General features: G+C 46.2%; 1 long non-coding RNA gene across 1 annotated transcript; it reads left to right on the top strand.

Annotated features, from left to right (window-relative positions):
• Window positions 1-48,230: 48,230 nt before the first annotated feature.
• On the top strand, window positions 48,231-270,238 carry LOC138265078 (uncharacterized). Its single transcript, XR_011199305.1, has 3 exons — window positions 48,231-48,469; window positions 181,744-181,796; window positions 269,692-270,238. It is a non-coding gene; the product is annotated as an uncharacterized lncRNA (long non-coding RNA).
• The last annotated feature ends 18,120 nt before the right edge of the window (window positions 270,239-288,358 follow it).

Genomic DNA, 288,358 nt, shown 5'->3' with positions numbered 1-288,358 from the left:
AAGTTCATTCACTCAGCAACCTCCATCAGGCAAGATGTTAAGAGAACCACTGTGTTGGCATCATCCTGGGAGAGGGTGATAATCAGCTGCATATCATCACTGTACCACACAATGTTGAAGCCGTAATGCTGGATGATATCAGCTGGGGGCATTTATAAAGACTCTAAAGAGTAAAGCTCAAAGAGGCTCCCTTAGGCACCCCCCGCTGCAGTGTAAAAACCTTGGAGAAGAAAGGTCCTTGAGCCATCTGAAAGGTGCAGCTTGGAAGAAAAGAGGCAAGCTTCAGCAGAGTTTTGTCACCAGCTCCACAGTTCCACAGCCATTTGAGCAGAAGGTTGTGGGACAACGTGTCAAAGGCTGCACTGAGCTCCTGAAACAGCAGTGCTGTAATGTCTCCTCTATCCATGGCCTGCCGAATGGACTCAGAGGTGAGCATTAGTGCCAAAAGAGTACTGCACTGGGAGAATAGCCTGATTTTGAATTGGGGATGAGGTCTCTTGCCTCATTGAATCCTGAGAATTGTTGGTTTCCATTGTTTTGGCCACTTTGGAAATAAAGGGAAGTAACAAGATGGATCTGAAATGTTCTACTTTTGTGGGGTCAAGTAGCGGCTTCTCTAGAAGCAGAACTATGGGAGCATGTTTCCAATACTGAAGAATCTGGCCAGACTTTAAGGCATTGTTAAGAAGATTTCATAGCCTGGGTGCTAACACATTCATCCCCCACTCAAGAATGGCTGGAGTTGCAGGGTTTATAGGGACACCTGATTTAACAGTTGCTAGCAATGGGGTTGGTTCCTCTATGGTGATAGATTCAAAACCAGAAGGTCCAGCACTGTCTTCTGGATGCTGAAACAGACCTTGAGACAGGGAGCATTTCTGACACCATCGGGGAAGGTAGAGTAGATGGATATAGCCTTGCCAGAGAAATACTGATCCATGACATTGCAGCTATTCTCTGACTGAGGAGTCGATGCTGACATATTGTCAAAAGAGGAAAGTGATTTTGCCATTGAAAAACGTTCACAGGAGAAGTTCTGAGCCATCTTGATTTTGCCAACATAGTAGTCATAGCACGTGGTCCTAATATGCCTGTGGTGATCCTTAGGGGCCTCACAGTAATTAGCCATGTCGGGAGATCAAATTTTTTATGCCAGATCTGTTTGAGATATTTACACAAAAAAAAAAAAAAGATAACTCCTCACTGAATCAAGCCCCCAAAGGCCTCATTCTTCTAAGGGTGTGCTCGACATGTGGTGCAATTTGGTCCAAGGCACCCTTTATCCAATCTACCAGTTGAGAACTAGCTGTGTCTACACAAGCATTAAAAAAAGGATGTCTCACTTCCAGAGCTTGGGTGAACGTGATAGAGGTCACCTTGGCCCATTTCTGAGTTTTGATTGGTTGACTTGAAATGGACGAAGGTAGTGGGGTGCTATGGGAACATGAAAAGGAAGCACAAAGTGATCTGACCATGGAAAAGGAAGAGAAGGGTCCACCACTAGTTTAGCTAAGTTGAAGAAAAATCGAATCTAAAGTATTTCCCAACTTAGGAGTAGAGGCATGAACCAAATGTGTTATCTGCAGAGCTTCTAAGTCAGCCACCAAAACAGCCACCGCTCAGCACTCAGTATCCTCAAAATGGAAAGTGAGGTCTCCAATGACTGTGAAGTTTGAGTACCTCAAGGCACAGGCTGGTAGGGCATCTGCTAGAGAGACTACAAAATCTGATGCTAATCATGTTGGGTTATATATTAAAAACTCTGCTAGAGTGAAGTCACAAGATAAAGCAAGAGACAAAAACACAGCCTCACTATCTGAGATAGCTACCTCCGAAAAGGTGCAGAGAATTGCTTTTACAAAGATGACTACGATTCCAACCCCCCTCTGCAATGGCCTGTCTAGCCTAACAACTGTGTATCCCTGGGGGATGGCAGCAAGCATGTCAGGTGATGAGGTTTCCACTAGCCATGTCTTAGTTAAGAAATTGGCATCAGGTGAGTGGTCAATCAAAAAATCATGCAACTCTAGTTTATGCTCAACAAAGGAACGGCAGTTAATGGAATAAAAGTGCACCATATGAAGAGAGCGTAGAGTATTAATCTCCACGGTAAAGGATGTCATTAAAGTCTGAAAGGAGAACACACACTTACCGCAACTTGGCTTCCATTGGGCCCAGAATCTGACATGAATCATTAGGGGTGGATGGAGTCAATTCCCTTAGCTCAGCAGAGGCTGACACAGGATAACCAGGGGATCTGGCTCTTGGCACCATCCAGGCATGGACTAGCGCAGATGAGCTTGCCTTCAGCACACAAATAGGGTGCCAGCTGCACGCAGAGTAGTCCATCTAAGATGGCTCCAAGGTGAAGGAGACGGGCAACATCGAGTGCACTGAAGTGCTCTACAAGCAAATGAAATAAGTGTCACTACTGCAGCACTGTAGCTCAAGTCTGCTGTTCCAATGCTCTTTACGGGACCTGAAATCCTAGCAGCCACGCAGCTGACATAGCCAAATAGCCTGCCTCTAGAATGGAGCGTGGCAATGCCAAGTGAGCACCGAAACAGGTTGTGGGGGTCACATTAAAACAAACTGGAGCCCAGCAGCTCCACTCTCTCCTGGAAGGCTTCCCTACCAGGTGGAATATGCTGGCAAGCACAACATAAACAAAATAAAAGGTTCAAAAATTGAAATTATTAAAATAGCAGGGTAGATAATTTATGATAGCTCCCTTGAAGCACTAGACACAGAGCTAAAAGAAGTGCCACCACGATAACACTGTAGCCCAAGTCGGCTGTTCAAATGCTACTCATGGGACCCCAAACCAAAGTTGCCACGCAGCTGACATAGCTAAATAGCCCAGCTTTAGAAGGCGAGGCACTATCCCAAGTCAGCGCCGAAACACGAGGGGGTAAAATGAAAACAAACTTGAGACCAGCAGCTCCGATCCCTTCTGGAAGGCTTCCCTACTAGGTGGAAGAAACTGGTGAAACCAACAAAAACAAAATAAAAGATGCAAATTATAGCATTCATGTGGGAGGAAGACCTATCTATTGGGACCTCTGGAAAAGGGTGGGCATCCTTATTCTAGATGACTTACTGGCTGACAAGCAGCTTAAATCCTTTGCAGACGAACACAAGAAAACCGATCTACCCAGATCTCAGATATGAAAATATTTGCACTTGAAACAGTTCCTCTCTAGCTGCTTTGGTCCCTTTGCATGGGAGATAGAGGACTCCCCTATACTGCAATATAGGAAACACTAGGGAATTTGCAAGAGGGCAGTCTCAGGATTCTATAACCACATAGTACACCATCTACACTCACTTCATTTGTGTACCATCTGACAATGACTGCTCTACACCAACGGCTCTGCTGACACCTGGACTGACATAGTTGAGTGCTTAGACAGTGGTGTTAGGGATTTTAGGATCAAATGGACCTTCCTCAAGATGCTCTAGACCTGGTATTGGTCCCCCAGAAGCTAAAAACTGCTGAGCTATTGCCTCATATGAATATGTACCCATAAGTGAAAATACCCCATATACTCTTTAATTACTCTGAGCTGACTGAATTCTGGTCCTCCAAACAGACTTCTCTTTGGGAGGCCCTACAAACACCTATTCCGCAGACAGGTAAGTTTATTCTACTACATCACACAGCCAACCCTCTGTCCTTAATGAACCATATGAGATGCCTGCTGTCCACAGGCCTCACAATGGAAAAAAATGTTATTTGTGCACTGGAGGGCACAGCACAGACCAACCCATGATGAACGGTAACCCAGTATGTACAAAACAGCCATGTATGAACAACATATTTACAGGGTACAAGACAATTTGGAAACCTTTACATGCACATGGAAACCTTTTCTTGCTGATTCTGCTCCCCGCCTGTAGAAGCATGGGAGGTCCCTCTCCCTTCTTCATCCTCCACTTTCAATTGTCACTTATGAAAGTGACAATGATAGCCTGCCCCAACACCACTGCCATGTAGGGTCATCACATCGGTTTTCAGGCAGGAGACAGCACAATGTTTCCTCCCTCTGGCTTGCCCCACCTGTTTCCCCACCTCCTGAATCCACTATTTGTCATCCTCCTTTGTGAATTTCCACTCTATGTTTTTCTCGGATGTCCCTTCCCTAAGCAGCACAACTCGGTGCTGCACAACATATAAGGGGCCGTCATCACCTTGGTTTAGTCTAGCCCCAACATATAAGATTGCATGGAGGGAGTCAGGATAGACAAGAGTTAGAGGTATCTAAATTAACTGAGAATGAAGACATTTACTGTTGATGCATTGAATCAGAATACCCCCCCCGTTCTTCCCCAGGCCACCCCACATCCTGTACACAATGGTTCGAAACAAGGGGCAGTGGCCACGAGCTTCATTGCGGCTTACCTGTTGTTGTTTTTGTTACAGTGATGATTATGACCATACTGGACTATGGTTCAAATCAGGTACTGCTGTTGCTTGTTTGGCCTTCAGCAGATCCTTTTTCTTTCCTTTGTGCGCTTATAACGTGAATAGAAAAACACACCTCTATTCCCCAGTATGGAATTAATTCTGCCTGTATCTCATGAACGTCAATTCATCAAAATGCTAGGGGTAGCAGAAGTTACATTACATGCCCTTTGACCTTCAATTTCCCACACACTGGCATTCTTACACATTCAGACATTTACACTTACACATATACTTTCTCTCACATAAACACACACTCACCCGCAAGCACACACACAACTTATGCTTAAAAACACTTTTTTAAATCACATCAGTTGCCAGGGATGGCTGTATTTCAGCTAATTGTACCATTTGTTTATTGAAACATTATTCACTGTTGGTGCAAGAAGAACATTAATAGTAAACAGAGTGGAGCCCCAACTGATGTTCATAAGGATGAGCTGCCAAGGTGTTCCTGGCACTGATTTTGCCACCTCTGAGGCCAGGGGTAACAAAGACAGTGCCAGGGGACACAAAGGTCGCAAAGGTCAAGACAGGGGTCTCAGCTGCAACCCCTGGCAACCCCTAAATTACGTTCATGCTGTACCCTGTTCTTCAATAACGTCCTTCTGATTACACTGAAAGTTCAATCTTTGGCAGGATTCAAATTGTTTTTCAAGGCTTGTAACTCCTCCTTTGATGCTGCTACCATTGGGCTTCTAACTGCAGTAAATAAATTCAATGGTCCATGCTAGTAGATTTCAGACAGCTGAAACTTCCGCCTACAGTGATAGATAGCAGCAGCTCATGATATTTTGAATCATAGCCTGGGAAATTACAATGTGTCATGTAAAAATAGGTTTGCACATTTTTGTTTGCCCAGGTGTTGTGCCATTTCCCTGATTTGTGCAATTAACTAGCAGTCGAGCAAATGGCCCTGTTAGCATTAACATGGGAGTTCATATCACATATTTCATTGGTTATTTCTCATTTTATGAAGTATAAAAAATTGTAATAAAAATATACCTTAGTTAGGAACAGCTTCATTAAAGTTAATAGCTTCATAAATTGTGCAGGAAACATAACATGTAATCTTTAATCTTTGTTAATTACAATGGGAGGGATGGGATTGTGTGCATAAATCACAGAAAAAGACCTATATAAACACATGCGCATTAGGGGTGAAACAAATGTGTGAGAATGGTGGCAATAGTGAGCACTAGAAGAAGAGGTGTTGCTCTGCAGCAGAAATCCAGACACAGATTTACTAAAGTTTTTCACCAGCTTTGTGTTACTTGTGTAACTCAAACCTGACACAAGGTGTTATGATGAGATGTGTTATGATGAGATTTATTATCCATCATGATTTTTCAAAGTTTCTAAAGTAGCACTAAATTGTGATATGCTCTGCTTAACAATACTTTGAATCTAGGGGAAGTTCCATTGATGGGTCATGGCCTTTCCCATACAACTACACATGGGTTTTCATTCAAATCCATATCTAAAAACATTCACAGACAAGTATTTGTGCCACATCTTATTCTTTTTCGAGGCACATGTAACAAGGAGAAACATTCAATTTCTCCTAGTTTTTCCTATTGTCAATGCTTACTGCATTTTATAGTTTCTGTAGCAAAATGTAGCCTTTTATTCACTTATGCATCATGTTTACAGATTATGTGGGTCATTACGACCGCAGTGGTCGGCATTAATATGGCAGTAAGCACTGCCAACAGGCTGGCGGTACTTACCGTCATATTATGACATTAGCTGACGCCAACCTGCCAATGTACCACTCCAACCACCACGGCGGTAACAGCCGCCGGGCTGGAGATATCCACCTCCAGCCCAGCGGCCGTCATTGTTCCACCTGCGGGATAATGACCCCACCTACCGCCATGGTTTTTGTGGCTTTCTTAATGTCATGAAAACCATGGCAGTAGGCACTATCAGTGACAGGGAATTCCTTCCCTGTCACTGATAGGGGTCTCCCCCTCTCTAATTAGCACCCCCACCTCTGTGTACCATGTCCCCTAAAACTTTGTATGTAATATTCATAAGTCAGCCCTACAGCAGCCCCTACCACCCTAAGGTAGGGTGCATTATATTACATGTGTGGGCATGTCTACAAAAGTATATGTGCCCTTGCTATGTCTTTGTTGATTCGTAGACCCAGTAAGTGTGCAGGGAAGCCATTTTAAATGCATGTCCTGGACAATGGTCAATATGAGTTCCCCAGCTACATGATGGCTTCACTGATACTAGGGATGTTTGGTATTAAACATCTGGTAATAATAAACCCTCACTGATTTCAGTGATGTATTTATTGATACATTCACCCAGAGGGCACCTTATAGGTGTCCCTGAAATCTTACCAAGTGCTAGAGGGCTCACTGACTGCTTATGGCCAGTCTGACAACAACAGAGGAGATTCTGACCCTCACGTGTGAGAGTCTTTGTTCCCTGAAAGTCAGAAACAAAGCCTGCTCTGGTGGGGGTATTACACACCCCTCCCAACAGGATGGCCTGCAAATCTGCATTCCAAGACAGGCGACTTCAAAGAAGCCCACTGCCCTTGGTATGCAAATCTGACTTTCTTCAAAGGAAGATGCTGACTCCCCACACCCTAGGGTCCATCTGACACCTGGGCAGGTGAGAAAATGAGGTATGCAGGACATGTGTTCCATTTCCATGCTGGACACACCACTAGGGTGACCAGCCCGAAACGGACACAGCCTTAGGAATTTCACCATATTGTGAGTGATGGAATTAAGAATTCTGTGACAGGGTAATGTCCACTCCCCAAAGGAAGTGGTCATCTAAGGCATGTAGTGACCCTAAGGGTAAGTAGCCTATTGACTACTGCCCTTTACACCCCTTAATGCCAACTACATTGAGTATGTGAGGAACCCCCTGATACCAGGACATTATATATTTGCTGGACACAAAGGAAGTAGTGGACAAAGAAGCTTGCAGACCTTAGAACTGTGGTGCACTTCTGATTTGGTGCCAAACCTGCCAGACTGCCTGCTGCACCTAACCCTTGAGGAGCAACTGATCTGTCCTGCTGCTGCAGCATACACAAAACAGGGAGAGCTGCCAGTGCTTCACAAATCATCTAGAAGAACTTCCTTGGAACAGAGAAGCTGCATCCCTGTATCTCCAGGCAACCCAAGAAAGAACTGTGAGGGCTGGGACCACCAAAAACCTGAGTCCGGACATCACCAATGCACCCGGGCCACCTAGCCCAAGTTGAAGTGGGCCAATGGTGCCAATGTGGTTCCCAGGCCCTCCAGAGTAAGCCTACCTTGTGCTCACCCAATGTGGACTTCTGACGCCGAGTGCAGCCTCTTCCTGCAGGTGCCCTCCAACCCAGAGTATCCTCTGCTCCAGAATTTATGCCAAAAGACACCACTGCACCCAAGCCCCACACCCTGATGAAAGTGGGCCAACTGTGCCCCTACATGCCCAAGGATCTGAAAGATCAAGCCCCCCTGTGGTTTCCCCTCGACTGTCCCCAGCCCCTGCCTGCAGCCTCTTTCTGACCAGACTGATCTTCGTTGAAGTGAATGAAACACCTGATGCCATCACACACCTCTGCATCTGGACACCCCAGGGCCCCCCGAGGTGAACTGTAGGTGTGGCCTTGTACCATGCCCGTACTCACCTCAAGTCCAGATGAACAGTCCTCTAAGACGTTGCTAAGTACTCGTATGCAAAGTCTGTTCCTTTCCATAGGATTACATTAGGGCATCCAAGGCTGAAAACCACCATCTGCATCTGGACGCTTAAGTGCCTCCTGAAGTGACCTGTCAGTGCTGCTTTGGAGGACCTTGCCCCATACTTACCTTACCTTGAGAAGATGGGTCCTGTAAGTTGCTTCTAAGTACTCATATGCAATATATGTTTTTTCACCCATGGTATAATATTACCGCTCCAAAAATTGCAGTGTCAACTTTTGAAAACTGTAACAATTCATAATTCAAAAAGTACTCACCCGATGCTGATGATCTTGATATCAAAATGTATATGAAAGTATGTTTTATATTTAAAAAAATAATTTGGATTTCTTTATTGAGTGTGTGTCTGGCTTACTGCCTTTTTGTGTGCAATACATGCTTAGCACAATCCTCTGGTATGCCTAACTGCTCACCCACACCACCACAAAAGAGAGCATTTGGGTGACATTTATGCTGCTGTAATTCCTCTGTGGTTTCCTTTGACTCATTACCCAGTGTACCTCTTTTTGATCCACTCTATAAAGAGCCAGCTTCCTACATAAACACATTGCAAGTTTTTTGTTTTTCATTCCTTTGCAGGTGCATTATTGAACTGTGGTCATTAGTTAGAATAAGGTCTTTGTTTATTTTAGAAAACTCTTGGATTAAGCTTGCTTAACTGAAATTGTCCCATGGACATGTAGGCCCTGATTTACAAACATTTTGTGCTGTGTTTGTATCACAAAAGTAATACAAACTAGCGCAGGGTGTTATTTTGTTAATTACTTTCCAGTGCAAAACTTTTTCTATGCTGAAAAGTTACCTAAAAGTAAAGTGAAGCACTGCTTTGCATTATTTAGCATCAAGAGTGAATTGCATGTGTGGTGCATGGGTATTCCTATGCTAAAACCCATGGTTTCTGATGGAAAACCCTATCCACTTACAATAGTAGCCAGCGTTTTGTATAAATATGTATTGCAACTTGAAAGCAGACATTAAAAGGAGAAAATATTTCATGTTTCCTTTATTTTCCCACTTTTTATGTGTGCTGAACTGTACAGCACACATGCAAATTAGGAAGCGTTTTCAAAGTTGTCCAGGCATGGTATTTTGGACTAAAACAGATCTCTTCCAGTATATAAGCTATGCTAGACTTATGTGCACACCCTTGCCATATGACACATTGGTGTGTGGGTGTTGCTTGGAAGAAAATTCTGCACTGCCACTAGAGGGAAGGAAGGGGAGTGACATATATCTGTAGATATGGTGCTTCCTGCTCCCTCCATGTCACATAATGCAGTGCATACTTTTTGGTGGCTGGACTGTATTGGGTCACACTTTCGGATATCTGGCCAACAGTGTGTAGGGATGGGAAAGAGCCTCCTGTACCAGGTAGATAGAACTGTTGCTATCTTCAAGGCAGCATAGCTGTCCATTCCTTGTTCGATGCTGGGGACCTCGGTAGTCTACCTGCTCCCAGAGAACCTCACCTTCTGAACGGATCATCAGAGGGAGTTGATGGCATGGAGCTTTCAGATCTTTCTACTGTGTATTAATTGGGTGTTTGCTTAAACTAGTTAGGAGATCCTTTCATGAGTTTGCTGAGAGAAGACCTTTCTCAAATCTGCTGATTTTCCCTCTGCAGTGTATTGGGAGTTGTACTTGAATGCCCCTTTATTTCAACAGAACCTTGATTTATTTCTTCTTATGCTCACAGTGTGTTCTTTTTTTTAAACTGTATTTAGATTAGGGAAAATTCAGACTGCACAATTATATTGTTGTGTATTGCTTTTGGATACATTGATTTTAATGAATGATGGTTCTTGTAACCTTCATGATTTGGACACCATATTCTTTGATGTTTTTGTGGAGCAAAATTGGTTTCTCTGCTATTGAAGTGTATTGCCGATTTTAATTCCTTTCCTACTCCTCATTTGGCAATCAAAGATCCATAGAACCAGTGGCAGATACTGTACGATGGCCACTTTAAAATATTTAGGGCCTTATTACGACCCTGGCGGCCTGGCAGTAAGCTGATGGTAACACCGCCAGCCCCTCCACTATACCGCCAGGCTTTCGCATGGCGGTCATAATCCCCAGGGCAGTGGTGCAAGCATTGCTGCCCTGGGTATTGTGAGTCCCCGACCGCCAGCCTGGCCACGGCAGTAAACACCGCCATGGAAAGTCTGGTGTGATGGGGACTTAGAGTGCCCCTGGGGGCACTGCCCATGAACTTAGCATGGGCAGTGCAGGTCCCCCCAGGCATAGCCCCGTCGTCCATTTCACTGCCCGAATTTTGAGCAGTGAAATGCGCGATGGGTGCAACTGCACATCAGCATTGCCGCCGGCCCTATTACGAGCTGGTACCAATGTTGATTTGACTTTTCTGCTGGGCCAGCGGACGGTAACACTGGCTCAGCGTAAAAGTTAGAATAGGGAGCCAGAAATACCGCTGGGACTGGCAGTATTCTGTCTCCCGCAGCCTCTGCGGTCTTTTTAAAAGACCGCCGAGGTTGTAATGCAGGGCCTTAGTTACCAGTATATCCGCCCCATCAGCAGCATACACTCAAAGCCAGAAAAGTGTGAAAGTATAATTTTTGTACTGAAAGTATCAACTTCTAGTACAAAACCTATGGACATAGCCTTGCAGTTTGCGGCAAGAGTGCGTGCATGGCCGCCTAACGTTCTACAGCACAGCATGAGAGGAAAACAGACCTATATCGTAGTAAACATGTTGCTATTATGTTCTTTCCCTTTTAGGTAAAGCAGCACAGCAACTTTAGTTGGTGCGCCTCATTGCATGAATTTTCGTAAAGTTAGGTCTCGATTTTGACATCTGAGGCTGTATAATGAGGAGCGCTGCTGTCTTAGTGCAGAGCCAAACACCTGTTTTCATGTGCTTGCATTGCATAAATAAATATTTTGTCCAATATTTCTACAAATGAGTGCTTCATTTTTAGACACTGCAGCTCCTAATCAGAGGGAAATGTTTTATTTTTAGTGTTTGAGCTGTGCTGACTGACATAAATCACTAAGAGAAATATCGGGTTCATTGAACTGACATAACGCACTGCAAGCTCTTGAATATAGGTGCTGGGCTTGCACTGTGGTAACAGAGCCCGTCATAACATGGCCGGTATTTTGAAATGTAAGTTTTACGACCAACCCCTTCAGGTGATGTCTTCTAGAATAATTCTAATTGTGGATTCTGTGGTGTATATAATTTCAGCATTATTCATGAGAACAGTAGAGAGTGAAATATATGTACATGTGCAATAAATGTCACTGAGAAATAGATGTCCTAGAGATCAAACGAAATTGCAACTATGCATTGAATATTCTTAGCCAGCAATTATTTGTCTACACTTTTTAAGCAACTCGTCATTAGTTCTAAGGTTTATCAGCTGCACATGCTATTGCACACCAACAGCACTCAGACGGCCTTCACTGCTGCCACGGACTATATCTGACTGATTATTGACAGTGGAGACCTCATCCTACTCAAGTTATCCGCCCTCTTCAATAAAATCTCTCAATCCTTCCTCCTTCAATCTCTCTACAAAGCCAGTATTCAAGGACTTGCCTCCAGTGGATCTGATCCTTTCTCACTGTGCACACCCATTCAGTCAGCCTGGCGGCCTATACCTTGACTTGCACCAATCTCATCTGAGGAGTACCCCAAGGATCTTCCCTCAGCATCACACTGTTCAGCGCCTTCATGGCACCTCTCATTAACATTATCTGGACCCACGGACACCTAGCTCATCCATTCTCTATCTGACCAAGCATTCATCACCTGGACCAACTTCACTGCCTCCATTTCTGTAACTCAACACAGACAAAATGGATGGGGAACACTTCTGCATGGCACCTCACTATAGCCCTCCACCTGCTCGCCAGCAGAACCCAGGCCCAGACATGGGACAACCTATGATATGCCTATGATTGAAAAAAAGCATTTAAACCTCATGCTCAGTAAAGTGTAAGTACAGAGTCCGTGGTGGCCTGACCGTAATTGCTAGCTTATATCCCTCTCATCACTAGCTAATGCACAGTCATTAATCTAGTGCTGAAGGTGTGGGTCCTGATTATTGAGTAGGAAATGTCACTATACCTGAATATCATTGCCAAAACATTGATGACAAGATCTCAACAGATAGGCATGTATAGATTTCTATAGTTAATCTCACATAAATATACTTTACCAAACTTATCTTGTAAATTATGAATAGTAAATCTATACTCCCATATGCACCTACCTTTCAATATTTTGGTCCTTGATATTTTAGCTGTTTTATTGAGGTATCACCATATTCCTATATTTCTTATTCCAGACTACAACTAGGCTGAAGAGTGGACAATTTGAGCTAGCTGTCGCCAAATGGGCACCAGGGAGGCTTCTTTCTCCCCACCTGTACTTTTTGTTCTCCTGAGAGAAGCAGTCCCAAAACATCAAATGCAAAAACATCCTGTATACTGCCCTGTACTGTCAGCTCTTCAGAGGGCCACACACTGAAGATAATTTGACTGCGTCATTGGTCATCAGTGTCACTGAGTGACAGTGATGGCTCGTCCTTCTCATCAGTCCATAACTGGTTAAAGTTTCGACCATGACACTGTGGGAAAATAGAGCAAATTGCAGAGGCTCCCTAAATGCTTTCCCCCATTTTTCACTTTTTGCTGGTCCTTTATCAACTCTGATGGTGCCCTGGGTACTGCCTGCTAACCAGTCCCACAGCCTGTGCTCTGTATAAAACGAGTATGCAAATTAGGCTAATTATAATTGGCTATGTCAACCTACCTATAAATCCCTAGTACATGGTAGGGCATATAGGTTTAGGGACCCCAGCATAGGTAGTGCCCCCATAGGTGTACTGCTGAGGAGCCCAGTGTGATTTCAAAGGCAGGCCTGCCTTGCTTGCTGCTTTTAAACTAAAGTTATATGCAAATTTGACTTTGGAATTAAAAGAACTTCTAAAGTCTTAAACTACCTTATTTTTACACATGTCACACCTAAGGGTTGGGTGCCCTTTAACTATAAGCACAGACCTTATAAAACATGTTTTATAAGCCCTGGTGAGATAAAATAGCCAAATTGTTTTTCCCTCACTGTAGTGAATAGCCTCCATAGGCTAAAATGAGGAGAATGTATTTTAATTAACAAAGCTCCCATAAGTGACAGATACATTGAGTTTGGTATCAAATTAATTGTTTTAATAAATCCCACAACTTGCCATTTTTGGATTTAATATAACTAGTTCAGGTAAAGAGTTTCAAAACTCTACCTGAAAGTTGCCAACTTCAGCTCTGTAGTGCCCTTCACTGATTGGCCAGGCTGCCTTTATGAGCTGTGAAGTGTCCTGGGCTGAACACAAAGGATGTGCCTGGGGGAGGAGATCTGCCTCAGCTGACGGTGAAACAGGAGCGGGAGAGCTTCCAAACTGGTCTTCAAAGGCAGGGAAGTACATTTGGAGCAGCTCAGGACCTCCCCCATTTCCTGCAACCCCAGGCAATTAGAAGCCCTCTTGATTAGATTAGGAGAGTGCAGTAGACACATGTGTTTAGGATTTTTAACCACACCAGTGGGTGGGCTCAGGCAGATCTAACCCCCAAAAATCAATTTCAGCCATGTTGGATTTTTAAAGAATGTTGCTCCCTGGGATTGATTTTTGGCAGACTTCCCAGGAAGTGGTCATCAATTGGTAAGGAGCCTGCCAGTGATTGGAAAACCAGGACCACCCTTCTTTCCACTCAGGTGCAAGGATAGATATGGCAGAGCTGCACCCACACCTCAGATCCCTTTGAAGGAACTAGACAAAGAAGAAGAAGGACTGCCCTGCTGGACCCCTGACCTGCACCTGGACACTGCACTTTGAAGTACTGCGCCAGTTACACACTTGGGCTTCACCACTAAAAGGTCTTTGACTGTCTTCTACTGCTTCAAGAAGGGACTCCATGTTTGCTACAGGTACAAAGGAGCTGCCCAGAGTCCCCTACATCAAGCCATACAAGCAGAGCCCAGCTGACCAGCGTCCAGTGGCCATTTGAGTATTATGACCAGGTGTATTCTGGTAAATGTAGTCCCAACACCCAAGGAGCAACTCAGAGCTTCTGGAAACTTGGATCAAGTAGTGGACCCTTCAAGGACCCAAAAAGGACCTCTGGAAGAAGATCCAGAAGTATGGAGACATTTGGAGCAATTCCATAAATTGAAGAGGTGCATTGCGGGAGTTGTAGTCCCCAACCCCAAGAGGCAAACCAGAGCCTCTGAACCCTTGGCTGGTGTTGTGGACCACTTTTATGAATCAAGAAACACTTCTGAAAGTAAGTGTAACAGTGTTACTGCTTGGGTGGCATGATCTGAGTCATGTTGATGCTAGTGCAGCAAAGCACAGGTAGGCCCATTGAGTATACTGTGTGCATCGTTTTAACACCTGCTCTGAGCAGGCTTTAAAAATTATGAAAAAAAAAAACTGTGAAATCTTTAACATTTCACTGCATCATTTTTTCGGGCCTCACAGCTCCGGAACGCCCCCCCCTTGTATACATTATGTCTGGTGCAGGGAGAATGTGGCACAAAGGGTTACAAAGTGGTGCAGTGCTAGCATTGCACCACTTTCTAAATATGACGTGTTGGAGATGCCTACCTAACGCTACATTAGCACCACAAAAAATTACGCTAATTTTGCACAAGGAGGTGTAAGGGACTTATGGATATGCCCCTAAATGTCTAGGACATCGTTATCAGGTCTGTCAACTATGGATCTGATAATTTTGGGCCCGGAGACAACCAGCGTGCCACAGTTCCTTCGGCAGAAAATGTTCCCCTCCAGCGTATAAGCACAAATGTGCCCTGCACCCCAGCTCCACCACCACAATCCTTCAATCAGCCCTTCTGTTGACACTTTGTCAGCATCTTTTTTAGCTGAATAAAGGAATAACAGTGGGTTGAAGGATGCAGTAACTCCAGGCACACACAGTTATTCCCCTTTCAGGTGAAAAAAAAAATAATTGGTGCGAATATAACAGCCAATAAGCTAGATTTTGGACCCACGGTATCACCAAAGCAATCAATCAATCAATCAATCATTTATAAAGTGCACTACGTACCCGTTAGGGTTTCAAGGCGCTAAGGGGGGGGGGGGTGAGCTGCTACTGGTCGAAGAGCCATGTCTTGAGGAGTCTTCTGAAGGTGAGTAGGTCCTGGGTTAGTTGCAGGTTGGTAGGGAGAGTGTTCCACGTTTTGGCGGCGAGGTAGGAGAAGGATCTGCCTCCGGATGTCTTTCTGTGGATGCAGGGGACGGTGGTGAGTGCGAGGTGGGGGTGTAGAAGTTGAGTCTGTTATTTAGGTACGCCGGTCCGGTGTTGTGGAGTGCTTTGTGTGCGTGGGTGAGGAGCTTGAAAGTAATCCTCTTGTCAACGGGGAGCCACTGGAGTTTTCTCAGGTGGGGAGTGATGTGGTTGCGGCGAGGCACGTTGAGGATCAGTCGGGCGGATGCGTTTTGGATGCGTTGGATGCATCGTAGGTGTTTTGTCGGGATGACTGTGTATAGTGCGTTGCTGTAGTCTAGCCTGCTGCTGACGAGGGCCTGTGTTACTGTTTTTCTTGTGTCTGTTGGGATCCACTTGTAGATCCTGCGGAGCATGCAGAGAGTGTTGTAGCAGGAGGAGGAGAGTGCGCTGATCTGTTTTGACATGGAGAGGGAGGAGTCGAGGATGAAGCCCAGGTTGCGTGCGTGGTCGGTCGGTGTTGGTGGGGTTCCTAGAGATGTTGGCCACTAGGAGTCGTCCCAGGCGGAGGGGTTGGGTCCGAGGATGAGGACCTCCGTCTTGTCCGAGTTCAGTTTCAGGCGGCTGTTTCTCATCCATTCGGCAATGCCCTGCATTCCCTCATGGAGGTTGGACTTAGCGTTGTGTGGGTCCTTGGTGAGGGAGAGGATGAGCTGGGTGTCATCGGCGTAGCAGATGATGTTGAGGATGTATCGGCGGGCTACTTGGGCGAGGGGTGCCATGTAGATGTTGAATAATGTTGGGCTGAGGGATGAGCCCTGGGGTACGCTGCAGATGATTTTGGTGGCTCTGGAGCGGAAGGGGGGGAGGCGGACTCTCTGGGTTCTGTTGGAGAGGAAGGATGTAGTCCACTTGAGGGCTTTCTCTTGTATTCCGGCTTCGAGGAGGCGGGTTCTTAAAGTGTGATGGCATACTGTGTCGAAGGCGGCTGATAGGTGCAAAAGGATGAGGGCTGATGTTTCGCCGTTGTCCATTTGGCATCTGATGTCGTCTGTGGCGGTGAGGAGCGCGGTCTCGGTGCTGTGATTTTGTCAGAAGCCAGATTGGGAGGGGTACAGGATGTCGTTGTTTTCGAGATGGCGGGTCAGTTGTGCATTGACGATTTTCTCGATGACCTTCGCAGGGAGATGGGTCGGAAGTTCTTCAGGTCCTGGGGGTCTGCTTTGGGTTTCTTAAGGAGGGGGTTGATTTTGGCGTGTTTCCTGCTTTCAGGGAATGTTGCTGTTTTGAAGGAGATGTTGATGACCTTCCGTAGTTGGGGAGCGATGGCTGCGTCTGCTTTGCTGTACATGTGGTGCGGGCATGGGTCTGATGGTGATCCGGAGTGTATGGAGTTCATGATTTTGCGTGTCTCGGTGTCGCTGACGTTGGTCCAGGCGGTTAGGCGATTGGCGCGGGTGGTGTTAGCGGGGATGGTGTCTGGCGTGGTGGGGGCAGCTGTGGTGTTGAAGCTGTCGTGGATGTCGGTAATCTTTTGGTGGAAGAAGGTGGCAAGAGAGTCGCAAGCAAATTCTGACAAACTCATAATGAAGGCCTAAATATTGTGGTATTTATCAGTTCCCAATATAATGTCACTCTACTTATAAATGTTTAACTCATGTAAAGCGGAGTCAAGCAGATCTGGTTTCTAATCTGTGGCCTGAAGGCAGCACACAAAACTGTGTAACAGGAACATCAACTCTGTGATCCAGCTCTCTGGTTGACCTAAGGAGTCCATGTAATCAAAACTAGCATACACATAAGAAAATAAGGGAACTTCCTTTGGTAATGACTCACTTTTTCCAAAAGATGCTAACTACGGTGCTTAACCCCTCCGATGCCCAGGATGTAATGGTTACGTCCTTGTTAGCACCGCTCGGTTGCAGAGGACGTAACCGTTACTTCCTGCTATGGGCCCTAGCGCTCCCACCCGAATGGCCAAGTACCCCCCTTCTCTTGGCAAGGATGGAAGGGGAATCACTTCCCTTTCTACTCTTTCTACCCCCACCCCCCCCCAGAATCCCCCTTGGCATCTGATGACGTCAGTGAGCAATCACATGCTGACCTCAAATGAGGCTGCCCCCACCATGCTGGAGGCTGATCGGAGGAGAAATGCTTTAGCATCACGCGGAGGGGCAAAAGAGGCCTTTCTTTTCCTTTGATGTCCCTCTCAGCATTTCTGCTGCCCGATCGATCTAATTAGGCCAATCTACCCCCAAGGAGGTAGAAACCACTAGACACCAGGGATTATTTTTGTTTGTTAGTTTTATGTTTTTTGTTTTATGTTTTTTAGATGTGGGGAGAAAGGATCACTCCCCTGGGGGCAAAATTAACTTTAGGTCATTTCTGCCCCCCTTGGAGGAAGATCGACCTATTTTTATTAGGCCAATATGCCCACAAGGGGGGCAGAAACCACTAGACACCAGGGATTTTTTTTGTCTGTCAATTTGACGCAAGGGGAGAGACCCCTTAGGCAAGGGTCGCTCCCTTGGTGGGGGAACATTTTTTTAGGCATTTCTGCCCCCTTGGGGACAGATTGCCTTTTTTCTATTAGGCCAACCTGTCCCTAAGGGAGGCAGAAGCCACTAGAAACCAGGGATTTTTATTTTTTTGTGTTAATTTCACACAAGGGGAGCAATCCCTTAGGCAAGGGTCGTTCCCCTGGGGGAAATTTTATGTTAGGCATTTCTGTCCCTCTTGGGGGCAGATCAGACTATTTTTATTAGGCTGATCACCCCTCAAAGGGGGCAGAAACCACTAGGCACCAGGGATTTTTTTTCTGCACCAATTGCGTGCAAGTGGAGCGACCGGTTAGGCAAGGGTCGCTCCCCTGGGGAGGCAAATATATTTTAGCCCCTTTCTGCTTATTTCTATTAGGCCGGCAGACACCACTTAGGCACCAGGGATTGGTATGTGTGTGTATGCGTGTGTGTTTTGTTGGGGGGGCAGCCCTAAAGCCTAAAAATACCGTTACCTACCTGCACTGTCAAGTAGCTTAACTCTCGATATTGCTATTTTTGTGTTGGCTTATTGCAGAAAATTACTTAACCGCTTGGGTGCCCCGGACAAGCTGGTCTCGCCCTCGGCACCGGTTGCCTGGTGCCGAGGACGAGACCAGTTCATTCTGCTATGAGCCCCCGGGGGGAAGGCTAGCGTTCCCCCTGATGGCCGAGCTCCCCCCTCCCCCTGGCCCCTCCCTTGGCATCTGATGACGTCAGTGTGCTTTTGCACGCTGACCTCATCAGGGGCCTTCCCCCGGCCCTGGAAGCTCAGCTTCCAGCGCCCGATCGAAGGATAAATGCAAAAGCATTTCTCCTCGGATCACGTGGAGGGGACAGAGGGGAATGAAAGGAGAGCAAAGGCTTTTCCTCTCCTTTCATGTCTCTCTGAGAATTTCTGCTGCCTGATGTGATTTTTTTTGGCTAGCCCTTAAAACAGATGAGAACATTGGTAAATTATTGGATGAGTTTCCGGCTTTCACTTTTAGGAGGGGCCGGTCCCTGAAAGACATGTTGAATTGCAGTTTATTATCCAGTACTGAAAATGTGAAAGCTTTTCAAGGTTCCTTTATTTGTGGAAAGTGTAAAGCCTTCAGATATAGTTCCAATTGTAAAGAGATACATTTTCCAGGGACTAACAAACCTTTTATAATAGGGAAACATGTATCTTGCTCCTCAGATTATAGTATTTACGCTTTAAAATGTCCATGCAATAAATTCTATATTGGTAGTACAATACATATAGCAAAAAACACATTTTGGTACATATGAGAGCAATCAAGAATGAAGATAAATCATACCCAGTTGCAATTATTAAAGTAAAAATACCATGATAAAAATGTTAATAAATTACAATTTATGGTCCTGGATAGGGTCAAATTGAATGAGAGAGGAGGCAACAGGACGTTGGACTTAAGAAAACTTGAGTCACAGTTGATTATAAGATGTAACTCAATGGAGCCAGGAGGAATTAATAAGGATGAAGAATTATCCGTTCATTTATATTGATAATAACAACTTTTTCTAATAATAGGAGTCGTGAAATATGAATTTAAAATATACTAAAACTTTTATGGAAATTGTTGAAGTTTTTGTCTGTTTTTCGTTAAAATGTCCTTTTTTCATTTCTATTGTTGATAGGAGGCATGACTGCCAAAATAAATAAAAAGCAAAGGAGCTATTATATCATGAGAACTTCAGGACTACTTAAAGAAATAATTGTAAGGAGAAGAGCTGCAGATTTTACGTGTGAGTATATTGGATAAAACATATAGGCCCTCATTCCGACCCCCCAAACCGCCAGGGTGGAGGGCAGAGGAAGCACCGCCAACAGGCTGGCGGTGCTTCCCGGGCCATTCTGACCGCGGCGGTAAAGCCGCGGTCAGAAAAGGGGAACCGGCGGTTTCCCGCCGGTTCACCCCTGGCCCAGGGAATCCTCCATGGCGGCGCTGCTTGCAGCGCCGCCATGGGGATTCCGACCCCCTTCCCGCCAGCTTGTTTCTGGCGGTTTACACCGCCAGAACCAGGCTGGCGGGAACGGGTGTCGTGGGGCCCCTGGGGGCCCCTGGGGGCCCCTACACTGTCCATGCCACTGCCCATGCCCCTAACAGGGCCCCACAAAGATTTTCAGTGTCTGCTTTGCAGACACTGAAAATCGCAACGGGTGCCACTGCACCCGTCGCACCCCTGCAAATCCGCCGGCTCCATTTGGAGCCGGCTTCCTCTTTGCAGGGGCTTTCCCGCTGGGCCGGTGGCCGATCTCTTGGAGATCGCCCGCCGGCCCAGCGGGAAAGTTAGAATGACCACCGCGGTGCGGTCTTTTGGCGGTTTCCGCCCGGCGGGCGGCGCCCTCCGCCTGCCGGGGTCGGAATGATCCCCATAATATAGTAATAAGAAATAAAAAATTAAAAATATAACAATATATTGTATAACAAATAAGTTTGTACAGATTGATTTAGGAAAATATATACTTTTTTCTGTGTTATATGAAGTTAAGTAATTTGTAGTTGTAGGAACACATTTTAAGATGGCCGCCATAATTTTGAAAGGGATGTAGTCCATTCTCTATGTTTATGTTTGTGGTTTAAGTTATAACAGGAAATGGAAGAAGGGCTCTGAATATCTCCGTGAACAAGGGAGCAGAGTCTCCTGAAACTTGTTGGAGTGAATTACTACCAATTTTGTTTATCTGCCTGATTGAATAAACCACCATTTGAAGCAAGTAAGTGACTGCAACGTCTTCTGTGTCAAGAAGCAATTTTGGGAATATATATATATATATATATATATGTATATATATATATATATATATATATATATATGTACATGTTGACACCCACAAACGCTACCCATCCTAAACCCTAAAATTACTGTACCACCCTTAATTCCATATCAAACTTAAACCTAAAAAATGCCCTTACCCCCAAAACCCATATCCAACCTAAACCGTAAAAATACCCTTACCACCCTAGATCCTATACCCACCCTAAAAATCCTAAAAATAAAAAATGTCCTCACCACCCCAACCCCCACCCAACTTAAAACCTAAAAATGCCCTTTCCTCCCCTAAAACCATACCCACCCTGAAGCCTAAAAATGCCTTTACCTACCCAAAACCCATAACCAACCTAAGACCCAAAAACCCATACCCGCCGTAAAAAAAAAAAAAATTCCATTATCAACCCACAACCCATACCGAACCAAAAACCTAAAAAATGCTCTTGTCCTTGTACGGGAATTATTAGGGTTTATGGAGGGTAGATTGTGTTGTCACCTCAAAACCAATACTCATCCTAAAACCTAAAAATGCCCTTACCACCCCAAAACCATACCCCCCCTAAAACCTAAAAATGCCCTTAGCACCCCCAAAACCCATACCCAACCTAAACCCTAAAAATATCCTTATCACCGTAAAGCCCATACCCACCCTCATATCTAAAAATACCTTACCACCCCAAAACCCATACCCACCTAAAAACCTAAATACCTTATATATACACACACACTAAAACCACTTAATACTTATGTGTACTTACCTGCAAAACCGTTACCACTCATACACCTTTACCATGCATGCCTTTTTAGAAAATAAACAAATAATACCTCTAAAACCTTTACTATGCATATAACTGTTCCATTCATGACCTTAGAAGGAAATTCGTTGTGAAGGCATGTGGGGTAAAGGTATATTCGTAGTAAAGGCTTGCGTGGTAAAGGCATATATGTGGTATTGGCATCGTTGTAAATGCATTTTGTAACAAATGCATCATTGTAAACAATGTTTTTCCCAGATACCTTCTCCGCAAGGTCCTGCTGAATCAAATTTGTTGCTGCAAAAAAGATCCAAGCAGGAGAATTTTCTAGCCCAGATGCAACTCAACCCCAGTTGGATTGGCTTTGCAGATCTGTGCTAGTTGTCTGGAGGTCTTTAGAGTCAAAACTTTCCTAACGTCCCATGTTACTCGTAATGTTACAAAGAGTACACTTTGATAGATCCCTGGGTTCCAGTACCTGAGGAGTAGCACTTGAGGATCAAGACTCTTTCCTCCAGAGGTCAACAGCAGTGTCCAGGGTAGGGCTCGTTGGAACTGTTCAACAGGGCAGTTGCAGGAAAGGCCTCTTGTAGCTTTTTGTGTCTCTTTAACTTGAACCAGAGGTCAGCATTATGTCCCTTGGAGTCCACGTGTTTATCCTGCGTAGAAGGAATGCAGATCTCATCCCCTCAGATCTCACACAGCAGATTAAGTTATCTTCCAGTCTTCCACATGTCCAGTAGTGTTCTGAGGTGGGTCCTGGCGATGCCGCATTTATGCCTCACATTAGCATGGCGATGGGATGTCTCCTGGCCCCTACCTAACTATTGCAGTAAAAGTTTCCAGGAGTAACCGTACTCACTTTTACAGCACAAAATCCCAATTAATCCTTCTCTGACTGAATTCAAGATGATCCCTTCCTAGCCTGTGTGTCTTGCCCACAGGTGTAATCAGGAAAATGAGCAACCAACCCTCTGTAGTTACTCTAAACCACTTATGGGAACATCTCCACCTCACTGTGATTTGATCCTGGCTGGCTCTGTAAAGAAAAATGTGTTTTTTTCAGATGTCATCGGCCATCTGCTTGTGACATGGAAGACCCTTTGAAGTTAATTAATTTTCTGAGCACCATCCACATGGTTATCCTGTCAGAGTAACAGAAACTGCTTGCCACACCAAAGCATTTATCTCCTGTTCTGGGAGCAGTTTTCACACTTTATTCAGGGTTGAGTATTCAGACGGCTGAAGCTGGATGCTATTGCAAATTGTCTGCCAGAGACGTTTGGCAGAGAACAAGTAACTTTCTAATGGTAATGTTTACCTAATATTTACTAGAAATTTTAAATCACCAGTTAACTGGGACTTTAGTAAATATTACAACGTGTCCAAGAATGACATGTCTAGGCACTTCGTAGCCAGAGATAGCATTATTAAGTTTAATAGTAAATATTTTATCCCAGTATTTTCCTTTAGAACAGTCAGTCTTGCTGAAAGTGAAAATGGCTTTTGGGGCTTTTCACTGTAAGTACATGCTTAACATTTAATTTGTACAAGTCTGTCTTTTAAATACTGTTCACCCTACCTGATGGCCAATACTTATTACTTAGGGATAAATCATTAATATTTGAGAGGAAGGTTTAAATCGATCTAAACCAGGTGTCTCCAACTTGACACTTGTGAGTTACTAGAAACTATTGACCTACCCATAAGTAGCTCTCCTGTGTGCAGTCAAGCCTACAAAACTGAAAAGTGTATATTTAAAACAAACATGTAAGCTCATCTGATGTGATCGGTATTAAAATTCTAATAGTATTCATAGCTCTGAATGATTTTACTACAGAAAAGGTAGGAGATCTATCATCTAAAGGGTTGATTTTGACTGGTCAAATTGCAGAAGGTTTGCCTGAAGCTATGTTTTGCACTGTCACTGAGGTGGATGGCACAGAAGGTGCTGCAGTCCACTAGGGACAATTAACCTGCAGGACCTGGGATTTTTTTTTAGCATATGTAAAAAACAGATAAATAAGTTAGCTGTACCCAATAGGAATATACCAGTTCCATAATGTTGAATGGAGACGCAAGTGCAAAGAGTTCTACAGACAGCAAAATGGGTTAAAGCAAAAATCCAGGGGAATACCCTTTGAAAGATGGTAATTTTCTACAAGGACTGACCTAGGTGCCTGTGATATTGTTCATGTTAAGTAGGTGTAGGCATTGTTTCAAGATAAACACTAGGGGCCATATCACAAAAAGTGTGCATTGGTGGCAACCACAGTTTAGCCCGACTGGTATCTTAAGTGGTTGAAGAGCTGGAGCAGTATATTTCACTAGATCAAAAAGTGGCAATTGATTGGGTGTCACAGGAAAGCTTAAGACGTGCTGCTATTGAATGCAAATAGTGAAGTGTTGACAAATCTAAAATAAACAACTAAACATAACACAATAGCACACAAAAAGCAACATACCAACATAATTAAAACATAGCATGGCATATTACAACAGAACAGAAAGCAACACAAAAATTGTAATACAACAAAATAAAATCCTATTGAAAATAGTGCAGCACTAGCAGCCAAAAAATTAACAGAACACTTCATCAACACAATAAAATACCAAAGGTCATAATATAGTGGGCACCATAATATCAAAGTTTTAAATGTCAAGGATAAATGTGTTGCTTTTCAATTTTAAAATATAGGGGGTCATTACGACCTCGGCGGTCTTTTGAAAAGACCGCCGAGGCCGCGGGAGACAGAATACCGCCATTGCCGGTGGTATTCCTGTCTCCCTATTATGACATTTCCGCTGGGCCAGCGGACGGTAACAGCGTTACCGTCCGCTGGCCCAGAGGAAATGTCACATCAACATTGCAGCCGACTCGTAATAGAGCCGGCGGCAATGCTGATGTGCAGCGGGTGCAGTAGCACCCGTCGCGCATTTCACTGCCCGAAATTCGGGCAGTGAAATGCGCGACGGGGCTATGCCTGGGGGCCCCTGCACTGCCCATGCCAAGTGCATGGGCAGTGCAGGGGCCCCCAGGGGCACCCCAAGTCTCCTTACCGCCGGCCTTTCAATGGCGGTGTGTACCGCCATGTACAGGCCGGCGGTCGGGGACTCATAATCCCCAGGGCAGCGGTGCTTGCACCGCTGCCCTGGGGATTATGACCGCCAGGCAGAATCCTAGCGGGAAAATGGAGGTGCCGGCGGTATGGCCGTGGCAATTCCGCCAAGGTCATAATTGCTGGCGGAATACCGCCAGCCTGTTGGTGGTGTTACCGCCAACATACCGCCGGCCGCCAGGGTCGTAATGACCCCCATAGTGTGGCAGTATTAAATATATATATTTCATATACATATACAATGTTTTGAGGCTTTCAGGAGCAGAAAAATATAACTTCAATGTCCAATTGACTGCTGGTGAACCAGGCTGGCCAGGTACTACACACCCCAGACTCTTTCAGGCTTGTCCACCCAGCCAGCGCCATTAAAGTGCCTTTGTCACCCGTGGTGTGGGTGCACCGTTGACTACTGGTGAGCCAAGCTTGATAGGGGCACGGCAATGACTACATGTCCCAGACTCTTTCAGACTCCTCCATCCAGCCCACTGCTCAGTGCCATTTAAGACACCTTCGTCACCTGCAGTACAGGATGTGCAATTGACTGCTGCTGAGCCAGGCTTCATTGGGGTATGCCCCATACACCATAAGACTCCTCCTCCTGGCCCACCCCTCAGTACCATTTAAGGTGCCTTTGCCACCTCTTGCCATGCAGCTCGCCATGAGTGTGCCCAGGCAAAGACCGACCCAAGAGCAAGACCATTTACGCCCATCTGAGAGAATGGGCGGGGCCATCTTTCTTGGTCTCAATGTCTTTGAAGTCTTTTGGACCTTTTGAGAAGTACTCAACATGGAAAAGAGAAAATCTTCCACATTGATTATGCCCTGCTTAAACTGCTACCATAACAAGTTTTCTGACTAACGCTACGGGTTCTCTAAACTGAGAAATATAATGTGTGGAAGAAAGACTTGGTGTAACCAATAAAGCATTATTAATGGCCCGGACAATAATGCAGTATCATATTCTACTCCACGTCACCCAGTTAACACATCCATATACACGTGTTGTGTAGCCATTTTAGCCTTAGCTCCATGCACGTTATTTTAACACACTAGGCGAAGCGGCCGTGCACCTTAACTTAGATATATTTTATTTGGCTTCATTTTATTATTGTTACAATAGCCACTTATACGGTCTTGTTTTATTGTCTGTTTATCTAACTGAATTTCCCTAGGCCAGCACTCTGTTCTCAAACAAGACATTCTTGATCACTCTGTGCTTCTTCCAAGGCTACAGCATGGTACATTGCTGGTGAACGTGGTAGAAGTTTAGTCTCCAACATTCGTAGACAACACACATCCTTACATAGAGACATTTTCCCAGAACATCAGCTGTATTGTCATGAAAACACTTCCTTGTCCCTTACATGTTAGAGGGAGATTCCAGCCAGAGAACCACGACTGTATGCTGATTGCTGAATGCTTTACTACAGATGCTAACGCAGACTGCAGGCCTATGCTCAGGAATGGGGGATGATGTCTTCCCACGGGAACCTGAAGGGCAGAATTAGAGCTTAACATGCTGTGCTCTATCATAGCTTAGGTAGGAGTTAGTCTATTGGCAATAGTGACAATATGATAGCGTTATTTTTATATTTCACTCTTCTCGTCACATTTTTAATACTGCCATGTTGTGTTGTCCTGGTTATTGCAGATCACGCTTTGCTATCTAAGGTGCAGTCCTTTTATTCAATTCATTATTAAAACATATACTGCCTCTGTTTGTCATTTATATATGAGACTAAATGTAACTGAGAGAAATGGATGAGACCTGAGTGACCACTGTTTACCTGAGAAACCAATTATGTCATGTGCTCAGCTGCCCAATCATCCCTATCCTTGGGTAGAGATGAGGCACTGCTAGTTAGCCGGAGCAAAACCCGGATTGGAGCAAAAGGCTTCACTTGCAGTGGATTAGACTTAGGCCCTTATTACAACATTGGCAGTAAATCCCGCTTTCCGCCGTGCAGATCCGTTGGAGAAACTGGTGAATGGGGTCCTCCCCCAGTACACACAACTGTACTGTCCTTCAGACAAACTGTGAGCATGCTGCGTGGGCAATGCCTGTGTAGAGTGGTGTGGATGGGAGATACATGGGGGGTGAGGCCTTCATGTACGGATGGTGAGTGTATGTGCATCAGAGCATGGGGGAGAACTGGTGGGCAACTGGTATGACGGTCCGGACGGGTGAGTAATATCCTTTCCTCTTGTACCTTTCCTCTAGGTCAGCGCCCACCAGAAGAAGGGTATTTGGCGTGCCATCGCCAAGGACGTCCGGACCCTGGGGGTCTACCACAGACGGAGCACCCACTGCCATAAAAGATGGGAGACCTGTGCCGCTAGGCAAGAAGGACGGCGAAGGCCCAGCTGGGGCTGGCCTCCCAACGTGGAAGGAGTGCCCGTTGTACCCTGACCCCCCTGATGTTCTGCATCCTGGCGATGGCCTATCCGGAGTTGGATGGGCGCTTGAGGGCATCACAGCAGCCCCAAGGGGTTCAGATTCATTACTTAGAGCGCGTTTAGGTTTTACCTGAGTGGGGATGTGGACTATGGGTGCCCCTAGGCCAGGGCGAACATGGCAGGGTAGGTCCCTTGTTGGGCAGGCTCTGAAGCACTCCAACCCCAATTGTGTTAGTGGGCATCTACTACTGGTCAGGGCCCTGTTTGTTTCAGGTGTGCAGCTGTTGGCGTTAGGCATTGTACCCCCGGGCTGGTGACTGGCATTGTAACTGGTAGTGCATGTTATAGTTCATAGGGCTGTTCCCTGTGAGTTGTGTACATCAACGGTAGTGTTGTTGATGGCATTGGCCAAGTGTATCCTCTGTCTCTCCCCCCTTTTGTTTTGTCACCCTCTGTTTGTGTGCATTAGAATCATTTGGCAGAGGAGCAGAGGCACTGGCGACGGAAGGGAGCTGCATCCCACATGGGCCTGGAGGCCGAATCCACAGTTGTGAGAGCACCAGTGGGATGGAGGGTGGGGGAGCACCATGACGGGAACAGGAGGGGAGACCACAGACAGCGACTCCTCCTCCGATGGAAACTCCCTGGCAGTGGCGGACACCTCTGTGTCCATCCCAACAACAGGTACAGCCGCCACCCTCCTACCAGCACCACCCTCCCAGCAGCCTCTCAGCGTGTTTCCTGTGCCCGCTCACCCGGAGGGTGGGCACCTCCTTTGCCCCAGGCACCTCAGGCCCTGCCGCAGTCAACACTGCTGCCCTCAGTGAGTAGGCTATTGACCACCTGAGATCCCTCCCTGTTGGGCAATCTACCATTTTGAATGCCACCAAAGGTGTTGAGAGGCATTTGCAACAAACAAATGCATACCTGGAGGGCATTCATTCTGGGCAGGCGGCCCAACAGAGAGCATTTCAGTCTCTGGCATCAGCACTGATGGCAGACATTGTCCCTGTGTCCAGCCTCCCCCCTGCAACATCCTCCACCCTGATCCAATCCCCTGTACCTCAGCCTATCCCAAGCACACCATCAGACCAGCATGCACACTCATCAACACACAAGAGTGGACATGGCAAACATAAGCACCACATATCCCACAAGCACTTACACAAGCACCATCTCCATGCAGACACAGCAACATCCACTTCCTCCACTGTGTCCTCCTCCTCCACGTCCACCTCCCTCCCAGTAGCATTTCACCTCACACCTGCATTCACTACATCCTCAGCCACTACCTCCATCACCAGCACGTCCATCACTACACACCCCTCACTGGCACTCACCACCCCCACATCCATGCACACGTCCCCTGTGTCCTCTCCCACTGTGTCTGTGACCCCTCCTCCCAAAGTACACAAATGCAAGGACCCACCCACCCAACAGCCATCCACCTCACAACAGCATCCAGCCCATGCACCTGCACCCAAACTCAGCAGACAGACACCTCCTACAACCGCTCCCTCTTCCTCCACTCCCAGACCTTCTCCCTCTTCCTGCCCCAGTGTCCGTAAGAAGCTTTTCCTGGCAAACATTGACCTGTTCCCTACCCCCCATCCTTCCCCTCGGGCCAGGGTGGCCAAAACCCAGCCCAGCACCACAGCCACCAAGTCCACATCCACTGTATTTCCAGCAGCTGTCAGAGGCTCAAAGGGGGCACCCGTTAGCCCAGCCAGTGTGCCACCAACCCCTGCCAAGTCAAAAACCATTCTGCCACCTGGCAAGGTGAAGAAGGGGACAGTATCCAGCAAGGGGAAGGAGCCACAACCACCCAGCAAGGCCTCCTCAAAGACTCCAGCTGCCTGACCCAAGGTGATACCACCATCTGCCAAGGTGAGGAAGGGGCACAAAACACCAGGCAAGGCACTTCAGTCATCCGAGGCTGCAGGTGAAGGCCTGATGGCTACCAACACAACAACCAGCACCTCCACCTGCAGCGTGGCGAGCACCACCAGCAGCCCCTCCGCTAGCACTGCCGCAAGTACTGTCACATGCACCGCCACCTGCACTGGCGCAAGCACCACTACTGTCAGAAGCAGCAGCCCCATTGGGCAGCCGTCGGAGGCTGCAGGAGAAGGGCTGGAGTCTTCCTCCCCCCCATGGGACCCCTTCCCCTTTGTGAGTGCCGAAAAAAATATTTTTTCAGAGCAGGAAACCGAAACCAAATGGTTTCGGTTTAGTTTTCATTTTGCAGCTCATTTTCCTTTAAGGAAAACGGGCTGCAAAATGAAAAAAAAAACTGCTTTATTGACAAAGCAGTCACAGACATGGAGGTCTGCTGACTACAGCAGGCCACCATCCCTGTGAGTACAGGGACTCGCTATGGGGTCGCAAACTGCGACCCACCTCATGAATATTGATGAGGTGGGTCTTTGCGACCCCATAGTAAGTCGCAGAAGGTGTCTGAGACACCTTTCTGTATCCAATTTTGCGAGTTGCAAATTGCGAGTCGGTCAGACTCGCAATTTGCAAGTCGCAAAATTGGAGTTTACTACATCTGGCCCTAAGTTATTCATGAGTGCTGTGCTATGTGTTAGTTTAGTATAGCTAATGTGCGTGTATGACTGGTTAATTGTCTGTAGTCTAAGACTATTCTGTATGAATGGTCCAGTTTAGCTACTGGGGATTATTCATTGGTGAGACAGAGGGTTCAATTATGCCCTGGTACTCTAATTGAGTGAGGATTTCTCTCACAGGTGCTTTTACTCCGTGTTTTATTGGGTACTGGGGTTGTGGTAGGTTTTTAATAGGGATTTCATGATAGGAGGAATCTTTATCCCATCCTACGTGGTTGTGATATAACGCGGGTGCCTGCGCCAATGTCCAATCAATGGCGTAGGATTCTGCAAGCTTATTGGGAAGAAGGGACGAGAAAGAAGTTTTGATAACATTTTCCCCATATGGGCAAGTATGGACAAATTCAGGTGGCCAATCCCTTTCGGACAGTAGAATATCATATATGTTTACGAGGCGGTCCCAAAAGATTGCGTCAATTGTGCACTCAATGTCTCCTTCTAACTGTAACATTACTTTGTACACCCTATCAGGTGTGGAGACACGCATGTCCACAGTTTCAACTTGTAAGAAGTCATCAGTTGCTTTCACCTCCGGATGCTCTAGAAGATTCCGGCAATCTATTGTGACCTCTTTCGCATTGTCTAATAGCACTAATGCCCACTTCTTGCCCTTCAATAGAGCTCTCTTCTTGAGTGGCATGTCAGACTGCTACTCCTGTCACTTTTTTCTTTTTAAATCGGGGTTTTTGTTGGGGAAGTTTCTCTTCTTTTTTAACAGAAACTTCTGTAGAGCATTGTGATTCCTGACTCGGTTTCACGTACTCAGTTCTTCGCTCTGACCACCCACCTCTCTCACTGTGTTTTTCCGGTGAGTCCTGAAAGGAACGAGATTGGCGTGTATCAGTCAGGCGTTTTTATATTTTCTCTGTTTCTGAGATTATATCTATTCTGTGGGGTCTCTGTATGTGAAGATTCTCCCCTTTCTTTTTTAGGTGTTGCTTGTTTTTTATTTCATCGTTTCTCTGTACCCTCAGGAGCTCGCTTGGTAGAATTTTTATTTGATTTGCCCTGAAATTGTGGTTTTGTAGGTCTGACCCAAGACTATCTCGACCAATGCTAGAGTAGGTCTCTGTGATAATCTTTGGCAGCTCACGTTCTTGATCCTGTAGAGGAACTTCCTGGAGCCGCATGCAAGTGCAACTGCTTTCCATCTAAGGTTACTTAATATAATTGAGGATACCGTGGCAAAATTGTCCATTAGTTGCATCCCCAAGTCCAGGGACAGGGCAGCTCCATATTCATCTTGAATTTGTTTCAACACTTCTGGTAAATTGGCAAGTGTCAGTGTACCAAGTGCGGCAGGTTAGAGTGTGGCAAATATCATGCTCCAAGTATTGCAGTTATCTACTGTGGGAACCATCCTAATTTGCAAGCACATAGTTAATATTCCATGCCTATCCTGAGGGCCCGTATGGGGAAATGCTGCTTCCAGTGTGTTTATTTTTTGAGCTAACCAAAACTCAATTTCTTCCCATTTGGCGGGTACCTTACCCATGAATGAATGTACAGTTGCAGGATTAATGCCTGGCATTACTGCATGTGGTTGCATCGGAGCAGCATGTGCTGGGTTTGTATTTAATGTTTGCATTACAAACTGTACTATTCGTCCATATATTTCTGTCAACTCAGCGCATAAGCGGCGGACTTCAGCTACCGTCAATTTTGCTGCATCAGGGTGAGGTGTATAAGTGCCCAATAAAGGCCAGGTTGGACCATCATTACTTAGAGGACCTAATCTAACGTGTAGAATTGTATGGGGTAGGGTGCATCAAGCCAATTATTATGTTCTTGATAAGATAGAGGTATTTCTAGATATGCATATGCTCTGTATTGTGCAGGTATATTTGCAGGTGTCTGGTGATGAAATGTATTCGTGTTCCCATCAGCTGCTGGAAATGTGACCCAAGAATAAAAGAAATTCTCTTCTACAGGCTGGATGAGCCTCAACAACAAATGTAACTGGACCCCCTGGGCCGTCAAGACATGTGCCAGTAAATGTGCAGAGAGAGGTGGTCGCATATTAACTGCAATTGCTGCCCATTGTGGGCTTACCATAATGAATGGTAAATTTGTTCAGAGATAAGCACACCAAATGGGGATTATCCTTTTAATTGTTCAAGCTTGAACAATCTACAGGGTTAGTTAGGTACTCCCTACTTAGCTGAGGAGGAAAATCCTCAATACCACGGACATCTCCACATATAGTACTGTGGTGTCTTTGTATGTTGTGAAACAGAGATACTCGGAAGGACCCGAAAATCAGAGCCTGATCAAACGTTGGCGGTGCCATGTCGCCTAGGCTCTCATTATTCTAATGAGACTACTGGATTTGAGTGGCAGAATCACCTGCACTGTGGGGGACTGAGTCTAACCCACTACAGGTGACACCTGGCGGCCGAATCCCGGTTTTGCTCTGGCTAACTAGCTGTGCCTCATCTCCACCCAAGAGCAGCCATTGACACAATTGACTCCTTAGGGAAATCATGGTCACTAAGATCGCATCCTTTTCTCTCAGTTACATTAGTCTCACATATACAAGGACAATCAGAGGCAGTATGGGGGTCATTCTGACCCTGGCGGTAAAATCCGCCAGGGCCAACGATCGCGGGAGCACCGCCAACAGGCTGGCGGTGCTCCCTTGGGCATTCTGACCGCGGTGGTACAGCCGCGGTCAGAAACGGGAAACCTGCGGTGTACCGCTGGTTTCCCGCTGCCCTGGGGAATCCTCCACGGCGGCGCAGCGTGCTGCGCCGCCATGGGGATTCCGACCCCCTTACCGCCATCCTGTTCCTGGCGGTTTTGGCTGCCAGGAACAGGATGGCGGTAAGGGGTTTCGTGGGGCCCCCGTAACAGGGCCCCACCAAGATTTTCAGTGTCTGCCATGCAGACACTGAAAATCGCGACGGGTGCAACTGCACCCGTCGCACCCTTTCCACTCCGCCGGCTCCATTCGGAGCCGGCATCCTCGTGGAAGGGAGTTTCCCGCTGGGCGGGCGGGCGGCCTTCTAGCGGTCGCCCACCCGCCCAGCGGGAAACTCAGAATAACCGCAGCGGTCTTCTGACCGCGCAGCGGTATTCTGGCGGCTCCCGCCGGCCCTGCGGTTACCGCGGCCGGCGGGAGTCAGAATGACCCCCTATATGTTTCAATAAGGTTTTAATGAAGCAACTGCATCTTAGATAATAAAGCATGTACTGCAATAACCAGGATGATAAAGCATGACAGGATTAAAATTGCGACAAGGAGAGTGAAGCATAAAAATAATGCTACCATATTGTCACTAAAATCGTTAAAATAATTCCTACCTAGGCTACATTAGAGCGCAGCATGTTCAATTCTAGTTCTGCCCTTCAGGTTCCCCTGGGAAGACATCATCCCTCATACCTGAGCAAGAGGCCTGTAATCTACAGAAGCAGCTGAAGCGAAGCGTTCAGCAATCAGCATACAGTTGTGGTAATCTGGCTGGAATCTTCCTCTAACGTGTATGGGACAGAGAAGTGTTTTTATAATAAAACAGCTGATGTTCAGAGAAAATGTCCCTACATAAGGTTGTGTATGTTTCTATGAACATTAGAGACAAAGCGATACCACATTTACCGGCAACCTATCTTACTGCATCCTTGAGAAAGCACAGAGTGAAAGAAATGTCTCGTTTAAGAACGCAGTGCTGACCGACGCAAAGTACAACTAGACAGAGAAAAATAAAACGGGACCGCAAATGCGGCTATCGTTAAAATAATAAACTGAGCTGAATAAAATATATCTAGGTTAACGTGCACAGCAGCAGGCTAAAATAATATATATATGGAGCTCTAACTAAAATGGCTACACAACGAGCCCAAGTGTCAAACTGACCCAGACAGGGAATTCACAAACAGGCAGAGTCCCAGAATGGTTTAAGCAAGAAAATGCCTACTTCCTAAAAATGGCATTTTCAAACACACAATCTAAAAACCAACTTCACTAAAAGATGTATTTTTAAATTGTGAGGCCAGAGACCTCAAACTTCACATGTCTATCTGCTCCCAAAGGGAATCTGTGCTTTAATAATATTTAAAGGCAGCCCCCAGGTTAATCTATGAGAACGATAGGCCTTGCAACAGTAATTAAAAGGAATTTGGCAGTATTTCACCGTTAGGACATGTAAAACACATAATTACATGTTCCATCTTTAACATACACTGCACCCTGCCCATGGGGCTACCTAGGGCCTACTTTAGGGGTGCCGTACATGTATAAAAAGGGAAGGTTTAGGCCTGGCAGGTGGGTGTACTTGCCAAGTCAAATTGGCAGTTTAAAACTGCACACACAGACACTGCAGTGGCACGTCTAAGCCATGTTTACAGGGCTACTTATGTGGGTGGCACAACCAGTGCTGCCGGCCCACTATTAGCATTTGATTTACAGGCCCTGGGCACCTCTAGTGCACTTTACTAGGGACTTACTAGTAAATCAAATATTCCAATTATGGATAAGTAAACTAACAATACAACTTACACAGAAAGCATACACACTTTTTTAGCAGTGGTAAATTGCCCAGAGTCCTAAAGCCAACAAAAACAGGTCAGAAAAAAACAGGAGGAAGAAGCAAAGATTGGAGATGACCCTGCAAAAGGAAAAAGTCCAACAAAGGTGATTGAGGAAGCCCTAGTTAAAATATTTGATCCTGTTCTTGCTGCACTCAGGAGTAGAGATGCCACACTCGAGTTCTTGGGACTTGTAAAGGGAACACAATCCCTTTATATAGTGCTAATGACACTAAAACTGTGGATGGTGGATAGTCTCTCAGAAAATATCAGAACCATAGTGAATTAATCTTTACAGTTAGATGGCACAGCAGAGCCCACTTGTGCTAACACAGCATGGAGTAACCCATGTCTTTTGCCTAGTAACATCCCCCAACCGGGATTCTTGGGGATCACCTCTCTTTCTTCAGAATTAGCCACAAGGAAGACACAATGGATGATCACATTTACATGGGTCCTGACACCGGGCAACAGCCCAGAAATATATTAATTTCTCAGAGAAGGGCTCCGGAAGCATCATCGATTTTATCGCTATTTCAGTCACATGGAGCAACAAGGTTGCACGCTTTGCCATCCTCCAGAAAGGCATGAGTGACCACAATCCTTTTACAGTATGTATGATAATGGGTCATAAACAGTCAGAGCATACTCAATCTATTTTACCATCAAAAGCTACCAATTCCAATGGCATTCTGCCAAACTGGGACACTGTTGTTCCTAGATATTAGCAAACTGGGCTAGGAATAGGGAGCATCTGATGACATGTCTATAGCATGGGATAGATCCCTCCATTATTCTAATGGCATTTAAGGAAATTATTAAAACTGTGATTGATCTTCTAACTATAACAGTGTCCCACGAGGAGGCTACAAGTTAGTAATGGTTTGATGGGGCTTGCTCATTTGCCTATAGATGTCTACCACATCCTCTTAAGAGGTCACCAAGGGATGTGGAGGAAGAGAGGATATGTTGGGTGAAACATAGGCAAGCAATCAAGAAGAGGAAGACAGCTAAAAGGCAGGAAACCTGGGAGCAATTATGTGAGGCTAGTAGTAGCAACAGTAGTTTCCTTTTTTCCAGAAAATAGTAAATATCCCTTTCTTTGAAAACAGTCACAATTTGATAATGGACATGATCATTCACACACATATGTGGGTTGAGCACTTTTTATGATGTATGATGGTAGTATGGAATCAGAAAATGTAATGTAGCGCAGTACTGGGTAACTGTATCTTGGGTAGCAGAGATGTTTCACCTATTACTTTGAAGGAGTTAATATTAGCGATTGAACATATTGATAGGAATAAGGATCCAGGTCTAGATGGTCTGTCCTATTTAAAGAAAATAAAGAACTATAGGCACCCTTAATAGGTAAGGTACTGAGGACTGCAGTCATTGCAGGCCCTCCTAAGACTTGATCAAATTATGCTATTGTTCCAATTTACAAGAAGGATAGCAGGGCTGATCTCTTCTGCCACTGATCAATTTCTTTAATTCAGTCAACAGTAAAGGTACTGGGCAACATTTTACTAGAACAACTAGTGGCCTGGGTCACAGAAATGGGTATATTTTCCATCATTCACTTGTTCATTATGGTTTTAGAAAGGTTCTAGGGACCATAGATAAATGCTTAAACCTTCATGTAGTAATTAGTGAGTATACTAAGGCAAAGAGGGGCTACTTACACTTAGGGCCTTCTTACAAGTCTGACGGTCAACAGACCACCAGAATTACGGTGGAAGTCAGACCACCACAGTTGTGGTAGTCTGACCACCACATTTCATGGTTGGCAGGCAGACCGGCCACCTACCGCCATCCTTTCCAGGGTCTCCGATCGCAACTCCAGACAGTGTGCATTATGAGGGTCCTGGTACCCCCTGCGTGGGTCAGCATTGCCGCTCTATTATGAGATGGGAACAATGCTGTTGCACCTTTCCCACTGGGCTGACAGGTGGGAACCTTGGTTAGCCTAGTGGGAAAGTTGTAATAGGGCCGGTGGGGAGACTTCCCCCTGATCTGCTATCTCCTCACCACAAGTCTGGTGGTCGGCAAATCGAACCTCCAAATTCATATTCAGGCCCTTAGCTTTTATGGATCTCTGCTCCATGTTCGATCCTATTAACCGAGGGAAGCAGTATGGAAGAATATTAGAAATAGGAGTAGGTTCTCCAATTGTGCATCTTTTATGGCAACCTCTTTCGGATGTTGTGAGAAAGGGCCTTTTTTGACATGGTAGCCCTCAACTTTTTGCCTGGTATGTGATGTGATTTCAAACTGCAAATGCCCCGGACCCTGCTAAACAGGTTCCAGGGCCAGATCTCTTTCCCCCCAAAAACGTACTTATGATTGGCACTTCAGCCACTTTGTGAAGCCCCACACTAGCCTTATTCAGATTGTATTGCAAATGCATGACAAGGTGTCCCTAAAAATACAAACTCAACATGGCACTCACCCAGGGTGTCATGGCCACTAACAATGCAGGCAGTATAGGTAAGTGACCCCTCTGGCTGGTCCTCCAGCCCTAAAGCAGGGTGCATTATAATGCATGTGAGAGCAAGAGCAGAAAACCCCCTGCAGAGGCTTTATAAATTGTTAGACATAGTAAAAGTACAGGGAGGCCATAGCAAATGCATGTGCTGGACACAGGTCATTACGAGTTTCTCAGGTACATGATTACTTCACTGAACCTCGAGTTATTTGGTATCAAACAACTCAGAATAATAAATCCACTCTGATGCCAATGTAGCCCCTGAGCGGTAGTCCCTGCAACCATGGCATGCTTGCTGACTGGTCCTAACCACCAGCAGACATGATTCTGGACTCCTGGGATGAGAGCCTTTTACTCTCAGGAACCAGAACACAAAGCCTTTCATGGGGGGAGGTACTACACTTCCTCCCCCAGGGAGGCACCTAGCACCAGCAGTCAGCATCAGATGATTACCTTTGAAATCTGACCTCTGGTGCTTGTAGAAGATGGCAGCCCAATGGTTTTGAATGGAAAAACTAGTTGGAATCTTAGGAAGAGTAGCGCAAGCGCCCCCCCCCCCTTTAGCCTGTACCACCCTTAGGTTTGGCAGGTGAGGTGACCACTCCATTTAATTTTCCTCCATCTTGGAGGGTAGGAAATTAGCCAAGCAGGATTAGAGATGTGACCCCTTCCCACAAGAAGTGGCCACATATTGGGAGTTTTCACCCTAAGGTAGGTGGCCCATTGGCCACTACCAGGGTCTCCCCTTAATGTCCAGTAATTATAGTATTTAGAGGGCATCCCCTGATCAGGATCTCAGATTTGATGGACACAAGAAGACCAGGACAAAGAAGACCCAAGGCATGAGAACAGAAGCCCTGCTGCAGAAAGGAAAACGTGCCAAACCTTGCCTGCTGCTCCAAGGACTCGCCAATTGCCACTGAGGTGTCTCCTGAAAACCGGAAGGAGTCTACTAAACCTCACAGTACCTCAAGCCTTCTAAAAATTGCCAAGAACCCCCCTTTGAGTAAAGGCATCACTCTCTGCACCAGCAGGAAATGAACCTGCAAAGTCTGGTAAATCGACCATCTGCTGACCAATGATCCGGTCCCAGCAGCCCAGCCAATTTCCATACAACAGACTTTAAGGGCAAGACCAGCCACTGTGCAACGCTTGGTGGCAATGCAACTCTCCAGGGCTATGGCATACCACTACCCAGGGACCAGACCCCCAATATGGGACATCCAGAAGCAAAGTCCATTACGGACTCCCAAAAGTCTAGAAACAAGCACCAGACTTCAGGACACCCAAACACCACCCCCCAGAGTGGCCCTACTGACCTGCAATTCACACTCACATTTGACTGCTCCTGACTCACAACAAGCAACTCCTGGCTGACCTATCTGCACTGCACTCAACCTCCCTGGCCCTTTCATTGACCAACCAGCTGTCCTCTAGGGGTCCCTAGCCCCTTGCAACCTCCACCCTACAAGGGGACCTACCAGACTTACCTTTAAGTCTACCTTTGCAATATGTTTCCAAGTGGTCCCTTTCTCCTTTGGGCACCAGCTCCAAGACCTTCAGCCGCTGCTCCCGCTGGAACCGGGAACCACCCAACTTTCTCTGGCTGGCCCATTGGACACTTTGATTACCTCAAACTAAAAATAGAAGGTGACATTTGTAAGAACATTGCATGATTTTATATGCATTGTTTATGTGTTCCCACTGATTCCTATGGTGCGTAAATATGCACAGAAAAGCATACATTTTCTGAACTTTAAAATATGATAACTAAAAAAGTACTTACAGTATATTGATAATCTTGGCCTTAAACATTTTAGAAAAATCTATATTATTTTGTTCATTGGTCTTGAGTTATTCTTACGAGTATGTGTCTTCTCTTATTTATACTGTGAACAAATGTTTAGCACATCTCCTGGATTAGCCTAACTGCTTTTCCACACTACCACAAAAACAAAACATTAGGTGGTCTACTTTTTACCTTTGGATACCAAGATGGGTTGCTTGGACTCTCTTCACAGTGCACATAATTTTCGTACCCTATATATAGAGACAGATGTAACTCATTGTTTAGTTACAGACCTAATGGTGAATGTACAACCTCGATCATAAACAAGTGTGGCTTTATACAAGGGTGTGTTCTGGTGCCCTTTCCTTTTTGTTTATATATCAATGAAATTGATTTATTTTTCTCATAAGTAGTTGCAAGGTACACAAAGCTAAATTGACACAAGCACACGCAAATATAAACAAAGGTAGCACAATTGAACACACTCCATGTATGCACAAACAAAACTCAAGCTGACACACATCAGATAAATACGTAATCCATATCAGGGGTACACGTCTAACACCATACATGCTCACAATGGACATCACAAGATGAAATACTTACAATGACAAACAGTATGCAATGCCAAGACACCACCAATACATTTACATCCACATTTCCATACAGTCAACATATACCCATGTCTTAGGGGACAACAGCACTGCCCACAAAGTAACATACTGCAAACAACAACAAATGGGTCATCAAGCAGGGTGAAACACATAAAATTGTAGGCAGACAACACAAGTTACTCAGGAACAACATAAATGTAGAATAGCAATTTCAGGACAAATGTGTACCCACCAAAAAACTGTTTGGGTTTATTAAATTAAAAAATAAAAATGTCCAAGACCATTAGCCAGTCTATAATTAATGGGCAATGCATATCACTGTGCCCAAACTTGACTTCTAACTGCCAGGGAACCTCTATAAGAAAGGGCATCAAATGGGCAGGCAGGTATGCACCTCAGGGATCATCATTGTGGGGGTCAGATTTGGGTGGGTGGGTTTGGTCTTGGGTTTCGTGAGGTGGTCTGCTTTTAGGGATGGGTGGGTTTCTTTTTGTGGGAGAGGTATGGGTGATTGCAGGGGGGTAGGGTAGGTCTTGGAGGTGGAACGGAGAGGCTGAGAGGTGGGTGGGTGTCTCTTGGGTTTGAAACAAGGTAGCGGGAACAGGGGAAAGGTTAAGGTCAAACAAAAACACTTTCTTAGGGACACTGGGACAGACAGCTGAAGGGGTGGGGATTTGGAGGTCGAGGGAGTGGTTGTCTGCTGTGTTAGTCTGGATGTCATGGGTGCATGCTTCTGGGAGGTATCTGTTGGGTGCCTGAGTGAGTGTGTTTGTGTGTCTTGGGGGTCTGAGAGTTGGAGGTGCTGGGGATGGAGTGGTGGGTGTGTATGTTTGTTGGGTGGTGACTGCGAGTATGCTGGATGTGGTAGATGTCTGCGTGTCTATCTGGGTTGTGTCTGTAGGTATGGTGCTTGTGGTATATGCCTGGGTGTCTGTTGGTGTGGTACCTGTGGTTATGCTGGGTATGGTGGGTGTGTCACTGACTGTTGTGATGGTGCCTGTGGTATGCTAGATGTTGTGCGTGTTATGCAGGGGGTGGTGGAGGTGTCTGGGGAAGTAGTGACTGTTGTGTCAGTGGGTGTCTATTGTTCACTTGCATGATGGCGTGTTTTGTGGTGTTTGTGTCTGTGTGTGCTGCTCTTGTGTGTTGAGGTGGATGTGTGCTGATTGGTCTGTGTGTTTGGGCAGGTAGGGGAAGGGCGATTTGGATTGGGAAGTGGAGGTGGAGGCAGGGTGGAAGGTAGAGGAGTGACTGGCTGCCATTAGTGAAGAAGCCGTAGCCTAAAAGATCTCTGTAGGGCAGCCATTGCACCATGAATGCCTTTCAGGAATGCATTTGATTATTGGAGTTGAGTTTCCAATCTCTGGATGGCACTCACAATGGCTGACTGACTACAGAGATACTTCTCAGGAAGTCAATAGCCCGCTCACTGAGGACAGCAGGGATAACAGTGACGGAGGTTCCTGCGGCAAAGGAGATGCCACCCTCTGGGTGAGCAGGCACAGCCAACTGGGTGGGGAGCAAACAGGGAGGGCGATGTACAACCGGGGTGGTGGAAAAAGATGGTACAGAGGGATTCCCGAATGGGTCCATCACCACTAGGGAGTGTCCACTGGAGGAAAAATCTGATGATGAAGAGGATGTTCTGGTCTCCCCCGTGGCACTCCCCTTGCCCTCCAGAGCACTTGGTCCCTTTGTGTCTGTGGTGTCTTGACCCGAGGTCCTTTGGCCAATGCTTCCCCATTCAGCTGTGCCCTGTCTCCTTTCACTTGCTGGTGCTGCAAATACAAAGAGGAATAGGGTCATCACTTACATGTCCATGATCACAATTGAACAACAGCTCAGATTAGCAAACATTACCATGATATTCAATAGCCCCAGCAACAAACTGCACCTAAGTGGTCCATACATGTGCCATACCATAGGCAAACATTCCACGTGAACTGTCTTCAATTGCCCACAGGAGAATCAGGATTTCACAAAACTACACTAGCATGGCTGAAGCTGTACAATCACAACAACCATTCAACAAGTAGGAGACCCCGTCACCCTCAAAGCTTTGCCCTGTGGAGCAGAATTAATTTACCTGTTATCATAGTAGGCCAATGCCAAATGCATTCCCAGAGATAACACGCAAGGTCATGCACACATTTATTTGTCACATACATAATGAACCAACAATGATGCTGCAAAATTCTGCCATGTTGATGACATCAGTACAATAGCCTGGAGAAGGTGACATGGAAATACTCATGTCACACTGGAAGCAATTCCACTATGCACACTTCAACAAGTTATATTTGCCTCAATCGAGTCCTGGAGGTAGTATTTATGTTGCTCAGATAGGTCACACATGTTGCATGGAAATGGATACTGTAGACATCATGTGCAATATTTCAGTGAGAGATGGCCCCAAAATAAAAAAAACACAATGAATCAGCAATCACCACTTATGTCTGTACCCCTACATTGACATACTCTGAGTAAATCAGTAGACGCCATTAGTCCCTTGCATCTTGGAGAGGCCCTGAGATGTGCAAGGAATTGTAAAAAGCCCTGAACATGTTGCCCATTTGGAAGCTACATCATTATCTTCATTATGGTCATGAAAACCCAGATGTCTGTCTGCGGATGAATGCTTGTACCCAAACACATGTGATTCCAACATAAATGCAAGTCACTCCATGATGCTGGCCAACAGTTATACATGTCAAATGGCATTCTGTGACACATGAGCGAATGTGTCAGCCAATAAACAATGGTGACACACTCCTGTATGTGGCACAACATGAAATGTACCCCTATTGTCAATATCTCATTCCACATACAGTTTGCTATGACATATATGTGAGGGAATATAGACATCATCTGATCAACATAGGTAGACTCTGCATGAAACAGCAGCTTGGAAATGATTCTCAAAAGAAAAAGGGACACATGCTGACATGTAGACGCAAGGAATGTTGGAATCAGTGATGGCACATAAATCATGTCAATGGACATTCTCCACTTACCAAGGGGAAGTATTGATGTATAGCTGACCCAAAATACAAAGTAAGCTCTGTCACATATATGTTGGCCATCTTCACATTACAGACTGCAGTGAGGCATCAGCACCCATCATCAACTGAAGACAACTAGCTTCTGAGTGGCAGATGCCTATATACTCATTTCCTAGACACATGGCTGAGAGCAGTGATGCATCACTTCCTTACCTTGGGCTGTAACATTGGGGAGTAGTGGTGTGTTGTATAGAAATTATACACACTACAACAACAAAAAGTAGCTGATTGATCAATGTAACCAGTCATATGTTGTCTCTGGAGAGCAAGTGGATTGTGGAGTCTACCCAGTTGTGTCAAAGGTCCCTGGGCCAATAGGCAAGACACATCAGTATGCACCACATGACATGTCTGCACAAACTACTAGTCATCTACTGTGTGAAACATGGCTCAATCCTAATTGTCAGAGGGAGCTGTCAGAACCTAACATTCACTTGGCAATATTACAGGTAGGAAAATGCCCTGTACTCACCCCCTCGTGGCTGCTGTGCTGCTCTCAAATGCCCATGAAGCTCTGGGTAGGCCACCACCAGAATACGGGTCAATAGGGGGATCATTGTCCAATGAGCACCCCACCCACGTTGAGAGGACATCCCCAACTGAACTTCAGCAATCTTTATGGCCGAGCATCTTAGGTCCTCCCACCTTTTCCTGCAGTGGGCGGTCTGCCAACTGTGGGTCACCAGGGTCCGCACCTTGCGGGAAATGGCTCCCCATAATCACTTTTTTTGATGGGCGTTGACCTGCATGGATGAAAAAGAAATTTCAAGCGATCATAATCACAGGTTGCTTCACAAATGGTTGAGTCACATACATGTCAGTAACATCAAGCTAGGACTTTTTTATTTGTCACTACTCCCCAAGTGTGACACACAAGCAAATAAGTACAGTACCATGAATACAGACATATATTTTTCCATCTGCAGACTAACCCACTACCCCTCTCAGGGCCTACAATGACTAACAAGCTTACTGACATCAGGTAGCCCATGCTCTAGCAAACTGTACTGTGATGTGAGCTACTATGAAACCCATCATACATATGTACTGAAAAGACAGGATGCTGCAGGCCCAAAGAAAACGCATCAATCACTATGGCCCATATTTATACTTTTTGACGCTAAACTGCGCTAACGCTAAAAAAACCACGTAGACCAGGCAGCGCCGGCGTTGGGCAAAAATGACGTTAGGGCGTCTTAAAATGGGGCAAGTCAGGTTGAGGCAAAAAAATCGTCTTAACCCGACTTGCGCCATTTTTTAACGACGCCCATCCCCCATCAACATGACTCCTATCATTGTAAAGATAGGAGTCATGCCCCCTTGCCCAATGGCCATGGGCATGGTCATTGGGCATAGTGGCATGTAGGGGGGCACAAATCAGGCCCCCCTATGCCAAAATAAATTATTAAAAAAAAAAAAAAAATACTTACCTGAACTTACCTGAATGTCCCTGGGGTGGGTCCCTCCAGCCTTGGGTGTCCTCCTGGGGTGGGCAAGGGTGGCAGGGGGGGTCCCTGGGGGCAGGGGAGGGCACTCTGGGCTCATTTTGAGCCCACTTGTCCCTTAACGCCATGCCTGACCCAGGCGTTAAAAAGCGGCGCAAATGCGCCGTTTTTAGCCACGCCCACTCCCGGGCGTCTCTTTTGCCCGGGAGTATAAATACCACGTAAAGGCCTGGGAGTCATTTTTTAGACGGGAACGCCTCCCTTGCATATCATTAACGCAAGGAAGGGGTTCACGCTAAAAAATGACGCACATTCCGGGAACTTTGGCGCTATACGCCTCTAACGCCATAGTATAAATATGGCGTTAGTTGGCGTTAGTTTAGCGTCGAATTTGCGTCGAAAAAAACGACGCAAATTCGGCGCAAACGGAGTATAAATACGGCCCTATGAGTGCCCAGTAAATCACAATATATAAGGTAGTAAGGCCCATATTTATACTTTTTGACGCTAAACTGCGCTAACGCAGTTTAGCGTCAAAAAAATTTGCGCCGTCTAACGCCATTCTGAAGAGCCATGCGGGCGCCGTATTTATGGAATGGCGTTAGCTGGCGCAAGCAGACCGGCGCTGCCTGGTGTGCGTGGAAAAAAACCACGTAGACCAGGCAGCGCCGGCGTTGGGCAAAAATGACGTTAGGGCGTCTTAAAATGGGGCAAGTCAGGTTGAGGCAAAAAAATCGTCTTAACCCGACTTGCGCCATTTTTTAACGACGCCCATCCCCCATCAACATGACTCCTATCATTGTAAAGATAGGAGTCATGCCCCCTTGCCCAATGGCCATGCCCAGGGGACTTCTGTCCCCTGGGCATGGTCATTGGGCATAGTGGCATGTAGGGGGGCACAAATCAGGCCCCCCTATGCCAAAAAAAATTATTAAAAAAAAAAAAAAAATACTTACCTGAACTTACCTGAATGTCCCTGGGGTGGGTCCCTCCAGCCTTGGGTGTCCTCCTGGGGTGGGCAAGGGTGGCAGGGGTGGTCCCTGGGGGCAGGGGAGGGCACTCTGGGCTCATTTTGAGCCCACTTGTCCCTTAACGCCATGCCTGACCCAGGCGTTAAAAAGCGGCGCAAATGCGCCGTTTTTAGCCACGCCCACTCCCGGGCGTCTCTTTTGCCCGGGAGTATAAATACCACGTAAAGGCCTGGGAGTCATTTTTTAGACGGGAACGCCTCCCTTGCATATCATTAACGCAAGGAAGGGGTTCACGCTAAAAAATGACGCACATTCCGGGAACTTTGGCGCTATACGCCTCTAACGCCATAGTATAAATATGGCGTTAGTTGGCGTTAGTTTAGCGTCGAATTTGCGTCGAAAAAAACGACGCAAATTCGGCGCAAACAGAGTATAAATACGGCCCTAACTGTTTAGAATTTGTGGTGTGCAACTCCACCAAGGCCCCTGCTACAAAAAAAGAGCCTAAGGGGCAAATGAGACCCCACCAATACAGAGCATTGTCCCACACAGACTAATGATCAGGTTCAAACTTTTGTAGATTTATTTACATTTACTTGTCAACTTAAATTGAAGAACTATTTCTCTTCCCACCATGGGGGGCTTCCAAGTAGTGAAATCCCCACACCTCAGTCTGTGGATCATATATGTGAAGACACCCATATAGCAACTGAATTAATATTGGACTTGTATGGCATACAACTCCTGATGTCTTTACAAGATGGTGGTGAAATTGGCATTGAGGACATCAGAACAGATTTATGAATTAAGAAGGATCTCAATATCACTAGTGGCCTCAAATTACGGTCCAAGTTTATACCTACCAACGCACATAGTAATATTGATTTATTTACGAATAAGGTCTCATCGGACTTATTCAAATATCTAAGCACGCTTAAAATCAACTGGCGGTAAAAAGACAATCTGTCAACATTAGAGCGTAAGGCCCTCACTAGCCTTAAAAATGATCAATCAATTGTAATTCGCCAGGCAGACAAAGGCGGAAACGTAGTCATAATGAACAAGTGTGATTATATGCAAGAAATAGATAGACAATTGGCTGACACTGCTTGTTAGAAATGCCTCACCAGTAATCCGATCCGTGACCTGACAGAATATATTAATAATAAATTGTGGGGGTGGTATGAACTGGGTTTACTCTCTGACCATGAATACAAATACCTACTTGTAAAATAGCCAAGATATCCTTCAATATACATCCTCCCGAAAATACACAAAGAAGGTAACTTCCCCCCAGGGAGACCTATCATATCAGGGATTGACTCTCCTACTGAGAGGTTATCGGAATTTGTGGATTTCTTTTTACAAAGGTTTGTCTGCAATTTACCTTCATTCATAAAGGACAGTAAAGACATCCTCAATAAGTTTGAGGACTTTCCGTGGTCAGATGATCTCTTATTCGTCACGATGGATGTGAACAGTCTTTACAACTGTATCCAAAAATCTTTTTGCATGTTGGCAGTCACTTCTTATCTAAACACCCGCACTGCTGACCATTACGCCCATAATCAGATGCTTCTAGAAATGATTGATATTATTTTGTCCAGGAATTATTTTCTGCACAACACCAAGTGGTTTCAGCAAATACAAGGGACGGCAATGGGTTCAGAATTCGCCCCGTCCTATGCCTGTCTCTTTATGGGCTGGTTTGAGAAAATACATGCTTGGGGAAAGCACGCCTCCCCCTGGACTGAATTTATTGTATTCTGGAGGAGGTATAGTGATGATATTATTTTGATTTGGAATGGGTCCATTGAATAACTTATCCTGTATCATGCCTTCCTCAATGATAATCCCTACAACAAAAAACTCAGTCTTCATTACAGTAAGGATAATATTGACTTTTTGGACATAAGTTTTTTCTTACAACATAAATCTATACAAAGTGTTCTGTACAGGAAATCCACATCTTGTAACAGCCTTCTCCATGCGACTAGTGCACATCCATCTTCTGTAATTAACAATATTCCCTTTGGTGAGATGACACGCGTGCGACGCATTGCAGTACTGATGACAAATTTTGAGAACAAATTGGACTTGTCAAACAGAGATTCACCAAAAGAGGTAATAATCACAAGACCCTTTCTAAAGCAGAACACCACATTATGAGTACACCAAGAAATGATACTTTGATTTTAAAACCTCGTAGAAGCACAAAACGTACTGAACATTTGTCTTTTGTGACTAGAGTCCACAGTCAGGGTATTTATAAAATACTCAAACGCCATTAGCACTTGCTAATTGACTTGGCTGGACTTAAAGGTTTTCTCGACAAAACTCCTAAGATTACCTATCGGAGAGAAAGGACACTTAGGGACCATCTTTGCCCCAGTTATGTTCCTGCACTTAACGCAACTACATGGCTCTCCACAAAACCTTCAGGTTTCTATACATGTCATGAATGTAACGTTTGGGCTTTTGGTCTGGACAAATCCAGTACTTTTAGCTACAACAATACTGGGACTCACACTATCCAGAGTTTCATTAACTGTAACACCAAATTTATGATTTATATTTTAGGGTGCGCATGCAATAAAATATATGTGGGTAGCACTATAAGACCTCTCAAACACAGAATACAGGAGCATGTACGTGCCATTAAGAATAATGATAGCAGGTACCCACTGACATTACACATGGCATTGGTTCACCCTCATGACGATTCGACTTGGTTCCAAGGGATTGACCATATCCCACAAAATCCCAGAGGAGGAAATAGGGAACTGCAATTACGCAAAAGGGAGGCAGCTTGGATATGCCGCTTTCAAGCAGTTAAGCTGGGACACAAGACAGACCACGAATTTCATTATTAATTATAACACTGCCTGTCCACAGCATTTGGGGTCTTTTTGCACTTGGTAGTTATTTAAAAACTGTCTCATGAATTTGTCCATGTTAGAATCTTTTTATGACATGTTTTTTGAGATCTTTGTATAGGTTTTTATTGAAAATTGCCCTTTCACATCAACCATTTCATAATTATTGTATTTGACTATTGAATGACATGTTTGTTGAGATCTTTGTACAGGTTTTTCATCCAAAATTGCCTCTTCATAGTGATTTTTCTCATAGTTTTTTTTTCTCATAGTAATTCTATTTGATTATTGAATGTTGGAGCCATTTCCAATTGATTCACTTGATTCATGACATGCATAATGAGACCTTAATTTATGTATTTTTCTATGGTTATAACTTAAAATGCAAAATGTATCCTTTCTGTTTGCTTGGGTTGGAGCTATCCACAATTACCTTATTTAATTTTCTCATTCTTTATTAACATGTAAATAGGTTTTCTCATTGAATATTAAGAATTTTGTACTGTCTCTTATTTTTATTGCCTTGTATGATATCCTCTAACAGTATTTCTGCTCTATTTGGGCTAATACTCGCCTATTCATATACCACTTTTTATCATCATGCACTTTCTTCTACCTGGGTTTCCACTGTTTCCCCTTCTTTTCTCCCTTTTCTTTATTTCCACCACCCCCTTTTCTCCTTTCACTTAATTCCTTTTCTTTTTCTCTCGTATTTTAATTGTTGATCTTTGATCATATTCCCTGTGGATACCAGGTTTATACTTTCTTCAACATTTTTCTACCTCTAAGATGGCCGCCGCACATAGTCCTTTGTTTATTTCTTGTCGATGTTGTTTTTGACAACAAGGAAACTGACTCGAACACGACGACTGCTAAATACAGTCCGTCGTTCATGTTTATAATAGCTTCCCGGCCAGGGCGGGATTTTCGGGACTCGGCGTCCCCTTTTCAAACTCTCCAACTCAAACGAGGAGTATACATACAATTAGCGGGATGGGTGGCATACGGCCCGGCCCGTTTCTACTTGTGGTTACTGGCCTTTGACACCATTTGGATCGCCACGCAGCAACTTATTGACACACATTTTTTAGGTAAGGTTGATATATCTCCTTTCACGAGCGCGGCAAGACCTAGCACTTTGAATCTATCCTCGAGGGTGCTGCTTGTTTTCTATTCAATGTATTTTGATCGGGCAGCACTGGGGGACACATACTTCATGTTAGTCCCTTAATTAATCACTGGCACACACAAATTTAATACTTGTTTTTTTAACTCCTTTTCCGTTTCTTCTTAACTTAATTTGCTACATGGGAGGATAATGTAATATTCCCAGTACATTTGTCTCGTTGAAATGCGATTAGTGGCTGCTGTTTTTGACCATATATATCGACATTTGCTTCTTCTTTTTTCTTATTAGGCTTACCATATGCCCTTGTGCACTTGCACATCGTAAATAACTTTAGTTTCAATTGGAACACTACTTTGGTATTTTTTTTTACCTAATTTTTTTTTTCTCTAGTCTATATTACTTTGTGATCACTTATGGGAGTTCTGACTTTTGGCAGAGGGATTCTCTTTTTGAACGTTTAATACTTCATGTGCACTTGTTTTCTATGAAGAATTTGCTCCATCACGTTCTTTGCACGCTTTTTCATGCTGTACTTCTTGGACTTTATCTTTGATTCTTCGTATTTATCTTTTCTCCTTGCCGGTTCTTTTGATCATGTATGACTTTATATTGATCTAGATTATTACATTATTTATATACTTTCTTATTGTATTATTGATGTATCTTTACAAAGCAATTCTGTTCTGTCACAAGTATGCAAAGTAGCATTTTGTATGTTAATATGTTGTGTTTTTGGTACCTTACTTGTGTTGCTATATTATCCCCCTTTTTATGGTTATATGTTACTTTGCAGCCCTGAAGAAGCCCATTTGTATAGGGCGAAACACGTTGGCTGCTTCTTTTTCATGATCTTTATGTCGTAACAAGTTCTTTACGCCAATAAAAGTCTTCGGAAAGAAACTGACAGAAGTCTTGCACCATTATTAACTTAACAGTATTGGACTCTTTCTGCTTACTGTGTTTTATTGGATGTTTTGGAGTGGTGTACCCCATCATACATATGTGGCTTCTGAGTGGTAACCTCCTTAGACATGAATGAACGACCACATTCACACTCTGTAAGAAAAACTCTCTGTATACAGGCCCTGCAGGCAACTGCAGCAATACAAACCCAAACTTTACACATTAATAACAATGAAGGGATAGGTAAGGTGGGTCCAAAAAGTGTCTTCCCTGTCCATGTGTGAACATGTGTGACAACAAATGCAGAATCATGCCACTTCAGGGTATGGGATTCTGTGCTATGTACCTGTACCACTGAACACTCATTTGGTCATATGTGTCCTTCCTACAGAGATGGCATCCAACAAACAATGGCATGTGTTGTATGGTTTCTAGTATGTGACCAAGCTACTGAGTCACATATCATGGCCTGCAGGAATCAACAAACTGTCTGCACTGTGGGACTGTCATTTGGGCAATAAGCCTCTACAGGACAAATATGACCCATGGGAAGGTCACAACAGAGCTGTGGGATTAAGGGACCTGTCAAGAGTCTAACACACACATTGACAATGATGCTAAGTGCACACATGGATTAGATTAATGACTTACCTCTGTACCAATTCCTAATATACTCAAAGGAAAGAATCATTCTGGGCAGGATTTGCCACCAGAGCCTCATATTTGACACATGACAGGATCTGCTCGGGTACAAGGAGTGGGCACGGTACCAGAGTTGCATAGCCACAGTGACTCTACCCCAGCATGGACTAGGTCCCATACTGGCAGGGAGGTACATGTGACAGGACCTGGTCTCTGCAGGCTGAGACGACAGAATTTACATGACCCTTCATTTACATCACTTCCATGCATGACAGTACATCAGGCAGACAATAGCAATTTGGCATATTGAGTGTGTGGCAGCCTGAAGGGCAGAGTGACTCATGATATGCCTTCCACACAATAGTTTAGCGAGGGCAGATGTGTTCAGAAATCTGTGGCACCATACACATTGCTCACATTATTCTCAACTGACTCATTTCACATGCATATTCATCTCATGCTGTCATACACAGAGATGTTTTCTGACGTTTGCAACAATCAGAAGGAAAGAGATGTCAGTGGATTGCAGTAATGTCTCCTCACCTAGTTATGTGCATCCAATACAAGATGGATTTAGGAGCCCAACAACCTCATACAACACAATGTGACTGAACTTAACATATGGTACTGGCTACCAATACCTGTACATTGTCACTCTCATTTATGCCACACAGACTGCAACAACAGGCACATTAGTAGGTGAACTGGCACACAGGTTCACATTCTAGCCTGTGAGGAGTGAAAGGATGGTTAAGTACAGAGAAAATTGTGCACATGAGGTACTTACCTGCTCCTCTGGTGAACCATAGAACTGTTCATTCAGGGGTAGGACCTCTGTAACTAGCCTCTCCAGCTCCTCTGAAGAGAAGGCAGGGGCCCTATCACCTGTTGGGTGTGGCATGATAGCTCCCAGAGGTCGTACAAAGTAGCTCAGGTTGTGGAGGTCTTGCTGGCAGCAGTGTCAGGTATGAAGTGAATGAATTTGTACAACATTGTGGTCACCTCTGCCACATACGCAATCATAACCATTGGCAGACACAGCCATTGACCCTCGACTGCCACTGGCAACAACGTTAGCCTATGACTGTGTCTGCCGCAGTTGCAACCACCTACCACCATGACGACGTCCGCCAGTGGTCACAGGCTGTTCCTAATATCCAATGGAGTAGGTCAGGCAGCTGCCATTTTGGCAGCCTGAAATGCCGTATTGGGCTTTATGAACTGCGTCACACATGCAAAAATGTATATTTAATCACACAGACATGCTTATCCTGTCTTGTCATGTAGATCCTACTACTCAAACACCATTGAAGTATTTTGCAGGGTACAGATGGCATTTAGCAGTGGGGCACAGTCCATCCCACCAATGTTTTTTTTTGGTGGTAGGGATATCGAGTCACATTTCAAGTAGCAATTGTTTTGAAAATCTTTGAGTTTGGTCCATGTACATGTTGGGGACACATGTGTGGAAAACTATGGGTGCCACATGTGACAGCTGTGTTATTTGCAGCTGTTATGCCTACTGGTTGCCATGTCCATCCATTCAGAAATGCCTTGTCACATGATATTATTGACATTCATAATGTATGTTGCTGTGAACACACTGCCTAATGTTAGAAATCAAGTTTTGTCATACATAGCAAAAGTTGAAACTCCTGGACAGCTACATCCAGTTTCCCCGACTTGAGGATTTAGCCCATGTGCAGACTGACTTTTATAGTTTTGCATGTAACCCACATGTGGTGGGGGCCATTGTTGGCACACATGTTGGATTGGTCCCACCGCAGGCCAATTAACAAGTCTTCCATTACAGAAAGAATATCATTCCACCAATGTGCAATCTGTATGTTTGGCGGATCTGTACATTTCACAGGCATGTGCCTGTTATCCAGGTTCAGCACATTATTCCTTCATAATGAAGAATAGCACCATACCTCAGCTGATGTCACAACTGTACCCAGAGAGGGCCAGGCAGGTTGGTAAGTCACATCTGTTCTGAGTGTTTGTTTAATGTATGGTGAACAATAATGAAGTGATTGGCTCATTCCACATATGTCCTATGAGGAGCTCTCTGTTTTCTGAGTTGAGCTTGAGGCAGCTGTCTGTCATCCAGTTGGCGAGTACCTTCATTCGGCTGTGAAAGTTGCTTTTGGATGTTGATGATTTGTTGGTCAGAGAAATAATTATCTGTGTATCGCGAGCATATGAGATGATGTTTAGCCTGTGCTGTCTGACGATCTCAGTGAGCAGGGTCATGTAAACATTGAAAAGGGTGCGGCTCAGAGATGAGCCCTGGGGGACTCTCCAGCTGGTTACCATCGGGTTTGAGGAAAACTGTGGGAGCCTGACTCTCTGGGATCGGCTGGTGAGGTAGGAGCCGACCCACTCCAGGGCCTTGTGCAGATGCTGGCTTCATATAGTCTGGTGCATAAGGTGGTGGGGGAAACAGTGTCAAACGCAGCAGAGAGGTCGAGGAGGCTAAGGGCAGCTGTTTTGCCATGGTCCAATAGGCTGTGAATGTCATCTGTGGCTGCTAGGAATGCAGTTTCAGTGCTGTGGTTGCTCCTGAATCCGGATTAAGAGGGATCTAGGATGTGGTCTGTTTCTATTAGCTCAGTGAGCTCTGGGTTGATCGCTTTTTTGATTACCTTGGCTGAGAAAGGGAGCAGTGAGATTGGTCTGTAGTTTTTCAGCACTGTCGGGTCTGTGAAGGGTTTCTTTAGTAGCTGGTTTGTCTCCACGTGTTTCCTGTCATCCGGGAAGGTGAAAGTCTCTTGGTGCCTGCTGAGTTGAAAATGTGGTGTGGGCATGGGTCCGACGGTGCCCTGGAGTGGATAGAACTCATGAGCTTCTGGGTGTCTTCTGGGGTGTCCAGTGGATCAGGGTCAGGCGACGGGTTAGAGTCCATGGTGGAGCTGGAGGGCGGAGAGGTGTTTCTTGACTGGTGCATCTTTCATAGATGCCCTGGATTTGTCAGTGAAAGAAGGTGGCAAAGGTGTTGCAGAGAATTTGGTAGGGAGGGATGTCTGAGGTATCCGTGCCAAGTTTTGAAAAATTCTTTGACTATGGTGAAGAGTTCCTTGCTGTTGTGTGCTTTGTCATTGATGCGCTCCTGAATGATTGATTTTCTAGTTGATCTGATGAGCTGGTGGTGCAATGTGATGGTGTCTTTGAAGGCTTTGTGGTCTGTTATGCTGTTGCTGCTTCTCCACTTCCTCTCAAGTCATCTGCAGGTGTGCTTTGATTTTTGGAGGTCGGAGAAGAACCAGCTGGGTTTCCTTGGTGTTCATTGCCGGCAGGTTTCCTTAGGGGGGCTAGAGTGTTGGCGCAGTCGGTGACCCATTGGTGGAGGTTGTGGGCTGAGGCGTTGGTGTCTGTGGTGTCTGGTGGTGGGGAGTTGCGAAATGCGGAAGTGAGCTGGGCTTTGGTGACCTTGCTCCAGTTCCTGCAGGGGGAGGAGTGGGTGTGATGACGTTCGGTGTTAATGGTGAAGGAAAAATGGACTCAAGGGTGGTCAGTTCAGTGGAGTTCAGAGTGTGTCCTGCTGAGGGTGTGCTGAGGTGGACCAGTTGTTTAAGCCTGAGGGTGGCAAGGTTCTCCGTGAGGGATAAGGTGTTCGGGTCACTGCGGTTGAGAAGATGAAAGTTGAGGATGATGTAGTCCGTTGAGGTGAGGGCCTGGGGAGTGATGAGATTGGGCAGGGCTTTGCTGAAAGAGGGGCAGGGTCCAAGGGGTCTGTGGATGAGGGTACTGCTGGGGGTAGTGATTGGATTGGTCTGAAGCTGAAAGTGTAGGTGTTCAGTGACAGGGTTTGGACACCGATGCTGGCTGTGAGGCGAAGTGTGTTTTTGAGGATGATGGAGATGCCTGCTCCTGGTCGGTTGATGTCTTTATGGATAATCTTGTAGTCATCGGGAATGGCAGTGGTGATGTCTGGGGCTGAGGTGGCGGTTACCAGGTCTCCTTGAAGAAGAAAAGGCCGGGGCGATAAGGTCAAGTAGATCTCATACTTCTATCACATGTTTGAAGAGGTTCATGAGTGCAAGTATGTCAGGTGATGCCATGACTGTACAGAGTACTGTAGATCTGATGATGTGTGGAATTGAGTGTTTTGGCAACAACTAGGAGTTGATACCCTGCAATGTTCAGTAAAAAGGGTGCTTGATGAGTTAGCCTTTGAAATATGCCCACCTCAATGATGCTGCTTTGTTTGCGACAGTCTCATTGCAATGTTATTCCATTTCCAGATGCTTGCAATATGATTTAATGTAATAGGTAAGTTTTCAGGTCCATACTCCTTGTTTTGCCTTTGTACAGGTACCTTCACCATGACATCCTCATGTGTGCATTTCAGAGATGCGACATTGGCAGCTATCTAAAGCCGTTCTGACAAATGAAAAAGACATGGATTGCCCCAGGTAATGTAGGTCACAGATTTGGGGTGTGTAAGACCAAGGCAGCTTGAACAGTGTTTGGGTGGAAGGTCCAACATGCACATTGTACTTGTTTACTTTACTGTGTTGGGCCAATTGCATCATGTGTCATCATATGGGCATGCAATATGTAGTCGTGAATTGTGAGCAAGGCAATCACCCTTCTCATTGGCTAAACCCTCTTCTTGTATAATCTGTATGTAGCTGTAGATGTGTTTCATCATTGCAGACCATAGTGCCTCTGCCACAACACTGACATGTTTGTGTCATACCACCAGAAGCATGGCCACTGGATAATGTTGTACTGCCCCGTGTCTGTACTTTGGTTTATATGATGTTGGATTACTCTGGTGTGGTATGTAATAAGGCTCAAGCTGGTGACCCCATCCACTTTTATGTTTGCCTATTCTGCAGGACAATGTCTGACAAGGCCCATGCTGTTGTGGTCTAGGGGGTAGTACCTTGGTATGTGCACCTTGACTCAATATGAGTCAGACATTCTTGGCTATGACAGGCCAGGCATTTCACAGCCTATGTGCTGTACAGTGGAATAACATGTTTGACATGACCAGACACTCGTTGCAGTGTGTTTGTGTGTGTTGGTAGTAATCCTTAACAGTACACTGTACCTGTAACATATCCCGCCTTGCCTCATTTGCTTCACATGGTCTTACATTTATACATATCAAAATGTGAAACAGAAGCAAGCAGACAATTACTTTGTGATAGTTGAATTTATTTTAAATTTGTGCAGAATATACATTGGGGCATAAGAGTGAAGGGGACAGTCATGGTGGCTGAAATCATTGGTGTAGATGCCACACAAATGGAAGTCCAAAGCTCAGTGTATTTTTCCATTGGAAATGGAAGGTAGTTTAAGAACAGTCAACAGAGTCAAAATGTGGCACAAAACGAAGATCATTTTGGAAGACATCACTTGCTGGCAGTTTTGGGTCTCTTTCTATCTGCATCTCCTGGGTTCTTAGCTAGACGTCCCCGCTTGTGATGGGGGGGTTGCTGCCATAAAGACAGGGGTATCTGGGGTGGGTTCTTTTCCTGACAGGGCCTCCCTTCCAGTGGTTGGCACTGATGAAGGGACAGGTGTAGGTGTGCCAAGGAAAGGGGTAGAGGGTTGTTGTTGATCCCTGATCAGGGTGGTTATAATGTCCCTCATAACCCCTGCTAGGGAGGCCATATTGGTAATGTCAGCCTCCCACTGTTCACGCATTTCCTGATGGAAGTCCCTCTGCAGCTGTTTCATTTTCCTACTTCTAATAGACCCCCAAGACATGGCTGATGGTGTTCTGGCCAAAGTTGGCCCCATTGGCCTCACCCCATTGGCCCACAGCATCGCTCCCACACCCCTACCCCCACGGTCATGTCCCCTTGCCACAGCGTGCCCTCTCTCACTGGTCCCTGACCCATCATTGTCAGAAGTGTTGTGTTGCTCCTCAGGATCCTGAACTGGGGGGCACAAGATGGTTGAGACTGTGCTAGGGACACAGGTTAGGGGGCGCATAGTTTCCCGTGATGTAGAGGCAACCAGGCTGAGAGGTGTTGATGTGGCCACAATGAGGCTCAATGATGGTGTCTGGCCAGGTTGCCCAGATGGGCCAGAACCGTCCTCCATGTTCAGATCCAGGGGGTAGTGGCAGTCTCTTCAGTGGCCTCTATGTGGTTAGTGGCAGCTCAACCTGTTGCTGTAAAAGATACAATGTTATTGGTTGTATTGTGACATCTACCTCTAACACTTTACAATGACATTTCACAAAGACCTTGTAAATCTTTGATTTGGGGGTAATCATATTATGACAGGTATACATGGTAGTGGTTGTATTCACATGACATTTATGGAGCATTGTCAGATTTCCTTGCCTGAAACAGCAGCTGAGATGTGCAAAAGATTGTCCCTTGGGGGATGTACTGAGAATGTCAACTTGCCAACAGTGCAGGATAAACAAGGGCCAAGCAAGATAGGTTTTTGGCCCATTTTGAGGCCTAGTCTAATGTGATGCAGGCAGACCCAGGAGTTTGTTGTATAGGTGGCAGAACTCATCATGTGGTTACCTCATTGCTAATGTGGCTGCTGCCAATACCATTCTGGTGATGCATCTTGAGGCTTAGGGATCATTGTTTTGCACGCTGAGTAAGGTGTCCCTCTTGTCCTTGATAGTTACATTTTGGGTTAGCAGGTCAAGAGGGAGATAGGTAACCAGAGACATCTCAGAGATGGGCATGATCTGTATCCTGGTCTCTCCTGGATGAGTACACCTCAACTGTGACGTAGCAGGCAAGGGTATTTGATCAAATAACAACTGGTGTGGTGTTTTGAGTTGGGGAAACAGTGATTCCTGGGCATTACAGTCATACCACAGTATCTACTGCACACACTTGACAATTTTCATCCTCCCAGGTGTGTGGAATTCATTTGGGAGTTAGCTACTAGATGTATTTTGGCATGTGAAACAGGTTTTGTTGTTGGATTTAGGTAAACAGGGCCAATTGGGATTTGCATTCTGGTCGCTCACTCTACTTCCCACCATTTTCCATATGGTATCCTCCCACGGGAGAGAACTTCAATTGGGATTTCATAGACATGGCTGTTTGGGCATATGGACCCTGAGCTTGTGTCAGGAGTGAGGGATACAGAGCCTCCTGCCCATAACAGTCAGGTTACTCCCTCTACTACACACACTTTACAAATGGTATCCTCTCAACTGATTAAATGTACGTTGTGATTTGCCAATCTGGGCTCTTTGACTGAATGTACACTGTAGCTGTTGTATGAAGTCCGGGAATCAGTGCCTCCTGTGAGTTGAGGTCAGGCCATTCTATATACTTCACACACTTGACCAATGTCCTCTTCCCAGGTGAGTAAACCTCATTAGGTAGTTGAGAAACTGGGGTATTTGAACAAAAGAACACTATTCTGGTATTTGGGGTTATGGAAACAGTGTCTCCTGGGATCTACAGTCATGCCATTCCCTCCACTGGACACACTATACATATGCCATCCCCCAGGTGAGTAAACTTCATTTGGGAGTTGAGAAACAGGGGTATTTGGACAAGGGGAATACTATGCTGGAGTTTGGGGTTATGGAAATAGTGCCTCCTGTGATTTGCAGTCATCTCACTCGCTCCACTACACGCACTATACATATGTCATCCTCCCAGGTGGGTAAACTTCATTTGGGAGTTACCAAACACAGGTATTGTGAGAGGAGGAAACTGCTGGGGGTTGGGGCAACAGTATCAGAGCCTCCTGGGATTTGCTTTCATATCAATCCCTTTGCTATGTACACCATCCATATGTTGTCCCTCCAGGAGAGTACACTTCATTTGTGAGTTGACAAACCAAAGGTATATGGGCAAGTGAACACTGTGCTGGTGTTTGGAGTGACTGAAACAGTGCCTTTTGGGCTTTGCAGTCATGTCACACTCTCTACTACACACACGTGACAAATGGTAGTCTCACAGATGTGTAAACTTAATTTGAGAGTTCACTGACAGGTGTATTTGGACAAGCGAGCACTGGACTGGTGTTTGGTTTTTGAGAAACAGGGCCTATTGGGATTTACAGTCATGTCACTCCCTCTACTTCCCAACAGTTGGCCCATGGTATCCTCCCATGTGAGTAAACTTCTATTGTGTGTTCACAAACAAGAGTATTTGGAGAAGCGGACACTGTGCTGGTGGTTGGAGTCATTACAACAGTACCTCCTGGGAGTTGTAGTCATGTCAGTGCTTTTACAACACACATTTGACAAATCTTATCCTCCCAGGTGAGTACATGTCAGTTGGGAATTAACAAACAAGGGCATTTGGTGAAGGAAACTCTGGGCTGACTGTTTGGGTAACAGTAACAGTGCCTCCTGGGGGTTGCAGTCATGTAACTCCCTGTACTACACACACTATAACATTTTTATCCCCTCTCAGATGAGTACACTTCATGTGTGAGTTGCCAAACCGGGGTCTTTGGACAGTTGACCACTGGGCTGGTGAGTGGAGTGACAGTAAAAGTGGCAAAAGGTAAGCAATGGGTATGCATGACATAGCATTTTGGTGACATTTTTTGTGTTGTGACTTACCAGACTCCACTCCCCCACATATTCCTGTCACACCCTCAGGATGCAGGATAAGCAAGACATTCTCCTCCCAGGGAAAGAGATGTAATGGGGCACTGTGAGGGACACCACCAGTCTTCTTAGCCTGTATCTTGTGCCTGGAGACCAGGGAACAGGCCTTGCACCTTAGGTCTTTCCACCTCTTCCTAAAGTCCTCTTTTGTGTGCGGAGTGGTGCCTACAGTATTCACTCTGTCCGATATCCTGTCCCATATTTCCATTTTCCTACTGAGAGGAGTGTGCTGGACTCCTCCAATCAATTGTGGCTCTACTTTTATGATTTCACCCACCATGACTCTCAACACATCCTGAGAAAAACTTGGATTTTTAGAATGTCACATGGTGGTTAAAAAAAAAAATTGTGACAGTGACTTACTAAAGAGGGGAGCACATAAGGGTGTGACTGGAGAAAAGTGTATGCTGGGTGTGAAAAGAGATGGTGAGAAAAAAGTGTGCCTACTATCTGTGCTGCGTGGTAAATAATTTTCTCTGGCTTCAGTGTTTTTCAGTGTAAATGCAAAGGATTGTGGTATGTGAAGGGGTGCGTTTTATAATGTCATTTGCAGGTGTGTCCGGTGTGGCAATGAGTGTCAGTTGTGTTATTTTCAAATCCATTCAATGTGCCACTGTGTATTACTTTGGTGGTGTGAATTACTATGTTTCAGAATGCCATTGGCTGACTGACACAGGTGTCAGTCATTGCGACTTTGGACTTGTAATACGGTCAGTGGTTGGTCATGGTGCTGTCAGAGCTGGAGGTCAGACCGCCTATTTCTGGGACTCTGTGCCGCTGCCGATCTGGCTTTTTTATTTGGCGGTCCTGCCTGCTTCAATCATCATAGGGCACTCTGGAAGACTGCCAGCATGGCAGTGTTTTTAGGACAACCACTATGGCGGTCTGGTGGTCCAATCGCCAAACTCGTAATGAGGCCCTTAGTGCTCGTCATAAAGCCATGTGCCAAATTTAACAATTCTGCTCAGACTCCTGCTTCCTCTATGTGTGGCCTCTATACCTAGAAACTATGGTGATAAAAGAATGCAGAGAAAATCAACATTTATAACAAGAGCATCAGGTTGTTTTCTGTGCTAGGGATGAATATCTTTCCTACTCAATTGAACATTGTTATAAAACTCCATCAGTTTCATGGCAAGATGTGGTTCCATGAAAATTCCGAAAATAGGGCCTTTTGAATGACTCAGGGAGCTTTTTCTCTCTTCAGCCATTTTGGTACTGCAGGAATAATCTAGTTAAAAAAAATGTTAGTTAAAAATCTAGAAAGCAGGCCATCTAAACTTGAATTAAAAAAATAAAAATAAAAACATGTTTTTTGCAGTTTGCTTTGTGAGCAGGTTCAATTAGCCTCAAACTGTTGTTCTCTGTTCCCCAAAAGAGATTCTTTTAGCACATTAAGGGACAGATTTATACTCTGCGCCGAATGTGTTAAAAAATGTTGACGCACATTTGGCGCAAACCTTGCCTCATATTTATGCTTTGACGCCCGACCCCGCAGATGTAAAAAAATCCTCTGTGTGCATCCTTTTTTGGATGCAGGAAACCACCTTGCATTAATGACATGCAAGGTAGGCGTTCCCGACCAAAAAATGACTTTAATGCCTGTGCACCTTATTTTTACTCTCACATCATTTGGACGCACAGGAAGGGGCGGGTCTTAAAAAACACCTGGGTGAGGGCAGGTGTTAAAGGCCCTGTGGGCTCACTTCCATGGTCTCTGACCATGGAAGCAGTCCACAGGTGCCCTCCCCTGCACCCAGGGACACCCTCTGCCACCCTCTCCCACCCCTGGAGGAAACCCATGGATGGGGGAACCATCCCAGGTAAGTACAGGTAAGTTTAGATAAGTATTTAAAAAAAAATTCTAAGTGGCGTAGGGGGGGCCTAATTTGGGCCCCACTACATGCCACTGTGCCCAATGACCACGCCCAGGGGACAGAAGTCCCCTGGGCATGGCCACTGGGCAAGGGGGCATGACTCCTGTCTTTGCTGAGAGAGGAGTCATTTCAATGGGGGTTGTGCTTCAAAAAATGGTGCAGGTCCGGTTTGAGCCATGATTTTTGCCTCAAACCTGACCACTTTTTGACGCACAACCCCCATTTTCCCCTACGCCGGCGCTGCCTGGTTAGAGTCTTTTTTTTTTAACCTTGACCAGCCCGCAGTGCCGGCTAACGTCAATCCTTAAATAAGGTGCCCGCATGGCCCGCAGGAATGGCATTAGCCAGCGGCACTGGTTTGCATCAAAAAGTATAACTATGGCCCTTAGTGCAATACAAAGCTATATCCAGATATAACAGATTGGTGTCTTGGGGGAGAGTGTGGTGAATAACTTCCACTAAAAGTTTATTGACTGGAGAGTCTTGAGTGGAGTTGGTGAGGTTGACACTTCCTCATCTTTGTTACACCTTCTCTTGGCAGTATTGTATTGAATGGTAGGACAATCATTTCATTGTTTTCTTGTGGAATGTGAATTATTTGTTGAGGTGTACAGGAGCCCTCTCAAGTCAATGAAATCAATCAAGTAAGCTTTATTCAACAAATGTAGTCATAAAAGCATAAATAGGCAAAGCAAAACAGATACATAAACCACAAGTAAAACATACAAATAAATAATTATCACATGGGGCGATAGTAAGACTACCAATTACATTTTATAAAAACTAAAATAAGATATTTAAACAAAATTCACAACAGACAAAAAATAAAAAGAACCTATAAAGAAGACGAAACCACGTATGAGAATAAGGGCCAGATGTAGCAAAGGTTTTTCCCCATTCTGTGTCTATGGGAAAAAGTGTTTTTACATATGGCCCTAAGTTATTTAAAATGGAATAGCTAAAAAGTAAAACCAATTACCACTCAATTTAATACAATGTCAATTTCAGACGATAGTATAAATTACAAACTTAAGACAAATCTCCTTTCAGACAGCTTTTCCTAATCATCCACACCCACGCCAAATTTTGAAAAGGTATAGACATATGTTAAATTTGAGTCTGATCTTAAAATCCCCAGGGCAGTAGAACTATGAGTTCCTAAAAGCTTGCAGAGAGGTTTAATCCACCTTTTAGAAGGAGTATTGACATATAGGACAAAAATGGTCAGATGTCAGTGACCATTTGCTGGTGAAAGCCTTTAGGGGAACAGTACCAACCCTGAATTATAAGTAAAGCCTCCTATCCAGTTGGACTGTAATGGCATCCCAATACAGCTCCAAAAGCCAGTTTGCTTTGAAATCCAAAAAATTTGCAGTAAGAGAAGAGTTAGTAGCAGAGGCGATGTCTAGTTGTCTAACCTAGAGCCAATAGTGTCTCCTGAGGGCCAATCACTGTGACAGATTTGGCAGAAGAAGGATTATCCTATATACTATAAAGACCAATAGAAGGGTCTTTATTATAAGTGTCTGCCTCTAAGATATCCTTTAGCACCAGCCTATATGGGCCCAGTTCTGGTTGGGACCAAAGCCTTCTCCAAAACAAAAGCTGCCTAAGTCTGGACTTCTCTACAACTGAATACTTGCCCATGTCAAGCATCAATGGAAGTTGAGGGGTGCTAACTGGAAGATGAGTCAAACTTCTTAGAAATTTGTTCTCTGAACTTGCCAGGGATGTTAGATCCAAAAAGCCCCAGAGTTCTGCCCCATAAAGGGCCAAACCTAATTCTTTAGCATCATTAATTGTTAGGGCCGGGGCAATAGGTTTGGGGTTAGAGAAGCTATGCTCTTCTAATATGGCACCTGCTATTTGTTTTAATTTAAGTGAGGAGAGTGCCATTTGGGGTTTCCATACAAGATTTGAAGATAGGGTAACCCCAGGTATGTGAGAATATCCACCCTCTCTAACTGGGTGCCCCCCAACTCTAATCTACACTTGAATGTTTTACGGTTCTGTAGTGTCATAAATTTTGTTTTGGCCATGTTAATCTCAAGTCCCTGGGATTTACTTGCTGCAGGCCAAGGGGTCTTTTCAAAATCAAAAGAGTGTTGTCAGCAAACAATAGAATTGGAATGTTAGTGCTGGCTAACAAAGATGCATCAGTTGGAAAGCTAGCAAAATGTTGCACAATATCATTTAGAAATAGCAAGAATAATGTGGGGGCCATCCCACAACCTTGACAAATACCTTTTGGGTGGGAAATCGCACAGTTAATTGCCCTTGGTGCCTCCAAGGAAACTGCATAATTGTCCTCTTGCATGTGGATAAAAATGGTCAAGAGGGTCATTGGCATGTCCATACAAGACCGATTTAAAAACAAAGAAGGCAACTTACAAGCTACCTTAGTTGATCACGACCATCTTCCAGTATGATAATAGGAAGTGAAAGATGAGGTCCATAGTGCTTATTCACTTGCGGAATCCAGCCTGGAAGGGAGTCAAGATATCATTCTCGTCTATCCACTCCTGAATTCTATCCAATTAACAGTGAACACAGATTTTCTGAGCACAATCTATTAAACTGAGTGGCCTGTAGTTGCTTTATCACCTTTCTTGTGGATAGGAATAAGTTTGGCTCCTTTCCAGGATTCTGGAATATGGGCCCCCCCTAAAAAGGCATCGATCAGGGTTATAAAACACCTGGACCAATTTTCCCTATCCCGTATAAGTAAATCAGCAGGAATGCTACGAGGGCCCGAGGCCCTACCTCTAGTTGCCACATGCAAAGGAAGGCTGACTTCTTCCAATTCAAAAATATGTTCCTGTGGTGCAAGAGGGCTATCTAAGAGCAGGTCAGTCACGTGGTCATTTACTGGTGGTTTGGGCTCGGGTGATGAATATAAGGTTGAAAATGATTCACCCATGTATAAGGAGCTACAAAGTTGGAGCCAGAAGATGGATGGCCCTCTCTGTCCCATTTGACTAGGGCTCAAAATTTGGTTGAATCCTTAATGTGGCAAGCCTCTTTCAGGTCTTGCCATCTTGCATTATCCCACTCCCCACAAACCTGTGCTAACTTGTAGGCTTTTCTGGCATGATGTATATGAATGATGTCCTTGGATTTAAGTGCCTCGCCTAGCTGCACTTCTCATTATACCAGGTTTTGGTTTTGATTTAACATTTCTCGAGCTTTTAACTGGTATAATAAAATACAATAACATTTTATTGAAAAATTGCAGGTGGATATCAGAAAAGATAAATGGTCCTCGGCTACTTTAAGTACAATCATTCATCTCAGTTAGTTCAAACTATAGATCAGTGGTAAACAATCAGTGACCATTGAAGATGATGGGAGTAATTTGTAGGGTAGATCTCCCTAGTACTAGCTGTGAGTAGGTGTTGACTCACTATACTTGGGAAGAAAAGAGTTCATTGTGAAGCACAAAGGATTGTGATCACTTTCTGCCTTCTGTTTTACAATCATGTCACTAAGAAGTGGCCAGAGATATAAATCAATTAGAATATAATCAGTGCAATTTGAGTGGGGTGGATTATAAAAAGTACTAGCCCCCATCCAATCAAAATCTGGTCTCCCATTTGCAGCTCTTAGCTCATACACTAATGTGAGTGCCTTTAACTAAAGGGCTACCTGCGTCCCTTTACACATCGGGGAAAGTCAAGCTGCAGTAATCTCCAAATAATATCTTCATCTATCCCCAATAAAGTGTCATCCACATCAAGGGGTTCAAAGGTAGAGCTGAAATCACCAGCTACAATTAGGTATGCTTCTCCTCGATGTTACTCCAAGAGTTCTGCTAAAGTAGAAATGGTTTCTGACCTCAATTACCCCCCAACCTCCAACCACTCTGGCATACACAATATATGTATAGCTACAGTGTCCACCATGGTCCACCACAAGTATTAATGTCACTATTCTTTATAGGTCCAGTGAAAGTTTCAGTCATTAAAACGTAAGCTCAAAAGCTGGAAGCTATGGAACAGAGCGGACAGACTTAATTTAAAAGAATGTGTAAAGCATTTAGAGATACCAAAACAGTTAAAAGATTAAAAACACAATGCAATAAGAACACTTTACAACATACATAAATAGAGAACATGTTAATGAACAAAGTGGCACCAAAACAACAAAAATCCAGAGATCTACATTTTTAAAGTTTTAATTAAATTTTTGTGTTTACACCTCTCATTCCAAATGTCCTGAATAAGCATTGTTTTTTTGGAACCCATTGAAGATTTTCATTGGCAGAGGTTGCATGTTATCGCCTTTGCTGATACTTTCTTCTCTCCTGGAGGAATTGAAAACAAACTCCCTAATAATGGGCTGGGAATAACTCTATATTTATCCTAATCATCCTGGTGCTCTTCATCTCCTCTGTGCTCTTCTCTAGGCACCATTTTATTACTTCAATGCCCACAATAGTTCACACCTAAAGAAAAAACTAAACTGAGCAGAGAATGCCTGAATACAATTACATCAACAAATTTGTTGTATTTTTGCTATGAGTTACTGGTACCTCACTATCAAGAGACTGTGCTACCATTACACCAACAAACTGCAAACACTTCACTAAAAACTAGATACCTAACTTATTTGTGTCTGTGAGGGCAAAGGTTAACAACTGATCCCTGAATAGTTATCAGCATAATTTGTTTTAACTGCTGGTTCTTGTGGTACTATATCAGGACCAAAAAAAGAAAAAAGAAAGTGAAAGCCACACAGATGTGATTCAGCACTGTGTCACTAGCTGTATCAATTCCGAGGTAGCACCGCAGAACCTTTCGGGACACCAGCAAACAAAAACAAATAAAAACAGGCATTTGATTGTTAAGCAAGTAAATAGTAGTTAAAACAAGCCCACATGATAGAGAAGAAACAGAAAGAAACTTCCTGAATAACATTCGTCACTTGGAAAAATTTAGAATCCAGTCCATCATTACTTGTAGATCAAGTGGGGAGAACCAGCAATCAGCCAGTGGAAGTTCTGCTTAAGAAAACCATTGCTGAATAAGAATGTCATGGTGGTGCCTAGAACATTCTCAGCACCACCAACTAGGCCCAGGTAAGAATCAGTCATGTGAAAGTTTTTGCCCTGCCACCTTAGCAAAAAAAATAATGGGGGTCATTACGACCCCGGCGGTAGGTGATAATGTGGCGGTAATTCCGGCAACAGACTGGTGGTACATACCGTCACATTATAACATTGGTGGGTTGGCCGCAGCCAACCTGCCACTTTACCATTCCTGCCACCATGTCGGTAGCAGCCGTCAGGATGGAAATAACAATCACCAGCCCAGCGGCCGCTATTGTACCGCCGGCGGCATTATGAGCCTGCGTATCGCCATGTTTTTCTTGGCATTCGCAACACCACGAAAACATTGGCAGTAGGCCTTACCAGTAACAGGGAACAAATTCCCTGTCACTGGTAGGAGGCTCACCCACCCCCCAAACACTCCCCACACTCCACCCCGCCCCCCTCCATCCACACTCCCCCTTCCGATCCTCCACCCCCATACACGCACAGACTCGCAGACATGCACGACGCATACACACACTCACTCACACTGACATACATGCATTCATTCATGCATGCATCCATTCATTCTCGCACACATCCATACACACATTCACACTGACATGCAGACACGCATTCACATTTCCATTTGTACACGCATTCTCACACATACCTACACCCATGCAAACAACACTACACAACCAGTCGCATACATGCACACACTCACACATTCATGCACACAACCCCACACACACACACAACAACCCTCACCCCTTGGCCCTGTCAGAAGCCAGCATCCAGGGGGTCTTCCGACAGGGAACGGGACAGGGTGCTGCTACTGCCAGCAGGGCCCACCAGCAGAACACCGCCTGGCCGTGTCATGTGTCATGATACGGCTGGCGGCGGTCTACTGGCGTGTGAGGGCTGGTGGTAGCAGCGCCACCTTACTACCGCCAGTATGGCCATAGCCAAATTTCTGCCCTTCTTGTGGCGGAAGTCCGGCAGTGGTCATAATTTGGCGGACGGAGGGTAGCCGCGACAACGGAATTTTGACAGCCATCACTGCAGTGGTAGGCAGTGGTAGGCAGCTTATACTGTTGCTTGTTTCCGGTCCAGTGAGGATCTGGCTTGGCAGTTCGGTCTGGACTGTTCCCATGAGGAACAGGGTCAAGACTGATTTGCATATGCGTGGGTCCAAACTGGGGTGGCATGGTGAGCAAAAGAACGATGGATTAAACCCAGATCTATGACTGGGGGTGAGTGTTTGACAATGTTCAGCATTCCGTCCATCACTTGTTGTTTTTGCTTTGTCACTCTAAGTGGGAAGGGTATGCCCAGACGTGGGTCCCGTGCTTCCCATGCCACTGGATTCAAGCTAACCTGGCTGATGAGGGGTGAAACCCCGAAACCGGTCCCAGGATGCTTGTTTCCGGTCCAGTGAGGACCTGGCTTGGCAGTTCAGTCTGGACTGTTCCCATGAGGAACAGGGTCAAGACTGATTTGCATATGGCTGGGTCCAAACTGGGGTGGCATGGTGAGCAAAAGAACGATGGATTAAACCCAGATCTATGACTGGGGGTGAGTGTTTGACAATGTTCAGCATTCTGTCCATCACTTGTTGTTTTTTCTTTGTCGCCCTAAGTGGGAAGGGTATGCCCAGACGTGGGTCCCGTGCTTCCCATGCCACTGGATTCAAGCGAGCCTGGCTGATGAGAGGTGAAACCCCGAAACCGGTCCCAGGATGCTTGTTTCCGGTCCGTGAGGACCTGGCTTGGCAGTTCGGTCTGGACTGTTCCCATGAGGAACAGGGTCAAGACTGATTTGCATATGGCTGGGTCCAAACTGGGGTGGCATGGTGAGCAAAAGAACGATGGATTAAACCCAGATCTATGACTGGGGGTGAGTGTTTGACAATGTTCAGCATTCCGTCCATCACTTGTTGTTTTTTCTTTGTCGCCCTAAGTGGGAAGGGTATGCCCAGACGTGGGTCCCGTGCTTCCCATGCCACTGGATTCAAGCTAGCCTGGCTGATGAGGGGTGAAACCCCGAAACCGGTCCCAGGATGCTTGTTTCCGGTCCAGTGAGGACCTGGCTTGGCAGTTCGGTCTGGACTGTTCCCATGAGGGACAGGGTCAAGACTGATTTGCATATGGCTGGGTCCAAACTGGGGAGGCATGGTGAGCAAAAGAACAATGGATTAAACCCAGATCTATGACTGGGGGTGAGTGTTTGACAATGTTCAGCATTCCGTCCATCACTTGTTGTTTTTGCTTTGTCGCCCTAAGTGGGAAGGGTATGCCCAAACGTGGGTCCTGTGCTTCCCATGCCACTGGATTCAAGCTAGCCTGGCTGATGAGGGGTGAAACCCCGAAACCGGTCCCAGGATGCTTGTTTCCGGTCCAGTGAGGACCTGGCTTGGCAGTTCGGTCTAGACTGTTCCCATGAGGAACAGGGTCAAGACTGATTTGCATATGGCTGGGTCCAAACTGGGGTGGCATGGTGAGCAAAAGAACAATGGATTAAACCCAGATCTATGACTGGGGGTGAGTGTTTGACAATTTTCAGCATTCCGTCCATCACTTGTTGTTTTTGCTTTGTCGCCCTAAGTGGGAAGGGTATGCCCAGACGTGGGTCCCGTGCTTCCCATGCCACTGGATTCAAGCTAGCCTGGCTGATGAGGGGTGAAACCCCGAAACCGGTCCCAGGATGCTTGTTTCCGGTCCAGTGAGGACCTGGCTTGGCAGTTCGGTCTGGACTGTTCCCATGAGGAACAGGGTCAAGACTGATTTGCATATGGCTGGGTCCAAACTGGGGTGGCATGGTGAGCAAAAGAATGATGGATTAAACCCAGATCTATGACTGGGGGTGAGTGTTTGACAATGTTCAGCATTCCGTCCATCACTTGTTGTTTTTGCTTTGTCGCCCTAAGTGGGAAGGGTATGCCCAGACATGGGTCCCGTGCTTCCCATGCCACTGGATTCAAGCTAGCCTGGCTGATGAGGGGTGAAACCCCGAAACCGGTCCCAGGATGCTTGTTTCCGGTCCAGTGAGGACCTGGCTTGGCAGTTCGGTCTGGACTGTTCCCATGAGGAACAGGGTCAAGACTGATTTGCATATGGCTGGGTCCAAACTGGGGTGGCATTGTGAGCAAAACAACGATGGATTAAACCCAGATCTATGACTGGGGGTGAGTGTTTGACAATGTTCAGCATTCCGTCCATCACTTGTAGTTTTTGCTTTGTCGCCCTAAGTGGGAAGGGTATGCCCAGACGTGGGTCCCGTGCTTCCCATGCCACTGGATTCAAGCTAGCCTGGCTGATGAGGGGTGAAACCCCGAAACCGGTCCCAGGATGCTTGTTTCCGGTCCAGTGAGGACCTGGCTTGGCAGTTCGGTCTGGACTGTTCCCATGAGGAACAGGGTCAAGACTGATTTGCATATGGCTGGGTCCAAACTGGGGTGGCATGGTGAGCAAAAGAACGATGGATTAAACCCAGATCTATGACTGGGGGTGAGTGTTTGACAATGTTCAGCATTCCGTCCATCACTTGTTGTTTTTGCTTTGTCACCCTAAGTGGGAAGGGTATGCCCAGACGTGGGTCCCGTGCTTCCCATGCCACTGGATTCAAGCTAGCCTGGCTGATGAGGGGTGAAACCCCGAAACCGGTCCCAGGATGCTTGTTTCCGGTCCAGTGAGGACCTGGCTTGGCAGTTCGGTCTGGACTGTTCCCATGAGGAACAGGGTCAAGACTGATTTGCATATGGCTGGGTCCAAACTGGGGTGGCATGGTGAGCAAAAGAACGATGGATTAAACCGAGATCTATGACTGGGGGTGAGTGTTTGACAATGTTCAGCATTCCGTCCGTCACTTGTTGTTTTTGCTTTGTCACCCTAAGTGGGAAGGGTATGCCCAGACGTGGGTCCCGTGCTTCCCATGCCACTGGATTCAAGCTAGCCTGACTGATGAGGGGTGAAACCCCGAAACCGCTCCCAGGATGCTTGTTTCCGGTCCAGTGAGGACCTGGCTTGGCAGTTCGGTCTGGACTGTTCCCATGAGGAACAGGGTCAAGACTGATTTGCATATGGCTGGGTCCAAACTGGGGTGGCATGGTGAGCAAAAGAACAATGGATTAAACCCAGATCTATGACTGGGGGTGAGTGTTTGACAATGTTCAGCATTCCGTCCATCACTTGTTGTTTTTGCTTTGTCACCCTAAGTGGGAAGGGTATGCCCAGACGTGGGTCCCGTGCTTCCCATGCCACTGGATTCAAGCTAGCCTGGCTGATGAGGGGTGAAACCCCGAAACCGGTCCCAGGATGCTTGTTTCCAGTCCAGTGAGGACCTGGCTTGGCAGTTCGGTCTGGACTGTTCCCATAAGGAACAGGGTCAAGACTGATTTGCATATGGCTGGGTCCAAACTGGGGTGGCATGGTGAGCAAAAGAACGATGGATTAAACCCAGATCTATGACTGGGGGTGAGTGTTTGACAATGTTCAGCATTCCGTCCATCACTTGTTGTTTTTGCTTTGTCGCCCTAAGTGGGAAGGGTATGCCCAGACGTGGGTCCCGTGCTTCCCATGCCACTGGATTCAAGCTAGCCTGGCTGATGAGGGGTGAAACCCCGAAACCGGTCCCAGGATGCTTGTTTCCGGTCCAGTGATGACCTGGCTTGGCAGTTCGGTCTGGACTGTTCCCATGAGGAACAGGGTCAAGACTGATTTGCATATGGCTGGGTCCAAACTGGGGTGGCATGGTGAGCAAAAGAACAATGGATTAAACCCAGATCTATGACTGGGGGTGAGTGTTTGACAATGTTCAGCATTCCGTCCATCACTTGTTGTTTTTGCTTTGTTACCCTAAGTGGGAAGGGTATGCCCAGACGTGGGTCCCGTGCTTCCCATGCCACTGGATTCAAGCTAGCCTGGCTGATGAGGAGTGAAACCCCGAAACCGCTCCCAGGATGCTTGTTTCCGGTCCAGTGAGGACCTGGCTTGGCAGTTCGGTCTGGACTGTTCCCATGAGGAACAGGGTCAAGACTGATTTGCATATGGCTGGGTCCAAACTGGGGTGGCATGGTGAGCAAAAGAACGATGGATTAAACCCAGATCTATGACTGGGGGTGAGTGTTTGACAATGTTCAGCATTCCGTCCATCACTTGTTGTTTTTGCTTTGTCGCCCAAAGTGGGAAGGGTATGCCCAGACGTGGGTCCCGTGCTTCCCATGCCACTGGATTCAAGCTAGCCTGACTGATGAGGGGTGAAACTCTGAAACCGCTCCCAGGATGCTTGTTTCCGGTCCAGTGAGGACCTGGCTTGGCAGTTCGGTCTGGACTGTTCCCATGAGGAACAGGGTCAAGACTGATTTGCATATGGCTGGGTCCAAACTGGGGTGGCATGGTGAGCAAAAGAACGATGGATTAAAACCAGATCTATGACTGGGGGTGAGTGTTTGACAATGTTCAGCATTCCGTCCATCACTTGTTGTTTTTTGGCAGCTTATACTGCCATTGTCATAATGAGGGCCAGTGTCTGTTCTCCTACTTGGTCCTTGTGAAGTCATGTGCTACTTCAAAGAAAATCAGGGCATAATTCTGTGGCAGCATGTGAAATGTGGAAGCAGCCGGCTGAAATAGAGAGGCAAAATGGAGAAGAACATGAAGAAGAGGTCAGAAAACCACACAATGTTCTACGTTAGACAGAGACAGAGGAAGAAGATGACACTTTTATGCGCTAATATGTGACATACAGCACAATGTGCAAAAAAGTTATTTCTTCACGGAGAAAAAAACAAAATAGCATTCTTTGAAGGTCTACAACATCATATGAAACAGCAACACAAGGAATTTGAAATGTTATAAATTAAACAATTAAATAGACAAGTCAAATTTTGAAATACGTTAAAAAATAGATTCATGGTTCAAAAAGTGAAACATTACAGGAATAATAGAAAAAAGACATAAAAAACGTTCATTAAGATTACAAAGTAGGTTGGCTGTAGAATGTACGTACTAGCAAATTCCCCATTAAAAAAAATACAAAAAGGTTAGAAAAAAAAGAATGACAACTGGCAAAAACCTGACCAAAACTATGGCCCATATTTATACTTTTTGACGCTAAACTGCGCTAACGCAGTTTAGCGTCAAAAAGTTTTGCGCCGTCTAACGCCATTCTGAAGCGCCATGCGGGCGCCGTATTTATGGAATGGCGTTAGACGGCGCAATCAGACCGGCGCTGCCTGGTTTGCGTGGGAAAAAACCACGTAGACCAGACAGCGCCGGCGTAGGGGGAAAATGGCGCATGGGCGTCTTAAAATGGGGCAAGTCAGGTTACGTCGAAAAAATCGTCTTAACCCGACTTGCGCCATTTTTTAACGACGCCCATCCCCCATCAACATGACTCCTATCATTGTAAAGATAGGAGTCATGCCCCCTTGCCCAATGGCCATGCCCAGGGGACTTCTGTCCCCTGGGCATGGTCATTGGGCATAGTGGCATGTAGGGGGGCACAAATAAGGCCCCCCTATGCCACCAAAACAAAATATTAAAAAAAAAAAATTATACTTACCTGAACTTACCTGAATGTCCCTGGGGTGGGTCCCTCCATCCTTGGGGGTCCTCCTGGGGTGGGCAAGGGTGGCAGGGGGGGTCCCTGGGGGCATGGGAGGGCACCTGTGGGCTCATTTTGAGCCCACAGGCCCCTTAACGCCTGCCCTGAGCAGGCGTTAAAAAGTGGCGCAAATGCGCCGTTTTTAGCCACGCCAACTCCCGGGCGTCTCTTTTGCCCGGGAGTATAAATACCACGTAAAGGCCTGGGAGTCATTTTTTAGACGGGAACGCCTCCCTTGCATATCATTAACGCAAGGAAGGGGTTCACGCTAAAAAATGACGCACATTCCGGGAACTTTGGCGCTATTCGCCTCTAACGCCATAGTATAAATATGGCGTTAGTTGGCGTTAGTTTTGCGTCGAAATTGCGTCAAAAAAAACGACGCAATTTCGGCGCAAACGGAGTATAAATATGGCCCTATATCTTCACACATCTAGTGGCACTGTGCAGATGGGATAGCATAGATTTTCTGTAAAGGATTAGACCCAGGTAGAGAGTAAAGGTTTGGCCCTGTTCACCAAGCTAATTGCATACAGACTTTGCTTGTGCAACATAGTGGTACCTCACCCTGTTATGCCTATGTGCTTTTAACAATAAAATAGAATCAATAGACCCTGAAAACACACTTAAAGAACAATGTTTAAAATGATGTTAAAAGGATGTGGAAAGAAGACCTTAAGATTTAGACCTTAACATATGCAAAAGAAAATCCAACGTGCAATGAAAACACCAAATTGATGTTATGTCAGTGTTGTGTTCTCCCCGTCAATGACTACGCCACACATAGAGCTATGTATTACATTTGTTTATTCTTAGCGTGTGACCGTAAACTCAACATTCTAAACTTTCATTAACTTGACCACGTTCTAAAACTTACCTCATCATTCTATTGAGTCTTTCAGAATCTAAAAAGGTTTCATCCTACATCCTCGCAAGACATGATAGTCAGGTATGGAAACAAAAACTTTACTTACAACTTGGTTATAAACGTCCCCAATAGTTTCTATGACTACAACAAAATGCTCCTAGAAATAATTACATTCTGTCAACAGGAAAATATATTCTTATTTGACTGGGTTAATTAGAGACAACTCACTGGGGCTGCGATGACCACCTGCTGCACCTTCAGCTGTGCAAATTGCCATGTGGGCTGGTGGGCTGAGCAGGTGGAAAGGTCTAAGATGATGATGACCCAATGAGACACATAAACTGTTGAATAAGGCACATTGATTGTATTTTTTTCTAATTTGGGATGGACCGAAGGATAAAGCTGAGGAATTCACAACCTTAACAACGAGTACAATCTCTGATTTTTATATACTAAAATTGAGCATTTGTAAATACATCGGGCGTTGAGGTAGATAGGATCACAATTAGCCTGTTTAGAAAAGAGACAGCAGATAATAGTGGACTACACTTTAAAAGCCAACACTGTAGAAATTTGATAAATAACATTCTCTAAAGGGAAATTCTCAAAGTGGAGCATATGTGTAACAATGACTCATAATTGCATTAAGAACAAATACAATATTTTGTATAGATTCCAAAACAGAGAATACACTAGCCCAACAGGAAGAACATCAAGTCTCAAAGCAGATAGAATTTAAATGAATTGTTTAATGTTTCCAACAATAAAGTACAAAAATATTTTTCAATGACACCAATATAAGATTAATTACCACACATAATTTAATATCTGACAGAATCAGAGGGATAATAAGCAAACATTGGTACGTTCTGCATTGGGTATACGACTTTACATTTGAATAAGACAATCCATAGCATATTAATTAAGTATGCCTACTACCCATCCTAGGATATAGGCTATCTACCAGGACTCTCCAGCCATATATTTCCTGGACTTTCTTTCAATCTGAATCCTGGTGTAACCCATCACCTTGCAGTCAGCCTCAAGGACTCAGCGCCAAGTGTTTCCTGGCCTTCCTTTTTTCCTTTTCCCTTGTGGGTTCCAAGTCAGGGCTTGCTTGATGGTAGTTGATAGAGGCTTGCAGTGGATGTGACCTATACAGTTCCAGCGTCTTTTCATGATGTCTTCATTTGTGGGTAGTTGGGAAGTTGTTGCTGATGGAGTTTGGCCAGCAGATTTGGAGGATATTTTTCAGACAGTAGGTGATGAACATCTGGACATCTCTCAGGAAGGTGGTGGTATATCGCTGCAGTTGGTTTGTCTGTTCCATCCATGCTTTTGTTATCTTTAGCCTGGCCACAACATTGTTATGGTCCGGCTCCATGTGCTCCTCTCTCATCACTCTCACATCCTGCAGAGACCTCTGAAACGTTTTGGCATTGCAGACATGGCCAATCTAATTCTCTGTTGAATAGTCTGGTGACACCTAAATTGCCTTGTGAATACACAAACTCCTATCAACAGACTGCTTAGGCCACAGAGATCTGCAAGCCTTTCACCATTCTCATTCATGTCACCAAGGTCTTGGTTGCCCATAACTCTTTCTTACCCAGTGTTGTTGCTTCCAATCTTGGCATTGAGGTCCCCCATCAGTATGGTGGAGTCCCTCTTCAGGCATCTCTCCAGAATAGTGAACAACAGTTTTCCCCTTATTTTCTGTCATTTGTAGGTGCAAATCACTGGATAATGTCTATGTTGATCTTATTTTTCTTTGTGCGGAATGTCGCTTGTATGATTCTGGGTCCATGGACTTCCCATCCAATCAGATCTCTGCTGGCTGCTGGCGCTAGTATCGATGCAAATCCCTGAGTATGTGGGGTATTCTCTTCCTCATGTCCAGCATACAGCAGCATTCCAACTGGAGCTAGTCTTTTCTGTCCAGACTGTGTCCATCTGGTCTCACTGATTCCAAGCAGGGTAAGTTTGCATTTTTTTCATCTCTGCTGCCACTTGGGCTGGCTTACCTGGCTTGTACATAATCCTCACATTGAGTGTCCTAATGGTAATAGTCTTGGTTGAAAGCAGGTGGATCAGCTTTGTGGATTCCAGGATCTCTGGCTTTCATCTGCAAGGCATCATAGCTTTATATAAAGGAGATTCCTCTCTCCCCAAGGCCAAGATGTCTTCTAGTTATTTGGTTGACATTTCTGTAGCTAGAATTTTTTACATGGTTGGGTAACTACCTCCACGCGTAAACCTCCTCCTTTTACAGCTCGGCTTAGGACCGGCTATGACGGAGTTACCATAACATATAGAAAGGCTATTTCACTGGACACACATGTTTCTCCTGGCATTGGATGATTAGAGTTGGCCTATGAGTAACAGTTACTGGAGCGTATGTGCAGATACAATTTTATCCATCACAAGGTCACTTTCTCTGGTACAAGGTTCTCTTATATAGATTAGCCACTGAAGAATTTATGTCATGGCATTCAAGTATGATGAGAGGTGCAAATAATTTGTCTATGTTCCTGAGAAATTATTATTGTTCAAACTAATCATATAGCATAACATCTCAATGTGTACTTTATTTCATTGTGTATTGTTAGAATGCACCATTTTCTATTTGTAATCCATTTTATGAAAATGTTGGTGGAATTGAATCAATGAATTACTTACTGCCATAACATTACATTTACTCTACTCGGGATGAACTCTTCTATGTCCATGTTACATGAGGTTTTATCGGATTGAGCACATTCACCTTGACAAAGGCTTGTGTTAGGTACATATACATACACACACACAAACACACACACACACGTATTGTAAGAAAATGGGTCATTAGTGTGGCCTGCACAAGTAATGGGCCCATCTTTGTCCCCCATTGGGAACCAAACACCCCATTTGAGTGCTTGACTATCTCAGGGTAGTGAAGCAGAGCAGTCCAAGCCCCACTCAAGGGAGGTTGTGTGGGCTAGTAATCACCATTCACAGATACACAAAAATAACACTCAATAAAAGATTGTACAGTTTGTGTTTTTTCTTTTGAAGTAAGGAAAACACACACACTACACAATACTATGCAGCAATTTAAAAATATACATAAGCAGATGGAAATACTTCTTGATAGCTTTGCATAATCATTCTTACCCCTCCCAAAAGTGAGATCTAGATCAACACATCAAATGTCAAAACCATTCCCTTGTATTCAGATGCAATAAGTGAATATAGCTTTGAATGAATGCAGTTAATATGGTCAATAAAGCCTGTATAGTTTTAAACACAAGAGGTTGGCAGGGTCTTTAATTCATTAAAGTATTCATAAGAGGAACTGTCTATGTATATCTGGGGGATTTGTGTACTCAGCATAGCTTTTAGTATGAAGAATGCAAATTAAACATATCCCCTAAAGAGGATCACATGTGTAATTAGGAGTGGAAGGAACTCGCAGAGTTTATCTCCATCGATTACCTCTGATTTACATGAAAACTCCACGAGATTCTGCAGAGTTCTGCCCTACCCTAGACGAGCTCTGGGACACTCATTCTGCAAGACTTCTCGCCTTTTTACAAGGATGTGCTCACCCACCAAAGAGGTCTGTCATCCTCTAGAAACAACATCACTGCACTAGTATAAAAAGTGAAATACCTCCAACCTCTTATCAGTTTGGAGAACAAGGTGACCAAGGGGCTTTCATAAGTTGAACATCCAATGCAATGTTGAAAGGTGGAGTTTCCCCTTTTATCTGCCTTACCCACTGCAGCGACATAGACTCTGGTTTAGCCTTTCCTGCATCCGAATGGGACAACAAGAGAGGGTGCTGTGGCCGCGAGCTACACCTGTACATGAGTGAGATAGGAGATGTCAAAATTCACTCTGCGCGCACACCCACTGCCTCCCTGGTAATGAGCGACCACTCACATAGGATCAGCCCACCATGCAGTCCACAGGGGCTAGCTTCCCCAGCAAGTTTCCTGGGTACCCTCATCCTTCCCATTTGCATATCAGACAGTTTCCCATTGTTGATTAAGATGTGTGTGCCTGGCACATACAAGGGAAGAGTGTAAATATGTCAGAAAGTAAACAACTAAGCATGATTTGGGTTATTTGTGATACAACATTGGAGTATACGAAGCATGAGTGTGGGAGATGGAGCGTCACAAACAGCCAAAGGAGTTTTTGGGGTAAGTTTTTGCAGAAGGGAGTGGAGGTCGAGTGCAAAACAGTGATTATCAAAGCCCTCTATTTTATACACTACAGGTGGGCGATAATTGCCCCAAAATATGAGGCAGAAAGGGGCACAAGGGTGAATTCATTGGGAGACCAGTTGAAAGTATTGGCCACCATTGGGGACTGCTGGAGCGCAATCCATAATCCAGACATGAGAGAATTTACATCACTGTTTTCTTTTTACATAAGTTGTGTTGTCTGAGATCCAGCTGATGTTCATAGCGAACATTTCTGAAAATGAACAACGTCCCAATGGGCATTCTCAGTTTCTAATTCAAATTCCATTTAACTCACTTAAGATGCAGTTGTTCTCTGTCACAGAACTCATGACAAACCAAGTGAGCATAAGTCTCGTTGATGCGTAGTTAAAAGTTTAAACCAAAGTGATTTAAATTTGCCTCTTAAAGCGCTAGAAAGGTTCCGTTATTTGACATAATTATTTTCAGTGACTTGTACCCGTTTTCTGTTACATTACAGAAGTCAGTAAAAACAAACACACATTACCCCCTCCTCATCCTTCTTCGTTCCCTTCCGAATTTATGGAGTGAAGTGCCCTCTTCACTTCTCACGTCACTTTTTAGAAAAATGAAAGGGAAGAAGGACATGTGCATACAGCCCCTCCTTTCCCCCCCGGAACTTCCTATATATCACCACGCACCATCATAACAGCAGATGAAAGCACAGGGAGGAAGGAAGGGACGTACGGAAGGGGACGAGGAAGGAAGAATCAGAGTAATGAAGATTGCTGGTAAGTAATCTGAGATTACCTCCCCATCCTCCTTCCTCGTCCCCTTCCAAATTTATGGCGGAATGCCCAAGCAAGACCACTTTCAGCAGTCACATGAAAGAAACAAAAGAAACACAATCAGTGCAGCGCAAAATGTAATGAGGCATACAAAAAACATTGGAGTAATGAAGATTATCGGTAAGTAATCCGAGCACTACTTTACTATTTAATCAGAAACTCTGGCATTCAGGAGCAAAGCCACACTGAACTATTTTGTGTCTTCCACAAGTTGTCGATTGTTCTTTCATGAATACAGCACAATATTTGTTTCATGAGTCTTACTTCGTTTTTGCTCTGCTACACAAAACAGTATACCTCTAAGCCTTAGGACATTTTAGAGGGGACCATTGTGTGTGGGCAACACGCTCCTCCACAGTCCAGTTGCAGAGAAAGAATGAAACAGAATATAAAAGCATTAATGTCAAGCCTGAACATCTGACGTTCTATAGCATAGAGTATGGAGGTGCTTGGGTAAGCTGCAAATTATAGAAGGTACAACCTGCCATAAAGTAAGTGAGAACATTATCCAAGGGGATTGCTCCCTCAAGATGCGGTTGGATGAGCCCTGAGAGACAGCCAGCTCTCCTCCCCTGTCATTTTGCATGGTAATTATTTCCAACATGTTACCTGCCCATTTGCCGGAGATCTGCAGTGAGGCCTTAACACACCCATGGTGCTAACAGTAGTGGTAGTGGCATGGGTATTATGTTAAAAGTGCAAAAGTCACCAAAGAAAAAGGGCACGGCAGCAACCTGACAACCTTAGCCCCCGCACAATCAACATCAGAGTTGCAGTATGTGCTGTGCAGCTCTCATCTCTTCCTGTCCTGCAGTGATCACCTGAAACGGACCCTGATGCGCATAATCCCAAATGTTGGCTTGGCTTGGTTAGTCTGTTTTTAAACAGATGCTGCAGAACCATATCTAATCCATAGAAACCACAATTCAGAGTTGTTCCCAAATGAACAGCTGGCACACATGGAGAAGGAAGTTGTCACACAGCTACTGTACCAACCAGAAGGCAGGGAGGGTAAGTATTAATAACTTGTCCGCACCAATCAAAGGATGTTGCAATTTACCATGAGCAAGTGTAGTGTGGAGTAGAGCAGCAGACGTTATTAGTAATTCTCTATTACAAGAGACAAACAGAATTAATACCTTAATCTGATTCTGCCGACAGAGTTCAAAATTCTGCCCACTTCAGTTTATAATTACAAAACTGTGTAATTATATCTCTTCATCCCTAGAGGGTGTCTGCAGCATACATTTTTAATAAGATGCTGCTATTTGAACATAGCCACTAAGAGCATGAGATTTTATAATCACAACTCATGTGTAATTGCAACCTTTCACTCCTGGGTGTGTTTACGCAAATAAAACCTTGGCCCATATTTATACTTTTTGACGCTAAACTGCGCTAACGCAGTTTAGCGTCAAAAAATTTAGCGCCGTCTAACGCCATTCTGAAGCGCCATGCGGGCGCCGTATTTATGGAATGGCGTTAGCCGGCGCTAGCAGACTGGCGCTGCCTGGTGTGCGTGGAAAAAAAACACGTAGACCAGGCAGCGCCGGCGTAGGGGGAAAATGGCGTTAGGGCGTCTTAAAATGGGGCAAGTCAGGTTGAGGCAAAAAAATCGCCTCAACCCGATTTGCGCCATTTTTTTCGACGCCCAGACGCCATTTAAATGACTCCTGTCTTAGTAAAGACAGGAGTCATGCCCCCTTGCCCAATGGCCATGCCCAGGGGACTTATGTCCCCTGGGCATGGTCATTGGGCATAGTGGCATGTAGGGGGGCACAAATAAGGCCCCCCTATGCCACCAAAAAATATTAAAAATATAAAAAATTATACTTACCTGAACTTACCTGAATGTCCCTGGGGTGGGTCCCTTAATCCTTGGGTGTCCTCCTGGGGTGGGCAGGGGTGGCAGGGGGGGTCCCTGGGGGCAGGGGAGGGCACCTGTGGGCTCATTTTGAGCCCACAGGCCCCTTAACGCCTACCCTGACCCAGGCGTTAAATAGTGGCGCAAATGCGGGGTTTTTTGACCCGCCAACTCCCGGGCGTGATTTTTGCCCGGGAGTATAAATACGACGCATTTGCGTCGCCGTCATTTTTTTAGACGGGAACGCCTTCCTTGCATCTCATTAACGCAAGGAAGGCGTTCACGCAAAAAAATGACGCTATTTGCCCATACTTTGGCGCTAGACGCGTCTAACGCCAAAGTATAAATATGGCGTTCGTTTTGCGCCGAATTTGCGTCGAAAAAAACGACGCTAATTCGGCGCAAACGGAGTATAAATACGGGCCCTTATGTTTTGCCACCTTCAGACCAAAGATACTGGAGCCACAAACGTTGCACATAGGGCACGACATGCTTCAGCTTGGGGAGTGCTTAATAAAATGCCTGAAACCCTTTAGGGGATATCCTTTTAGAGTCCCAATCAAATGAGGATGGTGACCCTGACAACCTTTTTGGAAGAGGCTGCATTGCACCTGCTGCTCCTCCCACACTTTTGCAATCCTTTGGTAGGTACCACATTCTCCTGGGGCCACCACAGGCCAAAAAAGAGTGGTTTTAAGTTGAAACATGCTACGCTCTGCAGGTCATTCTTGGGTGTTCCTAGGCATACCATGTATATTTAATGAGCGCCCCAGCCATGCCCTTTTTCTAATCAATAAGTTTATCACAAATGTTCAGTGGTAATATCAATGATGCCATAGAAGATGTCATGATGGATGTCATATGTGAGGTAATTATTTGTGCATGGTGAGGGCTTGTTATAGTTATATGAAATAACAGACACATTTCTTTGATTTTGTGTGTATAAGTTTAGAACCTAACTATAACACCACTGTAATCTTTGTTTTCTCCAGTGAATTTTTAAGGTTTTTTAAATGCTAATTCCTAACTGTAATGTTGCCGTAACTTTTGTTTTTTTCAGTAAATTTCTCTGTTTGTTTTAATGCAGTGAGGGTTGGCTGCAGGGCCTGGTTGCTGGCTAGGTCAGTGGCCAACCGCCTTGCATGCATCTACCTCCACACCATTCTAAGCCTTCGGCGTGCACGGTTGGCGGGGGTTGTCTTCAGGGCCTGGCCACCCCTATCGGCATCCAAGCCTGTGCCTTTGGCTTTGTGAGGCAGGGGTTGGTCACATGCCCAGGCTGGCAGCTAGGCCCTGCAGCCATCAACCTTTAGGCATCCAATTTGTGCCAGAATACATCCTGACCTGATTATTTATCCTAGAAGAGGCCACAGTTTTGCACAAAATATTTACCCAACTGGAGTATTTCTACTGGGTAATTAGTAAGTGCTACCTTGTTGGGTAAATGTATAGTGCTTATTACATAATACAGCTGTGTAAATGACCCAGAGGAAATGTCTCCAGTGATGTTATGTGTCTGTAATTTTCCAATGTGATTGTTCCTCGAGCATCTTCATACAGAAACCTGCAGTAACATGGTTCCTCATGTAGAGAAGAAGACAACACTAAAAAAGGGTTGAATCTCCACCAAACAAGGGTACTTCCTTATAATTATAAGTGGCAAGTGCTGTTTAGTGGAGATGTGCTCATATTCCTCTACTTTAGGTACACATCTCCAAAAATGGTGGGAAAGCGCTGTGGAGGTCTTTTGGTAAGCTGTCCATCATCCTCAAAAAAGTGGAAAGAATTTGCATACCATTAACGTATCTGTGGCAGGACCAAATGGACAGGTCTTCTAGGTGATTTTACATACTTGTAGTGGTTAAAAGGGAAAGCAGCGAGTTCTGTTCTCAAGAGGATATGACAGGATGGAGGGCGTGGGGGGAGCCTCAAGGAGACCATGGGGGGAGCTTTAAGGCCCCCACGGTCCCTGCCGTCTGCCCCCTCCAGTGATGTTATGTGTCTGTAATTTTGCAATGTGATTGATCCTCGAGCATCTTCATACAAAAAACTGCAGTAACATGGTTCCTCATGTAGAGAAGAATACAACACTAAAAAAGGGTTGAATCTCCACCAAACAAGGGTACTTCCTTATAATTATAAGTGGCAAGTGCTGTTTAGTGGAGATGTGCTCATATTTCTCTACGTTAGGTACACATCTCCAAAAATGGTGGGAAAGCACTGTGGAGGTCTTTTGGTAAGCTGTCCATCATCCTGAAAAAAGTGGAAAGAATTTGCATACCATTAATGTATCTGTGGCAGGACCAAATGGACAGGTCTTCTAGGTGATTTTACATATTTGTAGAGCTTAAAAGGGAAAGCAGCGAGTTCTGTTCTCAAGAGGATATGACAGGATGGAGGCCGTGGGGGGAGCCTCAGTGGGACCATGGGGGAGCTTTAAGGCCCCCACGGTCCCTGCCGGCTGCCCCCTCCAGTGGGAGCCAGCATTTCTCTTACACACAGGAGAAGCTAAAAATGTTGCACCCTGCATGCAGGAGAAATCCTCTCATCTGTTTTTCAGACTGCTTGAGAGTAGGCAGGAAAACAGATGAAAAGAGATTATGGGCCTGATTACATCTTTGGAGGACGGTGTTAATCCGTCCCAAACGTGACGGATATACCTCCAGCCGTATTACGAGTCCATTATATCCTATGGGATTTGTAATACGTCTGGTGGTATATCCGTCACATTTGGGACGGATTAACACCTCCTCCAAAGTTGTAATCAGGCCCTAAGGCCCGTATTTATACTCCGTTTGCGCCGAATTAGCATCGTTTTTTTCGACGCAAATTCGGCGCAAAACTAACGCCATATTTATACTTTGGCGTTAGACGCGTCTAGCGCCAAAGTATGGGCAAATAGCGTCATTTTTTTGCGTGAACGCCTTCCTTGCGTTAATGAGATGCAAGGAAGGCGTTCCCGTCTAAAAAAATGACGGCGACGCAAATGCGTCGTATTTATACTCCCGGGCAAGTCACGCCCGGGAGGTGGCGGGTCAAAAAAACCCGCATTTGCGCCACTATTTAACGCCTGGGTCAGGGTAGGCGTTAAGGGGCCTGTGGGCTCAAAATGAGCCCACAGGTGCCCTCCCCTGCCCCCAGGGACCCCCCCTGCCACCTCTGCCCACCCCAGGAGGACACCCAAGGATGGAGGGACCCACCCCAGGGACATTCAGGTAAGTTCAGGTAAGTATAATTTTTTATATTTTTTAATTTTTTTTGGGTGGCATAGGGGGGCCTTATTTGTGCCCCCCTACATGCCACTATGCCCAATGACCATGCCCAGGGGACATAAGTCCCCTGGGCATGGCCATTGGGCAAGGGGGCATGACTCCTGTCTTTACTAAGACAGGAGTCATTTAAATGGCGTCTGGGCGGCGAAAATAATGGCGCAAATCGGGTTGAGGCGATTTTTTTGCCTCAACCTGACTTGCCCCATTTTAAGACGCCCTAACGCCATTTTCCCCCTACGCCGGCGCTGCCTGGTCTACGTGGTTTTTTTCCACGCACACCAGGCAGCGCCGGTCTGCTAGCGCCGGCTAACGCCATTCCATAAATACGGCGCCCGCATGGCGCTTCAGAATGGCGTTAGACGGCGCTAAATTTTTTGACGCTAAACTGCGTTAGCGCAGTTTAGCGTCAAAAAGTATAAATATGGGCCTAAATGTCTTCTCCCAGAAAGTGGGAACAGCGTTCCTACTCCTGCCCGCTGGGAGCTGACTTACAGTTTGCTCTTGTCATGCACAGTTTTCTCATCAATAATGTTACTGCAAATGTTACAGTGATTCTATCAATGATGTTATAAAAGATGTCATGAGTGCTGTGATATCTGTGGTATTTATCGCGAGGGCATGAGCTATAGTTGACTTACGGCATAAATTATAGTTACTTTAACAACTCTAACTCTAACAGCTCAATTTCTATATTTTTGTACGTTTAAAATGTGAGCCTAACTATTACATCCCTGCAACGTTTGCTTTTTAAGTGAATTTCTATGGTTCTTTTTAATGCTATTTCCTACTATAATGTCCCTGTAACCTTTGGTTATTTCAGTCAATATCAATTTTTTTTAACATATTGTAATATTAATTATTTTACATTAATCCAGCCACCACCACTCATGACCTATAATAACCTAAATCCAGGCAGTGCACCCTATTACACGCCATTCATGAAGTGCTTTTTTGTTTGGTGGAGTTGCGATGATATTCCTGTACATCAAGAGTGTGTCTCCAAAATCTTCCTTGGAAAATGGGAGGAAGACAGTGAATATCACTGATGTATATGAAGCAGGGCTAAAAGGGTGGTGCTTCTAGGCCATTTTACATACTTGTAGTTTTAAAAAGGGATAATATGATATCTGGTCTCAGCAGCAGATGACAAAAAAGAACCCACTTGTCAGAGTCCCTACATGAGATATTACGCTAAATAAAAGCATGCAAGCCCCTCCTTCAAGGTTAACTTGACACAGTAGATATGTATGGAAAACACATTTGTGTGAGGGTCTGAGTGGGTTTGTGAGTGGGAGAAAGAGACTGAAAGAGAGAGCAAGATAGAGAGAAAGAGAGTGTGAGAGAGAGAGACTTTTTTAATGTTATACTTAGAAGGAGATGTTTCTGAACTAATTTAAAAGACAAATATATTTGTCAATTAAAAAAGAGTGAGATCACCTTTCGGTATGAATCTTAAGTATTTGAATTTGAAAAGAAAAGAAATCAGAGAAAAAAACCTCTAACACATCTAGGTTGTAACCCGCAACCTTTGAGGTAGAGGCCTGAGACCTTAATCACTAAGCCACAAATTACTCTTTACTACGTGGTATCCACATATAGCTATGACATTCAAACTGAAAGGTGCAATGAGAAAAACACTTAAATGTTGCACCAACAGGCATCCTCATTATTTAAAAAACTAGTAACTAAACAGGCATGCTACTGGGATTCAAACGTTCAACTTACATGGAAACAGGTCACGTGCTTTACTAGCAAGCAACCAGTGAATATCTAGTGCTGAGTATGCAAAACATGTCTATAACATTTGAAACGTAACAGATGCCCAGTGTGACATTTTCAAGTGATTGCATGGAGAGACCATTGCAATGACTATCTTTCTCACTCTTATCCTATTATGGGATGAAAGAGACATGTAGCTCCCCACATACTCGCATATGTGCCTGCAGGGAAACAGATGAAATCTCTGCTTTCTGCCAAAGGGAGCTGTTTGACAGCTCCCGCTGTCAGAAAGCGGACTTTGTGTTTCCTTTTGCTTGGTGGGACCTGTCAGTTTCCACCAAGCAAAAGCAAACAGCTATGTCCCGGAGGTGGGCACCCCAGGACATAGCAGGAGATGACCATTATTGGTTTCTCGAGGAGGGCCCAACATCCAGTGAGCATTGCCCAGAGGAGGTGGTGGTCCCCAAGGCTCAGGGTTACGAAATGGATCCCCTTCAAGTTTTTTATTGTAGCCATGGGGAGGTGGTGTGCCCTGGGTGTGCAGGAGGCCCGTGGCCCCCTGTACTGTATTTATGAAAAGCCCTGGGGAGGTGGTTGCCCCTGGGGCTGCAGGGTGCTTGCGCACCCCCTGCATTGTTTGGATTAAGTGCCCTGGGAAGGTGGCAGTCTGCAGAGCTGCAGGGGAGTGGAGTGTGGAAAATTAAAATATATATTTTTTTTTTGCTCTGGAGGGATCCCTCTGGGACCTCACACCAGAGCTAAGGGGTAAGGGTGACTCTACCCTGGCCCCTTGTCTTTAAAAAAAAAAACTTTTTGTGGGACTCGGCTAAAGAAGGCTGATTGAAGTGTTGGCACCCAATCAGAGCTCTGCATTTCACTGCACAAGCTTGTTATGATTCTCAAAGTCTTCGCGACCTCTGAGATACAAATTTGGATTTTCTTTAATTTCTCCTAAACTACTGGATGGATTTGCACCATACAACCAAAAGCACTATTTACACACCGATGGAGTCATGTTCAAAGTTTCAATGGGAATTAACACAGCAAACACAACTTTTTTTATACCCCGTTTTCTAAGCCCCCACTTGACTGATGACCCTGAAATTTGTGGTGCGCCTCAACACCCACCGGCACAAATATTTAAAAAAAATGTCATGAAGATTAGTCAAAAGGTGTCAAAGACATAGACAAGTAACTATAACTACCTACTGGTGACCCCCAGTACACACATATATATACATATATATATATATATATATATATATATACATATATATATATATATATATATATGTGTGTGTATATATATATATATATATATATATATATATATATATATATATATATATATATATATATATATATATATATACATATACATATGTTAGTTACACTTGGCATCCTTGGCGTGGTCTCCCCTAACTTTTTGCCATTGCTTCTCAGGTTGTTGATGTGTGCTGGATTCTGTTTTTGCTGTTTTTGATACTCTGGGCACTTTACCACTGCTAACCAGTGCTACAATGCAAGTGCTCCTATGTAAAATGTATGTGTAAATTAGATTATCCATGATTGCCATATTTGATTTACTAGTAAGTCGCTAGTAAAGTGCACTGGAGGTGACCAGGGCCTGTAAATCAAATACTGCTAGTGGGCCTGCAGCACCGATTGTGCCACCCACATAAGTAGCCCTGTAATCATGGCTCAGACTTGCCACTGCAGTGTCTGTGGGTGCAGTTTAAACTGCCAACTCAACTTGGAAAGTGTACCTACTTGCCAGGCCTAAACCTTCCCCTTTTATACATATACGGCATCCCTAAGGTATGCCCTAGGTATCCCCAATGGCAAGGTGCAGTATATGCTAAAGGTAGAATATGTACTGTTGTTTGTTACATGTCCTAACAGTGAAATACTGCTAAATTCAGTCTTCACTGTTGCATGGCCTATCTCTCTCAAAGGTTAACATTGGGGCTTTAAAGTGCAGATTCCATTTGAGAGCAGATATGGAGTTTAGGGTCTCTGAACTCACAATTTTAAAATAAATATTTTAGTGAAATTGTTTTTTAGATTTCTAGTTTAAAAATACATTTTTTAGAAAGTAGGCATTTTCTTGCTTAAACCATTCTGTGGGTCTGCCTGTTTGTGAATTCCCTGTCTTGGTCAGTTTGACAGTTGGGCTGTTTGCACCTCTTCTCTAGACAGTGACACAAAAGGAGCTTAGTGTAGCTTGCATATTCTGATGAGCCATCTGTGTTAGGAAGGAAGGGAGGAGTGGTCACTTACACCTGAAAGGGCTGTGCCTGCACTCACGCATTGCAGTCTCCAACCCCCTGGTGTGTGTCTGGGGCCTGGGCAAGTCAGGATTTTGTAAACAACAGAGACTTTCCTTTGAAGTAGGCCTACTTCAAAGTGAGCAAGGGGTGTAAGTATTGGACCTAAAACCTCTGAAAATTAGATCACTTCTAGATTCAAGAGAAACCAAGGAGGAGAGCTAAAGAGCAGAGGAGAGGAGCTGCCCCTACCTTTGACTCTGCTTTGTTGGGCTATCTTGCAGTTGCTACTTCTGCCTGTGAAAGGGGACAAAGACTGGAATTCCTACTTGTGAAGAATCTCCAAGGGCTTGAGTTGAGCTTGCTTCCTGTTTTGAAGTCTCAGGGCCATCAAAGACTTCCTTTGCTAACATCTGGCCTCTCTGCTGAGACTCCTGCCGTGCCAAGTGGTGTCCTATCCAGTCCCTGGGCCCTTGAAAGGTGAAGTTGGCAACAAGAGCTGAAAATCCATGCACGACACACGATCTGCAACGCGGCTGATAGATGACGCGCCGCCGGCCTCGCAGCTAACATGTTCCAACTGCTTCACAGCTGGGAGATCGGTGCATTGCAGCTGGAGAAATGACATGCAACACCAGCTTGTGGGGCCTGATAACAACGTAAACTCTATGCAGCGTGGTTTTATAACACCGTGCAACATGATTTTCCACGCATCGACCCTGGGCTTCAAAGTCAACCCGACTCTGCACGGATCTGAGGTGCCAATCTGGAAATTGACACATTACTCTCTTGCAAGAGAGAAGAAACAACGCATCGCCGGCCTGACCGGAGAAGAAAATTACACATTGCCATTCTGACTGGAGAAGAAAATTATGCACGGCCTCCCTTGTGAGAAAGGAATCGACACATCGGTGCCTTTTCCGACACACGCTCAGCCGTGCGGCTTTATTTTTTACGCTAACCAGGTACTTTTTGTAACCACAGCATTTTCACTGTTTTCTAAGGATTAAGGGCCTAATTTATACTTTTTTAGCACCGCATTTGCGGCATTTTGTGACGCATAAGCAGCGCAAGCTTACTAAATTTAATTGCATTTTGTAAGTTTGCGCCGCTTTTACGTCAAAATATGATGCAAATGCGGCGCAAAAAAAGTATAAATCAGGCCTTATTCTTTTGAAAATTCATATTTTGTGTATGTTGGATTTTTGTTGTTTTGGTCTTGTTTGATTCAGATAAATATTACCTATTTTTGTAAACTGGTGTGGTGTCCATTTTGTAGTCTTTTCACTTTATTACTGTGTGTTGTTGGTACAGATTCTTTAAACATTGCTTCTGAAGTTAAGCCTGCCTGATTGTGCCAAGCTACAAAGGGGGTGAGCGGGGGTCAACTGACTGTTATTCTTCTTTACCCTGACTAGAGTGAGGGTCCTTGTTTGGACAGGGGGTAGCATGACTGCCAACCAAAGACCCCATGAAAAATCCAAAGTTCACAGGGTTGTCATAGTTAAGCTCAGATTTCGCCTGTACAAAACCATTGAAATTCAGCAGTTATAGTTTCTCATCAAACTATAACTTACGCCCTGTGATACACTGCTGATGACTTTACGTATTACATCACTCATGACATGGTCAGGGACATCACTCATGACATCATTAATGACATCCCAAATGGCATCACTGATGACATACCCGATGACATCATCCACAGAAACACTCGCACACCCACTCATACCCTTATACAACCTCTCATGCACCTACCCACACAACCACTTACATACCCATTCACAGACCCATAGAACTATTAACACACAGTCACTCACTCATACAGCCACTCTCACAACCCCTCACGTACCCATATAGCCACTCACAGACCCATACAGTTACTCACACACCCACAAACCACTCACACACCCACTCACTGACCCATACAACCACTCACACACTCACTCACACACCAATACAACCAGTCACACACCTATTCACATACTCACAAAGCCACTCATACAACCAATCACTCACCCAAACTGCCACTCAGACAGACACTCACTCACCCATATAGTTACAAACAGAGCTACTCACTCACACATGTAGCCACTCACATATCCAGTCATTCATCCACAAAACCACTTACATACCCATTCACATATCAATACAATCACTCATGCTCCTGTCACGTAGGCTCTCATCATCCTAATGAGACTACTAGATTTTGAGCTGCAAAATCGTTCACAGTGTGGGGGACTAAGTCTGACCCACGGTGAAGGACCCTTGTCACACTAAATCTGGGTTTTGCTCCAGCTAACTAGCAGTGCCTCATCTCTCCCAAAGGGAAGAGCCAATTGGGCTGCTGAGCGCATACCATCTTTAGTACTTCCCAGAGAAGTCGTGGTCATTCAGGTCACAACCGGTTCTCTTATACACAGTATGGTCTCATATAGAAATGACAAAGGCAGCTTACGTTTTAAAGATTGGTTTAATAAAACAACTGCATTTTAGATAACAAAGCGTGAGCTGCAATAACCAGAACTACACAACACAGTAGGATTGAAATAGTAATGATGAGAGTGAAGCACAAGAATAAGGCTATCATAGTGCAACTAGATTATGTTCTCTCTAAGTTATATTCTGAGCACAGCATGTGAAGCTCTAAACCTGCCTTTCAGGTTCCCCCGGGAGGACATCAACCCCCATACCTGAGCAAAGGCCTGTAATCTGCATCAGCATCTGCGACGGGGCAGTCAGCATCTAGTTGTAGGTTCCTGGTCGGAATCTCCCTCTGACCTGTACTAGGAGTAAGAAGTGTTTTTATAACTAACACGCAGATGTTGTAAGAAAACGTCCCTACGTAAGAATGTGTATCTTCTACGAATACTGGAGACTAAACTTCTACCACGTTTACCGGCAATGTACCAGACTGTAGCCTTGACTGAAGCGCAGGGCGATCAAGAATGCATTATTTGAGAACACAGTGCTGAACTAAGCTAAACAGTGAGATATAAGGGAATTAAAACAAGACTGTAAAACTGGTTATTGTAAAATAACAGTGCGAAGTTGAATAAAATGTATCTAGGGCAAAGTGCACAGCGGCCTAGTATGTTAAATTAACATGCATGAAGCTATATTAAAAATGGCTACACTACACTCCCACTCACTCATCTATACAGCCACTCACACAAATACTTACTGTACAAAACAGCCACTCACACACCCACTCACTTACCAATACACCCAGTCAAACAGCCACTCAAAGCTACTCACATGCCCAGTCACTCACCCATATAACCATTCACACAGCCACTCAATCACCCATACAGCTACTCACACAAATACTCATCCACCAATAGAGCCATTCATGCAGTCACCACAGGCACTGAAACAGCCACTCTCACCTACAATAACCCATCCATACAGCCACCCACAGTCACTCACTCACCTATTCAGCTACTCACACACCTGCTTATGCACCCATTCAGCCACTCACACACCCACTCACATGCAAATATAGCCACTCAGAAACCCACTCCCATACTGATACAGTCACACTGCCACTCCGATGACATATATTAGAAAGAGTTTCAATCATTGGTAGTACAAAAAGAATAGTAATTTAACTTATGTAGTAGCTTAGTATATATCCTTAACTCTTAGAATCTTTTACGAAACTTTTATACTCACTAGATGATGTAATCAGTGATGTCATTTGAGATGTCATCAGTGATGTCACTGACCATGTCATGAGTGATATACTATGTGAGGTCATAAGCAGTGCATTGCAGGGCATAAATTATAATTAGCTCAGGTAACCATAACTGCTGAAAATCAATGGTTTTGTACGAGTAAAATTCGAGTGTCCCTGTAACCTCTGTTCTTTCTGTGAATTTCTAAGGTTTTTTTAAATTCTATTTCCTATCTATAATGTCCCTGTAACCTTTGTTTTTTTTCAGTGAATTTCTAAGGATTTTTAAATTCTATTTCCTAACTATAGCTTCCTTGTAACCTTTGTTTTTTTCAATGAATTTCTAAGCTTTTTTAATGTGTCGTAATTTTCATTACTATACGTTATTCCAACCACCGCCGCTCGCCATAAGCCAGGCCCTGCAGCTAACACCTGGCATGCATGACCAAAGGTCCTGCATGACGCAGGTTTGGATGATTATAGGGGGTTGGCCCGAGGGCCTGGCCACAGGCAAGCCCATGTGACCAACCCCTACAGTTCACTGTTGAAGGCTGTGTGCAGCGCATGGTTGGGTGGTTATAAGTGTTCAGCAAGGCCCAGTGGTCACCTGCCACTGTACCCAGTGGTTGGAGAACATATGGGTGATCATTACAACCCTGGCGGATGGTGTTAAAGGTGCGGTAATACCGCAAACAGGCCGGCGGACAAAAAAAGGGAATTTTGACCGTGGCGGAAACCGCCAACAAAGACAGCCACTTTAACACTCTGCCCGCCACGGCGGTACAGACAAGCAGCGCGACGGTCACCGCCAACAGACAGGCAGAAGACAATGTACCGCCCACAGTATCACAACCCGCCAATCCGCCACCTTTGCCGGGGCGGAGTCACCGTGGATAAAAACACGGCGAAACAGCTTTTGCAATGGGAAAACGCTCACCTTAACACATCCCACGAGGAAGTAGGCCACCATGGAGTCGGAATTACAAATCCTCCCTGCCCTTGTCTTCCTACTCATCTACGAACACCAGCGCCGGCGGCGGTGAAGACAACGGTGAGTACTGCACCTACGACATAGGGGATGGGGGAGGCAAAAGTCAGGGGTACACACACGCAACACCCCCACCCTCGCACATTACAACACACACACCAATGCATTTCCAAACATCACAGTAACAACCCACAACCCCCCGGAAGAATGCAAAGAAAAAGGAAATCAGTTCAAACATTGTAATGTATCAAAATACAGTTACCAAATATATACAGATATATATATACACATTCAAAAGTATATACATCACGAGAAGTAGTGCAGATATGCACATATCAATGTCCGTGCACCACTGGGCCAAAAATGCATGGGCGAGGCCCACACTAGAAACCTGTCCACAAACGGAGAGAACACTGCAGGGGCATCAGATAGAATTACAACAGGCACCTCAGGCGGAAGGGAAGAGGGGGCACCTCAGCCGGATTACAGCACCACGCCAGATCCACGACGGGGCTCCATGCCCATTGATGTATCCTGGGGAGTGCAAAGCCACAGTCTCTCAAGTCTCACAAGTGGGTGGGTTGCCCACTGCATTATCCTGGGGAGTGCAAAGCCACAGTCTCTCAAGTCTCACAAGTTGTTGGTTTGTCCACTGTACCATCCTGGGGAGTGCAAAGCCACAGTCTCTCAAGTGGATAACAGTCTCCACTGGTTCTAGAGGGGGACTGGTGCCCAGAGTGCTGCATCCTGTTAAGGACAGACGGAGTGGATGCATGTCTCCACTGGTTCTGGAGGGGGAATGGTGCCTAGACTGGATTAGGCTCCCCGTGACAGTTCCTGTCCCGTCACTGTCCCAGCTGTACATGGGATAACGATGCTTGATGTGGCGGTGTTTTCCTTCTTCAGCGGTGCTCTGCCCTGTTCAGCGGTGCTTTGCCATGGTGGTCTCTGGCCTGTTCAGCGGTGCTTGCCCTGTTCAGCGGTCCTTTGCCATTGCGGGCTCTGGCCTGTTCAGCGTTGCTTGCCCTGTTCAGCGGTGCTTTGCCATGGCAGTCTCTGGCCTGTTCAGCGGTGCTTGCCCTGTTCAGCGGAGCTTTGCCATGGCGGTCTCTGGCCTGTTCAGCGTTGCTTGCCCTGTTCAGCGGTGCTTTGCCATGATGGTCTCTGGCCTGTTCAGCGGTGCTTGCCCTGTTCAGCGGTCCTTTGCCATTGCGGGCTCTGGCCTGTTCAGCGTTGCTTGCCCTGTTCAGCGGTGCTTTGCCATGGCAGTCTCTGGCCTGTTCAGCGGTGCTTGCCCTGTTCAGCGGTGCTTTGCCATGGCGGTCTCTGGCCTGTTCAGCGTTGCTTGCCCTGTTCAGCGGTGCTTTGCCATGGCGGTCTCTGGCCTGTTCAGCGTTGCTTGCCCTGTTCAGCGGTGCTTTGCCATGGCGGTCTCTGGCCTGTTCAGCGTTGCTTGCCCTGTTCAGCGGTGCTTGCCATGGCGGTCTCTGGCCTGTGCATTGGTGTGTGGCATGACGGTCCCTCATTGCCCAGTGGGGCTGTGGCAGCCGGGGCCCTCCGGGGCACTGACTCCGGCGGTGGTCCGTGACCAGTGACGATACTGCTGCCCTCCTGGGCACTGACTCCGGCGGTGGTCTCCTGACCAGTGACGATACTGCTGCCCTCCTGGGCACTGACTCTGGTGGCAGTCCCCTGACCAGTGACGATACTGCTGCCCTCCTGGCCACTGACTCCGGCGGCGGTCCACTGACCAGTGACGATACTGCTGCCCTCCTGGGCACTGACTCCGGCGGCGGTCTCCTGACCAGTGACGATAGTGCTGCCCTCCTGGGCACTGACTCCGGCAGTGGTCTCCTGACCAGTGACGACGGTGCTGGCGGTGGCGTCCCGGTCGCCGGGGAGGATGCCTCCCTTCTCCGCCGTGCTGCTCTTACTAGGCTGTGCAGACTTCTTCTGGCACTTCACCACCTTTGGAGGAGTCACAGCTGACTCTGCAATCCCCCTGGGACCCTTGTGAGTAGTTTTGCCTCCAGGAGCCTTCACCCGGTCCCGTCGGCCACTTTCCAACTTGAGATGCTTTACAGGGGGTGGACTGGCAGTGCCTTGGCTCCGTGTCACACTGCCTGCCTTGGTGGCCGGTGCACTCCACACACCTGTAACACGCACCACTGGCACTGGAGTCTTTTTGGCTGAGGTGCTACTACGGGACTGATGAATTGGAGGGGTGGTGGTGGGGGCAAAGAGGTCAACATTGCAGAGGGACAGTTTCTGACGAACACTGGGATGGGTAGCTGGAGGGGGTCTTGGAGTGGAGGAAGAGGAGGTGGTTGTAGGAGGTGTCACTTTAGGTGTTTTTGGTGCAGGTGCAAGTACTGGAGGCTGTCGTGAGGTGGATGGATGTTGGGTGTGTGGGTGCCCGCGTTTGTGTACTTTGGGAGGGGGCGTCACAGACACACTGGGAGAGGACACAGGGGACGTGTAAATGGGAGTGGGGGTGGTGAGTGCAAGTGAGCGGGGTGTGGTGCTGGGTGTTCTAGTGCGAGTCCTAGTGCCTGTAGATGTAGTGCATGCAGGTGAGAGTGTAGACGACACTGGGAGGGAGGAGGGAGATAACGAGGAGGGGGACACAGTGGAGGCAGTGGATGTTGCTGTGTCTGCATGTGTGTGATGCTTGTGTTAGTGCCTGTGGGTTGTGTGGTGCCTATGTTTGCCTGAGCTACTTTTGTGTGTTGAGGTGTATGCATGCTTGTCTGATGGTGTGCTTGGGATAGGCTGGGGTACAGGGGATTGGGTCTGGGTGGAGGAAGTTGGAAGGGGGAGGCTAGACACAGGGACAATGGCTGCCATCAGTGCTGAGGCCAGAGATTGCAGGGTTCGATGATGGGCAGCCTGACCAGAATGAATGCCCTCCAGGAATACATTAGTGTGTTGCAACTCCCTTTCTACACCCTTGATGGCATTCACAATGGTAGACTGCCCAACAGTGAGTGACCTGAGGAGATCAATGGCCTCCTCACTGAGGGCAGCAGGAGTGACTGGGGCAGGGGCTGAGGTGCCTGGGGCGAATGCTGAGGGGCTGCTGGGAGGGCGGTGATGGTAGGGGAGATGGCGGCTGTACCTGTAGAAGTGGGGGGCACAGATGGTGCCGCCACCACAAGGGAGCTCCCATCGGCGGACGAGTCTGTGTCGCTGGTTGGTGATCCGGTGACCGACGTGTAGCTCCCCTCGCCCTCCGTCCCACTGGTGCATTCTGAGTCCGTGGTGTGGCCCTCCATGGCCATGTGGGATGCAGCTCCCTTGTGCTCTGGTGCCACTGTACCTCCGCCTGATGATGCTGATGCACAAAAGAACAGGGAGAGCAGAAAAAGGGGGAGGGGACTACAGAAGAAAGACAGGTTGAGTGTATGCCTTACCGCTACCGTTGGCCGACAATACAGACACAGCAGCTCCCTGCACTATGCCGTGCTCTTGGCCTCTACAGATGCAAGTCCTGGGATCTGGGCTACATGGCTATGGTGGACATCTGCACACATTGATGCCACAGGGGCATCTATACCTGTACTTGGCCCACTACTGAGGTGGGGTGGAGTGGCACATGGCCTGCATTATGGAGGGGCCTGGCCTATGTAAATCTGCCTGGCCTAGGGACACCCACTGCCCTCCTCCCACACCCAGACCCCTCAACTGCACGCGAAGTCCCCAGAATGAGAGTGTACTCACCCCCTTGTGTCTGCTGTGATGCCCTCAAGCGCCCATCCAACTCCGGGTAGGCCATCGCCAGGATCCGGATCATCAAGGGGGTCATGGTGCGACGGGCACCCCTCCCACGTTGGGAGGCCATCCCCAGCTGAGCCTCCGCTGTCTTTTTGCTCCGGCGGTGAATGTCCTCCCATCTTTTCCGGTAGTGGGTGCCCCGTCTCTGGTGGACCCCCAGGGTCCGGACTTCCTTTGCGATGGCACGCCAAATGTCCTTCTTCTGGTGGGTGCTGACCTACATGACATGCACAGGGGAAGAAGAGAAGTAATTACCAACTGCACTGTCGATGTGAGTGGCCCCCATCCCTACCCTTGCCATGTAACACATGCATTCACAGTCCTTCAAGTTTCATGCACTCTGCCCCCTTCCCTCTTACAACCAGCCCTCTCCACCCAGGCATAGCCCATACAACGTGCTCCCTGTGTACTTACCTGTTGGTCTGGAGGACCGTAGAGTAGCGTGTACTGGGGGAGGACCCCGTCTACTAGCTTCTCCAACTCCTGAGCAGTGAAGGCAGGGGCCCTTTCCCCAGACGCAGCAGCCATTGTCCCTTCCAGACCGAGGTCACAGCAGCACTTGCAGTGTAGGTCCTCTCCTGTCGAAGATCAGGTATCGAGTGATTGAACAGATAGAAAATGGCGGTCACGTCCGCGGCGGTGACGTCCGCTGCGGTGCGTATCATCACCGCCGGCGCACTTCGTCATTGGCTCCTGGGACCCATAGGGTCCAATGTTAACCAATGCAGCATTGCGCCGCGGTCTACGACCGCCTACTGCGACGGTGTACAACGCCAGTGCAGATACCTCACATTCCCATTGTCCCAGTTTAGAGGTCAGGCAGCCGCCATTTCAGGGGCCCACATGGCTTCATTTACTACTGCGTCACACATAGCTAGGCCTACACTCAACACACATACATGAACAGTTTTGTGTTTGGTGTTGTGTTCTGTGTATCTGTGAGTACATACCTGGGATTTTGTTGACCCTGTGGTCGCTGTTGTCCTTCCTAGGCACCGTCAGCTGGGACATTTGAGAAGATGGCGGAATCCTCCGGTGTACCGACCGCTGGTGGACCTGTTGACAATGGAGGAGCGACATTTAATCATCACCTACAGGTTTGACCGTGCCACTATCCAGGAACTATGTACCCAGTTGGAGCCAGACCTGATGTCACCAATCCGTCATCCCACTGGAATCCCCCCTGACGTGCAGGTGCTGTCAGTGCTCCATTTCCTTGCTAGTGGGTCTTTTCAGACAACAGTGGCCATGGCATCAGGGATGTCCCAGCCTATGTTTTCCAACGTGTTGTCCAGAGTGTTGGCTGCCCTGCTGAAACACGTAAGGAGCTACATCGTTTTCCCTGAGGTGGAGGATTTGCCGACAGTGAAATGTGACTTCTATGCCCTTGGACATATCCCCAACATCATAGGTGCTATTGATGGGACCCATGTAGCTCTGGTCCCCCCCCACAGGAGTGAACAGGTGTACAGGAACCGGAAAAGTTATCATTCGATGAATGTACAGATGGTATGTTTGGCAGACCAGTACATCTCCCAGGTAAATGCTATGTTCCCTGGCTCAGTGCATGACACCTACATCCTGCGGAATAGCAGCATCCCTTATATGATGGGTCAACTCCAGAGGCACCGTGTGTGGCTATTAGGGGACTCTGGTTACCCCAACCTGTCCTGGCTATTGACCCCAGTGAGGAATCCCAGGACCAGGGCAGAGGAACGCTACAATGAGGCCCATGGGCGGACTAGGAGGGTGATAGAACGCACCTTTGGGCTCCTGAAGGCCAGGTTCAGGTGCCTCCATATGACAGGTGGTTCCCTATTCTACTCACCGAAGAAGGTGTGCCACATCATCATCGCCTGCTCGATGCTTCACAATCTTGCTTTGCGACTCCAGGTGCCTTTTCTGCAGGAGGATGGTCCAGATGACGGTGTTGTGGCAGCTGTGGAGCCTGTGGACAGTGATGAGGAGGAAGCTGAGGAAGAAGACATCGACAACAGGGAGTCAGTCATACAGCAATATTTCCAGTGACACACAGGTGAGAACATTTTCTTTTTTACCATTACATTAACTTTAACACGTCTACCTCTATCCTGTCTGTCATTTCATATCAGTACTTGGTCACTGAGTTGTCCCTTTCTATTACGGTTTCACAGGTGTGGTTACCAACGTGTGTAGTAATCTTGTATCCTTCAAGGACTTGTGATGTGTGACAAAGGTATGTTGGCTTTACAATTGGAAACGCATTATGACACTGTCATTGATAATACATATTTACAAAATAACAGACTGACTCCAGATTGTTTTGTGGTTCAAGGGTGTTTATTGAAGTGCTCAAAAATGGAGGGCGGTTGTAATATGGTGATGGGGGACGGCGGAGGAATGTCCATGGTAGACTCCAGTCCATTGGTCACACAGGTGCACTGCCCATATGGGCATAGGAAGTGGAGCTGGGGCAGTTTAAGTATGGACAGGGTAACAAAGTGGGACAGTGGGAGGACAATCAGGGTGGTCTCATTTCCTGGTTGGGGTCTTGCCATCTTGCTCTGTCCTGTTCCTGGATCTCAGGGACCGCTTGCGTAGTGGTTGTCCGTCTGCAGGGGGTGGGGTGCTGGTGTGGTGGTCCTGTGGCGGGGCGTCCTGTCCACTAGCGCTGGCGGAGGTGGTGGGCAGTTCATCGTCCAGGCTAGTGTCAGGGGCCCCTTGGAGTGCCACGGTGTCCCTCATGGTCTGCTGTATGTCCTTCAGCACACCTACGATGGTGCCCAGGGCGGAGCTGATGGTCCTGAGCTCCTCCCTGAACCCCAAATACTGCTCCTCCTGCAGGCGCTGGGTCTCCTGGAACTTGACCAGGACCGTCGCCATCATCTCCTGGGAGTGGTGGTATGCTCCCATGATGGAGGAGACGGCCTCGTGGAGAGTGGGTTCCCTTGGCCTGTCGGCCCTCTGTCGCACAGCAGCCCTCCCAGTTCCCCTGTGTTCCTGGGCCTCCGTCCCCTGGACCATGTGCCCACTACCACTGCCCCCAGGTCCCTGATTTTCTTGGGGTGGTGGGTTATCCTGTGTTCCCTGTAGTGGTACACACACCGCTGATTGACGTGTCCTGGGTATGGAGGTACGGGCCCGCTGGGTGGGTGCTGTGCTGGTGTTACCAGAGGGTGGAAGGTCAGTGTTGGGCTGTGCCTGTGCAAGGGGAACTGACTGTCCCGAGGCCCACGATGGTCCGGGCTGGTCATCAGGATCCAGTAGGGCAGAGCTGCTGTCGTCACTGTGGGGCTCTTCTGTGGGTGGAGTGGAGTTGTCTGGACCCTCCGGTGTGGTGACGTTCCTTCGTGGTCCTGCAGGGACATAAGAGCATGATAATTGCATCTGTGTGTGTCATGGTGGGCAATGGGTGGGTGTGCGTGTACCCCAGTGCAAGCATTCCTGTGTGTGGGTTGGTTTGATGATGGTTAGGGAGTTGTTATGGGTATGTGCAGTGAGCATGCTTTAGTGAGGGGTGACCATGCTTAGTTGTGTCATGCAGGGCTTGGTGTTGGGATGGGTGGTTTGTGTTATTAGTACATTAGTGAGGAGTTTGAGTGATAGGGGAGGGGGTGAGGGTGGGGGTGTGTGATAGCATGCAGGTAGGGTGGGGGATATGATAGTGAAGATTTGACTTACCAGTGTCCATTCCTCCACCGACTCCTCCGAGGCCCTCAGGATGCATGATGGTCAAGACTTGCTCCTCCCATGTTGTTAGTTGTGGGGGAGGAGGTGGGGGTCTGCCGCCAGTCGGCTGAACCGCAATGTTGTGCCTGGAGACCACTGAACGCACTTTCCCCCGTAGGTCGTCCACCTCTTCCTGATGTCCTCCCAATTTCTTGGATGCTGTCCCACAGCGTTGACCCTGTCCACTATTCTGCGCCATAGCTCCATCTTCCTGGCTATGGATGTGTGCTGCACCTGTGAGCCAAATAGCTGTGGCTCTACCCGTAGGATTTCCTCCACCATGACCCGGAGCTCCTCCTTGGAAAACCGGGGGTGTCTTTGGCGTGACATGGGGTGGTGTGGGTGATGTGTGGGGTGGTGTCAGTGTTGATGTGTGTGGTGATGTGTAGTGGTGTGTGGTGTATTGTGTGTGTAATGTTGTATGGGTGATGGTGTGCCTCTGTGTGGTGGGGTTCTCAGGTGCTGTGCTCTCTGTCTCTCTGGCCTTCGGTCATGACTTGTGGTCGTAGAGGTTTGTGGGTGGTGTGGGTGTGTGTTTTATATTGTGTTGGGTGTGTGGGAGTGGTGTGTGTATGTGTATCAGGTGTGTGTATTTTGCATTGTCCAATGTGGCGGTGTTTTGGAGATGTGTGAGTATTTTGAGCGCAGCGGTGTATACCGCCAATGGTATAACGCGTTTGAAAGACCTCCGCGTGGATTCGTGGGTCGTGATAGCATGGGCGTGTTTCTGTTGGCGTGACGGTGGAGGATTTTTTTTCGCCAGTTTTACACTGACCTTTGGTGTGTCGGAGTTCTGTGGGTGTCTGAGTTTCAGCGGTTTCCGAGATGTGGGTCATAATAGCTGTGGCGGGATTCCACGGCCGCAGCGGTGTGTTGGCAGTCTTCCGCACGGCGGTAAGCGGCTTTTACCGCCAATGTTGTAATGACCCCCATAGTAATTAAAATCAATTTACGTGAAAAAATACCATAGAAATTCACTGAAAAAAAAGGTTACAGGGAGGTTATAGTTAGGAAATATAATTTTTTTTAAACTGAGAAATTTACTTAAAAAAAACAAAGAATTTAGGGATGCTATCGTTGGGGTCACATTTTAAATGTACAAAACCATAGAAATTCAGCTGTTATACGTAACTATAACTCGTGCCCTACGGTAACTTTAACTCACAACCTTGCCATGCATTGCTAATTACCCTAGATATTAAGGCCCATATTTATACTTTTTGACGCTAAACTGCGCTAACGCAGTTTAGCGTCAAAAAGTTTTGCGCCGGCTAACGCCATTCTGAAGCGCCATGCGGGCGCCGTATTTATTGAATGGCGTTAGCCGGCGCAAGCAGACCGGCGCTGCCTGGTGTGCGCGAGAAAAACCACGTACACCAGGCAGCGCCGGCGTAGGGGGAAAATGGCGCATGGGCGTCTTAAAATGGGGCAAGTCAGGTTACGTCGAAAAAATCGTCGTAACCCGACTTGCGCCATTTTTTTTCGACGCCCATCCCCCATCAACATGACTCCTATCATTGTAAAGATAGGAGTCATGCCCCCTTGCCCAATGGCCATGCCCAGGGGACTTCTGTCCCCTGGGCATGGTCATTGGGCATAGTGGCATGTAGGGGGGCACAAATCAGGCTCCCCTATGCCAAAAAAAATTATTAAAAAAAAATAAAAAAATACTTACCTGAACTTACCTGAATGTCCCTGGGGTGGGTCCCTCCAGCCTTGGGTGTCCTCCTGGGGTGGGCAAGGGTGGCAGGGGGGGTCCCTGGGGGCAGGGGAGGGCACTCTGGGCTCATTTTGAGCCCACTTGTCCCTTAACGCCATGCCTGACCCAGGCGTTAAAAAGCGGCGCAAATGCGCCGTTTTTAGCCACGCCCACTCCCGGGCGTCTCTTTTGCCCGGGAGTATAAATACCACGTAAAGGCCTGGGAGTCATTTTTTAGACGGGAACGCCTCCCTTGCATATCATTAACGCAAGGAAGGGGTTCACGCTAAAAAATGACGCACATTCCGGGAACTTTGGCGCTATACGCCTCTAACGCCATAGTATAAATATGGCGTTAGTTGGCGTTAGTTTAGCGTCGAATTTGCGTCGAAAAAAACGACGCAAATTCGGCGCAAACGGAGTATAAATACGGCCCTAAAGCACTCATGACATCTTTTATAACATCATTGATAATATCAATGTAATATTTTCAGTAAAGTTATTGAGGAGAAAACTGCATGTTGGGGCACGAGATATACTTACGTTAGGGAATGGGTTATAGTTCCTTGAAATAACACAAACAGCTGAGTTTGTATGGTTTTGTACCACAGCAGACAGCACAGCAGTGCACCCTTAAGTGCTTTAAGTCCACTGGGGTGTCTATACCTACGTGCCCAACCACATACTGAGGACTAAAAGATAGTTTGACAGAGAAACCTTTAATTAGACATCATTTCCATACACCTTTTAACTATGGGTGGGTGGAGCTCACAGAGTTCTACTGCATGTAATTACGTGGAGTTAGGTAAAAACTCTGTGAAATTCTTCGGAGTTCCACATGTGGCAGAATGCTGCCTGCCCTACCACCATGGCTAAAATCCATCCAATCTTGGAAGTGCTAAGCAGGGTCGGGCATGGTTAGTAGTACTAACCAGGCCTGAACCTGCTTAGTGCTTCCTAGATTGGGTGAATTCAGGCTAGGGTAGCTCTTGTAACAGGGTTGGGCCTGGTTAGGAGTACCAACAGAGCTCAATTCTGCTTAGCGCTTTTGAGATCAGGTGCATTGAGGCCGGGGTATGCAGTTTCAGGTCTCCTCTGCTGTCACAGCCCACCGGCCTGGAGCCTGCTGCTCTTAACCCCACCTGTACACTTCCCTTCACCAACTGCACTCCTTCACAAACTTTCTACGGTGGGCCAAGCAAACTCCCTGTCTTGCACCAGACTTGTTTGACACGAGGCTCTAAGGCACTCTCTCAGGCCACACACATATCTATCTAGTGGGGGCTGCTGGACTATCACTCAACAGCTGATGCTCCCCTGGTTTCCAGTTCTCCTTGATGGCCCCAGCACCGTACCCCATAACACCACTTCCTTTCCTAGGGACCCTGGGGAGACAGGTTCTTTTCAAGTGGAGCTCTGACTGCAAGATTCCTTTTTTCCAAGTACAGACCCTTCTCATATGCAAATACTTTCCAAGCCCAGTACCGGACACCATGTGCACATAGAAGAGAAAGCAAAACAAGGGTCTTACTTGCTGGATCCATGGTCCCTGTTGCCATTGGCATGGCTCTCTGCCCCCTGCTGAGGACATTGAAAGGAAGGAGGCCTGGATCCAGAGTTGGCAAGAGTGCAGCCCTTCAGCAGCAGCTCCACGCTGCCTACCGTCAGAAAGCAAAGCCCTAGCTAGGGGTCCCCTTGCCTATCATAAGGCAAATGTCTTCATTTTGGGCAAGGGTAAAGTGCAGCCCAGTTGTGGGCAGATTGCGCTTGCACCGTTTGGCCCATTACTGGGCTACATTGTGCAGACACGCCAGTAAGCTCCACTCTTCTGGCAGGGCTAGTGGAGGTTTTGGCCGAACTCCATGCTCCAAGCAGAGCGTGGAGTTCCAAAAACTCAGTTAACTCTACTGCCATACAAGAAAGGTAAACCATGGGTCCTCCTGGTGAGATGGGGCACCCACAATTAAAACAAAAAAAATAGGTGAAGAACTGTGGTAGTGGGCTCACCACACTGCCAAAAAAAAAGAAAATACATAAATCTTGGCTGTTGGTGGCCCTGGTATGACTGCTGGGCACCCACAATAAAAAAGAGAAATATAGCATTAGTTGAGGTCTTGCCACTTAAGTAGTGAAGGGAGAAGGCCACTTAATAATTATTCACTGTGCCCTTCTGTGAGCACACTATAATATCCTGCATGAGCTTTGTTTTTAAACATATTCTAGTTGAAGTGGTGCCTCAAAAAGTGGCAGGGGCACCACCAACTATACATGAAAATGTTGTGGGGGCTGCAGGGAGCCTATTAGCAGGTGAATCTCAGTAGATAGAGTACAGCAACTGCTTGAGGTTTGTTTCATGGCTGCATTCTGTGGCCTGAAATGTGTTAAATACAGACTCAAATATATGTTTATGGTTATTTTGAATACATCTTCTTCATTTCAAATATGTATGTGGCAATTATTAATATGTATTACCATGTGTGCGTTTATAAAGAATACAATATATTATGGCTATGGATAAGCTATAGAGGTGCCTTTTTGACAATGGCAATAGATCTGCTTTTTCTATGGTGATATGCTGACTGATCCCCTGATAAAGCCAATGTGCCTCTCTTTTATATGTTGGTATACAGACCCTTTGACAAAGCCAGTAGGTCTGCCTAATTGAAATGATACCACTTTACATTGTTACTCTATGCAAGAAAATCTCAGACGTTCACTGAAAAAGGGTAAAGTGACTTTATAGTTAGGTCTGTCAATACCTTACTTTACATTAAAATAAGCTTAAGAAATTCACTGAAGAAGGTTTAAAGTGAAGTTATGGTTAGGTAAAAATGTTAGTTAAAAATTTAAAATACCATATTACATTTTTTTAATTAAAAACACCCTTTAATTCACTAGCTATAGGTAACGTATGTAACTATAAGTTGAGCACTCACCTTGCACTACTTATGACCACATACATTACATCATTCATGACATATTCTATAAAATCATTGATATCTTCACTGATAATACCTGAAATACAGCACTGATAACAACACTGTGCATGGTGAGGGCATTGAAAAGTGAGTTTTGAATTTAGTTAAAATGTTTGTGCCTAAGTATGGATCTGGACCTAGTGTGACAGGCCCTGTTAAAAGGTTTGTGCGTAAGGATGGATCCGGACCCAATGTGACAGACTCTTAACTTTGCTGCTGAGAAACTTCATGCCAATTTTAGTGCAGTTTTGTCCAGGGAAAAAAAGTTAAGAAGGCGTCAGTAAAGAAGTGCTTTCCCATTGTATCTCCTTTACTAATTTTGGGCCCTGGTTTGCAAACTTAATGGAGCACCCTGTCTGTCAAAGACTTGGACCTGATTAAGATCTTGGAGGAGGGGAATACTTTGTCATAAATATGATGGATATCCCGGCCGCTGTATTACGATCATATGTCATATGGTGATCATAATAAGTAGGCAGGATATCCTCTGTGTTTGTGACAGACATATAAATCAGGCCCTCAATTTATCAATTAAGTAGGAACTGCTGGATGAAGGAGAATATTTACACTGCTCCCCTTCTCCATTTAAAGGTGGATGGTGTAATGTATTTTTTTCCTGTCCTCACTGACAGGTAAAGCCTGGTGGTGACAGACAGATAAAGTACAAAAAAGATCTGCACACCTTGTAAGAAGATTTTCAGGGTCTGTTGGTCATAAGTTTTCTGTCTTTCAGAAATAAACTCCAGTTTTGGAGTTTCTTAAAACCAAAAGCTTTGTAAAAGATGGTGGATGGCTGTCAGAATCAATAGCGGCAGTCCAACAAACATGTTGTACATTGAAAGTAACGGATACGATTGTGGTTCCTTTCAATATACAGAGATGACCACTGGGTCAACAGTCATCTCTAAATTTTCCAGACAGAGGGTCTGATTTATAGTTTGGAGAAGGGGAATACTTCGTCACAAATGTGAAGGATATCCCGGCTGTTGTATTATGATACTATTATGTCGTAGGAGATCGTAATACCGCAAACAGGATATCCATCACATTTGTGATGGAGTATTACCTCAGCCGAGATCTAAATCAGGCCCTGAGTTCCATTGGGACAGCTGAGGTAATATCCTGCACCATCCTGATGTACATGCTCCATCTATCAGAAGTTAAAGTTAATGAAAGTTAATGTAAAAACTGATGAAGAGAACTACACCAAACACAGCAAGATTCTCTAAGAGTCTCATGTTATCAGGTTTGCTTCTGTCATGTGTGCTAGCTCTAGTCATGAAAGATTTAATTGGTTTACTGGTTTGATCTGCTCCTGTTCGATTCCCTGTCCATGTACCTTGTGTGCTTTCTCCTCCGTCCCAAAGAACAGAATTGTGATGAACCCACAGAAAGTCTATTGGGCCCATTCTAGAATTTTGAGTCTGGGTGGGTTTTATCTACCCCTTTTTTCTTTTCTTGTTGACCATTTTTACTCTTTTAGCTAGGGGTGTTCTACCCTCCTGGTGGGTAGAGTTGGGTAGTCATCACAAATCTGCTGCTGGGGCAGAAAGACTACTGGGCATCTTCTAGGATGGGGCCATTGCCTGCAGTCTGATGGACCACACGACCTAGGGGTGTGGCCTCTCTGCTCCTTAGGGCTGAGGAGGAGGCAAGCCTAAATGCCTGCATGCATCCCCACACCTACTTTTTTCACTGACATTTATTGGGCTTTCTGTATTTTTTCCTTATGTCTAGTGGGCTTTCTGTTCCCAGGGCTAAAGCAAGATAAACACCCCCTGTTTATCCTCTAGTGATGCAGAAAGACAGCTGGGTGTCTAGGAGCTTAGGTAGTCTGGTGGTCTAACAGACTTTCTGCCTCTGGGCATTAGTCTTGATGTGTGAGAGAAAGAGTGTTGTGTGTGCACTTATAGGGGAGCATAGTCTGATGTCAGGAGGGTTGCTCCCAACCAATAGTAAACAAAGTTATTCCCTGTTTGTCTAGTGGGCTTTCTGTCCCCAGGGCAAGATTGGGGGCAAACACCCCTGATTTCCTTTGCAGGGACTGTTGAACCTAGGAGTGTAGGGAAAGGGGAGCAAAGGCCCATGAAAAGAGGTCCAGCTCCCCCAAACAACAAATATAAACATTCCCTAGTGGTTTGCAGAGCTTTCTACCTGCCCAAAGTGGGGTAAATACTGGCTATCTACTTCCCGGGTGGCACAAAGACTGTTGTACCTGGGGTCAGGGCAGCACAATCCCAAGCCCAGGATAGCTGCGGTACCCAAAAAAGTTAATAAAATATTCTCTGGTGTTCTAGTGGATTTCTGTCCGGGGTGGAGTGCAGATAGACAGATATAGTGCTGAAGATGTCAACGGTCATCCTCAGCATTAGAGATGTTCAAAAATAAGAGGTTAGCATGTAACTGCAATATGGAAAATGGTGGCCTATGAATGAAACAAGTAGAAAGGGGGTGAGAGAGGAAAACAAAAGGAAAAAGTATACAAGTAAAAAAAGTGAAGCCTATGCTTAAACATGAAATAAAAGGAAATCTAGTGGGAAAAAAAGGGAAGTATGTAGAAACAGGATCAGAAGAACAAGAGTTAAAATACACTTCTGTGACAAGTTTGTGAATGGTGGAAACATTTAAAATAATTAGAAAAGGCCGAGGAGCTGAAGTCTTAGACATGTACCATATGAAATAAATAAAACAAATCTGTTGTGACTGATGTCAGCACCATATGTTTGGAATTCCTAGTCCACTTTCAAATAAAACAAAGAGCATAGGGCCTCATTACAACCGTGGCGGTCAAAGACCGCCAGGGCTTTTTCGGCGCTTGTACCGCCAACAGACAATTTTGCCGATTACGACTGCGGCGGAAGCGCCACGGTCGCACCGCCAGGACCAGCAGTTTTCCACCATGGTCGTCCTGGCAGTTTTAAACTGCCAGGGCAGCGCTGCTTGCAGCGCTGCCCATTGGATTACGAATCCCCTTCCAGCCAGCCTGCGCATGGCGGTAGGAATTGCCATGGAAAGGCTGGCGGGAAGGGGAGTCGCAGGGCCCCTGGGGGCCCCTGCACTGCCCATGCACTTGGCATGATCAGTGCAGGGGCCCCCAAGCACAGCCCCACACTGCTTTTCACTGCACAGCAGACAGTGAAAAGCGCGACGGGTGCAACTGCACCCATCGCACGGCCGCAACACCGCCGGCTCCATTAGGAGCCAGCTCCCATGTTGCGGCCGACATCCCCGCTGGGCCGGCGGGGAAGTCAAAATGGGCACAGCAGGAGTGCGCCCACATTGGCAGCCACACAGCGGTTACACCAAGGTTGTAATGAGGCCCATAATCTTTTCCCTAAGATAGTCTAGAGAACAATGATTTATCATGGGAAAGAACACGAAAGTTATATGAGGAAGGTGATAATGGAACATAATTTAAGCCAATAAAAATGAAAGGAACTTGGGTTAGGTAGGTCAATGTCAGAGAGGATGGTAAAAAATGGTGAAACAGGGATTAAAAACATGTACATCAACATAAACTTTTAGGATATACTACGAAAACACATAACATGTTTTGTCTGAAAGTTGTGATTAGAAGCCACAGTTCTTTTTTTATTAAATGTTAAAAAGTGTGGACTATATAGTATTTAATGACTAACTTGTGTAAAAATATTTTGTTTAAATAAACACTATACAATATTATTCTATATGATACTTACAAAGCGCGTGGCTACCCATAGGCCCCCCAGCACTAAAGTGTAACCCACGGACTAGAATCCAGGGGGAATTTCATGCACCCTTCTTCGAATAGCCAGGTTCTCAAGGCTTTCCAAAGGTTGAGTTGAGTTGCAATTGATCTTAGTGCAAGGGGGAGGCTATTTCACAGTTTGGCCCCATTGTAAGTAAAGAAACGCCCTCCACATTTCATCCTTTTGATCTGTGGAGTCTTGGCCAATCGCACATTTGAGGAGTGCAGCAGTCTACTTGGAAAGTATGGAGATACCAGAGGACAAAGGATAGAGGCACCCTTGGCTCGAAGGGCTCTCTAGGCAATGCAGGATGATTTAAATTTAATTCTCTTGTGCACTGGGAGACAATGAAGAGAGTATAATTCCAGTCCTGTCTGTGGATATTGTACAGTAGTTGAGCCGCAGAATTATGTACAATCTGAAGTTTTCTTATTGTGACCTTATGAGCTCTCAGATACAATGAGTATCCATAATCCAGGTAGGATAGAATGGGTATCTGCACAACCAGTATTCTTGACATGGAGGGGAGCAGTGGAGTATTTTATGGAGGAGTTGTAGCATGCCATAACAGGTGGTGCAAGCCTGGGAGTCAAATGTAGACGTTTTAACCAACTCGATTCCCAGGCTCTTTACCACATTATTTGGGATGGGAGGATTCCTGAAACCACTTGGCCAGCCCAGATCTAGATCAGGATTGAGGTAATCCCCAAAAATCATCAGTTCAGTGCTTGTCTCCATTTAATTTGAGACAAGAGCTCTTTATCCATTCTGCCACCTTTACTAAACAAGGACCCAAATGAGGGGGTGAGGAGTCTTGACTGGGTTTGAGTGAGACACCAGTTGCAGTCATTGGCAAAAAACACTAGAGAGAAATATATGATTATTAAATCTAGTGACAGGAGATAAATCTTAGCAAATGGTCCGACACCTGATTGACGATGGCCACAAATGTTTGCTAGTGTTGCCCACATAAACTGTGAAGGATTTGCACATGCAAGAACATTGCAATCTTTGGCATGATGGAAAACAATTGATAAAACGTATACGTACAAGAACATAGGAATGGTAAGCAAAGACAGAAAGATGGCTGGAGTATTGATGTTAAGAAACAAAATTTAGAATCAACAAAGCAAATGTGAGGTTGGAAAGATTACAAATCAAAACAGGATTGTGAATTGCGCCTCAGTGCAAGGGAAGAAAAGAAAGAAAATGAGGTTAATAAATATCGCAACCATGAACAAACTCACTTTCCTGAAAAAGAAATGAAAAAAAATTAAAATCGAGCATGTATATATATAAACAAAAAGTTTGAATGGGAAGCAGCTCTAAGAGCAGCCTTTGGGTAAAGACGGTATTTACTGCCTTAACAATGCAATATAATGAGGAGATATTTTTAATATTCAAATAAAAATGCAGATTTCAACATCAGTCAAGGTACAGATTATTTTCTAAAGATACTTTGCATCAAGATGAATGTTATTTTATACCAATGATGTTCTCACAAATATGCTGAGACTTCTTTTTTGACATTCGTCTTCGGTTTTTTCAAAGCGAGGACACATCTTGGTAGAGTGCAACTACTTTTGGCTCTGTGTTATTTTTTGAAAACACAGTGGTAGTTCAACAGTAAAGTGACATGATTCCTCTGAAAGTGGCTTTCATGTCAATTTACCAGACTGGCACTGGTACAAAGACCCACCACAATACATAATTACAATACCAGCCATCTGACAGTTGGACCTACTTTGTATCGCTCCATGAATATTACACTAGTAATAATAGCATTGTTTTCAGCATACATCCTCAAGCAGTGGAAACAAATGGTACCCAGCAGCCAAATACAGTCTTCTTTCGATCAATTGGAAACAATAGGGTACTTCTAAACATAGTGCTCATCAAAACATTCCAGGAAACTGTGTAGGGCAATTTTTGAAAATGTAGCAAAAATTGAAAGATAATATTTGATTTATGGATGTACTAGGTTACCAGTCTAGACTGCTCACTGTGTATCTAATAATGTTAGTGTGTAAATCCATTTGAAGGGCATCTAGCAGTAAAGTCCGTAGTCTCATACATTTATTTCATTTTATTGATACGTGGACTGATGAGAGTCTGATTGAAGAAATGAAGTGATACAGGACTCAAAATAGCTGACATAATTGATATAACAGTCCTTGATTATTGGCTTCTACTGAAAGAATACAGGGATTGTATTTGTGTTTCAGCGAGAGGTGAATTCAGAGTGCTTGTATCAACAGCAGCACATCTGCCTCTGTTTACAAATTTTATTATATCCCTTCTCCTTTCTTATGCTCTCTCACTTGGAGCAAGCCCGTGTACCAGGAGAGAGAGTGTTCACTTTCTGGTGTTGATCTAGACAATGCGCAAAAATTATGCATTACTACATTGAAATGTTTAGAGCTCCATTTAATACATTGAAGTGGCACAGGGCCAAAAACGTGTGTATGAATGTTCTGCTCTAGAAAATCAGTTAATGCTTGTCTTTCTGGTTCTCCCTTTTTTAATGTGAAGGTAGAATGTTGTAAAAGTAGTATAGCCTTTCGTCCAGGGGAAATACCATTTGATTAAAGGTATTCTCCCTCTATATAAGTTAATTAATACAACTTGGGCCTCTAACATGTGACCAAGGTGTCAAACAACTGTTGTAGCCGTTACCAAACGCTATAATGCTATGGTAAAAAATGGAATTAATTGAAGTACTTTTGAAGAAATAAATTAGCTCAGGTTTCAAAATGATTGCTACATACCTTCTGTCACAATAATCTAATGTTTGCATTATAGTTGTCCCCATTAATCTTAGAAGCTTTGCACTGGATGCCACAGACCATTAGAGCTGTTGTGCTAAGAGGATTAATATCATTAGTTAAAAGCCTTCATATTTGTTAAAGTCTCACCCAGACCTGTTGGCCCGACCTGTCAAATACAACCTCAGGGCCATATTTATACTTTTCGACGCACAACTGCGCGAACGCAGTTGTGCGTCAAAAAATTTAACGCCGGCTAACGCCATTCTGAAGCGCCATGCGGGCGCCATATTTATTCAATGACGTTAGCCGGCGTTAGCCGGCGGAGCTGCCTGGTGTGCGTCAAAAAAAATGACTTACACCAGGCAGCGCCGGCGTAGGGGAAAATGGAGCTTGGGCGTCAAAAAATGGGGCAAGTCAGGCTGAGGCAAAATTTTCGCCTCAACCCGATTTGCGCTATTTCTTTTTACTCCCAACCCCCATTGAAATGACTCCTGTCTTAGCACAGACAGGAGTCATGCCCCCTTGCCCAATGGCCATGCCCAGGGGACTTCTGTCCCCTGGGCATGGTCATTGGGCATAGTGGCATGTAGGGGGGCACAAATCAGGCCCCCCTATGCCACAAAAAATAATAATAATAACTTACCTGAACTTACCTTAAGTTCCCTGGGATGGGTACCTCCATCCTTGGGCGTCCTCCTGGGGTGGGCAAGGGTGGCAGGGGGTGTCCCTGGGGGCATGGGAGGGCACCTCTGGGCTCCTTCCGAGCCCAAAGGTCCCTTAACGCCTGCCCTGACCAGGCGTTAAAAAATGACACAAAAGCGGCTGGATGTCATTTTTTTTGACCCGCCCACTCCCGGGCGTCATTTTTGCCCGGGAGTATAAATACGGCGCACATGCCTCGGAGTCATTTTTTAGACGGGAACGCCTACCTTGCATATCATTAACGCAAGGAAGGTGTCCACGCAAAAAAATGACGCAAACTCCATGAACTTTGGCGCTAGATGCGTCTAACGCCAAAGTATAAATATGGAGTTCGTTTTGCGTCGAATTTGCGTAAAAAAACCCGACGCAAATCCGGCGCAAACAGAGTATAAATATGGCCCTTAGGGCCATATTTATACTTTTCGACGCACAACTGCTCCAACGCAGTTGTGCGTCAAAAAAGTTAACGCCGGCTAACGCCATTCTGAAGCACTATGCGGGCGCCGTATTTATTCAATGATGTTAGCCGGCGTTAGCCGGCGGAGCTGCCTGGTGTGCGTAAAAAAAAAATGACTTACACCAGGCAGCGCCAGCGTAGGGGAAAATGGAGCTTGGGCGTCAAAAAATGGGGCAAGTCAGGCTGAGGCAAAATTTTCGCCTCAACCCGATTTGCGCTATTTCTTTTTACTCCCAACCCCCATTGAAATGACTCCTGTCTTAGCACAGACAGGAGTCATGCCCCCTTGCCCAATGGCCATGCCCAGGGGACTTCTGTCCCCTGGGCATGGTCATTGGGCATAGTGGCATGTAGGGGGGCACAAATCAGGCCCCCCTATGCCACAAAAAATAATAATAATAACTTACCTGAACTTACCTTAAGTTCCCTGGGATGGGTCCCTCCATCCTTGGACGTCCTCCTGGGGTGGGCAAGGGTGGCAGGGGGTGTCCCTGGGGGCATGGGAGGGCACCTCTGGGCTCCTTCCGAGCCCACAGGTCCCTTAACGCCTGCCCTGACCAGGCGTTAAAAAATGACGCAAAAGCAGCTGGACGTCATTTTTTTTGACCCGCCCACTCCCGGGTGTCATTTTTGCCCGGGAGTATAAATACGGCGCACATGCCTCGGAGTCATTTTTTAGACGGGAATGCCTACCTTGCATATCATTAACGCAAGGAAGGTGTCCACGCTAAAAAATGACGCAAACTCCATGAACTTTGGCGCTAGATGCGTCTAACGCCAAAGTATGAATATGGAGTTTGTTTTGCGTCGAATTTGCGTAAAAAAAAATGACGCAAATAAGGCGCAAACAGAGTATAAATATGGCCCTCAGTCTTTTGCATTGGAGACCGCCCACACTTATTGATGACATAGGATCTGGCAGCTCCACCTGGCACACAGGGTTGCCAAGGTACTTGATAAATTGGATGCAGGCTCCTCTGATGGAACTGCCTCCACGACATTGGTTGCAAGTCTCAGCACTCCTTCAGCAGCAACTTTACAATTGTTCCACCTCCTGGCATAGAGGATGCCTAGCCTAGTGCTTCAGGCTTAGCAAAACCCACACTTAACACTTGGCTCAGTCCACCAGGCCCTCTACTGACCTATAGAGGATGCCAAACCAGCCCTTCTGCACATGAACTATGAACTCAATCTGCACACTGCCAAATCCTCAAAGCCGAGCCCTCATGGTATGGCTTCCCACTGGACCTCACTCCCTTCAACACTCTCCTCTTTCTTACAGGGCACAGGTCTTGACAAGCAGGCAGGTGCTCAAGGCTCCAAAGCTGGTAGCCTTGCTTCTCCTAGGTGATGTCCCCACACTCATCAGGGAGATATGCAAGCCTTTATCCCCAGTCCTGGTCACAGGCAGAAGTCCTACAGAGCTTCCCCTTCTCATGCAGGCCATCTGGCTGCTTTACAGATGACAAATTTTGAGCTCTCAATCTTCCCTTCATAGAGTCCTTTTCAGACACCAAATGTGATTTGGAATTTGAATGTTTGGAGTTTAATGTTGGGATTCTGCTTCTTTTGAAGTGTACATTACTCCTTTTCTTATTTCCTCCTGAAAGGATGTTTGCCACAACAGGCAAGACTCTGAAGCTGATACACATACAACGCAATTCATTGGAGTGACCAGAACTCACACCTGTATGTCAGCCACAGTGGTATGTGTACCAAAAGGTTAATCGCAGGCTCCCAGTGATGCTCTGTATGATTCTCTAATCAACTTGTCTCCTTCCTGAGATGTGTCCAGCTCCCTTCATTGTGATCTTTCACTGAATCAAAGAGCAGCTTTTTGAAGTTCTTCCCCACAGCAGGAAATGTGGGAGATTTTCAACTTCCAAAAAGTGATAAAGTCTGAAAGTAGAAATCTTCATTGCAACTTCGATCATGGTTCCCCGATGATGATGCTCCCTCTTTAGACTGTGCCTGCAGACTTGCCTCACTGATCTTTACCTCCTCAGAACATTTTTATTGAAAATTCTTCTCAATCTGAAAGTAAGCACCATTTCTTGTGCCTGGCCGGCGCTCCATTGCAGGCAGCCATATTTTTTTACTTTGACCCAGTCTTGTGTGACTAGATATCCATGGTTGGCGCTTTGATTTTTTAGGCACTAGTTTTTACTAAAAACTTTAAAAAATCATAGCTCCGGTTCTACTGATTGGAATTTTGTTATTTTGGTTTCAAAAAATATATTACAGTTTACTCTATTTTTCTAAACTGATGTGGGATTTTCCTTGTATTGTGTTTCCCCTCTAGTATTGTTTGCATGATGCATAAATACTTTACACATTGCTTCTAGGTTAAACATGACTGCTTTCTGTGCAAAGCTACCCATGGTTAGGCATAGGTTAATTTAGTGACTTTTTGTGGTTTACCCTGCTGGGGGTTGTTACTGTTGCCTATCCAGGACTCACTTCAGTTAACCAATAAGCCAGTTCCTCACACCTAGGTATGGAAAGTTATTTAGAAAGGGTCTCCCATTCCACAATTAATAACCTACTTTCAGATAGACTTCAACAAACTTTCAGCAGAACTTCTGCAAAAACTACATTGTGTCCTGCAATACAATTAAGGTATTGATCACTGACAAAAAAGTATAGTGCCAGAAAGGACTCTGCTCTTTGCACACCTTCTATTGTTAGAGGTCCTGGGAACTACATATCGTGAGTAGGGTAGGTAGGCCCTTATTTAGAATTTGGCAGCCAGGATGCACTGCTAAAACATGACAGATTCCCTTCCCTTCCAAACTAACAGCATGTCTGCTCCATTTAGAGTCAGACAGGTCATTATGTTTATGCCAGCAGTGCCCCTGCTGGACTCAGCAGAGGAAACTTTAAACTGACAGACCAATGGACTTGAGCTTGTCAGTTTAAGTGCATCAATCCATCTGCCCTATATAGAGCAAAGAGGGACCATCAGAGAATCAGACAAGGCCTAGCAGCCTGAACATAAGAATACAAAAAAAAAAAAACACAAAAAGGTTTGGGTTTTTGGTTTTGCAAATGAAAATGTTTGCTGAAACAGCAGCTGCTCAGCAATCATTCAATGCCTTCATTTGGGCCATTGTAGCACTGGCATATAGATCTCTAGCAGCCAGGTGTAGATCTCCAATGAATGCTAACAGCAATAATTAGCCACAGCAATGTAAGTTATTTCAACCATCCCTTAAGGAACATCAGGCCCCCTGTCAAACTGTATATAAGGGTTTAGTCCTTTTTGAATACTTACTGCAACTTACACTTGTCAAATGAAACATTCTTTAAAAAGTTAACTTATTTTAAGACTAGAAATCGTTTTAGCAGTAGTAGGAATGAGATCATTTGGTTTAATTTTTAGTAAAACAAATACATGTTCTATAGCATACAGGCTGCAGAAACACAAAAGAAAATGTTTGCACACCAGACTAGCCAAATCCAGTATGAGGTAGAGCACTCATGAAGAACTCTAAAGCTGAAGCACCAGTGTGTTTATAGCTCAGCTCTGCCACACAAGAGTAAAAAAAATAAATGTAAAAATTAAAACCTATGGACCAAATGAAATAGCATGGCGTGAACTGTGCTCTATGTCATAAGGATTCACAGAGAGTAGAAGATTTCAATAACACTGCCTCAAAAAAAGCAGTAATAGAAAATGCACTCCAGCTGTGAGAGTGATAACTTCTTTATCATTTGCTTGCAGAAACAGAATGTCATGTCAAGTTTAGTAAGTGAATGGGATAATGGGGGATGTAATGAAGTTGATGATGAAACCAAAGTGCATGCAGATTAGGGGTGTGTGGAAATTGTGGATGTTCACTGCACAAATGTCCATGGAGTTACATACAATCACTACACTAATCCAGTTCTGACCAAGGGCACAAAATATGCATGCATTGCTGCTTATGCTGCAATTTAGCACCAGTATTGTGATAAGTGCTGAAAACTATGTGTGAACAGCACCATGCGGTGCGCAAGAGTGTGCATTCTTTTGAGTTGATTTTGTCACTGCTCAAGTAGAAACTGTATTCAAGCCACAGCAAATCTACTTGAGATGCAGCCGTCTGACCAGAACTGCTCATGTCATTAGAAAATGTTGCTGGGGTGCACCAATTCTTTCTTACATTTTGGAGCCTTGTGAAAAAATAAATCCATGTGATGATTGGTAGAATTTGACTGGAACTCCACATTACAAGTGTTACATGGAGTCACTAAATTCCAACAATTCCCAAGTGGAATAAAACATTACTCCCACCTCCAATGCAGTTTTGATCTGGCAGAGGCCATGCAACAGGCAAAGAAACATGTATTATCCACATTGAGAATAGTATGAGATTCCAGTCAAAAAGAATACAGGTAACAGATATGAGTAAAAGAAACAACAATATGTAACAAAACAATCTAAAAACAGGTAAGGACATTCCTAGCCAAGTGAATGAAAAGTACGAGTGGGCAGAACTCACTGAGTTTCACTCCAGGGAATTTCACAGAGTTACAAAAAAAACTACATTGGGCTCAGTGGAGCTCAGACAATGGATGGAAAATATGCATATTGTGTTGCTCACGCTGCAATTTAGCCACAGTAGTGCGAGCAGCACTGAAAAATCAGCATGAACAGTACCATGCGGTACACAAATGTGTGCGCCCATTCAAGTTTATTTACTGCAGCTAGAGTAGAAAATATACTTGGGTGGCAGAAAATCTAATGAAGATGCATCCCTCTGACCATGACCACTCATGGCTGCCCTGAACCGCCCACATTAGAATATGGCACTAAGGAGCACCAAATATCTTTTTGTAGCCTTGCAGGAAAGATTGTGCTGTGCGACAGTTGGCAGACGTTTTCCAAAACTCCATTACAAGAGTAACATTGAGCCGCCAAATTCCTCCAAAATGTGGGTGGAATGAAACATTACGCCAACCTTTAGTGAAAAGCAAGCAAACACAGGAAGAAAATGTTGAACATTGCTTTTTGAACAAAAGTGGGGGTAAATGTTTTGCATGTGTAGCAACAAATTAAATGTTTATTCTAGAATCACTATGTGAATGTCTGCAAGAAGCAGGCAAGATTAATATACTTGAAAGCTAATGAAATTAGGAAGAGAAAAGGAAGAGGACAAAAGTGCAATACAGAGAACAAAATGTATTTGATATGAAGTGTCTTCAGTCTGCCAGAAGCAGGAAAATGAAATACAGGAGCAAAACAATGTGCAAGAACTCATTTAGAATAATATCAATAATGTGAAGGAGCACGTTGTTAATCTTCAACTTTTTTAAAGTAATGCCTTGAAAAGAATTACACACGTTGCTCTATTATCATATGAAAATGGGAACAAAAGAAGTCTAATCAGAAAGTACCAAAGGAAAAAGGCAAAAAAAATAATAACATCATGAAACAATAAAAAAAAATCATAAAAAGAAGAGATATCAACACTAGGAGAATAGAGTTTGTGAAATGTTGAGAGAAGTCAGTGGTATTGATGTGTAGTTTGGAAATTGCATATTCTGACAAGTTAACCAAATTTTCTAATTACTTTAAAAATGTTGCATTTTAAGGAGTTTTTTTTTCAAAACAAAGACTATTTCACCTCCTTCAAATGGGTGCACATGATTAGAACTATTTGAATCTGAGAACCCCAAGAGAAATGTTATCTTATATATTATCAAAAACATGTTTTCTCTTCGTCTTTTGAAAATTGTTTGTGAGGGGAAATCAATGGGTGCACATGATTAGAACTATTTGAATCTGAGAACCCCAAGAGAAATGTTATCTTATATATTATCAAAAACATGTTTTCTCTTCGTCTTTTGAAAATTGTTTGTGAGGCGAAAACAAATCCTGTTGAATAATTGCAGGGCAATCAATCCAGACACTAAAACAGCAAGAAGCCTGAAAAGAAAAAATATTACACAAATAGTTGAGAGCCCAACTAAAAGTATGAAACCAGTATAGCATTAAAAAAATCAAACAATGGAGTTGAACAGCAAAATTACGGTTATCAACTGAGTCAGGGTTCTGGCTCAAATCCTCCTAAAATTCATCAGTTATGGTTTGTGGGGACAATTGCAACTTGCAACACTCCCTGACACTGGATAGATCATCAATATTAACATGTGATGTAAATTACTTTACGGGTGGCACCATCAGTGACATGTCTAATGATATTCTGGATGACATCACTAGCCTTTTAAAATAGGTCAGCAAATGCATGAGAGAACCTGCAGGAAATGAAGAAAAGAAAATTAAAAAAAACATCCATCCTTAATTATTCTTAAGATGCATAATACAAAAAGATTAATGTACAAATAGTACATAGTTTAGGAACATTATGGAACGATAGAGACTGCGGATTCCGACTGCCTGAGGACATACAGCTGACAAAGAAACATGTATTACACACATCGAGAACAGTATGAGACTCCTGTCAAAATGAACACATGTAACAGTCTAAAAGAACAACAAAAGAAAAGAAAACAAACAAGGAATTATGGGCCATATGTACGAACACTTTTTCCCATAGACACAGAATGGTTAAAACCTTTGCTACATCTGGCCCTATGTCCCTAGGCAAGAAATTGAGAAGCAGTAAAGCTTTGGAAGAAAATGTTAGAGTTTGCATTTTGAACAAAAGTGGAGCTAACTGTTATGCATAAGTAACAATGAATTAACTGTTTGATCTATAATTACTATATGAATACCTGCAAGAAAAGGGGAAAGAATAATGTATTTGAAAACTAATAAAATTGAGAAGAGACATGGATGAGGGAAAAAGCGTAGCACAGAGAACAACAGGCATTCAATAATCAGTGTCTTCATTCTAAGAGAAGTACAATATGAAGTGCAGGAGCTATAAGTTGTGAAGAACTCATGATGACTATTATCAAAAGGATGAACGAGCAAGTTGTTGGGTTGTACATTTTTTGATTTGTACTATGCCTGGGAACACAGGAGTGACATTTGTAAGTACATTAAAGAAACATGTGGGCAAGAACAGTTTGACTGCAGGTGTGTTTAAGGGTAACAGGAAATGCAGTTTGAATGTCTAACAGAAGACAAATGACAACACTGCGTATGATGTCTGCACAGGGTTTGCATGGATGACCTTAAGAATAAGGTTAAATTAATGTTATCTCACCTACTCATGTGTTTATCTACAACGAGGATTGTAAAAATACACAATTTCAAATACAGCCAGCTATGTATGGATGACAAAAGAGAAATTATAATTAACATCATATTCCCTAATGGCCTCATTATTACTTCAAGATGCTATGCAGCCTTCGTAAAAAATATTGTGGGATGAACAGAGTTCAGTTATCAGCCGTCAGTTAGAGACCATTGCCATGAAAGTAGGTGAATGCATATTTACTGCTTTGGAGTAGAAATTCAAAAGTTTAAACTAGTTACGTGAGGATTACAAAACAGAAAAGATATGCCTTGAAAGGAATTACTCTTAATGCTATATAAGAATGGAAACATAAAACAGCCTGCACAGGGAGTACTGAGGAAGAAAGGCAAAATAAAGATTAGCATCTTGAAAGAATACAAAAATCCTTCAGAAAAAGTGAATGGACTGCCACTAGGATATTAGAGTGTGTTAAAAGTTGATAGCTAAATCAATGGTTTTGATGTGTGGTTCAAAAATTGCATATTCTGCTCAGTTAACCAACATTGAAAGTGACGTTCAAAAATGTTGTAGTTTAAGGAGGGTTTTTCAATCCAAGAAATACGTTGTCCTTCTTTAAAAGGGGTGCAACATGATGAAAACTACTAGGTGTAATCAATGTGTAAAGCCAAATAGTTTTGCAAGCAAAACATTTCACTAGTTGAAAGTGAGAAGTAAAAGACAAGCGTTTCGTTAACTATTGTCAAAAATATATGTTTTTTTCTTTGGCTTTTGAAAAGTGTTGAGTAAAATTAAAAAAATATATCAATGTTAGGCACATTAGAAGAAAAGAAAATAGAGTTTAATTGTGGCAGCACGGTCAACCCATTTTCCCAGAGCCTAAAAAGGAGAATGAAATTTAGAAATTTTAAACAAACATCTGGGAGTCTAATTAAAAGTATAATGCAAATATAACATAAAAAATACAACAATACAATCGTATGAAAAAATCTGCAGTTCACCATTGAGTTATAGTTCTGACTCAAATCCTGTGACAGAGTATTCCATCCCCTGAGATCTAAATCAGGCCCTAAGTCCCCTTTTGGTTTGAACAATGGTGAAGTTTTTGTACATCTGTCACAAACATGAGGACATGCTGTTACATTTCCGTGGTCTGAAAAAGTAAAATAATTTCATTTGAGATGTTATCAGTGATGTCGTAAATGATGTCATAGAACATGCTATGAATAATATAATATGTTACATCGTAAGCAGTGCATTGCAGGGGCACAAGTTATAGTTAGTGCTGGTATTGATAATTGGTTAATTTCTGTATGTTTTTCAGATCTGAATGTTAATGTTGTCTTTGACAAACTCACCTAACCATAAATTTACTTTAAACTGTGCTTTTTCTTTGAATTTCTAAACGTTTTATTTAAAAAGAAATTATCGTTGTTTTTTTTCAGTCATCTTCGAAGGATTTTATAAAAAGAATTGTTAGAAATTGGGCTTCTTTTTGGCAGAGGTAGACATCCTGTCCAAGCAGAAACCACAATTATAGTCAGAGTAAGTCACAAGCACACTCTAAATTAACCTGTGTCCACCACCCTCTGGTAGCTTGGCACACAGCAGTCAGGCTTAACGTAGAGGCAGTGTGTAAAGTATTTGTGCAATATTTAAAACAGTAGAATAGTGAAAACATCACAAAGAAGATTCCACACCTGGTTAGAAAATCAGAACCTAATGTAATCAATAAAAGAAGACCCAACAACAATAATCCAATAAGTAGAACTTGTGAATTTTGAATAATAAACTAAAATGAGTGCAAAGAAGCATGAAGCACCTTTTGGGGATACATGGTTGCATTGGACAGGAACAATGTCAGCAGTTCAAGCTGACCATGGTGGAGCCTGGGACAGATACAGGGACACATTTAGGCCTGCTGACAAAAGTACCTGAATCCCAGTTACATCAACATCAAGGAAGAATCATTGTACAGCTGAGGTGATGAGTCAGTGCTGTTCCTGCAACAGATGAATGCACTGGTTTTCTCCATGCAAAGTCACTAATGTGTTTGATCCGAGGGTGATGCATTGATCCTGGATGCAGTGCATTGTTTCTGCTCCTGTAGAGGAGGTTGCATTCATTCTGAGGACAATGCAATGCTTCTGAAGGTGATGCTCAAGGCCCCCTACAAGAATGCGCCAGATCTGATCCATGCAAAGGGGGAAGATGCACTGGTTCCAATTCCCACAATGATGAAGATGCTCTGGTTCCAATGAGGATGTGTCGGTTGACTGAAGAAGCACCTTAGGTCTCACTTCCAAGGGTCCAGGACTGGGATGGCACCACTTGGCAGGACAGACTGAGACGGCAGAGTCCAGTGGCAGATGCAGGAAGCAGGTAAATTAGAAGTGTTTTATGTCCCTAAGACTTCAGAAAACAGGAGACCTGTCAGCTGGCCCTTGAAGTCACTCTAGGTTCTGGGGCAGAGAAATGCAGGTTCAATCCTTCACTCTCCCAGGCAAGAGGGCGTAGGCAGCAGATCAGCACAGCAAAGTATGAGTATAGCAGAGTGGCAGTCCTTGAAGCAGCACAGGAATCCTTGCAGATTATCTACAGGTCCAGTACTGTCCAGAAGAGGTGGTGTCAGAGGTCCAGTGCGTATACCCAGTTGTGCCTTTGAAGTGGGGTAGAATTCAAAGATATAGAGATATACATTTAGCAAATCCAAAAAGATGACGCTTCACTCCCAGGAGCTTTTTGATTCCTGTGGTTAATAATGATTGCCATCGCTCTCTCGACAAACAATATCAATGTGTTTCAACTATTGTGGACTTGTTCATGTTTATCAGAGTCCTTTTTCCATCACTAATTCATACTCTCATCCTTGTACATGAGGCATTATGAGTATTATAGTTCTAGTTATAGCGTACACAAAAAAAACAGTTCCTGAAAATATGGCATTATTCCAAAAATATATGGTGCCCCAACCACTCATGTCAAGGTCAGGGAAATTATTTGATTTTTAAACATCCTTCTTATTTTGCAAATAGATTGCAGCTTAGTGCTCAAATTAAGACCAATTCTTTTAAAAAATCCATTCACATTTCACTGAGTATCCAAATCTAAATCAGTTGTACTCAACGCACCTTCACCTTTAACTTTATTAACCATTTCCTGATTTATGGTTCACATTTCACAATTTCCAGAACTCTAATTACTGTTTGGTGAGTGCAAGTTACCTTAAGACAAGGTCACAACAGGTTAAAGCTGCCAGGCTGTTTCTGTGAGGGCTGCATCAGTCCAAAAGGTAAACCTGACATTTACTCACCATATTTCCCAGTGAGAATGTCAATATATACAGTCCCTGAGTTGGGAGTCCATGCCCCTCCAGGCTGTTTAGTCTCTAATTGTATAGTACAAATGCTCAAAATTAGTATCTCTTTCCACTCTGTGACAAGCTAGAACTCTTCAGGCTTCCTCTGAGGATGGGTGCTGCCAAGCAAATTCAAACAGCAAACAAATTGGTCAAGAAGCAGCATGCTCAGCTGCTGGTGTAAGCATTGGGGATAGACCAACATCCCTGAGTTTAATAGCAAATCCAAAAAGATGATACTGCACTTCCAAGAGCTTTTCGATTCCAAGTGTTTAATAATGATTGTCATCGCACTCTCAACAATACTGTCGCATTTTGACTATTGGAGTCTTGTTCACGTTTATCAGAGTATAATTCATACTCTCATCCTTTTACATCCTTTATGATGGATTATTGAAATTATAGTTCTAAATACAGCGTACACAAAAAAAGAGTTCCTGAAAATGTGACAGTAATGGCAAAATATATTGTGCCACAACCACCCATGTCGAGGATCGGGGAAATGACTTGATTTGTGGATGTATATAAATATATCTATATATAAAAATCTATATCTAAAGATTTGCAAGTCACGCCAGCTGCTGTCTGGAAAGTTTAGGGTGATCCATCCAGGGGAGTCTAGAAAAAGGTCCAGTTCCAAAACACTTCATTCATTTTTTGATGAGGGTTTTGAATAGCGATAGAGCCGAAACCACTGTATTAAATTACACCAAATTTGGTAATAAGGGAGGACCTGGTCCAGAAAGCGACCTTTTGGTGTTTTGTTGTGAATCTGTTTAGTGCATTTTTTGTAATTAATGGGAAAAAATGTATCGGTAGTGACACGGATCCATCGCACATCCAACGCCGATCGCTGCAAATCCACAAGACACATGGAGTAGTGTGATTGGCTGGTGCAAGCTGTTCAGAAAGTTGTGCCCACCATTTTATTAGCCAGCAACGGTCCTGGGGATGGATTTTCTTTGGGAAATGGGTAGCAGGGGTCAGGGTAGAGGTAACCTGACCCTATGGGATAATATATGGGTTTGTGAGGGATGAATTATGAGTTTAAAGACGTTAAAATCTTCTTTTTTATGATAGGGGATCCGCGACTCTGTTGCAGTGCTCAGCATGGCACCCCGTAAAACACCACAATGGAGTTGCTAACCCTGCTGATGAAAGAAAAATATTATATATATTTAAACACATACTGTCACACACACTTTCACACCCACTCGCTGACCAACTCATACACTCGCAGACCCATTTACAGACCCACTCAGACCCTCAGGCACCCAATGAGGGATCCCACTCAGTACCTTACACAACCATTCACAGATCCATTGAGACACTGACACAATCACTCACAGACCCACTCTGAGACACACCATCCCACTCACAGATGCACTCAGACACTCACACACCCACTCATTGACCTACTCTAACCCTCATGCACACACAGATCTATTCAGACCCTCAGGAACTGACTCAAAGACCCACTCAGACCCTCAAACACCCACTTGCATACCCATGCACACACTGACACACCCAGTAAAACACTGATGTACACACTCTCACACTCAGACAAACACTCTCATAGCCACTCTCACCCCCGGATATACCCTCTCACACCTGTTCTCACACCCAGAGAGGCCACAACCAGCTCCCACCATGCACGGCCAAAGGGCTGTGTGCAGCGTGGGTTTGGTTTGTGTGGTTAGGGGAGTTGGCTGCATGGTCTGGCTGCAAACCAAGTCTTGTCAGCAATCTCTGCTGCGGATGGGTGAAGCCCGTGCATGGTGCAAGGTTGGGTGCGTATAGAGGTTGGCTTTGGCCCTGTGGCCAACCGCTGCAGTGCATGGCCAAAGGTTGTGTGTATCGATGGTTGAATTAATGTAACGTAATGAAAATTATTATATGTTAAAAAAACATCGAAATTACCTAAATAAGCAAAGGATACGGGAAGACTATAGTTAGGAAATAGAATTACCATAGAAATTCACTGAAAAAAACAAGGGTTTCAGGCATGTTATAGTTAGGCTCACATTTTAAACGTACAAAACCATGGAAATTGAATAGTTATAGTTAAAATTATCTCAAGTAGGTATAACTCGTGCTCTAAGGTAACTATAATTCACTCCCTTGTACTGCTAATTACCCCACAAATCACAGCACTCATGACATCTTTGATAACATCATTGAGACTAAAACTGATATTTGCAGTAAACTTTTTGACGAAAAAACTGTGCATGGCTGGGCGAGAGTTATAGTTACCCTAGGGCATGAGTGGTTGTAGGGTGTTGGTCACAGGGTTTGACCACAGGCTGTGCTCTGAGGCAAAACCCTACTGTGCATAGGATTGAATAGTTAGATTGGGTAGTTAGAGGGGGTTTGCCACTGGGCCTGGCTGCAGGCCCTGTGGCTAACCCCTGCTGCACACAACCAAAGGCCACGCATGGCAGCGGTTGGATTAAAGTATAGTAATGGAATCTATCTGGAATTATATTTGCCTCCATCTCCAAATGTAAAGTGTACATGCAGGGATTTAATATCCCATTTTTAACTTCACAACTTGTTGGAACATTTGAGCTGGATTTGGTGTCGGGTTCCTCCACTTGTAAAAGTATCTACAGGCAAAGGGTCAAAAACCACGGCGCACTCTTGCTGCCAGTGCAGGCGTTAGGGGACTGACCTCTCCCCCACAATTAATTAAAACCAAAATAAATACTCTAAGGAACTTCCTCCAATTATTTAATGACAATTCGCATCCATATTACTCCAAACACCACCACTGACAATCTCAGTCTTGTTCACAGGAGTTCATGATGAAAAAGTTCTCACTATTGATTGGTTAATTTATACTCTTCACCTAAAACTGGGCATTATGGAAGTTGTTGTCCAATATGAATTCCGGCAGTAGCGTAGTGTTTATATTGTATGACAGCAAAATTTACATTATTTACTGGCCTTTATGATGTTCAAATTCGGTGTCAATTACATACTGATTTAATTGTATTCATAATTCAAACACATTGTCACAACTCAGTGCAATTCGAAAAAAAGTTTGATTTTGATTTTCATCAGCCAGTTAACTGACCTTTCTCTCTGCTTGCTCCAAGTATTAATACATTAATCAGGGTACCAATTTTTCAAACATTTTCCTTTGATGTTAATCTACCACCAATTGCTTGATTTTATATATATACATTTTTTTTCCATTTTATTCTCCCCACAGGAGCCTCTTTTTGCCCGAGGCTTGTTGAAAATTCAAATCCCAAGAAAGAGAAATAAGGCGGCACCACCAGGATAAGATTAAAAAATCCTTCTTTTTTCATTTATAAATTTGAAAGTGCTCGGTGATTGTAAGCATGGTGACGCGTTTCTGCCGTAGCCTTCAGCAGGCTACTTATATATATGTATTTTTTTTCACCCAACCCCTGCTTCTGGTACAACAAAACAGGGCTCTGACACTGCACAGGATTTGTTGTCTTAACGTTTATTCAGTGTGAGCACCATATCGCGTTTTGGCCATGCGACCAGCCATTTTCACACAAGCGGATGCCATATGGTTGAATACATTTATGCTATAATACTCTAATGCTCTATTCTCTAATGTGCTTACCAAAACAAAAAAACATAGAATGAACACTATGAGGTGTTTCACTTCGAAAGATAATGTTTGTCTCTACATGATCAATGCTGAATGCTTCAATCAACTGAAATTGAAATGTCATGATTGGCTTACATTTTACCAATTTCTATGGCCCATTTAATGGGTGGCCTAAATTAAGAATTTCTAATGTTGCACAATTGCACACATACATGAGTGCTCCATCTGACTAAAAAAATCACAAATTGACTTTATTGTGAACCCAAATTAAATCAAATAACGCAAGTAAAGCAAATAAGTGTACACATACAAGCATATTGACTGAGTCAAATTAATTAATGTGGGTATTACATACTATCATCATGTCTGATTGCTTATAGCATAAAGTCCAAGTGGGCTATAATTACTCATTGCAGTGATGATGTAAAGTCATCCTATACTAAGTCATGTGCATGTGCTGCCCAAATGAGCATTTTTTAATTGCACCCATTGAGATATGTCATAAGCCATCAAATGCAATTTAATTAGAAGGTAGGGACATCCTAATTTAAACATGGAGCACTCTTCCACCAATACATTAAAGGGGTAATTCATATATGATATATCATGACATTTTTTAATTACTTGAAAATATTGAGTGCAGAGTTTTCTATCCTTTTAAAAGATTGAGGAAAATAATAATGACATAAAGCAATTCCTTCCACTAGTCTCTCTCCATCAGTGGTCAAACACATGAAATACAAAAATGAACTAAACATAACTAGATTACTTCAAAATTCAAATGACACTCAAGTCACAGTTCCACTTTTTCGCTAAAAGGACAGAGTTGAGAGAGAATCAAGCTACAGGTACAGGTATAATTCTTCTTCAGTGTTCAATACAGTGGGTATTTTACTATTAAAATTGAGTATCTGGATTCCAACCTCATCAATTGTTGTTCCCTATTACCACCCCTGATGGTCTAACAAAGTAAAATAATTTCATTTGAGATGTTATCAGTGATGTTGTAAATGATGTCATAGAACATGCTATGAATAATATAATATGTTACATCGTAAGTAGTGCATTGCAGGGGCACAAGTTATAGTTAGTGCTGGTATTGATAATTGGTTAATTTCTGTATGTTTTTCAGATCAGAATGTTAATGTTGTCTTTGACAAACTCAACCTAACCATAAAATTACTTTAAACTTTGCTTTTTCTTTGAATTTCTAAGCTTTTTATTTAAAAATAAATTATCTTTGTTTTTTTTCAGTCATCTTTGAAGGATTAAAAAAAAAAAAAAAAATCTTGTTAGAAATTGGGCATCTTTTTGGCAGAGGTAGACATCCTGTCCAAGCAGTAACCACAATTATAGTCAGAATAAGTCACAAGCACACTCTAAATTAACCTGTGTTCACCACCCTCTGGTAGCTTGGCACACAGCAGTTTGGGCTGGACTGTTCCCATGGGAAACAGGGTCAAGACTGATTTGCATATGGCTGGGTCCAAACTGGAATGGCATGGGTGGCAAAAAAACGATGGATTTTGGCCCATATCTCTGTACTGAGGGTGAATGTTTGACATTGTTCAACATTCTGTCCATCACTTGTTCTTTTTGCATTTTCTGCCCCAAGTGGGAAGGGTATGCCCAGACGTGAGTCCCTTGCTCCTCCCCCCACCCGCCAATGGAGTCAAGCTAGCCTGGAACTTGATGAAGGGTGATACCCTGAAACCGGTCCTAGGATGCTTGATTCCAGTCCAGGGAGGACCTGGCTTGGCAGTTCAGGCTGGACTGTTCCCATGGGGAACAGGGTCAATACTGATTTGCATATGGCTGGGTCCAAACTGGAATGGCATGGGTGGCAAAAAAATTATGGATTTAGGCCCAGATCTCTGTAATAGGTGTGAATGTTTGACATTGTTCAGCATTCCGTCCATTACTTATTCTTTTTGCTTAGGCACTGAGTCAATCACAAAATAACTAAGGTCAACATCATTGCTCTTACGCACATCTTCAAAATGACGTGCCACAGGGTAAATGTAATCTTTTTTTATGGACATGATGTGTTGCAGGATCCTCTTGTGTACTTTCAGAATTTTTTTTCCCAAATATATTTTGGGGCATGTGCATCTCAATACATACACAACAAAGTCACTTTTACAGTGAAAAGCTCTGCAAATCTTAAATGTAGTGTTCATCAGGAATTACATAACTTCTGTTGTTTTTTCTCCTTAGTGACAGGCTTTAATTGTGTGGCACTTTTTAAAACCTGGTTTGCAGGTTAGCCAGCCCCCAGAACCTAACATCTCGGGACTGCCTACCACCAGTTTCTGCCACATGGACCTTGCCCTTCGAAAGGTCATGAGGCATTTATTGTGCATCGTCTGTCAGATCATTTTTTATGAGGTGCCAGTGCTGGGTCAGAATCTTCCTAATTCTTTGGTGTTCTACACATTTTCCTGTGATCATCCATAACTATTGTTCACTTTGTGTATAGTGAACCTTCTTAGGAAAAAAAAAATAAGCTCATGCTTTTTTGTGCTGGCCTTGTGCCAGGCTGCTTCAGCTACATCCTGGCTGTGGCCTTCTGCTAAGAATCTGCTTCTTAGCTCATCTTGTACCTCCAGAAGTTGTTGCTGTTCATTACAATTATGCCTCATTCAGAGATTTTCAGCATAGGGGATGCTCTATTTTAGCTTGTTTGAATGAAAGCTTTGAGAGTGTAATGTGGAGTTGCAGCAGTGGGTTTCCTAAATGTTTTCATGTGACTCCTGCCATCTTTCACAAAGTCTGTTAAATCTAGAAAGTAAACTTCAGTTTTAGTGATGGTGGTAGGTAATTGTAAATTCAGATTATTGTTGTTCAACCTTTCAGCTGAGAGCCTTGCAGAGGCTTCAGTTACCCTCTGTGAGAAACTGGGGCTGATTGCAGAGGCCCCCTAACTTTTTGCCCCCATTTTCCACTTTATGCTGGTGTTTTCCTGACTCTGATGGTGCCCTGGGTACTGCTAACCAGTCCCAGGGCCTGTGCTCTGTGTAAAATGGATATGCAAATTAGGCTAATTATAATTGGCTAAGTTAACCTACCTATAAGTCCCTAGTATATGGTAGGGCATGTAGGTTTAGGGACCACAGCATAGGTGGTGCACACCTAGGTGCATTGCTAAGGTGCCCAGTGTCATTTTAAAAGCAAGCCTGCCTTGCTGGCTGCTTTTAAATTAAAGTTATATGCAAATTCGACTTTGGAATTAAAGGTACTTCCAAAGTCTTAAACTACCTTATTTTTACATATAAGTCACCCCTAAGGTGTGCCCTATGTGCCCCTAGGGCTGGGTGCCATGTAACTATAAGCAGGGACTTTATAAAAATAGATTTATAAGCCCTGGTGAGGTAAAAACAGCCAAATTCGTTTTTCCCTCATTGAAGTAAATGGCCTTCATAGGCTAGAATGGGCAGACTTTATTTTAAATTTTAAAGTCTCCTTAAATGTTACATACCAAGAATTTGGTATCAAATTGATTGTTATAATAAATCCCACAACTTCCAGTTGTTGGATTTAATATAATTAGTGCAGGTAAAAAGTTTAGACTTTACCTAAAAAGTTGCCAATTTCAGCTCTGCATTGTTTTTGCTGCTGTGCTCTGATTGGCCAGCCTGCAGCAGCTTCTGCCAGGCTACTTTAATGAGGTGTGAAGTGGCCTGACTTCACACAAAGGAATGTGCTTGGGGGAGAGAATCTCCCCTCAGCAGATGGTGAGGCAGGAAGGGGGAGGGCTGCCAAACTGGTCTTCAAAGGCAGAGAAGGACATTTGCAGCACCCAGCAACACCCCCACATCCTGCAACCCCAGACAATTAGGTGCCCCCTTGATTAGATTAGGAGAGGGCAGGAGAGGGGTGTGTTTATGATTTTTAGCCACACCAGTGGGTGGGCTCAGCCAGATCTCTCCTCCAAAAATCAGATTCATCCATTTTGGATTTTTAGAGACTGTTGCCTTCTGGGATGGATTTTTGCCACTCTTCCCAGGAAGTGGTCATCACAGGGGGACGACCCTGTCCCTGATTGGAGAACCAGGGCCCCCCTGCTTTTCACCCAGGAGCAAGGATAAAACTGGCAGACCTGCACCCACGCCTCAGATCCCCACCAAATTTCAAGAAGAAGGAACTACAAGGAGAAGAAGGACTGCCCTGCTGGACCCCTGGCCTGCACCTGGACCCTGCACTCAGAAAGACTGCACCAGCTGCACACTTGGGCTTCACCACAAGAAGGACTTTGCCTGGCTTCAACTGGTTCAAGGAGGGACTCCCTGTTTGCTACAGGTGAAAAATTGCTAACCAGAGTCCCCTGCACCAACTCCTGAAAGAAGCGACCAGCTGACCACTGCCCAGTGGCCAAAAAGGAGTTTGCGCCAGGTGCATTCTGGGAGTTGAAGTCCGCACCCCCAAGGACCATCACAGAACTTCTGGACCCTTGGGGTGAGCTGTGGACCCCAAAAGAACCTTGAAAGAACATCTGGGTGAAGCCCCAGAAGTTTGGAAAAGATTGGAGAATTTTTGAAAAAAAGCTCCATAAAGTGACCGACCCGACGCGGAAATTCTAGCCGGCTTGCCTCAACCGCGACCCGGCCTGACTTCGTGGTTCGTCCCGGTAAAGAAAAACATCCAAAAAAGAGACTAAGTCCGAACGTAAAAAGTTGACCGGGACCTCCCAGCCATCGTATCCGAGAAGGGCTCCATGGACGTCGGATCAAGATCCAGGTTTACCCCGGTCGAAGGATTTTCATCTCGAAAAAACGACTAAGTCCGAAGGTAAAAATCACCACCGAGGAAACCGACTTGGCGTATCCGGACAAGGGCTCCAGGAGGTCGGATTCAACTGGCAGGTTCGTCCCGGTGAAGAAAAACTTCAAAATAAAGACTAAGTCAGAAGGTAATTTTTTAACCGAGGCCTCCCGCGACTTGTAGCCGAGCAGGGCTCCATCGCGGTCGGCCTGAAAGTTTGACTTTGCCCCGGTCCTGGTGCAACCAGATGACCCGATTGGCGCTTTTTGTTTCTAAGCGCTAGAAAATAATAATACTTTAAAAATTAATATCTCCGGTTCCCCTGAACCGATTTTAATCGTTTTTGTGTCATTTTAAAGATAAAAATATAAGCTATTTTTATAAATTGGTTTTGGATTTTTAAACTGTTTCCTGTGTTTTATTTAATTACTGTTTTGTGATATTTGAATGCTTTACACTTTGTCTCCTAAGTTAAGCCTTGACGCTCGATGCCAAGCTACCAAGGGTAGAGCTGGGATTAATTTACTGAGACCTAACTGTACCTATGTGGAGGTTAGTGGCTTGTTGCTAGGTGTAGGTACCTACCTGCCCTACCAATAACCCATTTTCCAACACCCTCCAGATGACAAAAAATGTAATTAATAAAGCTTGTCCAAAGGACCACCTTCTCTGACCACTCTGCAGCAATTTGGTGTGTGAGCAGCTTCTCTTCCCACAAGTCCATATGCACATTTTCATATCTTGGAGATACTTGTCTATAGATCTCTTTGTCAAACAGGAAAATGTCGCAAGCAATACTTCTGTATGTTTGTACAGGGACACATGTCTAGCACTGAGCAAATATTCTATGGCCCTTAGGCCATCTTGGTTTGAAATACTTGTGCAGAGAGAAATGTTACATCCATTGAAGTTAATGCATACCTTTTCTCCCAAGCAACATCATAGATTCTTCTTTAAAAAAATCCCCAGTGTCCTAAATGTATGAAGGCAACAGCTGGATATACTATTTCAGGAAAAAAATCAATGTATCTGAATGTGTTTTCAAATAAACACCCAATGGCTGATATTATTTGCCTACCAGGCAGAACAGTGGCATTTTATGTGCTTTAGCTATGAGATGTAATATGGGTGTTCCAGGAGAATCAACTTTAAAAATATGATACTCTTCTTGAGTGATCAAACCCATCCAATGCAATTGTAATAATTCAGTGTGGTAAAGTCATCCTTTTTGTCCTGATCAACCCTGAAACCCTAGGACTGATACTGGTGGTTATTGACTCTGACTGTGCCCTGGGCACTGCTATCCAGTCCCAGGGCCTTTGCTCTGTTTTAGAAGGGTTTTGCAAATTAAACCTAATTAGAATTGGCTCTGACAATCCAACTGTAAGTCCCTAGTATATGGTAGGGCATGTAGGTTTAGAGACCACACTATAATTAGTGCTGTGGTGTCCAGTGTCACTTTAAAAGAAGGCCAGCATTGCTGGCTGCTTTGAAGATAAGGTTAACTCCAAATTCGACTTTGGAATTAAAAGTAGTTCCAAAGTCCTAAATTACTTTATTTTTGTATATACGTCACCTCTAAGTTCTGTCCTAAGTGTCCCCAGGTTTTATAACAGTGTAAATATAAGCAGGGACTTTATAAAAGACGTTCTCTAAGCCCTGGTGATGGAAAAACAGCCATAATGTGTTTTTCACCATTGTAGTCAATGGGCCTCATAGGATAAAATTGGAGACTTTATTTTAAAATAATAAAGTCTTATTTCCAATAGCTTTGAGCTAAATATAGCACGTTAACAACTAGCCAATGTTGAATTTAAGATAATTTGCGCAGGGAAAACATTTGAGAAGTCTTTATAAAAGTTAACCAATTCAGCTCTGTAGTGCCTTTTCCTGATTGGTCAGCCTCTGGCACTCTGAGCCAGGCTGCCTTAATAAGGTCTGAAGTGGACTGGACTGACACAAAGAAAGCATCTATGGGACAAAGAGCTGCTGCAGCAGATGGCAGAGCGGGATGGGGAAGAGTAGCTAAACTGGCCTTCAAAGGAGGGAAGCCACTTGGGTCAGAAACTGGACCTCCGCCATTTCCTGTATCAGAGACAGCTAGGAGCCCCACTGATTAGATTAAGTGAGGGGCTAGAGGAGGTGTGGTAGGGAAACATGACTACACCACTAAGTGGGCTCAGCCAGATGTAGCCTTCAAGGAGAGATTTCCTCCATGTAGGACTTTTGCAGAATATTGCTTTCTGGGATTCATTTTGCCACATTTCACAGGAAGTGGTCACCCCAGAGGGTGTTGGCCTGCACTCAATTGGATAGGAGGACCCCCTGCTTTCCATCCTTAGGATCAAGGATAAATATGGCAGAGTTGTCCCACAATTGAGATTTCTGCTGGAAGAAGTTACTGGAAGAAGAAGGACTGCCCTGCTGGACCCCTTAACTGCACCCTGACCCTGCACTCAGAAAGACTGCACCAGCTGCACACTTTGGGCTTCATCAAGAAAAGGACTTTGCCTTGTTTCTGCAACTTCAGGAGTAGACTCCCTTCAAGCTACAGGTACAAAGTAACGAACCAGAGTCCCCTGCATTAAGTCCTGCAAAAATAGCCCGCTGACCAGTGTAAAGTGGCCATTTAACAATTCTGTCCAGGCGCATTTTGGAAACTGAAGTCCCAACTTTCAAGGAACAACTGATAGCTTCTGGAATGGAGCACGTTTGTGGACACTTGGAGGTCCCAAAAAGTACTTCTGGAAGACGGTCCAGAGGTTTGGAGAAGTCTGGAGCAACTGTAAAAAAAATCTCCTTATGGTGACTGACCCATCAAAGAGAGTCGAGCCGGTGACATCGAACCGAGGCCTGGCCTGATTTTCAGGTTCATCTCACTGAAGTTCTGGAGCTTTACTCCATCAACAAGACTTCCAGCAGTTGATGGGACCCTGCGCTGAAGAAAGCTGCCATTGTCACATCGGAGCCCTACTTGACGAGGAGCCTCGTCCGACTTCGAGAGAAAAAGCTCCAAAATGTAACTAAGTCCAAAGGTAAAATTTTGACTGAGGCCTCTCACTCAGTGTAGCCGGCTCCATGGTGGTCATCTCAAACTTTGACTTTGCCACAGTTGAGAATGACCAAATGTCCCCAGTTGGCGCTTTTGTTTTTTATTTGCCAGAAAACATTTTTTTTACATTTTTTCTTTAAAAACTCAGATCTCCAATTCCCTACATTGGGTGTTTGTCATTTTTTGTCATTTTAAAGATACAAATATTGTCTATTTTTATAAATTGGTGTGGATTTTATTGTGTGTTATGTTGTACTTATTTACTGTTTTGTGGATATTAAATGCTTTACACACCTGTCTCACAAGTTAAGCCTAACTGCTCTTGGGCCAAGCTACCAAGTATTGAGCAAGGATTAATTTATTGAGACCTTGACTGGTCCTAGTGAGGGATTGTTGCTTAGTATAGGTACCCACCTTCCCTTACCAATAATCCACTGTCCAACATTTATGGTGTACAGCGGTGGGATCTAGAACTTATGTTTGATATCACAATACAGTTTTAAGTGAAGCAAATTAAAACTCCTCTAAATTGTCCAAACAGTACTTGTTTGTCATTTTTATTTTGGGTTAACTTCAATTAATTACTTTTTGTGATTTTTCTAAATTAATGACTGAAATTTTGAAAAGTTTTTTTTTTAAGTGACACAAAACCTAGGGATACCATGGAGTTTAATCTGGCTAGCCTACGCACACTCACTGTTGTCCAGCTTAGGGAGTTGTGTACTGAAAGGGGGTTGCCAGAAGCCTCTAACATTAGGAAGGGTGAGCTGATTAAATCCCTTAGGTCCTAGGCCGAAGCCCAACTGCTAGGCACAGAGGAGGCTTCTGTTGGAGAGGAGGGGGAGGATGCCAGGTCCAATCTCTCAAGGGAGGGAGAACCTCTACACCTAAGTGACGGGGAGAAGGAGGGGTCATCCCTCCACACAGTAACCAGGTCCCTGTCTAGAGGTAATTGTAGGAGAGGGATCACCTCAGAAGGAAAAACACATGTCCCTCCAGGAAAGAGAGCTGAAAGCCCAGCAGGCCTATATAGCACTAGAAACAGATAAGTTGGACCTGGAAAAAAAGAAGTACAGGAGAGAAGAACAATGAGATCTGGGCAGCAAGGTAGGCTTTAAGGTGGTGGGTTTTGCCCTAGACTACCCAAGGGGACTGTTCCTAGTTATCCAGAGGGAGACGACATTGACAAGTGGCTGACAGCCTTTAAGAGGGCTCTTAAGATGAGGAAGGTTAGACCTGAGTACTGTGGTTCACTCCTGTGGGAACTGATCCCAGTATCTGGGAAGAATCGGCTCCTGACCCTGGGAGAGGATGAGAGTCCTAACCCAACATGAAGAAATACCTTACCCAGAAGGATGAAGTTTAGGGACACCCAGATGGTCAATACCCAGTCCATGTTTGACCTTGTGTATACGGAAATACAATTTAATCATGAAGGAGCACCTCCTGAGTAATTGTATCTCAGGGAAGTTATGCCAGTATGTGGTAGACTCTAAGTTGGCCAAACCCAGGGACATGGGGGAGCCAGCTGATGAATATTTAACAACCATAGTTTCCTCTTTTTTTAAATTTATTTTTTAAAGGAATGGAAACAGCACACAAAAAATCATAACATTTCAGCACATACAATCCCGTTAAGAGTGACAGGTAGATCTAACTACAATTCCAGTTCATAAACCCCCACCTATCCGAGGTGATACCTTAACTGCTCTTCTTATGAGAAAAAATATCCATTACCTATGTCTGTTACATACCTTAGGTTGAGTATCCCCCTACATCAGTATTAGATTGCACATCCCAGCAATTACCCATTCCCTTCCGCTAATCCATATCTATTCAACAGATGAATTTGTGCCTGATTCTTGTGCCAATCCCAAAATAGCTACCAGATCTTCCTGCCCTTTTTGAGCACCTTTGGCCTCTCTTGACATAAATTGCTCTCTCCAAAATAAAATTTGCCAAGAGCCAGGCAAACCACTGCTGAAAGGCAGGAGGATCCTATGGAGCTTCGGCTGTAACCATGGCATCACAAATACCCAGGATGATAAGAAGTGGGGTTAGCTTGATTTTAATATTGAGGCTACCATCGAAAAACGTAGACACTCCCCAGACCCCCCAAAAATGTTCAAGACCCTGCAACTCCCAAAACTGTGCGAAGCATCCGCTTTTAAATGTCCTACCCAGGCTCGCAATTTTCCAAGGAATACAATATGAATCAAATAATAATTTATAATGTTGTGACTGTGATATAACAGAAATTAAAACTGCATGCCCTAATTCCAAAGAGTCCAAAAAAGCCAGTTCTAAGGCCCCAAGAGCATTTTCCCACTTTTCGCAATATTTACAATTATCGTCCGGTTTATATGAGCTCAAAAAACCATAGAGCTGAATGATTGTGCTAGCCTCTCCACACACCAACTGGCCTACCATCATACACCTCTGGAAACCATTGGCCCCACTCACCTTACAACTCAAATAGTCTCTGATTTGTAAAAACTTAAAGAAATCTTTGCTGAGGATCCCAAACTTATCTTGTAATGCTGCAACAGAGAAAATACCTTCAGTGGAAAAAAAGTTCCTCAGACCCCTAATGTCACGGGCCACGCTGTTAGTTACTGTGTATCCCCTAAAGATATGTGGCAGGTACAAATTATCCCAGATTGATACATATTAATGGAGTCGCCCAATGCCCAGTCTCTTACAAATCTGAAACCAGACCTTAAGAGCCCCCTGACGCACCTTAAAGTGAACTTTCTTAAAATAGCTAGGCTCCAGTGGTCTCATCAGGCTATCCCTGGCCGTGTTCCAAGCATAAATTCATAAGTCGAGACTATTAACTGATCATCTCCCATCCTGCTAAACAGGGGCTCCATATATTGAATGGTGACGGTCCAATAGTATAAGTTAAAATCTGGAACTGCTCACCCCCCTCTCCCTCTGGGCAAAGTCAAGAACTTGAGAGTTTTTCTGGGCTTAGAGTACACCCACATGAACCATCCAGTCTGTTAATGGACAAAAAACAACAATTCGTAATCTCTAGAGGGAACGCCCCAAGACAGAAGAGAATTCTAGGCAACAAAATCATTTTGATAATATTACACCTCCCCATAATTGTGAGATGAACACTATTCAACCTTGTCAGGTCCCTGCTGGCCTGTGTCAATATTGGACCAAAATGTGCTTGAACCAGCAAGTCTAGGTCTGCGGAATTGTAACACTCAGATATGTTGCTTCTTTTGTTACCCGTTTATCTTGCAACCCAACTAAGTTATTGCAAACTAACTGAGTCTTGCCTTGATTGAGCCAGTAGCCAGAAATCTGACCAAAAATGTGTACTACCCCTTCCTTATGGGTGAGAGCGTCCTCTGGATTAGAAGTGACCACAGCCACATTGTCCGCATAGGCGAGAACTTTATATCCCCTACCGTGACAATGCATGGGGGCTATCCCAGGGACTTCTGCAATTTTTTTAATAAAAGGATCAATATATAGTGCAAATAAGAGCGGGGAACATGGGCACACCTGCCTGGTGCCTCTTTGAATCCAAATTATATCGGATGGCCCTCCATGTATTAATATCCTAGTTCTTGGCTTTTGCTACAAGGCCTGCATGGCCCTTCTATAACTCATCCCTATCTTATACCACCCAGCAACATACCATAGGTAGGCCTACCTAACCCTAACACATGCCTTTTCTGTGTCGAGCAACATTAAAACCTTTGGTAATCCTACCCCTGATGCTACATTGAAAAGAGCTATTACATGGCGGATGTGATCTGTACTATCGCTCCCCAGGATAAGGATACACACGTTTAGTAATACCCAAACCTAACCGCATGGTCAAAATTTTAGAGTAGAGTTTTGTGTAGCTATTAATTAACGTAAAAGGGCGATACGACTAGGATTGTCTGGTGGTTTGCCTTCCTTAGGAAAAACAATAATATTGGCTGATGCTCAGGAGTCCGGGGGCTACACCCATTTTGTACTAAACAAAATGTAGTGAATAAGTCTAATTGAAACAATGGGAAAAACGTTTTATAAAATTCCAGTGGTATATTATCTTCTCCCACTGCCTTCCGTGAAGAGAGATCCCTTAGATCCACCTGCAGTTCCTCCAAGGTTAGGGGTGGCTCTAGAAGCAACCGGTCCTCCTTCTCCAGGGTTTTCAAAGAAATAGAGTTTCAAAATTTACATAGACTTGCCCAAGGGTATTCCACCCCGCTGTCATTCTTTTTACACAGAGTTTCATAATAACCCCTAAACACCTCTTTTACACCATCATCATCCGCCACCCTTTACCCACTTGAATTAATTACCTCTCTGATATATCCATGTGAGGCCCTTTTCCTAGCGCTGAGTGCTAACTGGTGTCCCACCCGCTCACTATATTCATAGCTCACAGATCTCCAGGCTAAATATTTGGCCGCACTTAAGTTACTAAAGACCTCTACAATTGCAGCCTTTGTGATCTGTACCGACTGACAACAAAATCTACTTTATCTCTCACCTTATCTCCAGAGGCAGTTGCTGAAACCAATTGGGCTTTGGCCTCTGCAAGAATTCTGTATCATTCCACCTGATGCTGCTTCTCTTCCCTTTGGCATCTCAGCCCAAAGCTAAGTGTCTACTCCCTTACCCCAGCCTTAAAAACCTCCCACACCACCCCAACAGAAGAACTCTTTCTATTCACCTCCAAAGATTCTGGGATCCAGCCTTCCATATGATGTAAATACTCTTCATCAAATAACAAGGTGTGGTCAAAAGTCTGGGTGAAAACTCCTGGCCGTGACCCACCAACCTCTAGCTGTAGTACCACTGGGATGTAATCAGAAACAACTCTCGGAAATGTGTCTATCTGAGCCCCTGCTAGCAGTGTGCAAGAAGTGAACATGTCATCAAGCCAGGCATGTGAATTATGCTATGCTGAAAAATAAGTGAACCCAGGATCGGGACCCCGTATCTAATCCCAAGCACCTATCAAGGCCTGGGTATCAAGTGCTGAATAGACTGCCAAACGTTTGGTTTCCGCCCATGATTTGTCCTGTCTTCTTGTCCAAGCCACCTCCCATACATGTTAAAATTGAAATCCCCACAAAGCACTGGCGTGGTAGTCCAGTGAGCCATCTCATTGTTGATCCAGTCAAACAATCCTGGATCATCAACCACTGAGCAATACACTAAGGCAAGTGTAAAGCTAAGTCCTCTCCCATGACACTCTGTAATTCCCCACCTGCCATCCACCCTTGTCTGACTAAAAGTACAAGCCTTACCCTATACCAGAATAGACACCCACAAGATTAAAACCCAGTCTCCAGCACAAACTTCTGTGAAGTCTCAATGTGGGTTTCTTGTAAGCACAAAACATATGCCTGCAGTGCCTTAAGATCCAGTGCAACCCACCTCCTCTTTGTACAATCCATTCAGCCCGCTAATGTCGAGAGATGCTATGTGTATTTTACCCATTTGACTCCCACCATCGCCACATCCGTCTATAGGCCAGGTATTGTTGATTACTTCCAGCTGGCATTTCCTTGACAACCGCAATATTAATCCATCTAAACCTTCAGAGCCTACTAAACCAGTAATCTCTCAATTTTATTGCCCAGTGACCTCCATGTGCTTTCCACCACTCCCTGCCTCACCCCTCCTCAAACCCAGTCCCTAATCCAATCCCTTCCCCTAACCTCCCCGTGCTGGCACCCACCCCGCCTCCATTTGCGGGCAATCGAATCCTGTTGGGATCTGAGTGATAGCCATGGGAATCACCCGCACACAGAGCCCCACTCTCTTCACTTTTGCCGACATGTTGGACCAATAGAAATGGTTGACCAGCCTATTCCAGGTCTTTGTCTGCCCCGTATGTCCTGCCAAGGGGATGTCATGGCTTAAGGTCAGGAGGAATTCCCTGTACTTCTGGAAGACCACAACTATCCTGGTTGCCCCTGAGTTTGGGTCCCTTGCCTTAGTACAGAGGTCTCAATCCTCCCAGTAAACCCTGGGAGTTCCACTGACATAACCCTGTTCTTGCCTCAAGGCAGAGGCAGTCTGCCTCAGTTCCTCAGGAGTGGGACACTCTTTTTGCCCCTGGCATAAATCTTCTTTGTTGGGTCTAACCACTCCCTTGCAGTGCTGCCAAGTCAGGCAGAGCTTGAGGGGTGAGGCCCCTTTCTCAGAGGTCAGATCCTCCCCCTCAGAATTAGATTCTTTTGCACATCTGTAGTTCCTTGGGCCAGCAAGCCAGACCATGTGCACTTTCTCTTGCCTCTGGAGGCTTGGCCCATTGTTCCAGGGTCCAAGTATCCAGCACTTCCCTGTTGTGAAGCCTGTGACCTGGTCACCACATTCAGGGAGATCCAGCATCTGTACATGGACCTTTCTCTCCACCTCTGACCAGTCAGATGCTTCAAGATAATTTCCCAGTAGACAGTGTATAGGGAGGGCAGGAGCCACAACTATTCTCTTAGGGCCAGTCAACCCTCCCCATTCCAAGCTCACCACAGCCATGGGATGGAGCTTGGTTCTGCTGCCTGCATAAGTTACCTGCTGGAATACACCAGTTAGGACCTGCTTTTGAGAAACCAGTTTCTCTGTGACCATAGTCACAGTGGCTCCTGTATTTCTCAGAGCCTCCACCTCAGTCCCATTGATTTTAGGCCTCTGCCAGTACTTTGGCATGCTTGGAGGTAAGGCAGCCAGGGCTGCAACATCCATCCGTCCCAAGGACACTAAGGTGTCCTCTGTATATCCTGACCACATCCCTGGGCCAACGTCCACCCCCACACTTACACTAGCAATCCCATGGGCTTGCCCACCAGTTGAGGGCTTCTTGGAGCAGACAACATCTCCTCTTTTGTGCCCTGGTTGATAATACTCAAAACACTTCCCTGCCCTTGCTAATTCCTGGAACTTCCCTGCCGTATCAGGGTCATAATGCTTCCCCTCATGCTCCCTCCTGTTGGAAGTGGCAAGACTCAGTGCTCCCTCTCCCTGTGCAGGTTTTGGGGACTCTTGTGAGGGCTCTTTGGATTTGTTATCTTTCTTCCCTGGGATTTTCCCTGGGAAGGACCCTGTCCTCCATTCTTCTGATCACTTCCTGAAAGTGTGTTGGAAACTTCAGTTCTTATGTCCAGGGCAAGATGGCAATCGACTAGCACACCACCAGTGAGGCTCTCCTCCCCACTCTGCTTGGAAGAAGGAGTGATCCCGAGCTGCTGCTGCCCTGTCTATAATGGTCACTGCCTGTACAGCCCAGTAAGACTGCTGTGAGCAGGAGTGGGAAAACAAAATAAAAGTAATTTAATTACTGACGGAACCATGAACAGAGGCCCGTATTTATACTCCGTTTGCGCCGAATTAGCATCGTTTTTTTCGACGCAAATTCGGCGCAAAACTAACGCCATATTTATACTTTGGCGTTAGACGCGTCTAGCGCCAAAGTATGGGCAAATAGCGTAATTTTTTTGCGTGAACGCCTTCCTTGCGTTAATGAGATGCAAGGAAGGCGTTCCCGTCTAAAAAAATGACGGCGACGCAAATGCGTCGTATTTATACTCCCGGGCAAAAATCACGCCCGGGAGTGGTCGGGTCAAAAAACCCCGCATTTGCTCCACTTTTTAACGCCTGGGTCAGGGTAGGCGTTAAGGGGCCTGTGGGCTCAAAATGAGCCCACAGGTGCCCTCCCATGCCCCCAGGGACCCCCCCTGCCACCCTTGCCCACCCCAGGATGACACCCAATGATGGAGGGACCCATCCCAGGGACATTCAGGTAAGTTCAGGTAAGTATAATTTTTTATATTTTTTTATTTTTTTGGGTGGCATAGGGGGGCCTTATTTGTGCCCCCCTACATGCCACTATGCCCAATGACCATGCCCAGGGGACATAAGTCCCCTGGGCATGGCCATTGGGCAAGGGGGCATGACTCCTGTCTTTACTAAGACAGGAGTCATTTAAATGGCGTCTGGGCGTCGAAAAAAATGGCGCAAATCGGGTTGAGGCGATTTTTTTGCCTCAACCTGACTTGCCCCATTTTAAGATGCCCTAACGCCATTTTCCCCCTACGCCGGCGCTGCCTGGTGTACGTGGTTTTTTTCCACGCACACCAGGCAGCGCCGGTCTGCTAGCGCCGGCTAACGCCATTCCATAAATACGGCGCCCGCATGGCGCTTCAGAATGGCGTTAGACGGCGCTAAATTTTTTGACGCTAAACTGCGTTAGCGCAGTTTAGCGTCAAAAAGTATAAATATGGGCCAGAGTACTTTGTGATGGTGACTCACCCCGGTAGGCTATCTTCCTCCTCTTCCACCGCCATCCTGATCCTGACTCGCTCCTACTGGGCTCAGATGGGGTTACCAAGGATTGTCGACATACTCAGAGCTGTCGGCTGTCACCTGAAGGATTCCTGGGCTTGCTTCCCTGGTGTGATAGCACGATGGCCGTATTTCTATCCCTCATTGTGGTCAGTAAGAAACATTTGATGGAGCGTGATATGTCTCCCAAGGCTTTGAAGATTTTGAATCCACTCTGCAGGATAACTAATGCCCGGCAGTTTGTCAGTATAAACCTCAGAAGCAGAGGAAGCATTGGAATACGGAAGCTTGGTACCAAACAGCTAAAGAATGAGGAGGAGAGGAAAAGACCATTGCAAGCCAGTGCATGGACTCTAAAGAGAGTGATCAGCAACTAGGGCAAGTGTCTTGGCAAAACATATTGTTGACTTCTTTCAGGTGTTGATGGAGAAGAAGATTGCCAGGGCCAGTGAAAACAGGGACGCCAACGGTTTCCCCTTTCAAGACAGTGAGAGAAATGTGGGGCAATTACTGGCGAATTGGGTGGGGCAACACAGCTGTCAGAAGAGGCTAGTAACAATAAGGAGGTGGGAAAACTCAGTGTAGCTTCTTGGGCAAGAACAATGGCAACAACATTGGAAGGGACAAGACTGTGCCTGAGAGTATGACTGTGGCCGGGATTGAGAGAAAGGTGGGGGTCCCAAGAGAGGCAATTTTCCAGAGTGCTCTGGGGGAGGTGCAGTCGTCGGCACAGCTCATGGATAAATTGATGGATTTAGTGTTGAATTGTGGGTATGGAAAGGTGAAGAGGATGGGTATCAACAAAATAGGGCAAACTAGGGGGTGTTTGTGTGGGGTATTGGCCAGTGGAGTTGCATGACACTTCACAACCTTAGATTGTACACCTGTTGTCCCCTCAGGAGGTCCAAGGTTGCTGACAATATCATCATTGAATGCCTGTAAACCCAGCTGGTGTGAGGGGGGAGAAACCAGGGAGTCCCCGGAAAATGGAAATACATTCTTCTCTCTCACTGATAACACTCAATCCTCTGTTACAGAGATGAGTGATTCCAGAGAGAATTCACCTTCAGGATCCTCAGACATTCCAGGCAAATGAGGAGGAGGAGTTGCTATTGTCAAATGAAAGAAACACCAGTGTAAAAGGACCAAGCAGCCTAGGGTGGAAAATTCAACAACAGGACGAAGTAGCCCTCCGCTGACAAGAACATTGAAATGGAACTATTCAGCCACAACCCAGATTTATCCTGAGAACGCCCAACCACTTGGGGTTTCGACACACCAACAGATACTACATCGAGCCTCTATGAGCAAAGAAGAGCCCACGTTGAGCCTCATTTATTTGTCTATAAGGCAATTACAAAAAAGAGTCCAGACTGAGAGTCATAGACCTAGGCTAGAAAAAAAGATAATGTAAGGAGTTTTAAGGAAAGTAAATAAAACTGTTCCGAGATTGGGCATGGGTTGCGCTTGTGAAGGAACACACAGTGGCGTTGGAGCAAAATGTTGGAGGGCTACAGGGTGAAGTTAAACATCAATCGTCACAGGTTTTGGATTTAATGTGGAATTTGGAGGACTTTGAAAATTGGCAACGGTGTAACAACCTATGGTTCCTAGGTTTGGCAGAAGGTAATGAAGGAAATGACTATCGGTCATACATGGTCAAATTCTGAAAAAGGCTCCTTCCCTGAACTTTCTGCTTGGAATTGGGATCCAGAAGTTCAACGGGCACATCGCTTTCCTTTTACTCGGAGAGATTCTCAAATGCCCACCTAGAAAAACCTAAGGCTAAGTTGGTCTTTTTTTTAAATGTTTTACTGCATGAGACCATATATGGAAAGGCATGCCCAGATAATAAGAGGAACCACAAGGGCCAATCCTTCTTTGCTCGTCTGGATTTCATGTCACAGTTGCGAGACATTGGTGTCTCCGACAACTTATCAAGCCATTTCAGGATATAGGTTCAGAGATCTATCTGATGAATCCGACCTGAATGAAGATTAATTTTAAGAGGAAAAGCAGCACATTTCAGTCTTAAGTGAAAGCCTCTGAATTTCCTAAAGAACTAACTCAGCTTTCGGGGAAGACTGAATAGGGCTCAAGAGTACTAAGGGGAGGAATAAGGGTGTGTGTTTTGGTATTAGTGGGGGAATGTAGTTGGGTGTGACAGTACGGGAAGTATAGGAGAGAGCTAGATCTCTCCAATAGCATTGTGTTTGATGAGATAATCTTGGGAGAAGCCTCTTAAGGAGTCCAAGCAAAATGTGCTTGATTATGTGCTAGGCCTGCAATCTCACATGGCGGAGTACATGAAGAAGACAAGCAGCGACCTGGAGGCCAGCCAAGAGCTTATGAAACTCTGGCATGACCAGAAGGCTACTATGCCTGAGAGCCATCCAGGAAGTTGCATGGTTTTTGGAGCCTCTGGCTCTCAGGGCCCTTCAGGCTAAGTGGACTGGGCCCTACCCCATTCTAGAGAAAAAGGGTGAGGTCACCTACCTGGTAGACCTTGGCACTCCCAGAAATCCCCAATGAATCCTGAATGTCAACAGACTTAAACCCCATGAAGACAGGGCAGACTAGACCATTTTTACTGTCACAGATGAGGGAAAGGATAAGGACAGTGAACCTCTGCCAGACCTCTTCTCTACTAATGAGCAAGATGGGTCAGTGGAGCGTTTGGTACTTGCACCTAAGCTGACAGCAAAACAACAAAAAGACTGCAGAAAAGTGTTTGCTGGGCTGTTCTCCCTGACCCCTGGACTCACCATGACAATGATACTGGTGACAGCTTACATGTCAAAAACAAGTTGTACACGTTGTCACAATAGGTCAGAGCCAACATCATGGATGAGGTAGCTAAGATGTTGGAGCTACGGGTAATTGAGCCCTCTGGTAGTCCTTGGGCCAGTCCAGTGGCGCTGATATCCAAACCTAACCCCTAAGGTAGGAAGAGGGAGTTCCGATTCGGTGTAGACTACAGAGGCTTAATTGCAGTCACCAAGACTGATGCTACAGGGTATGGAATTTACAGTGAAATGTATACTGGGACAGCCCACACCAATGCAGATGGACTTTCCAGGTTTTTCCACTGAGGGGGACTACCAGGGTATAGGTTAGTACCCATCACCTTTTGACAGGGAGGGGGCAGTATGAGAAAGTCATCCTTTTTGCTCTGTTCACCCCTCAAGCCTTTGAAATGATACTGGTGGTTATTGATTCTGACTGTGCCCTAGACACTGCTAACCAGCCCCAGGGCCAGTGCTGTAAGTATAATGGTTTATGCAACCTAAGTATGATTGGCTCTGACAACCTACCTGTAAGTGACCAGTGTATGGTAGAGAACGTAGGTTTAGGGACCCCAGTACAGATAGTGCATCCATAGGTCCACTACTGTGGTGTCCAACGTCATTTTAAAGGCAGGCCTATATTGCTGGCTGCTTTTAAATTAAAGTTAACCTCAAATTTGACTTTGGAACTAAAAGTACTTCCAAAGTCCTAAACCACCTTATTGTACTGTAAATATAAGCAGGGACTTTATCAAATGTTTTAGAAGACCTGGTGAGGAAGAAACAGACGGATTTGTTTTCCCTTTGTAGTAAATCTGCCCCATAGGTAACATTGGAGACTTTATTTAAAAATTATAAAGTCTTATTTTCAATAAAGATGAGCTAAAAATAGCAAGTTTGGTACCAAATTATATGTTGTAATAAATCCAACAGCTTGCCAATCTTGAATTTAAGATAACTAGGACAGGGAAAGAGTTTTAGAACTCTTTCTGAAAGTTACAAAGTTCAGCCCTGTAGTGCCGTTTCCTGACTGCTCAGGCTTTGCAAGCCTGAACTAGGCGGCCTTAATGAGGTGTGAAGTGGCCTGGTCGGCCAGAAAGGAAGCATCTGGGGTGCAGTGAACTACTACAGCAGATGTCATAGCAGGATGGGAGGGTATTAGTCAAACTGGTCTACAGAGGAGGGAAGCCACTTTGGACAGAAACTGGACTTTCCCCATTTCCCACACCCCCAGACAGGTTGGAGCCCTACTGATTAGGTAATGAGAGGGGCGGGAGGAGGTGTGGTATGGAGACTTGACCATACCAGTGGGTGGGCTTAGCCAGATGTAACCTTCAAGGAGAGATTTCCTCCATGTGGGACTTTTAAAGAATGCTGCTTTATGGGATTGATTTTTGCTACACTTCACAGGAAGTGGTCACCCCAGAGAGTGTTGGCCTGTACCCCAATGGACAAGAGCACCATCTGCTTTCCACCTTCAGGAGAAAGAATACATATGGCAGAGATGCAACAAGATGTTCCACATTGGCGTTTTTGTTTTTTAAGTGCTAGAAATCAATGTTTTACATTTAATCTTTAAAAATTCAGATCTCCCTTTTCATACATTGGATTTTTGTGGTTTTTATGTCATTTTCACGATAAAAATATTTTCCACTTCTATAAATTAGTGCTGGATTTATACTGTGTGTTGTGTTTCACTTATTTACTGTTTTGTGGATCTTAAATGCTTTACACACCTGTCTTCTAAGTAAAGCCTAACTGCTCGTGGGCCACGCAACCAAGGTTTGAGCAAGGAATAATTTATTGAGACCTTCTCTGGACCTAGTGGGGCATCGTGGCCTCTTGCTTAGTATAGGTACCTTCTTGCCCTTACCAATAATCCACTTTCTAACACTCAGCATGATATGTAACACGAACATCAACCATGTATATTTTTGTCATTTTGAAGTAACAGTTCTTGTCATTCAACTACCACAATACCTAGGTTTTACACACTTACAATGGCCAGAGGGCGATGTTTCATTCTTTTTTGGGCTGCCGGATAACTACATCCTGTCTGCTCTTCAAATTATACATGAGCTTGTAGTATTTGGCTTAGTGGTTATCAGCAAAATGTCTCTTGGTCCAATCGATCTTAATTTGCAAATTCTTAAAATCTTGAACCACAAGCTCAGAAAGAATGTCAATGGAGTCTCTTGGAAAAATTGGTCTGACGGATGACTTTGCTCAAAAGGGCGTTGGTGCACTGCCATACACATCCAGTCCCTAAATATCAATAATTTTGTGCTCAGATATCATATCATCTGATCCAGGCATTTCCCTTTCCAGCAGACCCAGTTCCAACATCAATTTGGGATTAGACACATGGAGATTGGTAGCTCCTCTTTGAGTAATACTTTTGTTAACTCTGTTAGTTTTTTGTTTGTTGAAATAGTATTTCCTTAATTTTAACTTTCTGAGAATTTGAATAAGTCTATTCTCATTTGATCATAATTGCTTCTGGCTGTTGCACAGAATGTGAGGCCCAAAGACAAGATTTGTTCTTCCTCTTTAGATATTTCAATGTCTAAAAAATTCCCAATAATTTTTGTATCCAATTGGTTCATTTCTTTGTATAGCTGGAATGTTTGAGCTTGTATGTTTGCTTTTTTTCATGCTGTCTTTTTTTCTTTTCCTCCTCCTTTTGGGTTTCTTTTCCAATTTGGTTGTGGCTTGAAGTTTAATGTCTTGTCTAGCCATAAAAGACACAGCTTTTCCACCACAGAGGGAATATCTTTTGTTTATCCTCTGCTTCCAGATCCTCCTTCATTTGGATCGATCTCAACCTCTGAAATGAATTCTGGATTGGTTTCATTACGCTTAGGCTGAACATTTGTCACTTGTTTGCGTACTCTCAGACAATCACTGTATGAGTGAGGTTAACAGTTGGATGGGCTTGAATTGCCTTAAGATGAATGGCGATAAAACTGAGATTTTACTCTTTGGCTCTAGGAAGGAATTGTGGAGCTCACGTTGATGGCCATCAGTGTGTGGCGATTTGCCTGCCCCCATTACTTCCACCAGAAATTTGGGAGTTATATTTGACAACCGCCTATCTTTTAAGTCTCAAGTTACGTCCATCATTAAACCCAGTTTTTGGACTCTTAAAATTCTGAAGAAAATGTTTCATATTTACAAAAGGAACTTAAAATCACAGTGGCCTTGGCACTAGTAATTTCTAGATTAGATTAGTGTGATGCTCTAATGCTTAACTTTGACAATACCTCCCTTAGGAAACTTCAATTGATTCAAAATACAGCTGCCCATTTAATATAAGACCTTCCCCACTCAGCTTCGGCCAGTGGAAGTTCGAAACAATTGCATTGGCTACCTGTTATGAAGCGTATTATTTTTAAAACGTTGTGTTTGACTCACAAGTCTTTGCATATACGCGGGTCTGAATATCTCTCCTCAATGCTATGTTAGTATATGCCGAGCCATCAGCTCAGATCAACAGGATCCCATCTGGTCCATGTTCTTTGCACTCATAAGGCCAGCTGGGGGGATAAAGCATTTATTGTGGCTGCTGCCAATCATTGGAATATGCTCCCCTTGATGAATAGGAAGGAACATAATTTTCTATTGACCTTTAGGAAGCAGCTAAAGGCTTGGCTCTTTCCTCAGTAGTTTTTATTTTCTCTTTTCCTGTTTTCTCTTTTAGACACTCTACCCTCTATTGCTCAGCTCTTCCATGCTATGGCCCGAATGTGCTTTATAAATACAAAAATACAAATACAAATGTTTGCCTGCACATGTTATCAAAGTGCCTGGAAAATGGAAAGATTTGTCCTCTTTGGTAGTCTGGCTTATCATGTCTGAAGTTGATCTTTTGGATAAGCATCTTTTCATGTCCTTTTTAAAATTATTGATTACTTCTTGCTCTGTGTAATCTTTCAGTTCCTGCCAGAGCGCCTCTATTTCTTCAGACTATTTTGTGTGGTCAATAGCAGCATATTTCACAAGAATTGCTATCATTTTCCTTGATGCCTCCGAATAGTTTAGCCATTCCCTGAGCATATCCGGGTTTGGATTATAAATATACTACCTACTAGTTATACCTATGACTTTGTTTTCTTAGGAAAAGCGCTTTATGTTAAGAAACTATAACTCGTAGCCTAAAGTTACTTTTCAGCATAAGATATAGGCCCTCATTACAACCCTGGCGGTAAATCCCGCGTACTGCCGTGCTGAAGGCCGCCAACATACCGTGGAGGCGGCGGAATTCCGCTTCAGGTATTACGACCCACATCTTTGAATCTGCAACAATACAGACATCCACACAAGTCTGCCACACAAAGGTCAGTGATAAACTGTTGATAGCAAAACCTACACCGTCACGCCAACAAGAATACGCCCACATTATCACGACCCACGAATCAACGTGGCGGTCTTTCAACCGCGGTAATCCATTGGCGGTACACACCGCCGCGCTCAAAGTACACACACACTTACAAAACACAACCACATTGGACAATTCGAAATACACACTCCTGATACACATACACACACCACACCCACACACTAACAACACTATAAAACACACACCCACATTACCCACAAACCCTTACAACTAAAACATTTTTAAAAAGCTGAGAGAGCGAGAATAGTAAACACAACACCAGCATCCACAGGCACACAACACCATCACTCATACAACATCCATGCACCTCACACAACACACCCCAACACAACACATCACACAGCACAACAAACAGCACCTCACACATCACCCACCCAACATTATTGCACCTCAAAGACACCCCAGGTTTTCTGAGGAGGAGCTCAGGGTCATGGTAGAGGAAATCATCCGGGGGGAGACACAGCTTTTCAGATCCAAGGTGCAGCACACCTCCATTGCTAGCAAGATGGAGCTATGGCGGAGAATCGTGGACAAGGTCAACACAGTGGGACAGCATCCAAGAACACGGGATGACATCAGGAAGATGCGTTCAGTGGTATCCAGACACCAGATTGCTGTACAGTGGACTGGTGGTGGACCCCCACCTAGTCCCCCACAACTAACAACATGGGAGGAGCAAGTCTTGGCAATACTGCATCCTGAGGGCCTCGCAGGAGTAGCAGGAGGACTGGACTCTGGTAAGTAATATCTTATTTACCATATCCCCCCATCCCACCTCACCCCCATTACTCCAACACCTCACATATGCCCCACTATCACAACCCAGCCATCCCAATACCAAGGCCCTGCATGCAACACCTATTAATGGACCCCCATCACCAAAGCATGTCCAGTACAGATATCCACACAGACCCCAAACCAACTATCACAAAAGGGCAAACACAATAATGCAAGCACAGGAATAGAGGGTACCTCACCCAATGCAGAAGATGGCACACACACATACTAAAACTATGCATTTACACCCCAACAGGACCCATACCCAACGTCACCCGACAGGAGGTGCCAGACATATCCAGTCCCCCCACAGAAGAGGCCCACAGTGATGACAGCAGTTCTGGATCAAGATGACTAGCCTTGCCCACCAGGGACCTCTGGACAGTCGGTTCCCCTGCTACTGTCACAAGCCACCACAGACCCTCCCCCTCAGGAAACACCACCACAGCACCCACCCAGCGGGCCCATGCCACTGTCCCCAGGACTTGTCAATCAGCAGTGTGTCCACCACTACAGGGACCCCAGGCAAACCCACCAACCCAAGACAATCAGGGACCTGGGGTCAGTGGCAGTGGGCACACGGTTCAGGGGACAGAGGCACAGGACAACAGGGAACCTGGGAGGACTACTGTGTGACAGGGGGAGGACAGGCCCAGGGAACTGACCATCCACGAGGCACTCTCAAACATCATGGGAACATACCACCATTCCCAGGAGACCATGAGCACAGTACTGGCCAAGTTTCAGGAGACCCAGCGGCTGCAGGAGAAACACTACCTTGGGATCAGGAAGGAAATGAAGTCCCTTAACACCACCCTGGTCATCATTGCAGGGGTGCTGGCAGACCTGGCCAACATCACAAAGGACACAGTGGCACACAAACGGGCCCCTCACACTTGCCTGGAAAATGAACAGCCATCCACCTCCGCTGGCTCTAGTGTACAGGAGGCACTGCCACAGGAACAACAGGCCACCAGCACCCCACCCCCTGCAGAAGGAGAACCACCCTGCAAACGGTCCCTGAGATCCAGGAACAAGACAGAGAACATTGCCAAGAGCCCCACAAGGAAATAAGACCCTCCTGAATGTCACCCTTCTGTCCCACTTTGTGACCCTGTCCACCTTAATCTGCCATTGCTCCCCTTCCTATTCCCCCATGGAAAATGCACCTATGAGACCAAGAGACTGAACTTCACCATGGACATTCCTCCACCATCACCCCAGCCCATTGCACACCCCCTTCCACTTATTAGCACAGAAATAAACACCCTTGAATCACAAATCAACCTGGAGTCAGTCTGTACTTTCACAAATGTGTAATTGCAACCTCTCAGAAATATAGCAATGCCAATGTACATGTTCACATACCATTGTTACACAGTTGTTGGCCAGCAGTAAACATAACAGAGAGCACAAAGTGGGACCCAGATCTATGAAATGGAAAGCCAAAGTGACGTCAGGGTCCATGCACAGAGGTAAAAAGGCAGATTCATGCTAGGTCCTACAATAGTTTGAGATGTGGGAAGCAGTTCCATCCTTTCACCTGTGTCTCACTGGAAGTATTGGATAATGATAGTGTTACGGTTGTCTACATCTTCTTCTTCTGCCTCCTCTTCTTCACTGTCCACAGGCTCCACAGCTGCCACAAGACCACCATCAGGCCCATCCTCCTGCAGAAAAGGCACCTGGCGTCGCAAAGCCAGGTTTTGCAACAGACAGCATGCCACGATGATCTGGCACACCTTCCTCGGTGAGTAGTATAGGGAGCCACCTGTCAGATGGAGGCACCGGAATCTGGCCTTCAGGAGGCTGAAGGTGCACTCTATTATCCTCCTAGTTCGCCCATGTGCCTCATTGTAGCGTTCCTATGCCCTTGTCCTGGTATTCCTCACTGGGGTCAGTAGCCATGACAGGTTGGGGAAACCAGAATCACCTGCAAATATCGAGGGACAACTGTTAGACATCCTCCAAACATTAGGGAATCTCCCATACCCAGACACCTAATTAAACTGTGTGGGGACCTTGGGCTCACCTATTAGCCACACACGGTGCCTCTGGAGTTGCCCCATCACATAAGGGATGCTGCTATTCCTCAAAATGTAAGTGTCATGCACAGAGCATGGATACTTGGCATTCACATGGGAGATTTACTGGTCTGCCAAACACACCATCTGCACATTAATTGAATGGTAGCTTATCCGGTTTCTGTACACCTGTTCATTCCTGCGGGGGAGGCGGACAAATGCCACATGTGTACCATCAATGGCACCTATGATGTTGGGGATATACCCCAGTGTATAAAAGTCGCCTTTCACTGTGGGCAGATCCTACACCTGAGGGAAAACGATGTAGCTGCGCATGTGTTTCAGCAGGGCAGATAACACTCTGGACAACACCTTAGAGAACATTGGCTGTGACATCCCTTATGCCATGGCTACTGTTGTTTGAAAAGACCCACTCACCAGGAAATGGAGCACTGACAGGACCTGCACTAGAGGGGGGATTCCTGTGGGATGACGGATGGCTGACATCAGGTCTGGCTCCAACTGGGCACACAGTTCCTGGATTGTTGCACAATCAAGTCTGTAAGTGATAATGATGTGTCTGTCTTCCATTGTCGACAGGTCCACCAGGGGTCTGTACACCGGAGGATGACGCCATCTCATCACCTGCCCCAGCGGATGTGCCCTATTGAGGAGAAGGGTGAGCAGAGGGTCATAGACCACATAGGTTTCACAAGGCTGTTTAGCATAAATCGTTAAATTATCTCTATGTGCCTTTGTCTGTCCGTATTCCTGGCCTAACTAGGTGTGACGCAGTTAGTTGGCCTGCCACGTGGCAGCTGTCTGACCTGTAAGGTGGGACAAGTGGAAATGAGGTAACTGCGCTGGCGTTGTGCAGCATTGCGGTAGGCGGTCGAAGACCGCTGCGCAATTCAGCATTGGTTATCATTGGGCCCTATAGGTTCCAGAAGCCAATGACGAGGTATGTCGGCCGTGACGGAACGAACCGCCGCGGACGTGACATTTTCTATCTGTTCCCTCACTTGATACCTGACCTTCAACAGGACCTACACTTCTAGTGCTGCTGTGACCTGCGTCTGGAAGCGACAATGGCTACAGTGTCTGGGGAAAGGGCCCCTGCCTTCACTGCAGAGGAGTTGGAGAAACTGGTGGATGGGGTCCTCCCCCAGTACACGCTACTCTACGGTCCTCCAGACATACAGATGAGTGAACCGTGTACATGGTGGATGGGACATGATTGTATGGAGTGTCATGGATGGAAGAGACGGGGGGACTGGCCAGCATGTGAGGATGGTGAGTGTATGTTTTTATGGGACAGGGTGGGAGGTTTGTGTCCAATGTATGAGAAGAACTGTATGGGAAAGTAACATCCTTTTTAAGTTCAATATTCCTCTAGGTGAGCGCCCACATGAAGAAGGGTATTTGGTGTTCACAAAAGTTCAGTTCTTCACTTATTAGGTTCACGTAATAAAACTTCTTGTTTGTTCCACTTCACAACTGGGCTCTTTGTGTGTGACATTAGTGTGTGTGGTGACAGTTACCACGTACCTTCCAAAGTATTGGTTTGCAATGTGGTCCCGTCTCTGTCTGCCTTGATTTGCAATGCTTCTATCCCCAGGATGGCGATGTGGTAGCTCTTGCTCTTCATCCTCCGAATCTGGGTCTTCAGGGGTGAGATGTAGCCCACGTCTGGTGGCAATGTTGTGCAGTATAGCGCATGAACCAACTATCTTGAATGCTGTTATTGGGGCATACTGGAGCGCACCTCCACTTCTGTGGAGGCATCAGAATCTTGCCTTTAACAGTCCAAAGGTCCTCTCTGTGACATTTCTGGTCCTCCTATGTGCACTGTTATATCGCCTCTCATTCTCATTGCTGGGTGTTAGGTACGGGGTAAGTATCCATGGTCGTAGCGCATATGCACTGTCACCTGTGTGTCAAAAATGAACAATTTTAGCAGGGCATGGATGGTTTCTACAGTGACCTGTGTGTATGTCTTCAGGGTGTCTTCAGCAATACCTAATAGATATCCGTCTCCAAACTCCCCATGTTCTAGGTGTTGGTGTATCCCACTGTGCCTAAAAATGTAAGAGTCATGTGTACTCCCTGGAAATTTGGCTACCATGTCAGTGATGACCTAATGGGCGTCACATACCACCAGGATGTTCAGTGAGTGGGTACACTTACGGTTGCGGAAAAGATATTCCAGATTTGCAGGAGGGCATATTTGTATATGTGTCCCGTCTACACACCCTGTCACATGTGGGAAGTTGGCAATTCTGTAGAATTCCAACTTGGTGCTGTTGATTTCTGCCTCATTCCTGGGTAGGTATATGTATCTGGACATGTGTGTGAGTGTGGCATCTAAGAAACATCTGAAGAACCGTGAGAGTGCACTTTGGGATACCCCACCTGCCACAGCAATGACCCCCTGATAGCTACCCGAGGCCAAGAGGTGCAGTGAGCATAGCACTTGCACATGTGTGGGGATGGCGCTGCCGCGCACAGTCTGCCATTGAAGCTGCGGATTGAGTGGATCTATTAATTCTAATATTGCTGCACTGATGAGTCTGTATTTATCATAACTCTCCTCCTCAGTTTGTTGGAAAAGTGTCTACCTGGCTCTGTATATCCTCTCCTGTCTCTGGCTCCTCCTCCTCCTCTGCTGTGCGGCGTGGACTCTCCTCCTCCTTGCTATCACATATATCTCAGCCATCTTGAGTAACCCAGATGCCTTCTGGGTCTCCTTTTATATTTTGGTTACGGTTACCACCTGCTCTGAGTTAGTGGTAATCTGGGTGTGCAAAATGGGCTTTTTGCGACTAGTCGCAATTTGCGAGTGGCTTTTTCATATGGTTTGCGACTCGCAAATTGCGTCTCCCTATTTGCGATTCGCACAATGGGGTCACAGAATTTGCGAGTCGGTTATGGCTCGCGTCGCAATTTCTGATTCGGAAATGGGGTTCTTGCATCCCATTTCCGATTTTGCGGGGTCGCAAATTGCGATTCAGGCCATTTGCGACTCGCAAGTTTTTGCTACATCTGGCCCTAAATCACTCAGGTGGGGTAGTCGCCACCAAGGAGGCAGCCACCCTGTCGGGTGGGCTTTACCTTCGGCCAAACTCTTAATGAGGCCCAGAGTGTTATAAAAAAGTAGACTATTCACATTTTAGGCCAGAGAAACAGGATGTTCAACAGGCTTTGTGAGGATGGAGGGAACAAGGAATGAATAGTTTAGAGGAATATAGATACTTGTGGAATTATTTCCCTAAATGTCCAGTATTTTTCTTGATTTCCAAAGTCCACAAACATGCACAGAAACCACCAGGAAGACCAATATTGCTGCACAAGATGTCTCACAGTACATAGATAATTTTCTTAGACCATTTATTCTGAATTTACCCCTGCTACCTTAAAAATACTACAGACTTTCTCAAAAGGATATTCAATATCAGGTGGGAGGAAGGAATGTTACACATGTCATTAGACATATCTACACTATACACCAGTATCCAATATACAGATGGCTTGGGAGCTACAGAACATTACTTAAGAGCAGGCCTATTAGGTTTTACAAACATAGTAGAATCCTACTCAGTATGTTGGAATGATGTCTTAAGTACAACATATTTTTCTTTCCTAATGAGATTTATGAGTAACAATGATGGGAACCTGTTTTCGCCCTCAGCTTTGCGAATTTACATATGGGCTGGTGGAAGGAGTATCTTCTCAGTAGTCTCCCATTAGATAAGTGGAATATGCACATAATTGTGTGACTTCCCTTTATTGATGACATGTTTGTAGTCTGGAAAGAGGAGAGAAAAAGTGCAAAGGTCTTTGTAACAGTAATCAATGAGAATGACTTGAACTTCAAGTTTGCCAACAATATCAGTGATAAGGAGATTACATTTTTGGATGTGAAGATAAGAGTGGAACAGAACAGATTGTAGACTCTGTACAGAAAACTGAGTGTTGGTAACAGTATCCTCCATGCCTCTAGGTTTCACATTGTTTCCTTGATTGAAATGATACCCTATGATGAACTCCTCACGGCTAAAATATTCTGTAGCACTGAAGAGAACTTTAAGAGTGCAAAGGATAACATACTTTAGAAGCTTAGCAGGGGGCTATATATGAATAGAACCCTGGAGAATGCATATAATAAGGTGTGCCATAAATGCAGAGAGAATATATCACTTAAAGAGTTGAAACAGGATAATTATTCAAAAATGCAACAGATCCATTACCACGTACAGCAATACTCACTCTAGAGTAAGTGCAAAAACAACAAATGATGGATGGAATGCAGAACAAATCAAATATTCACTATCAATCATTTGTCTGGATTTAATCCATCAGTTTTTTTTTCCAACAATGCCATTCCCGTTTGGCCCAACCATATGCAAATCATTTTTTACTCTGCTCCCTGGGGGTGAGTCATGCCTGAACTACCAGGTCAGGTTCTTCTCTCAACCAGGAACAAGCATCCTAGGACCAGTTTCATAGTATTACTCTTCATCAACCACACTAGCTTTAATCTGGTGGCACAGCAAGCACGGGACCCATGTCTGGACAAATCCTTCCCACTTAGGGCAACAAATGCAAAAACAACAGATGATGGATGCAATGCAGAACAAATCAAACATTCAGTCACAGATCAGGGTTTAATCCATCAGTTTTTGTGCCTGCCACGCCATTCCAGTTTGAACTCAGCCATATGCAAATCAGTCTTGACCCTGTTCCCAATGGGAACAGTCCAGCCCAAATTACCTTGCGCCCTAAGTGGGAAGGGTATGCTCAGACATGGGTCGCGGGCTTACTGCACCTCGGGAATCAAGCTAGCCAGGCTGATGAAGGGTGATTCCCTGAAGCCAGTCTCAGGATGTTTGCTTCTTGTTCAGGAAGAATCTGACTTGACAAGTTTGGGCTGGACTGTTCCCATAGGGAACAGGGTCAAGACTGATTTGTATATGGCTGGATCCAAACTGGGGTGATATGGTGGGGAAAAAAAACCAATGGATTAAGCCCAGATCTTTGTTCCTGGGGGGATGAATGTTTGCATTGTTAAGCATTTCGTCAACTGTTCTTTTTTCTTTTGTCACCCTCAGTGGGAAGGTTATGCCTAGACGTGAGTCCCGTGCTCACTGCACCACTGGATTTAAGATAGCCTTGCTGATGAAGGGTGATACCCTGAAACCAATTGCAGAATGCTTGTTTACAATCCGGGACGGACCTGGATTGGCAGTTTGGACTGGACTGTCCCCATGGAAAAAAGTGTCAAAACTGATTTGCACATGGATGGGTCCAAATTTGGGGTGGCATGGTAGTCAAAAATCAATGGATTAAATCCAGATCTTTGTGACATTGGGGTGAATGTTTGCAGTGTTCAGTGTTTCATCCATCATCTGTTTTTTTTGCTTTTGTCACCCTAAGTAGGAAAGGTATGCCCAGATGTGGGTCCTGTGCTCACTGCATCACTTGATTCAAGCTAGCCTTGCTGATGAAGGGTCATACTCTGAAACTGCTCTCAGGATTTTTTTTTTTGGTCCAGGAAGGACCTGGCTTGGCAGTTTGGACTGGAATTCTCCCATGGAAAACAGGGTCAAGACTGATTTGCATATGGCTGGGTCCAAACTGGAGTGGTGTGGTGGGCAATAAATGATGGATGAAAATCCAGATCTTTGGTACTGGGGGGTAAATGTTTGCATTGTGCAACATTTTGTCCATCATCTGTTCTTTTTTGCTTTTATCATCCTAAGTGGGAGGGGTATGCCCAGACGTGTGTCCCATGCTCATTGAGCTACTGGATTCAATCTAGCCTGGCTGTTAAAGTTGATACTGTGAAACCATTCCCAGCATGCTTTTTTCTGGTCCAGTAAGGACTTGGCTTGGTAGTTTGGGCTGCACTGTTCCCATGGGGAACAGGGTCAAGACTGATTTGCATATGGCTGAATCCAAACTGGGGTGGGGTGGGGTGGGGTGGGGTGGGGTGGGGTGGCGGGCAAAAAAACATACATGGATTAAACCCACATGTTTGTGACTGTGGTGAATGTTTGCATTGTTCAGCATTCTGTCCATCATCTGTTCTTTTTGCATTTGTCAATTTAATTTGGAAGGGGATTCCCAGACGTGGGTCCCATGTTCACTGCACCACTGAATTCAAACTAGCCTGGCTGACGAAGGGTATTACCCTTAAACCGGTCCTAGGATGATTGTTTCCCGTCAAAGAGGGACCTGGTTTGGCAGTTCGTACTGGACTGTTCCAAGAAGAACAAGGTCAATACTGATTTGCATATGGCTGGGTCCTAACTGGGGTGGCGTGGTGGGGAAATAAATGATGGATTAAACCCAGATCTTTCTGACTGGAGGTGAATGTTTGCATTGTTCAGAATTCCGTCCATCATCTGTTCTTTTTGCTTTTGTCACCCTAAGTGGGAGTGGTATGCCCAGATGCGGGTCCTGTGTTCACTGCTCCACTGGATTCAAGCTAGTCTGATTGATAAAGGGTGATATCCTGAAATTGGTCCCCAGGTTGCTTGTTTTTGGTCCAGGATGAACCTGATTTGGCAGTTCAGTCTGGACTGTTCCTATGGGAACAGGGTCAAGACTGATTTGTAGTGGGCAAAAAAAAAAGATGGATTAAGGCCATATCCTTGAGACTGGGGGTGAATGATTGCATTGTTCAGCATTCCATCTATCATGTGTTCTTTTTGTGCTTGACACCCTAAGTGGGAAGTATATGCCCAGACATGGGTCCAATGCTCACTCCACCACTGGATGCAAGCTATCGTGGCTGCTGAAGGATGATACTCTGAAACCGGTTCCAGAATGATTTTCATATGACTGGGACAAAACTGGAGTTGTGTGGTGGGCTAAAAAACAATGGATTAAACCCAGATCTTTGTGACTTGGGTGAATGTTTGCATTGTTCTGCATCCGGTCCATCATCTGTTCTTTTTTTTTCTTTTGTCACCTTAAATGGGAAGGGTATGCCCAGATGTGGGTCCCGTGCTCACTGCTCCACTGGATTCAAGCTAACCTGATTGATGAAGGGTATGCTGAAACTGGCCCCCAGGATGCTTGTTTTCGGTCCAGGATGAACTTGGCTTGGTAGTTTGGGATGGGCTGTTCCTATGGGGAACAGAGTCAAGAATGATTTGCGTATGACTGGGTCCAAACTGCTGTGGTGGGGTGAATTAAAAAAACGTGGATTGAACCCAGGTTTTTGAGTCTGGGGTTGATAGTTTGCATTGTTCAGCAATCTGTCCATCGTCTGTTCTTTTCATTCTAGAGTACTAGCAGCTTTAAGTAAAGATTTGCATCTCCTAAAGAGTGACCTAGTGATTGGGGGAGATGTGCCTCACCACCCTCCCAAGACTTTTAGAAGGGATAGATCAATGAGAAACATACTAGTAAGGACTGACATTCATGAAAAGAATGTTGAAGGCGTCTGGTCAACAAAAGGTGATAGCATTGCCATGTATTAAGTGTATGGCTTGCAAAAATGTTGAGAACATCAAAAGAGGGGAGCTTATAGGAAAAATTCTGCACAGGATTAGAGGGCAGTACAACTGCAAGAGTGACTTTATTGTATATATTCTAAAATGCAATTATCCAAAAATGTTTGTGGGAAGCACGACCTTGCAGGTACATAAGCGTATTGGCAGCATTTGAAATCAATCACTAATAAAGATACCACATACCCATTGGCTAGACATATTAATGATGTACATCAGGGAATGATCACAGATTTGACATACCGTGCGATTGATGGTATAAAAAAAGAGGCTAGAGGAGGAAACAGAGAGAAAAGAAACTGAGAATATTAAAATCTAAATACAAAATAGTGTTTGACATTAAAGAGCCTAAGGGTCTGAATTGTGGGGAAGAAATACGAGTACATCTGTAAAGGCAGAGATTTAATTTAAAACTGGTGCTGCAGGGTCCTACAGTTGAATTAAGGGTTAATACATTATGACAATTGAGACTGGGGAGTAATAAAAGTTGACTGCTCTCAGCTTTGTATCTGTGAATATGGAAAGCTGTTTTGTTTGGTTTTAAATACTGCTTTTTATTTTTCTTTGCAGAGTCAGAGGGGGGTTGGACTCCAGTTTGGAGAAGCAAAGAAGCTATGATATCCAGTATTTTCTAAGTTGGTTTTGCCCACTTGGGCTTACTTTGGGCATCCTCAAGGAGCATTATTTTGGATTAGAAAAAATTTAAATTGAGATTTTCATTCTATAGTACTTACATATGCATATTGAGATTATTATAACCTAGGAGGAAGTTAAGAAGGCCAACATATAGGAGATCCATAACCCGTGTAATCATTGGCAATCTTTACATGTAAATTTGGGTCAAAATACCAGATGGAACAACAAAGCTGTTTTGATATTATTTGTAATTGTTTAACATATATTAATACACTCTGTAATATATAGGATCTTAGTATGCGCATTTTAGCACATTTTTATATATATAGCAAAAGGAAGAAAGTGAAAATAGATAAACAATGCATTAGCCAAGTCTGGTAGGTGAAAACACGTGTTCTTTCAATGGTGGAATCCGTATCATTAAAAATCTAATTAGACAAAAATACAGTAAGTTATCAGCTCAAGAGAAAGAGAAGGTTTATATTTTTCAAAACATGACTGGGGCACCTGAATGTCTTGTTTGTGTATCTCACAAATAAACATTGTTTTATACAACCATCAAAACATCACTAGACCACTAATGTGTCTTAATTATGTATGTAATCCATATCATGTATACATCCCTTTTGCAGCCAAGAAAAATCATAATGGATCAGTGCCATTTTACCTTCTTCATTCCATTAATCCCATTATCCATTTGTCATCATTATATACATGTATGTACTTATATAGTCACCTACCAATTGTTCATGATAAAAAATCTATAATTAGTATAGATGAACATGAAGTTTCTCATTGGTGTTCAGTCCTTCCGGGATTTTGGTTTGAAGCCTGATAATGTATTTTCTTTCCAGTCAACGCAGTAGTAGAGTCCGATCACCACCTCTTTCATTTACAGGTACATGTGCTAAGCCTTAATATCGAAGGGACTGCCAGTCTTCACACTGTGATTCAGATAAGTGCTTGTCAACACCATAGCTTCCATCTCTATGTTCCACTGTGCATATATGTTCCAGTATGCATTTTTTGACTGGACAAGTTGTACTTCCAATGTATTTCAGACCACACTTGCATTCAATGACTTAGACCACTTGAGTGGTACTGCATGTAATCCTCTGTTTTATCATAATTCGTTTCCCTCTGGGGTCATTGATATATTTGATATTTTTGCCAATTTTGCAAGCTTTGCAATTGTGGCATTTAACAAATCCTTTATTTTGTATCCCCAACCATGTGGTAGATTGTTTGTCTACAAAGTGACTTTTAACCAGTTTGCCTTTAAGTGATGGTGCTTTCCTGAAAGTAAATTGGGGTCTAGGTCCTATCAGCTTTGAAATATCTTAATCACTGAACAGTATATGCAATTTGTTTGAAAAATCTGTTTCATGTCATAGGTTTCCTTACTGTAAGTAATTATCATTCTTATAATATCTGAATTCTCCAATCTCAAAGATGATTTATCCATCAGAATCTCAGTGCATGATAGACTGTTGGCTCTGATTTCTCCTTGTTCAATAAATTTGCCAGGTTATCCTCGCATGTAGAATCTTTTCTTAACCTCTTTAAACTGAAGATCCATATCCATAACCAAGGAGCAATTCCTTTTAGAGCTAATTAATTTACCATATGGAATATTTTTAGTTAGAGCTCTAGGGTGAAAACTTGAGCCATGAAAAACTCTATTTATAGCTGTTGGTTTTCTATATAAAGTTGATTCAAGTTTGTTTTTTTGTACAAACACATGAATATCCGAAAAGTCAATCTGTTGCTTGTTGATGTTGTATGTGAATTCCAAACCAAATCATTCATGTTAATTTATTCACAATATGCCACAAAAAAGATCTTGTGTGCTCCTCCAAATTAGGAAGAGGTCATCGATGTATCTCAACCAAGTAATGATATTGGATAAATATTCTTTGTATCTTTCATGCAATGCAACATCCCTCTCCAACGCCCATTGTCAGATTAGCGAAACTGGGAGAAAAGTAAATCCCTATTGCTGTCCCGTATATCTGTTGGTATACTTCACAGTTGAACAATTTTTTTTTATTATAAAGACATATCTCAATCATCTCCAACAGCATTTCAGAATGTTTGGACTCTTTCAATTTCCTTTGTCTCAGGAAACACTTTACAGCCTTAAGGCTAATGTCATGTCTAGTAGATGTGTATAAACAGACAACATTAGTCGTAGCCAGCATAAAATCCTCTTGCCATTCAACATCAGAAATGATCCTCAAGAAATCACCTGAATCTATAATGTAGGATGATAGTATTCGAACTATTGGAGAAATATAATGATGGTCATGTGTAGACAAACTTTCAAAGACTGAACCACACCCTGACACAATGGGTCAACCAGGAGGCTTGTGTAGCATTTTGTGGATCTTGGGCAGGAAATAAATGGTTGGCATGACTGGAAGTGTCACTGAAAGGAATTATAATTTGTCCTTGATGTTAATTGTGACACATATATATATTCACTGAAAAAAACAAAGTTACAGGGACGTAGTAGTTCAGTTTTGAATTTACTTGTACAAAACCATGGAAATTCAGCAGTTATATTTACAGTTCTTTCAAATAACTAAATCTTGTGCCCTAAGGTAACTATGACTCGTGCCTTCACCAAAATACTTTTATTCCTCCTCGTTTTTTGCATTCCGAAGCACGCATACAAAGAGCAAAATGCCCAAAATTATTGTTTATGTGCTGGAAGTTGTCCCTTCTTGCACATTAACAATCATTTCAAACTGACGCTTTGGCACTTCTGTGTGTGCTGCATTCTGAAGCACACACAGAAGTGCCTAATCACCATTAGTGATTGTTTCTGTGCAGGAAGGGAAACCTTCCCACACATAAACAATCAAACCCCTCAACGTAGACATCCTTGCATGATGGTGCAATGATGCCTGCTTTGGCACTTGGCAGCTCAGTTTATCGTCACGGCAGGGGGAAACACATGGGTGCGTTGTATTCTAATAAATACATTTCTAAAGTGACGCAGTGCGGCTCTGGCAATTTTGGCTCAGCACTGCACTGCACCACTTTTTAGTAAATCTGGCCCTAAATTTGTAATGCCCACAGGACCTGGCCCACACGGGGGCCTATAAAAAAAAAAAACAATTGTGGGACTTGTCACAAACTCGTTGCAAAAAAATAAATAAAATAAAATAATTTTTGGTCTGAGGGAATCCCTCTGGGACCCTCCCCCACCAGTGCTAAGGGGTCAGGGTGATATACATTAACGAAGTTTTGCACCAAAAAGTTTAGCATCGGCTTGCACCATTTTTGTGCACCAGCCGGGCACCATATTTATGGAATGGTGCAAGCCGGTGCAAAGCGTAGGCTAGTGTAAAAAAAAAAATTGTGTTAGCCGCATGGGGCTAGTGGTATGGAAGAAGGGGGTTTTGCACCGAAAAATGATGTTAGGTAGGTTAGAGTAAAATAAATGACTCTAACCTGCCTACAGTCATTTTCTGACACAAAACCATCCATACCACATGACTCCTGTCTAAGAAAAGACAGGAGTCATAACCACCACCCCAATGGCAAGAACAGGGTCCCCTGGGCATGGCCATTGTGCCCAGTGCATGTAGGGGGCCCAATTCTGGGCCCCCAATGGCACTTGAAAAAAGAATACTTACCTGTACTTACCTATACTTACCTAGGATGGGGTCCCCCATCGTCTGCTGTCCCTCTGGTGTGGGTGGGGGTGTCCTGGAGCCTGGGGAGGTCACCTGTGGGCTTATTCCATGGTGTTCCACCATGGAAATAAGCCCACAGGTCCCCTAATGCCTGCCCTGACCCAGGAGTTAAACAATTGTGCAAAGCAAGCTTTGCACAATTTTTTGACCCCTCTTTCCCCGTGTGTGATTTTTGCATGGGAGTATAAATAAGGCGCTAGGGCCTTAGAGTCATTTTTTTCATGGGAACATCTACTTTGCATCTCATTGATGCAAAGTAAGTTTCCACGTCCACAAAATGAATTTAACTCCATAAGTTTGGCGCTAGACAGGTCTAGTGCCAAAGTATAAATATGGAGTTAGTTTTGCACCGAATTTGTGTAAAAAGAAATGATGCAAATTCGGTGCAAAATAAGTATAAATATGCCCCCAAGGATGCCAGGTCTAACACAATATACATAGGAAGGTGTGGTTTAAGTACAATTAAAATTCATGGCACAACACATGTTGACATTTCTGTTTTGGACAAAAAGTTAAGAACAATCCTCCATAGTATGTTATTAGAAGATATGACAAAACACATATTAACCTTTCTGTTTTTGATTTAAAAAAAACAAGTGAACACAATCCTTTGTAGTTTGTTTGTGAAAAAACATGGCAAACACATATTGACATTTCAGGTTTGGTTACAAACATCAAGTAACAACAATCTTCTACATTGTGTATCAGCTTGTTAGTATAGGGACATACCTGTCTGTGTGGGCTGTTTGTGTTTTAAGACCTGGCCGATGTGATGCCCTGCTGCAGTTGCACTGACTTTTGCCCAACTGAAGCAATCAATCTGACAGATTGATGATAAGTACAACATTCATACATTTTAGAGTTTTTGTTACAGGATGCTCAGGTGGGATATATATGTAATGTGCCACTAACAATGCAGATATGGGTGATGGAGAGAAATTGATGAATGCTAGCTTGTAGGTTTTTCCAGATCCATGAATAACTAGGTAGGCCAGTGACAGTTTTTAGCTTATAATTCAGGGATGAGTAGTGTTAATGAATAAAAAAGGGACTTCCTTTTCTTGCCACACATAGACTTCGGAAACTTGCTAGCTATAGTTAGAAAGGGTTGCAGGCCAGTAGATTTCTGCTCTTAATGGCACCACATTAGTGTTGTCCTAAAGCACCAGCTTATATAGCAGATAGGCTTGCATTGTAGACAGGATATCCTTCTTGATGGAGGTGAGATGAAGATAGGCTCCAATTGATCCTCCAGGAAGTTTAGCCAGATGACTCCTGGAGAACTTCTGTTTCACTCACCTCTTTTTATTTTGCAATTTTTTCCTAATTTCCCCATGGTCCAGTCTGCCTCCCTCAATGCATTGCCAGGATAAGTTATCTGCTGCCATGAGACTGCCTTCTGTGGCCCACTGAGGAAGAATGGAGGCAGCCCATGTAGTTGCTTTCAGTACGTAACCACAAACTTAAAAACAAGGGCAGTCAACTCCTCAATTAAATTTCCCTTCCTCTTCACACAGGCAGCATTCTGGGTTCGATAAATGCTCATCAGTGTCTGCACACCACTAAGCTATAGAAGAAAGAACAAGATCTTATGGTGTGGGTAGAATCTATCTGGTTGTAAGGAAATGTGTGTCAGGTGTCTTTGATTTAGCACCTTCCTATTAAATGCCAGGCAGAAGTCTGCTATTCACAACCATGCAGAATCTCCACCCAATGAGCAGAGTCTCTACCACAACTGCAGAGTTATATTGTCATTTATGATTATTCTGACGCAACCCTTAAATGCAGTGGGGGGAGACATGTAAGTCTATACTTGAGTACATTTAAGCTATTATTTTCTGAATAGCCAAAAGGTGTAAGTGTACTCAATTTTGTAAGAGTAAGCTACACATGTATATTTTCTCACAAGTGTAATATGTTCACATGCCTGTAGATAAGAGGTTCTAAGTTGAATGTTCAAGGTTTGCTTCCCTGTGATGAGTAGTTCAGTTTCAGTTGTCATCACCAAAGCGCCTTTTGCCAGATTCTAATTCGTTGGAGGAAGGAAATCCCAGTGAGATTATGTCCTCAATTGGATGAACTAAGTACTTGTTACTTGTTATATGGAAACCAATTAATGGATACAAGATCATTAATTTGAAGTCCACTTTTTTGTGCAAAGAAATCTAAACATGTTATTTGGCGTTTGGGGATTCTCATCAGCTCCACTTATTTATTGTAGCTCAGGGCCTATGTTTATCATTTTTGTGATGCAATGCAGCAAGACAACTTGCTGCACTGCACTGAAAGAAAGGAAGAGGACAGTCATAAGCCATACTTATCATTATATGGTGCATCCCTGTCCTCTCTTTGCGCTGGCACTCTCAGAGCAGCCTAGCACCAATGCAGGCACCCTTGGGTCATGGTGCAAGGGTGCCTGCATTGCACCATGCACCATATGCAAGCATATTATAGAAAGTGGCCCCTTCCTGCAGAGAAACAATCCTTAGAATGCAGCACACTTAGGCCTATATTTCTGAAAAATGGCACACAACTGAGCTAGCGCAGTTGTGCATCATTTAATTTAATGTGAGCTAACACTATTCCCTAATGCCATCCGTGCGCCATATTTAAAAAAAATGATGCACTATGGTGCTAAGGAATGGCTAGTGGTTAAAAAAAAGATGTTAGCTGGTGACGGATGGCATTAGGGGAAATGGCGCTAGTGGGTAAAAATACGACAGTAGGCTGATTAGCAGCAAAATATCTGCTGCTAGTCAGCCCAGTATCATTTTTTGATTCACAAGCATCCAAAAAATGACTCCTGTCCTGTGGTGTGGGTGGTGGTGATGCAGAGGGTTGGGGTAGGCATTTATGTGCCCATTCTTTGGTGTTTTTCCATTGAAATGGGATTACCTGCACTTTAGCTTAGTGGCATTACTTAGTTGCACGTCGTTTCTGTGTTGTTTAATATGGCGCTGGAGGGCTAGCATCACTTTTAGGAAGGGAATGCCTACCTTGCATCTCATTGACACAAGGTGGGTTGGCGCTTCCTAGAAATGGCAATAACTCCAATATTTTGATGCGAGATGGGTCTAGTGTCAAAATATAAATATGGAGTTAAGTTAGCACTGCTTTAGCATCAAAATAAATGATGCTAAGGCGACAATAACATTCCATAAATATGGCCCATGGGTACATATTCACCAGAACATGGTTCATCAGCTTTGATGCACCACTTTTCTTGAACCCCCCTGCACCTCACTAATGACACCATTTGTGCACCATATTTACAATACGGTGCACCATGATGCATGTTAGGACTTTAGCGTCAAAGATTTTTTACTCTATTGTGGTACTTTGCAGGATTAGTGCTGGGAGGCCCTTTCAAAGTAATGGGTGCGTCATTTTAATACCTGCCTTTAGCAGGCATTAAAAATGACGCAAAAAATGGTGCAGAGAAATGTTGTCAATTTCACTATGCCATTTTTACAGGCCTTTTGTGGGAACATCCCCCTTGCATTTATTATGCATGGCACCAGCATAATGTGGCGTAGAGGGTTACAAAGTGGCCAATGCATTCATTCCACCACTTTGTAAATATGGCGAAGGAAAATGGCCTCCTTAACGCCACATTAGTGTAAACATATACTGGACACTAGTGTGGTGCTAAGAGGCAATAGGGCCTTGTAAATCTGGCCCTTAGAACGAGGAAACGACAAAGAGAAATACCTGTACTTCATGTGAGAAGGCATACAAATCTGATGCATTACCAGGTCTACCAGTGTAGATAAATCTGGGAATGTGTTACAATGCATAAGTAAATACTTGGGAACACCTACTCTCCACCCATGTAAAACCTCCAGCACACAGTGTAATACAAGGCAGCAACTTGCACTGCACTGTGTTACACCAGATTTTCCAAGCCACGGCGGGTCAAGAAGGTTGGCTTGCGTGAAATGGTTAATCTGATTTTAGGCTTTGCATAATCCTACCTCACGTTGTGTGGTGCAAAGGTGATGCAGAACAATTATAAATATGCCCCCTTGTTTAGACGAAACCTGTTTGCTATCAGCGTGCATAGTTCAAAAACAGTATTACTAGTTCTAAGGAACATACCCAACTGATGAATAAATTATTATCTGATGTGTGCTGAGAGATTCTTTACATTCTGTTGCACATATTGGGGCATATTGAAGAGCCACCTTAGTGCTACCATAACATCTTATTTTTCATGCTAAGGTGGTGCTAAAGTAGCTTTTTCCCCACACCATATTTAGAAAGTGGCGCAATGCATGCATTGGGCCACTTTGCAAACCCTTGCTCCACATTATGCCTGCACCAGGCATAATGTATGCAATGGGGGCGTTCCGGCGCTAGGATGCCCACAAAAATGGTGCAGTGAAATTTAACAAATTTCTCTGTGCAATTTTTGCCATCATTTTTAACACCTGCTCAGAGCAGGCGTTGAAATGAAGCTACCTTAGAAACCTATAGGCCTCCATGCACTTTGCTACACTATCCTCAACATTTTTAATGCTAGTGTAGCAAATCATGGTGTGCCGTATTACAAATATAGCACAACCATGGAGTCGTTAGGTGCCGGTAGGGAGGATGCAGAAATAGTGGCGCATCAGCTCTGATGCTCAATTTTTCTTAAATATGGGCCACTGACTCTAGAACCTTGCTAAACTGTTTACTTCACCAATTGACTTTGAGCCCAATATTAAACAAAAGTAATTTGCATGCTTCCTTGTTTGTTCGTTGTGTGTCGCTGATAAATCCCAACTGATACGCTTTTGTCGTCTTTACCAGAGGACTGCTGTGATTGACGACGTATTGATTTTTTTGTATTTGCAGAACTTCAATCCTGCTTATTCTCTTTTCCCCATATTTTCCTCCTTCACAATCTTAACATAGATCGAACTAATTTCCTTCCTCTCCAAATGCAAAATTAACCACTTCTATTTTGCGCTTTAGAGGAACTTTACGCGGTACCTAGATTTCTTTCTGCTTATATTGATATGAAAATTTGTCTAATGAATGCGTGGATGTGATTGCATACAAAGACAGGCATCAAAACAATTCAAAAGAATAATAAGCAAGAACGGCATATATGTTGCCTTGATTCTCATGAAGTAGAAAAACGATTAAAAGTACTGCTAGCACTGACCGTTAAGCAAATAAGTTGTTTGGTATCTAACCATAGTGCCAGATATTTCAATGAGCTGGAGAGAAATGCAAAACGACAGGACAGATGTACTGAAAAATGCCTGATAAGTAAATACCTGTTTCATATTGTGGCATTACGTTTATTTTCTCATTTTGTCAGACTAATTCCAAATAGAACTGTATGCGTTTTTTCAAAATCGTATGCCTTAAAAACACTTATTAAAAAAGCGATAGCTACAAATTGAGGGTTTGTTTGTATCCCAAAAACGTGCAGATAGAGCAGCTGTGAAAGAGTTAAATTTGCCTCACCAGACTCTGAATTCTCAGCAAATATCCCGCATGCAGCCAAACAACAGCTTGACATTTTCCATCCTTCACTAGAAAGACAAAGGCGTGAAGATATTCCCATGATTCCATTCTGCATGCCTAACTATGAGCTCAGGTGCAGCAGCGTTTGCCCTGGACCGGCCTCATCAACATGAAGGGCGAACTCATCGTTTCTGCATCTTTTCTCGCCATCCGCTTGATTAATTGGCTCGTGACTACACCAACTGAATACCTAATGCACCTCCTGTCCCTATTCTTTCCTCGCAGTCTCTCACTGCATTTACATATATTTATATTCCATAATTTTAAAAAAATGGGAGCACATCTCAGTAATTTGATGTAATGACGGCATGTCACCAAAAAAAGGAATTAGGAAAATCTGTAGGTATTTAATTTATTCTTGTTTTCTTCAAGCAGATATCTCTGAAAGGCCTTTAATATTCATGCACATGAAAAAATGCATTGAATATAAAATAGCAAAGTTTAAGAGTAAAAGGAATTCATTTTTCTTCGAATATGGATTAATTAGAATTGCTTAATACTCATACAATAAAAACATTCTACACTAAATAGCCCTATCAAGGGACATGGCGAATCATTATTTGCCCAGGAATGAAGCATCTCACTATTTTCGCCATGTTCTTAGTAAAACAAAGTTACAGTTAAAAATGGAGAGAAATGACCTGTAAATAAACAGACGACAAACACTTTTTTTAAAAAGTGAAAGACCATGTTATACACACAGTATTTGAATATGATGGTCAAATGTATGTGTGTATATACACATACGCATACACACTTTAAAAATGCATAAAGGGTACTATGTAAAATATGTAATGTATTCTTAATGTTCCCATATTGCCATATGAAATAACTTGACCTTGAGGTTTATGATGTCACCAAACCCCCTCAAAGGCAATGAGGACCATATCAAACAACTACCCATTACCTATAATATACTGTATACAGAAAGAGAGACTGATAACCCTGAGTCCCATAATATATATGAATATATCTTGACCTCGATAAAATACTGCTGACAGCCTAACCAAGCTCATTCCAAACCTGTACCAGCTGTTCTAAAAGTTGACCTTGCCACCAGGGCATCTTGTATTTTGTTGTTCAAAGAACATATCACAAAGGTAAGAGCTCTTTTTTCATTTCAGTTCGACATACAAAGTCCTTCACTCTATACGTTGGGTGTATTAACTCACAACCTGATGAAATGGAAATATTATGAAGCCTGAGACCGCTTAATTAACAAAGATTCTATCTTATTTTTTGGAGGGCAGATGTTTTTGATAGATGGCTTACACCTTTATTTAATTTTATGAATAGAATCCGAATGAACACTCTGGACCCTATTAATGAAAAAAACAGATATCTGCATTTTGTTTCAACATACTTGTACTTTTATATATTCACAACTAATTCCAATAGCACACCTAGAAAACTGTATCAGGTGCAGATTTCCAGGGCTACTACTGTCGACATCATGTGAAATTTCCCAAGGGCTTCTATTCACACTTTACAGATTTCTGCATACTCTAGAATAAAGTACAAGGATAATGGAGCTCCTTGTGGAAATGCACACATTGTTTTCTTTTTTCCATTTGTGATTAAACCATTTATCTTGGTGGAGGAATCCATTGTCCCACCTCCACCAAAGGTTGGGGTTATTTGTTCCCTTCCTATCCTAGAAGGTAAATGTTCCTCAGACTCAAAGAATTGGCATAATATTGAGGGAGAAGGAGGGAAGTTTCTTATCTTTCTTCAGCTAGACTTCAATCTGTGATTGTAATTTGCCATCATTGATTACTATGAAATCTGTCTTTGTAGGATTCAATGAAAAAGAAAACAGTAAATATTCAAGACTGGATGATAATATAATATTTTTACAGTTGCTTGATGTTGGTTTGTGATGATACTATAAGGTAAAGGTACATGTCAAACGCATATTGTATTTATTAATGTTTTTTTTTGTAAAGAGCTGCCTTGTGATGGATTTCTATTTCCTAGCACTGAGGAAAGTGTTGGTGACAGCTGTTCAATGTAAACTTTGATCCAATGCTTGGATGAAAAGAATGGCTGATATTTCTTTAACTTGTGGTCCAAAGGAAGGTATTTTTCAGGTGTGATAATAAGTGGATTTCAAGTCATGTATGCATGGACCCTGATTTCGTATCCGCATCGAAAGACTTCTTTCAACAGGCAGGCATTTTTTAGAAGCTGCAATGTTAGAGATGAAAGGGCAAAGCTTAACAGACCTGCATATATTTACTTGTATGTATATTTAATATTGCACATTGATGTAACTTCACACTCTTTTGTTATTCACTGTTTCTGATTGTAAATTTACAACAAGATATAAGCTTACTTGTCTTTACCACCTCCAATGAAGCCCTCATCAGTGGAACTTATAGCTAGTATCTGTAGCTTTATGATCGCATTTTTACACTCTGAATACTTGGCGGACACGTCCACCACCATGTTGGAATCTTCTACATGAACACCACAACTTCTACCACAGACATGGTGACCACCCCCACAGATTTGGAGACTTCTGAATGGGAGCAAATATGAAATTAACATGAACCAAATCATACACATCTGAAACCCTTTCACTTAAAGCTCTGCCTTTTTTTGATGGACTACATGAGCCGACAGCCACTTTCAGCCTCGAGGGTGCAGACAACACTCAAGAGGAAGATTAATGTACCCGATAAGAGGGCAGTGCAAACAACTACAAAATCTGCCTTTATTTACCCTGCATGAAAAACAGCAGGATGTCTTATAGTAAGAGGTCAAATACTCAGTTAAATCATGGGGAAGGAGGTGAAGATAATGTGGGGCATTAAGAGGAAATGGTAGGATTCAAGGAGGTGGATGGATGGCAAGTTCTCCTGGATCCCTACCGCAAATGCTATTCCTGAGGGCACACTTGGATCGTGTATCCACTACCCTTGATGAATCTATCCTCCCCATAGTGCAATTTCATATGGTATATGTAATGCCTGTTTCAGTGTAGACCAGCCTAATTTTATGCCAGGTAGGAACAAAGGGCCTGATATATTGTGCACTGGTCACAAAATCTAGTCTCAAACTGCAACCAATATTTTGTGAACAGTGAGGAATTTTGTGAACTGACCTATGTAACAACATCCTCGTCCGATTGACCACAATCACAGGGATGGTCACTTCCAAGGGCAAACTGATCTCCGTGTCTATGATTGTGTTGAAATGCAGTCATTTTTTTTTTTTTTTAAAGCAGACCAATTTTCATAGGGCAAGACTACTTTTAACAAAACATATTTTTTCACTTTCGGTGAGACTACTGCCTACTCCCCCTGAAACATTTAAGTAAAAAGACAAAGAGGCCCAAAGAGCATTCTTTCCTCTTTGTAAATAAGTTGTCACCGCAACCTGGAGGTTGGCAACTTTTCTATGGTTTGTGTCTTGAATTATGGTCACAAGTAATTGATATGTCTGATACCAAATCACAGTTTTGAAGGGAAACCCACAACACATCTGTTCCAAACTCAGTATCTAGTCTCAAACCCATTGTAGGAATGAGTAAAACTTTACAAACTCCTGAAAGTGTTTTTGGTACAGAGAGGAGAAAGTATTTGTGTTCATAAACCTACGAATTTTAAAAATTGACAGGTCTTGTAACTATTAAAAATGTGTAAACATCTACCCTTAAACCCCCATATCTATCTCTAATACTTATCCTATAGCCAATCACACACCCCTGTCCTTCCAACAACCCGACAATGCTGTGCAGAACATCACAAAGATATCCTTCAACACATCCTCTGACATACTCCCTTCAAATAAGATTATGTTTATATTAATTTTCTTTTGTTCTTCCTTCTTCCTACCATTACAAGTTTATTACTACTACAAATGGGTCAGAAATACTTCCAAATGCAGCAGGGCAACACACATTTCATGTCATTAAATGCAACCCTACAAGACACACAGTATGTCCTTATGTTGGGGGATTAGAGAGGATTTCTAATCATTTGTTGTACCCATAAATTTTAGAATTTGATGATATATATAGGGGGTCGTGGTCGGGCCGCGAAAGAAGATGGCCGCCTTACTTGGGAGCTCCGCGCGGCATCAGACTCGGGGGATGGCGGGGGCCGTGCGGCTGCCGCAAACAGGATCATAAAACCTCCGGAGGCTCCCTAAACATATGGAGCCCTGATCCCTGTAGAGGAGGCCCAGAGAAAGCAGCTGGGAAGACTGCCGCGCACCTCGGCAAGAAAGGCCTTGTCCGGTGGCGGAGTCGCGTCTCCCGAGGACCGAACGGATCATCCCGTCGGGACAGAGACAATGACTCGCGCGCCCCATCGCCTTCGGTCAGTAGCGCTGCGCTACTCATCAGGACGTCGTGCCCTACACCCTTGCTCCCTCCCCATCTCCAGGGAACAGAAGCCAGCGTCAGACCCGGAGGGGTGGCGGGGACCCCGCGGCTGCCACAAACGGGATCACAATACCTCAGGAGGCTCTCTAAAACATATGGAGCCCTGATCTCTGTGGAGTGGGCCCAGAGAAAACAGCTGGAAGGACTGCTGCGCACCTCAGCAGGAAAGGCCTTGTCCGGGGGCGGAGTCACGCCTCTCGAGGCTGGTGCAGATCGGCCTGTCAGGAACGGACACAATGACTTGCGTGCCCCATTGCCATTGCCTGTGGTCAGTAGCGTGGCGCTACTAATTAGGACATTGTGCCCTCTCCCCTTTACCCCGTTCCCATCTCCAGGGAATTGAAGCCGGTGATCGGAGAGGGGAGGGTGCCCGCCCTGTCAGGGGAAAATGGGGAAACGAGGTACTGGCATAGGCCAGCATCACCTACCCCTCCCGGCTAATTATTCAACAGTGCAACCGCAAGGGCCCTGACATTGACAGAGCCCCCTTGCCAGCACAAACTGGATAAGTCAACATCTACGCGGCCTCCTGTGATTAGAGCAAAGAGCCTGCCGGCCGGCCCCTCACACCACTGGGAACAGTAGAGCATCGACCAGCCCTCAACCTTCTCTGCTCGCATCTATGTAGGACCGAGCAGAGGCAGTGCTGAAGCCACCCTCCAACAAGGACGAGGTGCTCTGAAACGGGAGCTAATGATGATCCTAAACTGGCCCACTGGGTAGGAAAGACACTGTTGATCAGGCACACTGTCCCTTCTGAAAAACACTGCAGTGGATCACTAGTTCAACCAGGACAGATCTCAAGCAGCCCCTCGGATCGGATCAGATATAGGAAGGGGACCCCCAGGAAAACATACCTCTGAACACAGCGACCCGGATGTAGCACAGAGGAGAGAGATGCTGGGACGCAATCACCTGCCTTCTCCCTAACAACCTCCAGTGCCCCGAAAGACGAGCAGCTCCACAGTGACAAATCCAGTTCAATGACACAAGTAGGGGAGGTCGGGCACTGACTGACCCACGCATTACCACCCTCACCAGTTCCCAAGAAAGAAAGAAGGGAGGGAAAAAAGGCCTTGGATTCAATAAGGCCTTTCCCACAGGCTGGCACTGAGATGCCCGGAGGCAAGTTAGGACAAAAATCCACAGGCAAACCGGCACGACAATTGCTATTTTCAGAGGTGCTCCAACATAAGCGTCCTACTTCCCCAACAGTGGGACCTCACACAGCCTTAACTCCAACCCAGCCTTCCACGATGGCTGACAAGGAACAGCCTACAACCATGGAACGGATACTACAGGAGATCACTGCTGTCAGTCGCCGGATAGAGGGGATGGATGCTTCTATATCCTCTCTGACCCTGGAGACCAAATCCATGCGATCAGACATTGCAAGCTTTCAATCCCGGGTGACAGGATTGGAACACCGCAAGGGGACCCTGGAAACTCATGTGGCCACAATCCAGGACAGAGACCAGGACCTTCTTTATCTCCGGAGCAAAATAACAGACCTGGAAGATAGAAGCCGAAGAGATAACATTCGCCTTTTCGGAATCCCGGAAAATGAAGAGGGACCAGATGTACAGGCCTTCCTTAGCTCTGTCCTCCCCAAGCTGAACTCGCTGACCTTTGACCCACCACTGGAATTCCAGCGAGCACACAGAGTGGGTCCAAAATGCCCTGATGGGGCCTTAAGACCTCGCCTGATCACTGCATGCCTGCTGCGCCATACCCAGACCCTCCAACTTCTCCAAGCAGCACAAAACCACGGACCCTTCCGGATAGCCAAATATGAAATCCGCATAATGAACGCAGAAAGGCCGTCCTGGCTTTAAGACCCCGACTCCGTCAGCTGGAGATAAAATACAGCCTCTTCGACCCAGCGAGAATGTGGGTCACCAAAAACGGGGTATCTAAAGACTTCTACAAGCCCGAGGATCTGAGACTTTTTTTGGAATCCTTCCAGCATCAACCTATGGATTCCACCACTCCGACCCGACCACAAGACACTTCGGGAGACGACAGCTGCATCCCTCCCTTAGAACCGGAGAGGGGAGGCATGGAAAGGTATGACCCTGACAACTGCCCTAGAGGCAGGGACCTGGAGAGACTGACCAGGGCACATGACGACAGGGGCCAGTTCGTACACGCCGTGGCACTCCACACTCAGCTCTCGGAAAGGGACAAATCCCGTTCACTCCTAAAACCGGCTTCTATACCCCCCTGAGATAATGATCTGCCACAGGGACTATATGGGACTATATGAGACAACGATGAGAGCCTCGGAGCACGACTGTCGTCAACCCGACGGACGGATGAGTATTTGCCCGGACTCTGCATTTACATTTTCTTTACTGTTGCTGATAATGTCATTACTAAATAGCTAAAATGCCTCAATCCCTACAATGCACGGATATACAATGTAATGATACAATGCTAGTTACCTCTAGCTCAATTCTGTGCACACATTACCTGCATTCAGGCCAGACCTTGTTGATACCCACTGTTTATGCATAGCACAGGTTTATGCCCCATGCCGATGTTGCAAATGTGTTGTTCATTTGTTCCTACCCCTTTAATTCAAAGTAGTACGATGAGATAATGCAATAGAAGTTACCTCTGGCCCACTGCCGAGTTTATATTGCCTATATTAAGATTAAGAATTTGGTTATCCCCACTGTTTACACATAGGACACGGATATGCCTCATAATTCAATGTCCTGCATGCAATATTATGATACTAAGCCACAGTGATGTTATCTTTGAAGGGTGAGACATATGCACATACATGTGTGTATACTTAAAAGCCTTTCCCTGGCCCACCTCTGATCTGCTCTCCCCGCTCCACTCCTCCTCCCTCCCCTTCCACCCCTGCCCCCTCCCTTCAAACCGTCCCTATAGTATAGGACCCTGCATGGCAGCGACGACTAGACACAGCGGTCCCCTACCCCATCGCTAGGGGTACATAAACACTATCAGCGCTCACTCCCCCTCTATACCTACACCTGACCGCCCCATTCCCTACTATCACCAACCCAACAAGATTCTACTGTGGCAAAAACCACAGATACTCAATACCCCCCTCCTCCACTCAAACTCTCTCTCCCCCTCGCCTCCCCCCCACATAGGATAATCAACTTTCCCCTAAGTTCCCCCTCGACAAACCTACGACACTCCTCCTCCCTCCGGAGACAGACAGAAAGATTCTTAACAAACGGCGACGGCGGCCGCCCCTCTTTCCCTCCCACCCCCCCAACCGTTACCTGATTGTCGGCGCTGAGAGCTCCTATAGGAAAAGGACCCGCAGTCTACAGATCTACCCCTCCAGGGGATATTGTTCCCCTAGCTTTCCCAGCCTAGCTCCTCTATCCTCACCCTTCCCTGTCCCTTCTCCCCCTTCTCCCCCTCTCTTCCTGACTGCATCTCCCCCTCTCGCCTTCTTCCCTATATCTCTACGCTAACCACCTCCTCCTTCCCCTCCCCACCTCCCCACCTTCTCTCCTATCCCCCTCCCCTCCCTCTCTCAATCTTATCTACCCTCTTCTTCCCCCCCTTCTGAAGGATCATTCGACATCCACCAGCTATCCCCCCAACCATTACGGTGCCAAAGACACTCTCCCTGCCCCAACGATAGAGGCAGCCCTCTACACTATCCCTCTAATTGCTGAGACCCTACCCTGATATCCAGCATGGCGATAGCTGCCCTCTGCGTGACACACCCACTACGAATCACCTCCTAGAATGTGCACGGCATGACGAATTACATCAAACGAAAAAAGGTGCTGTCCTATCTCCAATCTAAAAGAGCGGATATAGCCCTGATTCAGGAGACCCATCTGGACAGTACGGAGACCAGCAATCTCCATCGGGACTGGGTAGGAAGGGCTTCCTTTAGTTGCTGTCCAGCAGCCCAGGGACCCAGAGGAGGCACCCCCCGCAAATGCGGAGTAGCGATATTGCTAAGTAAAACCCTTCCGGCTATAATCATCAAAACATGGAACGACCTGGAGGGGAGATACATATTTGCAAAACTGAACGTAGGAGACTCTTTCCTATGCGTGGGCTCAGTCTATGCACTGACCGGTACTAGGCGATCTTTCTTCCTACAATTAAACCGCCTCTTGACTGAAATAGGGACCACCCGCTACATCATAGGGGGAGACTGGAACCTTGCCCGGGACGTCATATTAGACAGGACGGGCCCTATCGATACGGGCAACAATCACAACCGGGCACTGCTGACAGACTTAATCACTGATACAGGCTTGGTTGATTATTGGAGACTGATACACCCAAAGGACAAGGAATATACATTCCTGTCACCTGTCCACAGCACCTAATCTCACCTGGACTATTTTTTAGTGTCGCACACCGTAGTTCCCCATCTCCAAGATACTAGTATACTTGAAAGCGGACTTTCAGACCACTCCCCTATTTTGCTCCAGATCCAAACGGGCCTCGCTTCCCCTAGTCACAAACCATGGCGCTTCACAGTGCATAGATACCATTCCCCCCAAGGGAAAGTACAACTGAGGACACATGTATCCACATACATGGCCAACAACACCGGCACTGTGGCCTCCAAACGAGTTCTCTGGGCGGTGGCGAAGGCAACCCTGAGAGGTAATATGATGCGCAACGCAGCACTGGCTAACAAGGATAGGAGGACATGCCAACTAACCCTAGAAGACGGCATCCAGTGTCTCACCAGACAATACACCGTCCAGCCATCCCTCACATTACGCCGCTCTCTCTCGAAGAAGCCCGAATGGCACACAATGAGCTCTACACCTCGCAGGCGGAATACGCACTGCAAAGATTACGGGGCCGTCACTATGAACAAGGTGAGAAAGCGGGACGACTCTTGGCGGCACAACTCCGGCAGAGAGATGCTGCCTCCGCCATCCCGGCCTTAACGTCCCCCTCAGGAGCAGTACTAACCCGCCCACAAGACATCGTAAATGAATTCGCAGCCTTTCACCACCATCTTTATACCCCTGAAACAATGGGCAATAATGCACAAACTGAGGCCTTTCTCATCACGGCCAACCTACTGCGCCTCTCGGAGGCGGGCCAGGCTCTCCTAGAAGGCGACATAAGTAGGGAAGAAATAGTGCAAGCCATTAAGAATCTCCCCTACCACATATCCCTGGGTGAGGACGGCTTCCCTGCTGAATTCTACAGATGGGCAGGGGAAGAGGCAGTCACTGCTGTACATGAGGCACTCGCAGAGGCATGCCAAGAGTGCTCCTTAGGCGCACTGTCCAACAAGGCCACGATTGTTGTCCTACCCAAACCGGCTAGAGACCCAATACTCTGCGGCAGCTATCACCCTATTTCCCTCCTGAACGGATATGTCAAACTCTTGGTCAGTGTCTTGGTGGCTCGCTTACGTAAAGTGATACCATCCTTGATCCATAACACCCAGGTGGGGTTCGTACCAGGCCGCACCTCCAGAAACCATATGCGCACCCTCTGTCATACCCTATATGAATCTCTAAACATGCCGGAGGAAGCCCTGGCCCTGGCCCTTGATGCGGAGAAGGCGTTTGACTGCATCGAATGGCCCTACCTATTTGCTACTATGAAACACTTTGATCTCAGAGAACAATTTATCTCCAAAGTTCGCTTACTGTATGACCATCCTACGGCGCAAGTTAACTGCGGGGGTTTCCTATCGGATCTGTTCCCCATTGAAAGAGGCATGAGACAGGGTTGCCCCTTGTCACCGCTCCTGTTCCTTTTAGCAATGGAACCTTTGGCAGCTACCATACCTCCAAAATCTACCTCTATGCTGATGATATCTTGCTCACCCTGTCTGATCTAGAAAGGTCCCTGCCATCGTTGCTCTCAATCATAGAGGACTTCGCATCCCTATCTAGATACCGGATAAACTGGGACAAGAGCGAATCATTACCCCTCTCACGAATAACGACGAGGGCCGCAATCCACGGTCTCCCATTCAAATGGACTCCGACACGCCTCAAATATCTGGGAACACTTGTCAACCGGGGCCTGGAGCACATGGTTAGGGATAACCTAGACCCTCTTTTATCCCAGATGAAACAGGACTTTGCTAAATGGTCGTTATTGGGCCTTTCTATGTGGGGCAGGACGCAGGAGGTCAGGATGGTCACCTTCCTGCGCTTTACGTATATACTGGGCATGCTTCCCCTGCATGTACCCCTTACTCTGCTCCTGATGATAGACGCCTCAATAAGAACTTTTGTTTGGGGCTCTACACGCCTGAGGCTGATGCCAGCAAAAATATTGGCACAACGATCCTGCTGATGTTTAGGTCTCCCCTCAGTGGAACAATACTCGCTAGCCATACAGGCATCGCAACTGGCATATTTACTTCCTGGAACTCCAGACCCCCAACAGTGGGTAGCCACAGAGAAACTCCTATGGGACCAGTGTGAAGGGCCAGGAGGGATATACACTGACTGCCCCCAACTGTCTAATCCTGTCCTTACGGCAACAAATGCGGCGTGGCACAGGGCTCATCGTACACCCCTTTTTACATACCCAAGCTCCTCCTATGGAGGATAACAAAAGCATTAAAATATGGGGAAGTACCCTAAAATGGCCCCAATTGAATAATGCTGGCCTCAGCTGCATAGCCCAAATCATAGATGGCGATCGGCTCCGACCCTTCGCCAACTTAAGGGAAGAGTTTGATATACATAATAGCCAAGAATGGCGATACCTACAGCTTAAGCATTGTCTACATAAAGAACTGAGAACCCTTTCGTGGGAGGTCAAGGCCTCATCAATTATCGCCTATCTACAGACATGGGGTTGCCACAAAGGTGTGATGGCAGGTTTATACGGAGTGCTAGTTAGTCACCTTTACTCACAATCCCTTCTTGAAAGTTTACGCCTCAAGTGGCAAGACTGGCTCGGGACGACATATACCGAGGAGGACTGGTCGGACATCCTGGAGGCACTCGAGAGAGGCACCCGCAAGGACCAACTGAAGTTTTGCCTATTTAAAGTCCTCCAGGACTGGTATTGGACCCCTATGAGGCTCTTCAGGGCGGGTCTGATACCACATGCAAATTTACAATTTACAAGATCAGGCGGCCCTGTTCACAGAAGTCTGGAGCCCCTTTCTGACAGGACCGTAATTGACAACCCACCCCACACTCCAAACTTAGCACCTTTTCCACTCACACCACCCCCGCCTCATACCAGCTGGTGGACAGTCGACAGATGCCAACTAGGTTCTCCCTCCCCCTCTCTTCTTTTCTTCCTTTTCTCCCCTTCTTCTTATATCTCATCTCGTAAGTTTCACGTTTTCACTTTTACTCATCTCCACTCTTATTCCCCATGTCAACTTCTTCATCCCCCTCTCTCCCCGAATCCTAGATCACCCACTCTGAACGGAACTCCTCAACCCCATAATGCTTAAAACTTTAATCAACAAACCTGTCCTCCCAATCTTCCTCCCCCAGGTTGCAATGCCTTCCCCCTCTTCCCCTCCAACCCTCCTCTCTCTCTATCCAACTTAAATTTGATCGACCAGTGCAGAACTATTAGACCCATCCCCAAGAGTTTCAAACTGTTAAAGGACACCTATGCAGATTTCCCTCGTACCCCCCTCCCCTACTCCACCCTTAACATCTTGGATCCTGTGCCTCACATCATACGTAAATACATACATACTCATACATAACCCCACATGATAGTTCATACAATAAAGGAAATCATCAATGTACTCTTCGAGCCATCCTGGCACGCTGACCTAACCCTCCCCCTCTTTCTGTTCTTATCCCTCTTCTCCCCTTTTCTTTCCCCCATCCATTCCCCTCCCCAATACTTCCTTCCTCCTCTCCCCTCCTGCCTATCCCTTCTTTATTCCTGACCTCATATCCCAATGTTCATATTATCTTTCAGGTAAACTTATGCGTACGCTAACCGAGAAATTAGCCATTGCCAAAAAACATATGGGCGATGCCCTATAATGTATTCTGTATCATCCCTCAATTTTCAAAAAAAGAATTAAAAAAAAAAATGTGATGATATATTTTGTTTAAATACATGTATAACTTGTATATTCATGTTATTAACACTAGTATTCTTACTTACTTTTATGTGTTTTTCTCCTAATCACCATCTGCCACCACCTCTAAGTTTGATCCTCAGACTGTACCAAAACTCAGACTGGCTACAGAACGTGATGGGTGGTAAGTGTACAGTTTGTTTGTTTGGGCTTTGGTGAAACCTATTACTTAATATGTAAGTAACACAGTAGAGGTATGCATACTGTCTCACAGTACTATATCTAATTTATTGTTGGCTTTAATATACGTTGTCAAGTTTCTTATCCATACACTGTACAAAACTATTTCCATTCGACCTTATGTTAACGTTCAGGAGAGGAATCTGCATTGTGTCACATACTTTGTCTCCAACCCATCACCATAGCATCATGATGTATATGTTTGTCTTAGTTTGACTCTTGCTCTAGACAAGAATGCTGGTTCAAGGATGACACTACTTATGTGTGTAGGTGACCATGCCTGTCCTACAGCAAGTTGCAACTACCGTCCCAACCCTCCTGGCTCACAAGAAGCACCTCACCAAAAACATCAAAACTGTAAAAAGTGATTTGTGGCAGCCTTTACGCATAGACTGAAGAGTGTAATATCTCAGGGAGTGCTGTGGTTAAATGGAGATTACCCCTTTCTCAAATGAACAACATGTCTCTATCAAACACAGGCAATAAAGAAGATGCAGTAGAGTTTTCACTAGCTTTTGTTTAACAAAACTGCAATCTATGATAAGTTGCACAGGCTGCAATGATTAGGATAATGAATAAGGTAAGAAACAGAATTGTGAACACAAGAGTTATTAATACGAAGACCCCCACCATCTTGAAATAACATAAAATGACATGAGATATCAAATATGTCCTAATACCCTAATATGATGTACCTAATTTCTAACCTTAAACACAGCTAGGTGTGTTAAACCTAATCTGCCAATGCCATGTCCATGAGAAGAGCCCCACAACCGTTGTTAACTTGGATTGAGGTCTCTAGCTCAGACTACGTAGGGACACAAAGGCTGGGTCAGCTTCAAGGCAACAAGGGGCATCAATAGCAGCGATGGCAACTGGTCAGAATCCCTCTGACGCTCTGTCTAAGTGAGGTGCATTTATTCACATCTGCTCGGACCCCTGACGTAGGTCTGTTCCCAAACAACAGATAACAAGACATGCTTGTGATGGCAATTTATGTAAACAATTCCCTTGAAGGCATGAAGAGTAAAAGTACCTAATGTGAATACCTACAGTTTGTTTATCTTTGTCGCTTGATATTGATGCCTTAGCGCAGTGGCACTGATAACATGAAACTAAAACATTGGCCTAACTAGAAACAAAGCAGCCATCATGGAAACATGTAAAGAAATAATTGTGCTGTGGACATGTAAAAGATTTGTTACAGTTATCGCCTGTCACATATTCAGCATTTCTGGCTTTCCCTATGGGTTGGGTATTGTCATCCCACCTTTGGTTAGTGTTTGCTGGTGGATTGTTCGATTGGTAGTACTACATGCTGCCCATGCATTACGGTTGTGTGTTTGCAGAGCTGGGAGGGGTATGCTTGCAGTCGGTATGGCATGCAGGGGTACACAATTGAGGGTGGTTTTGGGGCTGGTTAACTGTATGTATAAACGAAAAAGCAGCAATGGAAAGAAGGTTATAGGACAAAGCGCTCACAATGAATCCCCAAGTTAGTGCCTAATACATACAATCATAGGCACAGTGCTCCTGGCAAGAGGATCCTCCCCCCTCCTCCAATGTTTCTCAAGAGAAAAACAGCATACTTAACAGATGTCAAGGCACTCGTGAATAAATAATCATACGGTCAGTAGTCCATGTATGTATGATGTCAGATCCTCTTCCAAACAATCAAAAAAAAGGTAGATCGTGAAAGGTTAGCATGACTTCAATTTATTCATGAGATGGAATATTCATGTATTGATAAAGCAGAAAACAGCCAACATGTGTTTCCTCTTGGGAGAAAATGATCTCCGTGACTTCCTCAAGGCTGTAAAAATTACAATTATCACTAAATATACAAATATAAACTTTGAGTCATGTATCAAGAAATATATATAACAAAATGAAATCTTAACAGAAAAAAAAAACTACAACGATAACCACGTGACCTTGTGAAAACACGCCCCTAAAACCTCCAAAGTTACAGCCTGTGACAACTCGTGAATAACACACAGATTAGAAGCCACATATGAGAATACCGATTAATTACATAAAGTAATATGGGAATCAATGAAACATTACATTTCTTCTGTCAATTTAAGAGTACAATGAAAGTCATGACACCAGCGTGAAAATAAAGCTAATAGAAGAAGTCAGCCCAAACTCCTACAGTCCAAAATCAATAATAAGTGAACAAGAGTTCCCCAGAATCTTGAGAGAAAGTTGTGCATGGTTAAGAAGCACCTATAGAAAAGAGGATCATACCTCAACACTATGTTTAGAACAAACAGGGCGAATCAAAAATGCTATAGTAGCTCATATGAAGTCTCAAATATTAATGATCTGCGAAGAAAAACAAAGAAGGTATGCAAAGTAGTAAGATAAAAAGATCTGATCCAGGGAATGGCGACTCAAATGAAATAGAGTAAAAATTAACCACACAGACACCTACTCAAAATAGCACTGTATGTGAAAATCCATGTAAATTTGTAAGGGGCGTGTGTGTATATACCCCCTAACCTGAAAACAGAGAGGACAAGAATTAAGGGAGAACCTTAAGAGATGATAAACACACCATCACGGTTGACCACGAACCGCTATTGTCAGAACTAAACAATCACTCACCTGACGTTATCAAGAGGACACGAAATAACGTGTCCTAGGAGTCGAGTAACGTCCTCCGATCGGCAAATCCGCGCGCCGGCACTCAGAGGGGTCCCGCATTTAAAGCTCACTAATTGATGGAATTAAAAACAAAAAAAGGTCAAGGTACCCTCCTCGCGGGCACCATCTTCAGCACAAGAGCCCATTCCTAAAGCCTCCCTCGCGGGCGCCATCTTATACAAGTTTTTTAATTCTGCCTCGATAACGAAAAATAAACAAAATCATTGAGCGCCATTCAGAAACAATGACCAAAACGAATACATCTGAAAATAATGAATTATATCATAGTATCAAATTCAAAAATATAGACTAAACACCCTTATGCCAATAAACCACAATAAAGACCAACAAAATTGAGTTCGAATGCAGAAAAAGAAGGAGGGGGAGAGAGACTACTGAACAGAACTCCCCCATCAACCATCTTTGTGAATTTAGCAAATGGTCTACTACCACAAACCCACTTAATTGAGTTATTAAAGGATGTCCCTATTGACGCTATGAAACCCAATGTCAATTCTGACTTAAGATGCATACACTTGTACCAAGTACTGTTATAAACTAAACGATTCACGTTTGTGTGATGACAATCATGATAGGTTCCGAATCTGAACCACTCCACAGAATAAACAATTCTTCCCACCACATAATACATGTACATACATCATTGACTGGGAATTGGTCCCAATAATATTACAAAACATAATTAGAGTAAATTACATTAGCATACAATACATACAATTGAATGAGGTTGAAAGGTTACAGAACTGATTACATAGCTCCCTCACAGTAAGATACGTACTCGATATAGGAAACAAATTGCCCAGTATGGTCGAATTACTGCCCCAGAAAGTACTCCATTTTGTAATTCGTATTGAGGCCTTCCTCCACAGCCCTCAATTTAAGAATCCAAAAGCATTCTCGCTTTCTGAGTGCTAATTCTCTATTTCCTCAGCGGGGATCTCTATGTACCTGCTCAAAGCCCAAAAATTCATAGCTCTTGGTTTGACCCTGTTTGGGGCACTGACTCATGTGAGTTACAATGGTATACCGATCATCCTCCTGTCTAAGAGCCCTATAATGCTCACTCACTCTCGTTCTTAGTGATCTGATTGTACTGCCCACATAATAGAGTCCGCACATACAGATAATCATGTATATAACATAGCTGTTATTGCATGTGATATTCAAAATGATGCGGAATTGATGACCCGTCTGACTGCTAAAGGTAGAAATTCCTGATCTGGTCCATTTGCACATACTGCAGTGTCCGCATTTGTAGAACCCTTTGTTGCGAGTAGTCAGCCAATCTTCACGTTGGTGTGCAACAGGGTAACTGGGGCACAATATATTCTAAAGAGTCCGACCCCTGCGATATGTGAAGATCGGGGTATCTGAAATTAATCCCTTAGGGTTTGCATCTGCTGTTAACACATGCCAGTGTTTAATCATACATTTTCGTAATAATGCTGAGGTTTGTGTGTAGTTGACTATACAACGCAAATTGGTGTTAGTAGGTCTGACTTTATGTCTAAGAGTATCCTCCCTAGCCAAGCGCATGACTCTACTACGTGCTTTCTCAATAATACGTGGCGGATAGCCCCGTGATTTAAATCTAACCTCCATGTCATCAATACATTTTAAAAAATCCATATCCAAGCTACAATTCCTTCTTGCCCGCACCATTTCACCATATGGGATCGAGTTGATCTGGTGTCTAGGATGTGAACTCATTGCATGCAATATGGAATTGCAAGCTGTACTCTTTCTGAAAAGACGACTCTCAATCCTATCATTATGAATGAAGAGTTCCACGTCTAAAAAAGTAATGTCAGTTGTGCTATGTTCCCAAGTAAATCTAATATTAAGATCATTGGAATTTAGATAGATTATGAAGTTGTTCAGTTTGTTTATATCACCCGTCCATATCATTATGCAGTCATCAATATATCTCCCCCAGAAAAGTATATCCGTATTCCAAGTATTTCCTTCCATGCTCCAAATCACGTTCTGTTCGAAGTTCCCCATAAAGAGATTTGCATATGCCGGTGAAAATCTGGATCCCATGACAACCCCTTGTTTCTGACAGCACCACTCTTTTTTAAATATGAAAAAATTATTCTCCAGAATAATTTCAACCATGTCAAGTAACATATTGGTGTGTCCGTACAAGCTAGCAGATTTGTTGTGTAAGAAATGGCGTAAGGCAATCATTCCCAAGCTATGATTAATGCTTGTATGGAGAGAAGTTACGTCAAGGGTTACTAACGTCATCCCTGGTTCCCAATTGATGTCTGTAAGAATACTCAAGATATGCTTAGTGTCCTTAATGAAAGCGGGAAGGTTAACCACAAAGGGTTGTAAAAAAATCAGTGTATTCAGAAAGTCTCTCAGTTGGGCCCCCCATACCCGAGACTATGGGCCTACCTGGTGGAGAAATCGGGTTTTTATGTGTGAGAAAACAGGGCTGATTGCAGAGGCCCCCCTAACTTTGTGCCCCAATTTTCCACTTTTCGCTGGTGTTTTCCTGACTCTGATGGTGCCCTGGGTACTGCTAACCAGTCCCAGGGCCTGTGCTCTGTGTAAAATGGATATGCAAATTAGGCTAATTATAATTGGCTAAGTTAACCTACCTATAAGTCCCTAGTATATGGTAGGGCATGTAGGTTTAGGGACCACAGCATAGGTAGTGCACCCATAGGTGCACTGCTGAGGTGCCCAGTGTCATTGTAAAGGCAGGCCTGCCTTGCTGGCTGCTTTTAAATTAAAGTTATATGCAAATTCGACTTTGGAATTAAAAGCAGTTTCAATGTCTTAAACTACCTTATTTTTACATATAAGTCACCCCTAAGGTGTGCCCTATGTGCCCCTAGGGCTGGGTGCCATTTAACTATAAGCAGGGACTTTATACAAATAATTTTATAAGCCCTGGTGAGGTAAAAACAGCCAAATTCGTTTTTCCCTCATTGTAGTAAATGGCCTTCATAGGCTAGAATGGGGAGACTTTATTTTAATTTTTAAAGTCTCCTTAAATGATGCATACCAAGAGTTTGGTATCAAATTAATTGATGTAATAAATCCCACAACTTCCAGTTGTTGGACTTAATATAACTTGTTCAGGTAAAGAGTTTTAAGCTTTACCTGAAAAGTTGCCAATTTCAGCCCTGCATTGGTTTTGCTGCTGTGCTCTGATTGGCCAGCCTCTAGCAGCTTGGCCAAGCTGCCTTGATGAGGTGTGAAGTGGCCTGGCTTCACACAAAGGAATGTGCCTGTGGGAAGGCATCTCCCCTCAGCAGATGGTGAGGCAGGAAGGGGGAGGGCTGCCAAACTGGTCTTCAAAGGTAGAGAAGGACATTTTGAGCAACCAGCAACACCCCCACATCCTGCAACCCCAGACAACTAGGTGCCCCCTTGATTAGATAAGGAGAGGGCAGGAGAGGGGTGTGTTTATGATTTTTAGCCACACCAGTGGGTGGGCTCAGCCAGATGTAACCTCCAAAAATCAGATTCAGCCATGATGGATTTTTAGAGAATGTTGCCTCCTGGGATTGAGTTTTGCCACACTTCCCAGGAAGTGGTCATCACAGCGGGAAGGATCCTGCACCTGATTGGAGAACCAGGACCCCCCTGCTTTTCACCCAGGAGCAAGGATAAAACTGGCAGACCTGCACCCACACCTCAGTTCCCTACTACATCCAACAAGGAAGAACAGGAGAAGAAAGACTGCCCTGCTTGACCCCTGGCATGCACCTGGAACCTGCACTCAGAAGGACTGCACCAGCTGCACACTTGGGCTTCACCACAAGAAGGACTTTGCCTGGCTTCAACTGGTTCAAGGAGGGACTCCCTGTTTGCTTCAGGTGAAAAATTGCTATCCAGAGTCCCCTACACCAACTCCTGAAGAAAGCGACCAGCTGACCACTGTTCAGTGGCCAAAAAGGAGTTTGTGCCAGGTGCATTCTGGGAGTTGTAGTCCACAGCCCCCAAGGACCATCTCAGAACTTCTGGACCCTTGGGGTGAGATGTGGACCCCAAAAGATCCTTAAAAGGACATCTGAGAGAAGCCCCAGAAGTTTGGAGAAGTTTGGACAACTTTTGTAAAAAAGCTCCATAGAGGGACCTACCCGCCGCGGCAACTCTAGCCGGCTTGCCTCAACCGCGACCCGGCCTGATTTGCTGGTTCGTCCCGGTAAAGAAAATCTCCGAAACAGAGACTAAGTTCGAAGGTAAAAAGTTGACGGGGACCTCCCAGCCAGCGTATCCGAGGAGGGCTCCATGGACGTCGGATCAAGATCCAGGTTTACCCCGGTCGAAGGATTTTCACCTCGAAAAAATGACTAAGTCCGAAGGTAAAAATCTCCACCGAGCATTCCAGCATCGCTTATCCGGAGAAGGGCTCCAGGAGGTCGGATTGGACTGGCAGGTTCGTCCCGCTGAAGAAAATCTTCGAAAAAGAGACTAAGGGGGTCATTCCAATATTGGCGGGCGCCGGGCGCCGCCCGCCAAGCGGAAACCGCCAATTGGCCGCTCCGCGGTCAAAAGACCGCGGAGGCCATTCAGACTTTCCCGCTGGGCCGGCGGGCGCCCGCCAAGGGAGCACCCGCCGGCCCAGCGGGAAAGGCCCTGCAACATTGAAGCCGGCTCCGAATGGAACCGGCGGTGTTGCAGGGGTGCGACGGGTGCAGTTGCACCCGTAGCGATTTTCACTGTTTGCTATGCAGACAGTGAAAATCATGCTGGGGCCCTGTTAGGGGGCCCCACGACACCCGTTCCCGCCATCCTGTTTCTGGCGGTGAAAACCGCCAGAAACAGGCTGGCGGGAAGGGGGTCGGAATCCCCATGGCGGCGCTGCTTGCAGCGCCACCATGGAGGATTCTCCCAGCCGGGGCTAATCCGGTGGGAAACCGCCGGACCCGGCTGGGCGACCGCGGCTTTATAGCCGCGGTCGGAATTCCACATGAAGCACCGCCAGCCTGTTGGGTAAACTTTTAACCGAGGCCTCCCGCATCCTGTAGCCGAGCAGGGCTCCATCGCGGTCGGCCTGACTTTGCCCCGGTCGAGGTGCAACCAGATGACCCGATTGGCGCTTTTTGTCTCTAGGCGCAAAAAAAATAATAATTCTTTAAAAATTCACATCTCCGGTTCCCCTTATCTGATTTTATTCGTTTTGGTGTCATTTTAAAGATAAAAATATAATCTATTTTCATAAATTGGTTTCGGATTTTTAAACTGTTTCCTGTGTTTTATTTAATTACTGTTTTGTGATATTTGAATGCTTTACACTCTGTCTCCTAAGTTAAGCCTTGACGCTCGTTGCCAAGTTACCAAGGGTTGAGCTGGGCTTAATTTACTGAGACCTAACTGGACCTTAGTGGAGGTTAGTGGCCTGTTGCTAAGTGTAGGTAACTACCTGTCCTTACTAATAACCCATTTTCCAACATTATGGATTTTAGGTAAAGTATATATACACACGGGTATCTAGGTCTGAAGATTCGAAAGTACATATACTCATCCTCTTTTAGTAAATGTCGATCAAAGCATTGTTTTAGGAATTTATTAATCTTGTTGGTAAGTCCTGGTATTCGATCAGATTCAATCTTCTCATGACATGACGTATCTCCTAGCTGTCTACTGATCTCCAATTCATAGGTATCGGATGGTTCACTGTATGGGATGGAGTGGGGTGAAGGGAGTCAGGGTGAGGGGTGACACGTCATGCAGGTATCTGTGGCGGTAGGGTAGTAATGGTGACTTACCAGTGTCCAGCCCTCCAGTGACTCTAGCGAGGCCCTCAGGAAGCATAATTGCCAAGACTTTCTCATCTCATGCTGTTAGCTGTGGGGGAGGACGTGGAGGTCCACCGTCAGTCTTCATGATGGCAAAGTGGTGCCTGGAGGCCACTGCATGCACCTTCCCATGTAGGTCATTCCACCTGTTGCGAATGTTGTCAATTGTGAGCAGACATGTTCCCACAGAGTTCACCCTGTCCACGATCCTCTTCCATAGCTCCATCTTCCTGGCAATGTATGCTAGACCTGTACACCGAACAGCTGTGGCTCTACCCTGATGGTTTCCTGCACCATCACCCGCAGCTCCTCATCTGTGAAACAGGGATTCTTCTGTGGGGGCATGCCTATTGTGTGGTGGGTGTAGTGTGTGTGTTGTGCAGAGTGTGATAGGTGTTGGGTATGGGATGTGGTGTGTGTTGCATGAAATTTGAATAGGTGGCTGTGGATTGTATGTGCAGTTATTGTATTATCTTTTGCTGGCAAGATGTAGATAGTTTTTCGTGTATGCAAAGGATTGTGGGTTGTGTGGAGGTGTGTTTTATAGTGCAGTTGTTTGGTGTGTACAGTGTGTGTATATGTGTCAGGTGTGGGTTTTTCAATTTGGCCAATGTTGGCTTCTGTTGGGTGCCCAATTCTAATCAGTGGTTTGCACTGCCAATGGATAACTGCCATTGATTGTCTGTTGTAGTCATTCGTGGTCCATAATTTGGAGGGCAGTGTATTGCTGGCGTGGCAGGGAGGGTGGTGGGTCCAACAGTTTTGTGCCTCCATTGTGTCTGGCGGAATTGCTGTTGTGGCTGGTTTCTGTCGGTTTTGTGTTCGTATATCATAATCTGGCAGGCTTGCGGCAGTCTGCTGGCGACTGTCACCAATGCGGTCTTTGGAAAAGACCGTTAATGTCATAATTAGGGCCTATGACTTTAAGGAACCTGGTACCACAGCTGATTTCAAGTGGGTTATCCAAACCCTGTGACTGGAGCAGGTGAGTTGACATTGTACATATTAAATAATTCCATGCATGGATTAATCCCTAATTGCTTTGGTTTTTATTGCATCTCCTGTTACTCACTTAAAATAGAATTGATTTAATTTAAAACTATTTTGTTAAATTAGTCAGTAGCAATATTGAGACAAAATTTTATTTTACATATATCAGCATTTTCCTTTTGCACATGCTTGGGGCAATGAGACTTACAATGATGCTGTACCCTCCACAAGAGGAGGACAGCGGGCAATTCTAAGATGAAAATGTAATACTTCTACAGGTAGCTGTTAAAAATGGGATCTTTGGTTGGCAGTCAGGTTTCCACCTGTCCAAGCAAGGACCCTCACTCTAGTCAGGGTAAGTCAAACACAATCCAAATTATCCCGTGCCCACCCTCTGGTATCTTGGCACTGAGCACTCAATTTAGAAGGCAATGTGTAAAGTATCTGTGCAATAAGTCATGCAATAACACATTATAACACCACAAAATTACACCACACAGTGTTTAGAAAAATATGTAATATTTATCTGGTTAAATGTAGGTCAAAACGATTAAGATTTGATAAGTTCACTTTGAATTATCACTGTAGGTAATGATAAAAGAAGTATTTAGCCTTTAAAAAGCAACAAATGTCTCTTGCAAGCACAAAGTACCTGGTTTGCGTTCAAATTCTCCGCAAGGGACCGCAGAGGAAGAGTTGCGTGGAAAACGGGGAGGTGTGCGTCTATTTTTCTGGCGCACACAGAAGATGCGTCATTGAGTTTTCACGCAGGGCAGGATTTGCATCAGTTTCTGGCATGTAGACTGGGATCCTCTTCGGGTTGCAGGGCTTTCGGACGCCCCAGGGACGATGCCTTGAAATCCTGGGCATGCAGGACGGAGCCACAGGGGCTGCGTCGATCCAGTGGGAGATGCATGGAAATTTCCACCACACGGCAGGCTCTGCATCAATTCTTGCAGCAGGAAGTTGGACTGCATCATTCTGGTTTGGCTTTGCGTCTATCCAGTGGGCCATGCATCGAATTTCCAGTCGCAACGCTGGTCCTGCATCGTTCTCCTCTTCGGGAAGTCGGGCTGAGTCAATCCAGTTCGGCGTGTAGTGATTTTCTCACCGGAATGCCGGTTGTGCATCATTTCTTGCAGGAAGTGCGTTGATTTTCGCCACAAAAGGAGTTCCTTTGCAGGAATGAAGTCTTTTTGGTCCTGAGACTTCAGAGGCTCTATCCAAGCCCTCGGAGAGCACTCCTCAGCAGACCCAGAGGACAGCAAGACAGCAGGGCAGCAGCAGGGCAGCAGTCCTTTGCAGGAAAGCAGTCAGGTGAGTCCTTTGGGCAGTCAGGCAGTTCCTCTTGGCAGGCTGCAGATTCTGGTTCAGGGTTTCTTCTCCAGTGGTATCTTGTCCAGAAGTGTCTCAGTTGGTAGGGTTAGAGACCCTGCTTAAATATCCAAATGTGCCTTTGAAGTGGGGGAGACTTCAAAGAGTGGCTTAAAAGTGCACAAGGTCCCCTATCAGTTCCATCCTGTCTGCCAGGTTCCCAGTAGGGTGTGTATCAGTCCTTGTGTGAGGGCAGGCTACTGCCCTTTGACAAGTAAGTATCAGGCTCTTCACCCTACCAGCACAGGAAGACCCATTCAGTATCCAGATGTATGCAAGTGTGACCGAGCATCCTGTGTTTGGGGTTTGTTTGAGTGGAATGAACAAGGTAGCTGTCAACTAACCCAGCCAGATGTGGATTGTAAGGCAGAGAAGGATTTAAGTGCAGAGAAATGCTCACTTTCTAAAAGTGGCATTTCTAAAATGGTAAAAGCTCTCCTCACAGCCGTGCAATGGTCTTACTCAAAGGTTGCTTTCCAGGATTGCCAGTCCCCAGCCATCAGCTACATATGCTTCTCCCACCTACGTAAGACTCACCTCCAGATAGCCCACAATCTACTAGTACTTCTGTAGAGTAAGCTATACTTCCACCATGCAGGTACATTTCTGATCTTCTCTCAGTCAACTCAGAAGGAGGTCAGTCCTGGTGAGGAACAGCTCTCCTTTTTCATCAGTTCCCCCCAGAGGCTTCCAGTTGACAACCTTCTCCAAGATGTGCAAGTGGCTTACCATGTCAGTCAGCTATACATGCAGGGGAGGAGGCTGGCTTTGCCAGATGCAGTGTTCAGGGAGGAATAATTTTTCAAACAGCAGTACACTGTGTGGCTGTGAAATTCATGACGTGGGGAGCTTGCAGATTGTGGACCACCTTAAATAACTCCCTAAGGAGTGTCAGATCTAGCACTGTTCAGTTGCACTAAACTGAAGCCCTGGGCCAGCAGGAGAGATGCATGTCGAGTGTCTGACAACACCATCTAGAGTCCCACAGACTGCTTTGCTGTCAGCCCCAGTTTCAGTAAGGGAATGGGGGATTGGAATAAAATAACAAGATCGTGTATGTTATTTGTGAGAAAGAAGCCACTTTCTAGCCTTGTTACCCCCACTTTTGGCCTGTTTGTGAGTATATGTCAGGGTGTTTTCACTGTCTCACTGGGAGCCTGCTAGCCAGGGCCCCGTGCTCATAGTGAAAACTCTATGTTGTCAGTATGTTTGTTATGTGTCACTGGGACACTGCTAGCCAGGACCCCAGTGCTCATAAGTTTGTGGCCTATATGTATGTGTTCCCTGTGTGATGCCTAACTGTCTCACTGAGGCTCTGCTAACCAGAACCTCAGTGGTTATGCTCTCTCTGCTTTCCAAATTTGTCACTAACAGGCTAGTGACTAAATTTACCAATTCACATTGGCATACTGGTACACCCATATAATTCCCTAGTGAATGTTACTGAGGTACCCAGGGTACTGGGGTTCCATGAGATCGCTATGGGCTGCAGCATTTCTTTTGCCACCCATAGGGAGCTCTGACAATTCTTACACAGGCCTGCCAGTGCAGCCTGAGTGAAATAACGTCCACGTTATTTCACAGACATTTACCATTGCACTTAAGTAACTTATAAGTCACCTATATGTCTAACCTTCACCTAGTGAAGGTTGGGTGCAAAGTTACTTAGTGTGTGGGCACCCTGGCAATAGCCAAGGTGCCCCCACATCGTTCAGGGCAAATTCCCCGGACTTTGTGAGTGCGAGGACACCATTACACGCATGCACTGTACATAGGTCACTACCTATGTACAGCGTCACAATGGTAACTCCGAACATGGTCATGTAACATGTCTAAGATGATGGAATTGTCTCCACAATGCCATTCTGGCATTGGGGGGACAATTCCATGATCCCCCGGGTCTCTAGCACAGAACCCAGGTACTACCAAACTGCCTTTCCGGGGTCTCCACTGCAGCTGCTGCTGCTGCCAACCCCTCAGACAGGTTTCTGCCCTCCTGGGGTCCAGGCAGCCCTGGCCCAGGAAGGTAGAACAAAGGACTTCCTCTGAGAGAGGGTGTAACTCCCTCTCCCTTTGGAAATAGGTGTGAGGGCTGGGGAGGAGTAGCCTCCCCCACCCTCTAGAAATGCTTTGATGGGCACAGATGGTGCCCATCTCTGCATAAGCCAGTCTACACCGGTTCAGGGATCCCCCAGCCCTGCTCTGGCACGAAAGTGGACAAAGGAAAGGGGAGTGACCACTCCCCTGACCTGCACCTCACAGGGAAGGTACCCAGAGCTCCTCCAGTGTGTCCCAGACCTCTGCCATCTTGGAAACAGAGGTGTCTGTGGCACACTGGACTGCTCTGAGTGGCCAGTGCCAGCAGGTGACATCAGAGGCTCCTTCTGATAGGCTCTTACCTCTCTTGGTAGCCAATCCTCCTTCCTAGGTAGCCAAACCTCCTTTTCTGGCTATTTAGGGTCTCTGCTTTTGGGATCTCACCAGATAACGAATGCAAGAGCTCACCAGAGTTCCTCTGCATCTCCCTCTTCACCTTCTGCCAAAGGATCGACCGCTGACTGCTCAGGACGCCTGCAAAACCACAACAAAGTAGCAAGACGACTACTAGCAACCTTGTATCGCTTCATCCTGCCACCTTTCTCGACTGTTTCCAGGTGGTGCATGCTCTGGGGGTAGCCTGCCTCCACTCTGCACCAGGAGCTCTGAAGAAATCTCCCGTGGGTCGACGGAATCTTCTCCCTGCAACCGCAGGCAACAAAAGACTGCATCACCAGTCGTCTGGGTCCCCTCTCAGCACCACGAGCTTGGTCCCTGGATCTCAGCAACTCTGTCCAAGTGACTCCCACAGTCCAGTGACTCTTCAGTCCAAGTTTGGTGGAGGTAAGTCTTTGCCTCCCCATGCTAGACTGCATTGCTGGGTACCGCATGATTTGCAGTTGCTCCGGCTCCTGTGCACTCTTCCAGGATTTCCTTCATGCACAGCCAATCCTGGGTCCCCGACACTCTATCCTGCTGTGCACAACCTTCTGAGTTGTCCTCCGGAGTCGTGGGATTCCCTTTTGTGACTTCGGGTGGACTCTGGTTCACTTTTCTTCTAAGTGCCTGTTCAGGTACTTCTGTGGGTGCTGTCTGCTTCTGTGAGGGCTCCCTATGTTGCTGGGTGCCCCTTCTGTCTCCTCATCCAAGTGGCAACATCCTGGTCCCTCCTGGGCCACAGCAACACCCAAAAACCCTAACCACGACCCTTGCAGCTAGCAAGGCTTGTTTGCGGTCTTTCTGCGTGGGAACACCTATGCAAGCTTCTTCACAACGTGGGACATCCATCCTCCTAAGGAGAAGTTCCTAGTCCTCTTCTTTCTTGCAGAACTCCAAGCTTCTTCCAACAAGTGGCAGCTTCCTTGCACCCTCAGCTGGCATTTCCTGGGCTCCTGCCCATTCTCGACACTGTTGCGACTATTGGACTTGGTACCCTTGCCTTACAGGTACTCAGGTCCGGAAATCCACTTTTGTTGCATTGCTGGTGTTTGTTCGTCCTGCAGAATCCCCCTATCATGACTTCTGTGCTCTCTGGGGGTAGTAGGTGCACTTTACACCTACCTTTCAGGGTTATTCTTCTAACCCTCACTGTTTTCTTACAGTACCAGCAAACCCTCTACAAGCTCACATAGGTTTGGGGTCCATTCGTGGTTCGCATTCCACCTTTGGAGTATATTGTTTGTGTTGCCCCTATACCTATGTGCTCCTATTGCAATCTACTGTAACTTTACATTGCTTGCATTACTTCCTTTTGCTATTATCTGCATAATTTTGGTTTGTGTACATATATCTTGTGTATATAACTTATCCTCATACTTAGGGTACTCACTGAGATACTTTTGGCATATTGTCATAAAAATAAAGTACCTTTATTTTTTGTACTTCTGTGTATTGTGTTTTCTTATGATATTGTGCATATGACACCAGTGGTATAGTAGGAGCTTCACATGTCTCCTAGTTCAGCCTAAGCTGCTTTGCCATAGCTACCTTCTATCAGCCTAAGCTGCTATAAACACCTCTTCTACACTAATAAGGGATAACTGGACCTGCCACAAGGTGTAAGTACCTCTGGTACCCACTACAAGCCAGGCCAGCCTCCTACATTATTTCACAGAGTTACCCTCATCAGTGGTTATCTGGTTTGCACTTCAAAGGATGAGGTGTGCTATCTGGCGAGATCTGAGTGGAACCTATAGGTAGGATGAGAAGTGATCCTAAAAACTGAGGAGCCTTCAAGTCCAGGAAGTTCAGCCTTTGAAAGATGGCTGCCAATACATGCACTGATCTATGTCTTCCTAAAGATCCCAACCACTCCAGTTTGGGTATTTAAAGGGGCTTATTGGTGCTTGTTCAGGACTATTCTGTGCTTCATGATTGCATAGTCTCTAGTTTACATGTTATGATTGTATGCAGTGCTCAGCAGAAATGTGCAACAATTTATCGTACCTCATTAGACTTTGGTGTGCACAATGTATCATGCAGGATTAGTCTTTGGTGTGCACAATGTATCATGCAAATTATAGCTTTAAATAGTGATTCCCATATACTATATAGTTTTTAAGATATGGCCATATTAGTGAAATTGCACAATATTATCTGATTCTGATGTCTAGAGCAGCCTTTGTGACATTACTCCTCTAGTTACCAGGGTACACAATTAGGGGCATATTTATACAACGTTTGTACCGAATTAGCGTCAATTTATTTTACTCTAATTCAGTGCAAAACTAACTCCATATTTATACTTTGGCGCTAGACCCAATTAGCGGCAAATTTATGGAGTTAAAGTCATTTTTTGAAAGTGGGAACCTACCTTGCCTTAATGAGATGCAAGGCAGGCGTTCCCGTGCAAAAAATGACCCTATGGCCTTAACGCCGTATTTATACTCACATGCAAAAATGGTGCACGGGAGGGAGGAGGGGTCAAAAATTGGTACAAAAGCTTGCTTTGCCCCATTTTTTAATCCCTGGGTCAGGGTAGGCATTAGGGGACCTGTTAGCCCACAGGTGTCCTCCCCAGGGACACCCACCACACACTAGCAGGAATGCGGAGGAAAGGGGACCCGATCCCAGGTAAGTACAGGTAAGTATTGCATTTTATTTTTTAAAGTGCCATAGGGGGCCCTGAAATGGGCCCCCTACATGGCACCGGGTGCAATGGTCATGCCCAGGGGTCCCTGTTCCCCTGTGTTGGTCACTGGGGTCGTGGGTATGATTCCTGTCTTTTCTAAGACAGGAGTCATGTGGTATGGATGGTTTTGCATCGGAAAATGACTCTAGGCAGGTTAGAGTTGTTTTTTATTATTCTAACCTGCCTAACGTCATTTTTTGTTACAAAACCTTCTTCTTCCATAGCACCAGCCCCACCTGACTAACGTCATTTCTTTTTTTACGCTAGCCCACCCTTTTGCACTATTCCATAAATATGGTGCATGGCTGGTGCACAGAAATGGTGAAAGCCGGTGCTAAACTTTTTTGTGCAAAACTGTGTTAGTGCAGTTTTGCACCAAAAAGTATAAATCAGGGCCTTAGTGTCTTTGTTAAAATCCAGGAAAGCATGCAGCAGTGTGTGACTTACTACTGTTTCTGTGTTCTTTCCTTTGAAAGGTTTCTGTGATCTTTGAATGTGGTGGGTTCAGGCCAGGTCTTGCACTCTTCACTTGCACGTGAAGCAGGGATAGTGTGATGTACCACTCCCACACCTGGACTTTATACGTGCCATGATAACTGCGCTCAGCGGTTCAGATGAAAATCTCATTCTCCACACAGAATCAGGCACAGCTTGTGCACATACCATCATAGGCTAACAAAGAGTCCACAATACTCACATGTCTACTACTCTAATGTGCTCTCTACATGTGCATGTCTACTACTCTAATGTGCTCTCTACAGGCATTTAATAATGCGTGTCTGTCTCCAGGCATTTGTCAGAAACTGCATGGAATAACACTCTGGCCCTCATTATGACATTGGCGGTAAAAGCCGCTTACTGCCGTGCAGAAGACCGCCACCACACTACCGCGGCTGTGGAATTCCGCCACAGCTATTATGACCCACAGTTCGGAATCTGCCAAAATTCAGAAACCCACACAAGTCCGCCACACCAAAGGTCAGTGATAAACTGGCGAAAACAAAACCTCCACCGTCACGCCAACAGAAATACGCCCACACTATCACGACCCATGAATCAACACAGCGGTCGTTCAACCGCGGTATTCCATTGGCGGTACACACCGCCGCGTTCAAAATACACAGACATATCCAAAACACAGCCACATTGGACAATTACAAATACACACACCTGATACACATACACACACCACTCCCACACACAATACACTATAAAACACACACCCACATCACCCACAAACCCTCACGACCACAAATCACGAGCGAAAGCCAGAGAGAGACACCACCACCAACAACACTAGCATCCACAGGCACACAACACCACCACTCACATAACCTCCATTCACCTCACACAACACCCCACTAAATATCAGCACACTTATCACCCCACACACAACCCCACACATCACCTACACCACCCCATGGCACGGCAAAGACACCCCAGGTTCTCGGAGGACGAGCTCAGGGTCATGGTGGAGGAAATCGTCCGGGTAGAACCACAGCTATTCGGATCACAGGTGCAGCACACCTCCATTGCAAGGAAGATGGAGCTGTGGCTAAGAATAGTGGACAGGGTCAACGCAGTGGGACAACACCCAAGAAATCAGGAGGACATCAGGAAGAGGTGGAATGACCTACGGGGGAAGGTGCGTTCCGTGGTCTCCAGACACCACCTGGTGGTTCAGCAGACTGGCGGCGGACCCCCACCTTCTCCCCCACAACTAACAACATGGGAGGAGCAGGTCTTGGCGATTCTGCATCCTGAGGGCCTCGCAGGAGTAGGTGGAGGTATGGACTCTGGTAAGTCAAAGCTTTACTATTACATCCCCCACCCTACCTGCATGCCAGCACATACCCCCACCCTCACACTCACCCCCATCATTCCTACTCCTCACAAATGTCCCACTATCACAAACCACACATCCCAACACCAAGCCCTACATGCAACACCAAAGCATGGACACCCATCACTAAAGCATGCCCACTGCACATACCAATACACCCCCCTAAACCATCATCACACAAGGTCCCACACAGGAATGCTAGCACTGGGGTACACAGTCACCCACCCATTGCACACCTTGACACACACAGATGCAATAATCATGCCTTTATACCCCTGCAGGACCCCTACCCAACGTCACCGGACAGGAGGGTCCACACATGTCCACACCACCAACAGAAGGGGCCCACAGTGATGACAGCACCTCTGTCCAACTGGATCTAGATGACCTGCCCGGCCCATCGGGGACCTCGGGACAGTCGGTTCCCCACACCCAGTCACAGGCCACTACAGAGCTTCCCCCCTCTGGAAACACCAGCACAGCACCCACCCAGGCTAACCCACCACCCCAACAACAACAGGGACCTGGGAGCAGTGGTAGTGGGCACACGGTCCAGGGGACGGAGGCCCAGGAACACAGGGGAACTGGGAGGGCTGCTGTGCGACAGGCGGTGGACAGGCCCAGGGAACCCACTGTCCACGAGGCCCTCTCCTCCATCATGGTAGCCTACCACCACTCCCAGGAGACGATGGCAACGGTACTGTCCAAGTTTCAGGAGACCCAGCGCCTGCAGGAGGAACAGTATATGGGCTTCAGGGAGGAACTCAGAACCATCAATTCCACCCTGGGAACCATCATAGGGGTGCTGAAGGAAGTACTCAACACCAGGAGGGACACTGTGGCACTACAAGGGGCCCCTGATACTAGCCTGGACGATGAACTGCCCACCACCTCCACCGGCGCTAGTGGACAGGATGCATCGCCACAGGACCACCACACCAGCACCCCACCCACTGCAGAGGGAGAACCACCTCGCAAACGGTCCCTGAGATCCAGGAACAAGACAGAGAACGATGCCAAGACCCCCACCAAGAAATGGGACCACCCTGATTGTCATCCTACTGTCCCACTTTGTCACCCTGTCCATCCTTAAACTGCCCCAGCTCCACTTCCTATGCCCATTTGGGCAATGCACCTGTGAGACTAATAGACTGGCCTCTGCCATGGACATTCCTACACCATCACCCCTTACCATTTTGCTACCCCCTCCAATTTTTACCACTAAAAAAAACACCCTTAAAGCACAAAGCAATCTGGAGTCTGTCTGTGATTTCGGAATACTGTATTAGCAATAACTGTGGCAAAAAGCTCTTTTTATTTGTAATGTCAACATACCTATGTCACACAGCTCTAGTCCATGAGGAATCAAAGCAGATGTCACACTGTGGGACCCAGTTCTGTGAAATCGTAAGGGAAAGTGACAACTCAGTGACCATACACTGGGTGAAAAAGACAGACAGTAGAGAGGCAGTAGTGTATTAGTACATGTAGTAGGTAGGTTTGTATTCTTACCTGTGTTTCACTGGAAATATTGCTGGATCACTGAGTCCATGTTGTCCATGTCTTCTTCCTCTGCTTCCTCATCTTCACTGTCCACAGGCTCCACAGCTGCAACAACACTGCCATCTGAACCATCCTCCTGCAGAAAGGGCACCTGTAATCGCAAAGCCAAGTTGTGAAGCATACAGCAGGCCACGATGATCTGGCACACCTTCTTTGGTGAGTAGAATAGGGAACCACCTGTCATATGGAGGCACCTGAACCTCGCCTTCAGGAGGCCGAAGGTCCGCTCAATCACCCTCCTAGTTCGCCCATGGGCCTCATTGTACTGTTCCTCTGCCCTTGTCCTGGGATTTCTCACTGGGGTCAGTAGCCATGACAGGTTGGGGTAACCAGAGTCACCTGCAAATGGCGAGAGACAACTGTTAGACACACACTAACCTGGAGGGATATCCCCAGACAAACATTCCCACTGACTAGCTTCCAGGTGCTCACATAATAGCCACGCACGGTGCATCTGGAGTTGACCCATCACATAAGGGATGCTGCTATTCCGCAGGATGTAAGCATCATGCACTGAGCCAGGGAACATGGCATTCACATGGGAGATGTACTGGTCTGCCAAACATACCATCTGTACATTCATGAAATGATAACTCTTCCGGTTTCTGTAGAACTGTTCACTCCTGCGGGAGGACCAAAGCCACATGGGTCCCATAAATGGCACCTATGATGTTGGGGATATGTCCCAGGGCATAGAAATCACCTTTCACTGTAGGCAAATCTTCCACCTGAGGGAAAACGATGTAGCTCCGCATGTGTTTCAGCAGGGCAGAAAACACTCTGGACAACACATTGGAAAACATAGGCTGGGACATCCCTGATGTTATGGCCACTGTTGTTTGAAATGACCCACTTGCAAGGAAATGGAGCACTGATAACACCTGCACTTGAGGGGGGATTCCTGTGGGTTGGCGGATAGCTGACATCCGGTCTGGCTCCAACTGGGAACACAGTTCCTGGATTGTGGCACGGTCAAGCCTGTATGTGATTATCACATGTCTTTCCTCTATTGTCGACAGGTCCACCAACGATTGGTACACAGGAGGATGCCGCCATCTCCTCACATGTCCCAGCGGATGGTGCCTATGAAGGACAACAGCGAGCACAGAGTCAAACAACTCAGAGGTACGTACCCACAGCTTACACAGAACACCATTCATACTCAAAAAGTGGCCAGTATGTGTGTTGAGTCTAGACCTAGGTATGTGTGACGCAGTTGAAAATGAAGCCATGTGGGCCCCTGAAATGGCGGCTGCCTGACCTCTAAAGTGGGACAATGGGATGTGAGGTAACTGCGCTGGCGTTGTACACCGTCGCGGTAGGCGGTCGAAGACCGTGGCCCAATATTGCATTGGTTAACATTGGACCCTATGGGTCCCTGGAGCCAATGACGATGTACGCCGGCAGTGACGGTATGCACCGCCGCGGACGTGACCGCCATTTTCTATCTGTTCAATCACTCGATACCTGATCTTCGACAGGAGAGGACCTACACTGCAAGTGCTGCTGTGACCTTGGTCTGGAAGAGACAATGGCTCGAGTGTCTGGGGAAAGGGCCCCTCCCTTCACATTGGAGGAGTTGGAGAAACTCATGGATGGGGTCCTCCCCCAGTACACGTTACTATGTGGTCCTCCAGACAAACAGGTAAGTACACTGGGAGCATGATGTATGGGCTATGCCTGTGTGGAGAGGGGTGGAGGTAAGAAGGAAGGGGGGAGAGTGCAGCATGCATGAAACGACGGTGAGTGCATGTGCCACATGGCAAGGGTAGGGATGGGGGCCAATCACTTTGACGGTGCAGTTGGTAATAGCTTTCTCTTCCCCCTGTACAAATCATGTAGGTCAGCACCCACCAGAAAAAACATATTTGGCGTGCCATCGCCAAGGACGTCCGGACCCTGGGGGTCTACCACAGACGGAGCACCCACTGCCGGAAAAGATGGGAGGACATTCGCCACTGGAGCAAGAAGACGGCGGAGGCTCAGCTGGGGATGGCCTCCCCACGTGGGAGGGGTACCCGTCGCACCATGACCCCCCCTGATGTTCAGGATCCTGGCGGTGGCGTACCCGGAGTTGGATGGGCGCATGAGGGCATCACAGCAGCCACAAGGGGGTGAGTACACTTGCATTTTGCTGACTTTGCGCGCAGTGGAGGGGTCTGGGTGGGGGAGGTAGGCTGTGGGTTTCCCTAGGCCACGGGGAGTTCCGTTGGCAAGGTCCCTCCATAAGGCAGGCCATGTGCCACCCCACCCCACCGCTGTAGAGTGCCAAGTATACCTGTGTCATCTATGTGTGCAGATGTCGTCCATAGCCTAGTAGGCCATTTCCCAGGAATTGAACAGTGGAGCCCAAGAGCGCGGCGTAGTGCAAGGGGCTTCTGTGTCTGTCGTGTCCGCCAACGGTAGCGGTAATGCATGCACTCAACATGTCTTTCTTCTGTCGTCCCTCCCCTCTTTTTGTGGTCTTTCTGTTCTTGTGTGCATTAGCATCATCAGGCGGAGGAGCAGTGGCACCGGAGCAAGAGGGAGCTGCATCCCACATGGCCATGGAGGGCCACACTACGGACTCGGAGTTCACCAGTGGGACGGAGGGCGAGGGGAGCTCCACGTCGGGGACAGGAGCTGAGACCAGTGACACGGACTCATCCTCTGATGGGAGCTCCCTTGTGGTGGCGGCAACATCTGTGCCACCCCCATCTACAGGTACAGCCGCCACCACCCCTTCCAGCACAAGCCCTCCCAGCAGCCCCTCTGCCTTCGCCCCATGCCCGCTCACCCAGGAGGGTGGGGATCACCTTCGCCCCAGGCACCTCAGGCCCTGCCCCAGTCGCCCCTGCTGCCCTCAGTGAAGAGGCCATTGACCTCCTCAGGTCCCTCACTGTTGGGCAGTCTACCATTTTGAATGCAATCCAGGGTGTAGAAAGGCAGTTGCAACAAACCAATGCATTCCTGGAGGGCATTCATTCTGGTCAGGCGGCCCTTCAGCGAGCTTTTCAGACTCTGGCCTCAGCATTGATGGCTGCAATTGTCCCTGTGTCTAGCCTCCCCCCTCTAACTTCCTCCACCCTGACCCAATGCCCTGTACCTCAGCCTATCCCAAGCATACCTACAGACCAGCATGCACACACCTCAACACACAAGGGAAGCTCAGGCAAACATAAGCACCACACATCCCACAGGCACTCACGCAAGCATCACACACATGCAGACACACCAACATCCACTGCCTCCACTGTGTCCCCCTCCTCCTCGTCTCCCTCCTCCCTCCCTGTCTCGTCTACACTCACACCTGCATGCACTACCTCTACAGCCACTATGTCCCTCTCCAGCACACCCACCACCACACCCCACTCACGTGCAGCCACCACCCCCACTACCATTCACACGTCCCCTGTGTCCTCTCCCAGTGTGTCTGTGACGCTCCCTCCCAAGATACACAAACGCAGGCACAAACCCACCCAACAGCCATCCACCTCACGACAGCCTCCAGCACATGCACCTTCACCCAAAGTCAGCAAACGAACACCTCCTACAACCACAACCTCTTCCTCCACTCCCAAACCCCCTCCAGCTACCCGTCCCAGTGTGTCAAAAACACTTTTCCTGTCCAACCTTGACCTCTTTCTCACACCTCCCCCACCCCGTCCGTCTCATAGGTCCCGAACTAGCACCTCAGCCACAACATCTCTAGGACCAGTGGTGCCTGTAGTCACCGGAATCTGGAGTGCACCGGCCACCAGGGCAGCCAGTGCGGCATGGAGCCACAGCACAGACAGCCCCCCACCTGTGAAGCATCAGAAGTTGGCCAGTGCCCAGCGGGAGGGGGGAAGACTCAAGCCACCAAAGCCTCTCCCAGGGGTCCGGTGGGAGTGTGGAGTCAGCTGTGACTCCTTCCAAGGTGGGGAAGGGCCACAAGAAACCCAGCAAGTCTGGGAAGAGCAGCACGGGGGAGATGACCTCCATCATCCCCGCTGCCCAGGAGGCCAACGGGTCCTGTTCTGGGCCAGCACCAGCCCAGCTGCCCAGGACAGGACCGCCAGCACCAGCCCTGCTGCCAAGGGCAGGAACGCCAGCACCAGCCCAGCTGCCCAGGAGGCCACCGCCAGCACCAGCCCCTCTGCCCAGGAGGCCACTGCCAGCACCAGCCCAGCTGCCCAGGAGGCCACCGCCAGCACCAGCCCAGCTGCCCAGGACAGGACCTCCAGCACCAGCCCAGCTGCCCAGGACAGGACCGCCAGCACCAGCCCAGCTGCCCATGTGGCCACCGCCAGCACCAGCCCAGCTGGGCCATGAATGACCGCCAGCACCAGCCCCGCTGGGCCATGAATGACCACCAGCACAAGCCCCGCTGGGCCATGAAGGACCACCAACACAAGCTTCGCTGGCCCATGAAGGACCGCAAGCAGCTGAGTCCCAGCAAGCAGCTGATTCCCTGAGACCGCTGAACAGGGCACCGCCGTCTCAAGCACCGCTGAACCGGGCACCGCCGTCTCAAGCACCGCTGAACAGGGCACTGCCACCTCAAGCACCACTGGCCCATGAGCCAAGGGCACTGATGCTACTGAGTCTGTCACGGGGAGAATGAAGCACTCTGGGCACCAAGCCCCCTCCAGAACCTGTGGAGAATCACATCTACCTCTGTCCTTGGCAGGATAAAGCACTCTGGGCACCAGGCCCCCTCCAGAACCAGTGGAGAGATCCATCCACTACCTCTGTCCTTAGCAGGATGAAGCACCAGGCCCCCTCCAGAACCTGTGGAGAATCACATCCGCTACCTATGTCCTTGGCAGGATGAAGCACTCTGGGCACCAGGCCCCCTCCAGAACCAGTGGAGAGATACATCCACTACCTCTGTCCTTAGCGGGATGAAGCGCTCTGGGCACCATGCCCCCTCCAGAACCTGTGGAGACTGTTATCCACTTGAGAGACTGTGGCTTTGCACTCCCTAGGATGTAACAGTGGGCAACCCACCCACTGTATAGACTTGAGAGACTGTGGCTTTGCACTCCCCAGGATGGAACAGTGGACAAGCCACCCACTGTATAGACTTGAGAGACTGTGGCTTTGCACTATCAAGGATGGAACAAGCCACCCACTGTATAGACTTGAGAGACTGTGGCTTTGCACTCCCCAGAACTGAACAGTGAGCATGTGGCCCCTCGTGGATTTGGCGTTGTGCACTCAACTGGCTGAGGTGCCCCCCTTTCCCTCCCTCTGAGGTGCCTGTTTAGTTGCTCTCTGATGCCCCTGCAGTGTTCTCTCCATCATGGTCGGGGATCTTGTGTGGGCCTCTCCCATACCGTGTGGGCCCAATGTTCCACAGACTTAATTGGAGCACTACCTGGACTACTATGCTTGGTATATGTTTTGTAAATGGTGTATATATATATTTTTGCCTACTTGATTTTAATATATTACAATGGTTACACTCATTTTCTATTGTCTTTGCATTCTTCCAGGAGGGTTGGGGGGTGTAACTGTGATGTAGTAATATTCTTTAGTGTGTGTGTTGTAGTGGGTGAGGGTGGGGGTGTTGCGTGTTGCGTATGTGTGTCCCTGTTTTTTCCCTCCCCCCTCCCCTGTGTCGTAGGTGCAGTACTCACTGTGGTCTTCACCGCCGGCGTTCGTGCTCCTGGTAGAGGAGCAGGAAGACCATCGCAGGTAGAATTTGGAGTTCCGGGTCCATGGTGTCCTCGTTCCTCGTGGGGTGTGTAGAGGTGAGCGTTTTCCCTTTGGAATTCCTGTTTCCGCTGTGTTTTTATCCGCAGTGAATCCGCCCCGGAAAAGCTAGCGGATTGGCCTGTCATAATAGTGTGGGCGGTACATTGTCTCCCGCCTGTCTGTTGGCGGTGACCACAGCGATGTTTGTTTGTACCGCCGTGGCGGTCAGAGTGTTAAATTGCCTGTCTTTGTTGCCGGTTTCCGCCATGGTCGTAATTGCAAATTTTTTGCCGTCGGCTTGTTGGCGGTCTTACCGCCACTTTAACACCGTCCGCCAGGATGACCACCTCTGTGTGTGTTTTATTAGGGTCTGTGTACGCACTCATGACAGCTCCCCCTTTTTAATGACCATCTTCTTTGACGTTGTCTAGATTGATTCGGAAGGACTTGTTTCATGGTGTGTAAACAATAAAAACTGTTGCACAAGTGTGGGTGCATGCAGATTGTGGGCTTGTGCCTAAGACCATTCCTCCGGTCTTACGCTTTTCCAGTCTACTAGGGAATATAATTTCCTGTGCATTATCTTGGAATGTAGAATTTTTTCAACTTCATACTCCAACTTGCCCCTCTACTCCGATTGGAGCTGGAGCTTGGTTCTAATGCAATTGCGGATGGCACGGTTTTATGAGAGAAATATGGAATACTGGGTTGATGCGAAGAGTTTTCGGTAGGTACAATTAAACCATTACTGGGATTATGATTCTGTTGACTGTGCATGGGCCTATGCACTTTGGATTCTTTTTTCTATGGCCCCGTGTGAACAAATGTCTAGTTGATACCTAGACACGATCCCCTATTACACACATGTGCTTTTGGAATCTAGTTTTGGCCACTTCAAGGAGTTTACTAGCTTTTGAGTGAATTGTCCTCATTTTTTGGTGAAACTCTAATGTGGATGGATTAGTAGACTGAGCTTGCCACTCGAATGGCAATAAGTTTGGGTTGTCACCAAAAGAAACATTTAATGGGGAAAAACCCAAAGCAGAATGTTCTGCACTGTTATAGACAAACTGCCATCCATAAAAGCACACTCCAATCCTCTCTCTTTTATAACGTGATGCACAGAAAATATTATTGTAGAGTTTTGTTTAGTCATTCCATGATACCATTTGTTTGTAGATGATAGCTCGTAGATACCCTGGCATCAATTTTCATGTGTTTAAAAAGCAATTGCCAGAAGTGTGCAGTGATCTGGGTTCACTGGTCTGTTACTAGAACACTGGGTAAGTCGTTTAACTTAACTATGCGCAGCATAAATATGGGGTCCTAGGTCTCTGCTGAAGGTAGTTTGTGCAGTACAGTGAAATGTTCTACCTTGGTTAAATGGTCTACCACCACTAATAATCTGTGTTTCCCTGACTGAAACGCATGAAGTCCATGGACATTATGGGCCTCATCATGACCCTGGCAGTCACTAGACGTCCAGGGTCATGGTCGAGGTCAGACCGCCGCCAAACCGGCAGTATAACCGCGACATTATGACCGTGGCAAAAACACTACGGTTGGACCACCTGCACCACCACTTTTCGGCCGGCAGACAGTCTGGCTGTGAGGGTGGTCTGAATCTGCCAGGGCAGCACTGCAAGCAGAAATTACTGCCATGTAAATGCTAGCAGAGATTTGGTTCCGGAGCCCCAGGGGGGCCCCTGCACTGCCCATGCACTTTGCATGGCCAGTGCCGGGCCTCCCAGGCCAGCCTCATCGCCCTGGTGCACCCGATGCACAGCAGCATTGTTGCTGGCCGTATTACTAGCTGGGATTAACATTGTTGTGTTTCCGCCTGCTTGCCCAGCGGGAAACGTATAATAGGGCCAGCTGGAAAGAGACCGCACTGGCGGCCTCCTGACCTGCAGATGTTTGGCGGACGGCCTTTTCCTCCCACAAACTCCTTATGAGGGCCTATGTGCCATAGATTGCGGGGTGAGGGTATTGACCGTATTAGGCATCTAGGCATCGAATTTGCATCATTTTTTTAATGCAAATTTGGCGTAAGACTAACTCCATATTTATACTTTGGCGCTAGACCCATATAGCCCCAAAGTTATGGACTTAAAAGTAATTTTTTGCTTGCAGGAAACTACCTTGCATCAATGAGATGCAAGATAGACATTCCCGTGCAAAAAATGACTATATGGCCTTAGCGCCATATTTATCCTCTTCTGCTAAAAGTAAGCACGGGGCAAGGGAGGCTTAAATAATGGCACTAAGCATGCTTAGCGCCATTGTTTAATGCCTAGGTCAGGGTAGGCGTAAGGGGACCTGTGGGCCAATTTCCAAGGTCAGAGATCATGGAATGGGTCCACAGGTGCCCTTCCCTACCCCCAGGGACACCCTCACCCACACCAGAGGGACACCAGAGGATGGGGTATTTTTATGCCTCTAACTAGAGTAGCATCATCCTTTGACATACAACTTCCTGTTCCCCCTACGCCTCCCCCACCCAGCTAGCATCCTTTTTCATGACGCTAGCCGGGCCTTACCACCGGCTACCGTCATTCCATAAATATGACGCCAGGTTGGCGTTTTGGAATGGCGCTTGCCGGCGGTATACTTTTTCTGGCTGAGTCATGTCAAATGCTTTAATTTTTAATTAATCTATTAATAACACACTTTAACAAACACCCAGTTAAACTACATTTGTAAACACAATTCACAAACCTACATTGCTTTAAAAGTTGTCTTTGACTACTTTAAAAAATAATACTTTTCCAAAGCCATATTTTAAAGTCCTAAAGCATGTCAAATATTCCAAACAAATCAAATGTCTAAAAACAGAATCCAGTCACTACCCCAAGCCAGAATAAATATCAGAATCCTGCTTGTGGCTTGGGTCAGTAGTTCCTTACCACCCTCAGACTCACCAAAATATTCATCTACCATTCTGAGGCCAAAGCTCCATGAATGGCCACTGCAGGATGGGACATCTCCTGAGATATGTGATCTGGAGGAGTGGTGGGTGAAACAAGTAAAACAGACAAACTGGCAGACATTAATACAGAAGGTGATGGATTTGTAGAAACAGAAGAGATTTAGGCCCTGATTTATATTTGTTGGTGCAAAACTGCACTAATGCAGTTTTGCACCAAAAAGTTTAGCACCAGCTTGCACCATTTCTGAGCACCAGCCAGGCACCATATTTATGGAATGGTGCAAGCAGGGTGGGGCTGGCGTTATGGAAGAAGGGAGTTTTGCTCCAAAAAATGATATTAGGCAGGTTAGAGTAAAAAAGAAAAATTACTCTAACCAGCCTAGAGTCATTTTCTGACACAAAACCATCCATACCACATGCCTCCTGTCTTAGAAAAGACAGGAGTCATGCCCACTACCCCAATGGCCAGCACAGGGGACCAAGGTCCACCGGGCATAGCCATTGCACCCAGTGCTATGTAGGGGGTCCCATTTCAGGGCCCCGAATGACACTTAAGAAAAAGAATAATATGTGCCTGTACTTACATATACTTACCTGGGATGGGGCCCCCCATCCTCCGCTGTCCCTCTGGTGTGGGAGGGGGTGTCCCTGGGGCCTGGGGAGGGCACCTATGGGCTTATTCCATGGTGCCCTCACCCAGGCGTTAAATAATGGTTCAAAGCAAGCTTTTGTTTGACCCCTCCTCCCCGTGCATGATTTTAGCATGGGGGGATAAATATGGTGCTAAGGCCATAGAGTCCGTTTTTTTGCACAGGAACACCTACTTTGCATCTCATTGACGCAAATAATGTTTCCACGTCCAAAAAATGACTTTAACTCCATCAATTTGGCGCTAGATGGGTTTAGCACCAAAGTATAAATATGGAGTTAGTTTTGCACCAAATTTGCGTAAACAAATGATGCAATTTCAGCACAAAACAAATATAAATATGCCAATAAGTGCTTGTTAACAAGCATAAAGTCTTTTAGGGGTAAGACTGTAAATAAGCCACTAAGGGAAATGAGGATCAGCTGGTATGAATCAGGATCACTTGTGGTGCAGAGCCAGGGAGGAAGGCATGTAACTCAGACACTGATTAGATAGATGCTCAAGAAGATTGTGGTGTAAAATATTAAGACGGTCAGGGCATTTGGTGTGTGTATGAGTCTCCAAAGGACTGTAGCCTTGATGGTGGAGCTTTGAGCCAAGCCTATAACAAGTAAAAAGGGACAAAACATGTGGTAAATCTACAAACAGTGTTAGGAAATAGAGTCAACAACCTGTAAGGGGTGGTAAGTGGGCGAACAGGGTGAAGAAAGGAAAGAGGCAGAAGAAGATAGATCAGTGCTTAGTGCTTGTTTGTGTAGCTGATTGGGAGGATGGGATGGGACCTCAACATCCATATTCCCCTGCCCTAAGGAGGAGGGGCCAGCTTCAGTTTCTTCCTGCTGACCGACGTGCTATAAAAGTAACTGCTGTTCTCCCTTTGTGCGGTACACTGAGTGCTGTCTTGTGTAGATAATAATGAGGAGGGGACCTCAACATCTATATTCCCCTTGCCAAAGGAGGAGGGACCAACTTCCAGCCACTTCCGACTGACCAACATGCTAAAGAAATGCCTACTGTCCTCCCACGAGATGATGAGTGCTGGTTTGTGTAGCTGATAAGGAGGACGGGACTTCAACAGGCAGGCCAAAAGAGGAGGGGCCAGCTCCCAGCCGCTTCTCCCTGACCGATGCACTATAAAACCGCCTACTGTCCTCCTGCAGTGTGGGACACTGAGTGCTGGTTTGTGTAGTAAAAAGGAGGATGGAACCTCAACATCCATATTTCCCTGACCGAAGGAGGAGGGCATAGCTGCCAGCAGCTTTCTGCTGATGGACATGCTATAAAAGAGCCTACTGTCCTCCTACAGTGTGAGACACTGAGTGCTGGTTTGTGTAGTTGAAAAGGAGGAGGGGACTTCAACATCCGTATTCCCCTGATCAAAGGAGGAAGGGCCAGCTTCCAGCCACTTCCTGCTGACTAACACGCTATAAAAGTGTCTACTGTCCTCCAGCGGTGAGGACAGGCCCATCCATGCCCATTGGAGCCCAGAGGAGGCTACGATGGGCTGCCCCTCTTGGTTGTTCGGGCTTTGCTGAGTGCTGCTGCCAAATGCCACATTATGCAAAGGGGAACAGGTACTGTGACTGGAACCTCTGGGTGCAAAGGCTTTCTCACTTAGGGTGGACTGACTTTGGCAATACTTCAGTGACGCAACACTAGAACCGATTGTGTCCACTAAACTTCCCCTCCCATCTGTCATTTATTTTCAAAAGTGAGCTAATACGAATAACATTTGTTGTGAACTCCTTTCCTTTGGTTAGTACTAATTTGGGAGGGTGAAGGGTTTTGCATTTGTTCGGTAACTGTACAGAGTCCCACCCATTAGTTTGGGAGGGAGAAGGGTTTTGCATTTGTTGGTAATACCACGCAGTCCCACCCATTAAGAAATGTTCTGAAAACATCTTATTGAATATAATTGAATTAAGGTAAATTACTCTAAATGGTGCTGTGAGGCCTTCGGGCAGATATGTGCTATATAAATTTACATAACATAACATAACATCTAAGGGGACACTAATGAGACAAGGGAGGTTATTTCTGATGTGTCGCCACAATAGGAAAATGCCATAGAGATAATTGCTCACTGGTCAAATCTACTAAACTAAAAGCTAGATATTGCTGCTGACACTGTCCTATTAACAACTTAATATAGACAAGATTTGGGGACACAGCTTTTTTAGGAGTGTTTGCAGTAACTAATCTGTACAAACATGGCTAACTGCAAACTTTACTAACATAAGCTCTACTTTCAGAGAGAGGTTAGATTGGGGTTATACAGTAATTTGTGGTAAAGAATGGGGAAGCGAAAGTCAACAGCAGCACCTGCTGGAAAGGGAAAATCACCTCAAATAAAGAGAAGTGCGGAGACCACTGCACAATACCTGACATAGATAATCTCATAGAGGAAGTTAAGACAATGTTAAGGGGAGCAGCTAAGAACCAAAAAACACCACTGACAAAAATAGTCTCCTTTTACACAAAGAAGAGAGTGTCACAACAGAGGGAAAAAGCGCATCATGATAGTCCTGTGAATCACAAAGAAAGGAAGAATGTAGCACTAGCAGAAGTAACAGCTTTGGCAGAAGCAACTATAATGTCTACTAACCCCCCGCAGAGACAGTGGCCCTCATTCCGACCCTGGCGGTCATAGACGGTCATAGGGTGGCGAATGACGGAAGCACCGCCAACAGGCTGGCGGTGCTTCATATGTCATTCCAACCGCGGCGGTACAGCCGCGGTCGCCCAGCCGGGTCCGGCGGTTTCCCGCCAGATTTCCCCCGGCTGGGAGAATCCTCCATGGCAGCGCTGCAAGAAGCGCTGCCTTGGGGATTCTGACCCCCTTCCTGTCAGCCTGTTTCTGGGGGTTTCCACCGCCAGGAAGAGGCTGGCGGGAACGGGTGTCCTGGGGCCCCTGGGGGGCCCCTGCACTGCCCATGCCACTGGCATGGGCAGTGCAGGGGCCCCCTAACAGGGCCCCAGCCTGCTTTTCACTGTCTACCTAGCAGACAGTGAAAAGCGCGACGGGTGCAACTGCACCCGTCGCACACCTGCAACACCGCCGGCTCTATTCGGAGCCGGCTTCAGTGTTGCAGGCCGCCTTCCCGCTGGGCCAGCGGGCGCTAACAATGTTAGCGCCCGCCGGCCCAGTGGGAAGGTCGGAATGGCCCCAGTAGTCTTTTGACCGCGGAGCGGGCAAATGGCGGTTCCCGCCAGGCAGGCGCCGACCGCCGCCCGCCGGGGTCAGAATGACCCCCAGTGTGTAGGATGTAATTCAACTTTGAGTGTTTTGGGGGAGAAGGGAATGGGGGAAGCATGGCACTCACTTATATGAATGGATTTGCTCTCTTAGCAGACAGAAATCTGACACAGTAGTCCAAGACACAATCTTGTACCGACCCAGCCATACAATTGAAGGGGAAACGAATCCCCCCAGCTATCGAAAGTGCAGGAATGCAGATGTAGTTATGGGAAAATGCAGGAATTGCTAGCAAAAATGGTTAATTTTACTAATGAAGTACAGGGTTTAAAAGCTATTAGTAAACTCATTTACAGCGCAGTTAAAAAATAGCACAGATATCTTCACCAATAAGCTAGCCAAAGAGAGTAAGAAGTTGCCCAAATCAATATCTCTATGTGACCACCCTTGTCAGTACTAGATAGAGCAGAAGACAAACTGTTACCCAGTGAAGTCAGGGTAAATTCCAAAGAGAGCCAGTCACCTTTGTGGTGCAGGAAAGACGATTCCAAGCTAGGTACTTTGGGAACCTGGGAAAATAAGCAATAGAATTCTGAAGGCTTAGGAACCCTGCCAAGAAAATCTCAATATCTGTTGCGTAGATCCCAACATTTTGAACTCCCTAACAAGCATCAGACAAGGAGTGCATGTAGGCTGTGCAAGAGATCAAAATGGAAAGGAGATTATGTGCTAGAGTCTATTTATCCAATGTTCCAAATACTAGTAAAAGAAGCTGGGAAGATGAGGAGGCAGTCAAAAATAAAGTTATTTTCTGCATCAGGCACTAATGACAATGTTTGTTGACTGTGTGTTCAGATATAGCAAAGGCAGAGTGTTTGAAAGAGGAAAATGGGAGTTATGACACTACCTTACTGACGGTCATTAATAAGGATATAGTGGAGGGTTTAACTGTAATTGATCTAAGAATTTGTATAGTACTCTGTCACTGATAGAGATCTTCCCTGCCCCCTCCCCCTCCCCAGGATTCCCCCCAACCCCTTCCCTCTCCAGACCCTACCATGACATACACACACCTTCACTCACCAACAAACACACGCATACACAAACTCATACCCACATTCATCCACGCATGCATACATCCATTCACACACACATCCACATACACTGGCATACATACATGCACACAATACAACATACATGCACTCACACACCCACACACACACACACACAGACAACACGCATTACACAGCCGCATACACACACACACAGACATTCACACACACCCCGACACAATACCCCCACCCCCCTCCCCTGTCAGAGCACCCAACTTACCTGATGTCAAGGGGTCCCCTGGCAAGAGACGGGACTGGGCGCTGCTGCTAGCAGCAGTATTCGCCAGAAGAACACCTCCAGGCTGTATGATGGGTCATGATACGGTCTGCGGTGGTCTACTGGCGTGGCGCTGCTGCTGGCAGCAGCGCCACCTTACCGCCATCTGCCGGCATGATCGCAGCCGGATTTCCGCCATCCTTTTGGTGGAAATCCAACTATGGTCATAATCCGACTGACGGCTGGTAGATGCAGCAATGGTCTTTTGGCAGCCGCCGCTGCAGCGGTAGGCGGTATATACCGCCAATGTTATAATGAGGGTCAAAGTGAAGTATACAGATTGAGCCCCCCTGTCCATTCTCTCCTGTAAGCAGAAAATGTGGTACTACGTTAAACAGGCCAGTAACTTTTCCTACTGAGGGATGCTGTTTGATGCAGAAGATACATAGAAGAAGGCAATTGATCTGAGGAATGACCAGTTGGAAAGGCTACTAATGCACATTTTGCATTCTCACACAATTTGTGGTTGAAGCTTTTGAAGGAAACATGTACCATCTATCGTCCTAAGTACAAGTTGGTGGCAAACTATGGCAATTGAATATGGGTCCACATCTCAACCACAAAGTTACAACTGACTGAAAATGGATGCCTACATAAGTTATTAGCAGTTCCATTGAGCAGTGTCATATGGAACTGGGAGTGGCATCTAAAGAAGATTATATTAGGCTTCAACCTCTCCTCTTGTGGCACAGGGTATGGAGAAATCAAGAGGTACCATTAAACAGACAGATAATATTGGACTGTCTGTTTCTTGATAATGTGAGTCACATACCATGGCTCAGGAACATTGGAACTATATGTCACAAATGAACACAACCACACTTTTTTGATGATCCTATGACTCTAGTGCAAGTAGGCAGAAAAGAATTAAAGTATTTATGCCTACAGCCCTTTCTAGAGGAAAGATGTATTGAAGCCAGTCAGAAAAACACCTGCACACTGTACTCATCCCTTTCACCTGAGCGGGGGCTGCAAACCTTGCTGGCCTTCATTAACAATGGCCAACAAATATTTATTCTTACTCTGGTTAGACTAAACATATCTTATTGTATTGTTTCACTCTTCTATTGTAGTGACTTGTCAAGTTCCGTAGCTCCACGTCCTTGTGATATCGTTGCTCAACAGGATACGCTCCCCTTTATGTTTTTCTAATGTTTTTAAGTTGCTCCTTGTGAGAAAGTCATCCGTCTGGCACTGATCGCCCCCAGACTTTTTGACTGATGTTGGTGGTTACTGACTCTGACAGTGCCCTGGGCATTGCTAACCAGTCCCAGGGCCAGTACTCTGTGTAAAAAATGGTGTATGCAAATTGCACGTAATTGGAAAGGTTGTCTTAGGGAAACTTAGCCACACGAGTGGGTGGACTCAGTCAGATGTAACCTCCATTTTGGACTTTTAAAAAATGTTGCTTTCTTGGATTGATTTTTCCCACATGTTGTAAGAAGTGGTCACACAAGAGGGTGGCCCCCTGACTCCCATTGGTCAGGGATGCCCCCCTACTTGCTAACCCAGGAGCAAGGATAAATATGGCAGAACTGCCAAGCAAGAAGATACTGGAGAAGGTCTGCCCTGCTGAACCCCCGGTCTGCACCTCAAAGACTGCACTCTCAAGGACTGCACCAGTTGCAAACACTGGGCTTCGCCAAGAAAAGGACTTTGACATGCTTCTGCAACTCCAGGAGTGGACTCCCTGTAAGCTTCACAAGAGCTGACCAGAGTCCCCTGCATCAAGTCCTTCAAAAAGAGCCCTGCTGGCCAGCATGCAGTGCCCATTTGAGGATTTTGACCAGGTACATTCAGGGAACTATAGCCCCAACTTTCAAGGAGCAACTCAGAGCTTCTGGAACCATGGCTCAAGTTTGTGGACACGTCAAGGACCCAAAAAAAGGACTTCCGAAAGAAGATCTAGAAGTTTGCAGAAGTTTGGAGCAACTTTTTAAAAAAAACTCTATAAGTGGACCGACCCAAAGTCGTGAGTCAAGTCGACTACCCTCAACTGCTGCCCATCCTGAATTTCAGGTTCATCCCACTGAAAGTTCCTGACTTCCAGGATTTGACCTGGGTGTCACGGAAAGGCAATCTGATGATGTTGTATCGAAATCGTCTTGCTGGATGGGACTGCATGGCGGTAAAAGAGAAAATCTCCTGAAATATGTGAGAAGGTGAAACTTTGACGAGCCTTCCCACTCACTGTATGCAAGTAGGGCTCTATCATGGTCGACCTCAACTTTTGACATTGCCCTGGTCAAGCACAACCAGTTGTCCTTGGGTTGGCACTTTTTGTTTTTAGGCACTAGAATGCATTTATTTTTACATATAAGTCCTGATTACAAGTTTGGTAGTCAGCTTAGCAGCCAGCTTGCTGGCTGTCAGACCCGTGGTGAGGAGATCATCATTGAGCTGGAGGTCTCTGATTACAGCCTGCACTGCCATCATCCCAGCAGGATCGGAGATCCTGGTGAGGGTGGCAGTAGGTTGGTGGGTCTGCCTGCCAGCTTCATAATGTGGCAGTTGAACCACCACAATCACAGTGGGCCAATCACCACCGCAAGTCTGGAGGTCTGTTGACCGACAGACTCATAATAAGGCCATCAATCATAAAAATTCATAACTCTTCTTCCCTACATTGGACTTTTGGGGTTTTGGTGTCATTGTAAAGATACACATATTTCCTATGTTTATAAATTGTTTTATAGTGTTTGTTGTATTTTATTTGTTTACTGTGTTGCTGATATTGAAAGCTTTACACACCTGTCTCCTAAGTTAGGATTAAGTTCTTGTGGGCCAAGCTACCAAGGGTTGAGCAAGAATTAATTTCTTGAGATCATGACTGGGCCTAGTGGAGGAATTGTGGCCTATTGCTAAGTGTAGGTACCTACCTACCTACCCTTATCAATAATCCACTTTCCAACCTCCTAGAATACATTTGATCAAACCTATCTTAAGATAGAAGCAAAACTATCTTAAGATAAAACAACATAAGATACTGTAGACAAACCCCAAGTTCTTTTTCAACAATTAAATGCAGCTAAAAATAAATTTTCTATATTACTATTACTGTTTTAAATAAAATTTTAACTGTTAGTTGAAAATCAAGCTTACTCGAAGCCTCGCCCTGGCCACCATCCCTCGCATCCATCGTACTACAGCCGGCGGCAGATCCTTCTCTCAGCTCGCCGCCAAGAACTGGAACTCCCTCCCCGTCCACCTGCGACAGACCCAGGACCTCCTGACCTTCAGGAAACGCCTCAAGACCTGGTAATCCTTCCCCCACCACCAGCGCCTTGAGACCCTAGCGGGTGAGTAGCGTGCTTTACAAATGATTGATTGATTGATTGATTGAACCAAGTAATTTAAAACATGTTTCTATGTTTGATACTACCATGCAATTGACCTGATTGTGTATGTTCCTGGTTTTAATTAATAAAACCAAATAAATGTGATTGACTGATTAACTTAGTAACACAATCTGCCCAAAAATGTGATCAAACAGATTGGTACGCTGACAGACTCACCAGAGTATGTAAAGTTTATCCAGGCCATGTCATTTTTTAAGTTGTTCTCTGTAAGGAAGAGAAATTTCAAGAATAATCTTTGTTGCTATTAAACTGTTGAAGTCAGGCGCCAAGCCTTTTTTTTGGGAATGCACTGATCTTGTGCTACATAGTGGTGCCACAGTCAATCTAGCCATGAGGATGCCCCTTTGGAAGACTTCACCAGCCTCCGAGGAACCCCATAGACAACTCAGCAGGCAGGCACAGTAATTTAGTGATGTCTTTCCTCCTCATCAAAGAGAGGCCAGTTCACCTTCAGAGATGGAGGGGCCTAAGGTTTCCAAATGCATCCATGTCTTTCACTTTCACATTGATAAAAGGGTGTTTTTAGTAATCTGAACTGTCCCGTCCTCCACTGTGCACCCTTGATTAAGGTGTACTGTATCATAAAGAGGGACAATACACTCAGGGCCTCATTTCAAGTCTGGCTGACTAGCGGATGGAAGTCAGACCACTGCCAATGCGACAGTCTAGCTGACACATTACAACCCTGGTGGTCAGGCGGCCAGAGATCTGCCAGCCCCACCAGGATCAGAGACTCCAGTGGTCTGGAGGTTGGTGGTGGTTTTGTTCTGCCAGGGCAGCGCTAGCCTGGGGGTTATGTCCTCATTCTCTCTCAGACTTTTTATGGCAGAGAACAGGGTCAGTGGGCCCCAGGGGGCTCCTGCACTGCCCATTTACTTGGCATGTGCGCTGCCCATTTACTTGGCATGGGCAGTGCAGGGTCCCCCTGGCCAGCACCATCACAACGTTCACTTTCTGCTATGCTGGTGCACCCCACAGGCTACAGCATTGCCGCCAGCTCGATTATGAGCTGGAGACAATGCTGTATCCTGTTTCGATCTAGGCCAGTGGGTGGAAATTCCGGTTTCAGTCCGCTGACCTGGTGGGAAACTCATAATATATTATATTAATAGATTAATAAAGTGTATATACATAAAGAGGCAAAATGTAAACTTAAATATTTTGAATGGTCCATAACTGTGAAGGAATTGGAGGCTAAACATTAAGCTTGTGTCTTCAGATTGATTTGTGGGACCAGTGTAAATACATCAATCACAATATAGCATGGAAGATTAGTGGGCTCTGCGTTATTAAGGAAAACCCCAAGCCTTACCATTAAAATGAATATTAGAATTTTTTTAATTTTTTGGTCCGTTAAATAAAACATTTTGGGGGTCATTACAACATTGGCGGTAAATGCCGCTTACTGCCGTGCAGAAGTCCGCCAACACACCGCCACGGCCGCGGAATTCCGCCACGGCTATTACGACCCACAGCCTGGAATCCACCAAAATCCAGACACCCACACAAGTCTGCCACACCAAAGGTCAGTGATAAACTGGCGATAACGAAACCTCCACCGTCACGCCAACAGGAATATACCCACACTATCATGACCCACGAATGCACGCAGCGGTCTTTCAACCGCGGTATTCCATTGGCGGTACACACCGCCGCGCTCATAATACATACTCACTTACAAATCACAACCACATTGGATAATTCCAAATACACACTCCTGATACTCATACACACACCACTCCAACACATGCAATACAATATAAAACACACACCCACATCACCCACAAACCCTTACGACAACAATTGCGACTGAAGGCCAAAGAGAGACACCACCATCTACAAACTAGCACCCACAAGCACTCAACACCATCACTCACACAACATCCATGCACAAAACACCACACACCCCTAAACATCACCCCACACATCACAACACACACCACCCCACACATCACCCACACCACCCCATGGCACCGCAAAGACACCCCAGGTTTTTCTAAGGAGGAGCTCAGGGTCATGGTGGAGGAAATCATCTGGGTAGAGCCACAGCTATTCGGATCACAGGTGCAGCACACCACCATAGCTAGGAAGATGGAGCTATGGACAGGGTCAACGCAGTGGGACAGCACCCAAGAACACAGGATGACATCAGGAAGAGGTGGAACGACCTACGGGGGAAGGTACGTTCCGTGGTCTCAAGACACCAGATTGCAGTTCAGAGGACTGGCGGCGAACCCCCTCCTCCTCCCCCACAACTAACAACATGGGAGGAGCAGGTCTTGGCTATACTGCATCTTGAGGGCCTCGCAGGAGTAGCAGGAGGAGTGGACTCTGGTAAGGCAAATCTTTAAATACTTCATCCCCCAACCTACCTACATGTTATCACATACCCCCACCCTCGCCCTCACCCCCATCACTCCAACTCCCCACACATGTCCCTCTATCACAAATCACACATCCCAACACCAAGCCCTGCATGCAACAACAAAGCATGGACACCCATCACCAATGCATGGCCACTGCGCATACCCACACACTCCCCTAAACATTTAGCACACAAGATCCTACACAAGAATGCAAGCACTGGGGTACAGGGTCACCCACCCATTGCACACCATGGCACACACAGATGCAATAATCATGCCTTTACACCCCTGCCAGACCCCTACCCAACGTCACCGGACAGAAGGTTCCAGACATGTCCACTCCACCCACCGAAGAGGCCCACAGTGTTGACAGCAGCTCTGTCCAACTGGATCTAGATGACCAGCCCGGCCAATCTGGGACCTCGGGATAGTCGGTTCCCCTCACACTGGCACAAGCCACAACAGAGCCTCCCCCCTCTGGAAACACCAGCACAGCACCCACCCAGCGGGCCCATACCTCTGTTTCCCGGACTCGTCAAGCAGCAGTGTGTCCACCACTACAGGGAACCCAGGCTAACCCACCACCCCAACAACACCAGGGACCTCGGGGCAGTGGCAGTGGGCACACGGTTCAGGGGACAGAGGCACAGGAACACAGGGGAACTGGGAGGGCTGCTGTGCGATGGGGGAGGACAGGCCCAGGGAACCCACTCTCCACGAGGCCCCCTCCAACATCATGGGAGCCTACCACCATTCCCAGGAGATGATGGAAACGTTAATGGCCAAGTTTCAGGAGACCCAGCGGCTGCAGGAGGAACAGTATTTGGGCTTCAGGGAGGAACTCAAATCCATCAATACCACCCTGGGCACCATTGTAGGGGTGCTGAAGGAACTCATCAACACCAGGAGGGACACTGTGGCACAACAAGGGACCCCTAACACTAGCCTGGATGATGAACTGCCCACCACCTCCGCCGGCGTTAGTGGACAGGAGGCACCACCACAGGACCACGACACCAACACCCCACCTCCTGCAGATGGAGAACCACCCCGCAAGCAGGTCCCTGAGATCCAGGACAAAGACAGAGAACATTGCCAAGACCCCCACAAAAAATGAGACCACCCTGATTGTCATCCTTCTGTCCCACTTTGTCACCCTGTCCATCCTTAAACTGCCCCAGTTCCACTTCCTATCAAATCAAATCAAATCATTAGCATTTGTAAAGCGCGCTACTCACCCGTGCGGGTCTCAAGGCGCTAGGGGGGAAAGGGGGGGTTATCGCTGCTCGAACAGCCAAGTCTTTAGGAGTCTCCGGAAAGCGGAGTGGTCCTGGGTGGTCCTGAGGCTGGTGGGGAGGGAGTTCCAGGTCTTGGCCGCCAGGAAGGAGAAAGATCTCCCACCCGCCGTGGAGCGGCGGGTGCGAGGGACGGCAGCAAGTGCGAGGCCAGCGGAGCGGAGGGGGCGGGTGGGGACGTAGAAGCTGAGGCGTCTGTTGAGGTATTCCGGTCCCTTGTTGTGGAGGGCTTTGTGTGCGTGGGTGAGAAGACGGAAGGTGATCCTTTTGCTGACTGGGAGCCAATGCAGGTGTCTCAGGTGTGCGGAGATGTGGCTGTTGCGGGGTACGTCGAGGATGAGGCGGGCCGAGGCGTTTTGGATGCGTTGCAGGCGGTTTTGGAGTTTGGCGGTGGTCCCAGCGTAGAGGGTGTTGCCGTAGTCCAGGCGACTCGTGACAAGGGCGTGGGTCACGGTTTTTCTGGTGTCGGCGGGGATCCAGCGGAAGATCTTGCGGAGCATGCGGAGAGTGAGGAAGCAGGCGGAGGACACGGCGTTGACTTGCTTGGTCATGGTGAGAAGAGGGTCCAAGATGAAGCCGAGGTTGCGGGCGAGGTCTGCGGGGGTCGGTGCGGTGCCGAGGGCCGTGGGCCACCAGGAGTCGTCCCAGGCGGACGGGGTGTTGCCGAGGATGAGGACTTCCGTTTTTTCAGAGTTCAGCTTTAGGCGGCTGAGCCTCATCCAATCTGCGACGTCCTTCATACCCTCTTGTAGGTTGGTCTTGGCGCTGGCGGGGTCCTTGGTGAGGGAGAGTACAAGTTGGGTGTCGTCGGCGTAGGAGGTGATGATGATGTCGTGCTTGCGTACGATGTCGGCGAGGGGGCTCATGTAGACATTGAAGAGTGTCGGGCTGAGCGATGAGCCTTGAGGTACGCCGCAGATGATCTTGGTGGGTTCTGAGCGAAACGGAGGGAGGTAAACTCTTTGGGAGCGGTTAGCGAGGAAGGAGGCGATCCAGTCCAGGGCCTGGCCTTGGATCCCGGTGGAGCGTAGGCGGGTGATTAGGGTGCGGTGACAGACGGTGTCAAAGGCAGCCGAGAGGTCGAGGAGAATGAGGGCGACTGTTTCACCGTTGTCCATCAGGGTTCTGATGTCGTCTGTGACTGAGATGAGGGCGGTTTCCGTGCTGTGGTTGGTTCGGAATCCGGTTTGTGAAGGGTCGAGCAGGTTGTTGTCTTCCAGGAAGGTGGTCAGCTGTTTGTTGACGGTCTTTTCTATTACCTTGGCTGGGAAAGGTAGAAGAGAGATGGGGCGGAAGTTTTTCAGGTCGCTTGGGTCAGCCGTAGGTTTCTTTAGTAGGGCGTTGACTTCAGCGTGCTTCCAGCATTCGGGGAAGGTAGCAGAAGAAAAAGAAGAGTTGATGACGGTCTGGAGGTGCGGGGCGATGATGTCGTCGGCTTTGTTAAAGATGAAGTGCGGGCAGGGGTCCGAAGGGGCGCCGGAGTGGATAGAGTTCATGATGGATTTGGTTTCTTCCGTGTTGATGTGGGTCGAGTTGTTGAGGGTGATGTCCGGGGAAGCGGGTTCAGTGGTGTATGGTTGGGTCTGGTGTCCGAAGCTGTCGTGGAGGTCGCTGATCTTGCGATGGAAGAAAGTGGCGAGGGATTCGCACAAATCCTGTGAGGGCGTGACGGCGTTGGCGCTGGCGCTGGGGTTGGAGAACTCTTTGACGATGCTGAAGAGTTCTCTGCTGTTGTGGCTGTTTTTGTCTAGTCTGTCGGTGAAAAAGTTCCTTTTGGCAGTGCGGATCAGGTGGTGGTGTTCGCGTGTAGCGTTCTTGAGGGCGGTCATGTTGTCAGCGGTGTGGTCCTTGCGCCAGGCCTTCTCAAGGGCACGACAAGTTTTCTTTGATTCTTTGAGGGTGTCAGAGAACCAGAGAGGTTTTTTGGTGTTGGTCTGTCGATGCGTGCGTTTGAGGGGAGCAAGGTTGTCAGCGCAGTTGGAGATCCAGTTTGTGAGGTTGAGAGCTGCGTCGTTGGGGTCGGTGGTGAGGGTGGGTTGGTTGGCGGCGAGAGCGGAGAAGAGTTGCTCTTCAGGGATCTTGTTCCACTGTCGACGAGGGATGGGTTGAGTGCGGAGGTGGGAGGTCTCGCGTCGGAATGTGAAGTGGACGCAGCTGTGGTCGGTCCAGTGCAGGGCAGAGGTGTGGCTGAAGAAGACGTGTTTGCTGGCGGAGAAGATAGGGTCGAGCGTGTGTCCGGCGATGTGGGTGGCGGTGTTCACCAGTTGTTTGAGGCCGAGGTTGGCGAGGTTGTCGAGCAGGGTGGTGGTGTTGGAGTCGTTGTTTTGTTCCAGATGGAAGTTGAGGTCGCCTAGGAGGATGTAGTCCGGTGAGGCGAGGGCGTGCGGGGAGATGAAGTCGGCGATGGCGTCGCTGAAAGAGGCGCGAGGTCCGGGAGGACGGTAGACGAGGGATCCTCTGAGGGTGGTCCTTGGGTCGGTGCGAATCTGAAAATGCAGGTGTTCAGCGGCGAGGGGGGGGTCTTCGGTGGAGGTGGTGACGCTGATGGAGTCTTTGAAGATGATGGCGACACCTCCTCCTACTTGGTTGGTGCGGTCTTTTCTGGAGATCTTGTAGCCTTCGGGGATGGCGGGTAGCGATGTCTGGAGCAGAGGAGGCGTTCATCCATGTCTCCGTGATGAAGGCAACGTCCGGGGCTGTGGAGTCCAGGAGGTCCCAAAGTTCAACGGCGTGCTTGTGGACGGAACGAGCGTTGACCAGGATGCACTTGAGGTGGTTGATGGCGCGTGGGCTTGTGGTCGTGGTAGTTGCGTGGTGGAAGATGCGTTTGCAGGAGTTGCAGGCGAAGGGTCCATGGGTGCGTTTGGGGTGAGCTAGGAAGCAGGTTTTGGAGCGCCCTGGGTTGAGGGCGTGGAGGGTGGTGGGGTCGTAGCGGATCAGCGGGGCTTGGGGGAGCTGGGGACCAGGGGTCGTGGCGCTGGGCGCGGGCCAGGCGCGGACGGGCGCAGACGGGCTTGCCTCTGGCGCGCCTCCGGCACGCCAGCGGCGTGCCCGCTGCGCGCGCCCGCTGCGCAGTCGCGCAGCGGCCGCCATAAGAGGTAGGAGGGGGGGGGAGGGGTCAGCTGGGGGCGAATGGGAGCTGGGGGGCGGGGGCGTGCAGGAGGTCGCGGCGGGAAAGCGCGAGGGAGGGGGGGGGACAGGTAGAGTGAGAGGAGCTGGGGGAGGGGGTTTAGGGTGGAGGAGGGTGAGTGTTAGGAGGTTTGGAGATTAGGGAGAGAGATAGGAGTAGGGTTGTGAAGATAGGGGAGGGGGGGTTGTAGAGGTGGGTGAGGGAGAGAGGTAGAGTGAGAGGATAGGGAGATAGGTAGTAGAGGGGGTGGCGGGAGGGGGGGAGAGATAGAGAAATAGATAGAGAAAATAGATAGAGAAGTCGATAGATAGGGAAATAGATAGATAGACAGATAGGTAGGTAGGAGGAGGTGGAGAGTGGGGGAGTTAGATAGTGAGATAGGGAGCTAGAGAGATAGGAAGATAGGAGGAGTGAGGGAGGTAGATAGCGAACGGGTTAGCTAGGGGTGAGAGAGGGGGAGGCGAGTGAGGGAGGGGGATGAGGAAGGAGCAGGAGGGCAGGCTCGGGGGAAGAAGACGGAGGAGGTAGAAGAGCCGAAGACAGGAGAACAGAAGACAGGAGAACAGAAGACAGAAGAACAGAAGACAGAAGAGCAGAAGACAGAAGCACAGAAGATCGGAAGAGCAGAAGAACAGAGAAGAACAGAGAAGAACAGAGAAGAACACAGAAGAACAGAGAAGAACACAGAAGAACACAGAAGAACACAGAAGAACACAGAAGAACACAGAAGAACCGAGAAGAAGAACACAGAAGCACAGAGAAGAACAGAGAAGAAGAACACAGAAGACCGGAAGAACACAGAAGAACAGAAGGGAAGAACAGAAGAACAGAAGAACACAGAAGAAGATTGCAGAGGGGGAGCGAGGAGGGAGAGACAGAGAGGAGGAAAAGAAGCAGGAGCAGAAGAGAAGGTGAGTGGCGCGGGGCAGGGCGAGGGGCTGGGAGGAGGGGGGTACTTACAGTTAGGTGGGTCTCAGGAACACAGGAACTCGGGAACTTGGAGGAGCTGCAGCGGCAGGGGGAGCGACCTACCCTTGGGTCAAGGGTCGCTACCACTGTCGCGCAGCGGCCGCCATAAGAGGTAGGAGGGGGGGGGAGGGGTCAGCTGGGGGCGAATGGGAGCTGGGGGGCGGGGGCGTGCAGGAGGTCGCGGCGGGAAAGCGCGAGGGAGGGGGGGGGGACAGGTAGAGTGAGAGGAGCTGGGGGAGGGGGTTTAGGGTAGAGGAGGGTGAGTGTTAGGAGGTTTGGAGATTAGGGAGAGAGATAGGAGTAGGGTTGTGAAGATAGGGGAGGGGGGGTTGTAGAGGTGGGTGAGGGAGAGAGGTAGAGTGAGAGGATAGGGAGATAGGTAGTAGAGGGGGTGGCGGGAGGGGGGGAGAGATAGAGAAATAGATAGAGAAAATAGATAGAGAAGTCGATAGATAGGGAAATAGATAGATAGACAGATAGGTAGGTAGGAGGAGGTGGAGAGTGGGGGAGTTAGATAGTGAGATAGGGAGCTAGAGAGATAGGAAGATAGGAGGAGTGAGGGAGGTAGATAGCGAACGGGTTAGCTAGGGGTGAGAGAGGGGGAGGCGAGTGAGGGAGGGGGATGAGGAAGGAGCAGGAGGGCAGGCTCGGGGGAAGAAGACGGAGGAGGTAGAAGAGCCGAAGACAGGAGAACAGAAGACAGGAGAACAGAAGACAGAAGAACAGAAGACAGAAGAGCAGAAGAGCAGAAGACAGAAGAACAGAAGACAGAAGCACAGAAGATCGGAAGAGCAGAAGAACAGAGAAGAACAGAGAAGAACAGAGAAGAACACAGAAGAACAGAGAAGAACAGAGAAGAACACAGAAGAACACAGAAGAACACAGAAGAACACAGAAGAACACAGAAGAACCGAGAAGAAGAACACAGAAGCACAGAGAAGAACAGAGAAGAAGAACACAGAAGACCGGAAGAACACAGAAGAACAGAAGGGAAGAACAGAAGAACAGAAGAACACAGAAGAAGATTGCAGAGGGGGAGCGAGGAGGGAGAGACAGAGAGGAGGAAAAGAAGCAGGAGCAGAAGAGAAGGTGAGTGGCGCGGGGCAGGGCGAGGGGCTGGGAGGAGGGGGGTACTTACAGTTAGGTGGGTCTCAGGAACACAGGAACTCGGGAACTTGGAGGAGCTGCAGCGGCAGGGGGAGCGACCTACCCTTGGGTCAAGGGTCGCTACCACTGTCGCGCAGCGGCCGCCATAAGAGGTAGGAGGGGGGGGAGGGGTCAGCTGGGGGCGAATGGGAGCTGGGGGGCGGGGGCGTGCAGGAGGTCGCGGCGGGAAAGCGCGAGGGAGGGGGGGGGACAGGTAGAGTGAGAGGAGCTGGGGGAGGGGGTTTAGGGTGGAGGAGGGTGAGTGTTAGGAGGTTTGGAGATTAGGGAGAGAGATAGGAGTAGGGTTGTGAAGATAGGGGAGGGGGGGTTGTAGAGGTGGGTGAGGGAGAGAGGTAGAGTGAGAGGATAGGGAGATAGGTAGTAGAGGGGGTGGCGGGAGGGGGGGAGAGATAGAGAAATAGATAGAGAAAATAGATAGAGAAGTCGATAGATAGGGAAATAGATAGATAGACAGATAGGTAGGTAGGAGGAGGTGGAGAGTGGGGGAGTTAGATAGTGAGATAGGGAGCTAGAGAGATAGGAAGATAGGAGGAGTGAGGGAGGTAGATAGCGAACGGGTTAGCTAGGGGTGAGAGAGGGGGAGGCGAGTGAGGGAGGGGGATGAGGAAGGAGCAGGAGGGCAGGCTCGGGGGAAGAAGACGGAGGAGGTAGAAGAGCCGAAGACAGGAGAACAGAAGACAGGAGAACAGAAGACAGAAGAACAGAAGACAGAAGAGCAGAAGAGCAGAAGACAGAAGAACAGAAGACAGAAGCACAGAAGATCGGAAGAGCAGAAGAACAGAGAAGAACAGAGAAGAACAGAGAAGAACACAGAAGAACAGAGAAGAACAGAGAAGAACACAGAAGAACACAGAAGAACACAGAAGAACACAGAAGAACCGAGAAGAAGAACACAGAAGCACAGAGAAGAACAGAGAAGAAGAACACAGAAGACCGGAAGAACACAGAAGAACAGAAGGGAAGAACAGAAGAACAGAAGAACACAGAAGAAGATTGCAGAGGGGGAGCGAGGAGGGAGAGACAGAGAGGAGGAAAAGAAGCAGGAGCAGAAGAGAAGGTGAGTGGCGCGGGGCAGGGCGAGGGGCTGGGAGGAGGGGGGTACTTACAGTTAGGTGGGTCTCAGGAACACAGGAACTCGGGAACTTGGAGGAGCTGCAGCGGCAGGGGGAGCGACCTACCCTTGGGTCAAGGGTCGCTACCACTGTCGCGCAGCGGCCGCCATAAGAGGTAGGAGGGGGGGGGAGGGGTCAGCTGGGGGCGAATGGGAGCTGGGGGGCGGGGGCGTGCAGGAGGTCGCGGCGGGAAAGCGCGAGGGAGGGGGGGGGACAGGTAGAGTGAGAGGAGCTGGGGGAGGGGGTTTAGGGTGGAGGAGGGTGAGTGTTAGGAGGTTTGGAGATTAGGGAGAGAGATAGGAGTAGGGTTGTGAAGATAGGGGAGGGGGGGTTGTAGAGGTGGGTGAGGGAGAGAGGTAGAGTGAGAGGATAGGGAGATAGGTAGTAGAGGGGGTGGCGGGAGGGGGGGAGAGATAGAGAAATAGATAGAGAAAATAGATAGAGAAGTCGATAGATAGGGAAATAGATAGATAGACAGATAGGTAGGTAGGAGGAGGTGGAGAGTGGGGGAGTTAGATAGTGAGATAGGGAGCTAGAGAGATAGGAAGATAGGAGGAGTGAGGGAGGTAGATAGCGAACGGGTTAGCTAGGGGTGAGAGAGGGGGAGGCGAGTGAGGGAGGGGGATGAGGAAGGAGCAGGAGGGCAGGCTCGGGGGAAGAAGACGGAGGAGGTAGAAGAGCCGAAGACAGGAGAACAGAAGACAGGAGAACAGAAGACAGAAGAACAGAAGACAGAAGAGCAGAAGAGCAGAAGACAGAAGAACAGAAGATCGGAAGAGCAGAAGAACAGAGAAGAACAGAGAAGAACAGAGAAGAACACAGAAGAACACAGAAGAACACAGAAGAACCGAGAAGAAGAACACAGAAGCACAGAGAAGAACAGAGAAGAAGAACACAGAAGACCGGAAGAACACAGAAGAACAGAAGGGAAGAACAGAAGAACAGAAGAACACAGAAGAAGATTGCAGAGGGGGAGCGAGGAGGGAGAGACAGAGAGGAGGAAAAGAAGCAGGAGCAGAAGAGAAGGTGAGTGGCGCGGGGCAGGGCGAGGGGCTGGGAGGAGGGGGGTACTTACAGTTAGGTGGGTCTCAGGAACACAGGAACTCGGGAACTTGGAGGAGCTGCAGCGGCAGGGGGAGCGACCTACCCTTGGGTCAAGGGTCGCTACCACTGTCGCGCAGCGGCCGCCATAAGAGGTAGGAGGGGGGGGGAGGGGTCAGCTGGGGGCGAATGGGAGCTGGGGGGCGGGGGCGTGCAGGAGGTCGCGGCGGGAAAGCGCGAGGGAGGGGGGGGGACAGGTAGAGTGAGAGGAGCTGGGGGAGGGGGTTTAGGGTGGAGGAGGGTGAGTGTTAGGAGGTTTGGAGATTAGGGAGAGAGATAGGAGTAGGGTTGTGAAGATAGGGGAGGGGGGGTTGTAGAGGTGGGTGAGGGAGAGAGGTAGAGTGAGAGGATAGGGAGATAGGTAGTAGAGGGGGTGGCGGGAGGGGGGGAGAGATAGAGAAATAGATAGAGAAAATAGATAGAGAAGTCGATAGATAGGGAAATAGATAGATAGACAGATAGGTAGGTAGGAGGAGGTGGAGAGTGGGGGAGTTAGATAGTGAGATAGGGAGCTAGAGAGATAGGAAGATAGGAGGAGTGAGGGAGGTAGATAGCGAACGGGTTAGCTAGGGGTGAGAGAGGGGGAGGCGAGTGAGGGAGGGGGATGAGGAAGGAGCAGGAGGGCAGGCTCGGGGGAAGAAGACGGAGGAGGTAGAAGAGCCGAAGACAGGAGAACAGAAGACAGGAGAACAGAAGACAGAAGAACAGAAGACAGAAGAGCAGAAGAGCAGAAGAACAGAGAAGAACAGAGAAGAACAGAGAAGAACACAGAAGAACAGAGAAGAACAGAGAAGAACACAGAAGAACACAGAAGAACACAGAAGAACACAGAAGAACCGAGAAGAAGAACACAGAAGCACAGAGAAGAACAGAGAAGAAGAACACAGAAGACCGGAAGAACACAGAAGAACAGAAGGGAAGAACAGAAGAACAGAAGAACACAGAAGAAGATTGCAGAGGGGGAGCGAGGAGGGAGAGACAGAGAGGAGGAAAAGAAGCAGGAGCAGAAGAGAAGGTGAGTGGCGCGGGGCAGGGCGAGGGGCTGGGAGGAGGGGGGTACTTACAGTTAGGTGGGTCTCAGGAACACAGGAACTCGGGAACTTGGAGGAGCTGCAGCGGCAGGGGGAGCGACCTACCCTTGGGTCAAGGGTCGCTACCACTGTTGCGCAGCGGCCGCCATAAGAGGTAGGAGGGGGGGGGAGGGGTCAGCTGGGGGCGAATGGGAGCTGAGGGGCGGGGGCGTGCAGGAGGTCGCGGCGGGAAAGCGCGAGGGAGGGGGGGGGACAGGTAGAGTGAGAGGAGCTGGGGGAGGGGGTTTAGGGTGGAGGAGGGTGAGTGTTAGGAGGTTTGGAGATTAGGGAGAGAGATAGGAGTAGGGTTGTGAAGATAGGGGAGGGGGGGTTGTAGCGGTGGGTGAGGGAGAGAGGTAGAGTGAGAGGATAGGGAGATAGGTAGTAGAGGGGGTGGCGGGAGGGGGGGAGAGATAGAGAAATAGATAGAGAAAATAGATAGAGAAGTCGATAGATAGGGAAATAGATAGATAGACAGATAGGTAGGTAGGAGGAGGTGGAGAGTGGGGGAGTTAGATAGTGAGATAGGGAGCTAGAGAGATAGGAAGATAGGAGGAGTGAGGGAGGTAGATAGCGAACGGGTTAGCTAGGGGTGAGAGAGGGGGAGGCGAGTGAGGGAGGGGGATGAGGAAGGAGCAGGAGGGCAGGCTCGGGGGAAGAAGACGGAGGAGGTAGAAGAGCCGAAGACAGGAGAACAGAAGACAGGAGAACAGAAGACAGAAGAACAGAAGACAGAAGAGCAGAAGAGCAGAAGACAGAAGAACAGAAGACAGAAGCACAGAAGATCGGAAGAGCAGAAGAACAGAGAAGAACAGAGAAGAACAGAGAAGAACAGAGAAGAACACAGAAGAACAGAGAAGAACAGAGAAGAACAGAGAAGAACACAGAAGAACACAGAAGAACACAGAAGAACCGAGAAGAAGAACACAGAAGCACAGAGAAGAACAGAGAAGAAGAACACAGAAGACCGGAAGAACACAGAAGAACAGAAGGGAAGAACAGAAGAACAGAAGAACACAGAAGAAGATTGCAGAGGGGGAGCGAGGAGGGAGAGACAGAGAGGAGGAAAAGAAGCAGGAGCAGAAGAGAAGGTGAGTGGCGCGGGGCAGGGCGAGGGGCTGGGAGGAGGGGGGTACTTACAGTTAGGTGGGTCTCAGGAACACAGGAACTCGGGAACTTGGAGGAGCTGCAGCGGCAGGGGGAGCGACCTACCCTTGGGTCAAGGGTCGCTACCACTGTCGCGCAGCGGCCGCCATAAGAGGTAGGAGGGGGGGGGAGGGGTCAGCTGGGGGCGAATGGGAGCTGGGGGGCGGGGGCGTGCAGGAGGTCGCGGCGGGAAAGCGCGAGGGAGGGGGGGGGACAGGTAGAGTGAGAGGAGCTGGGGGAGGGGGTTTAGGGTGGAGGAGGGTGAGTGTTAGGAGGTTTGGAGATTAGGGAGAGAGATAGGAGTAGGGTTGTGAAGATAGGGGAGGGGGGGTTGTAGAGGTGGGTGAGGGAGAGAGGTAGAGTGAGAGGATAGGGAGATAGGTAGTAGAGGGGGTGGCGGGAGGGGGGGAGAGATAGAGAAATAGATAGAGAAAATAGATAGAGAAGTCGATAGATAGGGAAATAGATAGATAGACAGATAGGTAGGTAGGAGGAGGTGGAGAGTGGGGGAGTTAGATAGTGAGATAGGGAGCTAGAGAGATAGGAAGATAGGAGGAGTGAGGGAGGTAGATAGCGAACGGGTTAGCTAGGGGTGAGAGAGGGGGAGGCGAGTGAGGGAGGGGGATGAGGAAGGAGCAGGAGGGCAGGCTCGGGGGAAGAAGACGGAGGAGGTAGAAGAGCCGAAGACAGGAGAACAGAAGACAGGAGAACAGAAGACAGAAGAACAGAAGACAGAAGAGCAGAAGACAGAAGCACAGAAGATCGGAAGAGCAGAAGAACAGAGAAGAACAGAGAAGAACAGAGAAGAACACAGAAGAACAGAGAAGAACACAGAAGAACACAGAAGAACACAGAAGAACACAGAAGAACCGAGAAGAAGAACACAGAAGCACAGAGAAGAACAGAGAAGAAGAACACAGAAGACCGGAAGAACACAGAAGAACAGAAGGGAAGAACAGAAGAACAGAAGAACACAGAAGAAGATTGCAGAGGGGGAGCGAGGAGGGAGAGACAGAGAGGAGGAAAAGAAGCAGGAGCAGAAGAGAAGGTGAGTGGCGCGGGGCAGGGCGAGGGGCTGGGAGGAGGGGGGTACTTACAGTTAGGTGGGTCTCAGGAACACAGGAACTCGGGAACTTGGAGGAGCTGCAGCGGCAGGGGGAGCGACCTACCCTTGGGTCAAGGGTCGCTACCACTGTCGCGCAGCGGCCGCCATAAGAGGTAGGAGGGGGGGGGAGGGGTCAGCTGGGGGCGAATGGGAGCTGGGGGGCGGGGGCGTGCAGGAGGTCGCGGCGGGAAAGCGCGAGGGAGGGGGGGGACAGGTAGAGTGAGAGGAGCTGGGGGAGGGGGTTTAGGGTGGAGGAGGGTGAGTGTTAGGAGGTTTGGAGATTAGGGAGAGAGATAGGAGTAGGGTTGTGAAGATAGGGGAGGGGGGGTTGTAGAGGTGGGTGAGGGAGAGAGGTAGAGTGAGAGGATAGGGAGATAGGTAGTAGAGGGGGTGGCGGGAGGGGGGGAGAGATAGAGAAATAGATAGAGAAAATAGATAGAGAAGTCGATAGATAGGGAAATAGATAGATAGACAGATAGGTAGGTAGGAGGAGGTGGAGAGTGGGGGAGTTAGATAGTGAGATAGGGAGCTAGAGAGATAGGAAGATAGGAGGAGTGAGGGAGGTAGATAGCGAACGGGTTAGCTAGGGGTGAGAGAGGGGGAGGCGAGTGAGGGAGGGGGATGAGGAAGGAGCAGGAGGGCAGGCTCGGGGGAAGAAGACGGAGGAGGTAGAAGAGCCGAAGACAGGAGAACAGAAGACAGGAGAACAGAAGACAGAAGAACAGAAGACAGAAGAGCAGAAGAGCAGAAGAACAGAAGCACAGAAGATCGGAAGAGCAGAAGAACAGAGAAGAACAGAGAAGAACAGAGAAGAACACAGAAGAACAGAGAAGAACAGAGAAGAACACAGAAGAACACAGAAGAACACAGAAGAACACAGAAGAACCGAGAAGAAGAACACAGAAGCACAGAGAAGAACAGAGAAGAAGAACACAGAAGACCGGAAGAACACAGAAGAACAGAAGGGAAGAACAGAAGAACAGAAGAACACAGAAGAAGATTGCAGAGGGGGAGCGAGGAGGGAGAGACAGAGAGGAGGAAAAGAAGCAGGAGCAGAAGAGAAGGTGAGTGGCGCGGGGCAGGGCGAGGGGCTGGGAGGAGGGGGGTACTTACAGTTAGGTGGGTCTCAGGAACACAGGAACTCGGGAACTTGGAGGAGCTGCAGCGGCAGGGGGAGCGACCTACCCTTGGGTCAAGGGTCGCTACCACTGTCGCGCAGCGGCCGCCATAAGAGGTAGGAGGGGGGGGGAGGGGTCAGCTGGGGGCGAATGGGAGCTGGGGGGCGGGGGCGTGCAGGAGGTCGCGGCGGGAAAGCGCGAGGGAGGGGGGGGGACAGGTAGAGTGAGAGGAGCTGGGGGAGGGGGTTTAGGGTGGAGGAGGGTGAGTGTTAGGAGGTTTGGAGATTAGGGAGAGAGATAGGAGTAGGGTTGTGAAGATAGGGGAGGGGGGGTTGTAGAGGTGGGTGAGGGAGAGAGGTAGAGTGAGAGGATAGGGAGATAGGTAGTAGAGGGGGTGGCAGGAGGGGGGGAGAGATAGAGAAATAGATAGAGAAAATAGATAGAGAAGTCGATAGATAGGGAAATAGATAGATAGACAGATAGGTAGGTAGGAGGAGGTGGAGAGTGGGGGAGTTAGATAGTGAGATAGGGAGCTAGAGAGATAGGAAGATAGGAGGAGTGAGGGAGGTAGATAGCGAACGGGTTAGCTAGGGGTGAGAGAGGGGGAGGCGAGTGAGGGAGGGGGATGAGGAAGGAGCAGGAGGGCAGGCTCGGGGGAAGAAGACGGAGGAGGTAGAAGAGCCGAAGACAGGAGAACAGAAGACAGGAGAACAGAAGACAGAAGAACAGAAGACAGAAGAGCAGAAGAGCAGAAGACAGAAGAACAGAAGACAGAAGCACAGAAGATCGGAAGAGCAGAAGAACAGAGAAGAACAGAGAAGAACAGAGAAGAACAGAGAAGAACACAGAAGAACAGAGAAGAACACAGAAGAACACAGAAGAACACAGAAGAACCGAGAAGAAGAACACAGAAGCACAGAGAAGAACAGAGAAGAAGAACACAGAAGACCGGAAGAACACAGAAGAACAGAAGGGAAGAACAGAAGAACAGAAGAACACAGAAGAAGATTGCAGAGGGGGAGCGAGGAGGGAGAGACAGAGAGGAGGAAAAGAAGCAGGAGCAGAAGAGAAGGTGAGTGGCGCGGGGCAGGGCGAGGGGCTGGGAGGAGGGGGGTACTTACAGTTAGGTGGGTCTCAGGAACACAGGAACTCGGGAACTTGGAGGAGCTGCAGCGGCAGGGGGAGCGACCTACCCTTGGGTCAAGGGTCGCTACCACTGTCGCGCAGCGGCCGCCATAAGAGGTAGGAGGGGGGGGGAGGGGTCAGCTGGGGGCGAATGGGAGCTGGGGGGCGGGGGCGTGCAGGAGGTCGCGGCGGGAAAGCGCGAGGGAGGGGGGGGGACAGGTAGAGTGAGAGGAGCTGGGGGAGGGGGTTTAGGGTGGAGGAGGGTGAGTGTTAGGAGGTTTGGAGATTAGGGAGAGAGATAGGAGTAGGGTTGTGAAGATAGGGGAGGGGGGGTTGTAGAGGTGGGTGAGGGAGAGAGGTAGAGTGAGAGGATAGGGAGATAGGTAGTAGAGGGGGTGGCGGGAGGGGGGGAGAGATAGAGAAATAGATAGAGAAAATAGATAGAGAAGTCGATAGATAGGGAAATAGATAGATAGACAGATAGGTAGGTAGGAGGAGGTGGAGAGTGGGGGAGTTAGATAGTGAGATAGGGAGCTAGAGAGATAGGAAGATAGGAGGAGTGAGGGAGGTAGATAGCGAACGGGTTAGCTAGGGGTGAGAGAGGGGGAGGCGAGTGAGGGAGGGGGATGAGGAAGGAGCAGGAGGGCAGGCTCGGGGGAAGAAGACGGAGGAGGTAGAAGAGCCGAAGACAGGAGAACAGAAGACAGGAGAACAGAAGACAGAAGAACAGAAGACAGAAGAGCAGAAGAGCAGAAGACAGAAGAACAGAAGATCGGAAGAGCAGAAGAACAGAGAAGAACAGAGAAGAACAGAGAAGAACACAGAAGAACACAGAAGAACACAGAAGAACCGAGAAGAAGAACACAGAAGCACAGAGAAGAACAGAGAAGAAGAACACAGAAGACCGGAAGAACACAGAAGAACAGAAGGGAAGAACAGAAGAACAGAAGAACACAGAAGAAGATTGCAGAGGGGGAGCGAGGAGGGAGAGACAGAGAGGAGGAAAAGAAGCAGGAGCAGAAGAGAAGGTGAGTGGCGCGGGGCAGGGCGAGGGGCTGGGAGGAGGGGGGTACTTACAGTTAGGTGGGTCTCAGGAACACAGGAACTCGGGAACTTGGAGGAGCTGCAGCGGCAGGGGGAGCGACCTACCCTTGGGTCAAGGGTCGCTACCACTGTCGCGCAGCGGCCGCCATAAGAGGTAGGAGGGGGGGGGAGGGGTCAGCTGGGGGCGAATGGGAGCTGGGGGGCGGGGGCGTGCAGGAGGTCGCGGCGGGAAAGCGCGAGGGAGGGGGGGGGACAGGTAGAGTGAGAGGAGCTGGGGGAGGGGGTTTAGGGTGGAGGAGGGTGAGTGTTAGGAGGTTTGGAGATTAGGGAGAGAGATAGGAGTAGGGTTGTGAAGATAGGGGAGGGGGGGTTGTAGAGGTGGGTGAGGGAGAGAGGTAGAGTGAGAGGATAGGGAGATAGGTAGTAGAGGGGGTGGCGGGAGGGGGGGAGAGATAGAGAAATAGATAGAGAAAATAGATAGAGAAGTCGATAGATAGGGAAATAGATAGATAGACAGATAGGTAGGTAGGAGGAGGTGGAGAGTGGGGGAGTTAGATAGTGAGATAGGGAGCTAGAGAGATAGGAAGATAGGAGGAGTGAGGGAGGTAGATAGCGAACGGGTTAGCTAGGGGTGAGAGAGGGGGAGGCGAGTGAGGGAGGGGGATGAGGAAGGAGCAGGAGGGCAGGCTCGGGGGAAGAAGACGGAGGAGGTAGAAGAGCCGAAGACAGGAGAACAGAAGACAGGAGAACAGAAGACAGAAGAACAGAAGACAGAAGAGCAGAAGAGCAGAAGAACAGAGAAGAACAGAGAAGAACAGAGAAGAACACAGAAGAACAGAGAAGAACAGAGAAGAACACAGAAGAACACAGAAGAACACAGAAGAACACAGAAGAACCGAGAAGAAGAACACAGAAGCACAGAGAAGAACAGAGAAGAAGAACACAGAAGACCGGAAGAACACAGAAGAACAGAAGGGAAGAACAGAAGAACAGAAGAACACAGAAGAAGATTGCAGAGGGGGAGCGAGGAGGGAGAGACAGAGAGGAGGAAAAGAAGCAGGAGCAGAAGAGAAGGTGAGTGGCGCGGGGCAGGGCGAGGGGCTGGGAGGAGGGGGGTACTTACAGTTAGGTGGGTCTCAGGAACACAGGAACTCGGGAACTTGGAGGAGCTGCAGCGGCAGGGGGAGCGACCTACCCTTGGGTCAAGGGTCGCTACCACTGTTGCGCAGCGGCCGCCATAAGAGGTAGGAGGGGGGGGGAGGGGTCAGCTGGGGGCGAATGGGAGCTGAGGGGCGGGGGCGTGCAGGAGGTCGCGGCGGGAAAGCGCGAGGGAGGGGGGGGGACAGGTAGAGTGAGAGGAGCTGGGGGAGGGGGTTTAGGGTGGAGGAGGGTGAGTGTTAGGAGGTTTGGAGATTAGGGAGAGAGATAGGAGTAGGGTTGTGAAGATAGGGGAGGGGGGGTTGTAGCGGTGGGTGAGGGAGAGAGGTAGAGTGAGAGGATAGGGAGATAGGTAGTAGAGGGGGTGGCGGGAGGGGGGGAGAGATAGAGAAATAGATAGAGAAAATAGATAGAGAAGTCGATAGATAGGGAAATAGATAGATAGACAGATAGGTAGGTAGGAGGAGGTGGAGAGTGGGGGAGTTAGATAGTGAGATAGGGAGCTAGAGAGATAGGAAGATAGGAGGAGTGAGGGAGGTAGATAGCGAACGGGTTAGCTAGGGGTGAGAGAGGGGGAGGCGAGTGAGGGAGGGGGATGAGGAAGGAGCAGGAGGGCAGGCTCGGGGGAAGAAGACGGAGGAGGTAGAAGAGCCGAAGACAGGAGAACAGAAGACAGGAGAACAGAAGACAGAAGAACAGAAGACAGAAGAGCAGAAGAGCAGAAGACAGAAGAACAGAAGACAGAAGCACAGAAGATCGGAAGAGCAGAAGAACAGAGAAGAACAGAGAAGAACAGAGAAGAACAGAGAAGAACACAGAAGAACAGAGAAGAACAGAGAAGAACAGAGAAGAACACAGAAGAACACAGAAGAACACAGAAGAACCGAGAAGAAGAACACAGAAGCACAGAGAAGAACAGAGAAGAAGAACACAGAAGACCGGAAGAACACAGAAGAACAGAAGGGAAGAACAGAAGAACAGAAGAACACAGAAGAAGATTGCAGAGGGGGAGCGAGGAGGGAGAGACAGAGAGGAGGAAAAGAAGCAGGAGCAGAAGAGAAGGTGAGTGGCGCGGGGCAGGGCGAGGGGCTGGGAGGAGGGGGGTACTTACAGTTAGGTGGGTCTCAGGAACACAGGAACTCGGGAACTTGGAGGAGCTGCAGCGGCAGGGGGAGCGACCTACCCTTGGGTCAAGGGTCGCTACCACTGTCGCGCAGCGGCCGCCATAAGAGGTAGGAGGGGGGGGGAGGGGTCAGCTGGGGGCGAATGGGAGCTGGGGGGCGGGGGCGTGCAGGAGGTCGCGGCGGGAAAGCGCGAGGGAGGGGGGGGGACAGGTAGAGTGAGAGGAGCTGGGGGAGGGGGTTTAGGGTGGAGGAGGGTGAGTGTTAGGAGGTTTGGAGATTAGGGAGAGAGATAGGAGTAGGGTTGTGAAGATAGGGGAGGGGGGGTTGTAGAGGTGGGTGAGGGAGAGAGGTAGAGTGAGAGGATAGGGAGATAGGTAGTAGAGGGGGTGGCGGGAGGGGGGGAGAGATAGAGAAATAGATAGAGAAAATAGATAGAGAAGTCGATAGATAGGGAAATAGATAGATAGACAGATAGGTAGGTAGGAGGAGGTGGAGAGTGGGGGAGTTAGATAGTGAGATAGGGAGCTAGAGAGATAGGAAGATAGGAGGAGTGAGGGAGGTAGATAGCGAACGGGTTAGCTAGGGGTGAGAGAGGGGGAGGCGAGTGAGGGAGGGGGATGAGGAAGGAGCAGGAGGGCAGGCTCGGGGGAAGAAGACGGAGGAGGTAGAAGAGCCGAAGACAGGAGAACAGAAGACAGGAGAACAGAAGACAGAAGAACAGAAGACAGAAGAGCAGAAGACAGAAGCACAGAAGATCGGAAGAGCAGAAGAACAGAGAAGAACAGAGAAGAACAGAGAAGAACACAGAAGAACAGAGAAGAACACAGAAGAACACAGAAGAACACAGAAGAACACAGAAGAACCGAGAAGAAGAACACAGAAGCACAGAGAAGAACAGAGAAGAAGAACACAGAAGACCGGAAGAACACAGAAGAACAGAAGGGAAGAACAGAAGAACAGAAGAACACAGAAGAAGATTGCAGAGGGGGAGCGAGGAGGGAGAGACAGAGAGGAGGAAAAGAAGCAGGAGCAGAAGAGAAGGTGAGTGGCGCGGGGCAGGGCGAGGGGCTGGGAGGAGGGGGGTACTTACAGTTAGGTGGGTCTCAGGAACACAGGAACTCGGGAACTTGGAGGAGCTGCAGCGGCAGGGGGAGCGACCTACCCTTGGGTCAAGGGTCGCTACCACTGTCGCGCAGCGGCCGCCATAAGAGGTAGGAGGGGGGGGGAGGGGTCAGCTGGGGGCGAATGGGAGCTGGGGGGCGGGGGCGTGCAGGAGGTCGCGGCGGGAAAGCGCGAGGGAGGGGGGGGACAGGTAGAGTGAGAGGAGCTGGGGGAGGGGGTTTAGGGTGGAGGAGGGTGAGTGTTAGGAGGTTTGGAGATTAGGGAGAGAGATAGGAGTAGGGTTGTGAAGATAGGGGAGGGGGGGTTGTAGAGGTGGGTGAGGGAGAGAGGTAGAGTGAGAGGATAGGGAGATAGGTAGTAGAGGGGGTGGCGGGAGGGGGGGAGAGATAGAGAAATAGATAGAGAAAATAGATAGAGAAGTCGATAGATAGGGAAATAGATAGATAGACAGATAGGTAGGTAGGAGGAGGTGGAGAGTGGGGGAGTTAGATAGTGAGATAGGGAGCTAGAGAGATAGGAAGATAGGAGGAGTGAGGGAGGTAGATAGCGAACGGGTTAGCTAGGGGTGAGAGAGGGGGAGGCGAGTGAGGGAGGGGGATGAGGAAGGAGCAGGAGGGCAGGCTCGGGGGAAGAAGACGGAGGAGGTAGAAGAGCCGAAGACAGGAGAACAGAAGACAGGAGAACAGAAGACAGAAGAACAGAAGACAGAAGAGCAGAAGAGCAGAAGAACAGAAGCACAGAAGATCGGAAGAGCAGAAGAACAGAGAAGAACAGAGAAGAACAGAGAAGAACACAGAAGAACAGAGAAGAACAGAGAAGAACACAGAAGAACACAGAAGAACACAGAAGAACACAGAAGAACCGAGAAGAAGAACACAGAAGCACAGAGAAGAACAGAGAAGAAGAACACAGAAGACCGGAAGAACACAGAAGAACAGAAGGGAAGAACAGAAGAACAGAAGAACACAGAAGAAGATTGCAGAGGGGGAGCGAGGAGGGAGAGACAGAGAGGAGGAAAAGAAGCAGGAGCAGAAGAGAAGGTGAGTGGCGCGGGGCAGGGCGAGGGGCTGGGAGGAGGGGGGTACTTACAGTTAGGTGGGTCTCAGGAACACAGGAACTCGGGAACTTGGAGGAGCTGCAGCGGCAGGGGGAGCGACCTACCCTTGGGTCAAGGGTCGCTACCACTGTCGCGCAGCGGCCGCCATAAGAGGTAGGAGGGGGGGGGAGGGGTCAGCTGGGGGCGAATGGGAGCTGGGGGGCGGGGGCGTGCAGGAGGTCGCGGCGGGAAAGCGCGAGGGAGGGGGGGGGACAGGTAGAGTGAGAGGAGCTGGGGGAGGGGGTTTAGGGTGGAGGAGGGTGAGTGTTAGGAGGTTTGGAGATTAGGGAGAGAGATAGGAGTAGGGTTGTGAAGATAGGGGAGGGGGGGTTGTAGAGGTGGGTGAGGGAGAGAGGTAGAGTGAGAGGATAGGGAGATAGGTAGTAGAGGGGGTGGCAGGAGGGGGGGAGAGATAGAGAAATAGATAGAGAAAATAGATAGAGAAGTCGATAGATAGGGAAATAGATAGATAGACAGATAGGTAGGTAGGAGGAGGTGGAGAGTGGGGGAGTTAGATAGTGAGATAGGGAGCTAGAGAGATAGGAAGATAGGAGGAGTGAGGGAGGTAGATAGCGAACGGGTTAGCTAGGGGTGAGAGAGGGGGAGGCGAGTGAGGGAGGGGGATGAGGAAGGAGCAGGAGGGCAGGCTCGGGGGAAGAAGACGGAGGAGGTAGAAGAGCCGAAGACAGGAGAACAGAAGACAGGAGAACAGAAGACAGAAGAACAGAAGACAGAAGAGCAGAAGAGCAGAAGACAGAAGAACAGAAGACAGAAGCACAGAAGATCGGAAGAGCAGAAGAACAGAGAAGAACAGAGAAGAACAGAGAAGAACAGAGAAGAACACAGAAGAACAGAGAAGAACACAGAAGAACACAGAAGAACACAGAAGAACCGAGAAGAAGAACACAGAAGCACAGAGAAGAACAGAGAAGAAGAACACAGAAGACCGGAAGAACACAGAAGAACAGAAGGGAAGAACAGAAGAACAGAAGAACACAGAAGAAGATTGCAGAGGGGGAGCGAGGAGGGAGAGACAGAGAGGAGGAAAAGAAGCAGGAGCAGAAGAGAAGGTGAGTGGCGCGGGGCAGGGCGAGGGGCTGGGAGGAGGGGGGTACTTACAGTTAGGTGGGTCTCAGGAACACAGGAACTCGGGAACTTGGAGGAGCTGCAGCGGCAGGGGGAGCGACCTACCCTTGGGTCAAGGGTCGCTACCACTGTCGCGCAGCGGCCGCCATAAGAGGTAGGAGGGGGGGGGAGGGGTCAGCTGGGGGCGAATGGGAGCTGGGGGGCGGGGGCGTGCAGGAGGTCGCGGCGGGAAAGCGCGAGGGAGGGGGGGGGACAGGTAGAGTGAGAGGAGCTGGGGGAGGGGGTTTAGGGTGGAGGAGGGTGAGTGTTAGGAGGTTTGGAGATTAGGGAGAGAGATAGGAGTAGGGTTGTGAAGATAGGGGAGGGGGGGTTGTAGAGGTGGGTGAGGGAGAGAGGTAGAGTGAGAGGATAGGGAGATAGGTAGTAGAGGGGGTGGCGGGAGGGGGGGAGAGATAGAGAAATAGATAGAGAAAATAGATAGAGAAGTCGATAGATAGGGAAATAGATAGATAGACAGATAGGTAGGTAGGAGGAGGTGGAGAGTGGGGGAGTTAGATAGTGAGATAGGGAGCTAGAGAGATAGGAAGATAGGAGGAGTGAGGGAGGTAGATAGCGAACGGGTTAGCTAGGGGTGAGAGAGGGGGAGGCGAGTGAGGGAGGGGGATGAGGAAGGAGCAGGAGGGCAGGCTCGGGGGAAGAAGACGGAGGAGGTAGAAGAGCCGAAGACAGGAGAACAGAAGACAGGAGAACAGAAGACAGAAGAACAGAAGACAGAAGAGCAGAAGAGCAGAAGACAGAAGAACAGAAGACAGAAGCACAGAAGATCGGAAGAGCAGAAGAACAGAGAAGAACAGAGAAGAACAGAGAAGAACACAGAAGAACAGAGAAGAACAGAGAAGAACACAGAAGAACACAGAAGAACACAGAAGAACACAGAAGAACCGAGAAGAAGAACACAGAAGCACAGAGAAGAACAGAGAAGAAGAACACAGAAGACCGGAAGAACACAGAAGAACAGAAGGGAAGAACAGAAGAACAGAAGAACACAGAAGAAGATTGCAGAGGGGGAGCGAGGAGGGAGAGACAGAGAGGAGGAAAAGAAGCAGGAGCAGAAGAGAAGGTGAGTGGCGCGGGGCAGGGCGAGGGGCTGGGAGGAGGGGGGTACTTACAGTTAGGTGGGTCTCAGGAACACAGGAACTCGGGAACTTGGAGGAGCTGCAGCGGCAGGGGGAGCGACCTACCCTTGGGTCAATGCACCTGTGAGACTAATAGACTGGAGTCTGCCATAGACATTCCTCCACCATCACCCGTGACCATTTTACAACCCCCTCCACTATTTAGCACTTAAAAAAACACCCTTAAATCACAAAACTATCTGGAGTCAGTCTGTGCTTTTGAAAATGTGTATTTGCAATAACTGTGGAAAACTGCTATATCCATTGTATTGTCAAAATACCTATGTCACACAGCTCTAGTCCATGAGGAAACAAAGCAGATGTCATACAGTGGGACCCACATCTGTGAAATTGAAAGGGAAAGTGACAACTCAGGGTCCATACACTGGGTGAAAGTGACAGAGAGATGAGAGGTAGAACAAGGGTATCAGATGTAGCAAGCAGTGATGTCTTCTTACCTGTGTCTCACTGCAAGTATTGATGAATCACCATGTTTCTGTTGTCGATATCCTCTTCTTCTGCTTCCTCATCTTCACTGTCCACAGGCTCCACAGCTGCCACAAGACCTCCATCTGGACCATCGTCCTGCAGAAAAGGCACCTGTCGTCGCAAAGCCAAGTTGTGAAGCATACAGCAGGCCACGATGATCTGGCACACCTTCTTTGGTGAGTAGAATAGGGAACCACCTGTCAGATGGAGGCACCTGAACCTGGCCTTCAGGAGGCGGAAGTTCCTCTCTGTAACCCTCCTAGTTCGCCCATGGGCCTCATTGTATCGTTCCTCTGCCCTTGGATTCCTCACTGGGGTCAGTAGCCATGACAGGTTGGGCTAACCAGAGTCACCTGCAAATGTCAAGGAAAATATGTTAGACACACACTAACTCTAAGGGATATCCTGAGACCCAGACACTAGTCACACTGTATAGGGTCCATGCCCTCACCTAATAGCCACACACAGTGCCTCTGGAGTTGCCCCATCACATAAGGGATGCTGCTATTCCTCAGAATGTAAGCGTCATGCACTGAGCCAGGAAACTTGGCATTCACATGGGAGATGTACTGGTCGGCCAAACACACCATCTGCACATTCATCGAATGGTAACTTTTCCGGTTTCTGTACACCTGTTCACTCCTGCAGGGGGGGGCAAGGCCACATGTGTCCCATCAGTGGCACCAATGATGTTGGGGATATGTCCCAGGGAATAGAAGTCACCTTTCACTGTAGGCAAATCCTCCACCTGAGGGAAAACAATGTAGCTGCCCATGTGTTTTAGCAGGGCAGACAACACTCTGGACAACACGTTAGCGAACATTAGCTGGGACATCCCTGATGCTATGGCCACTGTCGTCTGAAAAGACCCACTTGCCAGGAAATGGAGTACTGACAGGACCTGCACTAGAGGGGGGATTCCTGTGGGATGGCGGATAGCTGACATCAGGTCTGGCTCCAACTGGGCACAAAGTTCCAGGATTGTGGCACAGTCCAGTCTGTAGGTGACAATTACATGTCGCTCTTCCATTGTCGACAGGTCCACCAGCGGTCTGTACACCGGAGGATGCCACCATCTCCTCACCTGCCCCAGCTGACGTGCTCTATGGAGGAGAACAGTGAGCAGAGAGTCAGCCAACACTGAGGTACGAAAACACAACTTTATTCCACAAATGTTAAAATCCGCTATGTGCCTGTCTTAGTATGTATGCAAGGCCTAGGTATGTGTGACGCATTTAAAATTATTGCCATGACGCCCCCTGAAATGGCGGCTGCCTGACCTGTAATGTGGGACAAGGGGATATGAGGTAATTCGATCTTGCATGCTAATAGTGCTCATCCCAGACATCAGGTGGCATCAATTCCTTTTGGAGAGTTTTTAAGAGCACGACGAAATTGTAGTATAAATGACGAATTTGTTGCCCAAATGAATGACATGGAGAGGAGATTTGTAATCCGTGGTTACTCAAATAAGTTATTAAAGAAAGCTAGACATAAGGTGAAGTATATAGATAGAAATGCAACATTAAAACTTAAAGAACAGAAAAAGACTGATTTAGCATCCGATGTGGTAAGGCTCATAATTGATCATAATGAGGCTTCTTTGATTTTGAAAAAAATTATTGTTAAACATTGGAATTTACTGTCACCGGATACATCACTCAAGGATATAGTTTCTGGAACAGTAATGACATTGTTTCGTAAAGGCAAAACCCTTAGAACTATGTTAAGTCCTAGTTATACTACTAGCTCCCCCAAGATAACTTGGTTATCCAAGAGAGAAGTGGGCTTTTCCAAATGTGGTTTGTGTGGAGTGTGTCGCTGGGCTTGTAATTAGCTTAAGGAATATTCCCATGAGGGTAAATCATATTCGATATGTTATACCATGGATTGCAATTCTAATTTTGTTGTGTATATAATACGCTGCAAGTGTTCTAGAATATATGTGGGAAGTACTATACGACCACTTAGAATAAGAATAGGAGAACATATGCGGGCACTCAAAAATGGTGATCTGAGATATCCCTTGGTGGCACATATGGTTTCCTGTGTAGCACAATCAACTTACAAAAGCTTTGAATTTTTTGGACTAGAGCATATCCCCGTGACCCTAGGGGTGGGAATAGAGAATTACGTTTACGCAGACAAGAGGCACTTTGGATTTTGAGATTAAGAGCTGTGGAATCAGGGTTGAACACTGATAGAGAATTGGAATTTTTTTGGGGGGACTAATTCTTGACTTCAATGTGTTTTATTATGCTTTTCATTAATTGTATCAAATATATGAATTTTTGCATTTGTATTACTAATTGTTGTGCTGTGGTATATTTCTATTTAATGATGTTAAGCTCCATCGGTCTATACGAGTTTTATGCCAAAATTCTCAAACGTCAGAAATGTATTTAGTTGGAGGGTTCTCCTAATCCTTTAGACTTTTTCACTATTTGTATGATCTTCCTCCCTATGCTGTGCATTAATAGGACAGATGGGTAATATTGTGTACGTTACAGTTTAATCTCAGATGTAGAAATTTTGGACAATTGATATATTTATATCTACTTAAAGTCGGGTTGATCATCTTTATGGGTGGTAGGTTTGCCCTATTACACTAAATAAAAGTGTATAGTGGTGTATATTGGTTATTGATTTAAATATTTTTATCCATCTTGACAACTTAGATAATTTTTGCGGTGTGGTGAAATAGGGGGCATCTTTGGCACACCTCCGTATGACATGGTTGCTGATTATTTCGTGGTAAAGCTAGTGGCATAAAGGGTTAATGTGCGGTTGAGACGTATAATCATTACCGGGCAGCGTGTGTCCGTTATTTATTATAGTTGCTCCGAATTCGGAAGGGATGAACCCGGAAGTGTACTTTAACTTCCGGAGTTCACATGCGCGTTACTAGCGCACTCGCGAGGCACTCTGACACGGAGGCGCCGCTCTTTGAAGACGTGGACTTTTTACAAGATTACAATTGGTGAGTGCATGGGATAACTGCATTAGTTGGTTGAGAACCGAGTCTCTCTCCAACGAATTTTATTAGTATGCACGTATTTCGAGTTGGAGCTTCAATTAGTATTGGTTAGGGATGTTATGAATTTTGCTGTAATAATTTGACGAACTGGTGCTGTGATGTGTATATATTTTGAAACTTTATTCTTGAGTGACACCTGTTCTTTATTAACAGTGGTTTGAACTTCTATTCGGAGATTATCTACACAGCAACACTTCGGTTGCTTGATTAACTGATATTATCATTTATTCCCAATTATTACTGGATCTATAAGGTATTATGTTGAGCCACAATTATGGTGATTTTAGTAGTGACTGAGCACTATTGGTAACTTAGTGGTGTTTTTTTTAATGGAGTGTTATGGTGATTGATCGCGTATATCGTGTGTATAAGTTTTCCCACTCACTTTATGTTTGTGGGCATTGGTACATTGGTTGTGATAGGTTTTTCACTTTTATTGAGTGTTGTGGTTCTTCACAGTGTGTGGGTGTCTTTCTTATTTACCTCCCTTGGGGTTTTGGCACATCCTAATGTGTATTTGACGATTGAGCATATTGGTCTTAACTCGTATGTGTTATTTGTGATTTCTAGCCCTGAAGAAGTCGTAGAGGGATTGTAAAATACTCCCAAAGACGAAACACGTGTTGGCTGGAAAATTGGAAGCACAAATTCATTTGGATTGCTGATTACTCTTGTGACATCCTATTCGTAATAAATTTTGAACTGATCAAATTATCTGCACTGAGTGACTTGAAAATCTACAGGTTACATCATGGACTGATTTTTGCAATCAAGTTTTTGTGAATTAGATATTTTTGTATTCTATATGTGCTATTGGGGTTCCTCATTGTGTTTTTTCTTTATTGTGAGGTTGGTTGACCTCGGAGGGTTGGGGTTTCCCCAGTGGGGTCCCCACATTTATTAAGGTAAATTAGCACTGTGAGCGCCACAACTCCTCATATTACACCCCATTCTTGTGTTTTCTATGAGGTAACTGGCCTGGCATTGTACACCGTTGCAGTAGGCGGTCGAAGACAGCAGCGGCCAATCAAGCATTGGTTAACATTGGACCCTATGGGTCCCAGGAGCCAATGACGATGTACACCGGCGGTGACGGTACGCACCGCCGCGGACGTGACCGCCATTTTCTCTCAGTTCACTCACTTGATGCCTGATCTTCGACAGGAGAGGAAATACACTGCAAGTGCTGCTGTGACCTCAGTCTGGAAGAGACAATGGCTCATATGTCTGGGGAAATGGTCCCTGCCTTCAGCATGGAGGAGTTGGAGAAACTAGTGTATGGGGTCCTACCCCAGTACACGCTACTCTACGGTCCTCCAGACAAACAGGTAAGTACACTGTGAGCATGCTGTATGGGCAATGCCTGTGTGGAGTGGTGTGGAGGGAAGATGGGGGGAGAATGAGGCGTGCATGAAACGACGGTGAGTGGATGTGCGTCATGGCAAGGTAGGGATGAGGGCCAATGACTGTGATGGTGAGGACGGTTATATCTTCTCCTTTTCCCCTGTACTATTCCTGTAGGTCAGCGCCCACCAGAAGAAGGATATTTGGCATGCCATCATCAAGGAAGTCCGGACCCTGGGGGTCCACTACAGATGGAGCACCCACTGCCGAAAAGGTGGGAGGACATTTGCAGCTGGAGCAAGAATACAGCTGAGGCCCAGCTGGGGATGGCCTCCCAACGTGGGAGGGGTGCCCGTTGCACCATGACCCCCCTGATGTTCCGGATCCTGGCGGTGGCGTGTCCGGAGTTGAATGGGCGCTTGAGGGCATCACAGCAGCCACAAGGGGGTGAGTACACTCTCATTCAGCTGATTCAGCGCACATTGGAGGTATCTCGGTGGGGGAGGTGGGCTGTGGGTTCCCCTAGGCCAGGGCGTGTTTAGTAGGCAAGGTCCCTTCGTAAGGCAGGCCATGTGGCACCCCCCCACCTATGTTCAGAGGTAACTACACCTAGTCAGGCTCCTGTGACTTCCATGTGTGCAGCAATCGGGCATAGGCCTTGTAACCCATGTCCCTGTGATTAATTAGGGTACTCAAACTCAAAGTGCACGGCGTAGTGCAGAGGGCTTCTGTGTCTGTAGTGTCCGCCAACGGTAGCGGTATTGCATGCACTGAACATGTCTTTCTTCTGTCTTCCACCCCCTTTTTGTGGTCTCCCTGTTCTTGTGTGCATTAGCATCATCAGGTGTAGGAGCTGTGCCACCGGAGCAGGAGGGAGCTGCATCCCACATGGCCCTGGAGGGTGACTTAACGGAGTCTGAAGCCACCAGTGGGACGGAGGGCGAGGGTAACTCCACGGCGGAGATGGGACCTGAGACCAGCGACACAGACTCCTCCTCTGATGGGAGCTCCCTTGCGTTGGCCGGCCCCTCTGTGCTCCCTGCATCTACAGGTACAGCCGCCACCCCCCACAGCACCGCCCTCCCAGCAGCACCACTGCCAGCAGCAGCAGCCCCAGTGGGCAGCCATCCGAGGCTGCAGGGGAAGGGCTGGAGCCTCCCCCCACCAATGACAGCAGCGCCACCTGCACTGCGGCCAGCACCGCCACCTGCCCCCCGCCAGCAGCACCACTGCCAGCAGCAGCAGCCCCAGTGTTCAGCCGCCTGAGGCTGAAGAGGAAGGGCTGGAGCCTCCCCCCACCACTGACAGCACTGCCACCTGCAGTGCATATGCCATCCACTGATCAGCCGTCATAGCCGGCGAGCAGTGTGTAGTTGTGACTACATGGGCTGCAGTGCGTCCTGGCCTGTGCAACACCTGTCTGTGTGACACCCAGGTGAGAGACTGTGACCTTGAACCATCCAGGATGAAGCACACTGGGCACAAAGCCCCCTCCAGAACCAGTGGAAGAAGGCATCCACTCACCCCCTCCTTGGCAGGATGAAGCACACTGGACACAAAACTCTCTCCAGAACCAGTGGAAGAAGGCATCCACTCACCCCCTCCTTGGCAGGATGAAGCACATTGGGCACAAAGCCCCCACCAGAACCAGTGGAAGAAGACATCAACTCACCCCCTCCTTGGCAGGATGAAGCACAGTGGGCACAAAGCCCTCTCCATAACCAGTGGAAGAAGGCATCCACTCACCGCCTCCTGGGCAGGATAAGGCACACAGGGCACAAAGCCCCCTCCAGAACCAGTGGAAGAAGGCATCCACTCACCGCCTCCTTGGCAGGATGAAGCACACTGGACACAAAACTCTCTCCAGAACCAGTGGAAGAAGGCATCCACTCACCCCCTCCTTGGCAGGATGAAGCACATTGGGCACAAAGCCCCCACCAGAACCAGTGGAAGAAGACATCCACTCACCCCCTCCTTGGCAGGATGAAGCACAGTGGGCACAAAGCCCTCTCCATAACCAGTGGAAGAAGGCATCCACTCACCGCCTCCTGGGCAGGATAAGGCACACAGGGCACAAAGCCCCCTCCAGAACCAGTGGAAGAAGGCATCCACTCACCGCCTCCTTGCCAGGACAAAACACACTGGGCACAAAGCCCCCTCCAGATCCACTTGAGAGACTGTGGCTTTGCACTCTCCAGGACCAAGCAGTGGCCAAACCACCCACTTGAGAGACTGTGGCATGGCATTCCCCAGGACCAAGCAGTGGGCAAACCACCCACTTGAGAGACTGTGGCTTTGCACTCCCCAGGACCAAGCAGTGGACATGGAGCCCCCTCCAGGCCAGTGGCATTGTACCGTCCTCCGGCTGAGGTGCACCCCGTTCCCGGTCCCCCTGACGTGCCTTTGTGTTTTTGGCCTGATGCTCCTGCAGTGTTCTCTCTGTATTGATGCAGGAGTCAAGTGCGGTCTTGGCCTATGTGTTATGGCCCCGTGGGCCACGGACATTTTGGAGTGGGCATTGTCCCTTCTTTTGTATATATTGTACATACTGTTTATTGATTTAAGGATGTATTTGTCTAAAATTGTACTGTTACATTCATGTTAATCCATCCTTTTGTCCTTGCGTTATTCCTGAGGGCTACAGGGTGTATATGTAATGTTATTGCATCTGTTTGTGTGTATGGTGTTGGGGTGAAGGTGAGGGTGAGGGTGGGAGGGTTGCATGTTGTGTTTGTGTGTCACTCTCTTTTTCCTCCCCCTTTCCTTGTTTGCTAGATGCAGTACTCACCGTGGTCATCTTCACCGGCGTTCGTGTTCCTGGTGTATGATGAGGTACACCAGCACTGGAAAAATGTACAGCTCAGGCTCCATGGTGCTGTAGTTCTTCCTTGAGTGTTGAGAGGTGAGTCATTTCCCTTCAGTGTACTGTTTCCGCCGTGCTTTTGATGGCGTTGGTACCGCCCCGGAAAAGGTGGCGGATAGGCCTGATGTAATGTTGTGGGCGGTACATTGTCTTGTCCTGACAATGAATTATTGCTACATTCGTTTTTCACTGTTACAAGGCCTGTCCCTCTCATAGGTTAACATGGGGGCTACCTTTAAAACTGATAAAAGTGTAGATTCCCTTTAGGAGCGGAGAGACATGTGGAGTTTGGGGTCTCTGAGCTCACAATTTAAAAATACATCTTTTAGTAAAGTTGATTTTGAGCTTGTGTGTTTGAAAATGCCACTTTTAGGAAGTGATCATTTTCTTGCTTATACCATTTCTGTGACTCTGCCTGTTTGTGGATTCCCTGTCTGGGTCAGTTTGACAGTTGGGCTGGTTGCACCTCTCACTAGACAGTGATACAAAGGAAGCTGGGATGTAGTCTGCATTGCCTGATGAGCCATCTGTGCTAGGAGGGAGGGGAGGAGTGGTCACTCACAACTGAAAGGGCTGTGCCGGCCTTCACAAAGTTCAGTCTCCAACACCCTGGTGAGTGTCTGGGGCCTGGCCTGGGCAAGGCAGGATTTCACAATCAAGAGAGACTTTGCTTTGAAGTAGGCCTACTTCAATGGAGAAAATGGGTATAAGAAGGGCACCCAAAACCACAGACTTTGAACACTTCTGAAAACCAAGAGAAACCTCAGCCTGGAGAAGAGCTGAGGAAGAAGAGCTGCCCTGCCTGTGACTGTCCTTTGTGGAGCTATCCTGCAGTTGCTGCTTTTGCCTGTGCTGAGGACAAAGACTGGACTTTGTGTTGCCTTCCTTCCTGTGAAGAACTTTCCAAGGGCTTGATTTGGAGCTTACCTCCTGCTGTTTGAAGTCTCAGGGACAGCAAAAACTTCTCTCTGCCAGCATCTGGAGTCTCTGGAGAGACTGCTACTCTGCCCATTGGTGCCCATGCAGTTCCTGGGACCCTGAAAGGAGAAGCTGGCAGCCCAAGAGCAAGAAATCCACACACCGACCGCTGTGCAGGTAAAAGATTAACGAAACTCCGATCTGCGGCTGAAAAATCGATGAGCTGCTGGCTTCGCATCTGAAAATCGATGCTCGTCTGCAACGCGAACTGAAGATCATCGCCCGGGGCTGGAGAAACGAAGCACAGCATCGCTGACGGAGGCTGATGAGATCGCAACCCGCACTGCATGGTTTTCAGACCATGGTGCAAGTGAATTTCTGACACAAACCCAGCTGGGCCTGCCTGGACCCAAGAGTGCTGACTGGATTGATGCATCGATCTCCTGCGGAGAGAAGAAATGACGCGCGCTGACCCGACTAAAGGAGAAAGGATGCAAGGTCTCACTTGTGAGTGAAATCGACGCATCGCAAGCCCTTTTTGACTTACACTCGCCCATGCTGGGTTATTTTTGATGCACCCAAGGTACATTCTCATGCTAACAGCTTTAGCATTATGTGTTTAAAATTACATAATGACTCTTTTTGCATTTTCAGTGATAACTTGACTTGTGTATTGTGGATTTTTGTCATTTTGGTCTTGTCTTGTTTAGATAAATAATTCCTATTTTTCTTAACCTGTGTTGTGTCATTTTGTAGTATTTCATTAAGTTTCTGTGTGTGTTGGTACAAATACTTTACACCTAGCACTCTGAATTTAAGCCTACTCCTTGTGCCAGCTACCAAGGGGGTAATCAGAGATTAGCTGAGGGTGATTCTCTTTTACCCTGACTACAGTGAGAGTCCTTGCTTGGACAGGGGGTAACCTGACTGCCAACCAAATAACCCATTTCTAATACAAAGGTTCTAGGGTCAGTGTAGTTAGGCTCATATTTCACTTGTATAAAAATAGTGAACTTCAGCAGTTATAGTTACCTGAGCTAGTTATACCTTACGCCTCTGCAATGCACTGCTTATGACCTCACATATTACATCACTCATGACATGGTCAGTGACATCACTGATTACAATTAGTAAGAGTAAAATTACATATGTTGTTTTACTCATGTACAAGTTTATCTTTGCGGACAAGCCCCAATGACATCTGCCTCAAAACAACAAGGACAATTCCCAAACACGATATCTGAATCTTAAGGCTATCTCTGTCCTTTAGATGCAAACATACCCAAAATAGTCAATGTTCAAAAACAATTTAAGTAAAATTAAATCTTATGAGCAACAAATGGAACCCAACACTCCGAAACCAAAATAATTGAAAAGCACAAAATAATTGGAGAATGTAATATTCTTTTGACCCGAAGCACTCACCAAGTCTATAAAACTATTCTCAACTAGTTTTAGTGGCAGTACCAGGGAGAATGCAGTCTCATCCTAAGGCATCACCGTCCCATGCTTTGGCATTGTTTTCTCCTTTGTGCCATAATTCTTTTATTTCTTGTTCCATAGAACCATCAGCATGCAGTTGGGTTCCCAAGAAGACCTTCTCCCAATTCATTGTCTATTCTGTGTAATGTCATTCCAGCTTTACACATTCTCACACATCCTTATAGCTACTCATACACAGTCTCACACAATAGGAAAAAAAGATTTTGCTTGATATTAAATCACCTTATGGTTTGCTGAGTAAAACAACATATATTTCCAGCCAATTTCTCTAAACCTTCTTAACAGACTGCACCCAGTCGTCAGTCTGGCGCCTTGACCTTGGACACCATCCACCTCATCTTCAGATTTCCACAAGGATCCTCACTCAGCTGCATTCAATTACTTGCTTACATGATCCCACTTGCGAGCATCTTCCTTGCCTATGGATTCAATATCATACCCTATGCCAGTGACACTCAGCTTATGCAGTTTCTGTCATCGCCTGTAGATAAGAGATTCTCTGACAGGCTTGACTGACTTCTAAATAATCCCATATAATAGGGCCTAATTCACTAGAGGAGTGAGAGACACCTGACAGTTCTCCTTTCCTCCAAAAAAGGTGTATTTAATTCAATGCTAAGGGGATTTACTGACCATTTTGAGGCAAACACAATTCCAGTACACAAATTATCCATCCACCCTCCAGAAGTCTAAGACCAAGTTATGTTCAGGTGCCACATGGTTCTACATTAAAACACCCATCCAAAACATGTTGGCAGTGTTGGTTGTACCATCAACAGGCTAGTGGATAGGACTGCCAAATTATGACCATGGCGGTATTCCCAACAGAATGCAGCCAATCCACTGCTGGCACGCCAGGGCAGTCAGGCTGCCACGGACGACAGTAGCCACCTGCAGGCCGGCAGAGACCATGTTCCCACCAGACAGATTACGAGGCAGCACACCGCCTAGGATTACACTGCAGTCGCACCACCACAGAAACCCTGGCGGAAACCCACTCTAGAAAAGGAGACACTCACCTTCAGTAACACATACCCGTCTGGAGCTGCTGCCATGGAAGCTGAACTACACATCTTCCCGCTGCTCCTACTCGCCCAGTGACTCCAGAACAAGTGACGATGACATAGACAGCAACCATGAGTATGCACACTTACCTGTCACTGTTGATAAATGCCAATGTACCAACGCACACACAACATAAACATCCGGAACGGGTGGCGAGGGTAACACACACATGTAACCTCACACTGACACACACACCCAAAGACAACCACATACACACATGCACATACATAGTACACACACTAGGGCCATGACACACACACTCCAAAAATATACACCAACCCCCAGATGCACATCACTGGCTTAGTCACGAATAACAACACACAACACCACCAAATAACACAACACCACAACCACAACACCTCAAAAGCACTGTTAAGCATCCATAATTTACACCTCCACTTGACAAATCATACATACAACACAATGTAACAATACCAGAGAACAAACACACACAATCACACATCCATACAATGAGGCATACATCATACCCTGCAAACACACATCACAACGGATCTGACTTAGCAATCACCACACACATTCAAGCACACAGTACAAACACACAAACGCACACAACACTACAAATAACACATGTCAACACGATCACAACACACAATACCAACACAAATACATGTGACCAACTTATACATGGCCATCACACAATACACACCCATCATTGCGGGACAAATGCAATGCAAATACCACACATGCTGTCCAGGCACAACTGGTAGCACAACCAACACACACACCTAACTTACTCACACAAAAGCAAAAGCAGCCAAGACCAAAACTACCCTAAGAACAGAAAGGCAGGACAAAGATGTAACCTTCAAACCAACAATGGGTTGGCCCAGATATATGTAAATAAGGATATGGTTATATATATATATATATATATATATATATATATATATATATATATATATATATATATATACTATACTTGAATATGTGCACAGATTAGGGCCATATGCCAGTCCAAACATATGTGTGCAACATGCACATATGGCACTTGCAAGTGTCCCAACCTGACTCCTGACTGCCATGTAACCTCCACAGTTAGAGGCATCAAGAGGGCAGGCAAGCATCTCTGGGATTAGGGGGGCTGGAGGGGAGGTTTGGGCTTAGGTTTGGGAGGGGGATCTTTGGGCTTGGGCTTGGGGGGATTAAGTCAAGGTTTAGGGAGGATTTGGAACTCTTGAGAGGGGTTGACTTCACGACAGGGAAAGGGGCATGGGTACTTGCAGGGGGGCAAGGGAGGTCTTGGAGGTTGAGGGACACAGAGCATTTGGGGGTCACACTGGGTGGGAGAGGTTCAACTCTGAGAGGAAAAATGTCATGGGGATGGTCATGGCAAAAGGGTTTGGGAGTAGAGGGAGAGGGATTGGTTGTAAGAGGTGTTTTGGTGGATGTCTTGGGTGCACTTGTGTGCTAAGTATGCTTGAGGGTGCTGGGTGTCTGTTGGGTGGGTGAGTGTGGGCATTTATGTGTCTTGGGAGGTGGCGGGTGGAGGTGCTGGGAAATGCCATGGTGGATTGGTGACTGTTAGTTGGGGTGGTGACTGCAGGTATGGTGGATGTGCTGCATATAGGCATGTCTGAGGTTGTGGTGTCCGCAAAAGTGGTGATTGGGGTGGATGTCTGGGGGTCTGCTATTGTTCTGACTGTGGGTGGGATAGGAGTTGTGGCTGGATTTGTGAATGTTGGTGTGGTGTTTGCAGGTGTGTCCGGTGTTGTGTCTGTCATGTTCGGGGTGGTGGGGGATTCAGTGTAGTGTTGCTGTGTCTGCAGGTGGGTGTTGTTTGTGTGCATGCCAGTGGTGGGCCATGTGGTGCTTCTGTATTTCAGTGGTACCCATGGATGTTGAGGTGGACGCATGCTTGTTTGTTTGTGTGCTCTGGCTGGGTCAAGGAAGAGGCGTTTGGGATTGGGAGGAGGAAGGTGGAGGGGGAACAGAAGACAAACGGTGACTGGCTGCTGTCAATGTGGAAGCCAGAGCCTGAAAGGATCTCTGTAGGCCAGGCAGTGCACCATGAATTCCCTCCAGCAACGCATTACTCTGCTGCACTCGAGTTGCCAGTCCTTGGATGGCATTCACAATGCACGACTGGCCCACTGAGATCAACCTCAGGAGGTCAATAGTCTCCTCACTGAGGGCAGTAAGGCTGCCAGGGGCAGGGACATAGGTGCCTGTGGTGAAGGAGAAGCCCGACCGCCTTGGTGAGAAGTCGCCGACAACTGGGTGGGGAGATACAGAGAGGACAATGGTAGTAAGGGGGGTGGTGGACAAAGATGGTGATGGGGTGGTCCCAGATGGGTCCACCAGGGAATGTCCACTGGAGGAGGATTCCAAGGATGATGATGATGACCCTGTCTCCCCCCTGGCACTGCCCTCGCCCTCCAGGTCACTGGGTCCCTCGCTGTCAGTGGTATCACTATTCCAGGTCCCGTGGTCAGCAGCAACCCCACTCACCTGTTTCCCCCGTCTCCTTCACCTGACGATGCTGATGCACAGAGAGAGAGAGAGAGAAAGATAGAGGGTCATCACATTCTTTAAATACACACATTACAACATGCTCAACTGTAGGAATATATCTCCTGGCTAGGCAATCACACATAGGAACCACATTATTTCAAAACATGTTACTTCTATCCACCCCTTTCTCTCATCTCTCTCACCGACATCATAATCCATGTAAGGTAGCACAACTGGAGCATTCCATAAAAGCTATGTCAGCATACTCGTCATGCCCTGGCTGAAGGTGAAATTCCATCCTAATTCTGGACTTAACTCTCCATACTCCTATCACCTTTAGGAAAAGCAGTTGACTGATCCCACCATATCAGGCATGTTCTGAACACCTGACCAGTCCACGTCCATAAGTCATATCCCATGCAAGTTACGACAACTCTATTCACAGACGACAGAGCACCTGCCATTCCAATCGCATGCCTAGCTGAATACTCTGTACATATATGCCATAATGAATACAATCTCTGATGAAGACACAACATGTGGCAGTCCAATACAGGTGCCATCTGATGTGAGGAATCCATGTCTGGAGAACAGCCATGTCACTACATGTACCAAATCCCAGAGGAATATCGGCAGTCACTATACATAGATACACCACATCACATCATACATGCATGTACAGCTACAGCGACCTTCATAGCACACATGAACCATTCACTGACAATCACAGAGAGCAGTGTAAGAACCACTAAACAAAGCCCAGGCAACTCAATCATAATAGGGCACATGACATTCTACCTGACATGTAGATACAGTTCCACCACATGACAACATGAGTAAACCAGTATCACTCACACCATTCCTGACATGTGATTACCTGTACCTAAGTACAGACAACACACATATCCCACTGAAAAGACATGTAGACATGATGTAGACATGGTCCCACATGACTGCCATTGCACTTACAACATACCCCACAACAACACCTGTAAAACAAAAAGTAGTTCAGCCAAACCATCAACTCTTGAAGTAAGAAGTGACCCAAAACCATTTCCTGTCCGACCTGTCCACGGCAGCTAGGCTTAGGGTAACAAGGATTGTCCCACTCAACATCTGCCCCCATGTAACCATTGTGCCATGATGTAAGTGGCTAATACCATGTGTTGCCCTATTATTGGTAGGCCATTGGCATTTATAGCATGGACATTGCAGATGTTCAGAGGGTAAGACAGCTGAATCATTTACCTCCTCTAAAATAGGGGCATTGGGATAATAGTGAATTGCCTACAGTTAAATGACATGGAAATTCATGGTAAGGCCAAATATTAACAGCCAGACAGCCACAGTTGGATGTCCTTCCATTACAATCTTCACAACCCCATAGTATGAATATGAATGGACAATGGGGACACCTCCACAAACCCATATGTGCATTCCTATTCTGGCCATATCTGTTGAATGATTGAGATGCCAGGCTCACATGGAGTCAATACCTGTACCAGGACAAAAGGTAACTAGACCCTGTACCAAAAGTGTCAGCCACTCAGCAGCAAATACAGGTGATCTACATAGATAGGAGTGGTCTCCCACCTTGACAGGCATATTCACATTTCTGGATGTATGGAATGGAACCGGAAATACTAGATGTGTAGGATGAAAAAGCAGCTTTCATATATATATATATATATATATATATATATATATATATATATATATATATATGTGTGTGTGGCTGGTGGGTGGAGTCACACATATGGAAATGTCAATTGTGCATCTCCACATGCAGGCATAGATATACTTTGACACAGGTGATCTAAATGTACAGATGCCAAACCCTAATGCCAAATCTCCATCTATTAGTCAGGCAATGTGAGTACTATTTATTCCCAATAGTCTCCATACATGTAGCACCTACTACATTGTCAAGCTGCTAAAGTGTGACAGCAAACACCATACTACCAGAGCTAAGTACAAGGATACAGTCAGTACTTACCCCTTTGTGGCTGTTGTGCTGCCCTCAAATGCCCATCCACCTCAAGGTAGGCCACTGCCAAACTGTGGGCCATTAGGACAGGTCAGAGTCCGACGGGCACCAATCCTTTGTTGGGAGGAAATCCCTAGCTGGGCCTCAGCTCAGCAATCTTTCAGGCCTAGCGCCTCAGGTCCTCCTACAGATTTCTACATGGTCTGCACTTGCTTGGGTTTGGCATGCCAAATCCCCTTCTTCTGATGAATGTTGACCTGCATGGATGATTCAGACTAAAGGAGAAAGTCATGTACGATACCAATAGGTGCTGTTGAACACAGATGTGATTTGAATGTTATGGGGATGGTGTCACCTTCATTGAAGGTCACATAGGTGAATCCTATGGCACCAGCAATTAATCTGATGACCAAGTTTGTTGTGTTATCACATGTGTGTAAGTGTTATTACTGCAAGCATGTCCTGCTGCGATGGTCTGAGAATGCATGAGTTGTAAAACGTCCAATATTTACTTGTAAAGTCTGGATGTATCAAGCCTTTAAGTGGTTTTATGCATTGTTCATAATCTGGAATATAAATTGTGCCAAAATTGAAAAAACCCAATAATGATTATATCATCTTGATAATGTTTGGTGGTTGTAATTACACGCACTTCTCTAGAAAGTGAGGTGCAAGGCTCTTTCCTTCACCTGACAACTCGTATCCCAAAAACAGGACACTGAGAAAGGCAGTTTTTGTTTTCTTGAAATTAAATTTGTAGCCTTTTTCAGCAAAACCCACTAGACTACAGTCCACCCTTCTTAGGTGTGTAAGCAGGTTGTCATCTCTCAGGTAGAAGTCATCTACATAAGACAATGCCTTAAGCTCAATGTTGTGTAATATAGATGTTACACATACTGAGAACAGTCCAGGACTGTTCTCATACCCTTGTGGAAGTTAAGAAGATTTCCTTTGTGAGTCTAATGCACTGAAGACAGTCAAATTCCTGCTTTCAGGTGGCAGAAAAACCTGTTGGAAATATCCAAGGTTGTTTTGTATTTTGTTGTGCACTAAATTGTTCATAAGTGCTGTGCTGGGTGCATTTTGTATAGCAAATGTGTGTGTATGACTGTTTAAGTGCCTGTAGTTTAAAACTATTCTATATGGATGGTCCGGTTTGGCTACGGGGAACAAAGGGTTGTTCATTGGTGATATGCAGGATTCTATTGCACCCTGGTATTCAAGTTGTGTGAGTATTTCTCTCACTGCTGCTTTAACCTCATGTTTAATGCAGTATTGTGGTTGAGGAAGGGGTGTTGATATGTTGGAAAGTGGATAATTAGTAAGGGCAGGTAGGTACATATACTTAGCAATAGGCCACAAACCCCCACTAGGTCCAGTCAAGGTCTCAGTAAATTAATCCTTGCTCAACCCTTTGTATCTTGGCCCACGAGCACTGAGGCTTAACTTAGGTGACAGGTGTGTAAAACATTTAATATCTGCAAAACAGTAAATAAGTAAAGCACAAAACACAATAAATATTCAACACCAATTTATAAAAATAGGAAATATTGTAATCTTTGAAATACATCAAAACAACACGAATAAAAAGGAAGGGAACCAGTGATATACATTTTTAAAGATTAAAAGTAAAATTAGCACTTAGAAGCAAATAGCGCTGAGAGGGTGAAAATAGGTAGCCTGGGCAGGAACAAAGTCCAGAGTTCAGACTACCCATGATGTAACACTGTTACACTTACTTTCAAAAGTGTTTCTTGATTCAGAAAAGTGATCCACAGCACTAGCCAAGGGTTCAGAGGCCCTGGTTTGTCTCTTGGGGTCTGGGACTACAACTCCCACAATGCACCTCTTCAGCTTATGGCACGTTTTACAATAGTAGCTCCAAACTTCTCCAGACTTCTGGATCTTTTTCCAGTGGTCCTTTTGGGTCCTTGAAGTGCCCATAAATTTGATCCAAGGTTACAGAAGTTCTAAGTTGCTCCTTGGAAGTTGGGACTATAGTTTCTAGAATGCACCTGGTCAGAATCCTCATTCGACCACTTGATGCTGGTCAGCTGGGCTATTCTTGTAGCACTTAATGCAGGGGATTCTGGTCAGCTCTTTGTACCTGTAGCTTACAGGGAGCCCACTCCTGGAGTTGCAAAAGCAAGGCAATGTTGTTTGCTCATTGAAGCCCAAAGTGTGCAGCTGTTGCAGCCCTTGTGAGTGCAGTGTCCAGGTGTAGGCCAGGGGTCCAGCAGGGCAGTCCTTCTTCTCCAATATCTTCCTCTAGCAGGGATCTGAACTGTGGGCAGCTCTGCCATATTTATCCTTCCTCCCTTGTGTTCTAGGTGGCTGTACTCATCGTCGTCGTCTTCCCCGGCATTGGTGTTCCAGGTAGAGCATAACGTAGAAGATTTGCAAAAACTTGCAGTTCAGGTTCCATGGCGGTGTGGTTCTTCCCTGTGTCTCCAATGGTGAGTCCTTTCACTTTTGTGCTCTGTTTCTACTAGGCTTTTGTTGGCGTTGGTACCGTCCCGGAAAGGTGGCGGGTTGATGTGTCTTAATGTGGTGGGCAGTACCTTGTCTTCCGCCTGGCTGTGGGTGGCTCCCGCCGTTGTGACTGTTGTTTCCGCCCTGGTGGTTGGTGTGTACATTGGCTGTCTATCGGCGATATCACCGCCATGGTCATAATTTGGGGGTAGTTACCGCCAGCCTGTCGGCGATATTAACAACACTTTGTCACCCACCGCCAGGGTCATAATGAGGGCCTCAGTCTAATCTGCATTCATCTGCATACTGAATGAGTCTTCCTGGGCAGGAAGGGTGGAGGGGCTCTCTGTTACATTTCAAAGGCCAGTAGCCTGCGCTCACACAAAGGACTGATAACCTCCACAGGCATCCTGGCAGACAGGACTGGGCTTAAAGCGGAACTTGTGTACCTCAAAACCACTCTTTGAAGTTTCCCCCTCTTCAAAGGCATTTTTAGGTATATAAACGGGGTGTCTGACCCCACCAAATCAGAAACTTCTGGATCTACAACTGCACTCTGTGAGAGGAACTGCCTGGCTTCCCAAAGGACTCATCTGGACTGCTTTGCTAAGAAGGACTGCTGCCATGCTTGTTGTCCTACTGTCCTGCTGACATCTGACCTTGCTGGAAGGACTCTGCCATCCCCAAAAGTGCTCTCCAAGGTCTTGGATGATGCTTGCCTCCTGTTCTGAAGTCTCAGGGCCAACAAAGTCTTCACCAGCTAGTTTAGGTAGTTTTCCATCGTCAGCAACACCAATAAACACTTCAGCGACCCCAGCACCAATGCTGCAGCTGATCCCGCTCCATGAACATCACTTCACGCAATGACCGTGGCCTGCATTGCAAGTCCGACATTGCCACAGTGCCTCTGACGTCACGCAGTGTGATCATAACACTGCAAAGTCGACTCATCACATCTGGACCGACGGGAATCATAGACCCTGCTGGGTCACAAGGAACTGATGCCTCGCCCTCGCACTGCACAAGCTCCCTCTGCAACTGGACGGAACCAACACCTCACCTTCGCTGCCTTACAGTATGGAACCAATGCCTCAGCTCCCTTGATGTGGTAAGGAACTGAAGTTGCACTGACTCTAGCGACGCTTCATTTCCATGACTCTGTGCGACATCTTTGTTTCTTTCTTTCCAAAGGTACTGTGCCTGGGGGTCCATGTGACTCCGTCACCGGCGCCTGTGGAGTCGGATTATTGGGAACGACTCCGTCAACTTGCCATGGTAGCCCCAATTGGAGCTATTGAGTTTCTAAACGCTTTAGTGGGATTTAATCTTTAAAAATGTATAGCTTTGCTTGTGTACATTGAATTTTCATCGTTTTGACCTTAATTTATTCAGATAAATATTATCTCTTTTTTTAAACCTCCCTGGTGTTTTCACTGTGTTACTGTATGAGTTATTGCACAAATACTTTACATATTGCCTTCTACGTTAAGCCTGCTTACTCTGTGCCAAGCTACCATGCGGTGAGCACAGGATAATTTGGGTTGTGTTGTGATTTACCCTGACACGGATTGTGGTCCCTACTTGGACAAGGGTGTATACCTCTGCCAACTAGAGACCCAATTTCTAACAGTTTCCTCAGTGGACAACTGTGCCACATGGGGTGCAGTATTTGCTGCACTCTATACTACTGCACACAGTACACCAACACATGTAAATCTTCTGGAAGTGTTAAAACAAATTCAGGATGAATATAGGGCTGTGCCGGTCCTATATCTGGGGAGGTAACATTGCCACAAGATCCTTGATAATATTAAGTAACTCTAAAGGGGAAGCAGTAGTATTGGCAGGACACCAAAGCCTCCAGGATGTTAGTCAGGAACACAAGCTGCCAAGGGTTATCACTGAGACTTATTCTGGTGTAGGTAGGGATAGTTTGGGGCCAGATCAACTAAACCACAAATACAAAGTGACTCCAATAGGGATTCTACAAGCAAGTGGCAGACAGGTTATAAAAAATGCTGGGATAATTAAAAACAAAATAAAGATATTGTAAAACAAAGAGGTGAATCTCCACGTCTGAAGACCTCTGAGAAACACTACAATTTCAGAAATAGAGATATTTTAAAAATTCCTGGCAGATACCAATATAATTGATACACATCAATCTTGGTCCTTTCAGGATTCACCAAATAAATGCAGTGAGAGATGTGGGTGTTCTGAACAACTAAATGAGTGTGTGAAACCAAGAAAAGATTCGCAACACTCAGCTGAACCTTTCGTAAAAAAGGAAGAGAAACTACACCAACAGAAAGCACAATTCAAAAACAAAAATTTGGCAGCAATTTTGGCTAGAAAGGCCACACATAGGGGGTCATTCTGACCCCGGCGAGCGGCGGTTGCCGCCCGCCTGGAGGGAACCGCCATTTGGCCGCCCCGCTGGGGCCATTCCAACTTTCCCGCCGGCCCAGCGGGAAAGGGGCCTGCAACACTGAAGCCGGCTCCGAATGGAGCCGGCGGTGTTGCAGGTGTGCGACGGGTGCAGTAGCACCCGTCGCGCTTTTCACTGTCTGCTAGGCAGACAGTGAAAAGCAGGCTGGGGCCCTGTTAGGGGGCCCCTGGACACCCGTTCCCGCCATCCTGTTCCTGGCGGTAAAAACCGCCAGAAACAGGGTGGCGGGAAGGGTGGAGGATTAGCCCAGCCGGGGGAAATACGGCGGGAAACCGCCGGACCCGGTTTTCCGACCACGGCTTTACCGCCGCGGTCGGAATGGTCTTTGAAGCACCGCCAGCCTGTTGGCGGTGCTTCAGTCATCCGCGACCCTCAGAATGACCCCCATAATGAGAACTTTCTTGATGAACAGGAAGTGGGCACTGACTCTGCTAGACAGTGCGGCAGAGGTCCCAATAGTTCACCAGAATTTTAAAGAACTACTGGATGTGACAGAACTAACAAACTTTTAGAAGTCAAGACGGTGAATTGTAGGCCTCCCCCCACAATAGGGTTTACAAAGTGAAATTATAAACTGAGGGAGATACAGTGTGCACAATTAAAGTTATGTTCTGGGAAAAATTGAAATGATGTCATGACATCCTATTGGCAGAACAGATTGTCCACCAGAATTTGGGGGAAGATGTAATTATGCCATTTTTCTTAGTCCTTCTTCCTGAAAAATTAAGACACTCTTACGCAGTAGATTGGGCAGTGTCACAAGCACTTGCACTGTATAGCAACCATGTAGGTTGGGATAAATAATTCCCCCAACCATATAATAGCAATTAGATCTTGTGAGAAAACTGGGCTGATTGCAGAAGCCCCCTCACTTTTTACTCCCATATTTAGCCGATACTGATGTTTTCTGCTAATCAGTCCCAGGGCCAGTGCTCTGTGTAAAATGGTATATGCAAATTAGGCTTATTTATAATTGGCTCTGACAACCTACATATAAGTCACTAGTATATGGTATGGCATGAAGGTTTACGGACCACAGATAGATAAGGCTCAACCCTGGGTGCACTGCTGTGGACCCTGGTGTCATTTTAAAGGCAGACCGTCACCGCCAGTGTAGATCCCTATTGGCCACTGTACCCCATAGGGCCCAATATAAACCAATGAGGAATTTCCTGGTGGTTCATGACCGCCTACCTCCATGGGGCACAACGTCGGCGGAATTACCTTACTTCCACCTGTCCCTCCACACAGGACAGGCGGTCGCCATTTCAGAGAGGGTGAACAGGCTTATCGACAATTGCTGCGTCCCAGGATAAATGGGCACATACATCATAAATGACACTGCCCCAAAACATGTTTGCATGATGCGGACTGCTGATGTGGTATAGTTGTGACAGCCTACTCACTCTTGTGTCCCTTAGATAACCTACTACTGTGGATGAATAGGAGATGGAGACATACCCCGTGTACAGACCCCTGGTGGACTTGGCTACACTAGAGGACAGGCACATTATACTCAGCTATAGACTGGAAAAGCCCACAATCACAGAGCTGTGTGCCCAGTTGGAACCTGACCTGATCTCAGCTATCCGCCATCCCACTGGGATCCTTCCTCTTGTGAAGGTTCTATCAGTGCTCCATTTCCTGGCAACTGGTTCTTTCCAAGGGACAGTGGGCTTGGCAGCAGGAATGTCACAGCCAATGTTCTCAATTGTGCTAGCAAGAGTCTTGTCTGTCCTTATGAAACACATGTGCAGCTACATTGCTTTCCCCCAGGTGGAGGATTTGGCCACTGTGAAGGCTGGGTTTTATGCAATAGGACATATCCCCAATACAACTGGTGCGATTTAGGGAACACATATTGCATTCATCCCGTCTCCCCCGTCCCCCCTGTCCCCAGCAAAATGAACAGGTGTACAGGAATTGTAAGAGTTTCCCCTCCATGAATGTGCAGATGGTGTGCCTGGAGGACCACTACATCTCCCACATCAATACTAGGTATCCTGGATCGGTGCATGATGCCTTTGTTGTAAGGAATACCAGCATCCCAAATGCGATGGCCCAACTACAGAGGCACAGGGTGTGGCTAATAGGTGAGCCCTGTTTCCCACACAGTATATGTTGCTATATGCCTATGGTGTTGGCCATTTAGGATAGTGTGTGGCTAAATGTTGTCCCTCAATACTTGCAGGTGACTCTGGTTACCCAAACCTATCATGGCTGCTGACCCCTGTGAGGAATTCCAGGACAAGGTCAGAAGAACATTAAAATGAGGCACATGGGTGAACCAGAAGGATCATTGAAAGAACCTTTGGCCTCCCCAAGGACAGGTTCAGGTGCCTCCATCTGACAGGTGGATCCCTGTGCTACTAACCCAAGAAGGTCTGCCAGATAGTAGTGGCATGCTGCATGTTGTACAACTTGGCCCTCAGATGCAATGTACCTTTTCTGCAGGAGGAGGAGACTGGAGATTCTCCTGTGGCAGCAGTGGACTCTGAGGACAGTGAGGATGAGGAGGCAGAGGATGAGGATGTGGACAACAGAACATTGGTGATACGTCAGTACTTCCAATTACACACAGGTGAGACAGAGCAACTTCACATTTCTATTTCTAATTACGGTTAACTCTGGATATTCATTTTACAGATGTTAATGATTTGACAACATTTTCCTGATGTGATCATGCTATTTACAGTTTGTTTGCAATGGTTGTAGCTGTTTCAATCAATAAAAATTAGCAATACATGAAATACTAGTAGCCAAGTTTTATCCAAGGGTGTTTATTGTTGTGCTAAAATATAGAGGGGGAAGTGTAATGGAATGGGGTGATGATGGAGGAAAGTCCAGGGTATTGTTCCAGTCTGTTTGTAGCACTGGTGCATTGTCCATGGGGGCATAGGAAGGGGAGCTATGGCAGTTCAAAGTGGACAAGTTGACAGTGTGGGACACAAGAGGGACAATCAGGAGAGTCTCATTTCCTGGCCGTGGTCTTGGCAAGTATATCTGGCTTCTGTCTGGTTCACAGGGAATGTTTGCGGGGTGGTTCACCTTCTGCAGGGGGAGTGGTGCTGATGGCCTGTTGGTCCTGTGGCGGGGCTGCTGACCACTAGCGGCAGCGGAAGTTGAGGGCTGTTCAGATGACTGGCTAGTGGCAGGGGCCCACTGGTGTGCTGTTGCCTCCCTCATGATGTTGGCCATGCCTGCCAGCACCCCTGCTATGGAGATCAGGGTACTGTTAATGGCCTGCAAGTCCTCCGTGATCCCCTGATACTGTCTCTTCTGCAGCCATCTGTTCTCCTGCACGTTGTCTAGCACCTGGCCCATCGTGTCCTAGGAATGTTGGTGGGCTTCCAGGATCTCGGAGAGTGCCTCCTGGAGAGTCGATTCCCTGATCCTGTCCTTCCCCTGGCACACAGTAGTCCTCCCAGTGTACCTGTTGGTCTGTGCCTCTGTCCCCTGAATGGTGTGCCCACTGCCACTGACCCCAGGTCCCTGATTGTCTTGTGGGCGAGGTGTGGCCTGGGGTCCCTGTACAGATGGGTACACTTCTGATTGTCATGTCCTGGGGACAGAGGTGTGGGTACGCTGGGTGGGTGCTGTGGTGTTGGTTCCTGATGGGGCAGGCTCTGTGGTGGTCTGTAAGTAGGCTTGGGTGACCGGCTGCCCAGTGGTCCCTGATGGGCCAGGTAGATTGTCCAGATCCAGAAGTCCAGAGTTACTGTCATCACTGTGGGCCTCTTCTGTTGGGGGACTGGATAGTGGTGGCACCTCCTCTCCAGTGACATTGGCTGGGGTACCATGGGGATGTAAATGATGTATTATGCTTCAAGTGTCTGACATTTGTATATCTGTAGCTTCCCCTCTATGGTTGTTGTTCCCCTGCCAGCTTTTGCTTGTGTATGTTGGTGTATTGTGGTTATGTTAGTTTCCCTATGCTGTGCATGCTGTGCATGCTTTAGTGATGAGTGTTCATGCAGGGCTGGGAGGGGTGTCCTTGTGATGGGAGTGAGGCTGTGTGATGGCATGCAGGTATGGGGGTGTGATACTTGTTAAAAGTTGACTTACCAGTGTCCAGTCTTACGCCAACTCTGGCGAGTCCCTCAGGATGCAGTATTGCCAGTACCTGTTCCTCCCATGCTGTGAGTTGTGGGGGAGGAGGTGGAGGTCCACCGCCAGTTCTCTGTTTGGCGAGTTGGTGTCCTGCAGCTATGGAACATACCTTCCCCCATAGGTCCTGATGTCGTCCCTTGTTCTTGGGTGCTGTCCCATGGTGTTGACCTTGTCAACGATTCTCCCCCATAGCTCCATCTTCCTTGCTATTGATGTCTGCTGCACCTGTACTTCAGAGAGCTGTGGCTCTATGCTGACAATTTCCTCCACCATGACCCTCAACTCCTCCTCAGTGAAATGGGGGTGCCTTTGTGGTGTCATGGTTGTTTTGTGATGTGTGTTGGTAAGGATGTGTTGGGTAATGTGGTGGGGTGTGTGATGTGGAGTGCGTGAGGGATGTATGGGTGTCAGTGATATGTGTGTCTAGTTGTCTCTGTGCTCTTCTTCTCAGTCTTGTGGTGGCAATAGTTGTTGGTAAAGGGTTGTGCGTAATGTGTGTGTGTGTGGTTTAGAGTGGTGTGGGTATGGTGTGTGTATGAGTGTTAGATGTGTGTATTTGGTATTGGCCAATGTAGTATTGTTTTGTATCTGGGTGTCTATTGTGAGCGCAGCGGTATGTACCGCCAATGGTTTACCGCCATTGAATGTCCGCATGGTGATTCATGGGTCATAATGTGATGGGCGTTGTTCTGTTGGCATAACGGTGTGAGTTTTGGGACCGCCACTTTACCACTGACCTTTGGTCTGGCGGATTTGTGTATATGGCTGTATTTTGTTAGATTGGTGTGTGTGTGTCATAATATTGTGAATGGATATTCACCAGCGTGGCGGTAAGTTGGCGGCCGTCAGTGCGTCCGTAAGCGGCATTTACCGCCAATGTCAGAAGGAGGGCCTGAGTGTCCTGTGTTTATGGCAGTGTGGGTGGAAGGCACAAAGGGAGTTGTCAGCCAGCACAGACCAGATGTGGATTGGAGACAGGGCTGTAAGGCACAGATGGCAGTAGATACAGAGAAATGTCCACTTTCTAAAAGGGGTATTTCTAATGTAGTAATATTAAATACAACTTCACCAGTCAGCAGGATTTTCTAATACTTTCCAGCACTCTCACCACCCTGATGTTTATTCCACAGTTATAGACCTCTGATCTGTATCCCAAGACTCATACACTCTCAGTGATTTTGGTGATTTTATTCCTTAATGTGCCTTACACAGGGCGCAGTTATCTAATTTAGTCTTCATAGTCTCGACTTGGTTGCACCTCCTTTCACAGAGACCCAATTACTCCTCAGAGCAGGAGAGGCACCCATCATAGCCACAGATGTGGACCATGGCACCCTGACACCACTCTATATCATCACGAACCTCAGCCCTCGGGGGTACCAGCAAGTCTCAGTCTTGCACAATGCACACTCACCAGTTGACTAAAGGAGGGATTTAGGTGCACAGAGTCATTCATGATTGGGCACAGTGACAACCATGCAGGAGTTGTTTGAGATGTGTCTCATTCTATGAGCTACAAGCCACACCCCCAAACATTAAAGTGAACTTTACCAAACCTTTGCTCACTTTTCAATTATTGGGTGAATCATGTGAAATGGGTAGGGAAAGGACAAGCCACTGGAGTTAATCAGTAATACTTAATCAGAATTCTGTGGCAGAGCTGCCTTGTAATATTGGTAATAAAGAAAAATTATAATACATAACGTTTTTGATTTTGTGTCAAGATAATTTGTTAGTTTAGTCATTCTACTATAGTTTAGAGTGGTCTAAAGATTAACTATCAATTAACATCGGAGTGATGCAGGTTAGGAAAGGTGACAACTTCATTTCTGCAAAGGTTTAGCTACTGCACATCGTAAAGTTTTATGGATATTTGTTCCTTGTTTTCTTCTGGTCCATTTAATGTAGAAATATCATTTTGAAAATACTGTTAAGCGGTGGTGGATTCATTTATGACTGGTAAATATGTGCTAAATGGCATTGCCAAAGATTAGTATGGGTCCTTATTTGCAGTTCTGTTGTTGTGTTGATGCATTTGTTATGACAATTATTTTTGCTTCCCTCCTTAGTAAAAGCAGTTCCTGTTCCATTGGAAGTCAAAAGGCACTGCACCAAGCTCTGCGGGGGAGAAATTGCTAGGCTGCAAAAAAGAAGGTGGTGGCCCTTCTACCAGCTGATGGATTTTATGGAACAGCTTACTCCTCTGTTGAAAATCTTTGAAAGCTAATCTATCCAGAACAACCTGTAAAACACATTTTTCTTGCCTTTGTCTATCACATGAAACTTGGGTGGTGTGGGAATGGACAATTGTGAGAAAACAGGGCTGATTGCAGAGGCCCCCTGACTTTTTTTTCCCCCATTTCCACTTTCTGCTGGTGTTTTCCTGACTCTAATGGTGCCCTGGGTACTGCTAACCAGTCCCAGGGCCTATGCTGTGTATAAAATGAGTATGCAAATTAGGCTTATTCTAACTGGCTAAATCAACCTACCTTTAAGGCCCTAGTATATGGTATGGCATGTCCGTTTAGGGACCTCACCAATAGGTGCACTGCTGAGGTGCCCAGTGTCATTTTAAAGGCAGTCTTGTCTTGATGGCTGCTTTTAAATTCAAGTTACATGCACATTCAACTTTGGAATTAAAATGTATTCAAAAGCCTTATACTACCTTATTTTTACATACAAGTCACCCCTAAGGTGTGCCCTATGTGCCCCTAAGGTTGGGTGCCATGTAACTATAAGCAGGGACCTTATAAAAATAGTTTTATATGCCCTGGTGAAGTGAAACAGCCAAATTAATTTTCCCTTACTGTAGTGAATGCCCTTCATAGGCTAGAATGGGGAGACTTTATTTTAATTTATAAAGTTCCCTTAAGTGACAGATACCTAAAATTTGGTATCAAGTAATTGTTAGAATAAATCCCACAACTTACAATTGTTGGATTTAATATAACTTGTTCAGGTAAAGAGTTTTAAACTTTACCTAAAAAGTTGCCAACTTTAGCCCTGTAGTGCTTTGCTCTGATTGGCCAGCCTCTGGCAACCTGGCCAGGCTGCCTTGATGAGGTGTGAAGTAGCCCGGGCTAAATACAAAGAGATGTGCCTGGGGGAGAAGATCTTCCCTCAGCAGATGGAGAATCAGGATGGGGAGGGCTGCCAAACTGGTCTTCAAAGGAAGGGAAGGACATTTGGAGCAACCCAGCACCTCCCTCACATCCTGCAAACCCAGACAATTAGGTGCCCCCCTGATTAGATTAGGAGAGGGCAGAAGAAGGGTGTGTTTAAGCCATGATGGATTTTTGAGGATTGTTGCTGCCTGTGATTGATTTTTGGCACACTTTCCACGAAGTGGTCAGCACAGGGGGAAGGACTCTGCATCTGATTGGAGAACCAGGACCCCCTTGTTTTTTCACCCAGGAGCAAGGAGATATATGGCAGTGCTGCACCCACACCTCAGATCTCTACCAGATTCCAACAAGGAAGAACTACAGAAGAAGAAGGGCTGCCCTGATGGACCCCTGACCTGCACTCTGGAGGACTGCACCAGCTGCACACTTGGGCTTCACCCCAAGAAGGAGTTTGCCTGGCTACAACTGGTTCAAGGAGGGACTCCCTGTTTGCTACAGGTAAAAAATTGCTAACCGGAGTCCCCTGCCCCAACTCCTGAAGAAACTGACCAGCTGACCACTGTCCAGTGGCCGTTTTGGAGTTTGCACCAGATGCATTCTGGGAGTTGTAGTCTGAATCCTCAAGGAGGATCTCAGAGCTTCTGGAACCTTGGAGTGAGCTGTGGACACCAAAAGAACCTTCAAAGAACATCTGGAAGAAGATCCAGAAGTTTAGAGAAATTTGGAGAACTTTTGTAAAAAAAGCTCCATAAAGAGGCTGACCCGCCGCTGCAACTCTAGCCGGCTTGCCTCAACCGTGACCCCGTCTGACTTGCAAGTTCGTCCCGGTGAAGAAAATCCCTGAAAAAGTGACTAAGGCCCGTATTTATACTTTTTTAGCCCTGCATTTGTGTCATTTTTTGGACGCAAAAGCGGCGCAAACTTACAAAATACAATTGCATTTTGTAAGTTTGCACTACTTTTGCGTCAAAAAGCGGTGCAAATGCGGCGCTAAAAAAAAAAAATATGGGCCTAAGTCCAAACTAAGAAAGTTGACCGGGACCTCCCAAGCAGGGTATCCTAAGTGGGCTCCAGGGAAGTTGGATTAAGATTCAGGTTTAGCGTGACACATAACAAAACAGAGTCAGTGACTGATCTCATTATTTATCCGTTAGTGGCATGTGTAAATCACACATCCAGTGTTCACATGCTCTAATGTCTGGTTAATAGTTGTGACTTAGTAAGCCTGTACAGAGGGCTGTTATAAACTTGTGTGCAACCCTGTGTGTGATGGTCGTGTGAAGCGTGGGGCCATTGGAGGCTCTGCCTGGCCCCACTCCAATGCAAAGCTACTGCCCTGAATACCACATGATATGTCAGAAAGTGTCCAGTGGCAATACCATGGGAATCCATGAGGTCCTTAAAGGAGAGAAATGGTGTTTCTTCAAAAACGTCCACAGCGTGTGTCAGTCCCGCTTCCCATCAGCTATGGACCATATGGATATGGACAACCCCTAGATTGCCGATGTCTTCCACAAAGCGATTAGTGGGGAGTATGCTGGTGATGTTGCCTTGTCATTAACATACTGCATCCAGCAATAACATGCAGCCCCATTGTGATGCAGTGGATGGAGGGTGTCACTGTTCCAGTGTGGAGAGCCAGGTATATAGTGGTATCCAGTCTGCCTATTGCTGCACACTTCGGACATGGGGCCGTTCCAGCCAGTGAACTAGCCACTGCAGCTGCACCGCAGGGTAGTAGAGTTTATATTTAGGAGCCCCAGTCCGGAACCCTGCATGGGTCTGAAATGCAGAGAAAGTGGCATCCAGTGCCTACCAACACCCCAGATCAGCTCCACATGGAACATGTTGAGGTCAGCAGAAAAATGCATGGGAAGCCTAAGAGGCAATGCCACAAAGAAATACAATAGGTGTGGGGAGAAGAGGCATCTTGGAGTTCACCACTCTAACCATCAGGGACAAAGGTAGCAATGTCCAAAACAGCAAGGACCCCTGAATTTAGGACAGAGCACTGCCCAAGCTCCCATCAAGTCGGTCAGTGTCATCATGATACACCTGTATGTCCATAAATGTAATTGTGGTGAATTGCCACACTGGTCTAGAGTGAGGAAATCTCTTCCATCTTGGTCAGGGAACAGGTGGGAAACAGACAAGAATTGGTCAATTAACTCTAAGGCCTGTTGGCACCACAAAACCCTCTAGGATGTCCATAAGACCCGGTGGCGAAGACCCAACTTCACACAAGTACACAAGGGCATCACTGGCGTAAAGGGAGACGACGAGGTGCATCCCCTGTGACTCTATGCTCCATGAGCACTCTAGCAGCCACAATGCACAGGCCAGTGGCTCCATGGCTAAAGCAATAATCATTGGTGATAAAGGGCATTTCTGTTGAGTTCCCTTCTGTATGTCAAAGCTCGCAGAAATCAACTGTTCTTTCTTGATCTGCACTACTGGGTGACTGTACAGTGCTTAAAGCCACCTAAAGCCCCCCTGGCCGAAGTGGACCACCTCTAGGGTTGCAAACAGATATCCCCGTCCTAGGGTATCAAAAGCCTTCGTGATATCTTGTGAAACCACTGCTGGGACACCGGGTCCAAAGTGAGTATCCCCCATCAGGCTGAGAAGGAGACAGATACTCAGGAAACTATTATGGCCAGGGATTAACCTGCTTTGATATGTAGGCATGAGGTGCCCCATGAACATCATCAGTCGGTTTGCCAGAACCTTACCCAATATTTTGTAGTCAAAGGTCAAGAGCTGTGTATGGTCGGTACAACAATGTGCCCAGGGGCTCTTGGTCCAGTTTGTGGAGCATCACTATGAGACTTTCCCTCAGAGTTTCTGGTAAACTGCCCCTATCCCATGCCTTGTTATACATATACAGTAGTCAGAGAGACAAAGTAGCAGAGAAGGCTGCAAAATACTCTACAGGGAGCACATCCGTGCCTGGGGTCTTAGCATGAGCAATTTGTATTAATGCTAACTGTAACTCCTTGATCTGCAGGTGGGCATCAAGTTCAGCTCTTGGAAGTGGGTCCAGTCGTGGCAGGGCATCAACCGATGGGGCGGAGATCTCCAAGTACAAGGTACAATAATAAGCGACAAAGGCATCCTTAATTTCTGTCTGGGTGTTAACAATACGACCACCATATAGCCTCAATGCACCAGCAGTCATCCCTGACCAGCCATGCCAAGAGCCGTCCTGCACCTTCGGCATGCAACCGGCAAGATGATGCTTGTGATCTTATTTCTGGAGTTGTGCCTCAGTTTCCAATGCTCTTCCCTCAACTGGTGAAGTCTGTCAGCCTCAACTGCACACTGCAGTGGGCAGACCTCAATTTGTAGCATTCCCTTCAGGTTCTCTGTGTAGTGTCTGTCTGAGTCCCCCCAGTTCATGGTGATGCAATAACCCCAGACAACCACTTTGTGAGCATCCCACTTCACTGTCCAGTGTGAAGCTGCGCCCTCATTTAGCATGAAGTACTGAGTGATGTGTCACCTGTGCATCACAGAAAGGGGCATTGCACAGCACCTCCATTAGCAGCCGCCAGATGAGATTTCAGAAGTGAGCCCTCTACCAACACAATGCCAATAAAAACAAGCAGTGATCAGATTGCATCTGTGCCAAATATTCAGAGCAGATGACCAGGCAGCAGAGCACCACAGTACTGAGGAGAAGATCTATCTGTGTATGTAAGCTGTACACTGATGAGTATTCCCTGTCATCTGGATGGTGGTGGTGTAAGATGTCATGCAGTCTACCTTTAGTTAGCCACTTCCAGAAGCACTGTGTCATGGTGAAACAGCCTGCTCCGGCCAATGGCTGAGTGGGTCGATCCCAGGTAATGATCGGGACACAATTAAAATCTCCCTCCTCAAATAGTGGGGATATGAGGGTCCCGAAGGAGAGCTGGGATGAGGCCATTTTGGAATGTCAAGAGACTGGCATTATGGGCAGCGGAAGGAGTGTGCCATCAAAGTGGACCTCTGCCACCACATATCGGCCCCCCGAGCCAATCCTGTGTGCTACCAACCCAAACATGACCCCCAGCACACTACAAATCAAAATACCCTGTGCATACACCAACACTGTCATCCCGTATACCTGACTTCTCCAATTAGCATGGGTTTTTTGCAGTTCTGAAGCTGTCATGTGGATTTCTTGTAAGTGATCTATATGTGTATGGCAACGTTTAAGATAAGAATGAACCTGATGCCACTTTGCTGGAGTTGCCAGGCATCTCACGTTACGCATCAGCAGGTTATATTGCTTTGTCAAGCTAAGTGTGGGTGCAGTCATGTTGGGTAATAGTGTTGAGCTGTCCCACTCCTAATGCACCAAAGGGGTGTGCATACTGTGGTGTCAAATACAACCAGGACAGTGTATTGTGTAGGTCATAACAATAAATAACCCATGCAAGCAAACCCTCCCTTGCACCCTCCCACCCTCACTGTCCGGGCACTTTGCAGTGTCCAGACAGCAACTGTATAATATATCCACAGCAAACTAATGATAAGCTAAGTGTCAAAATAAGTCCAGCACGGTACTCTGGGGAAAGTGGAAAGTGCCACGAGTATTAATTCGCTGGGCCCTATGTGATCCCCAGGGTGGTCAGCCACCGTCCACTTTCCAATACCTCTCCTTCTTTGAACCCTGGACCTCCTTGTGGCATATAACACGCCTGGCCCTGGGATGGCGGCACAGGCCTTACAAGTCCAAGAGTTCACAGTCTTGAGGGCACGTCATCTGCTAGGTGATGTGACTTATAGTGGTCTCACCCAGGAGAGTCTGCTGTTTCATTTGTGTCCGAGCCTGCAGTGGAGGTGTGATCTATTTGTAGCACAGCAAGTGGGTTAAGGTTCTTGTGTAACACTGCTGCTATCACCTGAGCTCATTTTCTGGCAGCCTAGTCAGTGGGCTGTCTGTTACCTTGTCTCCCAGAGAGTCAACAAGTTCAATCTCAGGGTTACCTAGCCCTCAGGTGGTGTCATCACTACATCCTTCAAATGCAGTCACATCCAAGCATCCTCAGGGGATGAGAAGAACCAGGTGTCATCCTCCAAGATGACTTTGAGCAAAGCTGGGAAAAGAAGGTTACAGAGTTGACGCTTAACTGTGGCATATGGGTTACGGTTTGCTGCACCTCCATGGTGTAGTCTGGGTAGGCAGTAATGGTAGTGCTCTCCAGCTTCCAGGGGCCCTTAGAGCTGAAATTCTGAAGGATTAGATCTTGATCCCTAAAGTTCAGGAAGTGTGCTATTATAGGGTGCCGGGGCCCACAGCAGTGGGGGAATGGGCTAGCATGCAGTGCACTATCTCAATAGAAAAGTACTTGGGCACTTTGCTGCCCAGGACTGTTGGCTCCAACCAATGCACTAGGAAAAGTTCTATGCTGGAACCCCTTCAGGTTACAGGAAACCCAGAGGGTAGAAATTATTCCTTCGTGCCCATCCTTCAGCCTCCTCTGCCCTCTGTTGTAAAGTGATAATGTTCACTCGCATGTCTCGTAGATGAGATTGTAGCTCGTGCACCGCGGGGCGCATCGAAGTCAACAAAGATTCTGCATCATCTACCCTTTCTATAGACTCAGCATCTATCTTCAACTCGAGGGTGCTCTTAGTGTCCATCATGGCTTGCTGTATCTTTTCAAATTGCCACAAATGTTTACCCAGAGTGGCTTCCATTTGGCACAGGACACCAGTACCCAGAGCCGGTTCCCTGTCCTGACCAGCAGTGTTAGACCTGGCTTTGAGGGGAGCACACTAGGAAGTTTAGGCATCACCATCATCACTCACAGACGGACCAGGTACCGTATGGCACTGACATGTGTTCCCCAGCTCCATGATTCTACCAAGCTCAGCACTCTACTACACTTTCCTTTAGCAAACGTCTGCACCGTTCCCAGTGTATCAGGGTGTCACCATCAGATGTGGAGCAGGCGCAATATCACCCGGACCTTCTTTGGGAGGGCGTTCCAAGTTTCCTCCTCCTTCAGCCTCTTCATCTATAATGTCAATACCTTTGCTGCAGGGTCCACTGCCCGTAATAGTCCCTATTCAGTCAATTGGCATCTTCAAAGCCTGACCCTTAACCAGGACAACTCATTTGGTCTCCACCATAGCCTCCACATGCTGAGCCTATGGCCAGAAGGTTCTTGTGGCCCCAGTGCTTATCCGGGGTGAATGCATATCACAAAGAGGGTCACCTGGCCAAGCTCTTTCTGTGGCACTGAGAAGATCAGCAGCAAGGAGGGAGAATCACGGGTCCCCTCTGCGGAGGGCTGCAGCACCACAACAACATTTCTCTCTGCCTTTTGATGTCTCACAAGTGGTGTCACAGTGTCAAACGGCCCCAGCGACTGCAGTGATATCAGCTCACCCTCAGCAAGGGACCCACTGTTCTGTTACATGCAGGTGTGAGCGCCGTGACCCGCCCAGCAGTAGAAGGACTCCGTGGCTTGTGCCTCATGCTGCTGGCCACAGAAAACACTCGCTGCTCTCTAGCTGCCAACCGGATGGGGCAACTCTGCATCCCACCATCAACAAGCACTGCAGGACCCGAAGGCTCATCTAGATGCCGGTGGGCCGGCAGGTCTCACTTAGCATCGGAGGTCGACGCCATTTAGTCCAGGAGAATCAGGGACTCTGGCTCCAGCTGCGGTCCATTTCACAAGCAGTGTTTCCCTCGCACTCCGGATCTACAGGGGCCCGCATGGGCGTTGACACAGTTCAAGCAGATGACTCAGAAGGCTGTTCCAAGCAGAATGATTGAGGATTCTCAGCGGGCCGGGGCTCTCATCTAGGCGACTGCTTTAGTCACCATTTCAGCCATGCCCCCTCTTTCTGAGTAGTTACCACTGTTTGTAATTCACTTATGCAGATCCGACCCAACTTCATTAGTGGTGCAGTTCTGACAATTTCTAGAACAAAAAACTGGAAAGCAGACATCAGTTGCACGATTCTCCAAAGCCTAATAATCTATAAAAGAGATGCAGAGAAGCTAACATTCCGTTAATTTGAGAAAAGACGGAACTGGAAAAGGAAAGGGAGTCTGATGCATCTCCTCCATTATTTTCAAATAATGAGCCATAGAAGAATAAACTGGCGCTGCTTGGCTGAACCCTGCGTTTCGAAATTTGGTAAGAATAAGAGGGCCCCATCATCTGCTAATCCTTGCAAATGATGCTCTGGGGAATAAAACACGCTATTTATTATTTCCGTTAATACCTGCAAATAAAGAGCTGGTGAGCACAAATAGCTTATTCTCCACAGTGTATATGCGAAATAAGATGGACAAATAAAGTAAGTGATTTAATAACTCTCTAATTGCATCTCTTACACAGGATTCAAAAGAGTGAATGATCATCTTCCATGAAACCTCAGCTCTGAATGTGCTCCTTCAGGTACTCTTCCCTTTCCCCCAAGACGTTATACTGAAGCAGAGTAATGGAAATCTTTGAATAAATACTGACTCGCCTAGAGTGCACAACCCTCCTTTCATCTTGGAATAAACAGAATTAGTGCCATCGCCCATGTCATCATCAATACGACTCAGTTATGTCATAACACATCATACTATGGATAAAACGTGGCACTGCCGGGAAGCATACACTAAAGTGGCACATGTAAAGGCTTAATGCTGATGTTCCCATGTTGAATATTAGGAATGGCGCCATAAGGTTCATGAGTTGCAAATCAGTTCACACTGAATGCAACCAATAATATAGTGGCAACATATTCTGTCCGAAATGATGGGTGTGCTGACTGGTGATGTCATCTTGTATGCTTTCTAATCAAAAGGACATGCTTGTACAATCTGCTGTCCCGTCCACATAACTTGTTTAAGCAGACAATAGAAACGTTTCTCCTTTATTTATGCTCTTCCAGCAAACATCTCCAATAAATACACATTAGCATACTTGGCGTACACATTCAACCTTCCCTGTACACTTCAAAGAATGATACAGGAAAGGACATCATGAATGCATTCCGTGAAGGACTTAAAAGAAATTATAGCCTGCATAAAAATTCACTTCATTGGAGAGCTTTAAAATATTCCCATGAGCACTGAACAGTGGCTTCAGGTATATAACTGTGCTCCTAAGTATGCTCTAGTAACTCAAGGTCAAATATTGCAGCAGTGCCGGTAAATACGTTATAGTACACACCTGTTGTGATTCTAGAAAGCAGCATTTGAAAGGAATGGTCATCCTTTACCTTTGAATTAGTAAACTGGCCCTTTTTGAAGGAAAGCTTGCAGAGACATTGCATATTATTTCCAGATTACCAATAGAAAACAGTGGTCTCAGAGGCAAAATTTAGAAATGCAGTGGGTATATCTGTTTTAAAAAAACGGAGTAGGATATGGCAAAACAGAATGTAGAACTGCTCTTTACCTAAATCTCAAACGTAAAATATATCACAGCTTTAGGCATATTTCAACAACGAATGTGTGGTGTTTGTCTAGTTTCTAAGTAGTTTAATCATGTCACCGTCGGGTGACAGGAGAGAGGTTCGGCAAGAAATGGAAGACAACTACTAATGTTAAGATTTTTTCAGAATTTAACACACTGCTTTATGGAAGTGATGGATGCGTAAGAATAATGTTATATATTTCCTGATAATTGTGATAATTTCCAAGATTTACCCAGTCAAAGACACATATTTAATTAAAGTTGTTAAACGTAGAGTGGGACTAGTTGTGCTAGAATTTCAACTCGTGGCCTGCAGACTATGGCGGTCATTCTGACCGCGGCGGGCGGCGGTCGCCGCCCGCCATGTGGTCACCGCCAAATGGCCGCTCCGCGGTCAGGAGACTGCGGATGCCATTCTGGCATTCCTGCTGGGCCGGCGGGCGACCGCCAAAAGGGCGCCCGCCGGCCCAGCGGGAAAGCCCCTGCAACATAGAAGCCGGCTCCGAATGGAGCCGGCGGTGTTGCAGGGGTGCGACGGGTGCAGTAGCACCCGTCGCGATTTTCACTGTCTGCAAAGCAGACAGTGAAAATCTTCATGGGGCCCCCAGGGGCCCCACAACACCCGTTCCCGCCATCCTGTTCCTGGCGGTAAGAACCGCCAGAAACAGGGTGGCGGGAAGGGGGTCGGAATCCCCATGGCGGTGCTGCAAGCAGCGCCGCCATGGAGGATTCCCTGGGCCAGGGGAAAACCGTCGGGAAACCGCCGGTTCCCCTTTTCTGACCGCGGCTTTACCGCCACGGTCAGAATGGCCCTGGAAGCACCGCCAGCCTGTTGGCGGTGCTTCGACCGCCAGGGTCGGAATGACCCCCTATATGAAGATTTTTCATTGATATACAAGTTATAACTGAAGTCAACGGATATATCTAAACATAATACTTCCACCCAAATAAATTCCTTTCGATTACATATTAAGGGTGCGAGGAACAGAAATAATGTCAATACACCAGTGACCATTAGAAAATCAATTTAGCTCAGCAAAAAATCTTCTAGCACATCTACACCTCATGGACATAGGGGTCTACTTCGGCAATTGCCTTAGAGGCCTCCGGCAGTGCCTTTGAGAGCACCGGGGCATTATCATGGCTCAGGACAGGGCCGAGTAAACCTTTTTTATGTACCGTAGTGTGCAAAGTGAAGTTTTTAAAATTACATTTCTTGGAGTTTGAACTTGATTTTGATGAAAGTTTGCCACTTTCTGTTTTTGGACTGAGGTATATAAAGCAATGCTACATCTCAGAGAAATATTGGATAAAACATATTCGCTTTATACATTGCAGGATGATAAAATAACGCACTGGGGTCTGCCCTAAGCCAGTGAAGCCTATCACGATATGGTCCCTGGCCTCATAGATACCATAAACAGTGTTTCATGAGGAGCAGTCTACTTTCTGCAGCCCATGCTAGTAAATTACACTTTCAGTGCTGTTAAAAAAAATAATTGAGCAGAGCAATGCACGCTCCTCAGAATCTATGACATCCTAACATTAAATAAATAAAAATACACATTTTAAACAACTTTTTGTCATGTTTCTTTGTGATTACAAGAAAATTATGATTGAAACAACGCATTCATTTATTTCTGTGCTTTGCGAAGAGAAAGTGCCTTAATTGTGATCATAAATCAAAACGTATGAATAATGATAAGAGTAATTGAAGCCAATAAATATATCTCGTATTCAATATAGGGTCTATATGAATTATTACAGGTGGACATGCCCGTCATCGTTTTTGTGAATCTCTTTTGTGTTCATCTCACTGTGATTGTTTCAATACATTTTCTCCTCACGGTGTACACTAGACTTCAGTGATTCAATCGTTGTGCTGTCACCAGGCCCAAGTTCATGTGGCATCTTGTCCTGGGATCAAATTTCATATGTTTATATAATGTCATGTAGTGCGAAGTTATTGATTTCAAAGGGCGTGCGATATCATTTCCACTACACCTGGCATTTTGGTGGCACAAAGTCCATTCTATACCACCTTTATGATGGAGATCAAGTGGCCAACAGACCGTAATCGATATCCTGGGACCTATGAGATGTATTTTCCCCTGTTGTGTACACCAAAAATCACAACCCTTGGCTTTACAAAAGACAGTCTATGCTTAGTTTTGAACTACAATCCACAATTATTGGATCAACACGAGACATTTTACCCTATGTTGCAAACCACAAATTACAAACCTTGGCTGAATATGGAGCACCTTATACTGATCTGTACCCCGCAAATCAATTACCACATGTAAGAAACCGGGGTGTTGATTGAGTAGGATGAAACCCTGCTGAAGGAACAGCCACAATGCCAGTCATGGTGAACCAATAAAAGTTGCTAAATCAAACTGTATTTAATTCTCTCGTAGCTTGCCACATAAGCAGCTAGGCTTAACTTAGAAGCAGTGTGTAAAGTGTTTATGCAGCACACAAGCAGTAATTAAGTGAAAACACAACCCAAGAAAAATCCCACACCAAGTCAGAAGAATAGAGGCAAATGTAATAGATTATTTAACACCAAAATGACAAAAATCCAATCAGTAGTATAGGAGTTATGAATTTTTAACGTTTTAGCATCTAAAAGATCAAAGTGCTGATTACAAACATCTAGTTGAGGAGATATCATTGCTCAGGAGCCACTGGAGGAAGGTACTGTGAAGATGTCCAAGTTCAGAATAAGTCTCTTTTTTAAAAGTTGAAAATCTCCAGCAGGGTGAGGCAGGGGGCTGTAGTTAACGAGGGCTCCACAAGGCCGGATACCCATTGTGCAAAGGATCGTTGAACAGGATTTTCTGCTGCAGAGAAGAATGTAGCGTGAGGTGTCGGAAAGTGACGCCAACTGGTGATGTACCTTTGAGATGAGCAAGTTGGTCCTGATTTCCTCTAGGTTCTCAGTGCAGTTTTTAGCCCAAAAATATTTAATTCCCAAGTTTGGGATTTTGGCAATCTGGGCATGTTTAACACCACCACCAAGGGTCCAGAATGGGACGGACATGACTGGAGGGGGGAGAAAGGACTTACTATGGCTGGGTACAGCTGTAAGTTCAAGATGGTTGGAACCTTTTCTAGCCCTGAGGCTATGATGAAGAGGCCACCCAACTAGTCCTCGGAGTCACTGTAGTAGTCCTGGGTTCTAGAAGTGGAACAGAGTTCAAACAGAAGGGCAGTTTTCTGAGGGTTTCAGACATGATTCAGGCAGCAAATCAGTGCTTCTAAGTGCTGCAAAGCAATCCTCTGAAGTGCACAGTAGGCCACAGCAACAGGTGGTTCTTTGAGAGTCCATCCACAGTTCCAGAAAATAAACTGAAGAGTGGGTCTGTGGGTCCTATTTTTATATCTAGTGCCTCCTTAGAAGTAGAAGTTTCTAGAGAATTCCTTTTGAAGTGTTTGAGGTTTCCTGCATCCCCTGCCTTTGCTTCAGGATAGCTGCATGAACAATGCAGTTGTGAGAAGTGCTTTGTTTCAAGGCTGGGCAGAGCCTATTCAGTTGCAAGTGGGGCTGTGTCCAGCTCCACCCCCATACTGCAAGTGATGGTCCATCCAAGTACACCCAATCTCTTTATTGTGTTTGGGGGGGAATAAACCAAGTCTGCCTGCCAGTTACACCCAGCCTTTGACCCAGGAACAGGCTGTAGGCACCAAATACGACAAGAAAATGCCAACTTTCTAAAAGTTGCATTTTCAAAATTATAACCTAACTGACCTTACCACTAAAGATGATTTGAAATGAAACATTCTCAGACACCAAACATGAAATATTCACCTGTTCCCAATCACATGTTAACAATTATTTAATGTATTAAGGCAACTCAATGTTATCCTATGGGAGAGGTAAGCCTCATAGTAGTGAAAAATGAGAACAGAAAACTGAGAAATGGGAGAGTTTGCTTATAGTGGCCAAAAGACGAGATTCATACATCTTCATGAAGATTATATGATTATTTCCACTGGTTCTGGTGAAGGTTCTGCTCTGGTGACAAGTTGCATCACAGTGGCAGAATAGGTTGCCCATTTTACTAACTTATAATCCCTTGAGGAGCAGAGTGCAGGTACTGGGTTGGCAACCTATGAAGCTCTGGGGAGGCAGAAAACACTTTAGGATTGCATATTTTGGATAGTGGCCCCCTTAAAGCAATGGGTTTCAGCTGTGAGGAAATAAGGTAAGCCAATAACAAAATCTTGAAACATAAAGGTCAGAGGTTAGAAAAGGTACCTGGGAAACATTTTCTTGACGAGATGGATGTTTGGACCCCCTTTTTCACTATATTATGTAACGCAATATTGAAAAGGGCTCCCATCCATACTATTTGGGTTCGATGTGGAGATTGTCCCCATTTTTAAGAAGGGATCTAGAGACCTTCTGTCAAATCATAGACGTCTAAGCCTAATTGATAGTGCCCAAAAACCTTTTGCAAAGGTTAACTTCAGCTGATTGCAAGATTGGATGGCTGCATCAAACATACTGACCTCCCCGCAGCCAGGCTTTACAGAGCTCATCAGTACATTAAATCAAGTCTTTCAGCTACCGTTATTATACTGGAAATTCGTACAGTTAGTATTTGAGCAGTTGTGCCTGGTGTTAGTTGACCTTAGGTCAGCATTTGAACTTGTCCCCAACCCAAGCTGTGGCAAATCTTAGCTGACATGGTGGTTTTATTTTATTTACTAAAGCTGATTAGAAGACTCCACAATAGCAACTTTGCCCATGTTAGGTATGGGCAGTTGAAGGAATGACACATCGCTTTTTGGTAAGGCAGGGGTGTGTCCTTGCACCCATAGTTTTCTCGCTGTTCGTAAATGACCTGGTAGCATACATGGACCACGGCAAGGCTTATGCTTCCCTTCTAGCAATCCCCAGAATCCTGAATTGATGTTCGCTGATGACACGCTACTCCTATCCAAGTCTCATGGGATTGCAAAAAATCTTAAATAGGTTTTAAGATTTTTGCAAGGTGAGGGGTTTTAATAATAATCTGGCAAAAACAAAGTATATTCTGTTTAACCCTTGCCGCTCAATCCATTTAAATCCCATGTTGAGAGGGACTTCTCTGGAGCAAGTCCACACTTTTTAATATTTGGGTATTGTTCTGAATGAGAATTTCCACTGGCAGACACACAATGCAAAATGAAAACTTAGATTAGAGCAAACCACTGGGGGAAAACCCCCAAGACCTCCCAATGTGTCCAATTTCACAGGTATTGCAGGTCTATAACTAACAGGCACTTTTGTCCCATACTGTATGACGCTGAGCTCTGGGGTCATGAGGAGGCCTCCTCCCTGGATACTAGGGAAAACTGTTTTATACAGCAGCTGACCAGTTTGCTGATTATTACACCACTGCTCCCCATGCAGTTGGATCTGGGGCTTAAAAATGTCTCAGGCACAGCTAGACTACAACCTCTTTTGTTCTGGAGACGGATGTGGGCAACTCTGGAATTGAGTCCCTACCAGCAGGGGCTGTCGAAGATTCTGTGCCTTCTGGGGGCAGGTGACCTTCTGTGGATTAGGCATGTGAGTTCAACATTAGTGGATATTTGGCTTGAGCGATTGTGGACTGCCCCAGAAGAGGCAAGTGTGATCTCCAAAGAGCAGATAAAGAGAGCTTATTGGCAGCATCCATTGGGTTTTTGCAATGTTGATCCAACATAGATCCTTCGACACTGTCCCTCCTTATGTTAGAACATGTTTTTTCAGATAGAGCAGTTTCTGGACTAAATAGAGGCTTGTATTGCCTAGCTCTGCCTGTAATTTAGATATAGGTCCCTACTGCTTGCCTCCTTGATAGCCAGCTGGGGGCAAACGACAAATACAAGACATGATAACTGTCCATTTTGTGTTTAATGGACTGAAACAAACAAAAATGTAGAAATAAGTGGATCACACCGCTCTGCTGAAACCTCGGTGTCAGAGATTTCATGGAAGCCTCCAGAATTATAAAGTCTGACAAAAGGCAATTTGGTGCTTTCGCAGTCTTGCAGTTCTTAATGGCTATGTGGAGGAACAGGAAAAGAGTGCTTTAATATAATGTTGCATGAACATCATTTGATAACCAACCTATTTTATTGCCTGGCTCATTTCTCCCAATGATCTAGATTTTTTATTGTGTTTATAATGTTATTATATTGTTTTAAATGCTATTTTTTAATGTATTCTTGTATGCATGTTTTACTGTGATCTTTGGTGAGGATCATATGCCCAATAAAGAGTTTGTTAAGAAAAATGAACGTTGGAGTTTTTACACTGCCTGGTCATTCAAAACTTTAAAGTATATGTCTGAATTTTTAATTACAATGCACCATGCCCTATGGGCTGGCAAGGGCCTATCTTAGGGGTGACATTTATTCAATAAAAGGGGAGGTTAGGGCTTGGCAAGGGGGTTATGATGTCAAGTTGAATTGGCAGTTTAAAACTGCATTCAGGCTGCTGTGGCTGACCTGGGACATGTTTTACAGGGCTCCCTAGGAGGGTGGCATGATAAGTGCTTCTGGACCAATATTAGCATTTAATGTACAGGCCTTCTTTATATGGTGTACCACTTTTCTAGGGACTTATAGGTAAATTAACTATGCCATTAAGGTGGGAGCACAAGTCCTTATCATGGCTTAGAAGTGTAAAGTGTACAGAGTTCAAGAAATATTTAAAAAAATAGGGGGCCTCCTAAGGCTTGCAGGTCTAAAGCCACATAACTAATCCCAAGCAAATTTTGGAATGTTGTTCCCGGAGTAAAACTATGAAAGCTCATCAATCGCCTTGGTAAAGGGAAGGGTGTGGAGAAAGAAGATTATGCATTTCAAAGATTTATTCCAAAGGTTACTATATTTGACATGTATCTTGCTCATCATAAACTCCAAATTCCATCCACTGAAATACATGTACCAATTTACATTGAAAATACAAATTTCATCTAGATCAATATTCCCTTTTTTCCCATAGAGAGCTATAAAGTTCAAAACTCTAATAAACGCACCAAACTCACCACCCCTTTGTGATTACCAAACATCACTGGCATATGTATTTACCTCGGTTTGGGGGCTTCTGAATGAATGTAAAGGTTTTTGCATGGGGAAAACATACCTTGGATGCAAAAGGGCTATGAACGTGTGTGTAGACCTGGGTAGGAATTCCAACGGTTTATACAGAGCTAACGATTGCCCCCAAAAGTTTTGAATAACTGCATTAGCTATCCCAAGGTCAAACTTGTGGCCTTGCAGGATATTTGTCTGCTACCTTTCCATAACACAGCCAACACTGTCACCACCTACTTTGGTAATGACATGCTCACCATGCAGTGCACACAACTACATGCCTCAACGCCCTAATCATTCAAATTCTCATACTGAAATTCTTCTTTGATCCTATCTCCATACTGTGAGCATTCCATCCTGTAAGGAAAAAATATTTCTCCCATTTTATCAGCTGGTAAATAATTAGAGCTCCATTACCACAACAGGCATTGTGTATTGCTTTCACCTGATCTCCAAGTTTCAACATCCTGCCACACATTGCCATTTTAGTGTCATAGTAGTTGGACTTCTATTTTATTTCATTTTGGTTATTTTAAACTGTAAACCTGCAATTTCAACATGAGGCACAAGTAAGGGAAATTATGAAGACTGATTAGCCTTGAGTTGAATGATGCTTATTCGGAAAGAGGGTCATAGAGTGAGAGCCCAATATCAGCGCTTTGGACAGCGTCTCCTGACGTCATCAACTTTCTCCTCGCAGTTCTGATTTCTCACCTCTTGTCATGACTTTTTATTAGGGTCTCCCAGTCCATCCCACTAATTGCAATTGGTCAGTCCGTCGGAAGTTATGTCTCTAACCTATAGTTTTTGTTTACCAAATCTTTAATTTTGCATATGTCTTATGTCCCATAAAACTGATTGGTTCTTCTTGCGATGAGAACATCATCCGGCTCTTCAGGTGACAAAATTGTTGCATACAAGTCTCTAGTCAGTGCCTCTATTGTTCAAGTCCTGGGAAAGGACATTTAGCCTACACTACACATAATTGTATCAAATTGTCTTCATCATCTCCTGTTCGTTGGTACTTTTGCATGATGTTTTAGCTGAGCAGCTTGAACAGAGCAAGAAAGGCCCAGTGAAACCCTGCCCTTAGACTGGTTAATTTAAGAATAAGAATGAATACAAAACATAGGGTATACACTTCGTTATGACATATTGGTACATTTTCTTTTCACTTTTTCTATTATTTTGCATCTGTTAATACACATGGTGACCATTCTCTGAGGGCACATTATCAAATATGCAAGTTATTTTCAAAAAATCATTTCTCTCATTAATAAAACACACATTAATCATTAGCAATTTCTTTAATTAACATATCTGCTCTATCAGTCCCGCCTCAGATGACTAAATATGTCATCACACCTTTCTTGTCAATACTTTACAAATTTGTCGCAAATTTATTTAGCCTTCTTTTTGAATTTTCCCTATACATTGGTCTCCTAGTTGGTTCTTCCCTCCTCTAATCATTCTTAGATTTTCTCAATCTTATTTTCTGCCACAATTGGCATGTACCCCATAATCCTAATATGGAAACAACCACAATTAATATTCCCTGGGCAATTTTCCATAATACCTCATTCCAAATTTGACTAAACCAATTTCCCACAGAGGCAAATCCATTTCCAACCTTTTCCAAAACCCCTGGTTCCTTCAATTCTTTCAAATCCTTTCTGGAATTATTTAAATTAGTAAGTAAGGCCCATATTTATACTTTTTTAGCGCCGCAATTGCGGTGTTTTTTTACACAAAATCAGCGCAAACTTACAAAATACAAAATGTATAAATATGGGCCTAAGTCTCTTATCTCCTTATCATTCTCAGGTATGAACGAATAACAATGCCTACCATTAATCATTTTACAGATTCCTCCATCTTTTGCCAAAATTAGGTCTAAAGCAAGCCTATTTTGAAGCGTCATAGCTCTTTCCATAGCCAATTCAGTATTTAACAGGAGTATTGCCCCTGTAAAGTTTGTCAGCATATTATCCACAATAGTAGACAATTTTCGTATCTTATTTGCATTCGAAATAACTCCTACAGAAGGAATTATTACACCAAAAATATCCCCTACAATTACAGAAATCATTTCCCTCCTCTGTCGTTTATGATGTAAT

The sequence above is a fragment of the Pleurodeles waltl genome, chromosome 11 (genome assembly GCF_031143425.1).
Source record: "Pleurodeles waltl isolate 20211129_DDA chromosome 11, aPleWal1.hap1.20221129, whole genome shotgun sequence".
In the NCBI taxonomy this organism is placed as follows: domain Eukaryota; kingdom Metazoa; phylum Chordata; class Amphibia; order Caudata; family Salamandridae; genus Pleurodeles; species Pleurodeles waltl.
This window is presented reverse-complemented; position numbering and strand designations above follow the sequence as displayed.